Source organism: Epinephelus lanceolatus, chromosome 2 (assembly GCF_041903045.1).
Source record: "Epinephelus lanceolatus isolate andai-2023 chromosome 2, ASM4190304v1, whole genome shotgun sequence".
Lineage (NCBI taxonomy): Eukaryota > Metazoa > Chordata > Actinopteri > Perciformes > Serranidae > Epinephelus > Epinephelus lanceolatus.
Window position 1 is genome coordinate 27,066,339 of NC_135735.1, and position 288,358 is coordinate 27,354,696.

Sequence of the window (288,358 nt, forward strand, 5' to 3'; positions counted from 1 at the left end):
TTGCCAAAATAAATAAAAAGTGTTCTTATTAGTACTTCGTATCAGCAAAAACTGAGCGGTCCTGCTTGTGCAATCAGAAAAATCTGCTCACCTCCAGCAGAAACAGAGTGAGGACAAACAGTAAAACCTTGTTTATTGCAGTTTCAAACTTCCAAACAGATGGCACATCTAACAGGCACAATGAAGGAGAAAAAAAAAGCATATTGATGGAAACCACTACTGACCGAGTGTAAGTGTGGGAGCTGGTTGGTGAAACATGCAGCTGGAAGGAGCTCTTCAGAACACATGTGCATGCATGTTTTATACAGGAGAACATTTTCTTTCTGCATGACATCTGTTGTCAGACTGGAATAAACAAGGTTTTACTCTGTCAACAAAAACGAGGGACCTGTGATGTCAAGTCTAAAAACGCGGTGTCTGGTGTTTCCCTCTACTGCTGTGCAGGAGCAGGCAGGTGTGTGTTGAAAGCACAGAAACAAACATCTCAATCATGTTCAGGTTTCTTGTCATAGTGATATTATAAATGTCACTGTTATCCTCTCTCAGCCAACACCTGTTATCGCTAGAGAAAAAGCTGCAACGTTAAATCCAGTTTGGGTGTTATTAGTAGACAATAACCTTCCTACAATGGCAATATTAGAATCAGGCAAAGAAAATTATCTGTGCAGGAGAAGAAGATGTATAAACTGAGCCGCTCCACAGGGAGCAGTTAGAGAGCAGCGAGAGTATGTAAAGAAAAACTCTTTTAATCGCTCCTCTGGTATTCCTGAAACATAAAAACATCCATTCGAAATTTGGTTCCTTTTTTTTGACAAAAGTAAACAAATAAAACTGTTAAGAGATTTTTTTTTCTGTGTATTGTTTCTTTAGAGACATGATGGTGTAGAAGTGAAGATGCTGTGGCTGCCAGTGCTACGGCTTGACGACAAACAGTAAATCCTGAGGGGTGGCTTCAAGACACTTCCTGGTTTCAGGAACTGCACTTCCGGCCAAAGCAAACCGGCGTCAGGCCCCATCCAACACAGAGAGGCTCCTCCCCGAACCCCCTCCCCGAGACATAATCTGTAGGAAAGACTGTGTAGCAATCAGAGCAGAGCACACAGCGTTCTTCTCCCCACTTTGCCTCTCTTTTCTCTGTTGATCCTGTGAACCAATGAGAGTAAACGAGAGGAAAAGCTCAAGGAATCGAGTCCATTTCCCCCCTTCACATCACTCTACACCCAAACCACAACCTGAAGCCTCCGTCTGCCGCTACAGGCTCCAGCTCAGGGTGGTGAAACAAAGACAGAGAGAGCACTGGAGAGGAGAAACACCAACATCCCATTCTTTCAAGAGCGAAAAAAAGCTCATGTGAAACCTCTGTGGAGAGTTAACAGCAAGAAATAAAAAATATTAATAAGAAAATAATAAAATTACAAAGTAAAAAGAGTTCTACCTCACCAGCATTAAAGAAAGTAAAAGAACAAAATTTGCCTCTGGAACCATCAATGAAAAAACACTGAGGTATGTAGTTTGGATGGAAAGCCTCTTCATCGCTTTTATCCTCATCATGATCATCGCTGTCACCATCCATCCACCAAATACAGTCAGTTTCCTGTTTACTCATTTATGGTCTACAACCCCCTCCCCTGGTGGGTGTGGCTCTTTGTTTTTATGGGAGGGGTGAGGGCGGGGGAGAGGTGTATAGACGTGACTGGCTGCACCTCTGAGGAGGAGGAGGAGGAGGAGGAGGAGGAGGAGTGAGAGGAATCCATTTACCCATCAAGTTTGTCTTACTCCTTGAGTCTGTTTCCATCTCTTCATCCAGGTCTCAGAGTCTGTTGGTGTGTCTATCCAATATCCAGCTCTTCCCAGGGTCGGTAGCGCCCCCTATGATTGTAGATTGAGGGTGAACTTCCACTGTTGGTTGAGGCTCGGGCTGCAGACCTCCACAGTGAGTCCGCCCATCCTGGCACTGCGGCTATCCAGACAAAGGTTACTGCCCACGTGACGAAGCTTCGAGTTGGACTCAATCTGCTCCCATTTCTGGTGAGACACAACAAAGCCACAACATAAAACACAAGAAGTATAGAAATGTGCACTGGTATCTATGGAAGCCCATGTCCTGCAGTGTGATGAAAAAGAAAAGTTACTGTTATGACATAATGAGAAACTTTCTTGAATTAATGAGGTTTTTTTTTTTTTTTCTCAAAAAAAAACCTTACTTATTATCTCAAAATAATGACAGTCTTAAAATAATGCGGAACTTTCTCAAAACCCTCTCAAAAAATGACCTCATATCTCAAAATATTGTGAAACTTTCTCAAAATAATGACTAAGCATCTCAAAATGATACTCAAGATACTCATCTCAAAGTAATGACTTACTGTCTTAAAATAATGAGAAACTTTATAAAAAACCATCTCAAAAAAGTGACCTTGTATCTCAAAATAATGACTCTGTGTCTTAAATAATGACTTAATATCTCAAAATGAGAAACTTTCTCAAAATAATTACTTAGTATCTCAAAGTAATGATTCAGTATTTCAAAATGAGACACCTACTTATAATAATGACTTAGTATCTGAAAATAATGACTTAGTGTCTTATACAGTCATGACTTGATGTTTAAAAATGAGAAACTTTCTCAAAAAATGCCCTCTTAAATCAAGATATTGTCAAACTTTCTCGAAAAATGAGTATCTCAAAATAATGAGAAACTTTCTTAAAATAATGACTTAGTATCTCAAAATGAGAAACTTTCTTAAAAATAATGACTTAGTATCTCAAAATAGTGAGAAACTTTCTTAAAATAATGACTTAGTATCTCAAAATAATGAGAAACTTTCTTAAAATAATGACTTAGTATCTCAAAATGAGAAACTTTCTTAAAATAATGACTTAGTATCTCAAAATAATGAGAAACTTTCTTAAAATAATGACTTAGTGTCTTCAAATAATGAATAAGTATCTTAAAATAATGACTTAGTATCTTGAAATAATGACAGTGTCTTCAAATAATGACTTAGTGTCTTGAAATAATGACTTAGTATCTTGAAATAATAACTTAGTATCTTAAAATAATGACTTAGTATCTTGAAATAATGACTTAGTGTCTTCAAATAATGACTTAGTATCTTGAAATAATAACTTAGTATCTTAAAATAATGACTTAGTATCTTGAAATAATGACTTAGTGTCTTCAAATAATGACTTAGTGTCTTCAAATAATGACTTAGTGTCTTGAAATAATGACTAAGTATCTTAAAATAATGACTTAGTATTTTGAAATAATAACTTAGTGTCTTGAAATAATGAGAAACTTTCTGACTTATTATCGTTTCTTTCCTTCTTTTCCTAAAATTTAAATCAAAGAAACAGGCTTCCATATTTATTTGCTCTGATTGATAAGTGAGGGTGCAGCTCTGGCAAACAGTCCAACCCAAGTGGACATCTTTACCTGTCTGCTGTCGTTCTCTCGACAGCCTTGTAGTTTGATGAGGGAGCCGGCCGTTCTGTCCACCACAGTCAGACACAAGTCCATGTGTTTGACTGACTTATCCTTGGTCAATGCCCACTCCTTTACAAGAACAGATAACATGTAAAAATATTAGCATCAACGCACCTCTGCATTCATACATACTGTTTGGGTAAGGGATGTTCCAAGTCTTTTCTTTATATGGAGCTGTGTCTAATATCATGTCCTGATCTGAGATCTTATTTTATAACATAAAGAGTGAGAGCTGAATATTTGTTCAAAGATAAAAAAAAACTGCATTACAGCTTCTGTTTGCATTTGTCATTCTATTTTTTACTACAAAGAAAATACATAAACTCTTTTCAGCTTTCAAGTTGAACTTTTTCCCTTTACTACGAGACTGAGAGTAACGCTGGCGTTAAATTGGGCTTAAATCAAACAGAGGACGTCTTCATCAGATGTGTTGATCCGGTACGTCTTAGATTAAAAAGAAGACCATTTTTTCCCCCTCTTTACATCAACACATAAAAAGGAATACTGTTGCTCTATTTAAGTTTGTTCCACACTAATTTAACAAACTGCAACAGATAATCGTGGCGGGGTTGAGCGACCTCATTTCAGTATCTGTGTTGTATCACACTCTACAGTATTACTGACACCCACGAGAGGAAATATTAATGTGCATCAAGACGTGCCCCCTCAAAGCACGCTGCCTAAAGAGCCGATATGTCGTTTACATTTACATAATTAAATAAGAGCGTCAGTTAATTTCAAGCTTGATTTGAGAGCGTTAAATTTGGTTTTAAATATGAAAAAATCTACTCAAGTGGCAAGTTTTGCAATTCTGCAAAATGATGTACAGTCAGTGGTTATTAACTCTATGTGACACCAGTTTGCCCAGTAAAACCACTACACCTGTTGTTCTATTTTAGGAAGGAACTATTTAGGAAAGTGCAGACCTAAAGACACTGGTATAAGCTTATGCACACACACGCATGCAATACTCAATGCAACGCAGTACAATTATTTAACTGAAATTTTCTTTTCAGTATCCTAATTTATTCTTACATATGCACATACATATATTTTTAATTTTTTCATACTTATTTCTACTTTCTTATATCCTTCACATTCAATGTGCACCAAGATATTTGCACTATGTCCAAGAATGTCGTTGAATTTTTCCATGTAAACATATTCTATATAGAAGCTGAGGCTTCAGTTTACAAATAATTTTGCAGCAAGATTTGCATATAGACTCTGTGCACTGACTGTAAAAACGTTCACTACATATTCACTTTTTACTTACTACAGGTTAAGGATGATACAAGGATGGCTTTAAGTCTCATCTGACCTTTGTTTGAAAGCATGTTTTCTCTTTTTAGTAACTGCAGACTCGCTAAAAAAAACAAAAACCCTCACATTGTGCAACATTTGACCTTTACCAGCCGAATTCCGCAAGATACCCCCTGTGCTCTCACCACCACGAGTGCCACCGCTTGCCACCAAGGTGTCTTTAGAGCAAAGGATTTAACAAGCTGACCTGTGTGTGTCGTCGCTGTAACGCTACCTGGTTTCCCCCGGCGTTGTGGCATTCATAGACGCCCACCACCCCATCAGCAAAATGACCCAGGGTGTCCAGACAGTTTCCTCCCTGCTGCAGCGCTCCAAATGCTATGTCCTGGTGGTCTGGGACTCTGAACACACCGAACACACTTCTGTTAAATGTATTGACGTTATTATGACCGCATCAAAGATATTAAAGGTCCTGTGTGTAGGATTTAGAGGAATATTTTTACAAAACTGGAATATAATAAGTTTGTTTTCTTAATGTATATAGTGAAAATAGTGAAAATAAGAATTGTTGTGTTTTTGTTACCTTAGAATGAGACATTTCTATCTACATAGGGAGCGGATCTTCGTCTACAGAGATCGCTATGTTGCACTGCCATGTTTCTACAGTAGCCCAGATCGGACACCAAATATCGGCTTTAGGGCCATTCATGTTTTCGCATTGGCCACTGTAGTTACAAGCCCCTCCACGATGGGAAGTTTCAGAAAACACAGATTTTTTAATGTGAAACTATAGTGTTTTTACTAGTTTAAATCCTCAGCTCTGTTTGTTTCGGAGAGGAAGAGACCTCTGTGGATAGTTCAACTCCTGGTAAAAACCTCCTGAACGTCTGGATCAGAAAACAGGTAAGCACACATTAGAAGGTGCAGGACAAGTGACCCATCTGTGATGTGCTGTGCAGTGTAGGAGTAACACTGATTTGTAGCTTTATTCAGTGTTTTTACTGCTTTAAATCACATAGTCTGTTTGTTTTGGAGAGAAAGAGACCTCTGCAGGTAATTCAGGTCACAGTTAAAACATCCCAAACAATGAACAATGAAGAAATTCTAACCGGGAGAAGTTTCAGCTAGTTGTAATCTGCAATCCTCACCACTAGATGCCACTAAATCCCCCGAAATCTTACACACTGGACCTTTAAGGCTTCATTATTCAATAGTAATTAGTAAAAGGTAACATTAAACATGAAAGAAAAGGGTGAGCTAAATAAAAGAACAAAGTTTTTGCACCAGTTTCTTCTGATAATTAGGAAAATATCACCTTATGAGATCTGAAATTATTCAAATTTAGATATCTGTTACATTTAGGGGCTGTACCAAATAGCTTCAAAGCTTTTTTCACATTGTTGACATTTGAATTCTAGATCAACATTCGAATGCTCCGTAGGCTCTACAAATATCATTAGTATGATACTATTTGTAAAATTAGTCTCCAATGGTGGCTGCGTGAGATTCTTTGTGGTCACAGTCAAAAAACTATTTGCTCTCCCATTTGCTGTGCACAAAGGGAAGCACGCATCTGTATTAACAGGGCGGTCCAGCAGCAATCTAATAGCACCATAAATTACATTTATATAACCACAATAACAAAAATTTAATTTGGCTCTAACACCATTACAGTAAATTACTTCAGTCGTTACACAAAAAAAAGGGGTCATTATGCATCTGCGTTCACTTGGCGCTCCATCATCACTTTCATACCAACTGTAGGAAACAACTGTAGAAAGATGTTGAAAATTAATTAATTTGAGATGTTCTGATTTATTTTATTGCCATTTCTGTCGCAGCATAATGATGCTATGAGCCTAAGGGTGTGATCATTATTTCATCTATATTTTATGTCTTTATTGGATTAACCTGCTGCCTACATGCATTTATGTTGATGAAAAAAAGTTGATTTAATAAAAGCAGTATGACTCATTGAATCCGATGAATCACTGTGGTCAAATTGAGGATGTTGTTCAAGGTTTTTGTATTATTTTTAGGGTGATTACGTCATAAAATATGACGACAGACTTCCCTCGAAAACCTCAACAGAAGGTCTAAATGTAAAAAAAAATTCGGTACAGCCTTAGTTACATTTCTACATTATTAATCTCACTCATGTAGGTGTCAAATTGCAAACCCTCTAATATTTAATAATGTGCCTGAGTCATAATTGCCAGTACAGGTTAGTCATTAGTGTCACCACAGTCATTAAGCAAGTCTTATTAAAGTATAAAACATTAGATCCCAGCACACAGGAGCTGAGCTCTCACAAACCCAGTCCTTGTAACACTGAAACTGAAACTCAGCTGGGAGGTTTTCCTATATGTCATTTAAGTCTAATAACATACTGTATCATACCATGTACCCTATCATATCACATAAAACGCTTTAATTTTCTTACCGCAGTTCAGGGTAGACATTCTCCAGGTACCATTTGAATGGCTTACATCCTAATCTCTTCTTCATCTCCAAACGACTCTGGATGCTGAGACAGAGCGACAGAGACAGTGAGAGAATTAAAGGGTGGATCACTTGTGGTTCCTTAAACGTTTCCCAACACTGATTAAATTATAGGCATTCTGGGAGTGCAGATAGTAGAGGCCGAGGGCAGGTTTAAGGCTGCACGGTCTGGGGAAAATAACTGTTTAGGCTGGCACTGGAGGGAGATGCTATGAACTGTTCCCACAAGGTCACATAATGAGCATTTTTATCTTTGCCCAGCTTCTATATAAGGATGTGAGAGCCTTTACTGTTTCTCACTACTGTGAGAAAAATGGAAGTGTGAATAGTCATAAAGCAGGTAACAGAAAACACACACACAACATACAAAGATCCAAGAACAGAACCTTTTACAGTTTAAACAATGATGATGCACGGGCAGGATGGAAACAGAAGTGTGGCCGAGTATAGCAGCTTGTCAAGCTATACAGGGTATTAACCACCAAAGATCGCAAATGCTACCTTAACAAACTGACTTTGATAAATGGTGACTGACTTCCAGATCGCTGTAGATTTGAAATAGATAAAAGGAAAAGTGACAGATAATAGAGAATCTAATCGTGCATGGACAGAATTGTTTGCTTTCATCCCAAACGCTGCAAAATTAAAGTTCCAAATAATTATAAATAGCTCATTGCAAAGCTGCCACTTTGTGGTAAAACATATAAATGAATGCTAATGTAGATTTAATAAGCTGTGTTACCATCATTGTAAGATTTAAATTTGTTTGGTGGCTCCAGACAGATTTTTTTAAAATTAAAAATGGCTCTTTTAGTAGTAAAGGTTGCTGACCTCTGTTCTAGCTGATTACAATTACGTCAAATATAACGACTGACTCAGAGTTTTGTGTCTTGAAATCAGAAATCCTCCTTATCCAAAGACAAGCCCCGCTAGATCAGTGGTTCCCAGCTGGTCCAGCAACAGCGTCCAGATTTCAGATTTCTCCTAGGTCATTAGTTCAAGGTCCATACAGTTTAATATATTCAGAGTCATACTTGTCGTCGAGCTAGTTTGCTGTCTCTGTCAAGTAGCTGTTCATCAGTGACTAACTCTACAGCAGGAAACGGACAGAAATTCACTGTACTTTAAAAATAAAGTGTGTTTTTTTACAAACCTTACACACTTGCAAGTCACTTGTAGTCCATTCAAAATTTTGGACCACGACCCACTGGTTGGGAACCACTGCACTAGACCACTATGAGGTTTGGGTTAAACAAACCAGAAGACTATATCCTATCAAGGAATTGTATCTAAATAGCAGGGTGCTGTTGGCTTGCTAGCTCAGATAGTTCAAAGCTCTGTAATATAGTTGTCATGCAAACATGAATTCTGCTTCTGTAATGTACCATGAGTACTTTTGATCGTATCCTCAGTCCAGTGGCAGTCAACACAGCTTGCAGCCAAACACGCCGCCAGAGATTCGGTTTAACAAGTGTCCGTGTTAACTGGTTCATTTGAGCTGAATGTTTAATGGTTGCTTGTAGAAACTTAGTGTAAATGGTTGTTGTAGATTATAAACACAGATGAGTGTGTATTTCTTGGCCAAAAAGAGACTGGTCTCTGCCACATTCTTCTTGACTGTGCTTGATTGTAGGGATGTATTATATATGAGTGCACCCTCCCAGTGTTTGCATGCTCTAGACTCTGTGTACCATGTTGCATCGAGATTTATTACCAACTGTAGGCCACTACCTCATGCCTTTAAAATTTCGTAGACTTTTTCATTGGTATTCTCTTGTGTACAAAGCTATTCTTGGCCTACTTCCAACATAACTATGTGTGTACATTAAGCGAAAAATTGAAAATGGCTATGCTCTCCGTTTTCAGGACGTGTTTACTGTCTGCACCAAGGGTACGTACAGAGTTTGGCAAGCAAGCATTTATGTATGCAGCTCCTTATATGTGGAATCTTCTGCAGAAGGACTAAAAGTTGCACTCTTTGGTTTCTGTTCTATGTTGTGTGTCTGTAACTTATGTTGCTGTCTGTCTTCGGTTGAATAAAATGAATTAAAAAAAATTGAATTGGTATAAGTCAAACTGAAGGCTTTTACGAGGACAAATACATGTTTTGCCATCACTGTGAACAACCACAACACACTCAGCTGAGTCACCAGTTAACATGATCCCTCTTTACAGCGAAACACCTGTTGCTCTGAAACAGTCGTGATCCTGGTGAGATTCTGTAGAGCTTCAGTCTGCTGTTGGAATATCGATTCTGACAACAGAACACGCAACTCCCAGACATTGTGGTGCTGGTAACAGTCTTAATTAAATGTTTAAAGCTCGCTAATTCGTCTGGATTGCTGAGGCAAAACGCCACTTTCGTTGCCAACATGCGCACGCATACTTTTGATGCATACTATACTAGTAAGGCTTCTGTATGGCCTATCCATCGCTCCTCTTTACCAATGCCTTCTGTGTCCATCATGTTCTCTTGCTTTGGCATCTGCTGTCATAATTTAACACTAATCCCTTCAGCCTGTCAAATAATACAGCAGTCAGTCTTTTGACTTTCTGCCCTCTTTTAAGCCAAATTAACTGCCTCATTTCACTTCAATAAAAGGGTTAACTGACTTATTTTACAGCTGACATGCTGCTAATTGACAATCCAATTAATATGCCCATACACGTGGCTGGCTTTGTAATTTTATGATCCAGCTACATTATTCTGTCTGACTCCTGCAGGGCTCATACTTCATGGTACTTACTTTCCGTAGGGGACGTTTCTCGCTGAGGGGACAGCAGCGTAGTAGAAGTTTTTATACTCATCCATCCACACCTCAGCTGCCCTCCTTGTGTTCCTGAGAGAGAGGTGAGAGAAGGTAAATGAGGCAAGGGTGTCAAACAGGGAGGAAATGGGGAGAGGTGTGACCGAAGACGGGCAAGAGGAGACCAAGAGCAGGTGAGGAACATTAAGGACGGAGGAGGAAATGAAAAACAGAGTGTCAGAAGTAGAAAGTGAGACATCTCTAAATTGGATGTGTGTGTGTGTGTGTGCTCCCCCTCTCACTTTCATACATCTCCACAGACATAAGAGAGCACAGTGCCACTGGCTAAACGGAAATGTGAGTGTGTTTTTATTTTTCCAGTTACTGCTTCACTGGTCAGTGTGTGTTGACATGATGTCCAATGACATTTTGTCAAATCTCCATTTTTTCAATACTGTATCACAGTACCGCCAGACCCTGTGTCAGCTGGAGTCAAAGTAAAACGCAACTTGATCATATATTCTTTATAAAACAGGGGCTCGCAGTCTGACAAGGCTGGATCACTTTGATACTGAAGAAAACTTCATGAAATGTGAAGATTCTCAGGCAACTTCTGGAGTTACTAGGAGCTTCTTTATTTTATATTCCAGATGGGATGTGCTGAATATAAAAATATGTGCATGTTAAGCCTTTAATTAAAAAACTGTTATTTTCTTTTTCATTCTTTTGCTGCGATTTTAGAATTTTGTAATTTATGCACTTCCTTTGTTTGTCTCCTCCACAGAGAAACAGGTTGTAGAAAAGGTTGTTGCATCAATGCTCAGAAAACCACAGAGACACTATTGGTATGTATGTGTTTGTTTGACAATAGCACAAACAATGATCTACGACCTACCGCAAGTTAAGTACTTATGTAGCGCGCAGCCGCGGTGTTACACAAGCAGCAGGAACAATCCTCATAGATTCACTCATTCATGTCGTTTAATTTGTGAGACAGCACTGTGTTCCATTAGATTTCATTCACGTAATGTGGTAATGTGTGGCAGATCTCTGAGTTGATTATTTATAAGATGTTGTTTATTTGTTTGCTGGCTTATTGGCTTGATAGCGTCAATGATATTTCAGAGGTTATGTGTGAATGAAATGATTTTAAGTCATGATTTGGGTTTATTTATGGAAGTATCTGATTAAGATTTGATTACTTTTAATAACTTACAGTATCTGTTTGAAGACAGGGTCACCTCTAAAGCTCGGTCGATTGTCTCAGACTCTCAACATCCCCTCTATGTTGAGTGTCAGATGCTTCCATCAAGGTGGAGGTTTTGCCTCCCTAAATGTAGCACTCAGCGTTACAAATCATCCTTTGTCCTGTCTGCTATCACTTTTCTTAACCAGCGGTGACCACTAATTGTCAATGATTTATTCCTGACAGTGTGTAATACTGCATTCTGTGTGTTCTGTATTGTACTGTCTGTTTTGTTTTATTTATGACAACTGTCTATATCCCAAATTGCCCCCGTTCCTTTATCTGTCTGAGTAAGAAAGTGCGATAGTTTATATAAGCCAGACTGTTAGGAAACACATACATTAAGGCACACTATCACTTGCATGCAGACCAATTGGAACCACACAAGTTTTGAAGTTGCCTGCAGGGTGCCACAGGAGTATCATTTGAAGTGGGTCAAATGAGGCATGTCAATTAGTGCCTCTGGGCATCAGTATTTGATCAAGATTCTCCTCGCTGCCAGAAAGAAGGCTATCACAGAGAACTAGTTCAAGATTGTTGCACCAGATCAGAAATGATGGCTGACCATTACAGATGATATCCTGGTAACGGAGAATCTCACACTAAAATTAAAGGAAGATTTTTTTTGCAAAAGGCTGAGGGAAACAGTTAATATGTAAATTAAGGAAAGGCATAAAGAGTAATGTTGTCTAAAAAGACTGTAGACTTGTTCCTCCCTTTAGGCTTTGTTAAACTTTTTTTGTATTTTCTTTCCTTTTCACCTTCTATAATTACACTCTAAAAAGAAAGCAATAAAGATAAAGTAAAAAAAAGAAATGTATGCAAATTTGCTGCAGCTGCACTATTTTATATGCTGTACCTGAGGTCTGTCTCATGAAGTAGGATTACTGAGTTGGCATAACTGAGTAAAAACCAGAACAGACCTTCAGTCTATATGTTCCACATTTGGAGAGAGAATATTCACTTTTGGTTTCACCCTGCAGTCATTGAGCTAAATGCATTAGAGCTGAAATGGCTTGTTTCAACTGATCAACACTAAATGTTCATCAGCAGCCATTTGGATAATTGTTTCAGTTGTTCTTATGTTGTTGTATTTAAGCAAAATCACCAAACATTTCCTCCTTGCAGCTTCTTCTTTTGTCTTTAGTGATAATAAACTGAACGTCTTAGGGTTTTGGACTGTCAGTCGAACAAAGCAATACGGAGACGTCACCTTGTGACAGGCATTTCCTACAAGGCTTGACAATTTTCTTTTAAGACCAAATGATTAATCAAGATTAATCAACGGTGAATACAACTGTTAGTTGCAGCTCTAAACTTTATTAATAGTGCACTAAACTTTATTAATAGTGCACCATCAGACAGCTGACTATCACAAAACATCTGAAGAAACTGTGACAGCAAAAATTGACAGACTGACTTATGACAGCTATGTTCCCTTCCAGACGGGTACAGAACTTGTACCTGTGAATCTTAAAAGTGGCACCGTGGTGACTCAGGTTTAGAGAAGCTGCCTTCTTTGCTTTTGTCTGGGAAACTGGACAAATATCTGACTACAGTATATTCTATATGTTAATTCTCACAAACAAGCCAGCAAGGCTGGTGCTCAGACAGGATGGAGTGATGCATTAACACAGTGAACTTCTGCTACAGTGAATGTCTCAAACACTGTTTTGCCTGCATGAGTCTTCTGCTATGTCCACATGCATCTACTGGACTAAAAGCTCCCAAAACCATCAACACTGGCAACTGAAGATCAGTGAACTGCAACTTCTCGTGGTGGAGGTGACACCAGACAGTGTTTCAGTATTTTTCACTACAGCTATTTTCAACATGTAGCTATATTTTTCTTCTGCAGAAATCTTTCACCCTGATCCACCTGCACCCCAGCTACATACTGCAGACAGCGCACTCCGGGGGAACTTCATATGGGGTCTTCACATTGATTCTAAGTTGGTACTGTCTCCACATGTCGAGTATATGCAATGTGGACCCTGTTTACACTTGGTTTTAAAATGCCCCTTGGGCAATCTCAAGCGGACAGCGCTAAATCCGACCTCATAGCATTGTGATCTGATCATTCAAACCACTTGCCAAGTTGGTCTGCGACACACTTGACCACCAATCTTTTGTTCTGTAGCGCTAATGCATCCAGATGCTTCCCCCACCAGGACATAACAGGAAATACTTCATCAGTGCAGGATGTGGTTATTGTTTTGCTGACAGTGTGCCAACGCTCGAGGTCATTGCAAGTCACAAATGACTTTGTCCTGCCAAACGGTTGGAACAGATGGTACATGTATAATGGGTGTTAACATTTAGTACTTTTTTTTTTAGCCAGCCAGTGTGAAAAAAATCTGGCACTTGTCTGGCAACAGACTGATGTAATAACTGTGCGCTGGGCCCTTTGACCTTCTAGTAGAAGTGATCGTAGGCAGTAACGAAATCTAAGCAACAGCTGGACACCTCAGAGACATCTGATGGACACAGGTGTGAACGGCAATGTGTCTCGGCTGTCCACTTCTGTTCAAATCACTGAAACGCATTTTAAAACCAAGTGTAAACAGGGTCTTGGATATTTGGGAAATGCTACTCTCAGAGCAATTATAAAGCCGTCCAAACAGACAAAACAGTTGCTGTCTCGTCGCTCCCCAGGGTCACCGCCAGCAGACACAGGGAGGGTGTCTGGGGTTTTATTTAAGACTGAAGGGCAGCACAATGAACTGAAGCAGCCCCAAAGCACAGATGAAGCCGTTCTGCATGGGGAGTATCCATTCATGAGGCTGATACACGAGAACATCACTGCAGCCATCGATAAATAAACTATATTTTTTAAATGTCAGACAGGGTTACGCAACTACTTTTGGAACTGCAGAATAGTGGTTGTCATGGAGTCTAATTTCTCCATCCCTGATATGTAATTTCCTTGAGCTAACTTTGGTATGTATGCTGAGAGGAAGGTGAACATTTGTCTCACCTATCTGATCAACATTTAAATGAGCCAGGAACTTGTCATGTTTTGTGTGTACTTCCCATTTAAAATGTCAATATTAAATATTTACTTGTTTATCAGTTTCACTGTGTATGATCTGATAATGCCTCTTGTGAGGGTTAATTTGATTAATATTTTTGTCAAAGTATAATTAAGTGCCATTTAGCTCCAAATGAGGGGAGACTGATGCCACTTGGGCCAAAGTGGCACTAATAATCCAGAAATCCTCCCTGACTGGCCACAGATAGCAGGTGACAGGGTATGAAAGGTTTTTTCAAGACAGCAAACATGTTGGTCTGTTTTTTACTCACCAGGTGGATGGAGGAGGGCCAGTGTATTGTGTACTGTGATTATTTTTCCTACTAATTTAGTTGCTTCCTGTGTTCGGGGGGAGCGAACATGTGGGCATCTTGTTGAGCTGGAGCCTATCCCTGCTGACATTGGGCAAGAGACGAGGTACACCCTGGAAAAGTCACCCGACTATCACAACAAATAGAGACAGACAACCATTGACGCTCACATTCACACCTACAGTCAATCTAAAGTCACCAATTAACCTGCATGTCTTTGGACTGTGGGAAGAAGCTGTTTTTATTATTATTATTATTATTATTATTATTGTTATTGTTATTTATTGCCGTCTCTTGTATTTTTGTACTTGCATGCCTAGTTATTTAATTTTTTTAAGTTTAATTTTGAAATCTTTAATCTGACTCTTTCTCCTTGACTGCTGTAACACTGGAATTTCTCAATTATGGGATCAATAAAGGTGTATCTTATCTTATCTTATCTTATCTTAGTATCCGGAGAAAACCCACACTGACACAGGGAGAACATGCAAACTCCACACAGAGGAACTCCTCCACCCTATGGTTCAAACCAGGAACTTCTTGATGTAAGGCGACAGTGCTAACCACTGCACAACAGAACAACTGTACCCAAAACTACAGTTAAATCATTCCACAACCAGAAACCATGGGTTAACAGAACTACCCTGCAGCCAACAACTTAAGAAGAGCTGAAAAAGGACTGAATTGCAGTGCACAAGCTGAAGGAGCTGACACAATCACATTTCACCGGAGTTGTAACTGTTACGATTTCATGTGACAAATTAATGAGTCAGTGACTGATGATCTTAAACCTCCTGGTTGGTGATGGCGATCAAGAAACATTTAGTCATTTTCATCTGCAGCTAACATCACAAGTATCACTCAGTATCTCTGAGTGGCCATTTCAGAATTCAACTTAAGATAGGGATGAGCTCATTCTGAAGACACGCCACACTGTTGGTCTATTACGCCCTTCATTTCTTGTTTTTTTTTCTCCATAGTGCTGCACATCACTGGGAGGACCAGAGAAACCACATCCACTTCAAATTCCCTGTTATCTATTTGTTGCAGTTGTTAATCAGGGCCGTGAGGGTTTGTCTGGCTCGTTTCCAGGGTCTGTTACTTGTGGTTGGCGACAGTTTCAAAGCAGAGATCCATATCTTTCCGTGTATCCTGTTTCTCATTCTTGATCTCCGCTGATTATGTTGTCACATTTATCAGAGCTCTAAAGGGAAGCACATGCAAAAACAGATCTTCTATATTTAAGAAGCGCGTTCTTTCTAAATCTGAAGCCAATTTTCCCTATGATTACTTTTTTATTGTTTTTTAATTGCTGGTGCTTGGTTTTAATTATGCCTCACTGGTTTAATTCTCAAAGCTGTAGTAAAATGCAATAATGTATGTTTCAGTGTTTACAACAGCGCTTGATAAAAGAGGCAAGGGTACCAAACAATGTTAGTATTAAGTCTGAAGAGTGTTGTATGGGGGGAGAAGTAGTCAACCCAAACGAAAAAGAAAATAATACCCAACATAAAAACTGGATCTTTTGCAACTGTATCACATGATTTTCCTCAGCAGATGAGGATTGCCCAATAGGCATGTTCAGATTTAGGGACAGTTTCAAATTTTGGGAAATTCATTTAATTGCTTCAATGTGGACAAGAGGAGCTGGGGACCAAACCACCAACCCTGAGATTAGTAGACATTCATTAATAATACGGTTAAATCATGACTTAAGAGTCCTCCTCCACTCAATAATGTGTTTTTCTTCTGTTTATGTCCCCGAAAACGTCTGAGCTTGACTATACGGACTTGTGTCTGTGCATTAGGTACGTCACTAACATGAAAGCTAATTACTGTCTAATACAGGAAACGCGTATTGAAGGGAGAACAGACTTCAACACAATACCAACAAAGAAATCTGAAAACCCCAGCACAGTGTCAGTACAGAGAGCAGAGTTAGCATTAGCATAGTCAAAGTTTTAACAGCAAACATTCCGGTGTGTGCTGTTTGTTGTCGTAAACCTAGAGCTTTCTTCTGCTATCTACGATAAACCCCATCGTAGCAGATATTATTGTCTGTTTCACAACCACTAATGCAGTGTCAGCCACTGCCAGTTAGCCTTTAAGCTAATAAACAACATAAACGAATAAAAGATGCTGACTACATTTATTAATCTGATACATCTGGTAGTCGCTGATTTTGGTGCACAACAGACTCCTCATCTGTGTCTGACTGAAGCTCAAACATGTTTGGCTGAATCTCTCTAATGTTTCCTCTCATGCTAATGCTAGTCATCTTGATGTGCCAACCTTGTGCAAGCAGCAGTAATGGGTGCAGCAGAAGCCAGATCCCGAATTTCTCAAGGAGGGAGAAGGAGCGGATCTGCTTGCAGTGCCTTTTCACTTGTTTTAAATATTATGTGGAATCATGTTGAACAAAATAACAGTATACTTTAAAACATGTCTGAAGGAGGACTTCAATGGCTCATAAAGAGAGGCACAAGATATCCAGTATAGATTAAACAAGTGGCAGCAGTGTGACGTGTGTGTATGGATAATATTGTTCTTCAGTAAATCGATGAATGAGCGTGATGGGAGGAGCTTGGATGGTTAATAAGTGTTTAACCCTCTTGTTTGTGTGTGTGTGTGTGTGTGTGTGTGTGTGTGTGTGTGGCAGCCCAGTCTCACTCCCCACTCTTCAAATACCGACGCGTGGTCAGTGGCCCTCAGCATCAGACACTGACATACCAAGGCACCTGCCATAGTATAAAAAGCAAGAAAGTCTGCATAGGGCGAGGAGAAGGGGAAGCTGATGGGTCAAACAAACTCTGGACTTTCACCCAGGAGTCTGTTATTCATGTCCTGTGTCAATCAAGTTATTTTATTAACATAGTGTGCTGGTATGTGTACTGTAGCACGCAGTGCTGATTACATATGATGTTACATTACGTTAGTAGAAAATGTACCTATTTTAAGTCAAACCACAATTTTTTTTTAAAACTTAACCACTTTTTGCTGCCTAAACCTTATAACGCAGTGTTTTACCAACATTCTAATTTTATTTTAAAAAGACTACATGCATTTAATGAACTGAAACTGTCCACTTTCTGTGAAAACTGATGGTTTTTTGAAGAGACATAATGCATGTAACAGGTGGTGACTAAAGTAGATAAAGGTAGGGTACCTTGCGCGTCATATTTTAACGCTGATGGCAACTGACTGAGCATCGGTATTTGATGAGTTGGGAGTTAGAAGGTGTGTGTGTGAGAGTTACCTTGCAAACACAGTCCCACTCCCACCGGGGAAGGTGTATGGATGTTGCTTTCTGAAGACATGGCCAACTCTGCTACAGGGGATGATCTCCAGGCTACCACCACACTGCCACACTCGAAATGAGATCTCTGAAACACACAAACACAAGCGCACACACACAAACACACACACACAAGGTTACCTTTGTTCCGACAAATTGTTTCCATAAAAATACCACAGCTAATTATTATAAGCAGAGCGTAAGAAGTCTTGTGGCGTCGTTAACTCAGGACGTCTGCACCTCATTAATGTTTTCAGTGCGTTGATGTTTTCATGTTCCCTCTCCAGCACTGTCTGCATTTGAATAAGTCTAAACGAGCACACAAGTAAATCAGTATCTGAATTGTCAATCCATCTCTGAATCATTGCACCGTCTCGAGAAAACATGAATCATTCTGTTTATTCTCGACAATTTCCCAACTGAATTCAGACAAAGGCAACAGGGAGACACAGCTGTTATTATCTCATTGTGCTGTTTGCAAATGATCTCCATTGTGTACACTATGGTTATTTTCACTCAATACTGACTGTAATCATTATCACATTAACACTGTAATTTTCTGAGATCAAATGCAGTCTGGAAGACTCTTTTAGCCAGATATGACCACCAAATTACTGAAGGATTTTCTGCTCCTTTTCATGATCCTGGCACGGAAACCAAAAAATGAGCTCATGAGTTGATCACACCGTGAGAATCATCACTGGTGCGAGACAGTGCAGAGTTTACATACACGTGAGCAAAGCTCTGTTTTTCAGAACAAAAGCATTTAGAATAAACCAAAAATACAAATATTTACCTGTTTAAGACTTAAAGGAATAATTTGACATTTTGGGAAATACAATAATTTGCCTTCTTGAAGTACGATACCACCCACATCTGTACTTCAAATATGAAGCTGCAGCATTTAGTTGGTTTAACTTAGAATAAAGACTGAAAACAGAGGGAAGCAGCTACCCTGACTCTGCCCAAAAGGTAAGACAGTCCACCTACCAGCCCCAAAACACAAATTGTTATTTTTACATTTTACTTTTTGTTCCGATTAAACAAATGAGACATAACACTTTTTCAAGCAATTTCACTATCGTCTGTATAAATTTTATCTCAGTTGGTGTGCACTCCTGTGATCCTGATTGTTCAGTGTAAGCATGGGCGGATTATGAGACAGTGGGCCCCTGGGCACATAAATGCAAAGGGCTCCACCACCTCTCCTACATGGGAGGAAGACACACAGACTTTGTGGTGGTTTTGCATCTCTTTTGGTCACTATGCATCTTTTTGTGTGTTTTTGTCTCCTTGTGGTCATCTTAAGTCTCTTCCTGGTCTGTATGTGTTGATTTGGCATTTAAGATTTTAAAGATGAAGCCAAGGGGGCCCCCTGACACTGTGGGTCCCTGGGCCTGTGCCTGATAGGCCCGTTCAATAATCCATCCATTGGTGAAAGGTGGTCATTCAACTCAGCCCGAGCTGTCTTGCGTCAGTCTTTTCCTTGTTTGTACGTTCCAAAAAAGGCAATCATGCTTTATAGTATCTTAACTTTTTAGTCTTGGCTAATGCAAATACTTCAGTGTAGTTCAATGACATGAACACTGTCAACAACCAAAAGCTTCGCTCTCTCCAGCTAAATAAGAAGCACCACAGTAACCATGAACGAGTCTCTGTGGAGGCACAAGAGTGTGAACAAGTCTCTGTTTTCTTGTGGCGTGAACAAGAGTCTGTGTTTAAGTCTGCGTGTATCCAAAAACAAGGACATATTTCAGTGAGAAATTTTAACTTTTGAAAACTGTAATCTTCTCATTCCCACAGTCTCCTCTCACTCAAATAGCGCAGCTAACCATCGGAGGCTGGAAGCGAGTTGAGGCGACATATCCAGAATGTACGAAATTCTTGGTGCGAAATTGTACGAAAATACAGTAGGAAAAGACTATTATTAAATTGATGCCAAACTGACAAGAATGCTGTTGACATATGACACCTTTCATCTTGAGTTTCTAGAGTTATGTGCTTTTGTGGACATGTGAGGAGTTAATATGTCACATATCTTTAAGTGAGTTTGGTGTCATATTTTACACTTGGAGCAGGATGGGTAATGATCTGAAAAGGAATCCAGTTACAGTCTTGCAAATATTGACCCTGCAAGATGTCCAGCCTGTGCTAAATCTTAAAGAGAGTGACTGAAAACTGAAAGCATTGTTTTTAGATGTGAGGGACTTTAGTCTTTCAAAGGTATTTATCCTTTCAAAGTCTCCTATTGTATGGTAGGCATTAGAGGTGCTGGTAGGCAGACTTTATGACTGTTAGACAAAGACATGCTGGCGGTTTTCCCCATTCCCAGTCTTCGTGCGAGGCTAAGCTAACTGGCTGCAGCTTCATATGTGCTCACAGACATCTCTGGTATCAATCTTCTTATCTGAGTCTCACAAGAAAGCTATTAACTGCATTTCCCAAAATGTCAAACTATTTCTTTAATGCCTCTGGCAAAACTTCTGACACGCCTGTCACCTCTAGAGGCTGATATTTGGGGAATGAGACAGACTGGGTGTAACACATTACAGCAGCGAAGTGTATTGATGGTAAATGTTGACAGCTTATTTTCTCTACCTGCCACTTTACTTTCCACTCTTAATCACACACACCACTATTTGTTTTCTCCTTTCTTTCACTCACCTAGATTTTCTATTCCTCTGACATCCAATTACTGTGTCGTACTTTCATCTCCTAACCACCATCATCTGTCTACTGTGATTCTACTGACTCCATGCTCCACCGTGACTCTACTGAATTAGCATTTGCACTTTTTACAGCACTTACCGAGGTTCTCTCCTCCCCACACATCCATCATCATGTCATACTTTCCCAGCAGCTCAAAGTACTCCTTATCCATGACAAATAAACCTCCTGCTATCATCGGAGTCCTGCAGGAGGGGAGAGAAAGAGGGCAGGAGGATGGGGTGAGGAAATGGGTAAGATTAGTAGTAGGTGGAAACTGGAACACAAAAGTGAGTCAAACATGTATGATGACTTCAGTAGATGTGCGAGTGTGTCTGTCTTACTTTATAGGGGCGATGGGGTTGCCTTGTCTGGATCGTCTCTGATCCAGAGTCATGTAGTCCCATTTAAACACCAAATTCCAGTCAAAACCTGCCAACATAAACACACACACACACACACACACACAGAGGATGAAAGGACAATGCCAGTATGACCATTAGTTGGGATTAAGTAGAGGTCTGGTTATGTAATTAGATTTGGCAGGTTCAGATCAGTTGACTGGATACATCTGCAGCTGCCTGATCTCACATGTCTGTCTGTGTTCATGTGTCAGCACAGAGAGAACAACCCATAAATCTGACCATGTGCATGGCTGTGTCCTAGTTTTACTCTATATAGTAATACTAGAAAGCAGAGGAGGAGGCATATAAGTCAGTTTATCTGTATGAATGTACTACATACTCAAAATGCAGTAGGAAATAGTATCTAAAAAGTACCACAGTAGACCACATATTGGGCCATGGTCTGAGGAAAAAAAATACATACACACTAAAAAAACGAACAAGAAAGCTTTCAAACCATCTGGGGCCCATTTATAAATTGCCTTCAGGACTAGTGTTGTAAAAATGTCTATGTATCAATACACTTTCTGCAACAGAGGTCATTTAAAGGGAAATTTTGGTTTATTTCAACCTGTCTCCTAACGTCCTAAATTTGTTTATATTATTATTATTATTATATTATTATTTGTCTATATGTTCTCTGACATTTATCCTAACGATATGAGGCGGTCTTTGTGGAAAAAAGCTTGTTTAGTGGACTAACTGTGAACTTGAAGGTTGCCCTTTCACTTACGTTTTAACAGGTCTGACGCTACTATGCGCCCCGGCTGTATCTAGGCTAATGGCTAACATGCTAACTATTATTTTTATGTCACTAGTCACTTGAAACAAATTTAGGATGATAGGAGACAGGTTGAAATAAACCGAAATTTCCCTTTAAGCCATTATTGTAGATGAATGTGCAGCAATATCTGTGTTGACTTAAACTGACATACAGTATAGGCCAAAAGTTTGGACACACCTTCTCATTCAATGCGTTTTCTTTATTTTCATGACTATTTACATTGTAGATTCTCACTGAAGGCATCAAAACTATGAATGAACACATGTGGAGTTATGTACTTAACAAAAAAAGGTGAAATAACTGAAAACATGTTTTATATTCTAGTTTCTTCAAAATAGCCACCCTTTGCTCTGATTACTGCTTTGCACACTCTTGGCATTCTCTCCATGAGCTTCAAGAGGTAGTCACCTGAAATGGTTTTCCAACAGTCTTGAAGGAGTTCCCAGAGGTGTTTAGCACTTGTTGGCCCCTTTGCCTTCACTCTGCAGTCCAGCTCACCCCAAACCATCTCGATTGGGTTCAGGTCCGGTGACTGTGGAGGCCAGGTCATCTGCCGCAGCACTCCATCACTCTCCTTCTTGGTCAAATAGCCCTTACACAGCCTGGAGGTGTGTTTGGGGTCATTGTCCTGTTGAAAAATAAATGATCGTCCAACTAAACGCAAACCGGATGGGATGGCATGTCGCTGCAGGATGCTGTGGTAGCCATGCTGGTTCAGTGTGCCTTCAATTTTGAATAAATCCCCAACAGTGTCACCAGCAAAACACCCCCACACCATCACACCTCCTCCTCCATGCTTCACAGTGGGAACCAGGCATGTGGAATCCATCCGTTCACCTTTTCTGCGTCTCACAAAGACACGGCGGTTGGAACCAAAGATCTCAAATTTGGACTCATCAGACCAAAGCACAGATTTCCACTGGTCTAATGTCCATTCCTTGTGTTTCTTGGCCCAAACAAATCTCTTCTGCTTGTTGCCTCTCCTTAGCAGTGGTTTCCTAGCAGCTATTTGACCATGAAGGCCTGATTGGCGCAGTCTCCTCTTAACAGTTGTTCTAGAGATGGGTCTGCTGCTAGAACTCTGTGTGGCATTCATCTGGTCTCTGATCTGAGCTGCTGTTAACTTGCCATTTCTGAGGCTGGTGACTCGGATGAACTTATCCTCAGAAGCAGAGGTGACTCTTGGTCTTCCTTTCCTGGGTCGGTCCTCATGTGTGCTAGTTTCGTTGTAGCGCTTGATGGTTTTTGCGACTCCACTTGGGGACACATTTAAAGTTTTTGCAATTTTCCGGACTGACTGACCTTCATTTCTTAAAGTAATGATGGCCACTCGTTTTTCTTTAGTTAGCTGATTGGTTCTTGCCATAATATGAATTTTAACAGTTGTCCAATAGGGCTGTCGGCTGTGTATTAACCTGACTTCTGCACAACACAACTGATGGTCCCAACCCCATTGATAAAGCAAGAAATTCCACTAATTAACCCTGATAAGGCACACCTGTGAAGTGGAAACCATTTCAGGTGACTACCTCTTGAAGCTCATGGAGAGAATGCCAAGAGTGTGCAAAGCAGTAATCAGAGCAAAGGGTGGCTATTTTGAAGAAACTAGAATATAAAACATGTTTTCAGTTATTTCACCTTTTTTTGTTAAGTACATAACTCCACATGTGTTCATTCATAGTTCTGATGCCTTCAGTGAGAATCTACAATGTAAATAGTCATGAAAATAAAGAAAACGCATTGAATGAGAAGGTGTGTCCAAACTTTTGGCCTGTACTGTATATATAATTACTGTCAATAATATTATTATTATTTCACCATTTATGCAATATAATTTATGTAATAAATCATTGTAATTTATGTATTAAAAATGTTTATATTACAGTGAAAACCACTTATAGTAATGATGGTTACAGTCCAAAATGATTAAAAAAGCTTCGGACAGAATCATTCACATACGAATGCTGTTTAAATAATTTATAGTGATCAAGTAATCCTCTTACAGTTTCCATTTTGAGTTTTGTCATACATGACAAAATATGGAAACAGTGAAAAACGCAGTCTCCTTGAAGCTTATGGCTGAGGGAGACAGAAGATGAATGCACACAGGGACAGCACCTGTGGCTGAAACCATCCTTGTGAAGTGAATCTATAATGCCCCTTTAATGCCAATGTAATAAAACAGCTGTACTGTATTGTGAAAGTCAGTAACGTTAAGTAAATAGTGAAGCTGTCCGATTCATCACCTTATACTCATGTAATACCTACAACATAAACGTCTGACAGGCAGTCGGAAAGGAATGCAGATGAGATTCTTCAGGTGCATTTCTTTCAGTACCATCATTAGCAAATTAACATGATATGCTAACAGTCAATTTTTCTTACCATAGTATACAATTTACATTATATATTTATAATAATTTATATATATATATATATATATATATATATATATATTTATACAACAGTGCACCACTGCAACCCTGTTTGTAGAAAAAAGGAATCAGTATGCAGTGTGGAGGGCACAGTTTATGTCCAGTAAGCCATTAAACTAAACATGCACTGCGTGTGTGTACACTTAACCAAAGTGTTTGTCTTGGGCGTGAGAAAAAGTCACAGCAGCCTTAAGTGAAAACTGCTTAAGAGCACAGGATCTCAAAACACCAGGTATTAACACTGCTGAACTGACACACAGGACATCCTGTGTGTGTGTGTGTGTGTGTGTGTGTGTGTGTGTGTGTGTAGCTCTCTACTTGTGTACCGTACCTCCTTTCAGATCAGCCGACGCTCCGACATACTGGAAGTTGTCCATGTTGATTACATCAATTATCGGAGAAACTACTCTGGTCTTGTCCTGAGAAGGAAGCACGGAGACAAAATATTTCATCAGAGCGTTTTCAACAGACTTTGGATGGTAATAACAGGAAGTGTGGTGCATTGATAAAAAAATGAACTAAAAGTCTAAGTTGACCATATTTTTTGTCATTTTCGAGCAGACGTAAATATTTCCCTCAGCACCAGTGACTCATGTTGTTTAGTTTATGCTCTGCATTTAGTTTATCACTGTGTTTATGAAGTGTAACTGAAAGTAAAGCCGCTCTGTCTCTTCCACACTAAATCACTCCCACAGAGCCACATCACGCAGGAGTTTGGAGACAGAATTGCTCAAGTGGCCACAATGACAACAACAGAACAAGCCTCCAGGTACTGACTGAGTTTATTTATTTTGGGTTGAAACCTTTTGATATGACACACGAGGTTACACCCACACAGACGGCACTTCTTCTGATTTCTGCTTTGTATTGAGTGATTCATTATTTAGAAGTGCAACTAAAGCAAAGAAAAGCAAAGTCAATTACTTTGACAGCAAAATGTTTCAGATTTGGCTCTGGGAGCTTATTAACTGGGGAATGACAAAACACCACGTTTGGGAGGATCAAATGCAGAATCAGACTATTTTCAGACACATCAGATAAATATTTAACAAACAAGCTCCATTTTACACAAAGTGCCCCACTTCTGAGGTTACGTTTAATCAAGAAGTTCCCTCTCAAGTCATTACTAAGAGACTTCACTTTAAATATCAACACGCTGTTAATCTGTAATAGAGTTTATTCTGTTTAAGGATTTTCCTTTTACAGCTCGCAGTAGTTAGAGAAGAGGGAAACATAAACCTGAGAGAGGTCTGTTGTTTTAAATCAAATAAACCTGCATCTCTATCCAACTGCTCTGACACTGGACTGTTATTATCCCAAAGGATAAATCGCATCCCGCTAACTAAAAGAGACATCCAGGGCACCCGACCCTCGGGAGACAATTTGAAAACTCAACAACTAAATTGACCACTTTAGAGCATTCTGAAACACACATCTTAGTCATCAAAACTTTTAAAACCTCCGATCTGAGAGTTCTTTCATTCCTGTTCTGTTTGGTTTGGTTCAATTGAACTCAAGTTCGTTTGCCCCCTAAGTGCGGTTCATTTGGGCAGGTGTGAACACAGCAATCGCACTCGGGTGTGCAACAAAGCAACCGGAGTGAGACCTTCTTGAAGAGGTGGTCTTGGTTCAGTTACAAACGAACTCTAGTGTGGTTCATTTGTGGTAAGAATGTGTTCTGACCACACTGGTTCAACAAGCATGTGCATGTTACAGTCCTGGAGGATTATTAATGTGCACCTCCTCCTGTACTGCCTTAACATGCACATTCAGCACATCCAATGCATCAAAACATTGTTTTCTAGTTGGAGCCGCACCTCATTTTCAAACTGTATGGTTTGACTAAAATGAACAATGACGGCAATATAGTCCACGATGAGCAGCGCTAAAATCAACCCGCGTAGTTGTCCCTCCATTGTGACATTAGAAAGTGTCGCATTTATCTTGCCAAGTGTACTCTTCTTCAACATTTTGTTTACTTCCTGGATTTTTCCCACATGGAAAATTCTGACCAATCAAGAGCAGCTTTCTCACACAAGATATTTATATATAACATGAACCAACTCCAGGCAATTATGCAACTTTGTAACAAAATCAGTCGCTGATTTGGACCAAAGCAAGACAACTTTAGGTCTGAAAGCACCCTGAGTGCCATTTTCGGGGACTAGCATATAATTGAAAGCCACAAGGAAAAAGTGTACATACACTTCGACATTTTCATGACATACTGCAATAATTTATGAGATCGTATGACATACTATACTATGACTTTTTTATGACATTTGTTTTGAGATATTTCATTTCTTTTATATTCTATATTTGGCAGCAGCTCAGTCCATAGGGACTTAGGTTGGGAACTGGAGGGTCGCCAGTACAAGTCCCCGTCCAGACCAAATATGGAGCATGGACTGGTATCTGGGAAGGTGCCAATTAACTTCCTGGGCACTGCAGAGAGGCCCTTGAGCAAGGCACAGAACCCCCACCTGCTTGGGGCACCTGTCCAGGGCAGCCCCCTCGCTCTGACATCTCCCCATTTAATGCATGTATAGGTCCTGTTTGTACATGTGGGTGTATTTCGGGCCTGTGTGTGTATGACAACAGGATGAAAAACTGAATTTCCCCTCAGGAGTTAATTAGTATAATTAAAAGATTGAAAATGAATTTCATTTTTTGTTTTACTGTCCTTTGTATCACGACCATAGGCAAAGGCTTTTCTGTAAAATTTTATCTGAAGATGGACCGGATTTGTTTTCAATGTCTGATGAAGGCAGACTCCACTATTTATTTTCAGAAAAGGTATTCCTATTAGCTAAGTTCATCCAAAATGCATACGAGCAGCGTAGGAGTACACTATATGTGTGAAACACTATTACCACCTAACATTAATATGTATGTAGGTGAGAAATGTCCATGGGTATATATATGTACAGTACAGGTCAAAAGTTTGGACACACCTTCTCATTCAATGCGTTTTCTTTATTTTCATGACTATTTACATTGTAGATTCTCACTGAAGGCATCAAAACTATGAATGAACACATGTGGAGTTATGTACTTAACAAAAAAAGGTGAAATAACTGAAAACATGTTTTATATTCTAGTTTCTTCAAAATAGCCACCCTTTGCTCTGATTACTGCTTTGCACACTCTTGGCATTCTCTCCATGAGCTTCAAGAGGTAGTCACCTGAAATGGTTTCCACTTCACAGGTGTGCCTTATCAGGGTTAATTAGTGGAATTTCTTGCTTTATCAATGGGGTTGGGACCATCAGTTGTGTTGTGCAGAAGTCAGGTTAATAGACAGCCGACAGCCCTATTGGACAACTGTTAAAATTCATATTATGGCAAGAACCAATCAGCTAACTAAAGAAAAACGAGTGGCCATCATTACTTTAAGAAATGAAGGTCAGTCAGTCCGGAAAATTGCAAAAACTTTAAATGTGTCCCCAAGTGGAGTCGCAAAAACCATCAAGCGCTACAACGAAACTGGCACACATGAGGACCGACCCAGGAAAGGAAGACAAAGAGTCACCTCTGCTTCTGAGGATAAGTTCATCCGAGTCACCAGCCTCAGAAATCGCAAGTTAACAGCAGCTCAGATCAGAGACCAGATAAATGCCACACAGAGTTCTAGCAGCAGACCCATCTCTAGAACAACTGTTAAGAGGAGACTGCGCCAATCAGGCCTTCATGGTCAAATAGCTGCTAGGAAACCACTGCTAAGGAGAGGCAACAAGCAGAAGAGATTTGTTTGGGCCAAGAAACACAAGGAATGGACATTAGACCAGTGGAAATCTGTGCTTTGGTCTGATGAGTCCAAATTTGAGATCTTTGGTTCCAACCGCCGTGTCTTTGTGAGACGCAGAAAAGGTGAACGGATGGATTCCACATGCCTGGTTCCCACTGTGAAGCATGGAGGAGGAGGTGTGATGGTGTGGGGGTGTTTTGCTGGTGACACTGTTGGGGATTTATTCAAAATTGAAGGCACACTGAACCAGCATGGCTACCACAGCATCCTGCAGCGACATGCCATCCCATCCGGTTTGCGTTTAGTTGGACGATCATTTATTTTTCAACAGGACAATGACCCCAAACACACCTCCAGGCTGTGTAAGGGCTATTTGACCAAGAAGGAGAGTGATGGAGTGCTGCGGCAGATGACCTGGCCTCCACAGTCACCGGACCTGAACCCAATCGAGATGGTTTGGGGTGAGCTGGACCGCAGAGTGAAGGCAAAGGGGCCAACAAGTGCTAAACACCTCTGGGAACTCCTTCAAGACTGTTGGAAAACCATTTCAGGTGACTACCTCTTGAAGCTCATGGAGAGAATGCCAAGAGTGTGCAAAGCAGTAATCAGAGCAAAGGGTGGCTATTTTGAAGAAACTAGAATATAAAACATGTTTTCAATTATTTCACCTTTTTTTGTTAACTCCACGTGTTCATTCATAGTTTTGATGCCTTCAGTGAGAATCTACAATGTAAATAGTCATGAAAATAAAGAAAACGCATTGAATGAGAAGGTGTGTCCAAACTTTTGGCCTGTACTGTATGTATGTATATGTGTGTAGGTGGGTGGATGCATATATGAAAGCATCATTTCCTGTGCTTTCCTTTTGGTTATGTTGTACGGCTCCTTCATGTCGATTTAAGTGTCTTGTAAGCCCATGAGGGCTGGACACCTTTGGTGTATGACACTTGGAAATAAAAAACAAACAAACAACAAAACAACAAGTATATAAACTTACAAAAAAATAAATAAATTAAAGATTAAAAACACCTACTGATTCACTGTCTTATAAAGCTGTGAAAATGTGCTTTTATACTGAAAGAGTCCAAACATTCCTGTGTTACTGAAGTCACGCGCTCCTCTTTTTTCCACATGAATGTTAACGAGACACTGACTGACGGACCAGCAGCTCCGGGGGTGCTGCTCTGTAGCTGACCTCTGGCCTCTTTGTAAAAGAGGGAAGGAAAAAACTGGCTCCCCTATAAATATTAATGACAGCATCAGTACTGTGAATGTATGTTAAGCACTGTAATACAGCACATCTTTAAAATACTGAGACAGACTCTTCAGAAACCTTCTACTCTGAGACGTTACAGTTTTGTGGTTGGGTTGTTTTTTTCCCCCTTTTTTTTACATGATGACACATTGTCTGAAAACATGGTTACAACGGAACTATAAAGTGCACGCGCCCTGCTGATGGAGAATGAGCATGCCAAAAAATATAACTGAAATCAGTGCAGTTTATTAACAGTAATATATTAATGCTTTACATCCAAATATAAACAGCTGAGGACTGGTGCCATGTATTTTAGCTGTCACTTTTAAAAGACACCTGACAAGCAGTGTTTAGAGAAAAAAGGAGGTCAAAGCCAGAGCGACTTACAGAGTGTGTGTGTGTGTGTGTGTGTGTGTGTGGACGGTTTAGATTTTAATCTTTGAGCCTCAACAATCTTTGAGTATCTCTGTCTTAACATCACAACACAAAAATGTCTCTTATCCTTTGTTTTTCTTGTTGGACTTGTTCAACTTTTACTTTCTTTATATGTATGATAATGTTTCTTACTGATGTACAGGGGGGTGTGTGTGTGTGTGTGTGTGTGTGTGTGTGCTTACCTCAGCCACTCTCTCCAGTAGCGGCTCTAGCCAGTGGTCATTACATTCACAGTGAGAGTCCAAGAAGGTGAGGACGGGTGCCGTGGCGGCATCTGCACCACGAACCCTCGAGCGCATCAGTCCTGAGAGAAACGTCAGTCACAAAAAACCCAATTTAGAATGATTCAACCCTCAAACCATAAACATGGAGTGAATAATTGCATTCATAAAACAGCACTGAGATGTTCCTTTGAATAAAATAAAACTTCTTTTCTTCTTCTAACTACCTTCTCTGCGGTCGTTTCTCAGCACACGCACTTTTTCAATCTTCCCCAGCAGCGCTCCATCCTCCGCTGAAACACACACAAAGCATGCATTTACACACTGATTTTATTTGGCTTGTTTGTTTGTACAATTTGTTTGCGTACATTACTCACGGTTATCACTGTAGTCGTCGACCAGAATGATTTCTTTGACCAAGTGAGAAGGGCTTTTCTTCAGGACACTGAAAGAGGGGAGAGAGAGAATTTATAGAAGATAAAACAAATTTAAAAAAGTCCGTAAATCAAAATAGAGAAGGTTTTCTTTTTTTGAAGTGAATAACACACACCATTGACCTACCTGACCACAGTGCGCAGCAGTGCAGAGCGAGCCTCATTGTGAAAGGTGATGACAACGCTGGAGGCCGGCAGGTCTGACTTCCATTGTTTATGTCTGCAACTACACATACACACAAGAAATAATGAACACGAGGAATAAAAACACAGAAAAATGCACAAAAGCATAAATTCATACATGTGTACAGACAAATGCACACATGCACAAACACTCCTACGCACAAAAGCACACAGCTGAATGTGTGAGCAAAGCTGCAAGCTGGAACTGCTCCCTGAACACAGTCTGGATACAAGAACACAATAAATAGGCTTCAGCACACACTGAGGCGCGCGCACACACACACACACACACACACACTCAGAGAGTAATGCTCTGTTGAAGCTGGGATTGACAGGGAGTTTTGCAGACCACAGGGCAAAAATCCCATGAGATCATGTACATGTGTGTGTGTGTGTCCAACAGAGACAAATCCTGCCCCGACTTCAAAGTGAGGAACATGGGTGATAGGACGCTACATGAGTGAAGGAGCCGGGGGGGGGGGGGGAAGAAATTCTGTTGCAATGCTCTGTACATGCTATATATACATCACATGAACAAATGTGTGTGTGTGTGCATTTGAGTTCCTGTTTCAAGAAATTAACTTTCACGTATAATTTAAAGACTGCCAGCACAGAGTTTGGCCTTAGAGGCTTAAACACGTACCAGATGTACAGTACTGTTTAAAGGGACAGTTCACCCCAAATTCAAAAATACATATATTTCCTCTTCCCTGTAGCGGTATCCATCAATCTAGCTTGTTTTAGTGTGAGTTACAGAGTGACGGAGATATCAGCCGTAGAGATGTCTGCCTTCTCTCAAATATAATAGAACTAGACGGCACCCAGATTGTGGTGCTCAAAGCGCCAAAAAATACATTTGAAAAACTCAGCACTAATGTCTCTTTCCAGAAGTCATGACTTGGTTACTCAAACTAATCCACAGACCTTGTTGTGAGCAGTTTCATGTAGGAACTATTTTCTTTCTACCAAACTACACCAACCAACCATATCCACGCCGAAGGAAGAGTGCATCTACTCATGGACGAGAGGCTCGTGCAGCGTGCTCATGACAGCTCAAGATGTAAACATTAATGGCGTCCTCCTCAGATGAGCTGTAACGTTAGCTAGCTCAGTGGTGCTAGGTGAGCTAGCAGAAGATGCACGCTCCCCTCTGCCTAGTGATATGGTTGGTGGGTGTAGTTCGGTAGAAAGAAAATAGTTCCTTCATCAAACTGCTAACAACAAGGTCTGTGGATTATCTTGAGTAACCGAGTCATGATTCCTGAAAAGAGACATTGCTGTTGAGTTCTTCAAAAATATATTTTTGGCAGTCTGAGCACCACATGCTGAGTGCTGTCTAGCTCCATTATAATTGAGAGAAGGCAGACATCTCTACGGCTGATACCTCCACACTTTACAAGTCACACTAAAACAATCTTAATTCATAAATAGCCTTAGAGATAAGAGGAAAAATACGTATTTCTGATCTGGGGGTGAACTGTCCCTTCAAAGAGACCAGCACATGTTGAATGTACAGTTGAGTTGTCTGTATGCATGATGTGTGCGGTCCTTTTGTCCCTCCACCACATCTGTCAGAGCAGCCCTGGTTTTAAAACACTGCATTTAACATGCAGCTGCACCAATCTTTAGCTGACATCCTTTTGAACACTGCTGGTGCTGCTGTGTGTTAAATAGCTGTAGAAGTTCTTTTGATCTTGCGTTGAAAGCACTGATGAAGCGGCCCTGGCCTGAAAAACAAATACATAAAAAAAAAAACCAACTAGGCTGTTTCTTTTTTTTTTTTCTGGGAAAACCTTCACAATCAGTTCTGCTGCATGCTGTGCAAACAACACATCACTGCCAGATCAATAGGAGACACATCCCCGCTCTTTTAGCAGGCTAATGGCTCTGGCTGTCTCAGTTAGGTCAATATATCTGTGTGGCCAGTCCACTGCCTTTATAAAAATAGTCTTTGAATCACACAGTGTGCATCCAGACAGACACTGCAGGAATAAAGATCAGAAATTGAATACGATGTTGTGCGGGCACAGTCTGGGCCGCGTGCTCTTTTCTTTGTGTCTCAAGTAAATTTGCAGCTCTATTAGTTTCATTCACAAAAATGTAGAGTGAAAACAATATAAATTCTACAATAGTTTGTCTGTATTTTGGTATCACATTTAAACTCCTAATTCATTTTGAGTGAGGCATTAAGATTCCAGTCACATCTGTGTTTTTCCCGTGTGTCTGTATAAGACTTGTGCGACAGGTGACTTGGGAATTTTGTTAATTTACCTGAAGAGAAATTTGGTGAATGCCACAAATTCTCTTCAATGGCTTCTACGTGCCACTTGAGAACAATTCTGTTTGTACAAGTGGCTCTTCTATGAGACCCGTATTGTTTGTTTAACAGATGCAAGCAAGCATGTTCAGTATCGCATCAAAAATAGGCATTAAATGTATTACACCTTGCTAGAAACTAAAAACAGCAATTGCAGTGCGACTAATCCTCCTGCTCAACACTAAAGTGATCAATGTTTATTTGTATCTTTAAAGAAAATTACTTTAAACACCCTAAAAATTATCCTTGAGATGAAAAACTTGCCATGGTGCCTCTTAAGAACAGGTTGAGGCACAGCCAGAAAACAAAGCCTGTCAGAGTGAGGACGTATCCCTCTTACTCAGAACAGGTTCAGTGTGTTTTGGCTCAACAGATGAGTCAACCAGTCAACGCACTCAGAACAGAGTTCACACACAGACCCATACACCAAATTCACTTCACTTTCCATGACTTTTTGACTTGACCTTTTTTTTGTTTGGTGAAATTACACGGCTCGAAATAAACATGTCTGGATTACGCCTCAAAATGAGCTGATATCAGTAGCATTCACAAACATTTAGGAGAGCTCTCCGAGAGCTCCTAACTTGGCATAAAACATTCTAGTAGCAGGGAGTCCAAGCTAAGGAGTGATTAGGAAACTCTGAGCAAGAAAGGGACAGAAACGTTTATCTTAGTGCGGAGGTGTGGTTGACACTGTTGCTAGGTATGAGGCATCCTCTTAAAGGGTGTGACTGATTGCCCTCTCGTGAGCCTGTAAGGTGTGGACACCCGGTGGAAATGAACTGCGTCACAATATGAGGCTGTGAAAAAGCTGTTACCGTCAGTGTGATCACTCTGCTGATGGAAGGCTGCAACAGACTCAAGTCATCAGTGCTGCACTGCTGCCAAATATCTGAGTGTGGTCATCACTTTCATCTTAGCATCACGGCGTTATTGCACTGGGTTGGAGATGTGATCCTTCTCTAATGAGATCGACCACAAACATTATCCCTGCACAATCTAATCTGCAGCATTTCATTATCTCGCTGTCATTCTCCCACCTCTTTGTCTTTACACCATTTTCTCCTCTGCTGAAGAAACTCTGAAGCACTTTAAAAAGTCCTCCACATTACTGCTAACAGTTTTTAAACTTGGGAGCTCTCTTAAAACTACAGTTGGTAACTTTTATGAAAATAACTGTCATATTTGCGGCAACTGTCACAATAGTCTGAAAAATAATCATGTCCCTTCTCCTCTTCCCACTGCCTCTATTGGCGCCCACTAGAGTCAGACCGCATGTCAATCATTGCTCGTGAACTGCAGTCAAACTGTCAAACTAGGCAGTGCTGATGAAATATGAATCAAGATTCTGTCACTGCATTGCCTTTTTCTCACCTCAAATGTTTTCAGAGACATAATTTATTGCACTGTTTAGCTGTAAAATGAGAACGTTTGTGACCTGGCTGCCATGTAGGAAACGGTCAAGTGCAACACTCACCTAGGAGACCTACTTTTTCATTTAACAGCTAAACAGTAAACTAAAATTCATTCATTTTCTGAAACCACTTATCCTGTAAGGGGTCATGGGGTGGCTGGAGCCTAACCCAGCTGACACTGGGAAAGAGGCGGGGTACACCCTGGACAGGTTGCCAGACTATCGCAGGTTTAAAGATTATTTTTTGGGCTTTTGCCTTTAATGTACAGGACAGAGTGAAATGGGGTGAGAGAGAGAGCGGGGGGGGCCATGCAGCAAAGGGTTGCAAGCCGGAGTTGAACCTGCGACCGCTGCAGTGAGGCATCGCTTCTGTACATGGGGCGCCGGCACTATCCACTACACTACTGACGCCCCGGACTATCGCAGGTTTGACACAGAGACAGACATCCATTCACAGGAAGCCGGAGTACCCAGAGAAAAGCCATGCTGGCACGGGGAGAACCTGCAAACTCCGCACAGAGGGGTTACCCCACCCAGGGGTTCGAACCCCCCAAACAGGTCTCAGAGGGTCCGGATTACCAGGACACTGTCCAGTACCCATTTTTCTTCTACTGAATCCCCACAGAGATGTGCTCTTTCTCCTCGTTTATTTTGTTTGTACGCAGATGAATGTCAGACTAATCACGCATCAAGATCTGTCCTTAATTACATACGCAGATGACTCTGTTATTGTAACCCTTCCTCATGGACCAGAATATGATCAAGGCTCAGTACTGGATGAATTTGTTAATTGGTGTGACCAATCTGTCCTCCATATTAATGTGTCTAAAACCATTAAGATGTTTATTGATTTTCAGAGGAGGCCCTGCCTTCCTGCTCCTTGTGTGATCAAGGGGAAGCCGGTGGCAGCAGTGCAGCAGTATACTGTAAGTATCTGGGCACTGTCTTAGAGGACAAGTTGAATTCTGACATGAACACTGACAACATCTGCAAGAAGGCAAACCAATGCCTATTCTTTTTAAGGAAGCCGAGGAGTTTCATTCTTCTATCATTCATTCTTTTATCATTGTCTGTTGGTTTGGTAACGTGAGCCTTAAAAACAAGAACAAGCTAGAAAAAGTGGTCAAGTTGTGCTGTAAGATCACTGGTGTTACTTTTAATAACCTCCAACATCTGTATGAAGACAGGGTCATCTCTAAAGCTCGGTCTATTGTCTCAGACTCTCAACATCCCCTCCATGTTGAGTGTCAGATGCTTCCATCAGGGCGGAGGTTTTGCCTCCCTAAATGTAGCACTCAGCATTGCAAATCATCATTTGTTCTGTCTGCTATCGCTTATTTTAACCAGCAGTAACCACTAATTTTCCATGATTTATCCCTGACAGTGTGTAATACTGGATTCTGTGTGTTCTGTATTGTACTGTCTGTTGTGTTTTATTTATGACTACTGTCTGTATCCCAAATTGCCCCCTGGGGATATTAAAGTTTTTCCTCAACTTACCTTCTCACCCAGGGTTCAAACCAGGAGCCCTCTTGCTGTGAGTCGACGATGCTAACCACTGCACCACCGTGCCACTAAAATATGTTTCTGAAAACATTTGAGGTGATAAATAGGCAATGCAGTAACAGAATCTTGATTCACATTTGATCAGCGCTGCCTAGTTTGACAGTTTGACCGAAGTTTACGAGCAGTGATTGACATTATTGACAGCAGCGGTAGCGACTCCTCGACTCTGATTGGTCATCAGAAACGCTACACGGCAACAGATGAGGCAGAGGAATGGGACTGTTTCACAGCTTATCTGTCTCATGTCATTATTTTTTTGTAAAAGTTACCAACTACAGCTTTAAGGGCTAAGATCCTCTCTGAATAACTTTTATCTTTATGAGGATCTTGTCTTAAAAGTGAGGGAATATTCTTAGAATTCCATAATAAGGAGCGACTCTGTGCACTAGAAACCTTTGTGAATATGGCTCAGGTCATCTGAACTCATGATCTAGTCAAGGACTCATTTTAAAATCATTTGACACACTGTCACTATATTAATCTACAGCGAAAAGGTCTTGAGGGGACAGTTTGCCCCTTAAGTACTTTACTTTTATGTATTTATGCTAAGAAAACAGTCCACAGGGAAAACAAACAAACAACAGGTGAGAGCAGGAGCTGTGGGATGTGACAAGACTCTGCTCAGTGGAAAAACCTGCCAAACTGGGAGAGCTTTAAGGCAAAATTATTTTAACTTTACAAGGACTGAAACGGCATCATGGATTAAAATAGGCAGTTTATTTTCTCTGCATGACCAATATCCTGCATAATAACTAGGGAGGCAACAAGAACACTTGGCAGACATGAGAATCGAGCTCACTAAAAAGTAATATTCTAATAAAGGGACCCGACAGATACAGCGCCATGATTTATTTTTGTCTCCTCATCCCTTTAACAAACAGAACAATCGACAGCCACTACCAGGGGTTTGTGTTATGAATGGAGCAGACAGTCTGCTCTGCTGCTACTTCCTGGTTTCATCTGATAGACCACAATAGAGGGAGTTTCCAAGAGATCTTATCCTGTCTGGTACCAATTAGTCAAACAGACAGACTGCAAAGGACAGCGTGTTCACACACAATTACACATAAACAATGAAGGTTAAGTGGGACGGAAAGACACAGGCAGACTGTGTAATGGCAGAGATACATACTGGTCATGTCTTGTGTCAGGCACGGCTCTGTCCATGCGGAGTTTGTCGCTCTCCACCTGGTTGAACTTGTTCCTGGCGTATGGATCCTGACCTGGTCGCACCACCGTGGCACCGACGTACAGATCCTGGTCAAAATCCTGCCAGCGGACCTTACCTGAACACACACAAATATAACGTAAAACATGGGCCTATATTTGGGACAGGCGTCTATATGGAACCAACTGTTGCTCAGCAAAGACCAGGAAATACAATCAAATTGTTTATTTAAAGCAGTATGAATATTACTTGTCTAAAAATTAGGCTTTGAATAACAAATCAATTATGAATCATTCATCACAGCACATTAGAGAGACAAATCGTTACGACACTCATTTTACAGCACTCAAGGATTATGGCACCCAGCATAAGGACACTACACACTTTTTGGGGGGTTTTTTGGGGAGTTTTGCCTTATCCGCTGCGAGGGTCCTAAGGACAGAGAGATGTCCTATGCTGTAAAGCCCTGTGAGGCAAATTGTGATTTGTGATATTGGGCTTTATAAATAAAATTGATTGATTGATTGATTGATTTATCCTGTAAAACAGTAGTCATGGCTTGGATTAATTTTTATGAACAACCCTTCTGAGTCTCTTGATCGGTGCACCCTTACAGACTAAAGGAGTATGAATACCTCACTGGGGTATTGAGCAACTGACAAATATTCTGACTTTATGACAGCTTCAGTGGAAGGGAGTCACCACTTTTTTTCTCCATCATGCCAGTAAACCTGAATAAATGACACTCTAGTGTTCATGGTTTGAGTGAAATGAACTGAACGACTGAACTGTGAAGTATCTAACCGAGCTAACATTGTGTAGCATCTCCATATTGACAGTTTAAAAAGTTTAAACATTTATATTTGTTTGTGCGATCTAAGCAGCTAACAAACGTTAGCTCAAGTGGGGAGCCAACAACCTGTTTTATACATCCAAAGAACTTCTATAAAGAAGAACTGCTTGGCAACCAGACTGGGCATCTAATTGAGAGAGGCCTTTATTTGTCAAAATGTGGGCTAGTAAAGGGCCTGGGCGTTTAATAGAAGTTTTACGGTATTCAGCACACGGCCAAAAAATGTCCATAGGTTGGAGGGACACACTATTTTGGGGTTGCCTTGTTTGCTTCATTTGCCACATTTGTGGTTTAACTGAGAGGATGGGTGCAAAGTAATGGCGTCAGAAATATTGATTGATTTATTTGACAGTTTCAATACTCATTTTCCACAGTTTCAATACACCAGTAAGAGCTTTCTTACTGTCTTACTGTTAATGTTTACTACACTTATTCTACTGTTCTCTAGTACTGACCGAGAAAAGAAAAGTTTTGTCAGTCTTGCTTTATTTACGTTTCAATTAAAAATGTAACCTGTATGTCCTCAATGTCAATCTTTCCCATTTATTAAAAGTGGTTGTGAATATCAATATTTCTCGTGGTATTGCATCGAACTTGGAAATTCCAGTATCCTGACAACACTGGTGGAAAGGCTCAAAAATGTAAAAAAAAATCCACATATTTCTCAACTCAAAATAAAATCCAGCACTACATGGTATTTTAGGAAAAGCAAACAAGGTGTTGGGTGAACAAAAACTGTACTGTACCAGTGTCGACAGGTTACAGGATTGATTTATACACCGTTTTAGCCTGTACTGTAATTTATGCTATGGATGAAGAGCAAACGGGGGAAAAAGTAAATTCTCATTCCTTCTTTATGTTTCACCTTTTAGATAAATACTAAAGCACCACAGAACAAGTATGCCCAGGTTTTAATGAAAAAAAAAACCCCACCACATTTTCCATGCAACTCTCTGGTGAAATACTTATTAAATAAACACAGCATATCCAAAAATAAAAGCCACCACCAAACATGAAGTTTAAACCTTCACAAAAGGCTGAAAATGTGTCTCAGGAATGAATGGGATTATACATCAGTGGGAATATGAAATGTCGGCAGCAGCCTGCCTGATGCAAGAATCCTTCACGACTGACAGGAAGGAAACCTCGCTGCTTCAAGCTGCTGCTTGACAAGGCGGCAACATGGCACTGAGGAAAGCTGACATGAGATTTATGCTGCTTATATGCAAAACTGTGCACAACAGAATTCAGAAAACAAGGCCAGCTGACTTTGGTGAAGCTAGAAAACACAGAAGAGCATTTATTATGCACTGCACTGAGTTAGGAAAAAAAAATCCTACTGAATTTAGTAATTTACTACAGCCTACAATATAAGTTTAGAAAACATTATCAAACACACAGGCACACACACTCTCGGTACACGTTGTGTCTGTCTGACCAGATTACGGAGATCATTGCGCACTAAACAGAGAAAGTTGTCATGTTTAATTTCACAGTTTATCACTGACTACTGAGACACAGACACACACGAATAATAATGCAGCTAATTAGCCGGGTGCAGCTGCTATGCTAATGACTTGTGTTAAGCATATGGCAGAGTGAGATTACACTATCTCTCAGTATGGATGAGTGTGTGTATGACAGGCAGAGACAGACAGACAGACAGAGAGAAACGGAGCCTGACGGGGAGAAGAGTGTGCATGCGTCTGCCCTGACAGCATGTGAATGTGTCTGGCATGCTAATTAGCTAAAGCTTGCAATGATCTGCCTGCGACTGTATAACAACGCCTCCGAGACACTGCTGTACGTGTCAGAGTCTGTGATGTCCTTGCTGATATCTATGTTTAGTGGCAGCAAGTAATTAATCTAGTGAAATTAATGTTTCAAGTTCTCACGTTGCGAGTGTTTAGCGCAAGACTTCTCAAGAAAATCTTTCACTCTCTCATTCAATCCTGCTTTTCTTTGTTCGCAGAATCACTGAAAGCAGATTACCGCTCACTTTCTTGCTGGGATTACTCATTCAGATGTCATTTTTCCAATACCCCCTTTGACAGATACACTCTTGCAGACCCAGCTGGGGGCATGCTGTATTGGTCTATACTGGTTAAAAGTATGGTCTATTGGTTTTCACTCTCCCTTGGCCTCTCGTCACCGAGCTGTTTCCACCCACAGCTGCTGACTGCATGTTTTTGTTTGTTGCAACACTTTCTGGAAATCCCTTGATGCTGTCGTGTTTCCAACCGATGGTAACTGACAGGCAAGACTCACCCTCGATCTGTACTGAACCATGAGCCCTCCGCCCACCGGCTCAGAGAACACCAACGCTCCAAGTGCGCACACACGTCTTGTTTGATTCACTCCCTGAAAAGCGGTCCAAATAGACCTGAAAGAGCAACTTAACACCAGGCTGAAAAGCGGTGTTTCGCACCCAGCATCACTGACAGATGTGCTAAGATGTGGTGAGAAGTGTGCTTCATTGAAACTGTGGCAACACCGAACAGTGAAGTCACGGTGTTCTAAAGTACGCCTCCAATGCACTGCAGCAAAGTGAGAACTAAAAGCACTGGAGGTCAGCGAAAACCAAATTTTCAGAGGGTGCAGCGACTCTTTAAAGACGATCAATTTTAATTCAACTAAAATACAGAGTTTCTGAAATTGACAAAACAATTTTAACACAAGAAGGGCTGAAATAGGTCGTCAATTAATAAATCAATCAATCGACCGAAAAATAATCTGTAATTTTTTTGTTTAATCATTTAATCTTCTTCTTCTTTTCTGCCCATTTCTGTTTGCTATTGTTGCAAACTTAATATCTATGGATTTGGTAGTAAAAAAACAAGAAATCTGAAGATACCATCAGCTTTAAATAGCCAGTAGGATTTAGTGGCATGTAGCGGTGAGGTTGCAGAACTGAAACTTCTACTGTGTGCCTAGCTTGTAGAACTACAGTTGCTGACGGTAGACACTAGTCAGCTTGTGTTTGATTTGTCTGCAGGAACAACATGGCAGACTCTGCTCTGTATGTAGACAGAAATGGCTCTTAGGTAACGAAAACATAACAATTCTTATTTTCAGGCGATTATACACTAATTAAAACATAGATATTGATATTATATACCATTTCTGCCAACGGATGCCCCTAAATCCTACACACTGGACCTTTAAAGATCCAGTATACTCTGTCAGAAGTGTCAGTCAGACTGTAGAATAGCTTCATATCTTCCTCTTCCTTCGAGCATGGTCATTCAAAAAAACTATAAACATTTTTATTTCAGGTGCAGTTGGACAACACGTCCTACGAATTAGCTCTGCTCGAACATAACCCAATCCTTAGGTAATTGCAACAGCCATTTTTCACTTGACATTTTCAAGACTAAATGATTAATGATTAAATTAAAAGAAAATCAGCAGATTCATTTATTAATAAATCTTGAATTACCACCTCATGGTTGCATAACTCTGCCAACCAGTCAAGTTGCAATTTATATTCGTGTCTGTCCCTACTCATAATATATGCAGTGAAGATTTTAAAGGTATTTAATTAACCGTATTAAGTGTATTTTTCTGGTGAAATTAAGTCATCACTATATTGACATTTATGATTCCAATGAAGAACTTCAAGTGAGAACATGCTGTCTACACTTAGAGACTATTTTTTTATGACTTAACAGACAACTTCAGACAAGCTCAATAACAGTAAAACCAGTGAGCTTGTACCACCAGAGGAACAGTAGAGAGCACAAAGTTGTTGCCATGACAGCGGACAATGCCTCATATATGAACGTTGCTGCAACAAAGCTACAAATTCTAGACCGTGGATGCTTCACACACATCTTCAACCCGGCAGCAAAGTATCAGTCAGCAATTCAGTATCAGACCAAATGTCTCCCCTTCAGTTCCTGAGTTATGACGTTGAATAATGGCCAGACAGTTTTTGTTTAACATTTCAATGTCACAGTGAAGCTGACCTTTTGGATATAAAATGTCATCACTTCATTATTTTATTCTATCAGACATTTGTGTTCAATTTTGTTATAATTAGCATATAAATTCTTGTGTTATGGCCATAAACATGTTTTGTGAGATCACAGTGACCTTTGAGCTTTGACCACCAAGATCTGATCAGATCATACTTGAGTCAAGGTGGGTGTTTGTGCCTAATTGGGAGAAAGGTCCTCCAGGCGTTCCTGAGGTATCGCGTTCACAAAAATAAGGAGGTGCGGAGGCATTTAAAAAAAGCCTTGAACACCAGGTCCATTTGTTGCCTTTTTCCCCAGGACATTTAACGGAGCAGGTTGGTACAGTTGCCATCACAACACCTAAAAGTGGAGCTTCAGTCACCTTGTAACAGGTGGTCCTTTAAGGGTGTAGAAGACCACCCATAAGAGATGAATTCTCCACAATTCATCCACTGATGAAGACCATGAGATGTGGTTGACTGCTCTGGGAAAAGCTAGTAAGTGGTCCTTGAATTTATTTATTTGTTTTGTTAAAGTAGGATTTCTAAGGCCAAGAGGTTTTGGGGACTAGTCCGGATAATTATGTGTACCTAAGATGTCAACAGTATTCATGATTTGGGTGAAAATATATGTGTGAGTTTAACATTCAGTGTCTGATTGTACAGCAGCGAGCATGTTCGGCATATTTTGTCCAAGAGCCTTGAAAAAGAAAGCACTCTGACAAAACCAGTTCCTCAAATATTTATTTTTAAAAAGGTTTATTTGGTGCATTGCCATGTTTTAAATGCTTTACAAGATTTAAGAAATCATTGTTTTAACTAGACGCTCCCTTTTTGAGTGAACTGTTTTAACCTTATTCTGATGACAAATGAAATTAGAGTGACCAATGATGCACTGCTCAACAATGTGAGCACTCGCTTCTTCACTCTCACTGCTACCACATTCTTTCATTATTCTCCATCTTTTTTATCCTTCACTCTCCCAGTCTCCTTTTTCACCACTTTCCCCTCTTCTTCCTCCTCCTCCTCTTGTGTGTGTGTGTGTGTGTGTGTGTGTGTGTGTGTGTGTGCTCGTGTGTTGTGGGTGATGCTGTGATACGCTGCCTTCGCCGTAGTCGTGTAAAGTCACCCTGAAGTTGAAATGCCCCCACTTCAACATTCAAATTGGATTCCATTTCCACCGCTGGATCAGATAAGAGAGTGTGTGTTCAGCTTTCGTAGGTCACGGGCTTGTGAAGGAGGGGCGGCTGCTTTGAGTCGGGCTGCGGATGAGAGCTGAATGAGAAATCACGGCTCAGATGCTCCTTCTGCTGTGACTCCTCTGTTCTGCTTGGCGCTGTCGGACCCTGAAACAATGTCTCTCAAAGCCTGGGTGGAGACGCATAGCTGGGTTTGCGGCGACATTAAAATGGATACTTGAATTATTTTGGATAGCTCCGACATTTGAAATTTGCATCACACCGCTGGCTTTGTTGAATTGTCTTCTCTTTTCTCTGTGGCTGTTTAAACATGATAAAGGTTAAGGCAACTGAGGGTGTTCATGCTCTGCTGGTTATAAAACTATGCCACTGTGCTACCACATTTCAAAGAGGAAATGGTTTTGGTTGCGGGGGCATGATGTTTCTGGATACATGACTGTGGTGTGCAGTGTCAGACATTCACATGTTTTACAGCTGGGATGTGTTTGTCATTTTCCTTTAGTGCAATAACAAGCGGACACAGTGAGACACTGGTCAAGTGTCCTGGCTACGAACATGACCACAGTATATATTTGATATAGGGCTGTACTAAATGGTTCAAAGCTTCATTCAAACTATAAATTAGGGATTTCCCAAGTTTTACAGGCCAAGGACCCCTTAGCTAAAAGAGAGATGGAGCAGGGACCCCCTACTATATACTATACTGAATATTATACTGTGTGGCTGGAGGTTGTCAGGCAGAGGGCTGTATCAGCCTCAGGCAGCAGTCTTTATCTGTATTTGCTTTTCAAGTAGGTGAGGAAGGAAAAGATGAGTTGATGCAAAAGGCAAAATATATTGTATTCATGTGTGCTGGTCACAGCCACACATGGTTATGGTTCCACAAGTCACAGTCTTTAAACTCATTAGTTTGTTATCTACACAGGTTACTTTCATGTATGGTCAACCATACCTGAACAATTCACATCACACAGTTGGTGTGACTTAAGAATGTGTTCATTTGCTTTTAACCTTACATTGTTTAATTTAAGTGTACACATTCTAGCTTTGTAGGGTTACACAGGCAAATTGTTTGATATTAATCATCTGTCTCTTTGTCTTTGAGTTACCGTGGTTGTTTGGGGAGGCCCCTTCCAGGTGGCTGAGGGCTCTTAAATCCTGGAGCCAACTCACTGGACCAAACCATGTGCTGCAATGTCCTGGAGGAGATTTGGGTTTAGTTAGTTTTGCTTTGCCGTCCATTTTGGTTACCCCTGTGTACTACACAACCACTTTATATGCTCCACCGTGTGTCATTTTGACCTTGTTTAGTTATTATATTTAGTATAGTTATGTAACGTTGATCTCTTTTGTCGTCCTAGTTATTCATTCCTTGGTTTGTACTTTTTCCTGCATTTTTCTGGGTAAATTAAAAACCCACAATGTTGTCAACAACTCCTGTGTCCTTGTTGCCTCACTACTTGATCCCTAACACATGTTAATGTGTATTTTCAGACATATTTCATATACCCTAGGTGTCACGGACCCCCTGTTGAAAACACAGGTTATAATTCAACATTCGAAAGCTGCACAGCTGTTTTTGCATGTCTATTCATTCTGTTCAACCCATGTATGTCTGTACAGTTGCAGATAAAGATTAGTCGGTAACACTTTACTTGAAGGTATCTACATAAGAGTGGCATGACACTGTCATAACTATGACATGACACGGTCATGAACTTGTCATAAACATTATGTACATGTCGTAAACGTTTATGACTGCTGTCATTAAGTGTCATTCGGTTTTTGTAATGACAAGTTGACATTGTTTGGGTTGTTTTGATTATGACAACTTGACATTTACCAAGATGACATTACCAGAAGATGTGTTTGTCATAACAACTTGATATTAACAAGAAATGCACTTCTTTTTGTGTTTATGACAAGATGACATAATGATTATTACTGTTATGACAAAGACATCTTCTGGTGATGTCATCCTGGTTAATGTCAAGTTGTCATTACAAAAACTGAATGACACTTAATGAGAGCAGTCATAATGTTTATGACATGTACATAATGTTTATGACAAGTTCATGACAGTGTCATGTCACCCTTATGTAGATACCTTCAAGTAAAGTGTTACCGATTAGTCTACACTAACATAATTAGTATTAAACTGTTTGTGGAATTAGATTTGAGTGGTGGCTGCGTAGAATTGTTTCTGACTTGTGTGATCCAAACATTTTCAATAACTCCACAGTGTTGTGAAGTCCAAAAGTCAAAACTTATTAAATAAAAGAGATAGATGTAATCATTTCCAAAATTCACAACATGTTTTAATCTAATGAAATATTCTACTTGAATCCATTTTTTGTATGTAGCCTTTCAAAAACAACATTTTCACTGTACTTAAAAAGCAGTTTGCTCTCCTGCTTGCTGCACACAAAGGGAGGCACGCACCTGTGTTAATGAGGCGGTGTAGCAGCGATCTAACAGCACCATAAATCACATTTATATAACCCCAACAACTAAAAATTTATCTCAGCTTTAAGTTAATTGCCATTTCTGTCGTAGCATAATGTTGTTATAAGCCTGAGGGTGCAATAATTATTTCATCATTATTTTATGTCTTTATTGGATTAACCTGCTGCCTACATAGAAAAAGACTAACTCATTTAATCCCATGAATCACTTTATCCAAAGAGAGGATTCTGTTTGAAGATTTCAATTTTTTTTTTAGGGCGATGACATCATAAAACATGCCCAGAGACATCCGAAGCTTCATTAGAGAACCTCAACAGAAGCTTTCAGCGTTTTGTTAAGACACAACACATCAGCTCCTTCCTTCAGATACTCAAATAACCGTCTTTATGAGTAGTACTGGCACTAACGTCATCATGTAGTCATGTAATTTAGATGACGGATGATGAGGTGAAGTTTCCTACCTGGCGGCAAAGTCTCTAGGCTGTTAATCTTGTCATCAGACATGTGAGCTTTGCTCCTGCTGGACGAGTCACTGGAGCCCCAATCATCCTGAAACAAACCAAACAAACACACACGCACAGATTAGCACGGATACACATGGTTTAATATGAAAGCAAATAAACAGGAGAGCAGCTGAGAGATATGTTATCCAGCACACAAGCTTTTTTTTTTTTTTTTAAAGATATCAGCTAGAGCATGTTGGCTGTAAAATTTACAGTATTGTGAAGCTAATCAAACTGTAAAACATCACGCTGGAATTTAGTTCAATCAACTAATCTTTGATCACAAGTTTCCCACGACTTGAACTCTTTTGACCCTTCTCTTTCATACTTTGAAGAAAGCAACATGATTGAACTTGCTGTGTCTCTTCAAGATTTGTCCTAGTTGTGTCTTTACGCAATAATGAAAACAATGCTTACTACGACATCAAATTCAGTCTCAACCCCCTTACTTTTATAATTCCACCAACCACAGCTGACAGTCATTACAATCAAATCAGAAACAGACTTTTTAAAACAATAGTACATGAATCTAACATTTGTCAGTGAGACTAAACAGTTGTTGGATATATACTATCTTGAACCACCATAAACTGTTTTACATTGCAGGAGAAATGTCACAGGAAAGACAATGAGTGAGCGTTATAGGCTTCGATGACACGTAAGTGCTCCACCTGCACCTACATTTCTTTCCAAACCCAGAGGAGAAAACATATTTTGGAGCACTTCACCAGTAAAAGATTCATAGTAATGTTATTGTACAAAAGTTATTTATGAACCAGAGTATGTCTCAGACAAGTCCACTGCGGTCAACTCCATTTAGACAACAGAATGTCGAGCAAATGTGATTCTGTTGCCTCATGCGTACACTGTATCATAATGATACAGTCATAATAGCCACCATGATGTCACCCATTGGTTTGTGAACTCCTGTTCTGAAGCCTCAATTTGGCATTTAAGTCGTCACCATCTCGGATATTTGGAACCAGAAGTGACAAGAGGGTGAAGCTGTGGAAGAGCGAGGGGTGGATCTGACTTACAGACTGTGCTGACGCCTCTCAGACAGCCTGTCAATCAAAGCGGCCACACCCTCACGTATGTGTAGCTATAAGCCTTAATAACATTTGATCAGGTGAGTTTTATAAAAATTCACCCCCTGTAAAGGTGCCATTAACGGGAAAATAAGCTATAGAGACCAAAACTATTTCTGTACCAGGCTGTAAACATGTTTATTTCTGCTGTAATGTTGGGCATCTTAACCTGGGTATGCAAGCGGGGGGTCACTAACTTTCCTTTTTTTTTCTCCTTTGCCTCTGTCCTTGTGTATTAATCTGTGTCCCCTCTCTCAATTCAGAGGTTTTTGCGGGTCCGTGAACGCAGCACAGGCAGAAAACTTCATGAGTTCTTCTTCTTCTTTTTTTTTTTTTATCTCCACAGAAGTTTGTGGAGTTTTGAGTCACAGGGTGGATATTTGATCAGCTGATTTGACCACAGATGATCAGACCAGATCAGATCAATTGATGAGAGAAGCCACTGCTGCAAAATACTTTTAGACCAAACACAATGAACAGATAAGTTGCACTCCGCCTGTGTGTGGAGCAATGAATAAGCAAACAGTATATATATCTCAACAGTGCAACTAGTGAACAACTGTTTTGTAGCCAGCCTCAAGTGGTCATTCAGGGAAATGCAGTTTTTGGCACTATCACACTGGCTTCATTTTTCATCCCAGGCGGTTACCGCTTGGTCCCAAGACGTTAAACAATCAAGGCTTCTTCTAGCAAAACACTGAATGAATAAATCAGTTCATACACGTTTCATCCCATTCAGTCATCAGTTCACTCACTCACCCCTGCAGTCATCTACAGCCTGATAATCAGTGGCTATTTAGTTTCAATTCATTCACTGTTTGAATCAGTGACAAAAGTCTGAGATGTCTGCAGTGATTCAAAGGTCTAGAAACATGCAAAGTCATCCATTCTTTCATTCACTCACTCACTCACTCATCTGTTTGCTTTCATTTCCTCCTGCCCATTCATCAGGTCATTCGTTCATTCACTCCACCAATGCACTGAGAAACACAGTACACTCACCATACAAATGGACAGATGACCGAGCCATCCCTCCTTGTGTCCATTTATGTTACCATTAAAACCCATCGGATCAATACACTGGGAGGCACAGTAATTAGCACCATTCATTCCCTGTCCGGTCCATTGCCCTTGACTTCAAAAAAACTATTGTCCAACTCTATTATTTGCTCTGTAGTTCCCTTTCACCTTCAGCCTCTCCAAAATGCTTTATTGATCTGTTTTCTTTACTGCCTAAGGACAGCCAATGACAGGGTGACATCACAGACCACCGCAAACACAACTCAACAGTTCATTTCTTCACCTCAGAAAAGCGATGAAGGCTAGAAAAATGAGTTTCACACCATTTTTATGCTTTTTTAGGCCTTTCCATTTCTAGTATCAAAATAACTGCTGTTGTTTTCTGTGACTCTCGCACATCATTTCACTCGGTGCCAGCTTTTCCATTCATCTGCCGAGGACGCTGCGTCAATCTGCTCTCAAACTATAAACATCTTTCAGTGACTGAAATAAGATTAGATTGTCCGACACCCACAGCTCCTATAAAAAAATAAAAAATAAAGAAAAACCTACATAAAATCAATTTCTATATGTGTCCATGACAGCTGAGTGTGTGCACAGTCAGATGGTGATGCTCAGTGTAGGATGAAAACCAAAGCTGGCAGTATATACTGGCTGCAGAGATACACTCTGACAGGCTCTGAGGGAAAAACAGGACACGTTCTCAAGTGAAATAAAACTCCAAATTGGCGTCGGACTTTTGCTTCGTTGGACTGTTTTGTCTTTCTGACATTTTAAGGTGAACCCTTCAAACCAAAATGTTTCACGGCTCTGCGTTTTGAGCTGGTTATAAAATACTTTAAGGCTGATCTGACGAAAGTGCTTTTTCTCTTCTCTCTGTGTTTTCACTGCTTTAGAGTGTTGCTAAACAGACAACAAGTACACTCACATTTGCATGTGCTGACATCTTTCACAGTGGGGTAATTTTATCAAATTTAGCTTTGTAAACACCACATTCACATGATTGTATGCCCCTCAGATCTGGTGACCAATTACTACTCTCTATTCCACGTACCCAGTTAAAAACTAAAGGTCATCAAGCATTGTCTATTGTTGGTCCTTGACTGTGGAGTAGTCACTTACAGTTAGATCTTCCCCCTGGAATGATACATATAAAACTCGTCTTAAGACCGATCTCTTTTCTTTAGCCTTTAAATGATCATTAATATGACAAACTTGACCATACTGCTGTTTTTCTGTCTTTCATTTTGTTGATTGGGCAATGCTTTTTATGTTATGGTGTTGTCAAAATATTGAACACTTTACTTTCATTGTCCTATTTATGAATGTTTTTGTTTGTATATTTGTCTATCGTCCCTGTATTTCTATTGCTTTATGAAGCACTTTGGAAACATTTGTTGTTTTTAAATGATCTCCATAAATATATCTGACATGACTTGACTGAAGTCATTTTAGACATGTTAATGTGATACATACAAAGCATACAAATGTAACATGTTAACGGTCTATTGAAACTTAGGACTGCTGCTTTTTTATAGTAATAACATTAACAATGTCTCTCTTCTATTTAGAGCTGCAACGATCAGTTGATCAATCAATTGGTTGATCAACAATTAATGAGAAAATTAACTGATTATTATTTTGATAATCAAAACAATAGTTAGTTGCAGCTCTATTTAAAGTTTCACACTTACAGGCCCGGCACAGTGACTTTATATATTTATCTTAATATTTTAATTTTCATATCTTAAATACCAGTGTTAAACATGATAGCATAATGTACATTTCATTTCTACTTTATTTTTGTTTATTGCTTTATATTTACACACTTTTATTTCATACGCTTTTTCGTATTTCCTATTATTCTCTAGTCTTCACATCGGTGCAGCTGTAACGAATCATATTTTCCCCTCAGGGATCAATAAAGTATTTCTGATTCTGATAGTTCTATTAAAGTGTCACTGTGAGTCAGCATGCACAATATGCAGCTAAATGGAATTCAGCCATCATTGATTTTGTTATTTAGACCTGTGTGACGTTTAAAAATGTCTCCCATGAAAACGGCCTATATGAGCAATGCTGCAGCTGGCACACTTAAATGATATTAATGTTATTAGTCATACCTGTGATGAGTCAGGATGTCCTGTGCTTAAAAGAAGTGTGAGCACTGCATCATTTCAATTCAGCACAAAGTCTAAACTACTGATTAAGACATAATATAATCTCATTCTGCCAAAAATTATTGGCATTTAGCTCAACAACCTAACTTTTCCTCCATGGTATCATCTCTGTGTAACTCCAACCTGCTGACAGCCTACCAAAAGATTTTTGTTAGGTACGATAGATTGAGCATCTGTTTTCAATTTACTATCAATTTATAAGAAGGCCATTAAAATGGCAGACAGCTGGCTGAACAAGCCGCCAACAGTCTGTTGAATATCTACTAGTTTAGTGCTGGGAGTGCTGAGAGGCTATCAAAGTAAACTGATGCCGTGCTTCCTGCAGGAAACACTCTGCTTTTGCTGTTTTTTTTTTTCTTGACAGCACTGATTTATAATGTAATTTTAATATGTTCAAAATGTTAATATGTTAAATATGATTTGGGAATTAAAAATCTGTTTCAAGTCCCACGTCTTTCGTATGCTTGCATTCCCTTGACACGCTCATGAAGAGCCAGTGCTGGGAACAGATCAGTATGTAATTTCCCCTGCTGCGCTGGGAAATGCCAAATATTTATTTTATGACTGCAGCTTTAGGTTTCAACTACAGAAGTTCACCATTTAACTTTTTTTTAACAAGCAGACAGGTGAGGAGACCAAGGTGACAGGGAAATGAGAGGGAGAGAAAGATAAGAACATTTAAAAAAAGGAAAGAAGAGAGAACTGGAAAAAGTGATGGGAAAGAAAGTCCAATTCTCCAGCTGCATCTGTGCTGTGTGCTTCCCCTCTAAACCCCCCTGTGATTTATGGGAATTGCAGTCCATCACAGATCGCACCGAGAAAGAAAGCATTAGGAGATGATGAGAACAATGCAGAGCTTTAAGGCCAATAGGCATGATTGATCAACAAATGGTTGCTATAAATATGACTTATGGCTGATTGAAAGATGATTTAAAAGGGTAAGTAGAGAGCAGATGTTGGAGAGCTATTTTTATAACTCACATCACACGAATGGCTCTGAAAACCTCTTAGTGATAATGGCCCCACACTGTTTCTGCCTCTGCTCCAAACACAAACATGATTGATTGAAACTGTGCACACACAGAAAGACATAAACAACACACACCTCGGTGTGCCAGCTACAATCACAGGTATTAGTAACTACAGCTGTAACCGTTCGTGTATTTGAACCGTCACCATCCACGGCACACAGAATACAGGGTAAACTTATGTACGTAATGTGAATTCAAAGTTCATAAGCTCCATCAATGGCCGCAAACTTTTAGCTGAAGCTGTTAGAAACATATGCTAAGGTGAGCAAAACAAGTAGATTGGCATACCAGTCAGTCACACTATGGGGAGTGGCAATGAAATGCCGGTGCTGGAAGACCTGCCTGTGGGTTCCCGGTCAGCTACAACAGCAACGGGGAGACAGTTGTGTGTAAGATGAGGACGGTAGGACGTAGGACTGGGCAATGAATATTATATTGATATCGTGATATGAGACTACATATCGTCTGCATACCGTCATCATTTGCCTTTGACCATTTAGTCCTTAAATTCACATTAGCGATGATTATTTATCACAAATCTCAATATGTAAATATTTTGTGAAAGTATCAATAGTCAACCCTTAAATATCGTCCAAATATCGCTATCAAGGTATCTGGTCAAAAATATCATAATATTTGATATTCTCCATATCCCTAGTGTGTTGGCGTTGCTCCACTGTTGCAGGGGATGTGATAGAAACACATCCAACAAGCTAACGCACATTTGATGGCATCACCCAGATGTGCCGATCACTGGGATGATAAATGTTTGGATACTTTGAATGTATACAGCCAAGGTGTAACTAACTGACACATGTCTCCTAATGCACACGTTCTATTTTTTATTTCTCTACTCATTTGTATTTTCAGTTTCATATAATTCGAGATGCTTATCAGTTTTATATCATGTTGGCTTTCAGGAAAGTGTTTGTACAGTGTAAAACAAAAGTGTTTACCAAATGCTCCCTCAGTCCACAGCAGGAACATTTACTCTCGCTTTGACAGTTTTACTATTATCTGTTCAAAATAAATGAAAACAAACAGATCCTCGTGCATTTCCTGTTGTGCTGAACTCGCACCAAACCATGACTCCTTAACTGCGTGTGGAACAGTGACTTTTTTCTGTACCATTATGCCCCTATTAGAAACTGAAAAAAATTGAAAAAAAAAAAAAAAAACAGAAAAAAAAAACCAACTGTTTTGAGCAACTATTAACACGCAGTTTTCCCTTTTCTCCCCTTCATATGTCCGACAGCATCATATCTACTCTGTATCACCTTGTTTTTAACTGCTAGTTTAAGCTATGGTGTTTACATAGTGTCATATTCAAACCCAAGACTTCATGTTGTTCATGAACAAAGCCAGTTACACCAGGGGTGTCAAACTTATTTTAGTTCATGGGCCACATACAGTCTGATTTGATCTCAGATGGGCCAGACCAATAAAACCATTGCACAATAACCTATAAGTACCATCAGCTTTTGTGTAAAGAATTACAAGTACATTTTGTAGATGTAGATGCTCACCCTTTTACAAAACCGATGAACAGCCTGAGATGTCTTGTGTTACATATCTTTAAACATGGTCACAGTAAGTATTCATTGTTACATCAGAGACTTGTATCCTGGTCAGGGTGGAAAAGCCTCTGAAGCAGAATTTTACATGAAGTATACACTGTTTTACTTGCTCCTGAAACCTGGCACCTCTTAGTCCAGTCATCTAGTGGGTCGGATTGGACCCTTTGGATCCCTGATTTAAAGGAATAGTTTAACATTTTGTGAAAACACACTTATTTATATCCTTGATAGATGAGAGGATTGATACTACTCTGAAAGCAGGTGGAAACAGCTCGCCCTGCTGTTTTTTTTTCTCTTCAGTCCTTCCCTGTCATCATATTTCTCCTTCTTCTTGTCTCTCCCTCCATCTTTCTTTTTGTCATACCGTCTTTCTGTCCTTCACATCTTTTTGTCTCCCTCACTCCGCCTATCTCTCCTCTGCTGCGTCACTTTGGCAGTCCTTTGCTTGGTCTGCCATCTGACAGATGGTCATGACACACAGAGGCAAAAAGACACACTTCATACACACATTGAATTTCAAAAAAACACACTCAGCTCATTCAGGGGAGGACAGTGGAGTCGTCTGTCACTGTGGTGTAAAGCCACTTTCGGTCCAGCTCTCTGGTCAGTGAGAGAAGAGCTGAAGTTACCTAATAAATGCTCCACTGTGAAAAGATAATGTTACACAGGAAGGTGGTTTAAAATATCTGTGTGAGGCATAGCTCCTTTTTGTTTTGTTTGATTAGACTTGTTTAATCTGCCTTTTAAGGATTTTCCTCCTGTGGAGGTTGGTTTGTTTTTCTGGTTTGAGCCACCTAGCAACTCCCGTGGGTGTCTGTGTCCCTGTGGTATGTGTTTATCTTCGTGCTTTGTTGTTGGTTTATGTAGGGCAGCATTGAGCATCTCACTGCAAATGGTGCGATAAAAACGTTACATTCATTAAGAAAAGAGGGATAATTTTGGGTCTTTTTATGTCGTGCCGCAGCACACGGTGACAGGAAGCTAAGAGGACCAGTCAGAAAATGACGCCTGACAGGTCATGAGCAACGCTCTCACAATGTGACAGGTACATGTTGTATGTCAAAGCACCTCCAGTCAACTAACTATGAGCACACAGCGAGGCTGTCAGAATCAATTTCAATATTCAAATTTCAGCTGGATGTCAAAAGAGCCTAAATCTGCCTGTTGCACACGTCAAAAACATCAATTTCTGTCTTCCATTTTACAGCTGAACGCATCTCTGGCTCTCCGTGTCGTGACTTCATATGAACTCAGAGGAGAACTGAGAGTGCTGCTCCTCTTAACCTCTCCTCCGAGCAATGTCTGAAAGATTTTTAAATCCCCTTCAGTGAAAAGGCAAAACACACAGACTCGAATCTTTCAAGAATTTACATAAACAGAAAAGCCACATGCTATCAACCAGCAGATTTCCTGTATATTTAACAAAACAAAATCTAATCTGAGGTTGTTTTGCTCTATATTAAGCCCATTCAACATCAAATTTTATTTCCAGATGCAATTACCAGCCCTAATAAACCTTTTTTATCCTAAACTGAAGGATCTACGCAGAGCACAAAGAGCTCTCACACCTGCTGCTCTGATAATGGGATGGACTTTAAACCCCCAACAGATCAGACCAAGCGTGCGTGCGTGCGTGTGTTAACACGTGTCAGCTCATATTTGTGTATGTAGGGGTTTGTGAGCTCACGTGCAATAGTGTGTCAGTCTGGTCACACGCACGGGCATCTTTCAGAGAGCGAATGTGTGTGTGTGTTTGATCCAGTCTCGGTTGAGCCTCTCATAGTCGGAGTATAATCCACAGTAATCTGATCACATCCACTGATAAACCTGGAGCCAAGGGTTCACCAACACAAACACACATGTATGAATGACATGCCCCTCCCCAACACATACACACTATTCAAGCGCTCTTCATTTGAACCGTGCCTGAAGAGAATCTTTTCACATCTTTACTCTTTGTGTTAATTTGTGATCGAACACAAGTTACTGAGGGACTTTCCCCTGCAAAGATTGAAAACTGAAGCCAAAACTGGTCTTCATTTCAGGGCTCAAATCCAGATGAAACCACCTTTCTGATACGAGCAGTGCCAATGATCTGATTTGCTGTGTGGGCTTAATTCATCACAAAATCCCTCAAAAAGACAACGGCACGGTACAGTGCGTCAGGCATCAGCAGCAGCAGCAGCAGAGAGAGGAGGTCGAGAAACACACTGATGGACGGCAGCACGCAGAGATGATACAATATGCTGCCGGAGGTTGTCATTATTTAAAACCCTGCCTAAATTAAATTTGTCACTCTGTTTAATATTACACCGTTGCATTTTGTATTGGTTGTACGCCCGCAGACTGCAGAAATTATCTTGAAAACAGGCCGGCGCCTTCTGTTGTTCAACTGTGAAAGGTCCCTGCTTACCGAAATTAAATTAGTGAGTAAATGAAACTAATTTATTTCTGAAGAGTCTACAGTCACACCAGGCGTCTATGAGGCTGCACTGTTAGCTTAATGCTAATGCTCACAACGAAAATAAATGTTATTATGGCAATGCAGAACAGGTATAATGATTTACCATGTTCAACAGCTAATAAGCACCGAACACAAAGTAGAGCTGAGGCTGATGGGAACGTAAACAGCTTTGCAGGTATTGAACTAATTAAAATGTTGACCGTATGACTGCGATGAAAACTCAGGGGATCACCAAAGTTATTAGCCCACAGTTCATCCCGAGGGTGACGTAAATATCTATCAAAGTTCTTACAAATCCATCCAATATTTTTTGACACATTTTACCACAAAACAAAAATTTCAGCCTCATGGTGGTGCTAGAGGAAAAGTCAGGAAATCACCACATGATCACCATTAAGAGTCATTCTCTACAGAGATGCGTAGTATTTCAATTAAAGGAGCAGTGTGTAGGATTTAGTGGCATCTAGCGGTGAGGATCGCAGATTGCAACCTGCTGAAACTTCTCCCATGTGCCGAGGGTGAAATCCTGGTTAAGATTCAGTCTTCATTGGTCGTGACGTTTTTACCAGGAGCTGAATTATCCACAGAGGTCTTCCTCTCCAAAACAAACAGACCTGGTGACTTAAACCAGTTAAAACACTGAATAAAGCAGTTTCACGTTAATAGCCGTTTCTCCTGTGCTGTTCAGCTCATCACATAGCGGCTTCTGACCAGGATGGCTGATGCGAAAACATGAATGGTCCTGTCTAGAGCCAGTGTTTGGTTGGTCTGTTCTGGGCTACTGTTAAAACATGGCAGACTCCGTGGACAAGGACCCCCTCTCTATGTGGATTTTAAACAGCCCATTTTAAGATAATGAGAATTCTTGTTTTCAGGTGATTACACACTAAAGAAATCATACTTCTTTTATTATATTCAGTTTCTGTAAATATATGCCCCTAAATCCTACACACTGGACCTTTAAATAACTGGCATTTGCTAATTAGTGCAGCAGCCAAAAACTTCAGAAAACAGAAATACTGTTTACCAAAGAGTCATAAGAGCTACTATTAAAAAAATTAAAGGCCACAGAAACTTCAGTTTTCAAAGAAAGCTTCTCCTAATTTGCCTCATCTCACAGCTCATAAAAGCAAACTCGCTTCAGGGATCTCTGCAGGTCCTGAACTTTAAAGTTCTTTTAGTTTATAGATAAGGCATGTGTAGATGTGAATGAGTATCTCATGGCCAATCACTAGAAACAAAGAGAGCTGTGTTTGCTAGAAGACAACTAACAAGATGGAAAATGGAAATAAGCCTGCCACATGCTTTCCCTTTCCCTCAATGAAGTGGTGGGGAAACAAAACCGGGGACATGCTGAGTATTCTGTACAAAAACGTGACATGTTCATCTGCAGGAGCGTCATTGAGAGCGCAGACGTTCACATTGTAACCGTGTTAGTATCTGTGATTCAGGCCCCCTGTGGTGATTCTGTCCTCTCTGGCTCGCACGGCAAGTTGTTTATTCAGGAGAAGAAAGAATCTAGAACAAGTCACATTTTTTCCTCCTCTTTAATCACAGCAATGTGTCCTCAGGCCACACACACACACACACACACACACACACACACACACACACACACACACAGTATCTTCTGGCAGTGGTTCAACATAAAAGGATGAGAGGAGTGAAAGACGCTTGTTGCTGAAAACAAGTCTTAAAAACCAGCCATAACTGGGATGTCATTACACACAGGAGGAGTGTGAGGTTAGATGAGGAGGGAAGATGGAGACGGAGGATTTTTGGCATTTGCGGTCGTTTTCTCCTGCCTCCCACCCAGCTGAGCTTTCCGGCAATGCAGTGTTGAAGTTCAACCTGCTGAAACAAACTTTTTGTTGTGCCTCCGTAGCAGTAAACTCAGGAATAAAACCGCCAAATTACATAAGACTGAACTTTTCACCTGGGAGCACCCCCTCCTCCCAATTTCTCCTAACTTCATTTCATTTTAATCTGATCTCAGCTCTCCTCCTTTGTCACGTGGAGGCATCTCCACCCCTCCTCTCCCCTCACTGATCCTCCGCCTGCTTGTCCCCTCCACATGCTCCCTCCCACTGATCAGCCCTCATCTAACACTTCTTACTCTCCCTCCTTCCTCTCCCTCAGGCACGAACTAAACATTTTGATTTTCAGTCTGTTGTTTTCTCAATGCTGCATTACCCGAGCTCCTCTTTACTCACCACCTGCAGCAGCCACAAAGAGCTGGCGAGATCACCCAAACCTCAACTTACAACTTTATTTAATCATATGGATGAAATGATGCTTTGGGTTAAAGGCCGTAAATCAGGTGAAACCATCTCGTCTTCAACATGCAGGCTTTTCAGGAACTCTTTGGACTCTGCTCGAACTCTGCATTTTTTAATTTATCCAGCTGCTTTTGCGAAATACTGCTGAAGGGGAAACATTAGTGGGAACATTTTGCACATGGCTGATTATGCTCTCACCGCGGCTGGTTGGCAGACATGCGAGAACATCCCTGTGCGAGAGTTAGAAAGGTAGACAGACTACAGAGACAAGAAAGCAGAGAGGTTTTTCCATGTCTGTTATGTCAAACTGTAGCATTAAAGGCCTGTGTGGTTCTTCATCTGACATTTAAAGCAACCATACACTTAAAACTAATTACCTGAAATTCAAACAAGATTAAAACAACTTTATTTTCTCCTAGGCTGAAGGGAATCAAACTTAATGACTTATTTTCTGTTGCTTGCAACTGATTCCTTCAGACAGAGGAAACAAATTAATTATTAAAACAGTTTTCTCTTGTGTCATTATTATATGGGTATATGTTTATGGTTTCTTTTGAGATTGGTTACAAATTCATAATTCACAAAGAGCTTATTAATAGAAGAAGAAATCAATCTGCTCCTCTGTGTGGAAGGAACTGGTTTATTTTTCTACTACACACATGTAAATGTAAAATACTCCACAAAGAAGAAACAATGCATGGGATTGACAACTTTGATCCAGCAGTAATTAAGCTGTCAAGTATTTTGGTGTGGCTTAATAGGCAGACTTCTTGCTATAGTACAATGAAATTTGTACAATCAAAGCCAGGGTGGATTAGTTTTATTGTGGCATCATAGGGCAAATATCCCATAATAATTGTAATCAAGTGGTCTGAGAGAACACAAGACTTCTGCTCCTCCTCTTGGCTCTGTTTTCAGGCTTTAGAAAATCAAGCAACAAGAGACTTTCTATTGGCTGATCTACAAATGCAGATGCGCGTGCATGTCCCTTCAGATGGTGAAATCTTGATTTAATGGTGGAGAATCCTGCAGAGAAAATTACTATTTCAGCATTGGCAACAACTGCCTGCACTGCAAAGCAAACCAAAAATGAAGACGGAGTTAACAAAAAGAGAGTCTGACAATAAGCAAAATAAAGCATCTGTCAATATCAGCAAAGTGTTTGAGAGATAGACGGAAAATGTTGCTTGTGGCTCATGACTGCAGCTTCAAGTTCGTGTTTATGTAGCCAAAAAAAACAAAACAAAAAAAAAACTAATGTCAGAACAGGAATAAAATGGAAATCTGGCTCAATTTGAAATTCATTTATTGAACAACTAGGCTTCAGTTGGCCTATTAAATCAACTGACAGTCAGCCATCTCTCTGTCGCTGCTGTTAACTACATTTAGGTGAGCTGCAGCACTGAATGACCGTCTCTAAGTAACTGTCTGACCGATAGCACGAGCTAACACAGCAGCAGTGACTTACATCCGACACTGAGCTGTTTAATGGTCCCAACAAACTCACACTGACACTGAAAGAGCTCGACTCTGTTGTCAAACCTGTTAATAACCATTAGATATGTAGGTATGTTAGCGGTGTGATGCCAACAGTAAGCCTCATTGTTGTGTGTGTGTGTGCGCATAGGCGGCCTCTCAACTGTGCCCCAATGTGGAGGTCACACTCCTGCAGCAGTCATCTCATGATAAACAGAGAAAAGGACATGAGGCGCTGAGCAAAGCAATATACTGCACACAGCTCTACAATAAAATAAGATTTTACCCATTTTAAAGTGCTCTATACATTGTGCCAGCCAATAGTGATGTCCAAACGAGTATTCAAATGCTCACGCCTATCCTTACTAGCTAACGTTAGCTAGAGCCTCAGAGTGTTTCCTCCACTTCTCTCCCCGCTGCTACAGACCACCTCGCAAGGAGGAGAGCAGACAGCAGCTCCAGAGATGGACCCCCAGTTAGCGGCTGCAGCAACCTGAATCCAGCCAGCACAACAACAGAATAGCCCTGACTCCCTGCTGGATCAGCAAACTTTCTGTTGCTGCTGTCACACAGGTAAGACCTGGCCCTGCCACTGGGCACCAACCTGCTGTGACACCTTGTGCAAATTTGAGCCACTACAGCCACACTACTCTTCCAAGCTGCTGCCTGCTTTCCCCTTAGGCAACAGTCCACAGCAGCGTGGAGCGAGGCGGAAAGACCGACAGGTGGCTGGCTAATTTTTGTTTTATTTGTGGTCTGATGAACCGAGAGAGAGCGGTTCGAGAGGGGGCTGAGCAAATTCCAGCGTGCATCTCTACAATGAAATAAGATTACATAAATCACTATATTGGAAACACTGGGTTACTAATTTGTCTTCCTCTGGTGGGAGGGGCTTAGGACAGAGACGGGAGAGCTGCAGAATGAAGGTGTGTGGGGTTTTTTCAGATCTGTGCCTACCCCAGCTTTAAAAAACTAAATAAAAAATTCATGCTAACAGTGTGAAGGAGGACAAGAGGAGAGAGTAAATCTACCCGACATTCACCCAGCTCTGGACGACAGATTGAGGGAGTTGGAGTTGTCAGCCACCCCTGGATAAAAAACAGCACTGCTCTCCATCTTCTAACTTTCTGACGTTTAATAAGACCCAACAGTGGGGGAAAGTTATCCAAAACATCACAGAGGCATCAGAAGTCTGTCAGGCAGTAACACACACACCCACACCCACCCACCCACACACCCACACCCACTGATGCACGGCTGTAGGAAATGCCTGCTCTGCTTCAAACACGTGGAGAAGCTCATTAGGCTCAGTGTAACTCTAAAATAATAAAACCTCCATACAAGAGAGAAAGATGGAACAACAAAAAGCGGGGGGGGGGGGGGGGGGGGGGGGCTGTTTGTAAAATCCACAAGACTTCAACCCTGAGGCCCCATCGACTTCAGTTGGTTGAGAATTCAGACTGCACTGAGCAAACTGTGACAAGTCTCACCAGGGTGTGTGTGAGTGTCTGTGTGTGTATGTGTGTGTGTGTGTGCTAGTGAGTGAAAGAGATAAAGAGAGAGAGACTTGGGGGGTGTTATTCGGCTCAATGGAGCAATTGTGTGTGCTGGCCCCCTTCCCAAAACCCCATCTGCATCCTACACACACACACAGAAAAACACATGCAACGAAGGATGCATGCACACACACACACACACACACACACAGCCACACACACACTCTCTAAAGTAAAGTGAGACCACACACACAAAGCAAAATCTAACTAATTATCTTCAGTTCCTGGGTTTTTGTTTAACACCAGCTGAAGTGAGTGACGTGTGAATCAGCCCAAATGAAGATGTCCAGTTAACAAGTTCACTCTCTCTCATCCTGTCATCCGGAAGCAAACTGGTGAACGAGCAAAGTTAAACCACAACATCACAGCTGAAACATTCAGGAGGCGTTAAAATACTGTATGTGAGCAACAGGTAGAGAAGATCCATATGTAAAGACTTTGTGCTGGAGAGTTTGCTCCCACTGCTTTGTCATTAATCAGAGGACTTGCTGGTGTAAAAAAGACAAATGCACTCTTGGTGCTCAGAGATGGTCCACCGCGTCGACCACATTTCTCAGGAGGAACATCGAGTTTTAAGCATTGGAGCTGTCTGCGGCGGTGATTCTGCACAGCTGCAGCTCAACAAGACCAAATGAGACCACTGGGTACTGTTTTCCTGGGTCCAGACCTCTGAATCCATTGACTCCACTGAGTTTGAGTTCAAAGATTCTGGTCTGGCATTGTGACATATCAGTATAAATTGGTATACATAAAAAAACATCTAATGATCGCCGTGAGGGGACTAATGATTGACCAATCAGCGCCATTGGTGAGACTAACACTGTTGGCAAGTTGTTGTCAAGCAGTGCACTGGAACCACTGAGGAGTAATAACAATACTGGTAAGTGAGATAAGATAGACGCTGCTACGGATGTCCTTCTAAGTTGAAATATCTTCTCAATATCGCCTGTTTCATTCTGTATAGTTTGTTTTTCTTTGCTCTGCTCCACTCTAAAACCCCAGCAGAGCAGGTATGTTGGCTTACACATGTGCATGACTACACGTCTGAGTCCACTCCATTTCAGTGCACCAGTGCACCGCTCATCATGTAATGGCAAGAGCTGGAAAAGCTGTTTAATGGAGTGTAATATGTCAGCAAGCAGCAGCAACCACATAACTGTCAACTGACAAAAAAAACAACAATGTTGCCCAATGTGTAAAAAGCCACCGTAGCTTTCCTAGTTGACAAATAACTGCCAGCATATCTGCTGGCTCTGATAGCCGACAAATGGTGTGCAGACTCGGCCTACACAGTGCACCATAGGCGTACACCTGGTTGGTAATGGTGCTGACCCACAGTGGACTTAAAATGATGTTAGATTCAGGCAGATCAGTGGGTCCCAAGTCACTGGTTGGGGGAAATAGAATCTCCCTCCCCCACAGAAATCAGTAAGAGTCAACGCAATGTCAGACTGAAGATGGAAAAAAGTGTAACAAGATCACAATTCTGTCTAATATCAGTCTAAGTTACTGTTCTACACAAGAAAACTTTTTCACTAAAGCTGTAACGATCAGCTGCAAACAGTTTGATGATCAATTCACTGTTTAGGTCACTTTTCATGCTTAACATTTCCTCACTGCTGCTTCCTATAAAAATTTTGTTGCTATATGTGACAGTAAATTAAATATTTTGAGTTAATGAGTCCGACAACCAAGACATTTAAAGTTGTCAATGCTCATGTGACATTCTGGAACAAATCTGAGCAAGGTCTACACAGACTGTCCCTGAGCACAGAAACTCTGTGCAGAGGCAGAGACACACATTTGCAGATGCAGTTTATAGGATTTAGGGGCATCTATTGGCAGAAATCATATATAACAGCCATAGCTATGGTTTAATTAGTGTATGATCAGCTAAAACTAAGAATTGTTATGTTTTCATTAGCCAAGTATGAGCCAGTCATATCTACATGATGGATCTTCTTTCACAGAGTCTGCCATGTTGCACCGCCATGTTTCTACAGTAGCCCAGAGTGGAAGGAGAGTGGTTTTCAGTTGGTTGCAATCAGCAACGTCACCGCCAGATACCACTAAATCCTTTACACTGCTCCTCTGATTAACATCATAAAATTCTGACAATTTAAAAAATAATGTATGACTACATGCTGAAAAGGTACTAAATGTTTATGTGGACCATCTATTGAGGGAGAGGTCATGGATATACATGAGTGGAAGATGAAATGCAACATGCGACGATAAAATTTTTGTGCCCGTCTGAACTACCACAAGGCTCCATTAATCACTGATTAACATAATTGTTGGATGTGCTGTGAGTTTAAGATTAAGTTGAAAATAATTAATTTGATCAGAGCTGTAAGTACAGATTATTTTCATTATCCACTAAGCTGTCAATTCGTTTTTTTTATCAGCTAATTAATTGCCTGATGATGTTTTCAAATTGATTTGTCCAAAACCAAGATATATTTAATTCACAATAATAGAAAACAAAAGGAAGAGACAAATGTGAGAAACATCTGAGATGCTGGGGAGTGTGCAGACATTGTAATGAAGCTTAGCAAGAGTGTGGGCAGAGAAAAATACATATATAAATCGCAAATTGTCGTAAAAACCCCAACTGTGACGCACATTGTGAATGCATGTTCAAAGAACGCTCCAAAAATCAGAATAATACTGGCATATCCACATGTCTTAATCGTCTTGTTCGGGGAAAAAAAAGCCTAACTCATGGTGTTTAAATGACCCGTATCAAATTCCATGTCATATATTCAGAATCATAGTGGAATATTAGTGTGTGTGTGAACAGTCATTGTTTAATAATGATGGCTGACTGCAATCAAAATTCCCGGATCAATGCGTCCCAACTGTACAGCTTCTCATTACACATTGTGCTAAATTCCCCATGTCAAGTACTGCCCATTAATACTTGGCAGCCATTAACTGGTGAAATGACCAATGAGGCCAATCTCCAAACACTTGTGTAAGGTCGGCCTGTTGCCCTGAGCGACCAACCACTCGCTCATCTGTCTGTCTGCCTGTCAGTAACTGTTCAACAGACACAATAAACTGAGCTCAGGTTCATGGTGTCAAGGTGTCGGTTACATCTTTTGTTGTACTGCACTGTAGTAGTGCCTGTGAAGACACACACGCGCACACACACAAACACACACTTCATGTTGAGTGAGAGGGGTCAGAGACAGGACCTTCTGTGTTTCTGGACCGCAGAAGGACATGAAAGAGCATCAAAAGTGGGAGATAAAAAGTGAGAAAGAATGCAGAGAAGACAGCTGGAGAGTACACTTGATTCACAGCTGATGACAGCAGCGGTGAAAAGATCTGTGAGAAACAAGAGAGGTGGAGCATTCAGACCCAATGAGTCATCGCTGCTATCATGTGGTCTTCATTCCTGTTCCTGAATTAAAAGACAATCCTTTATCTGTTGACTGAGGAGCACTCAAGGGAGTCATAACACCCCCATATGGAGGCATGATACAGTCAAAAGCTGACAATCATCAGCGTAAGGGCCAGAGGTGGAGGGCTTGAGTCATGTGACTTGATCAGAATGAGACTTAAGATGCAAATCTGAGGACTTAAGACTTGCCTGACTTACTTTGATACAAGACTTTAACTTGATATTCATGACTTGGGACTTGACTTGAGACAGATGACTCACAAACTTCATCAAAACTTTTGTTAAATATTGGCATTTTTGTAGATCTGTATTGAGAGGTTTTGTATTTAAAACACGTTTGGGTGATTTTTAGTGCAATCTGTGCAAACCTGGCAACCTACTAGGACGCGGCAGACCAGCAGAGGCCAACGCATGCAGCAGCTATCATGCAGGGGGCTAGTCTTACTTAATTACATTTAGATTCAAGGATTCTGTTGTCGATCAGAGTAGTAGGAAGAAAACAGTGGTATGCAAAGTCTGCAGCTCAAAAATGAGTGACACGACCACCATAACAACCAACATCATTTGTCACCACAAACCCACACGTGAAAGAACATGACAGTGTCTTTGTAGCTAACTTATTCGCTTATTGAATCATCTGACTCCATATGACTTGACTTGCTCGACTTACAGCAGGGACTTTACCTGCTTGAATCTCGCCACAGTAACTTAAGACTTGCTTAACACTTGTGTGCGTGTGCGACTTACTCCCATCTCTGGTAAAAAGGAAAAATGTTGAATTTAAATCCCTGAAATTTCAAAGTGTCAGATTTTCACAAGGCAGTAATGATTATATTCAGCATTGTGAAAGCTGCTTATTCCCCGCTGTTAGACAGCAGGAGTTGGAGAATTAATTTGAACAAATGACTCCTGATAATGGGAAAGTTCAGATTCAATTTTCAGAAGAGAGGGAAGGCGCTGCTGGAGACACCGAAAAAAGGAAACGCAAAACAAGACAAGGCAAGAGGGAGAAGCAGAGGAAAGATGGAGCAGGGAGGGAGATGGAGGGAAGTGCTGAATCATCTGAGTGTGTCAGCAGAGGGGAAAAAGTAGGCCAGGGTGGAGGGGCGCAGAGGGTGGGGATGTTAAAATCCCCAATTCAGTTGTACAAACTCTTTCATCAACCACTTGCTTCCTCCCTTTTCTTTCCCCACACCCCCCTCTTCCTCCCTGCTTTCTTTGATGCCCCTCCTCCTCCTCCCTGCTAACAGTAAATGATTGTCCCTTCCTCGACCACAGCAGCGGTCGGTGATTACTACCACTAAAAATGATCCTTCTTGCTTCAAGACAATCTCCGCGTTCAGGATTGCTTTTATCATACTTTTATTACACGGAAATGATTGCGATTTGTGAAAATTGCGGCTCCAAGTGTTCCATAAAGAGAACATAAAGAAGATTTTAAGGAGAGGTTTTGCTCTAAAAAGGCAGGAACAAGACAGCTGTAAATAGCTTTGGCAAGGCTTGGATGAATTTACAGTAAGACCCCTCCGAACGATGCTGAGGTCATGAATTTTACACTGATAGCCTCTGAAATCGCAACACAGCACGTGTTGCCTCATACCATAGGAGGTGTGTATGTGTGTGTTTGGTTGGAACGGGAAGGAGCTTTAAATATTTCTTTCCCATACAAGGAGAAAAGATTTCTGTACGCCTGGCAGGGGAAGCTGTGCTTTAGTGAATGGATATCATGTATGGATGTGAGCTGTAGTGGTGTGTCAGTGTTACTCAGTGTGTGTTTAGGTTGAACCGAAGCCAAGAATTCTACAATCTCATGTGTGTGTGCTGCATACATTTATGTACATATAACCTTTGCTCTAGATTTAAAAAGCTCTCCTTACACACTCTACTTGTTAAACACACCAGGTATTACATGAAACACACGTGCAGGAGCTTGACTCCCACTCCCACTGATATTATGACGCACTCCTGTTTGGACATTAACCAGACTTGTTCTGTCTTTGACCTGGCACCAATAACATCCTTTAAAACATACCAAAGCACTCTCCTGTCAATACACAATGCTATAGATCGTGTACTTGATGCTGTAGCAGGTCAAATCCGGTGAGTGTTACTCAAACGTTAATGTACAACGAGGGCAAAATGATGTAATATTTACTCTCACAAACTAACTGCTTTATGATGTCCTGAAGAGGTCAAGGCATGAAGAATGCAGTATTACAATATGATTAATGATGGGGCTAGCAAGAGACAGACTGGAAAATGAATGGTCAAATCAAACTGTTTTAAAGCTCCTAGTATGAATTGAGCTCAAAAATACAGGATCCTTCAACTCCCATGATGCAACTCAAACCTGTCTTTCATTCAACCACAGTTTGTAACTCCAGCTTTCTGTTACAATTTTGCAATCTCCAACCCCAAGCTGAGATAACTCAGATGACTTCACTGTGATGGCATCAGGGTTATTTTCTCAGCCTTGACAAAGCTTCTTAGAGCCAAAGATGACATTATGAAACTGTGGTTCTAACCACAATAAGGAAAATGATCTTCAGCTTTGATGAACGACCCATTTAAAGTCTCACACATCATATTCTGTATTTGTCAAAACAGGTTTTTTTGTGTTAAGTGTGGCATGTCTATACTTCTGGTGCATCAGTAGGTGTGTTTCTATGCATGTCTTTTTATACGCATTCCAATTATTTTACATAAAAATCCTAAGTGAAAAACATTGAGATTTTGGAAGAATATCGAAATTTTGCAACAAACTTTTTATGCTTCTGGGAGGTGGAAAAGTTTGTGCATCAGTAAAATGTAAATGCAAATAAGTGCAATGGAAACAGACTCAGTGAATAAATGATGACGCACAGTTATGACCTCCCATCACTGCATAACTCACTGCAAGCTCTCTTTGTCATCTCTGGAGCTTTTAATACACTATGTACGCACTAAAGGCTGTTAGCTCTATTATTAGTTGCTAAAATCCTCTCTTTCCATTGTCCAGTGTGCTCTCTGTTATTATACGTCTATTGCTTTCCTCATGGACGTGTAAAGAGAACGCATAAGGGGCCTCATCCATTCTTATACAAGTTGTTCTGTGGTGCATTACCAGGATCGTCCACATGGTGGAGCACATGGAACAAGTGTACAAGAGACTTTGCCAGCCAGGCAGCTAATTTCCGCCGCCCAAACTAGCTACTTCTGATTTAGCTCTCCGTTAACTTGAATGGGGATAAAATGATTTAATCTAGTAGCTCTTCTAGACTTCTGAAATGTTATTTGACCGAATGGATCAAATCCTGCTAGTGAAACGAGTCATTTTGCAGGGGTTGTGACGCTCAACAACTGTATTCACTGATTTACAGGCATCTATTTTACAATTTAAGTCTATGGGAAAAGGTGTTTTTGGGCCCCATGGCATCAAGTGATGGCCCCTTAAGTTGTAGTTACACGGTTTGGCCACCATGTCGAATTAGCTTCAAAGTCTGGCAGTGTTCCTGGTGGCCTTGTATTCCTTTTTATGATGTTTTACTGGTGCTCTTTTAATTATGTCACATCATTGCACCCTCTTCTTCTACAGTGGTATAATGACTGGAAAAATAGTGTAACCTACTGCTTATCTCAATGAACCAACTCCCAGTCGTGGATGCATTAGCGCTAAAATCGTCTTTTTTTAAACGATTTTTAAAAAATCAGTTAAAATTAGCATTTAGATGGCCACTCAACTATAAATACATCTGGTCACCATAGGTTTGCATTTGACATGTGTATGCAGTCATGTATCTCTGTGTGTGTGTTATACCCCTTAGAGCACACGCCAGGAACAGGACACCACCCCAGCTCGTGTTACGTTAAAAGTCACGAACATGTTCAACAGGCTGAAGTTACAGAAGGAGGAGCAGATGTAGGACTTTTAACGAAGGTTAATTACACACGCCGACTCTTGTTCTGTAACTCTGCTGGCACACAAAGGAGATCTTTTCCCTGTAATGGGATAGAGGCCCTTTGAAACAAATTGCTACTCTCATCATGCGGCTCTCCCTGGGGAAAGCATACGTCTCATTTTGAGTTATGACCTATAGTTTCGGTAACCAGACAGTGACATATTACAGGCCTTAATCAAGCCATTTTTATGAGCTGGGCTGACAGTTAAGGGGTGTGTACTGTTTAAGGGTGTGTTGTTCAAAGCTAGATTCAGTAGTCATAAAAATTTGGCAAAGAGTATTTATCAGTTACACTGTGTGTGACAAGCAAACAGCAAGTAGAGGTGCTTAATGTTTCAAATGAAAAGGAAAGGCTGCTGATGCTGCACCGTCTCGACAGGTGCGAACATTACAGCACACAGAACAACCTCATGACAACTCGTGTGCTAAGAAAGGTCTGTCCAGTGACACCTGAAAGTGTACACCTGCTTCAGAACTGGAGAATATCATGCATCCCCTGTTCATTTATCAAGCTCAACCCAGTCTTGCTCACAACTTGTCAAATACAGAGGCTTGGTCAGCGGTTCAAGGCATCAGACACAGACACACAGAAGCACCCTTTAATGGCGGTAGGAGATGAACCAGGCAGCAGCATTTATTTCATGCTCCGGGCAACTATCAAAATATAAAGAGCGATAAAGCACGCAGATATGGTGAGAGGAGAGGAGGATGGATCAGACACGGGAAGATGACAAAATTTAAGTCTTGCAACATGCTGTTGGTGGCAATTGTTACAAGCTTCCTGTTAAATCAGCAGTGATAAATCTGTAAAAAAAAAAAAAAAAAAAATCACGTGTTACACTTCACTTTTATCAACCTCTGTCAGCCCAGCAGAGTTTGTACAAACTGTAATATCATTTTTGTACTTATCACAGTTTATATTGTCTCATGTTGTGTTTTTTCTCGATCATATCATTGAGAAATTTGAACTGAAAACTGTCCAATAATACAAAGAACAAATGACTGCAGCTGTTTGCTGGACACTAAACTGAAATCAGTATGTTAGTACAGGCCGACCGGCTGCTTTAAGACAAGAATGATGCATTGCATTTAAATGGCTTCCATCGCCAGAGTTACACGGATTTCTTTAAGGCTGATTTATTTAAAAATTCAACTCAAGTCCGCTTTCCGCCCTTAATCCCCCATCACCTGCACCTGGTCGCCAATGCTTTTTAAAATGTGCCCTTTGGGCCGAATGTTTGAGGTTTATTCCCCCCCCCCTTGACGTTTGCTCGTTTGTAAGAAGAATCGATCCAGACTGACTGAAGCTGACAGAGGATACTGTGCTATGGCCATACAGGAAGGATCCACAAATCTGCTCCTGCCTTGGAGCTCCAAATTGAGGTATTCAGTAAACAGACTAAGTCGCAGTGAGTATACAGACATTTACTTTCAGCACCATTTTCCTACTGCAGAGTGATAACTAAGTTTGATTTAATTTCTAGTGTGCTGCTGTTTTTAGAAACTTTGAGAACAGTGAGTAATAGAGAGAGAGAGAGCTCGGTAATCTGCCAATAACAGAAACAGCAGACACAGCAGTCCGAGCCAGAATACAAATTCTCTGGTGCCACAATCTATCTCAATCCTGCCATTACGGTTTTGAAAATGTAATTTCATTTAGCTGTGTTCATACATTTTAATCAGTCAGCTGACACGAGCCATGCACACACACAGCCACCTCTGTTTACTGTTTATGGCTGCAGATGCTTGTGCTTCTGTAGTTACACACTGTCAGGTCAATCATTCGCAGGCAGGGTGGGACTCTGACCTGAGAGAGCATCCCACACTGTCGCAGCTGCCATGTTGTTAATGGACGGCGGTAGACGAAAGAGTGACAGCAGAGAGGAGAGGGAGGCTGTGTCAGGAACAAACAAAACTGACAGACAGCAGACTGTTGTAATTAAACAGTCTATGTACTCACAAATATTGAGGGCGTTACAAATTACACAGTCTGACAAAGCGTATACTATCCACAAGATAATTACTCTATCTCCCTCCCAGAGCTTGGCCTCTGCTAGCTGTACCTGCATCTGTAAACTAAATGTTAGCAGCAGACTTGGCCTCATCTCGGACATGACATCAGACTCCAGAGCATAATAACATGCAGCAGAAAAGGCGTGAAACAGACCATTTCAAACCAACTCAAGCTAAGGTGTTAGATGGTTTTAGCTATTCTTAGCCCGTCTTGATGGGGTCTGACACAATCACATCTGCTCCACCCCCACCGCGCTCAAAGCACAGATAAATCAAACCTACCTTTTAAGGCAGAAATGCACACAGGACACAGAAAAGGGCAGGAGGCCTGCTGGCCCAAGAGCTCAGGATATTCTATTACTCCCTTTATGTAGGGGGTTTCGAAAGCTGTTGGTAAGGGCCCAAAGTGGGTCACGGGCCTGCTTCTGGTGGGTCTGTACATGACGACAATTTGATGTTTTCATAATTGGTTCCCAGGGTGATCGGCTGAATTTCTGGCCTACTTAAACAGAACAAACAAATTAAATGGAGAAAGAAAAAAGGCAAAGAACAAGTGGTACGAGAAAGCAAGCATGAACGAGAACAGAGAAAAGTATATTTGTGCAAGACAGAAACACAAAGAAAGCAAATAACCAGGGGAGAAAGGAAATATGGACGGAGAAGAGAAGGTGGGAGAGACAGAGGGAGGTGAGTGCATTACCATATGGCCTGTTGGAGAGAAACTGAAGAGTTTAACATCATCGCACGCTGAAATATGTCCGGAGTCAGGGGACCAAGCATTGCGCACACACACACACAAACACACACACACACACAAGGTATTTGGACATATTTGTTAGGCTCCATCCCCCTAGTTACTGTTGCTGTGCCTGTCAAGCTCACCATTCTCCCACGCACAAACACAGTTGACAATGATAACTGTGGCACATTCACCACTTCAAATGTTTAGAAATTAATACTACATACTGCGTGCTATGCCGAATTAAAGTATTAAATCGATTTATTTTGAAGTGTGCTAGGCCAGGCTTGGCTGTTAAAAATATTACTTAAAAAGACAGTTCACCCCCAGATCAAGATTTTATTTTTTTCCTCTTACCTGTGGTGCTATTTATCAGGCAAGATTGTTTTGTGTGAGTTGTGGAGTGTTGCACACATCCATAGAGATGAACTAAAATATTATGGGTAGTAGGACAAATGTATTTACACATTTGTTACATAAGATTTAGTCTAGTCACAAATGTGAACTGTTCTCCTTTCACAACATTTGATTGGAAAAAAATGTTTTGTTCCTCCTTAACCACCACTGACACGTGGGTGTTGCTCTACGCTATTGTACTGTGGGACACAGTACAATAGGCAGACTGGTTCGATGCATACCAGAGATTTTTTACAAATTAGTGCAACATCCAGGTATGTTTTGCACACGACAGATTTTACTTCTGTTTGCATACTACATAGTGCATACTACATTTTGTCCAAATTTGTAGGCTACGTACTGCTGGTGAAGTAGACAGTCTCCAGCTTGCTTTATCATGCTTCCAGCTGACCTGTTTTAACAAGAACCCTGTAAAAGGTTCTTAAATGTGTACACAATGGCTACATATATGATATTATGCTAAAAGACTACAGCAAAAAGTCAGCATGATGATTAATGGTCCACGGAAGACATGGAAATAAAGTAACAGTATTGAGCTTGCACTGCTGTGGTTGCTGGAGTGTAAACATGACCAAATCCAAGCAGGACGGAGCTGCTATAGAAGCATCCAGCACAAGGTTTCACCCAGTAGAGACAGGACAGGGTTTTTCTTTTAACCTGTAACCCCGCAAAATAATGTAGTAGCCTATGAAAAGCCCCAAACCTTAGAAGCAGTGCTGGTTACAGTTGACTTTAAAGCAGTCAAACAGTTCGATCCATTCCCTAAAATTCCACTCCTGTGGAGCCGAGGGTTTATAGCAAATGGTCAGTTCGTATATTTACAGGGAACCTAAACACCTCAGTGAGTTTTCGTTGTAAATAATGCCACCTCAACAGAGAAGAGAGCCGAAAATCTGTTTCAATATTTGCCACTCAGCTACAAACTGTGTGCTGGCCTGGCAGCGCTGGTAACGCTGACTGGAACTGATGGGTACAGCAGCTTATTTGGAGTAACAAAGAATTTCCTACCATAAATCACTGTATGTGAACTCATACAATTACAACTGGCACAGTCTGTAAAGTCCTGAGGCAGCAGAACGAGTCTGGTGCTTCACATGAACCCTCTGCTGATTGGACTGAGTTTATGTTAAAATAGAGGGTTTATGTTAAAACGGGAGCATCGTGTTGAATGTATAAATGCATGCGTCTATTTTTACAGACCCACCATCTAAGGTTTCTGTCACCAGAGGGATACGCCATACAGTAGCAGTCTGTTTTTAGCACCAGACTAGCGGTGCTGTCTCGGGAGTCCTTTTTTTGTAAATGATGTGATTTTCAGGCTCTTTTTCCTTCAGAAATTCAACCACTTGGACAGACGACTCCTATTCATGCTGCCTTGGAGCTGGCTTTTCACCACTTTTTCGAGCCATCCAGGTCAGACGGAGCAACTGGACTTGAAGGGATGAGTGGAAAAAAAAACATTTCTGTCTTGCCAAATTGTTTATAAGTCGGTATATAAACACAGGACAGCCTGAGACACAAACACAAAAGTCCTAAATCTGCTGACGTGTCCCTCAGAGGAGAGCCCACAGGAAAAGCCAGAGAAATGGGAGAACACGTGGTCAAAGACACACACACACACACACACACACACACACACACACACTAAGGCTGTCTGATTATTCATTTCACCCACATCCATCCATTGTGTCATGACCCTTCATATACTAACATATGAGGCTGTGGAGTCTGCACGTAAACTGGTCACTTTAATTCCCAACCCTTTCGTCTGTCATTTACACATCGGCCAGCGATTCTTCCTCATTTCAAACTGCAAGAAACCGTTAGAGCCGAGTCAGCACCTCTGCTTCCTGACACCCACTGTAACATAAAAAGACACTTTACAAGCTTCTTTCCTAGAATTGACCAATATTACAATCTTCACTGTGGAATTTGGACCTTTTTATGGGTGTTTGTGTGTAGCAGTGTGCCTGACCGTGTGTGGGGTAACGAGAGCGGAGAGGTCACATGTAGTTTCTGTAGCCAGCACTCTACACATTACAGGCAGAGTGTGAATCATACAGTGACAATAACTGTTTCTCCAGGGCGCAAAGGGAACCCAGTATGATGCCGCCACATGCTACAATGAACTGAAGTCTTACCATTCTTACAACATCTTGTTTGTTTAATGTCTGCAGATGAAGATTAATCATATCTGTCACACCAGCTCATGGGACGCGTTTCACTCGACAACTTTTGTCGTCGAGGGTCACCAACAGTTATCACCACCCAGTAATCTAAGTTCATCAGCTGGTTTCTTTGAAAATACTCTAACAGAAGAAGAAGAAAAAAATCAATCAACATTCCACATTGTAGATCCTGTACTGGTCCCAGTACCTAAGTGAATGGACAGCACTGGACTAAGGGTCAACTGGCTCAAAAGCCTAAGCCAGAGTGACTCCTATCTTTTCCATTATTTCAGAAGCAAGAAACATTCGACTCCTTTGGAAAACATCCCGTGGAATATGGACTTAATTTTTCTATTATAGTATAAAGTGTGTTAAACCTTGCATTAACGTACAGCATCTACACTGGTTTGCACAAACGTCCACGCATAGACTTTGATGAGGACATGAGCCAATGATGAAAGTGAGGCAGACGAGACATTTAACTAACATCAAGGTTAAGAAATGGTATGGTCCACTTTAGGGGTGTCTGAAACTGTATTACAAGCTTCTTCCAGGCATGACTGTGAGCATTATGTTGCAATATTTACAATTACAGGTAAGAAGGATATGTGGTTATTTTAAGGTTATTTGTATTTGTGGCACTCACTTGGATGAAGCTTCAGTGTACAACCATGTTTTGTGCATTCACATATAGTTCATGCAGTTACATATAATTCTATGAGCCTTGGTTATGGGCTCTATTGCTTTGCTTTATGATCTACTGAGGTGATGAAATTGTAAATGTCAGATAACTGCTGTCTCCTGTTTTGGTTTTATGTAAATCTGTTGATGCTGTAAATTGTCTACAATGTGATAATTTGATGTCTTGTCTTGTTTTCACGTTCTGTGTAGACCCCAGGAGGAGCAGTCATTACCGTGGTAACAACCAGTGGGGATCCTGAACGAATGTTTCCACCCTGCCAACCTGTTGTGGTCACTTTTTCTGGGGGGTTCTCAGGTGAAACAAAAAGCCCTACAAATTGTGCCTGGTCCTGTTTATCCCCTTTATAAAGAATCATAAACTTGTCCTTGGGAAGATGCTTTAGAGCTGCTGAAGCAACCAAGAACATTTATAGAGGTCTTTCATACCAAATACAATAACTTTGCCAAATTTATAACACCATTCGCACTGGAACCATGTACATTAATGCTGTCTGTACTGTGCATGTTGTTTTATTTATTGCATGTAATTTTACTATGATTTGTTTTAACAAACAGCTGGAGCCGGAGGCAAATTGAGGAAAGATTAAAAAAGGGAGTTGTTAGATCCCTTTCATAATTTAAATCCTGAATACAGGAATTAACTTTTAAGTATCATTTAGATATTAGGTAGGGCTAGGCAATATGGAGAAAATCAAACATGACAATGACACCTTGATATGGATATTGTGATATTTACACAATGAGATTTTTGATAAATAATCATCAGTAATGTGGATATAATGACGAAGTGGGTAAAAACAAATAATACAATAGCTAGAACTGTCTGGCAAGTTCAGAAAATTACATCACTGTGCTGTGATACAGCCTTTACAACAGGGAAATACAACTCTTACAATACTACGATATCTAAAATCTGAGACAATATCTAGTCTTCCATCAGATCAATACATTGCCCAGCCCTAATATTACATGTTATAATTTACCTTTTTGTTGCATTTATTTTCATCAGCCTACTTTTTCCACTTTTCCTGCAATCATTTCCTAAATTTTCCAGAGTTCCTGTAAGGGACCTCTGAGAGCATGTCTGTGAAACTGTCAGCAGCAGTGATACTGACAGCTGCGCCAACTGAGGAAAACTGTGGGTTGCACTTACATAAAACACAACCTGTGTGATGACTGCATTACATTCCGGTAAAAATGCTGAAATTTACCATTGAAGAACAAGAAATAAATGCAGATGGGTCATGTCACCTTAATCACAGTTATCAATAAACAGTCAGAGGATGCAGTGGGTGCTGGGCGCTGTCAAACCACGACTGAACCGTAATAAGACAATAAAAGCATTAATATGACACATATAAAATCTGCAGAATCAATTGAAACATCTGAAAGACAAAGCACATCACTAAAAGCTGGTTTTCAACAGCACTATGAGTGTTTTTGATGCATCTCTCTTCACAGGCTGACATTTTTACTGAGTAAAGCTGAAACAAATAGCAGTTCATTATTGAATGGCCATGATGTGATGCAGGGCGAGAAATTAACACCTCCCACCAGACCAGTGTTAAAAAAAAAAATCTATCTACCCACCACTTTGGCAGATGGCCAGACATTATTTGGACATTTCTTCAATTTTCTAAAAATCGGTTACTTAGGCTGCTGAGTTTTATCACAGAAGGGCCTTGACTCGCTGTGCTGCTGTGAAAGGCGCTCTACATACAACACATCTAATGGACCGACTCTTTGATGTTTAATGGTTGATTAATTCTTTGAGAAAACACCATCACTGGGCAGTTCTTCAGTATTATCTTTAATGCATCATATTGTGATGTAATAATACTTAAATGTACTTAATTGTCTGCTGCTATGGGGTCTCTCAATAAAGCAGCTTCACCTTTAAAAAAATGTTTCTCTGACATTGTTCAGCTATTTGTAGAGGGGCTGCTAACCCAGCTCCTGCTAATGCATGCTCAACTTTGGTTATAACTTAAGATCCAGATGTTCAAGAGGGTTTTACCACGAACCAAGTCATAGGCAGACGTCTCTTCTACTCCATAACAAATGAACCCAGGGATTTAAACCGGTAAACACACTGAATAAAGAAGTTTCACATTAAAAGTCAGTGTTTCTCCAACACTGTTTGGCACAGCAGAGGCTGGAGCTGAGCTGCCGATATTGTTTGCTCGGCTTGTTTCTCTGATAAGATCCAGACGTCTGAAGTCAAAGATACTTTATCTGGTTAAGACATAACCGAGATCTAAAAAGTGTATTGTAAAAATGAGGCTTAAAACTGAATATAAATCAATTTATGACAGCTTCTGGCAGACAATAACTCTGACGTATGCACAAAGGAGACATGACAGCACTGACAGGTGACGGTGACCAAGTGACATGGACTGTGACCTTGATTAAAAGTACAGAATTCTCTGGGCTTGAAGATTGTTGGAAACATTTGGGATAATGTAAGTACACAACTCAACAAAATATATACTGGTCTAGTCATTTTTAGATGTTTTAATGCAGAGAAGTTACAGATTATATCTTTAAAATCTCCCTCAAACCAACATCTGAAATAGATTATTTCTCACACTGAACATTGGGCTTTAGTATTCAACATAATTTTCTCAGTCAGCAGTGCCATTACAGACTTAAGTATAATTTCTTGTAATTATTGTGATTTTGCCAAAAAATTCTGTTCCAGAAAGCAAAAGGTAAAACAAAGACATGCACCTCATCTGAGGTTGAGGCTGACGCACAGTGTCAGCGTCAGGATCCTGTGACCCAAATGTGACAAATCCACACACATCTACTGAAAGTGTTTCAGGACGAGGATGAGGTGGGAGGCCAGGGTGCCTGTTTGCGTGTAGCTCAATCCACCCTGCGTTACATTTGTTCTGTAAGTCTGCGGCAACAAACAGCTGAATGCAGCGCAGATGGGACGTTCAGACGGAGATTTGGTATCCTTAAAAAAACAGGTGGAACTTATATATTCTGTAGAGAGCTGATACATACACGGTGCAGTCTGTTTGCCTTTTGATTAAGTCATGTCAGCTTCAGATCATAGTGCACACTGTCAACATAATGGAATTATAACTTTGATATAACAGCTTGAAAGATATCAATATTTATGCAATTTCAGTGTTTCCCACAGAATTAGAAACTATGCGTGACTGTCTAACTATGTTTTCATTTGTATCAGTCTGTGTCCACTCTTGCGGGGTCCATGAACGCAACACAGGTGGAGCTCATCTTGAGTTCATTTTTTCCTCAGCAGGAGTTTGTGGAGTTTTGAGTCACGGGGTGATAATTGCTCAGTCGATCCGATCAGAACTGATCAGAGCACATCGATAGATGAGAGGAGCAGCTGCTGCAGAGGCGAGTGAATGCAAACTTTTAGACCCAGCGATATGATCAGATTAGTGTCACTTTCACTGTGCCTGGCATTGTGCAGCTCCTTCTGTGCCAAGAGTACGATATTCTCTCTGAGAGTGTAAGGTAATGAATAACCGAATGGTAGGTGTATTCCAACAGCGCTTCTAATGAACAGTCAGCTCTAAAAGTAGAAAATCAAAACATGACAGCAGATGTTTTAAGCATGGCGAGCCACTACAAATAAGTGAATATGTGGGAAACCCTGCATTTTTAACATTGAGGGCATACGGTTTGAAAGTTTGAATGTTCGACATGACAAGGACAACTTTTCATTTCTCGGCTAGTAGCAGAAAACAGCTAAATAACTCTAGTAAACATTGACAACAAGAGAGCAAGAAACTGTAGTTGGTATCAGCGTACTAACAGGCGGAAACTGCCAATAACAAGAAGCAAAGGTAGAGCTCAGCTTTTCTCTTGATTTTAAAAAAGACAAATTTCCCTCACACAATTTTTCTTTTGATAAAATGTAAGTGCATCACTTTGTCCTTCAGATATTCAAATCATGAACCCTGATGAAGACATTTCAGTTTGTCTTTCTGCAAGGGCAGCTACATCAGAGGAGAAATAGGAAAAAGCTTGCATTTACCAAGAGACACATCTTTCTGCATTTTCTAATCAATTATTTTCATCCTTTCCATAATTCCCGTCACACAAAAAACAGAGAGCAGCATTTCCATTAAAGCATTACACAGCCCAGTAACAGTGACTGGAAGTGCACCAACTAAATTACATAAGTATATGGGCAGTTGCTGCCTGTGTCCTTGCCACAAAGAGGGCACAGGCAAAACACTGAGGCCTCCTGCACTCCCTATCGGGCCTATTTGAATAGTTTAGCCTGATAACGGGAACACGGATTACTGCTGACCTGACCGTTTCCTTCCCTGAGAACTTGTGAAGACGTCAACGTTGCGGCGCAGCTACGATAGCTCGCCTCTCAGTGACAAATTGAATAAAAGAGGGCTGCTCTGTTTTCTCTTGATGTCTGAATAAAAACAGATCTTTGAAAAGCTCTCGCCTCAGCACTGGTCCCATGAACAATGGATATCCTGATCCCTTTCAACTTTTCCATGAATGCTCGCTGCCTGCCAGGAAGAAAATCATCCTAAGAAGAAAATAATCCAGTTTAGAGCGCGCTCACAGATGCAACATGCCGTTGTATTTAACCACAAGAAAACTACCAATGACTGAGAGGGGGTGGATACAAAAGATAGATAAATAAACTGGAGTTCCCATGCCACAGATTAGGAGGTTATGAAACTATCTGACAGTTTGATATCAACAGATTAGAGCTGCTCTGTGAAATGTCTATCTTTACTCTGCTGTTAACTAAACTATTTGTCTCCTTTCTTGGCGATGCCTCAGCCTATATCTCCTGGTATCTACACAGCTGTCTGTCTCTGCACCGCAGTCAGTCATTGGGTTTCAGGGCTGGCAGGTCGGGACTAACTCCTTCAGACTGGTGGAAATAAAAGCTGCCAAACCCGACACAACCCACCATTCTCCTGCTTTGGATCCAGCCGCCCTCTTTTGCTACCACTTTTCCCTTGTCTCATCATTTTGTCTTCATCTTTCCATCATCAACCCCTCTTTCTGTGTCCTTCTTGTGAGGCCTAAATTACAGTAAGTGCTTCAATTGAATATTTGCCAGGCCTGGCCAACTTTATTTAAGCCTGCTGTTGATCCACCTGTCAAGCTTTCCATTCTCACATGGCACATATGCACTTTGAATGTTAACACAGTGGCAGATTTACCACTCAAACGGTTTGGTAATTTTGAATCCATTTGTCACTAATTTCAGAGAGAGGTGCTTCCAGCTGAGATAAAAACTACTTGCTAACATAATTAGCTAATTGGTACTTGTACTGCAGCCAGCTAGCCCTACTTTTATAAGTTTGATAAGGAAAGACATAAAGATGAGACCACAGATGTATAACAATAACTAGGGATGCGCACGATTAGTCGTCTAAACGATAAAATGTCCACCCCCTTGCTAGTCTGCGCCAGAAATTTTAGATGGTTATTTAAACCAATTAGTGTTTTATTCATGTACAAGGCCGCTTAACTGTCATGCAGATGCCCACCGCTAGAGGGGGCTACAGAGCTGTCAGACAGCAGTCCCCCTCCCTGTGTTAATGCTCGAGTAGACTGGAGTTTTAAAATAGCACGGTGGGAAATTGGAGAGATGTCCTTTCGCAAAACCAGCGCAGTTTGGCATATAATCACTTGACTGGAGCAACGCGCAACCACATTCAACTCAAGCATTTGGATATTAACCTACATGGAACGACGGCTGCTGCTGCTTGCGACGCTAGCCACACTCAGATGCTGTGATCCCGCCCAATCTGAGAAGATAATGCAGCTCATCATGACAATGACCTCGTAAAATATGCTTCTACGTAACTTTGTTGAAGGTAAAGTCTTCAGGACGTTAATGGAATATGTTGAGCTTGAACACACCATGCCGGGACGCAAAATGATAACCTTCCGTTTTTTTTAAGACTAGTCGACTAGTCTGAATTAAAATTTTCATTTAGTCGACAGGGATATTAGTCACCAGGAACATCCCTAATAATAACTAGATACAGGATGTCAAGATGGTGCCTATTCAGTCCAGTGGAACCGCTTGCCTGGCAGGTGTGCCAAAAAAAAGTTTCTAGCTTTCAGGTTTAATCTGCTGTATCACTGAGTTCCTGCTCAGCTCATTGACTTTACATTGTGATGATGTCACAGATTTTCAAATCACTTTTCTCGGCTCGAGGAAAGTTTAACAAATATAAAACCCCTATGAATCAAAAATTCATAAGAGAAAGAGTCATATCTGACCTTGTTTGCAGGTCAAGGCATCCTGGCAACAGTTTTACAGACATCTCTTGTATAATAGTGATTTATGGGGAAAATGCTTTTTGGGCCGCAGGGGATATTTTTGCTGCAACACTCCAAGTGGCAACTGGGAACAACTGGAAGACTTGGCAGCGTTTCTGGGTGACCTGAGCTAATCAAGTCAACACTGGCTGGATGAGTTGATGATCCAAGTAGAGGACATGGAAATAAAGGAGCTGTACTGCAGGGTGGAGCCAGCTAGTCCTAGTACTGCAAATAAGATAGGGGAAAAATGTGACATCAGACTGCTATTTCACTCTCCAAAGCTTGACACGACTGCTGTGCCTAGTTACAGTTGCCAAGCTATGATTGGATAATCTCTCCTCAGGGGCGGGGTTTAGCGGACAGCTAATTCCCCATATCAACAAGGAAAATCTGAAAGGGCCAGTTGAAACAGTAACAACTTCTTTCCTCCCACGTCACTGCCAACTGTCCCATGAGCAAGGCACACTGCCTCCCACAGCACACACACACACACAGATATACACACACACTCTCTCTCTCCTGGGACTCCCAGCTAGGCAGTTGCGTAACTCCTGTGACTGTGACGCAGTTTCTTGGGTTCAAAAGAGTATTTTTGTTTAATTATAGCCTCGGAAAAATGAATGCATATAAACAACAACAGTGACACATCTTCTTTGGTGTCTCTATTTACACTCTGAATCTGTTGAGCATCTGTCAGAAGTGATCATTACTTACAAGAAACTCTCTCACACACACACACACACACACACACACACACACACAGTCAATACTTCAAACAAAAACCTGTATATCTGAGAGGGATTCAGTACCCAGGGATCCCCAGCTTAATTTAAGCCTTTTATCGATTCAGTGTTTGTTCCATGGAGCTGCATTTAGTTAGTTTGTAATAATGGATGTGCTCGCTGGCTGAAATTACACTGTATTCTGGCATTATAAACATATTGAACTGCTGAGGCCTCAAGTGGTTTTAAAGCCACAACTCTTTCAGCAGAATGACTGCACTGCAGTTGCACAACAGCAGGGACTCTAAACACATGTAATCTACATTATGAGTAAAGCAGTGTGTGTGCATAAATGTGCACATAAAGGCCCGACTGTAAAGATTATAGATACACTGCTGGGTCTGTGTGAGATAACTGGCGATGATGTTGTGTCTTACTCCAGACAGACAGTGTGGGCTCCTGTGTTTAGAAACAGAGGCCAGCATCCATCTCATTCTGCTCGTTACCCACTGAATAACAGACCAAAGACAAAACACACACTAACAATGCCCCATCATCACCTTCACCCTCACTGAGAGTGTGCAGTGCAAGTGATCCATTTTTCTGACATTTTCAGCTTTAAACCAGCAAAACACTGCGAGCCGGTGGAGCCACACTGCCTGCGATGAGAGACAGATGAAATGATAAAGCCGTAGTTTGAGACTTGCATGGACAGGCAGAAGCTGAACGCCTAGAGCTGAAGATAACAGAGGCTGCAACTTTCACTCACGAGCTCTGGACCAGCCAGCGTTAAAAGCTCACTGAATCCCTGCTGAGCCGATTCATCTGTGCGCCTCTCCACAGTTTGCTGGAAGAAAAGCACTGAACCCACTTCTGAATCCTCTGCCACCGACTAGAAACTAATCCAAACCTCTGGCTAATCACAACATGCTGAGAAATACTTGCAATTCTACTGCTGTGATCCACCTTTGGGGGAAGAGCTGAGCTCCATATCAACAGTGGACAGTGTGTGTACGTGAGTCAGTCTGGCATGACTGTGTTTACCACATGTGTATGTGATTTGTTCTTTCGCAGTCATTCTTCCCATTGCCATTATTCTTTGTCCAAGTGAGGACAGCTTGTAGTCATTTCAGGTTATTACTACATCACATTTGTGCTGATCTCCGTTTCTATAAGACAGACGTGACCATGCCACACACCAAAAAAACCACACTCACACCGTTTACTTCTTTGATAAATACAATTACCGTTGGCCTGTAGCTGTACTCAAACAGCTGATAATGTTCTTATAAAAGTCTGTGTTTGTTGGTTTTTCCTGTGGTTTGGTGCCACCCTCCGCTATCTGCCTTCTAGCTCCCATTCTCATGCCGCTGATTAGCAGGCAAGTGGACTCAGTGTGGGTGGGATGTTGGTCTCTCAAGAGCTGGCAGGAAAAGCCCTCTGAGGTCTGTCCAACAAGGAAGACTTTAATGGGGCATCCTGGTGAGCCGGCAGGCTCATGTTTGCAACATTATCCTCCTATACACAACAATGAATGCACTTACAGATACAGTCCAGCTGCTGTTGGTCTCCCAGAGCTTCCTGTCATTCTACACACTAGTGGTTGTGCATGGTCGAAGGAAGAAAGGGGAAGCGTCACTTTCGATCCATAAAGTAGGGTGGTCCAGAGACGGTTCAAACAAAATGCATATTCAGCAGAAAACACAAATGCAAAAGCTACAACATATTTTGTTTTCTGTTAATGCGCTTGTGTTTTTTCAGTTTGCAAAGCGTTTTGGATGTGCAGTTTCTTTGAACTGTCTCATAATACTGTAGAAATATGACAAAAGGCCTTTGATGCAAAAATTAAAGGTATATTATGCAGGATTGTCAGATTCTGTTTGTTAACACACGCTCCCAGCAAAGGTCAAGGTAAAAGCCACCTCAGATTCACTCGTTTGGCATTTTGCCTCACTATATTTGCATTTTTTGGTGCTGTGTCTCTTGGATGCCTGCTGCTTACAGTCTGGCACCTGGTTGCTATGTTTTTATAAAGCCCGACCTCACCTGAGCGCTGTCCCGAGCACAGAAAGAAAGAAGAACATGAGAAAATACAGGCAGAGGGGAGAGCGTCAGCAGAAACACACAACCCCACACACGCTTCTAGTGGGTCATAAGTGATGATTAAGAGGGATTACCTCTGTATGAGTCTGAATAATATCTCTCTAAGCATGATGATATATTTCTACACTCTCCATATTTCTATGATTTTCCATCCATGACTATGAAAATTATGGAACTCATCTAATCCCCCTAAGTTCTGGGAGCACCAAAATGAGGCTGCACGTTGTTGATGGACAGGTAAACCTCACGCAACACGGCTCAAGTCTCAGCTCCGATCCTGTCTCATTTTACACTGTACGTCGTGTAACTGAGGCCAGTAAACCTGAGAGATGCTTGAGAACACGCAGTATCACTGTGGACACTAATAAAAGAAAGACAAACCTTCCCAATGACGCACCAACCCAAAATATATGATCAAAGATATGAGGGACATTTTGTGCAAAGGTCTGCTCGTGACCTCTGGAGACACATTGTGACATTTCAGCCTTTTTTATTGCAAGAAAAAAAGTCTTGCAAAGAATTTGACAGAAATACCAACGTTCATTTTTGCACAGCACACTGCAGTAGCGTACAGGCACTGATACTGTGTTTAAACAGTGTCTTAAATTGGCACACAGACTCTAACCAGAGGGACAGTTTTCCAAATAGGGTACTTTTGAACAGATAATAGTAGAAACGCTCTTTGGCGGGTGCTTTGATCTTAAGAGCCACACTATCATGGGTGTGTACGACGGAGCTGGAGAAACTAGTTGAACTAATTCCTCTGGCAGAGACAGTATTCTTTGGATTATTCAAAAGTGGGCATTTGAATTTAGCTACTGTGAGAGAGTGTGAGTCCTGCTCAGTCAGGCTCAGAGCTGCTGGATTCACCACAGTGGTTGCAGGCAGTGCGATGACACAACAACATGTAGCTTTGTGAGGTGTAACGGTGGATGCAGCCACGATGTGTGGACAGTAAGAGGGGGATGAGGGAGTCCTGGGCTGAAATGTGTGCTGCATATAAATAACCTCTGGTTTTGTCAGACAGGTAAGTTGTTTGGAAATCTTTGTATTTAAAAAAAATTCTTCTTCAGACATCAGCAAGTCACCATTATGTCACGTGTGACTGATGAAGGAATGAACATACACACTTGCGAATCACACTTTGAAGGCAACTATCCAGAGGCAGCATTTATTCATATCTGGCAAACATATTAGGTTGTTGCGTACCTTTCCAATTTACCTATATTTACCTCTGGGGATGGTTTCAGTTGAGAACCGCTTCCAAATTGTTGGATCTATCTGAATCATATGCCTCCAAGCTTATCAGTTATTTCTCTCAGTGAAAGCATGTCGCACGTGTCCATGCTGCAACAACAAGGACTCAAGGCAGAGAGGAAGAATCACTCCAAAACATGGCTGAATTTTACGAAGAAAGATGACAACAGTGCTGCTTGTAACGTCTGTAAAATGATAATTTGAGTGGAAACACCGGCAATATGCTGTACAAATAGGCTCTCATTGTATCCATTTCAGATGATGAATAAAACAGTTGCATTGATGCTGAAAACCTGTGTCGGCCTGCTATTTTCCACACAGAAAACTGATAAGGAATCAATGAGGGAATCAATAGAGAATGGGACCTACAGGCACAATTGGTAATGGCATAGGTATCAATAAAATCTTATCTGTTATTCACCCCTGTAGGTAAAAGATGAAAAGGTAAAGGAACCAAAGGGAACCCCTGAGGAACTTTTTATGACATTAGCACTAGTACTGCAATTATTAGTTTATTAAGTTACTATTAAGACATATTTTAATATGAAGATTTTATAACGTGGTATTTTGGATATATTTGGGCTTTGGACAGTCATTTAGACAAAACTAGCGATTTAAGACATCATGTTTCATCATCACATAATCTGCAGATGAATCGTTGATATAAAAAATAAAAAAGAAATCACCAGCCACAGCTCTAAAGAAGATCAACACAACCAACTACAAATTCTACATTTTGAATTTCCTAGTTACATTTGAGGGACACATTAGTCACCAGCGAGTGTTCAAAAGACAGTGGCTGTAATTTTGTTTCATGGGCCCTCGTTTCAGGAGCTTTGGTCCATCTTTGTAAAGCCTTTGTATGAACCCTGAGTGCTTTTGAAAAATTCACTACAAAGTTTGTTTCCTGACAGCAGTGAGAAATTATTAAATGCCTCGAGTCTTCCAAAGAAAGGGGGGGGGGGGGGGGGGGGGCGTGGTAAACAGCACTTAACCTGTGCAGCTCCACCTTTGTTTAAACAGATTAGATCTCCCTCTGTGTAAAGACACCAGCCAGGTGCAGCCAATCATCCAGGATCCATATTAATGCTGCCTGCAATCCAACTCCAGAGAAAGTTGCTTATCATTGAGTGTCACTTTGACCCCCCTTAACAACCACAAATACACACACGGACAGACACACACACACACAAACACACACACACACACTCAGCTATCAGCCTAATGGAAAAGTAAAAGGGTTGCTCTGGTTGACTGGAGCAGAGCAAACACAGAGAGACGGATAGGACAAGACAAGAGACAGGTGGAATACACACAGGACATTCACACACACACACACACACACAACAAAATCTAGAGGGGTGATAGAGGGAGAGTACTGTGCACACAACCACCCACGCCGGGCAGTTCATACATACACACTGCAGGTTACACTGGCCTATATTAGCACAGGCAGACACACACTTATGGTAAGTACAAGCAGGATGTTGCCCCAACACAAAAAAGTGACTGTGCCCAGCCTCTCTCTCTCCCACACACACACACACACACACACACACACACCCCGAATATAGACGTACATACAATGGGAACATGTCTTCCTCTACACCTGGAACATATTACCTTACATTTCATGCATGACATCCTATTGCATGTACATGTACAGGCCTGGTATATCATGACTGGAATCCATGCCTCCACATACACCAAGTCAATCTTACTAGCTATCTTCAGTTTACAGTGTCCCGCAGTGTTACCGGTAAGGCCCACTAGTTTGAGAAATGTAAATCAACTACATGACACAGACAGGAAATAAGAGAACCAAAGAGCAAACTTGCGGATGTTGTTTGCATGTACAAAATGACAGCGTATTAGGTAAACCTATTTAAAACTACTGCAGTCTAATACAACAGTCCTGCATAGAGTTTGTAATGTTCAGACTGTTTGAGAGAACTGTGTGCTCATTCTAGAGGCTGCTGTTTGTGGCGACGTCGAACTGTGTTGAGTTATATTGAAAGGTGCCACAAGTATGGCTGCAAACAACAGCTTTTTAAATTGATTTTTCTGCCAGGTAATTTTTCAGTTATTGTTTGGTATAACATCAGAAAATACTTTAAAATGGCCATCACAAGTAGAGTCCAAAGTGGTATCTTCCATGGTTTGTTCTGTCCAACCAACAGCCCAAAAGCCAGATATATTTTACATTATTATAACTGAGTAAAAGGAAAGAAGCCCATTCAAACATTTGAAAAGCTGGACAAATGTTTGGCATGTTGTGCTTGGGAAATTACTTCAGTTATTGCCACATGTGTCAGCTTTATTTCTGAATATTTGGTCACACTTTTTGATAAAATGGGGCAGATAAAATATCAGATACATAAAGCTGTATCTCTATAACAGCCTCAACAAGAAGTGTTCATAAGAACATTATAAACTGCCTTAATCTAAACTCGGTGGTCCTAAAAATCTGGTATTTGACTGTATATCAAATAAAAATCAGAGAGCAGGGCCATCAGCTGCCAGCAGCCAGGTTAAATTGAATCTATGCATCTTCAAAGCCGTTTTTAAAATCACATCTTGGCAGCATGGTGTAGTAATCAGTGATTTAACCCCGGCGTTAATCTGCACACTTCCTGATCTCTGCTCATTTCTGGGAGCAGCAGCAGCAGCTTGTGCTGACGTGCTCTATAGGCTAACCCCCCCGCCCCGGCCCTGTGAGCCAGGCCAGCAGCCTAATATTAATAACAATCACCGTGCATGCTTTCGGCTTTACCCTAAGCTCATATTAACCGGTGCCGCCGCGTTAAAGTGGCTGACAGGCTGCCCGGCGTGGACGTGCTCCGTTCCCACTTCCACGGTAAGGCAATCACCGGCGCAGCGGGAGGTCTGTGCACGCCGACCGGCCAGCCCCGCTACCCTGCTGCCCTTGTCTACACTCATCTCCACCAAATCAATGCCTGCCCAGTGATACTAGCAGGCCCTTTATCACAGTCTTCACAGCATCGGTGCAGACGCAAAAAAAGCGAGGAAAAGAGACACAACAGCGCCAAATCACACCGCTCCATCTTCGCTTTGTCCTGGGAGCAAACATCCACACGGACACCGACACGGACTGTGTGGCCACAAAAAGCAGTCGAGGAACTGAAATCCTACCTTTCGGTTCAACGCTGTCCCCGGGTAGAAGTAGTAGGCTATCCCCAGCACCCACAGCACCGCAAAACATAACAATGTCCTCGATTTCCTCCGCATGGCTGCCTGCTCGTCTCGTCCTCCCGCCTGTGTGTTTCGTGGCTCTGCTCCGGTCTGGTCGGGCTGTAGCGGCTCGTCCCGGTCGGCTGTGTCCGTGCAGGGCGCTTCGGCGTGCGGCTTCGGCAGGCTTCGTCAGTCGGTCAGGGGGAGCGGAGGGAGCAGGAAGCAGCCAGCCAACATCAGCGGGGTTAGAGGGCAAAGGCTAGCCGACTCTGATCCAATCAAACGCCGGCTCAGGCAGCCCTGGAGGAGGGCCGGGGCTGGCAGAGATTCGAGCCGTGCCGTGCGGGTCCGTGCTAAAGCCGAGTGGAGGGGGTGGGGACAGTTATGGAGCGATGATTGTTGTACAATTTCAGTTATGTGGCTCCGGGAGCTGAGAGAGAGAGGATGTGATCATCATGCTACATGGTGTCACTGTCTGCTGTGTGCAGCTGCAGCAGCTCTGAGGAGACGCTAGGGGCGCCACACACACTTTAAACCGGGTTAAAACAATCCCTTTATCTGCTCTGGATCTGAACCACGCCAGCACAGATAACCCGGTTAGGGACCAGTATCAATTATCTCCTTTCTCCTTTCTTTCTTTCTTTGCTTTCCTCCCTCTTCATTCCGTCTTTCCTTGTTTCCTTTCTGCTCTTTTATATCCTTTCTACCTGTGTTCCTACTTTCCTCACTTTCTGCCTTCCTTTTGGTGCTTCTGTTCTTTCCTTTCTGCGTTCCTTCATTTCTTCCTTCTTTTGCTCATGTCTTCCTCTGTTCCCTCCATCCATCCTCCTTATTTTGTTCCTTCCTTCCTCTGTTCAGTCCATCCTTGCTCCTTCTTTTGTTGCTTCCTTCCTCTATTCTGTCCTTTCTTCCTTTCCTTCCCTCTTTTCTCCACCCTTTCTACCCGTGGTCGTTCTTTTGCTCCTTCCTTCCTTCCTTCCTTCCTTTTCTTTCCTCCTTTTTCCTTCTTCCCTTCCTTCCTTCCTTCCTTCCTTCCTGTGTTCTTTCTTTCCTTACTTTCTCCCATCCTGTCTTGCTTCTGTTGTTACTTTCTATGTTCCTTCATTTATTCATTTGCTCCTTTCTCCCCCTGATCCATCCATTCTTCCTCCTTCGTTTGTTTCTTCCTTCCTCTCTTCTTCCTTCCTTCCTTCCTTCCTTCCTTCCTTTTTTCCATCCTCTCTACCTGTGTCCCTTCTTTCCTTACTTAATCCCTTCTTTTGGTGCTTCTTTTGTTCCTTTCTGTGTCACTTCCTTATTTTGTAGCTTCTTTCCTTCCTCCCTCCACCTGTTGCTTCCATTTTCCTTTTTCATTCACCCCTTCCTCCCTTTTTTGTTTCTGTTCTTCCTTCCTGTGCTGCTTCCCCCATTGTTGCTTCCCTTCTTCTTTCCATCCTTCTTTTCTTCATTCCTTTGTCTCTTCTTTCCTTCCTCCTCCTGTGTCTTTTGTTCTTCCTTCCTGTGTCCCTTCCTTCCTCTCTTCGTTCTTTTTTCCTTCCTTCCTATGGTCTTTGTTCCTTCCTTTGTTCTCTCCTTCTTATATTTGTCCTCCCCTTCTTCTCTCAGTTTGTGTTCAATCCTCCCTTTCTCCCTTTGTTCCTTCCTTCCTCCCTTTATTGCTTCCCTCAGTCCTTACTTCCTTCCTACTTTTACATCTGTTCTTCCCTCCTTCTTTTGTTCCCCCCTTCCTATGTTTTATCCTTCCTTGCTTCTGTTGTTTCCTCCTTCTGTCCTACCTCCTCCCTCCTTCCTTTCTTCCTTCCTTTGATCCATTGTTAGTTTCTTCATTCCTTCCCTCCCTTTGTTTGTGTGTCTTTTGGTTTTGGACCACAAACATAACAAGCAGTGTGATGACATCACCCTGAGGTTCAGGGTATTGCGATAGCCAGTTTTCATTATTTAAATTATGTATTAAGAAAAAAATCATCAGAATAATCAATAATGACATTGACCTTTTGTTGGAGCTCAAAGTAAAATGTCAAACCAAACTAAAACAAACACAGTTACAACCATAAAGAATTAGTTTTTCAGTCCAGCTCTGTTTTTCTGGGTCAGCTGCAGCTGCACTACGTCACTTCTCAAACCAGTCTGGATCACACATGTTGGGGCTGAGAGTGATGTGTAATTAGATGACACTTTAGTCAGAATATTAATTTTGATTTGTGCATGTTTTTGATTTTGTATGGCAAACCAGAACTTTATATTTCAGCAAAGACCTCAAATAAAACCAGTGAAAGGCCAAATCACTGAATGTCTAAAATGTTAGTTACAGTGTGAATTTCAGAGAACATTTTGAATAGTGCCTTGTTGCTTCTCATTGGTTTTATTTAAATGTCAGAGGGATCACACAAAGTCTTGAATATGGCAACGATTCTCACAGTGATTAGATGTCATACAGCACAGTTTATCAGATGATCTGTGCTAATTATGAGGAAGAGACAACACAGTAACAGTTGACGTTATGCAGCAATAAGGGTCATGGTTTGAAATGGGGTTTCAAACCTCAAGTGCTTTTCTGTAGCTAGGTATGTGTATGTTTGATCGGATTTGATTGATACTCAGCAACATATGCAAACAATCACACCTTCAATGTTGCTTAATAGTAATTGGTGCCAATAATATTTGATATCACCTTTTCCTATCCACTTCAAAGCAGTCAGAAGAGCACAGACAAAACAAAACCTACAGAACAAGTCTCATATCAATATCAATAAGGAAAGCAGCTCTAACTTTGGCAGAGGATTGTAAGTCTATATAAGACACCACTGCTCACACAGGATGTCAGTGGTGGAATGTAACTAAGTACAATTACTCAAATACTGAGCTTAAGTAGCTTACAGTTTTGAAGTACTTGCACTTAACTTGAATATTTTAATTTTATGCTAATTTATACTTCAGTATAGTTCAGATTCAACTACTGAACTTTAGTTAGTAGTTACTCTACAGTTTTATTAGCTACCCACAAACCTCAACCAGCTATCACAGTGATGTTAATGCATCACTAATGATAGTAATATAATAATATAACACTGACAGGGCCCATTCTAACAAATGAGTACTTATAGTTTTGATACTTATATAGTATATTTTGCTAGTGATTCCTTTTACTTAAGGAAAACTTTAAAGGCAAGACTTACTTGTAATCGAGTATTCATACAGCGTGGTATCACTACTTTTACTTAAAGGAACACGTCACCCACAAAATGACCATTTGTATATTAATTAGTGATGGAGTGTTACCTTGAATTTGTGAAGAAACATTTTCTCACATACTTCCATGGAGATAGTGAACAAATTCATTTTTTAATTGATTGGGGATAAGGTTTATCAACAGCAAAACTGTACTCACCAGCCACTTTATTAGGTACACCTTGCTAGTACCAGGTTGGACTCTCTTTTGCCTTAGCCTGCCTTAATTCTGGTGACACAGATTCAACAAGGTGCTGGAAACATTCCTCAGAGATTTTGGTCCATATTGACATGACAGCATCACACAGTTGCTGCAGATTTGTCAGCTGCATGTTAGGATGTGAATCTCCCGTTCCACCACATCCCAAAGGCACAGTGTACAGTACAGTGAACTCATTGTCGTGTTCAAGAAACCAGTTTGAGATGATTTGAGCTTTGTGACATGGTGCGTTATCCTGCTGGAAGTAGCCGTCAGATGATCGGTACACTGTGGTCATAAAGGGATGGACACGGTCAGATAAACACACTGGGGTAGGCTGTGGAGTTGATGCTCAGTTAGCACTAAGGGGCCCAAAGTGTGCCAAGAAAATATCCTCCATTACACCACCACCACCAGCCTGAACCGTTGATAAATGGCAGGATGGATCCATGCTTTCATGTTGTTTACACCAAATTCTGACCCTACCGTCTTAATGTTGCAGCGGAATTTGAGACTCAGCAGACCAGACAACATTTTTCCAATTCTCTAGTAAATTTGGTGAGCTTGTGTGAATTGTAGCCTCAGTTTCCTGTTCTTAGCTGACAGGACTGGACCCCCAGTGTGGTCTTTTGCTGCTGCAGCCCATCTGCTTCAAGGTTTGACATTGATAAATCTTTTCTGTAAATGATTTGAATACTTCTTCCACCTCTGCAAGAAGCCGACTGAAAAGCCAAAATGGTTTTCTGGGCCTTTAAAGCAGCACAAATGGGCCTTCATATCATCCAGTAACTTTCAGATACAAAGAAGAGAAAACATTGAGTGTCACCTCATCCTGTAGTTGATGGATCGTTTTTGAAACTCTTTAAATATTCTGAGACATTTCAGACCAGACTGTCGTGGTCATACCACTTGATATTTCTATGGTCAGCGGCACTCAGATAAACCTCTCTGAGACAGACCTCAACTGGAACACCTTTGGCTAAAGGAAAAGGTCCAGCTCATGCTCAGAGTGCTTCAGTCTGCAGCTGACATTTTTCATTTTAATGGTGACAAAAATGTGATTTTTGACTGGAGAGCAAAATGGCCCGCAGTCCGAGTTAAAAAATACCATCAATACACACTTTGTGCTGTGCCTCCAAAGAGCGTCCCTGTAGTATTGCACACACACACACACACACACACACACACACACATTTATTCATTGCTGCTCTCGCTATGGTGGTCTGAGGAGAGACTCAGTGTGTTTATGTTACCTACAGTAGTGTTAGAGCATGGATGGATGGAAGTCAAACTGAAGTTTGAGGGAGAGAAGTGGAGGAGTAAGTAGCAGAGAAACAGATGTGGTGCAAATTTAGCAGCACAGAGGTGAAAGAGCTTTTTATCTTTTGCCCTTTGACTCGGATGCCCTGAATAACTCTTACGAGGGTCTCAAGTTACCCCGGAAGAGGTCAGTTTGGCTTCCAGAAATAGAGAGGAGGCGCAACAAGTCGACCTCTTGGCTATGAACTCATCTTAACTGTAATGTAGTGCTTATAAAGAGTTACTTTAAATGAGATTAACATGCATTTATCTTATTATCATCGCTTATATTGTATACACAAGAAGGTTAATGCAATTCTTTGATTAATATTCTCCTTTTTTTATTCTTTGGTAATTATGTTTAACTGGTGTACGTTTGTTCCAGCTGTAAAAAATTTGAAGCATACACACATTTTCTTAACTCTTTTAAAGACAGGAAGACTACATCACACTTAGTTTAGCAAACTGCTGTGAACAAGCTGATCACATAATCTGAGAAAGCTATCAGATTATATTTCATTCAGTCTTATAAACCTGTGGTTACGTGCCAGTGAAACACAAGTGCCACTTCTTGACATTCAGGTGTTTCAAGACTGAACAGAGAGGATTGTGTAATACTTGCCTAACTGGAAGAACTGGCTCCAACTAGTCAATTACATTTATTCATAGCTTGCGCTACAGGCACAAGTGCATGGACAGGAGGGTGTTTAGTCGGCATCACTAGATGCACAACAGCCAATTTGTGACATGTTTTCCAATACATACATACATACATATATATATATATATATATATATGTATATATGTGTGTGTGTGTGTGTGTGTGTGTATACATACATGTATATCTTACTATATAATGACGAAAACTCTGTGTGTGTGTGTGTGTGTCTCTGTTCCACGTTTTTCTCCTCACTGACTTGGTCAATCCATGTGAAATTTGGCACAGTGGTAGAGGATCATGGGAGGATGCGAATGAAGCAATATTACATCAATTGGCCAAAAGGGGCTCTATAGCAATGAATGAAATTGCAAACTTTGAAATGGCAAACTTTGAATGAGCATATCTCATGCCCCGTATGTTGTAAAGACATGGAACTTTGCACAGAGATGCCTCCCCTCATGAGGAACAAATTTGCCTCAAGAACCCATAACTTCCGGTTTTATAGATTTTCCGCCATTTTGATTTTTTTGAGAAACACTTCAAATCGATCTCTTCCTAAGAAGTTTGACCGATCTGCATGAAACTCTGTGAACATAATCTAGGGACCAATATCTAAAGTTCCCTCTTGGCAAAAGTTGGAAAACTTACTAAAACTGAGCTTCTATAAGGCAATGAATATTGCGGAGGACGTGGCTCATCACATAAAGGTGTATAACCGATCACCATGCAACTTTGTAGACATATGACCACACATAATCTGAGAGGACCCCTCCATTATTGACCCCATCAAACAAAATGGGGGCGCTAGAGAGCTAATTTCTTATCTAGGCCTAACCACCATATCGATTTTTACTAAACTTGGGGGGGGGGGGGGTTGCCTATATTTGACAGGACAGTGAAGCATGACAGGAAGGATGGGAGAGAGAGAGCAAGGAAGACACGCAGCAAAGAACGAAGGCCAGATTCCAACCCCCACCGCTGCAACAAGGGCTAGCCACACCTTTCCCATGTGAACTACCAGTGTGCCCCACTTTTCAGTCAATACAACATATAAACACTTTAACTATCTCCCTTTCAACGTGCTACCTCAACTACTAATACAGTTTTAGCCCACTTACTATCCCACTATTGGCAGTGGTACTACTGTTCTTTCTATAAAGCGATCGTACTATCAAATTCACAAAAACTCTGTCTGAATACATTGCTCTTCTTAATGGGTTCAGTTGATTATTTAATCTGCTATTTCCTATGACCTGTATCCCAAACACACGCCATGTGAAACTGTATGTGGGCAACTGTGCACTCAATGGGTATGGACTAGTATACAGTATTTTAGCTTGATAGTATTGACTGAATATTGCAGAGTGCTGTGTACCGATGCATTTCCTAAATGGGACCTCCATCAGCCTGGTGAGCATCTGGTGAGGAGTGATTTTAGATAGCAGACAGTTTTATAGCACTGAACCTTTTTCGTGATGAATGCAATGTAACACAGATTTCACACAGGCATTAAATATTTCACAAAATGTTACATGTAACTGAAAGCTGTGTGAGTGCTTTTGCTGTGTATGCTACATACATAGCGGCACTACAGAATGCCACAACATCACTTTACACATTCCTTTTTTAGTCAGTAACAAGTACACTGCTGTTTTTCATGACTTGGTGACTAACCCTGAAACAGAGCCTCCGTTTTCTGTACAGACTGGTAAAGAAAGAGAGTGAGACCTTCAGTATTCAGAGATCAGTCCTACGGAGTTTTTTATGGAACAAACAGACAAGAGGACACGTGAATCAGGACCAAAAAAAGCATCCAACATTTCTGAGAGCTGCTGCAGGAGAGCTGGGAAGGTGCACTCAGCTAAATGCCTCATTTGTGAAGCTTTTACTGAAGTAAAAAGGCTCTTTGAGGAAGCAAGGTTTTATAAACAGTCTTCCAATTTGTTGAACTTTGCTTTGATATTCTTCTGTTAAATTAATATTTTTCTATATTTCAAAGCATTTGCATAAACCTTGAGGTGAAACATTGTCACCTGAGTTTTCAGCTAGTCTTATCAAAACCTTAATTACCACATTATAAAGGATATATTGGTGATGGACTGCACTTGTATAGAGCTTTTCTAGTCTTCTGATCATTCAAAGCACTTTTAAGTCACATTCACCCATTCACACACACGTTCACACACACATTCACACACTGGTGGCTGAGGCTACCATACAGGGTGCCAACTGCTACACAGTATCCATTAACACACACTCAAACACCAATGGAACAGCCATGGGGAGCAATTTGGGGTTCAGTATCTTGCTCAAGGATACTTCGACATGCGGGCTGGAGGAGCCAGGGATCATACCGCCAATCTTCCGAGAAAAATAAAATGACTTAAGCATCAATAAATAAATGTATAAATAAATACAAGAATAAACAAACAAAAAAGAAAATAAATAAAATGATACATGAATGAATAAATGTTGAAACAAATACAAACATAGATTAATGCATAAATAAAAAATGATAATTAAGCAGGACATAGATGAATGAATCTTAATGTATCCATATATTTTGTACAACTACATTTATTTAAGTATTTCTGTGCCTGTATATTGATGAAGCAGAAGGTTCGAACCTCTGCATTTATTTCTTTATTATTTATGTATTAATTTATACATTTATTTCTTTGATGCTCATGTCAGATATTTACAGTACAGTAGTAGTGTCAGTCTGAACATAAAGCGACCAGCTTTCAGGATGACGGTGTTTCTCCCAGGATGTGGCACAACATCATGTTTGCAATAGGTTTTATTTACCATCACTTGAAAATAGGAGAGATCTTTAGACAAATATCCTGTTTTAAGAACAACACTCCACCTAAGGGTTTGTCTTCATTTGTTTTTTAGATGAAGCATATAGAGCAAATCCAAACAGTTACTGCCCTGCTGCAGCAGCTTAAAATACTCACAGAAATGTTTTCTTGAAATCAGCGTGCATAAACGACAGTTGTCATATTAGAAACAATAGGTTCCATAAAACCAATTCTCTCTGTTATTTTACAGTAATACAGCTATGAGTGTATTATTTAATTATTCATTTGTGCCTTGTCTTGTGTAAAAAAAGCACATTAGAAATACTCCAGCCAAAACAATAACACTGTGGAGTTGTCACAGTGGACATGGCAGTCTAAAAGCTGGATACCACCTGAATCCTTGTATAGTTCCTGTGTGATCTTCTACTATCTGTGCTCATTGAATAACGTCAAAAATGCACACAAAATATATTCATTAATTTTCCATAACTGCTTATCCTGTTATGGGTTGCTGGGGGCTGGGGCCTATCTCAGCTGACACTGGGCGAGAGGCGGGGTACAACCTGGACAGGTCATCAGGCTATCACAGGGCTGACACATAGAGACAGAACACCATTCACACTCACATTCACACCTACAGACAATTTAGAGTCAGCGATTACCCTGCGTGTCTTTGGACTGTGAGAGGAAGCTGAGGTAAACCCTGAAAACCAACGCCGACACAGGGTTCAACCAGGAACCCTCTCGCTTTGAGACAACAATGCTAGTATCAAAAAATGACAGTACAATAAAACATGCTTGAGACAGCTTTGTATTTAAAATTACACGTTAAATCATTAGGTTCTGGTAAAAAACAAAACAATCACATAGAAATCGTTCATCTGTATCAAATCATTGTTAATCATATTTAAACTTAAACCATCTTTAAATTGTAATATAAACACAGTATTTTACACATCAGTCGTCATGGCTGCAGTGAGAGGTAACAGTCGACCATGTGCTGTATGTCGAGAGGAACAGAGTGCAAAGTGATCCACTTGTAAACAGCTTTGAAGTTTGCACACAACAAATAAGCAGTTACTGTTTATCAGGTTATACAACTGATGTGTTGTCAATGCCTGAGGGCCCTGTCATAAACACACCTGAGGATGTGCCTCCTTTAAACTATGTTCAGCTTGATCCATTTAAATATTCAAATAGGTGAGGCTGTAAAAAAAAAACTTTTATTTTGGCTGTTTTTCCTCAGTATGTCTTGCAGAATTCAAAGCAACAACCTGATGTCCAATTTATTAACTGCAAAAAACTGGGCAGAAAAAAATACAAATTCACTTTCTGAGTGAAAACTGTTATGCCCAGTCAAATGCAGAAATTACATATAGACACAGTCTCCCACAGCAAGAACATTTATCCTAATTTAGTAAATTGAAATCTAAGCGTGTTGTTGTGACAGTTCAAACAGTGTACTTGTCCTCTCCTTGCCTCTGTGCTTTGTGATAGTGGGTGTAGCTGCTGTACAGCTCATTAAACACCTCTCTGACTCCCATCTGCAGTCCGGCCGTCAGAAACTTAATATCCTGCTCCATGCACAGGTCCAGTATCCGATAGATCCCCTCTGTTAGATGCAGCTTAATGTCTGGCCGCAGAGTAACCTGCAGGGGTAAATAAGAGGGCAGTTATGATGAAAAAGGAGAAGCCGGCAGACAAGACAATATGAGAGAGACCAGAATTTAAAATTGGAGGTCAAACAATGTTCATATGTATTTCATAAATCATATCTTTGTTTCACCATCAGTCGGCTTAGTTTCACTAGGCAGCGACGGTCCTTCCTGGTTCACACACTCACTCACTGCGAGTCTTCAACATTTTCCTCATGCACTTTAATGAGATCTGTCTTAGCTGATTACAGGCAACATGACACTGAACGTTTACACACAGCCTGAGGGCAAACATATCAAGCCACTAATCAAGTGCCACAAAAGTTGAATATTCAAGTATGTCCCTCACGTCCTGCTTGATACCGGTGTCATTTTTAAAACAGGCCGAGGTTCAGACCTGAAAAAGTACACACACACTTCATATCTTCCTGTGTGACAGAAGAGGGCAAACAACACAACACCAAGAGTTGCTCTCTTTCTCCAATGCCACACAAATGTGTACACACACACACACACTACACTAGACACCACCCTTTGTGCTCAGTAAACACTGCAAAACAAGCCAAGAAAGATTCGACAGTGTCTGGTTATTTCCCCTGTTACTTCATCCCCTCGCAGGTGTTACACCCTCATGACCTGATGACTGCTACAGTTAGCTAGACCACATTCTTCAGACCTTTGATATACATCATAAACATGACAGTCGCTCTGTGCTTGTGACTGTACCTGTTAAACGATTAGATAAGACCTCACTCATATGATTACAGGCTTCACACTATGATGAGAAGAGTCTATTACAGGTTTTCTGCTAACAATGTTCCCCTATCAAATGTCATGTAGCACAGTAGTCTGCCAAAGTTACAGTTAGTGGTGTGCTGACTGTCCAAATACCTGGTGTTGTTATCACAACCTGGATACATAAAGAAAACAGGACGCAGTGGCTGCACCAGGTGGCAACCTCTAGGGCTGAAAAATGAAGCCAACATCTAAAGGCCACACGAGGCTGGCTGGAGTTGATGTTCACAGCCTGGTACAAAAATAGTTTTGGTCTCTATAGCTAATTTCTCTGTAAGTGACAACTGTACATGGTGTTAATTCTTAAGTATCTCACCCATTTACATTTTATTGAAGCTTACACATTATTGAGGCTAGGGCCGCTTTGAGTGACAGGCTTTCCGTGAGGCGTCACCACCACCATGAGTCACATCCACCCCTCGCTACTCCACAGCTCCACCCTCTCCTCCAAATATGGTCACTTGTGGCTCCAAAAACAAGATGGTGACGGCCAAAATGCTGAACTCGAGGCTTCAAAACAGGAGTCCACAAACCAATGCTGATGTCACCATGGCTACGTCCATTATTTTATAGTCTACAGTCAGCGCACTGAGAGCCAAAGCTTATGATTAGAGTCCTATCAGCACTTGGAGGCACCAGGAAGCTGATGAATCACTGTCTTTAAGGGCTGCAACTAACCATCATTTTACTTATTGATTAATCTGCTCATTATTTTCTTGATTAATTGTTTTGTCGATAAAATGTCACAAAATGGTGAAAAACCTGTCCTGTGTTTCCCAGAGCTAAAGGTCACCTCTTTAAATGAGATGCTTTATCTGACCAACAGTCCAAAGATCTAAAGCTATTCAGTTTATCTTCATGTACAGTACAGGCCAAAAGTTTGGACACACCTCCTCATTCAATGCGTTTTCTTTATTTTCATGACTATTTACATTGTAGATTCTCACTGAAGGCATCAAAACTATGAATGAACACATGTGGAGTTATGTACTTACCAAAAAAAGGTGAAATAACTGAAAACATGTTTTATATTCTAGTTTCTTCAAAATAGCCACCCTTTGCTCTGATTACTGCTTTGCACACTCTTGGCATTCTCTCCATGAGCTTCAAGAGGTAGTCACCTGAAATGGTTTCCACTTCACAGGTGTGCCTTATCAGGGTTAATTAGTGGAATTTTTTGCTTTATCAATGGGGTTGGGACCATCAGTTGTGTTGTGCAGAAGTCAGGTTAATACACAGCCGACAGCCCTATTGGACAACTGTTAAAATTCATATTATGGCAAGAACCAATCAGCTAACTAAAGAAAAACGAGTGGCCATCATTACTTTAAGAAATGAAGGTCAGTCAGTCCGGAAAATTGCAAAAACTTTAAATGTGTCCCCAAATGGAGTCGCAAAAACCATCAAGCGCTACAACGAAACTGGCACACATGAGGACCAACCCAGGAAAGGAAGACCAAGAGTCACCTCTGCTTCTGAGGATAAGTTCATCCGAGTCACCAGCCTCAGAAATCGCAAGTTAACAGCAGCTCAGATCAGAGACCAGATGAATGCCACACAGAGTTCTAGCAGCAGACCCATCTCTAGAACAACTGTTAAGAGGAGACTGCGCCAATCAGGCCTTCATGGTCAAATAGCTGCTAGGAAACCACTGCTAAGGAGAGGCAACAAGCAGAAGAGATTTGTTTGGGCCAAGAAACACAAGGAATGGACATTAGACCAGTGGAAATCTGTGCTTTGGTCTGATGAGTCCAAATTTGAGATCTTTGGTTCTAACCGCTGTGTCTTTGTGAGACGCAGAAAAGGTGAACGGATGGATTCCACATGCCTGGTTCCCACTGTGAAGCATGGAGGAGGAGGTGTGATGGTGTGGGGGTGTTTTGCTGGTGACACTGTTGGGGATTTATTCAAAATTGAAGGCACACTGAACCAGCATGGCTACCACAGCATCCTGCAGCGACATGCCATCCCATCCGGTTTGCATTTAGTTGGACGATCATTTATTTTTCAACAGGACAATGACCCCAAACACACCTCCAGGCTGTGTAAGGGCTATTTGACCAAGAAGGAGAGTGATGGAGTGCTGCGGCAGATGACCTGGCCTCCACAGTCACCGGACCTGAACCCAATCGAGATGGTTTGGGGTGAGCTGGACCGCAGAGTGAAGGCAAAGGGGCCAACAAGTGCTAAACACCTCTGGGAACTCCTTCAAGACTGTTGGAAAACCATTTCAGGTGACTACCTCTTGAAGCTCATCGAGAGAATGCCAAGAGTGTGCAAAGCAGTAATCAGAGCAAAGGGTGGCTATTTTGAAGAAACTAGAATATAAAACATGTTTTCAGTTATTTCACCTTTTTTTGTTAAGTACATAACTCCACATGTGTTCATTCATAGTTTTGATGCCTTCAGTGAGAATCTACAATGTAAATAGTCATGAAAATAAAGAAAACGCATTGAATGAGAAGGTGTGTCCAAACTTTTGGCCTGTACTGTATGACAAAGATGCACATCAAATTACATCACATTTCTCATTTATCAAAATAGCAGCCAATTTATATTTTGTCAACCATCAAATCCATTAATTGACTAATTATTGCAGCTATTCAATCAGCTTTGTATCGTAACAATGTGGGTAGTGTCTGTAAATGAACTATCGTAAACTTCCTTCCATGTCTTTTGGTTGCTGCGTTGCACCATGTCTCACCTAAAATGTCTTCAGAGACATATTTAGCTTACTGTTTAGCTGTATTTAGAGATTATTTCTTATCAGCCGGATGCCATATTGATTTCTGTGGAAAAACGGCCAAGCTTGTATTGTATCATCCATCAGCAGGAGCATTTATTGGTCCAGTGGGGCGTAGTGCATTCTGGTAATTATAAGTTTTCTACCTCTTGGGCAAAAGCGATAACCACAGCCCTTCTTCTCTGTTTCCTCTGGTCATGTAGCACCACTTTCAGAAGTATTTATGTCTGTCTACTGCATAGACGGTCCAATTTTATGAAAAGACCATCTTTCCAGCAGTGAAGTACTTCTTTATGACACAGGTCTTGGATGTGAATTGTAAATTTGTATTGAAATTACTTTGTTGCATTGCTACTTAGCTTTTTGGTTCTACCCTAAACCTATTTCTTATTCATAAGGACTCTTTGAACAGAAGACTACATGTGAGTTTTCAAAGCCTTCTGTAGTCACTCCTCATCTCTACATGAAGCTACACTGTGAGAAATTCAGGCCCGAGGATTTGAGGAAAAAGAGCACATGAAGTAAAAACACTATTTCTGGTTGGTGGATCGATTCAGATCCCTTTTTCTTTAAACTGTCCATCATGAGTCCGATACTGTTATAGGAGCGCAATGCTCATAAATCAGTGTTCTCTTTTAATGGGGTTTTCAACAGAATAGCAAGTCAAACCTGTTCAATATCAAGACTAATGCCCACATTCACAAACTGCACCAGCACAGAAACTGTTTTTCTCACTGCAGCTCCACTCTGGTCTAATAACACCTGGCTGCTGCACAGAAAGTTCAGCTCAGGCACAGAGAAACAGTTCTGACACAGAGACGGCTAAATTACCTCTGACTTACAAAGAGGTCCATCTCTTTGAAAAGCCCCATTAAAAGCACAATAGAAATCCAATTTTAGGATTATTAGATGGCTCACAGAATTAAAAAGATCTCAAACACCTCTTTCTCACTGTTTCTATCTGCCTGTCTCTCTGTCTACCTGTCTGTCTGTCTGTCTGTCTGTCTGTCTGGATGGGTACTCTCATGTCTCCCTCTCAATGTGTAACTCTGCTGGAAACTGCTGAGTCAGGTTGGCGTCTTGTTAAGTACAGTCTGGTAGCAGAGAGGAGCCGCGTTCACAGACCAGACGTGAGTCACTGCTCTGTGGGAACATCCAGCCCAAAGCTTCATTCCAGCACATGGAGTTACAGTAATCCTGGACCTGTTCACTCACATTTGTGCACACTCACAGTCTGGCCAATGAAAACACTTCCCCATCTCTGCGTCTGAGCGTCAGCATCTCCGTCACTTTGCTCAGCTGAATCTCACCAGCTCAACGAGCACCACGAGACAAACTGGGCTGGATGAAAGGATCAACTGAGATCCTGCTGCCTCATTCATTTCACACATGTTTGTGTATATGTGTGTATGTGTGTCACTAACAGCTGTGGAAAAACAGCGGGGATGACAGATGGGTTTGGATGAGGAACCGTGTTGACTTTGTATGATACTATGACTGCGTGTGTGTGTACCTTCTGCAGCTCTGTGACGTATTGAGCCACCATGAAGGCTGACAGCGTAGTGAAGCTCTCAGCTGTAGCGGCGATGTGAGAGTACATCCTCTCTATCAGTCTGGAGCACTGGAGATACACGTCTCCATCTGGATGTCAGAAAAACAGAGACTGGTGTTAATTTCTTCTACATGTTTACTTAGATATCATCTTCACATACACATGGGAAACTACAGCCTGCGTGTAGTGGTTTGGGGCAGTTTGGATTTGCTGCACTTGTTAATGTGGGAAGCAAGAAAGTTTCAGTTGTGTTTCACACTTGAATAGTTTCAGTACCTGCTAGACTTTCGTTTCCCCTTTTTATTTCATAACAATGTTACTGCAGTACACTTTAATTGCACCACTAAGGCTTGGATCGTTTAAGCACTAAATTAATTAATAACAGGAGTTTGGAGTGCACACAGAAAATTACACATACTTTTACAACTGTCAAAAAAAGCAGGCTGATTGGCTCGTAAAACAATAATATAGAGAATTCTCCAACAGATGACTGCGGTTTGTCTGCTGCTGAGTTAATATTAGTCACTGTCTACAGTTTGTGTTTGGACATGACACCTCCCAGTTCTCTACCACCTCCAGTAACAGGAAAAGAGAAGAACAAGTTCTATTAAAAATTGAATAAAGCTTCAAACTGTTTTTTCAGCAAATTTTTATGAATTTACATGATGCAATTTGTTACTAATCTGCTATTTATTCTTTGTGACATTTCAAGTGCATTGAACCACAAGCCAGACCTGAACTGAAGAGTATTTGTTTGTAATTTACTGGCAACTCTCTGAACATGTTTGGAACATCAGTGTTTGCTCCATCAGGGCTTCAGGACTTTTAGAAACGTTACTATTACTATCTCAACCTACAGCCTTTCACTGTGTGCTGTGAAAACTCTCAACTTCCTGTTTTTCCCAGTGGATTAATCAAACAGTTATCTGCTCAGATAATAAAGATTGTGTGTGTTTCTCACCAAAACCAATGTTTTGCTACACATTCATTTATGGTAATATATAATGAGTCTTCTTGTCAGAGTCTGTGTGTTACCTGTGTCACTGTCTCCTCCTCTCTGCCGACCCTCCTGCATGATGGAAGCCACCAGACGATAGAAGACATTTAAGAATGACGGCGCTGCACTCAACATCACCTGAACACACAAGAAGTACATTGTTATAGCACATATGTGTTAGGTACTCCCTAAAAACTTGGTATTTCACCCTGGGGGCAGTGCCTTACGTCCTGCGTCACAGACTGTTGTGTACCTGGCGTGTGTTCAGCCGCCTTATGAAGATACACTCGGATTTTTGCTGCTTGTACTGCTGGCACAGCTGCAACCATGCTTACACTGTACGTTACATTGTGCGTGCCATGTTTCAGAACGTTTTTAAGGTGATGTGGTATATGAGCTGACATTGTCATCAGGAGATGAAAGGGATGGTGGAGGGCGTGTCACCTAAGCAAGACAGCTGTCAAGTTGCAGACTAGTGTTCAAGACCAAGACACAACAAAACCCGTTGTGTTTTAGTGAGTCACTGATGTGTTTCCAGTGGCTTTTTAGGCTCCAAACATGGGTACTTTTGTGGTGACCCATTGGTTGGGATATTGCCACATAAACTAGTTGTTTTTTAGTGAGACATCACTGCCTTCCCGCTGGGATTGTGCCCCTAAAACCTGGTATTTTAAACCAAAACATGATTTATTCCTAACCATTACAAAGTGGATTCTGTGCCCAAACCTAACCACACATTAACCACAGCACTGTTAAAATGTAAAGTGTCAATATAACCGCTACACAATAACATGTCAATGTAGGAAATCTGTGGTTTGCAGAAACATAAAATGCCAACATTTTTCCTGGCGATTGCATCGAGGATATCCCACAGCCTTCACATTATATAACTACCTAGTCAGAGGCTTTAATATGAATCCCACTCTGTGAGACCGACTTCTCCATCTCCATATTTTCATATACTGTAGCTCTGGAGTGGTTTACACTCTCAGGACTTATTCTAGTGGAGATGTGATTAAAAAAACACCAACCATGTGGGTTAGATTACAGGGAAATATATAGAAAATGGTGCACAAAACCTGCAGAAAATTTCCAATTGATGTAATGGTACAACACTGTAACAGAGAGAATATACAGTATATATGTGATACTGTCATAGAGTGCAGCAAAGTTTTTCCCCTGACTTAAAAAAGGGGAAAATTAAAGATGGATTAAGATGTAAAAAGTTTAACCTTTTTAAATGTGTACAAACCAGACCTGCAATATCTGTCTATCTCATCACTCTCACTGCTTGAGTTGTAACAGAGCAGCCATAAACTCTCAACCCAAAAAATGACTGAGGTAAAAGTTGGATTCCCACAAGAGCTACGTTTGCATTTCTGTCCACACACCTCTCTCTCTCTGTTCTCTATTCGGGGAGGCCTGCAGCCGACTGAGGGAGGGATGAAGAGAGAGAGAATATAAACGAGAGGGAGATGATGTCAGCGGCTCTAATTGGAGCTCGGTAATGGTTTCCATCGACTTCAACCAGCTCCATGCCAACCACCTCTGCATGCCAGCTCCCCTACCTCTGCTCTCCTCATTCCTCTCTGTCCTATCACACCTCCTACTCCAGCCCACTCCCCTCTTTCCTACAACTCCTGAAACTTTCCTCGTGCATTGCATTCAAATCACCTTAGTCTTTTGTTCTCTGCTTCCTGCTTCTTCCCATCATCTCTTTATCAGGTCTTGTTCTTATTCTACTCTCTTCCTCTATAAATGTACTCTCCTTTCCTTTATTACCTCCCTCCCTCCCTCCCTCTCTCCTCTCCTTCCTTGCTGTCTTCTGTCCTTGCAAACATCTGATATCAGTTAGCTGGGTCTTGCCCTGCTTGATTTAAAGCAGCTGCCCCATTTCAGTCGCAGTATGTCACCATTTCGGTATAAAAAAACATTGTCATCATTTCAAACAGCAAGTAACAAAAAAATTATCACATTAACACCATTATAATATGAACGCAGCACTTTAACCCAACAAAAGGCCGTGTGTGGGCTGGAATGTGGATCCACATTTGAAAGTTTTACATTCCTAGTAAAACCTCTCTCTATAGGCAAAAACGCTGTTCTGTCTTTTGACAGTTTGGGTGCAATGCAAGCACTTCCAGTAAAAGTGGAGAATTTGGACGTTATGAGGTTTTCGTGCAGCTGCAGCACGACTCTGGTGAGCTGCAATATCCTTTCTTTGAAAGAGACATTCCTCTGGGGCATCCTGTGGGCTCAGCTGCTGAGTTTTAGGGGCACATAACGCATTTTCTTTAAATCACGGATTCACATTACAATATGTATCACTTCCTTTAAAGACATGATACTTTCTGATAAATATTACACTATAAGCACAGTTTTAACATTTAAACTCAATAGAAAATGACTTTACTTTTATTACATTTTATTATTATTGCATTATCTCTGACTGATTACACGGTTTGTCATTCAGCCAATCCTCGACAATGTAAATGGGTTAGACATATTAGTAGAAACTCCTCTCAGTATGACGCAGCATAGCTTAACAGCACCACAAATTGCAGCCTCCAAACTGACCGTAAAGTTGAATCAACACCTCTCTAAAACAGTTTCAGCAAAAACTGAACATTACATGATGGTGGGATTTATAGCAGGACTGTTGGATTACACTGATGCATATTTTATCTTTTTTTTTCTTGCTCACACTCGCACATCTGTGCTAGGATCATTGGTTGCTATGTGTATGGTTACACTATATGTATAATAAATGTAAAATAATCTAATATGATCTTTACATCTCTATAATGGAGCACCAGTCGACTCGAGCTGCACCAATACATACACAGGTCACACGTCACTCCCCATATGTCATCTACAAACACACCCTCCCAATCTGGTGGTCTATTAAAGCTGCAAAATCTTCCCAACTCTCCCTTTGCATTGTCTATGCCTCTGCTGCCCTGCAGCTGTACTGCTGCTCGCTCCTTCAGCCCCACCTCCACCCCAGCATCCACCTGCAGGATCCAGCTAGGGAGGGAAATATTTAATCATCACTTCCCAATATCTCATGTAAACACATCTGCGGGGAGTGATGAGGCCGGAGGCTGGACGCCAACCTCTATCTATGTTCTGCTGTTGAAATAAACATTTAAGCGTGAGTTGTCTGGCTGAACTACACCTTTAAAACCTTTGATATCATTGCCAAGAGCTCCTTTTTACAGTCATCTCCAAGTTTGCTCCCTTATCCACTGACTCCTTCACCCTCTCCCTCCACTAACGCCCACCCATCTGCCTCTTCATACCTGAGGGTGACACTGGATGATGGCAAACAGCGCCTCATGAATCACCAGGAACGCTGAATGGTAGACGGATGGGGTCAAGTGGTCGAGGGGCACTGATTGGAGCGCTCCAAGGACCAAGTTCACGTGATGAGGGTTGGAGATAAGCCCCTCCCCCTGACGCAGCAGTGATGTCATTGACGTCAGTGTGGGAACCGTGAAGGAAAGAGTCAGGGAGATGTCTTCAGAGGACGATTTTACCAAGAACTGTAACACAGAGAGACAGAAACATATTCAGACACAACTATGAGAGCAAGTAGCTGCAAACACAAACACACACACACTCATACACACAAACTGTCTTTTTTCAATGTGCACATCAATGTCTTTTTTAGCTCTTATGCACCAACCTGGACTAGCACTCCTACTTTTGTCATATCCAGCACAATACAACGACAGTAAAGGCTCCCTATTCACGGCAAACATTTTGACTTGTCAGAGCAGGAAAAGCACAGGTGTAACTAATAACACTAATGGTGGCTCTGTTCTGGCTAAAGACCCTGAAACTGAAGCGGCTAAATCTTTTGTTTGATCATTTACACCTGTGCTTTTCTGGCTGTAACAAGTCAACATGCCTTCTGTGGCAATAGGGCTTATATAAAACAAATTATGACAAAGCAATCTTTAGATATTGCACTACTTTGTCAAATTCCATATTCACCCAAGATGTGCTGAGACTGTGTGCTGCACAGTTACAAATATTTAACTGCTTTTAAACCATCACTTTTTTTACAAGCATTAAACCAGGATGATTTAAGACTTTTAAATATAATTGTTCCAAAACTGATAGCAGAATCAAAAATGCCTCCAATACTGCCTAAAATGCTGGATCAGAAATTGGCGGGCACCGATCCCATACCATCTACTTTTTTAATATACTCGGATAAAATGGCAGTTTTCCCTGATATCAATTATTTTTTGCTGCTCTAAAACAGGAGCCTAGACAGCAAGTTGAGCTGTGCAGCAACTGGAAAACATTGTTTTGGAGCAACAAAGAAGAATTCATTTCCGGTAAATAGTGCATTGTTAGCAATTAGCAAAACGTCAGCAATTTGGCTTTTATTGTACACTGAAAAGTTCCACCAGTAAAAAGAGAACGTGTATAGTAAAGGCTTTAGTTTTGAGGGGTGGCACGAGTGGTGCCAATTTCTTATACATCTTATAAATCATCAAAAGACACATCACAGATGTATTTTTTCATGTTTGACAAAGGGTTTAACCTGAACAATCATCTCACATCCATACAGGGTTAGTGGTATCCAGCTGTTGAATTTTACGACTTTTACACAAGTTCAGGTATTGGAATCGTTATTAGGAAAGAAAAAATGGTGTCTGAACATCTCTATTTTTAAATGGGTCTTCTCTTACATCGTCTGGAGAGAAGAGGGGGGAAGAAACAACAGTGCAGACAGATGACAGACATATGGACACAGTCAGTGTCTCTAATAGAGACAGAACAGCATGGAACATATTAAAATGCTGTGTGTGTGTGTGTGTGTGTGTGTGTGTGTGTGTAATATGGTTAAGCAGATTGCCATGTTGTCTGTCTGCTCCACCCAGCAGGCCCGACGGAAAACTCATTGACCAAAAGGAGCCTCACTGAAAATTACAATGAACAGGCACTCCAGCGGAAATCAGCAGACACGACTGTCATTTGGCTGCTGAGTCATCTAGACGGCTGTCACATGTGCTTCCAGTGCACTGTCACTAAAGTAATTACTGATGTAAGGCCAGAGAACACACTGTTAAACACTCTCAGCGTGAGACCGTCCCCTGCTTGTCCTAACATTTCTGTGAAAGTCATAGTAGGAACTCGTGCTTCATGATTTCCAAACAAGTATTTTTACTCACAAGATTATAAAACTGTAATGACAGCTACTTGAGCTGCACTGAGGAATACCTCTATCCAGCAAATGCACTATTATAGTTAATTACAGCATTTCAAAGTCAACTCAATTCATTTTCTCTGACTGAAACAAACACAGAGCCGGCTTCAGCAATACAAATATCACCGCAGTATATCCTCATTCCAGTGATTTTAACCACACATGTTCCTAAGTGGCAGAGTAATCACGCACCAAGATTTGTCTTTAAGTATGCCATTAACTCTGTGGGTCTTTTGCAGGGTGTGGAGCAAGTTTATAGTCCAGCTCTTGACGAATTTGTTAACTGCTGTAACCACTTTTACCTCAGATAAATGTGAATAAGACCAAAGAAATGTTTACTGACTTCCGGAGGAGGCCCCTTCCCCTTGCCTCTGCTGCGTGTGTAATTAAGAGTGAGTCAGTGCAGCAGTATTTTGGCACTGTCTTAGAAGACAAGCTTGAATTTGATGCAGATGCTGTATGTTTAAAGGAAAATCAACGGCTGTTCTTTTTAATGGAAGTTTTAACGTGAACAAGACACCTTCTTTTACTGAGTCTGTCCTTTCTTCGTTTATGATTTACCAGTTTGGCAGTCTTCGTCTTAAAAATAGGAACATACTGAAACAAACATTCAAGCTGTACTGTAAGATTACTGGTGCTACCCTTAATGACCTTCAGCACCTGGATGAAATGAGGGTCACCTCAAAGGCACGGACTGTTGTTTTGGACCCTCAAAGTCCTTTACATGCTGAGCTCCAGATGCTTTCATCGAGGTGGTGGGTTTCTTTTTAACAAACTATAACCATAGATGTCGAGTCATTGTGTCCTCTTTCTTCTTTTCCATGATTCATTGTGACTTTGTGGGAGGCATGGATCCTGTGCTTTGTATAGTATATTGTATGTAATTGTGTTAGACGACTCTCTGTAAATAAAGTTGCCCCTCGAGGACAATATGTTTTTGACATGACATGTTTGCTCTTCAAGTGGTAATGTCTTTTTTTTAGGGGGAGGTAAAAGGCATTTAGGTGACTCAACATCACACACATATACTGACACAATACTCTTTACGCTAGAGGGCAGCTCCTCCTGCCTGGTCAGGAGAGAAACTGCAATCATAAAACATAATTTCTTTCTCTCCCTCAAAAAGTGTTCACCACTCCTGCAGCCAGATGCATCTGTGTATGTTCATGACAACAACTGTGTGTGTGCGCAAAGACAGAAATGTGCTTATAAACTCTTTTTGTCAGATTTATAAAGCAGCCTGATTCTGTTTTATAAATCTAAATCACTGTGGCGCTGGATGCATGTGTACGCGCCTCTTTTTCACACCCACAGTTCAACATAAACATAAGTGGATGTAGAGCCACCCTTAAACATCCCCCTCCATAATGAAATTTGTGCACCCTGTACCACTCATAGATCTGTCAATGAGAAATACAGCTATATAAATACAGCTACTGACTGTGTTGCATGGGCGAGGTTCTCCAGCAGAGCAGCTTTCTTTCCACATGGCTGTGGCTATTTGTAGTGTCCGTACTAATTAATCACATGTACCTGTTAAGCATAATTGCAGTAAAACTTCAACCATCATCATCATCACTGTTAAATGTCAGACAGATGATCAATGATTCATTCATAGCGCTCATGTTGAAACTGACTTTACAAAGTGCTTCACAACCCAGAATCAGACTAAACAGTCATTAACAGGGGGATGACGGCTCAAATGCAAATAAAAAGAATGATGAAATTCATCGCTCAAAACCAATAAATCCAAAACCAATTTTAAAATGCAACTTTAATTGACATTTCACAGAATGACGGGCAGCCTGCAAAAATAATAACACTATGGGGGAAATTGGCAAACAACCTAAAAACAATGTTTTCCATCTTAACTTATATTCAGTCTCTTTATCATGTCAGCAGCAGCTCTCTCAGCTAAAACTGTGTGAAGGCCTGTTATGAAGTCTGCGTGAGGGGTGCACATTCTCACCACACATTCTCTCTTTATAAATACCACTTTATGTGTGGGAAAAGAGGTATTCACGGTTTTTGAGTGCACACATCATTTATACATCTGGTCACTGAATATTCAAACACTTTCAACATTCAGCATGTGTAGTGTACAGGCTGATGTTACTAGTTTAGTCTAGTTAGACCCAAACAACTCCTGATCCTAACAACAAAACACTACATTCAAATGCATGTATGTGTGCACATCTATCTATGAGTAGCATATGCATATGTGTGCGTACGCCCAGTCAGCCACCAAAGGAAACTCTTTCATGTGATTGCGGCATATGACTGTGTGTGTTTGTGTGTGTGTGTGTGTGTGTGTGTGTTTTCTCACCACCATAGCAGACATAATCTGTGGTGCAACGAGCCACAGAGCTTTAGAGCACGGCTCAGGTAACTGACAACAGGAAAGCAGCTTGATGATGATTACTGCAGATAGCACCTCCTGGGGGACAGCAAAGGGCGAGGGAGGGTGAGAAAACAGTATTTAATGTCACAGTAGACATAATTCATCATGAAAAAGAAAAGAAGAAGAAAATCTCTCTCCCATCAAGTAACAGAGCGCTTCATGTAAAATAACATCTCTAAAAATGTGATATTAGACTAAATGTAAACAATTTCTAGCACATTTAAACATTAAACAACAGAGGTGTACGAGATCTCAGGATTGAGCCTCACCCTGTGGTTTCCAGCCCTCAGCTTGCCAGTGTCCAGTCCCTCTTTGATCATCAGCAGCAGCACGTTGAACCGACCTGTGGTGCTTTTCTCCAGCAGGTGGCGCAGCAGCTCCTGCACAGCTGGCTCCAGCTCACATATATCGGTCGCAGAAAGCCAAGAAGCTGAAAGCAAAGAGAAAATGTGTTTCATGCAGGATAATGATGCGTAACTGAAATACAAAATTCCAGACTTCGATCGACAATGTCAGAGACGTTAATTCAACTGTGTAGATTTCTGGGGGGACGAAATTAAAGAAATTTACACCATAAATTCATGCAGAAAAAGCAAAAATTATTGCAATAAAAAAAATCCAAAGAATACATGAAATTAAGTGTTTGATGTCAACCATTTTCTTGTGGATGACCCCACAAACCCTTGTTTATAATCTGATGTCAATCCTTTTGGTACAATGCCAAAAACTAAGTGCTACATGATGAGACTTTTGGTTGATTTGCTTTTTTTTTGTTGTAAAATATTACATCTCATTTTAAAGAAAAACTCCACAAATAAATGACGCAAATGCTCATTATCTGAAACAGCTGGCAGGAAGTACACTAAATAAATCCACTGTAAACTTGTGTCAATATGTACAATATGCTGAGGTAATTAATGAAAGAAAAACACTGGCTGATTGCACAGGTGCATGACATGTTTGCTCTTCATGAGTGTCCGTGTACCTGTCAGCAGTCTGTGCACACTCTGCAGTATCTGCATGTACAGCTCATCCAGCTTCTCTGCTTCTTTTGTCTCCTCCTTCCTCTCTCCTCTCGTCTTCTCCACTGCTTTGTAGAAAGCGGACAGGAAATGGAGAGAGGAAACCATAAAGTCCAATGGCCGGTGGGCGAGACTAATTTCTTTGAGGATCTGCTGGCAGAAGCCCTGATAGAGGCTCATATGACTCAAGGTGAGCTGGGTGTCGTTCTGCTTGTCCTCATCCTCCACTGACAGTGAGGACAGCTCACAGCGCAGCATGACAGTGACAACTTCTACTACAAAGGCTTGACCAAGGATGCTGGCTGGTTGGATGGCTGACTGACTGGCAGTTTGGGGCTTTAGGACAGATTCGACAGCAGGTCCAAGTGAGGCGGTCGTTCTTCTGAGCATCTGAATCAAAGTTTGATCCATCGGTTTACTCCTCCCCAGGTTAGAGGTCATTGCCTGGGAGAAGGAGGTCAGCGATGCCAGCAGGAGATGAACAGACGAAATCGTCGCTCCTGGATCAGCAGCTGAATTGGGTGCCACAATATGCGTGCTTGCCATTTCCTTACTGGTAAGATAGGAGGCAAACTGGTCTAGGTTGAGTCGAACACTGCTGTTTCTGCTTATAATCAACTGGACCAAGGACTGGATGAATCCCTGCACTGCTTTGATTAAATCCGACCAATCAGAGCTGCTTGTGGCTTGAAAACGTCCATTGCTGCTGTGTAGGAGGAGAGAGGACACAGAGGCCTGCAGCAGAGTACCACCATGAATGAGCTTCAAGATACTTTGGAAGTTTCTACCCTCCAGGAGACAGGTCAGAATGCTGAGCAGCTTCACCAGAAAGAGAGCATCACCTTCAGATTCGGTCTGGTCTGACTGGCTGGAGGTGGAGGTCAGCGTGAAGAGGAGGAGGAGGAAAACAGAGGAGAGATCCTCAGAGTTCATCCCATCTGGGTTTAGCTTTGCTAAGATTTGGAGTAAGCTTACCAGCTCTTTGATCTGTGTGTCCGTCAGCAACACAGACACCTCTCCAGTCTTTGAGGAAGCCAATATGTCCTCAACTAGAGTCTCTTTTTTTACAAGTGTGGACAGAGGCTGACTGGCAACTCTCTCTAAAGCTCCAGTTCCTTTCTCCTGAAACTTGAGCAGTGTAGGACAAACCTTGGGTGCACGAGCTGTCTTGAGAACACCGATAATCCTTTGTGCGAGGGAACAAACTGTGGCAGAGAACAGCGAAAACAACTCAGAAAGAACGGGGCTTTGGAGAAGTTGAGAAGATATGAGAGAGACAGTCAGACAGCCTGGCGGCTGGTCCTTTCCTCCACCGGTCTGTCTGCTGAGGAGTGAACTGACAAGTACATCTACTACGCGGCCCACATCTTCTCCGCTCAGGTATGGAGCAATCAAAGGCAAATTGGATGTGACAAGGTACCAGTGTGCGACGAGGTAGGAGCTGGTGTTCACACTCGCTATCTGCCCGTCCCATACCTGCTCTCCATCAAAACTCACCTCCAACTCTGATTTAGCTAAAATATACTGGGCTGCCCTTTTCAGCAGTGCTGCGGTGCTGGGTTCAGAGAATAAGGTGGTGCCTAACAGAACTTTCTTCATCTGTTGCAAAGTGAGCAGTTTGAGCAGCAAACGGCTCATGGGGCTGCAGGATGACTGTAGACGTGCTGGGACAATCTCACCAGAGAGGACACTTTCCATATGGGTCAGGACTGGAGCACGGTCTTCAGTCTCACTTGCAGCTTCTGCCTGTGCCGAGTCAAGAGATGTGTATTTGCTGCAGTGAATGCTAAAAAGCGTGTCAACTTCCACCCAGGTGTATCTGAGCAGGAGAGCAGCCTCCTGAGTCTTCTGTTCCCACAGCGCTCCCATTTTAATCTCTGAGACCTTCTCTGAGTCTTTGCGGTCCAAGCTCTTTTTGCCTTTCTTTGTGGACTTTTGAAGTGAACTTGTACTTGCTTTTACAGCTTTCTTTTCTACTGACAACAGATGCAGTAACTCCTTGACTACCTTTTGCATCTCCTCCATCAGGCCTTGACTCTGCCTGACTATTGGAAGAGGAGAGGCATTGTCTAAAGTCTTCAGACTAAACAAAACAACATGAAGCAGCTGGCTGAGGGAGAAAAGCTTTCGAGATGCATCCTCTCTCTCTTGGTCCACCTTGATTTCTTTATTCTCCCCTTCATCATCTCCTCCCCCATCGATCTCCATCTTCTCTGCCTCCCTTTCCTCCTGCGCCAGGTCAGGTAGTATATATCTTTTGATGCTCTCCAACACAGATGAGCAGATCTCTAGGCTCTGAGAAGGGGGAGTATCCAGAAGGCAAGTGCTGAGCGAGGCAGAAACGCCCTCAGACAGCAGAGGAGGTCGGAGATCATCCAGTGCTGGCTGACAGATCACAGACAGGAGCTCAGAGAAGAAGCGAGGTAGCTGGCGGAGCTTGGTGTAAGTCTGGAGGAGGCTGCACACCATGAGCTGTTTGGAAACAAACATTTTGTCTCAGTTAAAAATAATCTCTTACACATTTTATCATTTTAAATTATGCATTTGTGCATATTTTATTCTGTTGGGAGTTTGTTTGGACAATACATAATTTAGGATTTAAATCAAGACCTGTCGGGCCCGTTGGACACGCGCTTCCATGCATTCAGAGTTAACCCAGGCTGAGGAAAACAGCTGGTCCAGGTCTGGTTCAAGGATCACATGGTTGAGACTCAACAGCACCTTTAAGCAGCGGTACCATGCTGGGATGCTGAAGGACATGACAGGAAAAGTGTTCACGGTATGACCAGGAAAAAGGTTACAAGAAAAGCACTGACATCTTCTGGATGTAAAAAAAGAGACAATGAAAAATACATCAAAGGGTGTTTTTTTTTACCTTGGCTGGGCCTGGTTGAAGAGCATTTGTCCCAGAGCTCTGTAAAACTGGAGTTGGACCTCTTCATGCCTGATCCTGTCTGCTGCTACATTGTAAATATCAGCCGACAGAGCCTGGCTTAGCAGTGACTCTATAGCCAGCAGAGCCAGGCTCCAGCTCTCTGGGGAACAGAGGGAGGCTGGAGGAGACTCCTGCTCTGGGGACTCAGGGACAGGCTGGTCTGCTTTGGAAGGTGAGAGTGAGTGTCCCTCGAGACATACGTCCAAGACTGGGACCAATCTGGTGAGGAAATAGAAACACAGCATCCTGTGCGCCTCCTCACTTTCTCCTCTCCCTTTCCCATAGCTCTCCAGGAAGAACTTAAACAGCAGAGACACTGTGTTTGACTTCACAGCGTAGTGTAAGGGCGGCTCACAGTAGCCCTGAGCACTCAGTTTGGACAGTATGGCACTGACTGGCTTTAAGGGGCCTTTTGCCCCCCCAGAACCACGTTTCCCAGATTCCTCTTTAGAGGGAAGGAGCTCCTCCTTGTAGGAGGTGAGGTGCTCAGAGGGGAAGAGAGCTAACTGAAGGATGGAGTCTATCTTGATGCGGATGTCTCTAAACAGCTGCTGACGGAGGCACAGGTGTGTGTGAGAGGGTGCAAACTCCCCAGAGGTCAGCAGGTGTCTGAGCAGTACTAATGGCTGGATCAGCTGGTTGGTTACCATGGTGAAGACTCTGTTAGGATTGGCTTGTTGTCGTTGAACTGACAAATAACACGAAAGCCCCTGAAGTAACACCTCAAACAAATTAGCTGCACGGAGGTTTTCCTTTGGCTTTGGAGGGGATTTATTAGCATCTAAATCTGACTGATCAAGAGGACCTTTAGGGATCTCCTCATTTTGTGATTTGTCCAAATCGCTAATAGGCTGATTTTGAAGACACTCAGTCATCACCTCATCTTGACATGTGACAGATTCAGTCATTACAGGCTCTTTGAGCAATGGCCGTTGTAGCTCACGACAGGCCAGAGAGCAAAGCTTAACTAGGAGATCGACCATGAGTTCATACTTGGTGGTGAAGACAGATGAGAGTGCAGGAGAGGAGAGAAGGCCCTGACACACACTCAATATGGTGGACACACACACCGGAGACTTAGAGCCAGCATGAGCACACTCCTGAAGACGGTCAAGCAGCAGCTAGAAGCGAACAGAGAAAAGACGCGTCAGTAAAACCTTCATATATCAATGTAAACACATCCTCTTTGTGTAGTATGTATACACTACAGGTAAAGCCAATATGAGATTATGCATCAGACACTCTAAAAAAGAAGAATAAAAACAGTGTTTTTGCATTACAAACACCACTCTAGACCAGTATTACCAGCACACCTGTGCCATGTTGAGCCTCAGGCTGACAGTCTTGCCCTGCTTGAGAAGCGAGTGGAGCTTCCGGCTGTGAAGCAGATCGTCAAGGTAACACCACAGCCCTTCCAGAACATTCTGAGAAAACTCCACCTTCTGATTATAGCGGCCTGTCAGAGCGTGGGTGCACCAGTCCAACAGCACCTACAGCGGAAAAGAGTCAAGACAGACATGTACGAATAGATGGGAGACATTTATATGCTACTTTTACATTCATTTAAAAGGTCCAGTGTGCAGGATTTAGGGGGATATATTGGCAGAAATGGAATATATTATAATATAACGAGAATGTTTCCTTTAGCATATGATCATCTGAAAATAAGAATCGTCATGTTTTTGTTATCTTAGAAAGAGCTATTTATATCTACAAAGGAAGTGGGTCCACGTCCATGGAGTATGCCACGTTGCACTGCTGTGTTTCTACAGTAGCCCAGAACAGAAAAACCAAACAGTGATTCTAGATAGCGCATTTGCATTTTCGCGTCAGCCACCATAGCAAGTAGCCCCTCTGTGGTGAGCAGCATCGGAAACACTATTTTTTTTTTTTACCGTGAAACTGCTTTATTCGGTGTTTTTAACCAATCTAAATCACTGGGTTTATTTGTTTTGGAGAGGAAAAGACCTCTGTGGATAATTCAGCTCCTGGTAAAAACGTCCTGAACGTCTGGAGTTATCAGAGAAAAAAGGTGAGCACACATTAGCAGGTGCTTGGCTAGTGGCCTGTCTCCGGCAAGCCATACAGCATCACTGACTTGTAATGTGAAACTGCTTTATTCAGTGTTTTTACAAGTTTTAATCACCTGGTCCTTTTGTTTTGGAGAGGAAGCGACTTCTGTGGATAATTCGAAACCTCCTGAGCAATTAACACCCCAAGACTCCTAACTATGAGTTCACACTTGGCACACTGGATAAGTTTCAGCCAGCTCCAACACACTGTTCCTTGAACTAATCAACAAGACTATTGTCTGTAATTTAAAAGTAGTCAATGGTATCCATCTTCATATAAAATGCATTACTGACTTGGTTTATAAAATGAAACTTTTTCACCTCAGAAAAAAACTGGAATAGGTACTTCTCATACTGAAAACAGACAACTACTCAGAGTTCTCCACTTCATCTGTTACCTGTTCCTTGTTGGGCAGAAGGCACTGAGCAGAGATCCAGGCAAAACGTGCCAGCTTTAACTTGTCCTCCCACGGAGTCTGAGGACTCTTCAGTTTCAGGTGGATGCCTGAGTAAATGGCAGCCATCGCTGCAGCCGGAGCTTCTGCTGCACAGGCCTGAGGAGAGGGGATGGAGATGAGGAGTCAAGGTCAGAGGGAAGGAACACAACACATAGGGCAAAGATGCAGGGGTGATTAAGCATAAAGTTAATTTAACAGTAATAAACTACATGAGTATTAGGTACTCCTTATGAAGAGGGTAAGGAAATCTATATTTATATGACCATAGAAACCAAAACAGTAAAGAATCCACATTCACCACACATAAAACCACAAGCAAGTTCAAGAAAAGAGACTATATAATAGAATACAAAATATATATATATTGTCCGCCAGGGGTGGAAATTTGTCTTCGGCTCACCAGACACAAGTGTAAAACATAGTAAAAAGCAGACAGTCAGTAAAACTAACATACAAGGTCATTACAAAACACTTAACACATTAAATCAGCTCCTTGTCTGCCTGTGGTTTAAAACTCATCAGTCACTTTGTTGAGTTAAGGATAAAAATGGCACATAAGATGAAAGACTTCTTAAATACAAGTTTAGTTGTCAGACAGAGTCTATAGCACTTCCTGCAGCTCACGAGCTCAAACTGGCTGAAGAGAGGATGGGAGCTATCTGCTAGGATTCTCCTTTGCTTTCTTCCTAGCCTTACTGTAAAGAGTTGGGTCAGGGGCTTTTGTGGCTTGCCTACTATTTCATTTGTCAATATCACAACCCTAGGAAGTTTATTCTTAATGTACTGTTGAGACGACAGTGCCAGGCAGAGAGATGAAAAGTTAAAAAACTCTAAAGGACACATGCATGACATAATGAAGCCTGAGAAAATAGAAAACTAGTGACAGGTGGTCATCAGACAGTTTATTCCAACCAAAACAACCAACAGCAGATATATATTCTTGATATAGTAACACATCTATCTCGTTGGCAACCCTGAGACCCACAAATACGACCAGATCTCAAAACATTTTCAACAAGAGACTGATAAAAGTCAAACGCAAAGGTTTAAGATTTTTTTCATTTTCAGGTCTGTTCAAGCCTGGCTCAATCAGTTAACGTTAGCTAGCTAACGTCAGCTAGCTACATAGCATGTTCTTGCTAACAGTATTAGCTTATATGAAGCAGCTTCTCGTCCTGACGTATGCTAATCATCACTAAGCTTTGATGCTCCTTGTTTTAGGATAATTACATGCACTCATGTCAGCTTGGTTAATCACACTTACGACTTTTTAACCTGCACGTGTCTCCTGTTATCAGACGTCGTGAACTTTCAACTTTCACCCTGCCGGCCAGGCAGAAGCAATCGAGAGTCGATTTGATGTAACGGTGTAACGGTGGCTCAGCAAAAAACTCTTTTTCTTATCTCTCAGCGCAGATCCTGGTCGAAAATATGACATTTAATGGACGTTTTTCTGATGATTATAACTTCTGTTAACTTAAGAGTAAATGAACACGAAATTCGTCGAGAAACCGGTTCGTCGAAAATATAATTTGGCTAATATCCCATGTCACCATATTGTTATACAATATACAACAGTCTCTATAAACGATTAAAAAAAACAACAGTATCTCTCGTTTCTCTGGGTACAAATTTAATAATAGATTTTACTTTAAACTTTTCACAACTCATTCACACGTAGGGGCCGTTCTCTACTTATCAGAGAAAGGGGTGGCTGGAGTGTGACTTTGTTTTTGTTTTTTAAGTCCACCCCAAAGCTACAGATATTTTTCCATGAGCCACTGAGTAACTGGCAGGAAATGCATCACCCTCTCTCCAACTTTAGTCCATTTTAGATCTTTAAAACATACAATTTGATGTTTGAAAGTTAAATTATAAGTTGAAGATGAAATCCTGAAGCTGAAAAAAGCCTTGGTTTTTCACTCATGCATGCTGGTTAGTGCAAACTGTTTTTATGGCCAAAGTTTGAGAGACATAAAATAAAGTGGTCCTGATGAAATATCACCATTGACCTCTGAGCTTGTTTGTTTTCCTGATAGAAATGTTCATTGCACGTGTCCAAGAAATTTGAAATTTAACAATTATGTTTTTACACATTGTGGCTACGATAAAATGGTGTAATTTTGTCATTTGAAAAAAAGACTTCAGACTTTTTGCCTCTATTAAAAAGGACAGCTGGATAGAGAAGGGATTATAATACCCCTACTGCAATACTTGCAGTGGTCTGCAGATGCAGTTTGACATCTGGTAATGTAAAGACAAAAGACAACACGCTTTTAAAAAGGATTAAAACACAATTTTATTTAAACATTTTAAAATCAGATCATCTCTTGCTGGGGAGTGGTCAGTTATTTACTCGCGAAGGGGGAGGAGGAGAGCAGGCCAAGGTCAACTTTTACTGCATGTTGGTTGCTTCTGTAGTTGTTCTTCACTGTCACACGTACCTGTTACTTGATGGCTGACTTCAGCCTGCTGCCATACACTAGGCCGGCATCACTCGTCGGCCTTTCTGGAGGTGCAACTCGGCCTTAAGGCTACGGCATGATGGGGAGACCTTGGCCTGAACATTCACGTGGTTAACTTCACGTGTAACACAACGGTAAAAGCCTGTTCACTTAAACGTGCACATACCTGCAGATTAGAAGCACAGAGAGAATGAGAGAGAGAGAGAGAGAGAGAGAGAGAGAGAGAGAGAGAGAGAGAGCAGTGTTTGCAGCCTGCAGCTTAAATACCCCAGGGAGTGAAGCACCTGAATCAGTAACCACCCCACAGCCATTGGCTCACAGCAAGTGAAGTCCCTCCCTCCACCCACACATACACACACACACCCAATCCCAAATGGATCCCTTACAGACTCGTTGACTCAATCCATAAGCCCTTACAGACCTAGGACCAATTCCATTTCTTCCCCTTAGCCCTCGTCTTGGCCCTTCCCCTGGTTTTGCGTGTTCCATTGAAGAAATGGAATTGGTCCTAGGTCTGTAAGGGCTTAGGACTTGAGTCAATGAGTCTGTAAGGGATCCATTTGGGACTGGGGGACAGACAACACCACTGCACACACAAACCACACCTAATCAGTGCCACTAGACTAAAGGTCAGATAAGATAAAGGTGCCAATACAGTCTACCCTGTTACAGGATGACATGCAGCAAAGGGCTGCAGATTGGATTCGAACCCCAGCCGCTGCAAAGAACTCACCCTATGTGGGGCACACAATCTACCTTTTGGGCTTGATGTTGCTCCATTTAGGCCCCAATCATACAGATGGCGTTTCCTCGGAAGGGTGGCTGGGCTCAGCCTTAGAGATATCTGGAGGGAACTTGGAGTAGAGCCACTGCTTGTTCGTGTCGAAAGGGGTCAGTTGAGGTGGTTTGGGCATCTGATCAGGATGCCTCCTGGGTGCCTCCTGCTGGAGGTGTTTCAGGCACGTCCCACTGGTCGGAGGCCGCGGGGCAGACCCAGAACACACTAGAGGTATTACAAGTCTCATCTGGCCTGGGAATGCCATGGGGTCCCCCAGGAGGAGCTGGAAAGTGTTGCTGGGGAGAGGGATGTCTGAGGTGCTTTGCTCAACCTGCTGCCCCTGTTACCCAGCCTCGGATAAACAGATGAAAATGAATGGACGGATGGATGGAAAACGCTTTCTGTGTGTTCGGCGATTTTTAAAGAAAACATGGCTTACAAACCCTGTGGGATTGAAAGGCATGTTTTCTTTAAAAATCATCTGTAAAATAAATACAAAATACAACCATTTAAATTTGTATGTCCCTCCCCTAAGCCAAAATAAAAAACATATATCCCTCCTGGGTGCGTAAAAAAAAAATTTGACATGCTTCCTCCTCTTTGCACCATCCCCTCCAGCCCCTCACGAGTAAGGAACAGTCCCTTAAGGCTTGGTATAGACGATCTGGGTTTGCTTGGTTTTGTCTGGGAAAGTTTGCATGTATCATCAGCCATTGAATTCACCGAGGAGGCGGAGGAGGAGGAATGGTACGTGTGTAGTACATAAGAACCAAACCAGGGTCACCTTTCGTGTTTCCACCCTGTTAAACTCTCTCCAGGTAAATAAGTTGCAGTTCTCACGGTGCGTTTGAGGTCAGTCGGTCTCCGGTAGCTTGTGTTTACACTTCACCCGCCTGTCAGGCAGATATTGAGCCGCGACAGATGACAGTGACAGGCTGGGTGTTGTTAACTGCTCGGTGATAAGAGATAAACGGGGTGACGGCGGCTGTCAGGCGCAGATAAAACGGACAATTAACGGTCTAAACTCGACAATGTGGCGGCAAGAAGCTCCACAACTGCTCGGCTGTGGATACGGTGTGAAGACCTAACGGCTGGGGGGCTAAACATGTTTACACGAGTGGATTTACTCAGCAAGAAACACCTCGACACCATCAGTTACTGACTCTGACTGACCACCGAGGAACATACTTGTATCTCTTTTGCCTTTTGTTAAGCTAATATCAACACAACTCGGACAATGCGGCTTTTTATTCGCATGTCAAGGTGCTCGCATGGAGTTCACCTGTCCAAGCTGAAGCTAACGCAGCAGAGGATGTTATGGCTGCAGCACCGGCTCACTCCTTCCGCTGCCCTCCGGAGGAAGAGACAGTCAACCGGGGTCAAGTCATCCCTCCACCCGACCCTCTCCTTCCCTCTGTCCTCACCCTGTGTCTCTGTCCTGCCCTGCAGTCCACTCAGAGGTCTCTCCATACTCTGCTCACACACACCGACAGTACGGACAGTCATACACACACCTGTTGCCTTTGCCAGCTCTTCAGCTGCCTCCACACCCACACCTGCCGGGTCAGTGAAGACCCAGACAGATACGGAGAGAGACCAGACACCCATCACGGTCCCCCCGCGGGAGGATGTTAAGAGGATACTACGACTGGCTCACCCTGAGAGATGGAGATTGGCAGGTGTGTATACTGAGAGTCCCCTTGCCTCAACATATCCATGACCAAAGAAGGTCTATCCATCCACAACACATCTCCAGTGGTCACTGACCCACCAGTTTTTGGACTAGCCTTTAGGTACTTCCCTTACAAGAGAATAAAAAGGTGTATTGTTAAAAAGCTTTCACTTTACTTATTATGATGTTTTTTTATTATAGGAAATAGTGAAGGTTAAAGCACACTGACTCAGAGCTCTCAAAACTTTATTGGGCTGCCATGAAGAGGATATACTCTATAGTACACACACTGTGGTCAGTCCAATGAAGATTTTATCCACTGTGCAGATGCTCTCTTATCTTTTCCTTCCTTCACTGGATGTGATAGCCTGCGCCCCGCCTAAATTTAGAAGGGAATCTGCACGTAGCCATGTTTCCGCAGCATCATTCTCCATTACAACACCAGAGGAATACTTTGATTACAGTTGTTGTCTCCCGTGTATGAGGAAGTGCAAAACCACAGCAGCATGAAATAAAAGTATAAGCAAAAGAGAAATGAAATTGAAAAAGAAATGAAAAAAGAAATTTTTCTAATCAGTAGCAACAGGAAGCCTCACTGTATCCTGCCTTGAGGACAGTAGCATTATTTGAACCCTCTGAGTCCCTCCCATATGATTCTTTGAAGGCTGTGACTTGAATCGTACCCTGAGGTGACCTTGCTTGGAGACAGGTTCCCCAGATAAGAAACTTTCATATCAAGTCAAATCATGTCTGTCATGTATGTCTGCTCTTGGCTGTTTGTGATGTTTATCTGGACAGCACTGTGAAAGTATTCACGCTGTGTTTTACCACATACCATGTTAAGTTGCTGTACTATATTACTAAACTACTACACATTATACTGTGTCTCATATCCCATTCTATATCACCATATACGTATATGTTACATTGAGTCTTGCACCATAGTCTATCATACTAATAGAAACTTTGAGTACTTTGGCGGCATGGTGGTGCAGTGGTTAGCATTGTAGGCTCACAGCAAGAAGCCTCAGGGTACCCAGGGTAGGAGGTTTGAACTCCCATGTCAGCGTGGGTTTTCTCCAGGTACTCTGGCTTCCTCCCATAATAACTGGTGACTCTAAATTGCCCGTAGGTGTGAATGGTTGTCTGTCTCTATGTGTCAGCCCTGTGATAGTCTGGCGACCTGTCCAGGGTGTACCCTGCCTCTTGCCCAATGTCAGCTGGCTATGTTCCATGGATAGGTTTCAGTCCCCCCATGACCCCCAATGGGATAAGTAGCTACAAAAAATGAATGAAAGAACGACCTTTGAGTACATAGACCTTTTGATTCTGCTGCCATTAAACACACCACTGTCCCTTTCTATTCTTATTTTAGTTCATGTACTCATTATTTTTCTCTGTTACTTTCTATTCTTATCTGCACTTATTTATGTCCTTGTGTTGCTGCAACAACTGAATTTCCCTCCTGGATAACCCCTTCAGAATATAGAGTTAAAACATCCTTTCATAAATTGTAGCCATGGGTTTTGCTTTCTACAATAATTTGGTTTAGATTAAGTTTTCTGTCTTTTCCTGTCTCTGCTTCAGCTGCCGTGGGCTTCCTGACTGTCTCCAGTGCAGTAACGATGTCAGCTCCCTTCTTCCTGGGTAAAGTGATTGACACCATTTACACTACTGGAGCAGACACAGAGACGATGACAGCCTCCCTGACATCATTATGTATCATGCTGACGGGAGTGTTCCTGTGTGGCGGGGCAGCCAATGCCGCCAGAGTCTACCTCATGCAGACCTCGGGTGAGACGAAGAGAGGGATCAATACTCTATACACAATATATATAGCCAATACAAACTCACTGATGTCTATATTTATGTGTGTGTGTGTGTGTATATATATATATATATATATATACAGTACAGGCCAAAAGTTTGGACACACTTTCTCATTCAATGCGTTTTCTTTATTTTCATGACTATTTACATTGTAGATTCTCACTGAAGGCATCAAAACTATGAATGAACACATGTGGAATTATGTACTTAACAAAAAAAGGTGAAATAACTGAAAACATGTTTTATATTCTAGTTTCTTCAAAATAGCCACCCTTTGCTCTGATTACTGCTTTGCACACTCTTGGCATTCTCTCCATGAGCTTCAAGAGGTAGTCACCTGAAATGGTTTTCCAACAGTCTTGAAGGAGTTCCCAGAGGTGTTTAGCACTTGTTGGCCCCTTTGCCTTCACTCTGCGGTCCAGCTCACCCCAAACCATCTCGATTGGGTTCAGGTCCGGTGACTGTGGAGGCCAGGTCATCTGCCGCAGCACTCCATCACTCTCCTTCTTGGTCAAATAGCCCTTACACAGCCTGGAGGTGTGTTTGGGGTCATTGTCCTGTTGAAAAATAAATGATCGTCCAACTAAACGCAAACCGGATGGGATGGCATGTCGCTGCAGGATGCTGTGGTAGCCATGCTGGTTCAGTGTGCCTTCAATTTTGAATAAATCCCCAACAGTGTCACCAGCAAAACACCCCCACACCATCACACCTCCTCCTCCATGCTTCACAGTGGGAACCAGGCATGTGGAATCCATCCGTTCACCTTTTCTGCGTCTCACAAAGACACGGCGGTTGGAACCAAAGATCTCAAATTTGGACTCATCAGACCAAAGCACAGATTTCCACTGGTCTAATGTCCATTCCTTGTGTTTCTTGGCCCAAACAAATCTCTTCTGCTTGTTGCCTCTCCTTAGCAGTGGTTTCCTAGCAGCTATTTGACCATGAAGGCCTGATTGGCGCAGTCTCCTCTTAACAGTTGTTCTAGAGATGGGTCTGCTGCTAGAACTCTGTGTGGCATTCATCTGGTTTCTGATCTGAGCTGCTGTTAACTTGCGATTTCTGAGGCTGGTGACTCGGAAGAACTTATCCTCAGAAGCAGAGGTGACTCTTGGTCTTCCTTTCCTGGGTCGGTCCTCATGTGTGCCAGTTTCGTTGTAGCGCTTGATGGTTTTTGCGACTCCACTTGGGGACACATTTAAAGTTTTTGCAATTTTCCGGACTGACTGACCTTCATTTCTTAAAGTAATGATGGCCACTCGTTTTTCTTTAGTTAGCTGATTGGTTCTTGCCATAATATGAATTTTAACAGTTGTCCAATAGGGCTGTCGGCTGTGTATTAACCTGACTTCTGCACAACACAACTGATGGTCCCAACCCCATTGATAAAGCAAGAAATTCCACTAATTAACCCTGATAAGGCACACCTGTGAAGTGGAAACCATTTCAGGTGACTACCTCTTGAAGCTCATGGAGAGAATGCCAAGAGTGTGCAAAGCAGTAATCAGAGCAAAGGGTGGCTATTTTGAAGAAACTAGAATATAAAACATGTTTTCAGTTATTTCACCTTTTTTTGTTAAGTACATAACTCCACATGTGTTCATTCATAGTTTTGATGCCTTCAGTGAGAATCTACAATGTAAATAGTCATGAAAATAAAGAAAACGCATTGAATGAGAAGGTGTGTCCAAACTTTTGGCCTGTACTGTATATATATATATATATATATATATATATACATATATGTGTGTGTGTGTATTTATCCTGGTCTTCATCTTTGTATTCACTATTCAGGAAAGTATAGGAAACAATAACTTTCAGTGTCTTATATTTCATTACCACTTTGATATCTGTGTTAAATATGGAGCCACAGCCAGGAGATGCTTATCTTAGCTTAGCATAAATATTATAATCAGGGGAAACAGCCAGCCTGGCTCTGTCCAAAGTTAAAAAAAATATATACTCCTACGAACACCTCGAAAGCTCACTAATTAACACGATCTATCATGTCTGTTTAATCTGTACACAAGCAGCAACCAGTTATGGCTGTTATTACTTCTTGGCGACCAGCAGCCAGGCACAGGCATTTCCTGGCAACCTTACAGAGATAATATTCCTGTTTGTGTACAGATTAAACCCGCAAGATGTTATCTGTGAGCTTCAGAGATGCACATCAGGCTTATTGTTAAACTTTGGACAAAGTCAGGCTGACTGTTTCCCCCTGTTTCCAGTCTTTGTGCTAAACTAGGCTAAGTGCCTGCCAACTCTAGCCCTTTGCTTTCTGGTTGCTCTCACCTGTAATTCCACGCCCCATTTTCATGTATAGACATGAGAGTGATATTAATCTTCTTATCTAACTTTCAGTGAGAACAGGAATAACCTTATTTCCCAGAAAGTTGAACCACTCCTTTAGTTAATTATTGTCTTTTTTTTTTCAATCAATTGATTGACTTTACAATATGCCAAATATAATGAGAAATACCCATCATAACTTAACAGAGCCTGAAGTTGAAAAAAATGTCATTTTATATGTGCAACTATCCACATTTGTGAAGCTGTAACCAACCACACTTTGTATTTTTATTGAATGATGGCCTGGGATGATTGATGACTTAGCAGAAATGGAGTTGATTCAGTTTGTGATGATTGACTTTTCTCTATTGTCCTCACTGATATCATTTCTCTCTTTAGGCCAACAGATTGTTCGTGATCTCCGTGCCTCTGTCTTCTCCTCCATCCTCAGACAGGAAGTGGCATTTTTTGACAGGAATAGCACCGGAGAGCTTATCAACCGCCTCTCTGCTGACACCGCCGTGGTGGGCCGCTCCATCACTGACAACCTATCAGACGGACTGAGAGCCCTCGCCCAGGCAATTGCTGGTGTCAGTATGATGGTGAGTACGTCTCTCTGAGTGCTCCACTGTGGTTGGCCAGGACAGGTTTGAATGAGGAGTCAATAGGTCTCCTTTGTGATATAGTAATATTGTGGAATAAAAGTGCTAGGTTAGGTTGTATTACTGATGTGTCTGAAATACTTTTAGATGTAAAGGGACAGTCCACATCAAAATCAAAATACATACATTTTCCTCTTACCTGTAGTGCTGTTTATCAATCTAGACTGCTTTGCTGAGAGGCAGAGTCTTGGAGATATATGATTTTAGGTTGAACTGTCCCTTTAACATAATTACTGCAATATAAGGACACACTCACTGTCAGTCTGACTTTAGAAACACCACAGTGAGAGTGAGGTGTTTGCCTGTGCAGTCTTTTGTTGTTCAGTACGAGGAAGTCGTTGTGATTTTCTTGACGTCTTTTGTTTGTGTCTTTTCTGCTGTGTTGTTGGTATGTTAGCTGCACATTACTGTTTAAAGACTGCAGGACTGTTGGGAAACAGGTTTATATATATGCTTCCTGTCAATCCAAGGAAAAGGATAGATTGTGTTGTTTAACTGCCACACCCGCAGGTATAAGCACTGTGTGTGTGGAGGTCACTCATATACAGTATTGACCAACAGGTGGTTGAACTGATAGTTACTTGGTGAGCTATTAATCTAAAGTATGCTTATCTGATATTCAGTCACTAGTCTCAACTTTTTCGTATCTGCAAACTTCTTTCGAACAGTTACAGAAAATCATAAAACATAATGGACGCTCTCAACAAACAAGTTGTTCTTAGAAGGAAGTAAAATGATTTCCTGGTGTAATGACTGTACAAGGAAATAGGTGGAAGTAATTGCTGATCAGTAACTGATTTGGTGTGAACATTTTTCTGTCTTCCTCCTCTACACCCTTCCTCTCTCTCCTTTCTTTTGACACCTTTTATTTCTATTGACGGGTGTTTTTTTTCCTCCTCTTTGTCCTCTTGTAGATCTATGTCTCCCCCAGTCTTGCGGGCTTTGTGTTGCTCATTGTTCCTCCAGTGGCTGGCCTCGCTGTACTCTACGGCAAATACCTTCGCTCCATCTCCAAATCCACACAGGACGCACTTGCACAAGCCACACAGGTACAGCACACAGAAACACGCAGATCAAAGAATAGGCTGAAACTTAGCTGCCAGGTATGGTGGAATATGAAGGAGTTAAATGGTTGGAAAAATGCGTATTAGCTTTTTGATATTTCTTTGTTTTGTAAGCACATGAGTGGTGTCACCAGATGTTCAGCAGCAGGGATCAATAAGACATTATTTGAGGATGTGGTAATTAAAAACAGGAAGTAGTGACAAAATGTAATTGCAAATTTGCAGTAGTGTTTGTGTACCCCTTAGTTTCTAATATAAATGCTGCACTGCCTGCATTAGCTTAATTAAATTCACAGATAGAGTAAATTTACAATGTTGATAATCAAGATAAAGTTGTAATAAAATGGATTGCATGTGTGTGTGTGTGTGTGTGTGTGTGTGTGTGTAGTTGGCAGAGGAGCGCATCAGCAACATACGGACGGTCAGAGCTTTTGGTAAAGAGCTGTCAGAGGTCAACAAATACACACAGAAGACAGACCAGGTCCTCAGCCTGGCCAGGAAGGAGGCTGTACTACGAGCCGGCTTCTTTGGAGTGGTAAGTCTGTGTATGCGTGCGTGTGTGGGTGCGTGCGTGCGTGCGTGCGTGCGTGCGTGCGTGTCCTACCAGTGAAGCAAACCAAACCACAGTTAGGAAATAAAACATTGCAAAGAGGCTTCCGCTTTTTTGCCCCTGTATTTCAAGTTTGTTGAATCACCACAGCACCTGCAATGTCAGAACATGATGTATGTTTCACCATAAAAAAGTATACCCTTACATGGTCAGAGAGTAAAAGGTTAAGATTGTGTTGAAACAACTCACAACTTGGCTTATGGCTCTTGAACAGGTTTTTCTCTTTATGTCTCCTCTTTATTTCTTTAACACTTGGGCGATATTTGCATTTTGCATATCGATGAAATTAAGCTTTAATTGTTCACCCTGATTTACGTTAGTGATGGTACACAGAATATATGAAACCCATTAGAATATAATAAGTCATCAGCACCACATGCTACAACCTTCAGAATGACCATAAAAATTAATTAACACCTATCTAAAACTCTATAAACAAACACATAATTTTATGGCTTTTGAATTAGATCTTGCTCTGTCTCTAAACTCTAAAGCTCTTTGAGAATCTCTCAACTGATCATTATTGAATGTATTGTCCTCTCTGTCTGTCTTCACTGTTGCATCATCAGGTATCTTGTTAGGGGCGGGAATCTCAAGACATCCCACATTTTGATTCTGATTCAGAGGGCTAAGATGTGAAGATAAAATGATTATCAATGCAGAAGAGTAGTAACAAATGGAAGCCTAGCTTAGCCTAGCTTAGAATGTAAACACAACGCACCTGTTAACATCCATTATGTTTCACCATCCATTTCGGTTAGCTGTCAGAAACATACAGTCCAGTCTTCAGAAACTGTCACAGACATGGATGTATTGAGAGAACTGGAAACAGCATTAAAGGCGAGGTCCCTTTAATCCCTATGAAAGTTGCTCAGTGGCGCATTAAGCCAAAAACGTTCGACGCCCCTGGTATAAAATTACCTGAACTTCCGCATCATTGGGCCCATAGAGCAGACACACTAAAGACTTTCACCGGCTGAGCTGCTAACCTCTGGTTAGAAGGGGGTTAAAATAATTCAATCATGTGGCTCTTCTAGACTTCAGAGATGTTGTCGGACCAAATGGTTGAAATCCTGACAGTGAAACGAGTCATTTCGTGGGGGTTGTGAGGCTCACGAAATTGTATCCACTGATTTACAGAGGTCTCTTTCATGATGTAAGTCTATGGGAAAAAGTCATTTTGGGCCCAGTGGCATCACATGACGGACTGGAAGATATAATTCCTCGGTTCAGTCACTATGTCAAATTGGCTTCAGAGCCTGGTGCTGTTCCTGGGGGCTTGGTCACAGGTGATCATAATTTAAGGGTCAGTTGGGTTTTAAATGTAAGATTATTGACCTCTCTGCATTGAGAATAATATTTCAAGAGAGAATAACTATACAAATATGTTTCTCCCCCCACCTGTAATATCAGTATGTGAATGTACGTCATTCTCCTTGCGTCTCCTCCCTCTAGACTGTTTCCCTAAATTGAATATTATCAGGTAAAATAATATTCTCCATGCTCAGTAAACTGCAGTTCAGAAACCAAAAGAGAGGGTCCAGTTAGCTGAAACATTAGCCTGTCAGATGGGCTGTATAATCAGTGATGCCAGATGTAGGAGTAATCAAATAACCCAGTGTGTGTGTGTGTGTGTGTGTGTGTGTGTGTGTGTGTGTGTGCCAGACTGGTCTCAGTGGTAACATCATGATCCTGTCAGTGCTGTACAAAGGAGGCCTCCTAATGGCCAGCCAGCACATGACCGTGGGAGAGCTCTCATCGTTCCTCATGTACACTTTCTGGGTGGGCATCAGTGTTGCAGGTAAGACACCAACATGTGCACATGTACTCTATTATTATGTGAATCTCCTGTACTGTATTGTTTACGTCAGTATGGTGTGTGTGTGTGTGTGTGTGTGTGTGTGTGTGTGTGTGTGTGTGTGTGTGTGTGGTGACTTCTGTTTGATGTGTAGGTCTGAGTTCATTCTACTCTGAGCTGATGAAGGGTCTTGGAGCAGGAGGCAGACTGTGGGAGCTGCTGGACAGGAAGCCAGAGTTTCCTCTAAATGGTCAGTACACACACACACACACACACACACACACACACACACAAAGGAGAGTATTACTCCACTGCATCAATGAGTTTTTTATATGTCCTGAAAACTAACTAAAACTAAGTGTTTCAGAATTGTTAAAAAGATTGTCTTTATAGTCTCAGCCTTCTCTCTGTGTAACTAGATGTATATTCACTGTTGGACATTTTATCTCTAACTATATACAGTATAACAGGTTTCAAAGACTCACTGCTTGCTCTGTCATTGCAAAACAGGTTAACAGGGGTAAAACAGAGGTATTTTTGCCCAAGTAGTTAATAAACACTGTGTACAATTTACATTTTAAGATGTAGTCAATTAATCTAGCACTGTTTTTGCTTTACTCCCTTGATCATTTATTTTATTTTTCCTCATATACTGTGTTAAACCACTCGAGCAAGTTAAACGTGTGCTCTGCAGGAATTGTTGGATAGTGAAAGTAAAAGCCAACCCCAGCTGTGCTCACTTGGCATTTCGTCTCACTATATTTGCATTTGTTTTGCTGCTGTGTCTGTGATTTTCATAGCGCCCTCTTTGATGCGTGCTGCTTACAGTCTGGAATCTGGTCCCCTACGTCACCTGCGCACTGTGCCCAGGAATGCCCCAAACAAAACAAAGTAGGATAAGAAGCAAAGACAATAGGAAAAACAGACAGAAGACAGTGTCTCACACACTTCTAGCGGGTCATGACCTGCAGTTACCGCTTATAGCCATAGGTGTTGCCAAAGAGACTGAAATGGAGATTGTAACTTTAATAATGGTTTTATCTTGGTGTCCCTCCTCCTCTGCTCCTCCACAGAAGGTCTCATGCTTCCTCCAGAACAGCTGAAGGGTCGATTGGAGTTCTCTGATGTGTCCTTTGCCTATCCGGCCCGTCATGAGGCTCCCATTTTCCAGAACCTCAATCTATTGGTTCCAGCTGGCACCATCATGGCCGTGGTGGGACCCAGCGGCTCTGGAAAATCAACCCTGGTCTCACTACTGCTCAGGCTGTACAACTGTGACGCTGGTAAGAGAACGATTGTTCTGTTCTGACAGTTTCAAAAATCTGTGATGACAAACGTAGCAACACAAGCCTCCATCAGATGGCTGTTTAACCTCTGAGAATGACCTTGTTTCTCCAGGTATCATCACTATAGATGGTCATGACATCAAAGATCTGAATCCCTATTGGCTCAGGAGTCACATTGGGACTGTCAGCCAGGTAATAAATTATTCTCTAACTCGTTTGTTTTCCTGTAAAACCCACAACACACACATCATCTGTACGTAGCCAAAAAACATTGAGAGCCTTGAGAAGATTGACGATTGATTGAAGATTGTTTTTCTCACATTTGTCATCTCCTCTTCCCACCTCTCTCCCAGGAGCCTGTGCTGTTTTCTTGCTCCATCAGAGAAAACATTGCGTACGGTGCAGTGGACCCAGACGCTGTGACCACAGAGGACATCTACAGGGCAGCCAGATTAGCCAACGCCTTTAATTTCGTCCAGTCTTTTCCTAAGGGCTTTGACACTGTAGTGGGGGAGAAAGGAGTGCTGTTGTCAGGTGAGAAGCAGAGCTAGAGACACAACAGGGTCATCATCACAACATCCACTGCACTGTTAATCTCTGCAAACACATATCTGCACGTATGCACAGCTGATGGGTTCTGATATTGCTGCTCTGTTGATGCATGGAAGCAGTCAGCAGGGTCGATGATACTGAGATAGATATTTGTTCCATAGATAAGATAAGAAAACTTTATTGTTCATTACATTGCATGAAATGGAAATTTGCTTTTGCCACTCTGGCAACACTGTAAAACAGACAGGGGTTAGTTGAGGTAGTTCGGGGATCTGATCAGGATGCCTCCTGGGCACCTCCCGTTAGAGGTGTTCAGGGCACGTCCCACTGGTAGGAGGAGCTGGAAAACGTTGCTTGGGAGAGGGACGTCTGGGGTGCTTTGCTTGGCCTGCTGCCCCCACGACCCAGCCTTGGATAAGCGGATGAAGATGGATGGATGGATTAAAAAAAACAAACTTTTTGATTTACATTTCAGAAAGACAGCACTGCTTAAAGTTTCCAAGTCTTTCTAACTCTGACTCTTTCACAAGTATTTGTATTTAATGTGTATTCATATCTTGTCACACAGTAGAATTATGGCCAATTATTATTTTTTATTTACTTTATGAAATGCTTTATTACTCTATTAAAGGGATACTTTGGCTCTTGGGCTGTTGCTCAAACTACAGATTGTACCTCTGCATTTTCATATGCCCGCCACTGCAGACACATAGAATGTAGAAGTGAATTGAGAAAGCCCCCCTCAATTTAAAACAAGGTTCTGCAACTGCACTGCCTATTTCTCATCTAAAACATCTTCAGAGACATATTTTAGTGCACTGTTTGGTTGTAATGCGAGAATTTGTGAACAGGAATTGGATCCTGTTTCCTGTATTGTTGTAACAGAGGCTTAAAATACTGAGATCAAATGGTAAAACTAAGCAGTGCTGATGAATTATGAAACATGATTCTGTTACTGCGTTGCCTGTTTCTTGCCTCAAATGTTTTCAGATTTTCAGAAACACATTTTAGCTTACTGTTTAACTGTACCTCAAGATTGTTTGTTACCAGTCTGTCACCATATTGTTTCCTGTGTCAAAATGGACAAGCTTGCTTTACATCATCCACCAGCGAGAGCGTTTATTGGTTTGGTGTGGCATAGTGCATTCTGGTAGTTGTAGGTTTTCTACCTCTTGAGCAACAGCGAACGCCACAGTCCTTTACCTCTGTTTACTGTGGTCATGTAGCACCAATTTCAAGAGTTCTGCACCTTTCTACTGCATAGACAGCCCAGTTTTATGAAAAGACCATTTTCCAGCAGTGAAATACTTCTTAAACTATCATGGCTCCATGTATACAGTACACATAAGGCATATTTAGATGCAGCCTTTATGTGTATACATGGTTAACTTGTGTGTTTGTTTCTCAGGTGGTCAGAAGCAGAGGATAGCCATAGCCAGAGCTCTGCTCAAGGTGAGTACAGCAACATGCTTGTTTGTTTTACTGTTCATCCACAGCAGAAGAAAGCACAACTCCGATCATATCTGCTATCTGCAGATAACATTTGTTCACATTGAATCAGAATCAACACTCAAGTCTCTGCTTTCCTTTTTTTCTGTGAATTATTATAAAACTATTTGTGTTTTCCCTCCACAGAATCCTAAAATCCTGCTATTAGACGAGGCGACCAGGTGAGAAAGACTAAAGAAATGTTTCAATCACAAAACCACTTTACTTTTACTATCTTTTTCTGTCTGCTTTTATTTACTCTGCTCAGCACTGTAGATATGTATGAATACTATAATAATAATGACTTCAGAAACTGTTTTTATTTTGCTGGTTTAAGATTGTTTTGTTGAATGAAACCCTAAACAACCATCTTTCCTCAGTGCATTGGATGCTGAGAATGAGTTCCTGGTCCAGGAGGCCTTGGAGCGTCTGATGGAAGGTAGATCTGTCCGTCTTTTTTGTCTCTCTCTCAAATTGTATTCATGCCAGAATAAAGCTTCAGTACTGCTTCTCCTAGTGCACTGATGCCACCTCTGTTTCTCTTGACTCATGATTTCCTGCTGCTCTCACCCAAACAACAGGAAGGACAGTCGTGATCATTGCTCACCGTCTCTCTACCATCCAGAATGCTCACGCTGTTGCTGTACTGGACCAGCGGCGTATAGCAGAGTGTGGCCAGCACACAGAGCTGCTAGGCAACAGGCAGGGACTGTTCAGAAAACTGATGGAGAAACAGGCGTTTCTACAAGATGAACAGCAACGAGCACTTCGCTGAGAGGACAGGGAGTACAGACGAGTGGATGAGGAAGAGGTGAGGTCAATGCCTAGGAATAAAGTGGCTTTGCTTCAGAAGGGGTGGGGCAGCGGGGAAGATAGGTATTGCCTGGAATGAACAAAGATGGATAAAACTAAAGGAAAGCAGATCTTTCCACAGGGCAACAGATGAACACTAGAAGAAGAGGAGAATGGAAAACCCACCGAGAAACATTGAAGGGTTTTTCTTAAATGCTGCGACTGTCTATTCACTGCTGAACTGACTGTTTAGCTCCACATGAGGAGCTGTTTGAAAAGGAAACAAACAGGGTAATCTGCCGTGAAGACCCACGAACTGAAACAAGGATCAGGTTCTTAGAGATGCTTTATTTTGAAAATATCTAACTAATATCTGCACTGAAAGACAAGGTCTGAAAGAGGATGAAAAGGAGACACGATGAAGACAGACACTCCTCACACAGCAACATGTCATTTTTTAAAATCACTGTTACTACCATAGTTTTCGAGGAAAGCCTAAATCCTGTTTAAAAATAGTTCAGGCGTACCTGAGACGTGCAGAATGTAAATGTGACCGTATGCATCTGGTGCAAATGACTTTCACTCTCACTTTCACTGTTGTCTGTTATCACTTCATGATTTTCATAAGCAAACCAAAAACAGTCCAGTACCGTGTATACACAACTGCTAAATGTGTATTTGTGACATATTGTTTCTATTTAAAACTTGAAGCCCTCATGCAGAGTATTTACAGACATTATTTAAAGGAAGCAGCTATTTGTGTTGTAGTAAAGCAGGACTGGACACTATGAGGACATGAATTAAAGTCCAGGTAAAGTAAAATCAGAGAGTTCTTTCTTAACACATGAAACATGTTAGAAAGGACTTGTTGAAAATGTGAAAAGACTGAGAACTGTGCAGTGCTCTGTTGTTAAGTTAGACAGTTAAAAAACTGTTTCTCATCATTCTGTGTCCAGGATTTTTTTTAACATAACCCCTCCCCTCACCATATAAAAACTAACGTGTAGCATCAGTGTTGTTTTGTTCCTCCCTGTGAGTGAGTGGTGAGTTTGCTACATTCAGCAATCTCTCTTGGCTCCTTCAGTCTAATAAACACACGAATAACTATCTTTGTTAAATGCTACTATCATATAAAAACAAGCAAACTCACCAACATACCTCTCAGTCTTTCAACCGGAGTCAGCTACCCAGCCTGCTGGCGGTTAATGCTCACTGCTGTGGTGGTGTTCTTTGTGCTAATGTTAGCTGCTGAACGAGCTGAATGAGAGCAGCTTCACAGCAGATGCACCCACGGCGTCACAGCTTTTCACATTTTTTAAACCTTATTTCATATTCTTGCCATTTTTTTCATCAGTAGAAAACACACTTTTCTGTGATGAGACAAACTCAGAACACATATTTAGTTTTTCTTTACCCAGACTTTAATTTCTGCACATTTGCCATGAAAAATATTAGTGATTGTCCTGTGAGTCACAGCTGAGGTGCTACACATCTTAAAAAAAAAAAAAAACATTATTTCTTTCACCAAGGACTTGGTCTCAGTTAATCGTATTTACATTGGGATGGGTTTACCAGTATGTTTAGATTCAGTGAGATTTCCTTGCTTTAGATTTAAGTGACTGCCCTGGAACTGCTAAACCTTTCCATGGTTACATGTCAAACACAGTAACTGTGCACTTGGGAGGGTTGAGTGAGGCGAGCTGAACAGCCTCTTCTCTGTAAGATGTTCTGCTGCTCTCTGGGAGGCACGAAAAGGGAGACATGTCATTAAAGTCAGAGGTGGTCTGTGTGTCATGATCACATCTCTCTTAGCAAGTATCTCATTGTCTAAAATCCCTAATCCCTTCATCTTTTATCTTGTCTTGTAATCTCAGTCACTTTTCTTGGTCTAATCTATAAATGGTGGAAAAACAGAAAATCAGAAACTAACATTACGTCATACACATTTCTGACTGAACACTGTTGACCACTGTGTCTCTCTGTCTCTTCCATAATTGAACAGGATGTGCACTTGGCCGACATTAAATTCTGTGTAAACCGCTCTAAAAGCCACAGCGCTCATGTTAAAGGGCTCGGCTAAGAAGGAATGATTCTCCTCAGTAAATATTTTCATGGTAAATGTCCACTTCACTGCTCAGGGGGAGTCTGTTGGACTGGAGTGTTACGTGAGACATGCAAATGGTCTCAGTTTGAATACCCTACAGCTCTAAAGGGACTGCAGATTGGACTGTTTCTAGAATTGCTCGTGAGAAACAACTAGATGTCTGATGAGAAGCTTTAATTGATTTACAGCAAATGATCACATATTATATAAATGTGTTTTTCTGATGTTCATGTCCCGTAAAATGTCTGACCTTGACTATACTGACCTGTATCTGTCACTAGAGAGGTGTTTTCACATTCCTCTACTGAAGCAGGCAGTGTCGATGCATTTCCATAAAATCCAACCCACATCATCATTATTGGCTGATATTGGCTTCAAAATGAAATATTGGAATGGGCCAGAATGCCAATTTCTGTCAATACGACAAACCAGTTTTTTTCTTTCTTAAACCACCACAAAGGAAAAGAACAGGCTGTGAATGATTATTATCCTTAGAGCTTTTCAAATTTTAAAGGAAAGTTTAAAGACAATGAAATAATAGTACTAAACAGTGCAAACACAAATACATGGTCTTAAGCCAGAAGCCAGGGTATTACACAAGTAGGCCTACATAAATGAAAGTACATACAATAATAATAAAGATAAAGTGGGGTTCAATCATACAGATAGAGAGGTATGTTCAGTCAGAGGATTCGGGGAAGAAAGTTGTGTAATTTTTAGTGGCAAAAAGTAGCTGGAAATGCGGCAGCAGGTCATGAAAAACTACTTTTTTGTTTGTTGGTTTCGAACAATTGTTTGCAGCCTGGTATCCACCACCCCCTCTATTTCCTGACGACAAAGTCAGCTCATATACATGGAATCATCATCATGTCACATAGAAACGTTGATGTGATTCGTATGAAATTTACAAATGTAATGTATCTGTGGTTTTTGCAGAAACCGATTATGCCAAAATTTTCTTCTGGCGGCTGAGCTTCTAAGATCTGAGATTCAAATGACGCAAGGCAACCTAGATTAACTATGTCAGTAATACAAAATGCTTGAACAGTAACCTGGAACCCTCAGCAGACTTATCAGTACAGAGAGCGAGAGTTAACTTTATATGTGGTCAGACCATGTTTTACGAAATATTAATCACAGCAAAGTATTTTTACATAATTTAAAAACTTGTCTGGAGGGAAACTTTAAGTCAGTCTCTATTCGTAAGTATATTTCCTATATTTTCACTGTCTATTTCTAAAACAAAAGTCAGACAGTATGTTGCAGGAGTTTTTCTTTGACATGAATTAGATTTGAATATTGCACCAGTTTTATATATAAAACATTATCAACACAATATTTTCCTACAATATTTTTTTTTCTCTTACCATTTGAATCAGATGAAGAGACTGCAAACCTGTGTGCATTTCTCTGAATGTTCATGCTAGGTTTTTTGTTTTTTTGTTTTTTTTGTATGTTTTTTATGAGTTAGAAACTTGAATTATTGTGAACGTAACTTTCTTTCATGGTTTGACGGCAGTGATGCGCAGAGACTCTAAAAACTGGACATTTAAACAAATCAGTCTTGATAATATTTAAACAAGGAATATATTAAAACAGCATTGATCACTGATGACTGACCACATGAAAGCCTTGTAATGTTGTCTGTGTCTGGTTTTATAAATGTAGAGGTTTTATATATTTATTACAGTGTATAGACTGTACGGCAACAACATGTGAGCTCTGTTCTCTGTCTCAGTTACTTAACTTTAATTAAGATAACTTAGTTAAGAAAGTTTCCATGTGCTTTGTTTTCTTTTGTGATGATTTTAATGTTGTGTCTTAAAGGTAGCAACAGATTTTAATTTCCTCACACCCCATTAGTTATCATCTCAAATTGAAACCTTTATTTTAATGTCACACCATGAACATTGTCTCTGAACATCACATGTCCAGACTTGTGTCAGGTGGAAGTACATTTTTAAAATCACCAAACTCCACCTATTCACATTAAATTGAAAGAATTCATGTTTTGTTAAAAATCACCTCAACACTCACTCCGTAAAAAGTGAAAGTTTCCCAGTTAATGACAGATCCATGTCTAATAACAAATCACAGAAGACCACCAAGAGGTTCTTCTCTTTTTTTAAACTTTGTATAAGTTATAAAAATCATGATCTAAATGATGTATGATAGATTTTTTAATTATTTTTGTGTTTGGTAAATTATTCCATGTAAAGGTAAATAAAGTGAGGTATTGATAGTTTTTATTTGTGGGAAGATTGCTTTTGTTATGTTGATATTTTTTTGCATTGGCATAGATTTTAGGGGGGGGGGCGTGGGGGACGTGTCTCCCTCAATAAAAACATTAAAGTAGCAGAGGACTGAAGATATTTACACCATAAATTGGTACAAAAAAAAATCACTAGAATGCAGGAAATTAAGTGCTAAGGCTCAAAATTTTCCAGCAGAGAACCCCCAAATCTCTCCATTTGATATGTTTCTTCCCATTGTTGAATTTAAACCTACGCCCTTCTTTAAGTTGCTGTGTACGTTTTGGTATGTTTAGGCTCATACTGTGAACACTTTTATTAAATTGGAACATATTTAAATAGCTTCAAAATGTGAATTTTTGTTTTGTTTGTTTTTAATAAGTGAAGATGACATTTTATTACATTGCTTTAAGGGGTTAGGTAGACCCATATTATATTGTATGTCTTAAATACAGTGGTCATATTAGCACCCTTTAATCACCATTCCTCTACTGAGCCACTAAAATTGATGAGAAGAGGAGGCAAACTTACGCCTCATCCTTTGCTTTATCAGTATAGATTATATTTAATAGCTTGTAACGCATCACATTTTCTCATTCAACTTAACATGCTGACATTTCTCATAGTATACTTGTATGATTGTGTCTGGTGTGTTTCCATGCAGTGTGTCAGGCTGTCACTAGGTGGTGCTTTTGCCTCTTACTTTTACCTACAGGGGGCTCAAGAGTAGTGTTCGCTGCTCACTCGGTGGGATCAATGTTCATTCAATCCATCATACTAAAATAAAACTTCTTGGTAATGATATGAGCAATGTGTATTCAGCTGCTGAAAGGTTGTGTTGACAGCGCGGTAAGCTTCTCGTACAAATAGACTCTGCACATTGTCTTATCTGCCCGCACACAGACCGGTCCTGGCAACACAGTAAATTATGGCAATCAGTTGATTTATTCTCCTTCTGAGTGCTTGTTGCTCTTGTGGGGCAGATTAAGAGTCTGTCAAGATACATTGAGTGCGTCAATCAGCCTTTTTAGAATCAGGCTCAGCCGTTGTGTGATAGAGAGGGATTTCTAAACAGCACAGGCACAAGAGGCAAAGACATGCTGTAAAAGACCAATGAAAATAAAACTGAAATATCTTGGAAATTATGCTCTTCTTATGCTCAGAATGAGTGGGTGTTCATTCATGACCTTTGGTGACAGTATGATAAAGATCATCTAAGTTTAAAGACTTTAAACCTCAGCTTTATTCTCACCATGGGCCAACCCTCCAGCAGAGGCAGCCCTTGTGTTCCTGCCCTGCAGAGGACGTCTCAGCTGGCTCATGCAGCTCACCAGGTGCTGCTCAGCCCTGCATGGGTTTCCAATTCCAGCTCCATGTGCTGCAGCTCCGCTTGCTTTTCTCTGTATCTACTCCAGAGCTATTTGAGGAACTACAGGAACTGAGAGGCTCTGACCCTTTACGGCCTTACGCAACTAAATGATATGATAATCTGTTTGCCTTATTTGTTCATAAGAGAGGAAAGTAAATATCAGAATAATTCACACATTTAGAAAAAAGATACTCTTTTTAAGCTCCTGCAGCATTCAGTGAAGCTCAACCATGCCACACCTCTGTGGTTGGTAGGAGCATGCAGAGATTTACTAGTGGAGAGAGTCTTTGGTCTCAGGAAGCAGATTTAAAATTATTTTAAAGGAATACTTCACAGACAAAATGACCATTTGTAAATCCAGTAGTCATGCTATGTTACCTTGAATTCACTAACCTTAGCACTGGAGTCTGGCTTTAAAGAGAGCATTGATAAGTTTCACTTTCAGTTCAGATTTAAACTGTAATGTTTTAGCAAAAATGAATGTGTTTGGGAAGTATTGGGGACTCGAATGGATAAATGAGACTTGAATTATACTGCACAAGTTGTTTAAGAGTTCGTAAATATGATTTTATATAGGCCAAACATATTGTCAAACATGGCCCCCAATCCGTAAAGCCATGCGTGATAAAGTTGTCTTCACAAATTCAAGGAAATACGGCATGACTAATGATTTACAAATGGTCATTTGGTGGGTGAAATATTGCTGTAAGTGAAACCAATTGTTAGTATGAGACATCCCACCACTATAAAACAAGGTGCACTTCACAGGCACAGTTGCATCTTTTTTTTATATCACTTAAAAAAGAGAGAAATTTGCTCAAAACTCTCACTGATCAGGCGTGTTGCTCCCAGTTGTGCCTCTGTGGTGAAATACTGCCCACTTCTTCAGGAATTAAATGCCTTGTAGCACAAATTACATTAAAATGTCTCGTTAGCCTGAGGAGACGTCTGGATTATCTTTGGGCAGGTTTCAAGAGAGGATCAGGAGTCTTGTTTACCCTTGCCAGGAGCATTAGAAAGCAGCGTTAGAAAGCAGTGCATACTCAGCAAGGAGCTGATTTGTGCAGCACGTCACTAACACATGAGGCTAAACAGGAACAGGAACGTGTCAGACAATTTGGACTGCTTATTAAAGGAATACTTCACCCACAAAATAACCATTTGTATGTTAGTTAGTAAAGCTGTGTTACTTTGAATTAGTGAAGAAAATTTTGTTTTTCTCACATGCCTCCACAAAACTGCACATTTTCACTTATTAGGGTATATATACCCTGATGAAGACTCTTGCTGGCTTATCCGTGAATCAATAAAGGATCTTTAACTACAGTCAAAGCGCCTTGGATGCAATTTAGGACTGCCTGCCTGTACCATAGACTTTTACGCTCAGTGAGGTGGCCAGTCGTTGTTTTATCTTTATGTAATTATTCGCCCTATTCTTGAAGAGCACCTGTTTTGATTTTTTACAATTAACTACATAGGGGCTTAACCCAGTGCAACACTTCCTATTTTTTTCCTCAATATTAATTGATTGATTGATTAGGGACCATGTTTAAAAGCAAAGCTATATTGAAACATACAGTTTCAAGCACTCACACAACTTGTGCAGTATAATCCAAGTCTCATTATGCAGTCGTATGCTCAATGCTTCCTGAACACATTCATTTTCACTATAAAAATTCAGTGCTGGAGTCTGGTTTCACTTTTAGTTAAATGTTAAATTGTAATTTTTAAGATAAAATGCATGTTTTTGGGAATTAATGAGCATATTACTGGATAAAGACGACAGCTGAGACTTGGATTATACCGCACAAGTTGTGTGAGAGTTTTTAAATGACTGCTTTTCTGTAGTTTTGCCATTGTTAAACGTGGTGCCCAATCAATCCATGGATTACTATGACCCCTGTTTTCCATGGAGGCAGGCCAGAAAATCAAAATTTTCATTTCAAATTTAGGCTAACACAGCATGACTAACTGATATACAAATGGTCATTCTGTGGGTGAAGTATTCCTTTAAGAATATATCCACATTTTTACAAGCCGGTCTTAAAATGAAAACTGTTTGAATTTGGATAAGAATATTGTTTTAAGACAACACTGGAAAAAGAAACTATCCTTAAAATACCTTTACCTGTCCTTTAACAATATCCTCAGTATCCTTTCTTCACTGTAACACCTGAGATAGAAAACTTATCTCCAACAAGCCTCCTGCCTGTTCTCTACATGCACCACGGTAGCCTCGGTCAGTGAGCACACTGCCACACTTAAAAAGGTAGGACATTTGTGTACAGCATGTGTATTGGTTCCAGCGATTGAATGCCGAGGCTTGTGCTATTCTTACACTTTCTCTGTCACTCTGACCCTCTGTGCTCTCATGAGAGAGACACAGAGTGTTGACTGGAATAAAAATCGAACTGAGTAGGTAGCAAAGGTAGATGACTGAGCATGCTCTGAAAAAAACATCCATTTGTCTCCACCTGTCCACTTCTCTGCCTTTTATTTTACTAAAATAACCACTGTGCAATTTACAAATATATAAAAAAGATACTTTACTTCTAAAAAAAATAAAATAAATAACTTTAAAAAAAAATCTCCCCTTCAGTCCAAAGTCTCTCCTTCAGCTGGCTGGGTGTCATTTCTTCTGACAAACTGAACTCATTTTTCCTGCCACCTGCTGCACATGCCCTTTCACCTCCCTCTCTCTCCTCCCCTTACCCTAGTAGACTTTACAGGAGCCTCCCTGGACTCTCCTCCTCCTCGGCCCCTCTGACCTCCCCTTCCCTCCTCCCTCCCCTCTGCCGCTTGCTCCCTGACAACTGCCAGCCCCTTTACATTTTAGGCGTTACGCAGGCCCTCGTATCCAAAACGGCTCACAACAAGTACATAAAAGTAGCTCTACCTTGCTCTCTGCAGCCCCTCCACTCCCGGACCCCCTCCCACAACACACACGCACACCTTCAGGCACAGAAACAACATTCTCTGAAAACTTGCAGGGCCAATTAAGGCAACTTACTGCCCAACTAATAATGCCTGATTAAAAGCATAGACAGCATAAAGATTCAACGTTCTTTGCTTATCTTTAACCTTTCTTTTCCTCTTGTCCCTCTGCACAAATTTTTGTTTACACTCTATGTCGTATCCGACCACATGCAGTCCATACTGAAGCTTGCTGTTGCTGCTATAATGAGAATCAGGTCATGAAAGGTTGCATGTTAACATGTCTCTGCTCCCACATGAGTCCAGATTAAGATTATGATATGAGAGCTCAATGATTAGCTGTGTGTTTGTACCTACAATTTACCCATTATTTCTTTAAGTGCCTCCCTCCTTGCAGAAATGCAAAAATCTACATTTTCCAACATCTCTTGGTATGTATATGAAGTTTCACAGATGCTAATTCACTTTGATTTTATCTCACTTAATATTTGGTGTCAATTCATGGCAACATGGCAAGAAATCCCCACTTGTTTTAATGTGTCAGAGTCTCTAATTCTCATGGCAGAATGGGTCTCTCTCCTCTCTGCTCCCCTAAATGACCAAATTAACTCTCATCTCTGTCTTTTTCTTTTTTCATTCCTTGCTTCCTTTAAGTTTATTATAAGCTCCTTCGCACCTCCTCTACACTCCTTCTGGTGTCTCATGCCACAACACACACACACACACACAAACATATATGTGCATGCATGTACACACACTCCATTTCTCACTCCTACATGCACACATGCACACGTGCACTACCTCCCCTCCTCCGTTAGAGTTATAATTAATCCAACTGCTCCAGTGACAGAGCAGAGTAGGCCCTGCAGATAGGGTTTCAGCTGTTGGCTGTTTCAGGGGTTCTCTCCTTATTTATTCAATAAGACTGAGGCAGACATGTGTGAATGTCAGGCCATGTGGTCTGCAGAATGACACATTATGAATTTAACTAATTGTTAAAGATTTCTAATGGGGGTGCACTTGTAGCATAATTAAGAAAAGTGACTCCAGTTTGCAATCTCTTGATGTGAGGAACAGATTTTCTGCGCACACTCAGCAATAATCGTAGTGATTTTTTCATAACGTAAATTCCTACAAGGCTGAAGCATGAGAAGCATGAGACAAATACATGTACATGTATATAGATGGAAAAGGGCCCTAAGTTTTCTAGTCATGGCTCCACATTGGGCTCATGCAGGATTGATCAGGCTGCAGCATTTACTATAATCAATAATAAACAGGCTACTGAAAATGTTATTAAATGTCATGACTGGTATGATGAAGTAGTGCATAACTGTTCACACCAACTGTTCCTCCTCAGCTTTTATCAGATTATTTTGTGTTATCTTATATTGATCACCAGGGTGTGTATTGGAGTCTTAATTGGCACTTTGAGGCTGCAGAACAGTTTCTGGTTGACCTGTCAGTCAGTCGTTAGGGCCCTGGCTCCCACTGTGGGCTAAATCTGTTCAGATGAGGGCAGCATTTTCCCGTTTTAAGGCTGGATGAGGCCTACTAGCAGCAAATCTATAACCCTGGTTGGTAGCAACTGGCGTCTCCCCTAGAAAACCCCCACTGAACTGCACGCTCCTTATACGGCCCTCGAGGTGGGACCGCGAGGCTCGATGGGAGGTCAAAGCGACAGTTCCATATATGGCGCGCGCTCTCTCCACGTCGGGGGCGCGCAGCGTCACTCCGGACCCTCTCCTCAAACCCAATGGATGGGACCCCCACCTTCCCCTGCGCGGGGCGCGCCTCCTTGCACCCCCCACCCACTCCGCACACTCGGCCTGTCAGCATCCTAATATGGCAGAGGGCCGGGATGGGGGCCAGTTGTAAGGTTTGTGAATGGTGGAGGTTGGGTATATAAGGTGGACAGGCAGCAGTGAGGATTGTAGCTGGTTCAGCAACAGCACTGGTTGGGTCTTTCTCTCCGAGCCGCAGACACTCACCTAAGGTAAGACCCTGCTAGGACTCCTGAAGCCTCACACCCAGGTTGGGACACCAGACTAGGCCTTACCCAGAGCAACACTGGAGCATCTACTGGAGCAGAAGTTAGACAGGACTCCCAGGGACAGGACGCCTAGGAGCAGACACTGCTGGAGGCAACATGGGCATCTCCACTGGAGGATAGGCTAGGCTGTAGGAGAGGCCTGAAGCTGAAGGAGAGGAGAAAGATTTGTAAATAGTTGTTAACAAGAAGCTGAGAGAAATCAGTGCTGGACAGGAGAAGCTCTTATCCGAGATTTAATGTTTGGAGATTATGGATAGATAAATTGACAAAGTGTTTGAGTTCAGCATCTGCATAGGTGTAACACTTTTTTCCCGAAAAGGTGCCGATGCAGCAAACCTTCAGATCAGTTAAATAGAATATTTTTACCTGAGACAGGTGATAAGGACACAGAGAGAATGGGAGAGATTTACCTGAATTTTAGCACAAGTTGGGTTTTTTATTTTGCGTCAGGCAAATTTAGAATAATATCGATATACAGAACAGATCATCAGCCGAGATTCAGCTAATTCAGATACAAATCTGAAGGAAAAAATAGCGTAGATCCAGATTATTCACTTTAATGTGATTTTATAGATTCATATGGGCGCAAACGCCATGCGTAATAGCCCGTTGTCAGTGCGCCATGGATGCGTTTAGCTCAAAGCATGGGCCTGACCATATCAATGCTCCAGTAAATGTTACAGTTATTTTTCTAGTATATTATTTTTTACTTTTTACAATTAAGACACCTGGTGTGAGCTTGCAGGAAAGAAAACCAAAGTTTAAGCTTAATTGAGATTCATTTTCTCCACAAAATTTGTATCGCCATGTGGATTTGATTTAGTGGGCTGAGCTCCTTTTCTCCTCCTCTCTTACAGAAGCCAACATGTGTGACGACGACGAGACTACCGCCCTTGTGTGCGACAACGGCTCCGGCCTTGTGAAGGCTGGCTTCGCCGGAGACGATGCCCCCAGGGCCGTGTTCCCCTCCATTGTTGGCCGCCCCCGTCACCAGGTAAACAGCGGAGGAAATCTCCATACAATAATAGGACAGACTACTGATGGCAGGTCATGAAAATAATAATAATAATGATAATAGTAATAATAATAATAATAATAATAATAATAATAATAGTACAATTATTGTAATAAAAACATCTCAGACAAATCATCCAATATAGAGAAATACAATTCGGCTTAGGCTATACTAATTTTATTAAAATAATAAATTCAGGCAGTTGAACACTCTTTGGCAGGAGACTCCTACTGGAGTGAAAAAACATATTGAGCTGATTTTTTAATATTCTAGTGTTGTAATTTGGTGGTTTTGTGCAGTTAGAAACTGTTAGTTGATAACAGCGTGGCACTGAGTACCATGAGCCGTGTAAATTTGACTCCTCTTACCACCAGCAATGTGGCCTTTGACTCTTTCAGACTAAATTCGTCACAGATGAAGTGACAGACACACAATTGATCTCTGTCTGTCTCTGTGACCCACGCTGTTATTTGGCACATCCACGAAATGACCAACGTTCCTTTTGCATCACACAGTAAAGACTTTAATCTGGCCAGAAGAAGGTCATACCTCTGTTTGGAGTATTTGACGTAACCTTTCCATTACCTTGCCCTCTCCTCCCCCTTCAGGGTGTCATGGTCGGTATGGGTCAGAAGGACTCCTACGTCGGCGACGAGGCCCAGAGCAAGAGAGGTATCCTGACTCTGAAGTACCCCATCGAGCACGGCATCATCACCAACTGGGACGACATGGAGAAGATCTGGCATCACACCTTCTACAATGAGCTGAGAGTTGCCCCCGAGGAGCACCCCACCCTGCTCACTGAGGCTCCCCTGAACCCCAAGGCCAACAGAGAGAAGATGACCCAGATCATGTTTGAGACCTTCAACGTCCCCGCCATGTATGTGGCCATCCAGGCTGTGCTGTCCCTGTACGCTTCCGGCCGTACCACTGGTAAGACTGACAGCAACAAACAGCTGCAACTCATCACACAGCAACAGCTCCCTAAACATACACAATACAAAGAGACAAAAAGCTTCTACTGTAGTATTTAATGTAATTGGCAAATATAACTGGTAGAATTATGCAACAATAATAAGCAACACATAATATTAACTGAGCTATTAAACGCCAATTCACCTTTGCGCCCATTTTACGCACGACTTTTACGCACAGTCTGCCAGCATTTCTGGGACTGTTTATGCTCTTTCATGGCACCTATGACATACACATTCTGTGTGTATTTGTAAATCCACCTTCATTCACCCACTTTAGCCACAAATTTACGCACAAAACTGAAATATCTGAGTACTTTTTGTCGCCTGGACTTTATTAAACTCTCGCCTTGCCTCACTTTAGGTATTGTGCTGGATGCTGGTGATGGTGTGACCCACAACGTCCCAGTCTATGAGGGTTACGCCCTGCCCCACGCTATCATGCGTCTGGACCTGGCTGGTCGTGATCTGACCGACTACCTGATGAAGATCCTGACTGAGCGTGGCTACTCTTTCGTGACCACTGGTGAGGAACTCAGCCTACTCCAACAATAAAGCACCTGAGAGGAAGAAGCACCTAGACCAGCTTTAGGACAGACATAAAGACAACATTGATTCTAAAATATTATGCTAAGTTTATATTTTTATTTTAGAGGCAGATTTGGAATAGTTTGGTAAACATAAGAAAACAGCAACCTGACCTACAAAAACAAAGAATACTATTTTAAATTATTAATATGTATATACATGCACAGTGAAATTTGGATGTAGCTGTGTGTTCAAGAAAAACAAACATTAATCTTTCAGCTTCAGATATTTCTGTAACTTTCGTAGCTCAGCTCATTTATTAGTCTGCCATTACGCACACGGTGTCTGTGATCTCCGCTGTTTGACACTGAGCAAAATCTCATCAACTTGTCTCCCTACAGCTGAGCGTGAGATCGTGCGCGACATCAAGGAGAAGCTGTGCTATGTGGCTCTGGACTTCGAGAACGAGATGGCCACCGCTGCCTCCTCCTCCTCCCTGGAGAAGAGCTACGAGCTTCCTGACGGTCAGGTCATCACCATCGGTAACGAGAGGTTCCGTTGCCCCGAGACCCTCTTCCAGCCTTCCTTCATTGGTACGTCAGATTATCCTTCACTTTCTCTCATTGCGAGCAGCACAGGATATATTGTGCAAAACTAGATACCACCCCTCCTCTTAACACTTGTACCTCTCACCTGACCAGGTATGGAGTCTGCTGGTATTCATGAGACTGCCTACAACAGCATCATGAAGTGCGACATTGACATCCGTAAGGATCTGTACGCCAACAATGTGCTCTCCGGTGGTACCACCATGTACCCTGGTATTGCTGACCGTATGCAGAAGGAAATCACTGCTCTGGCCCCCAGCACCATGAAGATCAAGGTACATATACTGACAACAAAAAACTTTAGAATTTATCTGCAGATTAAAACATAAATACGCATAAATTGATAATAACGCACAGGAATTGAACAAATGATATGAAGCAGTGGCACTTTACTGATGCTTTGTCTCTCCCTCCCTCTCCTCCAGATCATTGCTCCTCCCGAGAGGAAGTACTCCGTCTGGATCGGTGGCTCTATCTTGGCTTCCCTGTCCACCTTCCAGCAGATGTGGATCTCCAAGCAGGAGTACGACGAGGCCGGCCCCAGCATTGTCCACAGGAAGTGCTTCTAAATCCTCCATCTTCATCTCCAGCTTCTCCATCGTTTACACCACCAGCCACCTGGAGAACAAGGGAGAAGGAGGAACAATCTCTGCGGCACAGCAACACTCTGCTGTCAATGGACTGTCTGTCTGCGCTATTGACATTCATATGCATGTTTTATCCCTTTAAAATGTGCATATTTTGTTGCTGTTTGTTGTCTGTGTTGCACGGAGAAAGGCTGTGAAAATCCATCACTGAACCATGCATCCATCCAAAAAAACTTTAATAAAAAAAGATAAGAACAACATGTTGCCCAACACATGTGAATGTAAGTGTATATACATATTGATAATTTATTAAAGTCCATTATTTGGTATTTTTGACCCTGGCCTTGTTTTTCTATCAGAGGGCGGGTACCGGGAGAGGAAGAAAAACAAAAGCTTTGGTGAAATCAAAGTAGTAATATTGTAATATGGACAAAAGTACCACTCAAAAATTATTTTGCCTTCAAAACCATGAAAATCCTCTTCAAATTCAATGGGAAACCCAGCAGCAACTGGGGGAATATTGGGAAAATCAACCAAAATCATCATAACAAGCCCGGGAGAGTCTTAATTGACTCAGCAATTACGCATAGGCTACCTACTGTGTGACACACACTACCCCATAAACCAATCAGCTGATAGGGGGGGGGGGGGTTCATAGAGGTCGGGGTGTTGGCATGGCAACCCGGATCATAGCTGGATGGGTGAAAGGGAGGGAGACAGGGTGTCTCTGTCCCATCAGCCAATGCTGGCTGAGGGGCTGCTGGGTGACAGAGGTGAAAGGCGACGTCTGAAAGCACCGACAGTCGTAGTTTGACTTGCCAGGAATGTGCCTGGGCAGCAGCAGCAGCTCCGCTTTAGACCGAGCGGATCAGTAGCATGGGACACCCGACACCCGGCTCTGAATCCTGTTGAGCTGCATGTCCTGGACGACCATACGCGCAGCCCCGGGCCCCCAGACCATCTTTAGACAAAACCAGACCCCGTGTGCAGTGAGGCATCTCCGTGGCCCTGCCTTATATGCATAGAAGCTCCACAGGTTATCTGGGTGTGGGGTTTGGGTGTGCGCTAAAAGCACAATGGAGTGCGCTTGGCGCGTCTCTGGCGCGCACCCACATCATTTACAGCACCCCATTGACCCAGCCTAATAAAGACACCATTCGTGCCTTTTCTCTATAACACTCACATCTTAATTTCTTAACCTCTTGACTCCAGGTACAGGTAGCCCTACTATAACAGACAAACTTAAGTGCACACATGAATATTCAGCCGGGTGTGGCACTCTGTGAAGGCCATTAGTGGTCAAGTAAAGCCCTGTAACCTAATTTAACAAACTCAATTTAGCTCCTTTATGTGTTGAATCTGCGCCCAGTGATTAAATAGGCCTACAACACAATATATTGTATTTTCATCCTCTTTTACCATCTGATGGAAATCATTATCAGCCTGGTCCTACATAACCGCTCTGACCGCATTCCTGACATCCCGGCCCGGGCCACCTGTTGCGGGTGTGTTTGGCTTTTTAAAAACGTCCTCAAGCGGGCGGAGCTAAGAGACGCAGCCTGTGATTACAGCAGCAGCACCGTGCAGCGACAACGCCATCTGTTCTGCTCTGCTTCCGTGAAATCCGACCCCAGTGTAAGTATATTTACTGTACACAAATTTAGACTCTTACAGCCCTGAATTTCTGCTGTCCAGCCCGGCACTGCTGTAGATGGGAGTGGATGGATTGTCAGTGAGATTTAACGCTTGGATGTAACCTGCGAGGGCTGACAGGCGATTATCGGTGCTTCATAAAATCATATGATCATCACACATCTTCAAATAACACGGACACACTTGTTGCAAGGAGATAATATGCATCTACAGGCAACTGAATAACCAATACTATTACTACTCTGTTACGATGTAATACTTTATATAATACAGTGCATGATGACGCTTTAATATACGCTTATTTAAAGCCTCTGGATTCATAAAAACCTTATATTTCAGCAATAATAAAATAAGGTTGTAATAATTTGTAGCACAACAGGTTATAAAACCCGGAGTGTGTTCATACAGTGATTACAGCTGACCTTTAATTTGGAATACTCGTTTAGGCTGCTGGAGCCAATCAGAGGACGAGATGCCACTGACGTCATCACGTTCAAGCAACGTCCGTTTGCTGTTAGCGGACGTAACGACTAAAAACAGTCGATTAAATTAAAAATTCAGCCACATTTTAAAGTAAAATGGCGATTTAATTTACGAAATTGATATACAAGTTTATAAAGTCATCTAAATTAGACTTTTATCTCCACCAACGGCTCAGTGAGGCGAACTAACACCGGGAGAGGTCGAAGGAGGCGGGTACGGTAGCCGAGGGGAAGCCACCAGCTGCTCTGCCATTGGTGTTTACCGTCTACACATTATGGTTTAAATGTCTGGCGGTGATATCAAACCTCAGAGACCTGCGTATGTTAAAATATCGTAGCTAATATTTTCGAAGGCTCTGTGTAAGCTTAAAACACAGTGTAGACCTGTTATGCGTGTGCAACAACGATAGCTTTTCATAGGAGTTTGTGTTTTTCAGCTTTGTTGGATTTCAGTTCAAGATGGTGACCAAGAGGATCCGCTCCGAGTACATGAAGAAGTTCAAAGACCCCAAATGGGAGACGTACACTAAGTGCTATGAGGAGATGCTGAAGTACAGGCTGACCCGCAGGCTGCTGGAGCACACACACAACCCCTGGTTCTGGAATGGCACCGACAGTGATTCAGACTCTGGAGGACGGAGCCCCACTCCTCCCAGTAAGAACCAGGTACGGGCTGAGACCAGCAGAGACAGGGCGGAGGGTGAGGTGGAGGAGTGTGAGGGGGCGAGGATGGAGAGACAGCAGGAGCAGCAGCAGCAGAGCAGAGCCACGGGGTCTGTACCCAGGCTGCCCCTTCAAGAGGAGGAGGAGGAGGAGAATGTGTCTGCAGTCCATGGTAAACCTGAGCTGGGAATATGATTTTAAAATGTTGGATAAATGCGTGTTACTTTACTGAACCATATGATGACATTCACTTCTCTTAGGCTCACAACTTAATGGTGCTCAAGACGCAGGAGTGCCAGAGGTGGAGAGAGAAGAGCAGAATCACAGGGAACAGGACAAAGGTAATTTAAAGTACTGTCCATGGTTAATGTGCCTTGCAAGCGTCCAATTGAACTTAGCGTGGGAACTGGTGGGTCACTGGTTCAAGTCATCATATAGAGTAAGGGGTGCAGACTGGTACCCCAAGAGGTGCCAGTTCACGCCCAGGACACTGCCAAGGTGCCCTGGAGTAAGGCACTTAACACCCAACTGCTCAGGGCGCCCGTCCAAGGCAGCCCCCTCACCCTGACATCTCTACATTTAATGCTTGTATAGGTCTTGTTTGTGTATTCGGGTCCTGTGTATATATATGACAACAGAGAGGGAAAATTTTAATTTCCTCATGAGGATTAATAAAGTATATCTTTTAATAAAATTATATACAAAAGGTGTACAAAAGTAACATATGTAGTTCAAACATAGACAGATGCATTACACCTAAGTAAAGCAATTATAAGTGTGTTTGCAAGTACATAAATACAATATTTTAAAATGTTCAAATTTAATAAGAGAATGTAGATTCATTTTTTTGGTGCTCGCTCCATTTGTATGTAGTGTTGTATTTGAAGCTTATTTTCCAAGTTCAGTGTGAGGTACAGCTAAAGTTAAGATGTCCTGAAGGTGTGTGAGAAATGTACCACCCATGATAAAATGCAGCACACTGTGATACACTGTGTCAAGAAGGAGAAGCAATCATATACAATATCACCATAATCAAGCACAGATATAATTGTAAACTGCACAGTGGTCCTTTGATTAGCAGATTGTTTTAATTTTAAAAGCCAGTTTTAACCTTCAGTTTGCTTGACAGGTGTTCCATATGAGTCATAAAAGTGAGTCTGGTATCCAGCCAGAGTCCCAAATATTTATAACATTCAACAATGTACAACAGTTTCAACTGAAGAACACGGAAGTGGTTGGATATGGGCAGTAGGCCGGCTAATCTGAGGTGATCATTAGTCATGAGATAGAGTTAGAATCATGGTCAACATGAAAGACAAAAGGGAAAAACTGGATGTAATGGGCAGTAAAGAGATGACAGAGAGACTGGCTTCCCCCATGTGGAGAGAAAAAGTAAACACATAGTACAGCAAAGAGTGTACAGCAAAATGGCTACAGCTAATTTAAGTAAGTACATAGTTTATGCTGCACACTTTTTAAAAGGTTCCTGGCTTCATAGTGATTAGGACTGCTAAAGGTATCACATTTCATCAAGCAGTGATTTGTCAGCCTTAAAAATACCTGTCAAATACAGATTGACATCTAAAAATAAAAGTCAACACTAGCAGCCTGGGACACCATGCTGATGTGACTGGGTGTTAAACATCAGTCATATTTAGTACTTACTGAAAACCACCAAGTATGAGAAGCTGTCATTCACTGTAAGGTGGCATCAAATGGTGGTCAGATTCCAGTCATGGTAACTTTAATTAGATCTTTACTGAATACTGATGCCAAGACTATTAGTCAGCTGAAGTCCTTGTGTGACTGCTTGTGTTTTAACTGTGTGAGAAAAATGTCAAGTGAAAAATCATGATGGCATCTGTACTGAAACTCATGTATGTCGTCTGTACTAGTGTCATAGAAATTGAAGCAATACTTAGCCCAAGCAGAGGACATTTCAGGTCAAGACTCATACTCAAAGGCAAAAATTGCACAGCTGATACAAATAAGCAAAACTACATTTATGAGATGCATCACAAACATATAAAGTGCCTTAAAGTTTTACCAAATGGCTCCCTTATTATGTAGAGATGTCACAAAATGTTGTGAAATTGCCATTCTTTGCGCACTGTGAATTAAGTGCCTTAATCTCTGCATTGCTTATATTCTTGCTGATGATCGTTCTCCAAGGAACTTACTGTATTTACATTTATATTTAGTATTATGAGGCATTTTGGCGCTGCTTTTACCTATTTGTCATTTCTGTTTGTAGAGAGAGACACTGGAGTACCCCGATCACGGCAGAGTAAACCCCCCAAAGCCTCAAAGCAAACATGGCGCTCCCAGCGGGTCAGGCCTGCACCAACACGGCAGCCCAGAGACGACAGTAAGGAGAGCAGACATCCTTTTGCTCTGTACGGTTCAGGAGAGAAGGATGCAGACATGGCAAGCAGGAAGACACACAACGTCGGCCCTGTAGCTTCAACCACTGAGGTAATCTTTCTGATCAACATGTAACAAGCTGTGGTGTGACTGAGCACAAGTGTCAACAGGAACTGGCAGTTTATAATGATGTTTGTTTTCTCGTAGATTCATGAGTCGGCTCTTCGGGCCAAGACCAGGCGGGAGGTGGAGCGTCAGATCCAGGCTCAGAGAACCGAGCGCCGGAGGGCCAAGTCTGCTGATGTGGACAAGTCCAGAAAGTTGGTTCAACCAGAATTCAACCCCTGGCTCACTGAGTACATGCGCTGCTTCTCTGCTCGCTCTCGATAGGACACACACGCACATACACACACTCGGCAGAAATATTTACATCAGGGTAATTCCAGACAAAAAGACAGAAATAAAGCCATTACTGCCTCCCACCCCTGAAGTTTAAATACCCAGATACTAGAGCACGGGGTGGATTGATTCATACAAAGGCTCCAAAATGTGTATCACTCTCTCCTTCAGGATGTAAACTGACAAAACTTTGAAATTCACTGTGTGGCTTATTCCCCCAGATGTGTACTATCATGTGTTTTATATAAATCAGTTTTAATACAGTATACAATAAGAAGCATTTTACAGGGTTTAAGAGACTCTTGAACGAAGTGATTTGAAAGTAATTGTATAATTAACAGATTAATCTACCATATACAGATATTTTGGTTAGAATGAAGAGTCTAAAATATAGCCATACTTTGATGCACTCCCTTTAAACATGGTATATAAAATGTCTCCATGTTTTTTATACAGGGATTTTAAACCAGTGGACTCACGCAGGAGTATTGAAGGCACATGGCAGCATGTGTGAGTCGATTCAGCCACGTTCCTAAAAACACTTCTGAGATCAAACACGAAGAATGTACATACCTCTGTTGTATACACATATATACAAAACCAAACACACAGTTGTTTGTATTCCAAAAAGTTGTGCTAAGTGCAGCAAGATGGCCTAATCAGCTGAGAGTTTTCCTCATATGTTTGCAGCTTTCGATGTGGATAAGCATTTTCTTATTTGTGCTGAGTACAAAGTATCGATTGACTTACAGAAATATGTCTAGGAGTTTTACAGCTTTTGGTTTTCAGATCACTCAGTGCTCTGGACTAGTTCTTGTAGATTTACTGGTGTGTGTAACTGTTTATGGATTGATCCGAGCTGACTGGCTTTAGATTAATAGTGAATCACACACTCTCACAGTCAGACTCAAACTCTGTGTACAATCATAGCTGTGTCACGTGGCACATTTTTGCATGAGCTTTTTATGTGTGTGTGACTGCAGGGCTTGGATGAATGGTCAGACACCGACTGGCAGGTTTATTTTATTTCGACATCAAAGTACTTGCCTTTATGCCTCTCTGCACACAGCAGGCCTCCACTCCTTGTTATCTTCCTACCTGGCACCTACCTCTGCCAGCTCAGGTCAGCAGTTTGTCAGACCCAGCTTCATGGTGGTATTTAAAGGGAAATTTTATAACTTATTTTCAACCAGTTCTGTGTCATTGCGGAGTGTGCATTGTGTGCAAATGAATGTTCGGCTTCCCTTGGAAGCACCGTTTATTTACACAAACTGCATACACTGCGGTTTCCCTTTAAGTTTCCCTTTGAGCACATTATTGCAGCCTGCTTGGAAGATCAACAATTTGCAACCCACTCAAGGACACCTCGTGATGATCCCCTAACAACAACTCAAAGGGGGGACACCCTGTGGAGGCCTTGTGCACTAACTGTTGACTCTCTACTCTATGTTCTGTGTCGTCTTCTGTTGCTCTGCACCTTCCTCTGCCATCTCCTATATCAGTAGTGTGTCGGACTCAGCTTCACTGTGGTTATTTAAGCACATTATTGCTGTGTTACTGCAGCCTGCCTGGCAGATCAACAGTCAGACCAAATATTTAGAGGTGCGTCACCCCTCCCATGAGCCACTGTGCCCACTCTCCACCTGCAGCTAATGCTCAACCACACCCACGCTAAACAGTGTTTTTAACTTGAAATTGTTTCATAGTGACATTTGTGTTTGTTCTTTAGTTAATGTGTGTGTAAAGTAATCAGTCGACCAGGTGCTATCGCAGTGTGAGAATGATGTGTGTGACTTTAAAGCCATTGGATGACTGTGAACAGTATGTGGACACTGCAGTGTTTCTGTTACATACTCACTGGTCGTGGGACTCTTTCCAACAGAGAAATTGAATAGCAAAAAAGACATAAAGCTAATTTAGGTTATTTTCAAAGCATAACAATCAAATGTTGAGGCCAACTTCCATTATCATTGCTGTTACTAAATATGCTTTAGAACCAAAAGGGGAACCACAACAACAATGGACATTAAGCTGATGCCTAAATTACCTTTCGTGAGAAATACCTGAGTACATATTGCTGACTTACTGCTTACCGGTTAAGGCAGCATGCACTCTAAAGCAGGACCAAATGAAACAGCACTTTGACAGTTAGTCACCTTTCTGAAATAATACGTGTACAGAACATCTTGCTACCTATTTAGATTTTCATGTGTTTTGTTCATCTTTTGAATCTCTCCATATTTGTTTGTATGTGTGTATATTTTTAACATCAAACAAGGTTTTTTGTACTTACACAAGAAGTCAAAAATGGACTTTGAATCTGGTCTTTTTTATCATCAAGAAATAAGAAATCAGATCCTAGTTGTCACGATAAAATCAGCTCTGTGCCATAAAGACTTGAGAAACGTTTTTCTCCTCTGCACAACTAAAGTTATTGATGTGAATATTGTACAGAAAAAGGAGAGCTGTGCTTTTGACGTTTAAGTTTCTCTAGATCTTATGTTGTTGCAACTCTGAGTTCAGTATTACGTTTCTTGCTATTGATTTAGTTCTTTAGTGTTTTTAAGTTAAACTGTAATATAGTTCAAATGATGTGAGACTTTGTGCAATATTTAAATATTTGCATTTGAGCCAGTTTGTTTTTTAGATGTGGTAAACTTTGAGTCTCAGAAAGCAGGAGTGGAACAAGATAGTTATAATTCCTTTATAGTTAAAACTTTATAGTTAAGATTCTCTTAATACTGTACTTAGTCAGATTTTCTAGGTGTAATAGGTCATGTATAGAAGAAAGCCATCAAGCCTAAATATCCCTTTACACCAGGACAGTGTCATCCCACGTGATCATCCCACTCAAAAACTGAATTGTGCATAATGAAGAGTGAAGAGGTTATAATCAGTGGGCACCAGAAGTACTGAAGTTCCAGCTGCTGACAAACTCAAGTGTAGAGTCTGGTTTTAGTGAAAAAGCTTCTGCTGTTCCTTCTGATATCAAATACAATTTAGGTTATCTCATTTCATAATGACATAAGGGATGTAACAATAACTAAATACTGTAAAACTTAGTGATACATTTTCATGTTTACATTTTAGGCTTTTAATATACAGTGCACATATTTTATATGGTTTAGCGGAAGACTGTTTAGGTTAAATGGTGTTTGTGCAAAGCTTTTAATAAATCACTTTTCCACTTATCTGTTCACTGTTCTCTGTTCATCTCTGCCAAATCATACTTATTATTTAGAAGGCTACAAAAACCTTTTAAAGAAAGACATGAATAATGCAACAGACCCACAAAAAGTGCTTTTCAAAGACAACATTATATTCGTAGTTTTTATTTTAAAAACATATGCTTTTATCATACACAATAAATTAAAAATCCATGATATTCATAATGATAAGAGAAAAATGGACGTCCATAAATAAACAAAGGACATGATGATGACATAGACACAAGAAGGCAACCTGATGTGGAGCAGAAGAAGCCGCTATCAGATGAATTCTTACATAAAATATCTCTACAGTTTGAAGTGTGCTTGATTCAAAAGTTTAATGCATAACTGTCAAGGGGCAAAAAGTAAAAAACATTTAGAAAAAAAAACCATGTAATGCTTGAACATACCTCTAAATCTAAATGTTCGAAAAATATTCCCAAGTTGAAGTGTTTTTGTGGAGAGCTCCATGTGGCTCAACTGAACATGAAGTATCTTTGGAGACAAATAAAAAACTTGACTTGAAATGCATTCAGTTAGTATCACCCCACAGCCGGCAGCCATCAGTGAGGTATTCATGTAAACAGGCATAGTTAATAAATGAGAGGGACCAGACGTATTCAGTCATAATGGGAATCCTTTGGATAAAGAAGTGCGTCACACTGATGAGACATGTAACTGAACAGTGAATGCTGAATGTGTCGTTGTAAATTAAAAGACGACATAACTTTCACACTCTTAACAATTTGAATTAACCAACATAAAGTCAAATGTATGCTCAGGATATTTCCGTTTTTAAGATCTATCAACGGTGATAAAACAGCATTTTTCCACATATATGTTCATAATGTCAGTTTGTCCCATTTACAAATAAACATAACTGCTGCAAACAGTACTGCCCATCTATACTGCTCACATGTCGCCAGTGTATTGTAGCTTAACATGATAATAATACAGTGGAGCATAAAACAGATACTGGATATGATATCTACTTTAATATACATATAATATCTCTTCATAATGAAATACTCTGCTATTCTGTCTGAGAAAACATGCGTCAGTCTCTATATACAGAAACACTGTACAGTGTATAAGATGCTGTAAGGAGATAGGGGGAGATTCACAGAGGCAGAGAGCTGCGGAAAGAGACAGGCAGGTGGACAGGTAAGCAGATGTGTGAACAGGTATCAGAGAATGGCGGGTTGCGAGCAATGGGTAGGGAAAGTCGGCTGATGAAGTGTTATTTGGCAGCTGCATTGCCTGGAGTAAGAAGGGATACAGGGAGTGCAAAATGTTGGGGGTGGTCAGTAGACTGTTAGTGGTGTGTTTTACACAGGTGAGCACAGCAGGAAGTTAACAGGCAATCAGACCAGGTGGATGGAGAAACAGAAGTACAATAGAGGTGGAGGGTATCAAATATGTATGTGGTTAAAGGAATAGCCCAACAATTGGTTTTGTAGCCAAGAGTTAAGCCTGATTTATGGTAGATAGCTTGATAATTTTGGTAAGTGTCGCTTGACAGAAATTAAACAATAACGTGTTGTTTGAAAGGTTTAAAGTCATCTCCATGATAACGAGAGACCCCCTGCATTTTTTTTCACGCCTTCAGTCTATTTCTGTCATGTTGAGTGAAGCCTAATTTGTACATTTGTCTGGGTTTAGCTTGGCATAAAAACTGGAAGAAGAGGGAACAGGCTAATCAGGCTAGCCCCAATATTCAAAAATCTACCTACCAATGCTTTTGAAGCTGACTAATTAACAAGTTATACCTTGTTGATGAACTGGGATGCAAAAGGAAAGACACTTCCCAAATGTAAACTTTTCCCTTAAGTAGTCCAGATGGAAGGTAGATGGAAGCAGTGATAAGCAAGAAAACTAAAACGCATTAAGTTGAGAGGTGAGAAAGAGAGAGCAAGAGAGGTTACATACATGTCAGTCATTCACACCCTGATTGGAGGGCTGGGGAGGGTTTGGTCCAATAGTGGAGCAGAATGTTGGAAGGTGGGCGGTCTATGGGTTCCTTGGAGATGCTCAGAGTTCTGAGAGGGGGTGTGGCTGGGAGGTCTTTTCAGCTCTCTGCAGGTGCAGCCATGACAACGAAGGTTCTGAGGATTCCGTGCGAAAGGTCAAAGGTCAGAGAGGAGTCATCAACATAGCAACCTGAACCCTGGGTCCCCTGTGGCTGTTCTTCTTCTGGTCTTCACAAACACATCTGAAACACACTAATTACATGCACACACACAGAGTCAGACATACCATATTATAACACAGCTATAAGCAGTCGTGTTGGGGTATTTTGTAAAGGTGTATCAACAATATGGACTTAAAGACCCAATGAGCAACTCTTCTCATTATTGGGGGAGGAACTGCAGAGGTATGACCTACTTCCTGTTTGCAAGCAAAAGGCTGGCCGAACCAATATAATGTAAATGAAGTGAATGTCATTAAAGGATAAGTCTGGTGATGTTCCATAATTTTTATTGTCACACACTAACACCCCGCGGCTGAAAACAGTCCCCAAAAATAGACTATTTACTCTGGTTTGAGTAAGGTTTCTTAAAAACTAAAGCTCCCAGTTGTTTAGGAAATTATTTAAATTTAGGTGGTGTGTGAAAACGTGAACAGTCCTATCTAGAGCCAGTGTTTAATTGGTCTGTCCTCCCTCAGACTTGGCACAGTGGTGCAGTGGTTAGGGTGGTGCAGCAGTTAGGGCTTCCCCACCACAGGTTCGAACCTGTAAACTAGTAACTAGTAAATGATTTCCAGAATGAAAATCTTCCAGAAGAACTGTAATGAAAACATCCCAAAGATGCTTCCTTTTGTGTGTTTTTGACACATTGGCATTTAAATATTTAAAAAACAAAAATCCACTCTAAATCTGTATTCAGACTGAGGTCTGTAAATCACAAGATGAGTGACAGCCAGGAGAGTAAAGATGAGGAGTGGCTGAGTGCAGCAGATGCACAGTGCTGAGAACAATGATCAGAATGTCAAGTCGCTCCAACCAGTTTGTAAGCTCTGACACTCAAAATGAAAAATCTTATTCTGCAGCATAAAACAGCAAAACATCATCTTATAATGTACGCACATTGCAAACACACCAGCCCTTTCACCTTGTCTGTGTGTGCTACTACGCGCATCCACTAGCAGCCACACTCCTGGGTGCCCTGTGGCTGAGCACGGCGAGGAGAACGAAGCTGCCGTAACGCAGCGTCACCATACTGGATACCTGAACCCATCCTCTCTGGATCCAGCTCTCCTGAAATGAGAGACAAGATGAGTGAAGAGACCTGAGAGAGTGGGCTTCATGTTAGGATCTTCATCAACTCTGAAAAGACATTTGTCATAAATAATAGTTTTCTAATATTAAGTGAAGCTGTTTCTGACTTTAACTCTGAAAATTCTCTGTGAGAACTGGTACAGTGTGGTGTTTGGAGTCATAGCTAAGCCTGCCTTGTTGATCCCGTCAGGATCAGAGGGGATTTAGGGTCGGGGGTGTTAAGGTTATAGGTGAGGGTGGCAGTTCCTACCTGACTCTATCTTGTTGAGGATTTTCCGAGCGCACTGGACAAAGGCCTCTTCAACGTTCTCTCCTGTCAGAGCGCTGGTCTCCAGGAACATCAGTTCTGACACACACACACACACACACACACACACACGCACAGAAAAGAAAAGAAAAGAAAAGAAAAGAAAATTAAGACATGCCAAAAAAAGTGTCTTTTTTTGTAACAACAATAGGTCCATATACTAAGAGAAATAAGTTCCCCAGCTTTTAAAGGGACAGATCACCCTAAAATTAAGGTGACTGTTGAATCTACCATTCTCCTGAGCAAAGCGTGAAGCCTCCAGGAACGTGACCTCTCTGTCAGCGTCCAGGTCCTTCTTGTTTCCACATAGGATGATGACAATGTTTTGACTCGCCAGCATCCTGGCATCACTGAGCCATGTGGTCAGAGCGTTGTATGTCTCTCGACTGCAGTGCACAGACAGGTTGCATTTTAGAGAGGAGAGGGGACTTGACACTGAGGCGATCTGAAATCATGTTCTGTGATTGGCTGATTTACCTGGTGATATCATAGACCAGCAGAGCTCCTGCTGCTCCTCTGTAGTAACTCCTGGTCACAGACCTGACACACAGATAAAGTCCTAGTCAATATGAGCAGGTGGTCAGATATTATGTGGTGAGTTGGTTGCAAGGTGGCTCTCAGATAACAAGTTTCCCTTTAAGTAGAAATGACAGGGGCTATCCTTTGTGTCGCATATTAAATTGAGAAATTCATCTGACTTCATAGTAAAGATTGGGCTGACATCCATTTCTTCAAAATCCTCGGTATATTACTTGGGTTGTGACCTGGATATTCATTCTTATCGGGGGAAGACATGAAGCCCTGAACACAAATACCAAAACTTTTTTGTCACTCCCTTTTTCAGAGCAGATATTTTGCTCATCATGTCAGGAAAAAGCACACGAGGAACAAGTGTCATTAACGATTGCTCTCCTGCAGTCATTACTGTAATGCAATGCAGTAAATTAATGTAATTACTTACACCTGTGTTTGACAAGTGAAACGTGTCACTCAAACTGTTTCTGTTCACCAGCAGTCAAGTGTGGTAAATTAGACTATAATTGTATGGATGTGGTAGAATAGAAATGATGTCTGTGCACAGGGCCCTAAATGTGTTGAGAGCTATGTTGATATTTTTCCCTACCTGAACCTTTCTTGTCCTGCAGTGTCCCAAATCTGCAGTTTGACCATTTTGTTGACCACATTGATGATCTTAGAGCCAAACTCCACTCCAATCGTGTGGTTGGATTCATCCTTAACTGCAAAACAAAATAATACATGGTTTATTATTGAATAACTGCAATACATGGTGATGGCCTACAGTGTATCTTCTCAATAAAGAAAACACACTATACAACTATCATCACCTGGACTCAACACATCTCTAGAGACACATTATTTTCTTTGACCTAAAGCTGATCCAATTTTTCACATTATTATTTTTTACTGTCTGTCAACAGTAAATGACTGACTTACATCGCTTCTCTATGAACTGGTGCAGCAGACAGGATTTTCCTGTTCCAGCATTCCCAATCACCAGGAATTTAAACAGGAAATCTGATGAGAAAAAACAGAAATAATGAGATAATGGTGTATACATACAACATAGCACAAGATCCGTCTTTTTTGTTATAGCAATCATGATTGTCTTACCTAGAGTTAATATAAGCTTATGACAATTATATTGGTATCAACATGTATACCATCTGATATGTATTAAGAAATTGCAGTACAGAAATGTCAAATGTGTTTGTGATAATGTAGTGTCATCATTATACAGTTTGTCTATAAGAGAAGACTTGACAGTTATTTTCATTTGTAAAATGTTCTGCTAAGTACATATCTTCATCAAAATTCTTTAATTGCCACATTTAATTTTTTGAGTTTTTGTTGAATTACAAGTAAATAGCAATGGTTATTACATTTTATTACTCCCAATTACTGATATCTATATTGCCCTGAAAAATCCATATCCATATCATATGAAAGGACTAGTGAACAGGCCTACCAGGCACAAACCCAGGGGCCCCTAGTATAACAGGGGCCCCCAAGCTCTCACTTGCAAAACGTTACTTGAATTAACATGTACTGACCACGATGAGATTCAAAATGACCACAGAGAGATGCAAAGGAACTCCAAAGACAAACAAAACAACTACAAAAAGGCTCAAAACAACCACAAAGGGACCATCAAAAAAGAGACACAAAATGACTACAAAGAGGCACAAAGCCACAAAAAGATGCATTACAAGTACAAAGAGATGTAAAACAACAACACAGCAAGAAGCTGAATAACTATAAAGTATGTGTATCTAGCTCCTGTGAAGGAGAGGTGGGGGGCTTTTTGCATATCTGTGCCCAAGGGGGGCACTGTCTGATAATCCACCCCTGTCATGCCATCCTAAAAAACACTTTAACAGAATATGACAGTGATACACAGCACTTGGCACTCTCATATGTGGATGGTGGTGGGACTGTGTACAGACAGCAGTGTCCCAGCTTCACCTCCAAATCCCTATGTAAAATGGTGAAGCTAGGACATCAGTCCCTTATAAATCATAGCTATCACCTAAACAGGTACCCCCTACTTCCCTTATATTGTGTCTATCACACCGCTCAGAGAGATCTTCACACCAGCTCCATCATCCTCAGCCCTGTCCCTCTGGTGTCAGCTTCCTGTCCGAGGCGCTAACCTCTGTGGGGATTTGTAACCTTACAAACTCGACACATTTCGTCCACACAGCCACTCTAAAATCTGCTGTATACCCTCTGTAGTGTTACTTACGCTGACATAGCATTTTAAAGGCCAGCAGCCTTCGGTTAGCCTGTCAGCTATCTGTTTACGATGAGAAAAAAGCTCTCTCGGCACACCTGCCTCATCCCATCTCTGTGGCTACGTGAAGATGTTAATGGTGGCCACTTGTCAAAACAAACCCCTTACCGTATGACTCCGACATCGCCAGTGTGGCGTTTTGACAGCACAGGGAAGGAAAGGAGAATTGGAAGTTGACAGATGGATAGCTAGCTAAGTAAAGGAAAATAGTCCTCTTGATGGTTTCCGCGGATTCCAGCTGATTTTCCCCTCCGACTTCCCGTACGTTTTTTTTTTTTTTTTTTTCAAAATAAAAGCCATCCCAACGGACCGAGCGCGAGCGTTGCCAACGAAAGACTCATTTACGTGTAAGTTGTGATAAGCTTAGCCTAAAATAATATTTAAATTACCCACGAATATAAGCCTTGTGTATAAAACTGAAATACCATACACAACTCATAAGAAGTAGCGAGAGAACTGCCAACCTAACGTTACACTCCAGCCCAGAAGGTGGCGGTTATGTACCTTAACGTTCGCCAACCGCCACAAAACCTAACAAGTATTTAAACGAAGGAGGTTTAATAACCAGAATATATCGCATTTATAAATATCCATTCATTTTCTTTTCGTTTTTTTGCTATTTTTGTTGATTAAAGTCATGCTGTCAGTAGGTGGTGCCATGCACCTTTAACGTTTGCTTGTGTTCCGCCAGCAAAACTAAAGACGACGAAGAAGAAAACGAAGAAGTGGCTAGTGAGCTAGCCCAGCGGCAGTAGCTTTATTTAGGGAAATATGGCTGCTGTGCTCCCCATCAGACCGCCCTGCGACAGCAACCCCGCTACTCCAGGAGCACAATCCTTAAAGGTGATCTTTATATTTCACAGACACGAACAACACCAGTAATAATTAACTTTGTTCACTGAGCTTTGCACGGTTGCTTGCTGAGCTAACGGCTAGTTAGCTAGCCAACGGCTACCTGCATCCATGAATGACAACTGATGGCGATGTTAGCATCACCCCATTGTTTTCCAATGGGTGCTAAATGTTTGAGATGGCTTGTATTGTTACGGTCGTTTCTGCAAGTATTTATTAATTATTTGTGTTATTTTATTTTTGACTGACAGTGACGTCATTTTTTCCACAGAAGATTATAGTGTTAATGCTTAATAAACTGCTCTATATGGATAGCCAGATATCACCTCATTTTGCTGTAAAAGGACTAACAACGTTCAGACAGGACTTTAATTTTCAGAAGTGACAACATAACTGTAGTCTAGATAATGTTTTTTTTTTTTTTGCATTATTAATAAGCATTCTTTCCCCTGTTTGCCCAAACAATAAATCATTTTGGGATATAGTGATTTCTCTGCCCATGGAAATGGTGAACTAGAAATTAGACAAATAATACAGAGTGCCTCCTGGAGAAAGTAGAGATTAACAAAACTATATGCTATAGTTACACTTTTATTCTTTGCTCTCACATCATATAAAAGTCCAGTTTGTAAATGCAGGCATGCTCTGTGGAGTTTGCCAACATCACATTATAGTAATGTTAAATATAAGTCAAAAATTGTGTTTCTATATTCCAATGTAGGAGGATGTTACAGAGGAGGAGTCCAATGATGGCAGCCAACCTCCCAAGAGAAGGAGAATGGGTTCAGGGGACAGCTCTCGAAGCTGCGACACCTCAAGTCAAGACCTTGGGTAAGTTGGCTTGATACTTTGTAAGGAGCAATGAAGTGGCATTGCCAGTCTTAATAACCTAAGAGCTCACAAGATTTTGTTGTTATCATATAATATGTTTTGTGATGAGTTATGTCTTTGTATGGACATGTCGGTGATAAACTTAAGATACATAACTGTAGCCTGTATAGTCTCACATGTTCTCCTTTTACATACATTATTCTAAAATGCGATTTCCTCATTGCATTATGTGTGCTTATGTGTGCGTATGTACTACTTGCTATTCCAGCTGAGAACCTGATTGTCTTGCTCAGCTTCCTAACATCTCTTCAGTGCTCATTAAGTTTTTTTATCCTCACTCTGCTGTTCCACCCACCCCCTTCCAGCCTGACATATTTCCCAGCAGAGAACCTGACAGAGTACAAGTGGCCTGCAGATGACACAGGAGAGTATTACATGCTGCAGGAGCAGGTCAGCGAGTATCTGGGAGTCACATCCTTCAAGAGGAAGTACCCAGGTAAGACTGAAGTAAAAATCGAAACAGTTATACCTGTTTAAGTGTTCAAAAATAAAGTGTTACTATTCTCCTTTTAAAAAATTCTATTGATTCTATAGCACAATACTATTGGTTTGGTAGTGCTCACGTACAAGTATTATTACTGGAATACAGTCACAGTATAAGTATAGGCACTGAGAAAGGATAGACTGGCCTCCCTAGCAGCAGCTATGCATAGTTGTTTGTCTGTTGTCACACTGCTGTAATGACCTTTCTTTGCTCACATTCTGACCTGATGAAGAATGAAGCTGTTCCTTGACCAATGATGTTGTTTTCTTGCTTTGTAGACATGGAGAGGAGAGACTTGTCCCATAAAGAGAAGCTATACCTGCGTGAACAAAATGTCATCACTGAGACACAGTGTACTCTGGGTAGGTACCACACTAAACACCCTCAGACCGGGTAGAATTGTTGATAAATAAACTCCTAACATTCTCTTGACACAGTGGATTTACAGTAGAGCGCAAATAATCTGGAACATGATTTATAAGATTTATTCTGTGAATAATATTTGATTGTGTAAGTCATTGGTGTGCTCAATGTGGTCCAAATGTGCACAGAATATGTCTTTTGTTTGTTTCCAGGTCTGACAGCTCTGCGGAGTGATGAGGTGATAGATCTGATGATAAAGGAGTATCCCACCAAACACTCGGAATATTCAGTCATACTGCAGGAGAGAGAGCGGCAGAGGATAGCTAAGGAATACTCTGTAAGTACACAAACTAAAAGAAATATGCTGGGGTTGATCATTACTGTGGCATTTTATTTTACTGTAATACATTTAATGAAAATCCTCCTACACACGTGTGCATATCTCTTACAGTCTTTGTTGTCTTATAGCAAATGCAGCAGCAGAACCCTCAGAAGGTGGAGGCCAGCAAGGTTCCTGAGTACATTAAAAAGGCGGCTAAAAAAGCTGCAGAGTTCAACATGAACTTCAACAGAGAGCGTATGGAAGAAAGGAGAGCTTACTTTGACCTCCAGACACATGTGAGTCCAACCTGGGAAAACTTAATTAAGCTCAATGAGATTGTACAGAGACGATGAAAAGAGCTTTGTGTAACTTCAGAATTTTTGACATGCATTGTGCTTTGTGTGTTTCCTCAGATTATCCAGGTGCCTCAGGGGAGGTTCAAGGTGCTGGCTCCAGAGCTGACGAGGACGGGGCCCTACCCTGTGGCTCTCATACCAGGACAGTTCCAAGACTACTACAAACGGTACTTCACACACTGAGATAAATGATTTTGCTTACAGTTTGCCTCTTTTGTATTCAAGGCAGCAAACCCCAAAAGTATGTACTTTTTCTTAAGTGAAATTGTGTTTTCTGGATAGGCTCTTAACCTGTATTATATATTTACTATGTTTACATGCACATTGCTATTAAACTATTATTAATATGACAATATTCTGAATTTCATATGAGTCATGTAAACAGCATATTCCATTTGCAAATTAGGCTTTATTCAGGATGTAGCATTTTTCATTTAAGAGAATACGTGTCTTAACAAGGGTTTTTACAGCGGTTTGCGACACACGGCCTGTTCATGGTTAGCTCTGTGTGTTATCATGGATGGGTTGTGCACAAACCAACTAGCCAACTGTTTGTGGGGCTGGGTTAGAGACGCATGCCCAAAAGAAAAGCCCACGTTTCTAGTCGAAAAGAGAAACCCACCTACCTTTTAAACATCATGAAAGACTTGGATATCAGCAGGTTTTTTGAATGCGCAAATATCACGATGCCGATCTTTTCAAGAAGGTCGTTGAAAGAATGAAAGAGGGAGGCTGTTTTAGCACTGTCCAGCAAGTGTGCCACTGATGGAAAACTGATAAAATCCAATTTTGACATAAAGAAGCAAAATAGCACAAACAGCCCCAGTTGTTCCACTTTTCCATATTTTGATGCGATAAATGACATGTTAGGGCACATTAATCAGAGTATACATGGCTTCATGTAAACAGGGACATTAGTGGAATATTTGTTTTCATTAGCCATGTAAACAGCTTCGTAGGAATATTGTCTTTGTTGGAATAGGGGCAAAAATCAGACTACTATGTGCATGTAAATGTGGCAGTGCTGTGCTGAATGTTTTGCCCTAAAGCATCATTGTGATGTGCTTGACAGGTACTCCCCCAATGAGCTGCGGTACTTGCCATTGAACACAGCTCTATTTGAGCCTCCACTGGATCCAGAGCTCCCTGCGTTGGACTCAGAACCAGACTCAGACGACGCAGAGGATGGCAAGGAGGACAAAAAGAACAAGAACTCATCTGTAAGACATCAGACCACAGACCATGAACAACTACTATAATGGCCCATCTGTGTCAGATCATACATCCATTCTGGATTAGTTGTACAAATGCTTAATGGTAGAAATCTGAATCATGATGGATTCTAGGTCCCATGTCAGAGTCATTTACCTTTACTAAGCTTGACAAAGATATCTACATGGAAATACGTTCTTGGGCATCACTCTTAGACGCCCCCTAACTCTTCACTCTTCCTCCGTGCTCTTCTTTTCCTCTGAACAGGACAGTTCTTCAGGCAACGCATCAGATGTGGAGAGCCAGGAAGGAGGCGGACACAAGTCCAAGGCCAAAGACAGGACATCCACGCCAGGCAAAGACGGCAACCAGCGCCATTCTGCCTCCCACAAAGCCACCCCAGGGTACAAGGTAGAGGACAAAAGCACCTGAACTCTTCTCCAACAACAGCAGCAGCACTTTTCTACCCCCTCCTCCTCTTTCTACTACTACCACTCCCTTACTCCATCCATCCCGCCACCCCACCCTAGCTTTCTTCACTTTGTTCTCCGGCTTCTACAGTTTGTCAACTTTTCAGCTGGGACAACCTGGCCCACACACACACCCATACACAAACACAAACACACACACTGGGGGTCCTGTCTTCAGTTTTTTGTTTTAATGATTGCCACGTTGCTTGTTTTTCTCTCTCTTCGTACCAGACTATGAGCAATAAGAACATTTTAAAGGAACAGTTCACTTGTTTCTTTTTCACTGCACTTTCACTTTTTGGGTTTTTCAGCGAAGACAAATTTGAACTTTAAAAGTTTTTCCTTTTGAATGTCTTCAATATACCTCTTGTCTGTCCTCACTTGTCAAAAAAAAAGATACTTCCTAGACAAGTAAGTGGATGTTTTGGCTGCTAGTTTTCCTTTTTCATTTTTGAAAAGAAAAGTCTTTTTGTTACTCTGATATAGAACATATAAACCACATGCAATTTGTGGTTGCTTTTAAAAAGTAGTTGATGTTAACACTATAGAATTTTAACATTTATATCTGAAGTGTAGAATGCACTTAACCCTAATGTTTTAAGTGTGTATTGATATTATAATATGCTTTGTTTATACACCATGTGATGTACTGTTAATCTGTTAATACATATAGGACAGCTGTTTGACATGGGGTTTACCTGTCCCTATAATGTCATCTTGGAGAGATGAGGACATTCTGACCTTGTTCACACTGTTGCTGAGCTGAGCTAGAGGTATTCTGTACTCTGTCTGTCTGGGTTTGGACTCCGCTGGACAAGCCCCACATCACCTTAACACCCAGTCATGGCACATCTTTGATAGTCATGTTAAATAAATGCCGTGAGTGTAATCTAAATGTTTAAAGGACTGTAGACGGGGTAAATTCAATTACCTAAGTGCACCACTTGTTCCCTACAGCCCACTGTGCTAGCCAAATTGATTTTCACTTTTCCAACCTTGCAGAAAAACATTCCAGCACCTAGATATGCTGGTATATTACCGCTTGTAACAGTATGATGGACCAGGGCAAGTCCAGTTGAGTTCAGCTCAGCGCTGTGGTGTGGGCACGGTCCTTTTCTAGTGTCTTTTTAAAAACCGTTTCAGTGTGTTTAAGTTTGACTTGTTGACTTATTCATCAGATCATTTTGCATTTGGTTTCAAGCCCACAGACATAGCAGAATTCATTAGCATTAGTCAGTAACATAATGTCCCAGTACTGTATCAGTTTGTGACGGGTACAAAAAGACCTGGAGATGTAACAGCTTTCAGGCATTTCTGTATTTTAAGAAATACAGTATACACAGAAGTCAAGCACGATCCATTATTCTGTAGCTCTGGTAAATTTGCCAAAGTGAAATGCTCGAGAAGATGAAATGTACCAGCCTCCTTTCCAGTGGTAGATTTTTAGTATCTATTTTTCCCCTTTTAAAAAAAATCCCTGTAAATGAAAGGTTAATTGATTTCTAATGACTTGAAAAACTCTCAGTCAGTGATGCCGGCTGATTAACGTTACCTCGCTCTGGTCTGGCTACCATTTACAGTAGTGTTTAACAATGACCTCATGACTGATAGTGTGGTATTTGACAAGCAGCTCCTGAATAAAGACTAATTATGCACAACAACGTTGGAATTAGAGTAATTGCCTCCACAGCAATATTTTGTTGAGAATGTGATACATGTTGCATTTTACATACATGTTATATCTGTACTGCACTGTAAACATGTTAAAGTTCAGGTTAATGATTCCAGGAAATGGATCACTCTGAAACTCAACAGCCTCTCTGCAGCTTATACATATATGAGGCATTGTGGAGATAAAAATATTGCGTTCACTGTGTGACACAGTTGCACACAATAATATTACATAAATCACATTAACATCAGCTGCTGCAGATTATATTTGACTATCAGCTATTTTTAAGTCTCCCTTGATATTGCTCTTAGTCTGTCTGAGGATGTGTGGTGCTGGTCTGATTCTCAGAAGGAGCTCAGAAAGTTTTATTTTGTATGTCAGGCATATGAAGGAATGAGAATGAGGGAATTTTTTTGAGTTATCATTATGAGGTGCAAGGCTGAGTAGAGTTCAGTTTCATTAGACTTTAGACTGAGGCAGATGGGAAGTTGTGAGGCACAGCTAACAGGTTAGCATTACCTTATTCAGTACATTATATAAAAGTACAAACATGATGTTTAAACTATATGATCCACTGATCTAAAGTCTGTGTGGTCAGCCAGTATGAAGTTCCCATTAACTGTGTCTCAGTATGTATGCCTCTGTGTCTGAATTATAGTACTGTTTAGAGCTTTATGACTCCATACAAAAGTTACCAGATTATAATATAAAAGTAAACATGCCTGAAAGTGAATTCTCTGAGTTTTTTTTCTTTTATGTGCATAAAATACAGCATTTCTTGTGTTGACCAAACTCAACTAATTTAGAATAAAACAGGATTCAACCTCATGAACTGCCCATGTTCTATTTTTCTATATTTTGCTTGTAGTGTAAGCATCTCATGTGGCCACGAAAACACTTGTGTAGTTGTAAAGAGTCAGGTCACAATAACTATAATGGTTTCAGTGATGCCGCGAGGCCAAAGGTGTCAGCTGTTGAATTTCAAAGGAGAAATATTGATAGGGTATATATTTAGCATATGCATATTAAGCATGTATGAAATTTAAACAGGGTGCTGCGTCCAGCTCTACCTTTTCCTTATTTCCCTCTCCTGCTGCTGTCTGTCCATTAGTTTAGTTCTCTGCTTTGTTTCTAGTCTTTGATTTTCATCATTACCAAACCATGTCCTTTACTGACCCATAGTGTTGTACCTATGGCTGTTTAGCATTACCTGCTCACTTCTTGCCAGGGGACACTTTAATGAAGGATGTCACTTTCTTCAAAATCAATTTGCATCAGCACATACACATTTTTTTGGTTTAAAAAAAATCTTCACTCTCAAAATGACCACCTGCATATCAGCTACTCACCATGTGTTATGTTGATTTTGTGAAGAAAACTTTGCCTTTTTGGATTCTCTGTTCACTGTGGAGGCATACGAGTAAAACAAAGGTTTATTCATAAATTCAAAGTAATAAGCAGTGAGTAATGAATATACAAATAGGTGTTTTGCAGGTGAAGTATTCCTTGCGCAGCTGTTAACTCCTTTAAAGTCGAGTTACATTGTTTATTTTAGTTAAAGTAAGGCTGTTGCAGTCCAAATATAAAATCTTGTTCAGTCTCCCATGTTTTTTGTGGCTTCCTAAAGAGGTGTTAAACTTTTTAAATGTTTCCCTGTTTACCTGTGTGACATCTGGATTTAAACGTCCCCAAGCCTCCTTATCTTTCTGCTCTGGTTCTTTCCTCGCTGACCCCTTTTAAACCTAAAGGTACGTTGCATAGAAAGCAACTGCAACATCCTTAAAGTCAGCTTCTTGACCACTTGACTACCTTAATCTGCCATAGATGACAGATGCAGCACACATGCAAGAGGATATGATAGACAACATATGCCTCTTTTGTGTTTGCATCCTGATATATATTTGGTGTCCTGCCCAGTAACCTGGGGATGCTCCTGCAACAAAAACTTAACAAAAGAAATACAAAGAACTGGGTTTGTAACATTTAAATCTATCAAACTTAGTTGGACGGCAGCTAAGATGCCACGTGATGCAAATTGTGCTGAAAGTATATAAACCACTCAACTTGTAGTTCATGTATTGTGCCCCCAAAGGTAGAAAAAACCTTTGTTATTCAAGATAAAGTGCTCTTTTTGTTTTTTCTCCAGGCATCAAAAAGTTGTTGAACTACTTTATTGTCCATAACCACAGGATGCGCATGGTTTTTATAGCATTATTCTGCCCTTGCAGCCTAAGGTCATTCCCAATGCTATATGTGGCATTTGCCAGAAGGGTAAAGAGGCCAACAAGAGGGGCAAGCCAGAGGCTCTCATTCACTGCTCCCAATGTGATAACAGCGGTAAGTTCACACTGTTAATTTGAAAGGAACGTTCCTTGTTTACATATATATCTATACATACACTCACACACACATACAACATCAGCCCATTTTTTATGCTCTCCATCATTATCGTAAGCTGTAATTTTAAAACATTTTTCCCTTTGTTTAACATCAGTGGTACATAAAATTAGGAGACTGAATTGATAATCATTTACTAAGGAATCATTTCTGCCATCAGTGAAAGGAAATGTTCACTTGTTTAATACCAGTCAACTTCATTTCATTGTGTAGAATTAAGTTTAATGCTTTCAGGCAAGTGTTAATGCTGCCTTGTTTATATGCTGTAAACATTTACATTAGACAGCAAAGCTTGTGTAGGTTAAAAGTATTGTCTATAATTCACTTCAGATGATTACAAAGACTTTAGTGGTTGTTGGAAAATTAAGAGTTTATTTATATTCATGAGGCGGTTATAACATTAAGAAAAAGGCTTTGCATGGCTTTGTTTTTAGATAGTCCTGATAAAAGTTGATGGGTAGCTATAAATGTATTTCCCCAGCAATACTTTGAAGCTTATGTTGGATAGATGTGAGTAAATGCTAGATGTCTTCTGTTCTGTTTTAAAGGTGAAGTCTTACATGTGTTGAAGTCCTCTGAAGTATCAGGACGGTGTATTCTTGGCCTGTTCACATTATGTCTGTATTTTTCTTTTTGTGTTTGTCTGACTTGCTTCCTTTTCTGTGTCTATGTCCATGCGTTGTGTATTTATGTCTGTATGTGTGTGTGGCTCTGTGTGCATGTGCCTCCATGTCCGTATGCTTTAGGCCACCCGTCCTGTTTGGACATGAGCAAGGAGCTGGTGAGTGTGATCCAGACATACCGCTGGCAGTGTATGGAGTGCAAGACGTGCACCGTGTGTCAGCAGCCCCACCATGAGGACGAGATGATGTTCTGCGACAAATGTGACCGAGGATACCACACGTTCTGCGTGGGCATGGACTCCATACCTACTGGTCAGTGAATGGGCACACACACAAACACAAGCATACAGTATGTGATATGCAATGTTTGGAGGGTTACTTTTAAAATGTATTCTATTACAGATTACTGAATACATGCAGTACAATGTAATGTGTAACGTATTCCATTAGATTACTCAAACTAAGTAGCCTATTCTAAATACTTGGGATTACTTTTGGAATTCTTCAAAATCATATTTCTGGGCTCATTTTGCCTGGGTCTTTAATTGATGACCGCTTGTCTTTAGTGATGACATTTTAAAGCAGAGTGCTGATCCACAACTAAAAAGTCTCATTATTTTCCTGCAAGTGTTTTTCCATCACATAGCAGGGCAGGTAGTTTACCTGTTGGAGGTGAGCTGTTTGCAGAGGTGCAGTGAGAGCCTGTTGTCTACAGCTCTTCATCTAACATCTCACTGTGGCTGTTTCTGCTTGTGTCGTTCCTCCCTGACTTGTTTTTATTGTGGAAAAGTGGCTGACAAAGTTCGACTAATTCAGTGATAAAACACATTTAATTTCTTAAAGCTTCTTCACAGTAAAATTTCACTGTTATTTTGTCATGTAAAAGCTTTAATTGTGAAGCAACAACTCAAGGAAATGTTTGTTTATCATCAGCAGTAAGTTAACAGACTCTTGTACGGCTGAAAGCGAACATTAAATGATAAAATAAGGCAGATATGTAAAGTAAAAACAAGACACAGAAGAGAAACTAAACTCCAAACCACAGAGATCCAGTGAGACGCAACAGAAGTACTGAAGGCTGAACACAGAGACTTTTAAAAACACCTTTCTCTCAGGTTTTTTGCACACACAGATGCGAGTTGAGTCTCGCAACACACATTCTTGTTTAAGGGAGAGAAGAGGGGTCATCAGGGGTTGGCAAGATGTCACTGCTACCTGCTACCCGCTTAAGAGGCGGTAGGACGTGCTTTTGGGCCTGCTCCGGGGAAGGTCCATCTCTGGTGTGGCTCATTGTGGCCCTGTATGTCTTAACTGGTAAAGGAAAGACAAAACAGTGTGGCCAAAAGTGGTTATGGAGAAAGGGTAGATAACTCCTAATTTCAACTTCACGAATCAGCTGTTCTTCTTCCTTTGCAGAGCTTTTAAAGCGAGCGACAAATAAATAGAAACAAGGCGTTCGACAAAATTTAAGCTCAAAGTTGCAGTGCTGCGTTGCTTGTGGACAGTTGGAACATTACAATGGGGAAACAATGCAATCAAATTGATGCTCGCTTGCATCGCATTAAGTTAGACACGGTGTTAGTGTTGATAACAAAACAAAGTAATCCCTTCAAGTAATCTCTTTTTAAAGACAGTATTTCTCTTTTTAAAGAGAGTATTCAGAGTACCACCATTTTAAACTGTAACTCTAACTGAACACAGTTTCTCATATTTTGTATTTTAAATACATAATGCCGTTACTTGTTCTCTGTTACTCCCCAGTTCTGATGATATGTGATAACAGATAGCAGACGACAGAAACACAACTGTTTACTTGACTTGAACTACAGTCTTGATTTGCATTTCACGCAGTGACTGGACAACAAACCTGACGAGAGAGAAAAGCAGATTTGTACACACAATTTCTATCACAGTCATTCATCTAGTTTGTCTGCTTTTTAAAAAAATGCACTTTTGTTTGTGTCTTTCATACTAATAAATTCATTCTGTCTCTACAGGTCTTTGGGTATGTGAGGTTTGTGATAAGGATTTCACCACACCCAAGAAGAAGGGAGGAGCCACAACACCGAAGAAGTCCAAGTCAGCTAAAAAATGATCAACAGCATCACTAACCATCATACTTCGACCAAATTCTACTCAAATGCACATTATGTCAATGGTCAATCACTTGAGGAAGCTCTGCATTTTTTAAAACATCAGATCACTGTGATCCAAAATTAAAAAAGTGAAGCCCTCTCACCAAATACCAACAATCCACACACAAGATCTTAACTTGCTGTCGGTCTGTATCGAGTGACAGGTCTGTAAACACAGGCTAACACTAGACAACAGACATACTTGTCTTTTCTGGAAAAGCTGTGATGACATCAGTAATGCAGGTCTTAAATTTGAATCAAAAAACTTATTTCCATCTCCAAATATATTCTAAATAATGTATGTGATTATACCTCAGATGTACATGCTCATAATAAATAAATAAATAATCCAGACTAGGCATTACCTTTAGCATAGCAACTCTGTTCTGTAATGGTAGAGAGTGACTTAACCTCAGACATCATACAATAATAATGTTAACAGCCAAACTACAGATCAAATCCATCTAAATGTGCTGCACTAAATCCTGTGATCCGTTAACCACTAATAGTATCAGTGAGTTCCTACTTCTTTATACAGATAAATCTTGTCTTACAATTCTGCAGTGGGAAAAATGTTTCAGTTGAACAAATGGTGCTTTTGATCTGGTGCTACTGAAACAATCAAGAGGTCACTGATGTAATTCAGTTACTTTTCCAAACATGTTTTGTATGGTTTTATATTTTTTTCTTTTTCTTTTTTTTTCTTTCTTTTTTCTTAATTAAAATGTATTTAATAAGGCAGGCCAGTAAAGAGCAATCTTATTTAAACAAAGTTTTGTCTTAAATAATGACATGGTGCTTGTGATTCTGTGTAATGACATGTAATAGACACTGGCTGTGGTAGACCTCACGGCTGCAGCTCCTATTTGTGAGATGTGTGAGTCTTGATTATGGAGACAAAGTGTGTCTCTTTATTTTACATGCATTGATTTTGTTTTCAACCCTCCACTATTACTGTACGAAAACATAACCACTCATTGTAATGACATTGAAATTAAACATCCGTCAGCTGATAGTCAGCTGATACTTTTGCAGGTGGGTTGAAAGATTTTTTTTTTATTTTGTTGAATTTATTTTGTCTGTTTTGTAATGTCCCTCAATGAGCAGCTTGTTTACGAAACACTTGTTGCTAATAATGTCATTGTCACTGAATTATGAAGTGTTTTTTCAATAAAAGCTACTTAAAAAAGTCATATTTGTGCCTTACCTATGGTGTTGTACCACTGTTTAATTGAATCCCACTTGATACCAAAATATATGATCGCAAAACAATCTGTAGTGCGCTGAAAGGTAAATGTCTACTTTAAAAATTTACATTTAAAAGTTATTTTTATTCTTACATTTTATTTATTGGACAAAGCTTTCAAACTGTCTCATATAGACAGCCCATCACTGCAACAAGATGACCAGCTGCTGTGTTCAAGCCTGTATAGCCTTTGGATGTGTGAGTAAACAATATGCAGGAAACTGTATAATTAGAATTACTAATTTTTTTGCCACCCAATGGTGATTTTAAAGGTCCAGGGTGTAAGATTTAAGGGCATCTATTGACAAAATTGGTATATATGTAACCATGTTTTCATTTATAATCACCTGAAAATAAGAATTACGTTTTTGTTACTGTACAATGAGCTGTTATATCTACACACTGAGCGAGGCCCCTCACCTGGAGTCCACTATGTTGATCTACAGCAGCCCAGCACAAAAAAGCAAACGAAAAGGGGCTCAAGATGGCTCCATTTGTGTTTTTGCGCTTTAGAGTCGGCTACCGCAGTTGTTCTTTTTCACGCTTGACACATGGGAGAAGCTCCAGATTTGCAACCTTCCCGCTAGATGCCATTAAATCCTACAAACTGGACCTTTAAAGTTATGAAGTTTTGATGCATTCAGTTATTGTGCAGATAACTGAATTCATATTAAAGACAAATTGTCATCACATACTATGGATCGTTTGGTTAAATATCTTCCAGTCCAGCAAACTGCACATCTGGGTTATGCTATTATGTGGCATCTTCTTTTGATATATCTTATATTGTCATTTTTAAATGGAAACAAAAAAGAATTGCATATCTCTAAATGGTGAAATGTGAAGGAAAAACGTTTCTCATCTGGGTAAAAATCTTCAGAAAACTGGTCTCTGTCCCTAAAATGGCTCCTGCACTACAGCAAACAGCCTGTGGGGGCGCTCTCGCCCAGATTCCATCTGAACACGCGGGTATGTTGACAGTAAAAGAAGAGGCTGCCATATTGCAGTGAGACAGCGACTTTACAGGATAGAATTTGATTCTTGACCACTGTTTCCTTCCTACAATAAACATGCTGTCCTCTCATACGTTTGGAGACCCGGGCAAAATGAAAGAGTATCATTATACTGGCCCAGTAGAGCACCGGTTCTCACCGTACGCTTTCAACGGAGGGTGAGTGATTTTTCAACCGCTGGCCGGTTAGCTTGCTAGCTAACGTTTACATCCCGGTGGACTGTGCTAACTAGCTAAACAGCTTAGCATGTACCAGCTGAAACTAAACAAAGGTGAAGTTGATGTAAAGTATGTGAACATTGCAGTGCTTCTTTATACAGTATCATAACTTAATTTTAATGCTCAAATTAAGATAAAAGGAAATATAATTCGTGAGGGAAATATTAGCTAATAGCATAGTTTCAGTTTCGAAACAGTAGCATAGCTTCCGTTAGCATGTCTGTGGGACAACAATACATTTTCCTCTTCGATGGGATGGTTTTTAAGATGAATGACCTGGAATATGTTTGTGTTTTGTTGTTTTCTTTGTCAGAACCGTACTAGCTGTCGCTGGAGAAGACTTCGCCATCGTAGCCTCAGACACCAGGCTGAGTGAAGGCTACTCAATCCACAGCCGCGACTCGCCAAAATGCTACAAGCTGTAAGTTTGCACAGTCAGTGTAGCACAGATCTGCAATATAGAGACACAGTGTCAACTTTTAAATCTACAAATGGTCCCTTTAAAAACTACTTTAGTTGTTGTGTACAAAGTCATCAAACTTTATTATCAGATAAACCACTGACGTCACTGCAGCTCAGCTCTGGTACTCTCATAAGATGGGGAGTGCAGATGGTACCTGCTTGGTACTCAGTGACCAGCTACAGTGCCCCTCAGCAAAGCACCAGTTGGTATCTGTGGCTTAGACCACTAATCATTGCCACATGAACGTAGGCCACCTGAGCAATATGCTGCTGTGACTGTCACTGATTTTTGTGTTTCTTCTTCCCCTCACAGGACAGACACAACCGTCATTGGCTGCAGTGGTTTCCATGGAGACTGCTTGACTCTGACTAAAATCATTGATGCCAGACTAAAGGTGGGCTGGGGCAACTGGGTTTTTGGTTTCACTCACTCTTTGGTCTCATCCCTAAGATGATCTAATTGTGCTGTCAACTGTAATGCCTCTGCTTGCACTCCAGTAGCATCTGTTAATCATAATGGTGTTCAAGTCAGAGTTGACATGACACTAATATTGTAATGTATCTTGTTGTCTTCAAGGATGGTGGTTGTATTTTTTCCAAACTGGATGAATAAGAAAATCATCTTTTGAGTTTTACTGAATGTGTCATGGGTTATTTAATTTATACTAACATCTTAACTGATGTTCCTGCCCCTCTCTTAGATGTACAAACATTCAAACAATAAAACAATGACCTGTGGCGCCATCGCAGCCATGTTGTCCACCATCCTGTATGGCAGGAGGTTCTTTCCCTACTATGTCTACAACATCATCGGAGGTCTGGATGAAGAGGGTAGGTACTTAAATGCTGCAGATGTTAAGATATATGCACTTACAGTGCATCGTGTAAGTAAAAAAAGCTCTATATTTCGGCTTTAGTCATCTTTTTTGTATGCAAAGATTGTTGGGTTGTTGCCTATATTGTCTCTTGTATCATTACTTTTTTGTGTAGGCTGGAAATTGTTTAAAGCGTTGACTGTGTAATAACTGTTTTCATTTGCAATATTTCATGTCTGTCATGTAGGCAAGGGAGCAGTGTACAGTTTTGACCCAGTGGGCTCCTACCAGAGAGACACCTACAAGGCCGGAGGGTCAGCAAGTGCCATGCTACAGCCACTGCTGGACAATCAGGTAAATAACACTGACTACATGCTGACCTGTTGTAGCCATAATCCCACTATGTCTATTCTCATCAGGTATGTAAGCAATGAAAACAAGTTTCCTTATAGTGAACAAGGATCATTGATGTGTCTCTCTTTCCAACACGTCCTTCCACAGATTGGTTTCAAGAACATGGAGGGTGTGCAGCACGTTCCCCTGACTCAGGACAAGGCAGTTCAGCTGGTCAAAGATGTCTTCATCTCAGCTGCTGAGAGAGATGTCTACACCGGAGATGCCCTTCGGATCTGCATCATCAACAAGGAGGGCATCAGTGAGCAGACTTTACCATTGAGGAAAGACTGAGGAGGGAAATGTTCTGCTTTCTCTGCTTTTCTCTTTGATCTGTTCTTTCCACATTCACCTGTTGGTTTTGGCCCCTTTACAGTAAGTTTCTTAAAACAGGAGTGTTGATCCAGAAGTTGTTTCTAGGGGCCTTACAGGTCAGGTTCAATCTTGGGAGCAGATTTTCCATTTGATGTCGACACTTTTCTCCTGCTTACCATGGTTATCTCCTGCAGTTTGTGCTACTACTACATCCTTATATTTGTGGTCTAGTAACCTGATTCTAGATCAGCATTCCTGTTGTTGAGAAGCAAGGAACTCTCTTCATTCAGCCTGTCTACACTCTTCCCCTGTTTGGATTTTTCATTATGTCTCGGAAGGATACATAATCTGCTATTATTTTTACATTCTTAATAAATGTAAAGAATTGAAATAGTGGGTTGTCTTGTTCTTCATGTGCATGTCCTTCACACATAGACACTGCATTCTGGGTAGCATATGCAGCTCCCAGTGTTGTCCTGAAACATGTTTTGCATATTAAAGCGTAACTATTCCCATCTTAAAGACAATAATCTTTGTTCAGGACAGCGTTTCCTGACTTTACATAACATGAGCACCCCACCATCACTGTGCTGAAAACTGACACTGATTTGATATACAATAATGTAGGTTAAACATACTGTATCCATATAGTAGGCATTTGTATATTACAATGTGACTGATAGACTCCACATTGAGTTGAACTCTGCCATGTTTAGCTTTTCTAGGTTCTTGATACAATTACTGGTTCACACATCACTGATCTGATTTCGAGCGACACCATTTACAAGTTTTGTCCAAGTGTATAAACATTTCACATTTTTGTAAACTGCAAGTGTCTCAGGTGATTATGACTATTTTAGCAGCCACCAGCTTCATTAAGAGAAGAGTTTGTGCCAAATAGGAAAATAATAGAGTTTCTTATATTAATTTATGCAAAAACAAAGAGTTGTTCAAATGGGAAATGGAAGTACTACATTTTCAACTGCTTATCCAAAGCCGGGTCGCAGGGGCAGCAAATTGAGCAAAGTTTCTAGATGTCCCTCTCCCCAGCAACACTTTCCAGCTCCTTCTGGGGGACCCTGGGGCGTTCCTAGGCCAGACGAGATATGTAATCCCTCCAGTGTGTTCTCAGTCTACCCTGGGCCCTCCTACCAGTGGGACTTGTCCAGAACACACCTAATGGAAGGCGCCCAGGAGGCATCCTGATCAGATGCCTGAACCATGTCAACCTCACCTCCACTTCATTTGTCCATCTTTTAATTTCTTTTTATCAATAAGTTGATCTCTTTTATGTGAAACAAATCTTTAAACCTTCTACTCAGTCTAATACTTTATACTTGTGCTTAACTGTTGGCAAAATGTTGATTAACTTTACTCACTCTAATATATTCCAACAAAAACCTACCTCTGCACGGACCACAGATACCATTGCATTCTGAAATTTGGTTAAAAATCATTTTGAAAAAAACATTAAATGTAAGTGTATGTTACCTGTAGACACCCTGTACATTCGCCCAAAAAAACAAACCTCCACTTCATGAAGTACAGGTTGTTTCACACATCTTTAATTTGGATATTATGGATGGGAAAAGCTCAAATAATGTCTTCTTTCTTTTGTAGTGTTGTAACTATATATTTTTAACCAGATCAGAGGTAATAGAGGTTTATAACAACATTCTGACATTCATCATTCTTTTTTCTCAGTATTATGTTTGTTAGTATTTGGTTTGACAGTTTTTTCTCAATTTTGAAAACACTTTTACACACTGTTTTAGTCCTGGGGAAGAAGGAGCCTTATCAATTTGTTCTCTCGTCCACCTGTGTGCACACAGAAGGCCCCTCAACTGGTATTGGGGACCCCTGCTCTGCATCCATCCATCCATTCATTCATGTATATCCCCAGAGGTTCAGCTATCTTTAATTACTACTGCATACCACAGCAGGTTATCTCACTAAGAAACATATCGTTGTGGGTGAAATAAACGACTGTAAATGCATCATTTTGCTCTTGACTAACACACAGGTTACTTCTGTAGACTATAGGCCTCTCTCACTGCAGACATTTTGACTTGTCATAGCAGGAAAAAAAACAGTTTAAGTTAATGACATTGATGATGGTTGCATTCCACAAAGATGTCCCAGTTCTAGGGTTGTCATATTGTGTAAGTGGACTCACTGGGATACTTGGTGAAGATAAGCTGTCATCAGCTAAATGAGTTGTTTGTGCATTTCCTTTCAAACCATGTCAAACATAAGAAATAAAAAAGGCCCAATTCAATACCACACTTGGTTCCTAATCAGGTTTTTAATATATAATGTATTCATACTAGAACAGTAACAAATTCAAAGCAGAGAGAGTGCATACAAAATACAGAAAATTCTGTGTGCTGTTAATTAGTACTATTTTCCCATAATGCCCTGTATAAAGGATGATTAATAAATTTGAAGTAAGAACATCATGGAAACAAAACAGGTTTATCTTAGGAAAAAACAAAGTTGAAGCCTCAAAGTTGCAATTTGATTGACATCCAACATCACACGTCATTTTCTGATATTAAAGGATTAAGTAGGTTGGTATTAGTGTAATTACTGCTTAAACGGTATACTGTGTTGATTAGTATATAGTACAGATTTGGGACACGGCTAGTGTCTAAAGCAGGGCCTGTAATTTTCCTGTTGTGTCAAAATGTCTGCCAAGAAAAGGCCCTTTGTGTTTAAATTTAAATGGTTATTGACTGTTAATAACGTGTTGGTTTTGTGCATTGTGTTGTAGACAGTTTTGTTGCTTCTCTCCATCTTGCCGGCAGTAACCTCACAGTGCCTCTGCTCAGGAGTGACAAGGAAACATTAACATTTATCCAACCAATTTTGTGATGTGTCTAATATTGGTTAATATTCTGACATTTTTTTTAAAGCTTTATATTTTTCTAAAAAAAAAAAAAACCAAAAAAAAACCCACAAAATATAAGCTTTCAAGTAGGAACCTATGTAGTACTGAACAAGCACTGGGCTCCAGCCCAGAGTGAAAACTCAGACTGTCCTATCAATGCTCAGCAGGAAGAAAAACAACACTTAATTATGACATTTTATTTCTTTTTATTAACCCAAGTTAATCAGCAACTCTAACAAGTGTTTACTCAATAACAATTTGAAAAAAATCAAAAGACTCTCTCACACATAAACACAGACACAAGCAGTGTCCTCAGGCGTAGTACTGAAGGTTGGCCTTCTTCTTGGCTTGGACCTCCAGGATTCCCTCCATGTAGTCTTCATGGTTCAGCTCTGTGGCCCCACGGCGCAGCGCGATCATGCCGGCCTCCACACACACAGCTTTGCACTGGGCTCCATTGAAGTCGTCGGTGCAGCGAGCCAGCTCCTCGTAGTTGACGTCGGGGCTGACGTTCATCTTGCGGGAGTGGATCTGCATGATGCGAGCTCTGGCCTCTTCGTTTGGCATGGGGAACTCAATCTTTCTGTCCAAACGACCTGATCGCAGCAGGGCAGGGTCCAGGATGTCCACTCTGTTGGTGGCAGCAATCACCTTGAAGATAAAAATGTAAGGCGTTATGCAGTAGTCATCACTGTGACATCATACTGTCAAGTAATGACTTTTTGGTTGTTTAAGGTTTGTTTCTACATTCATTACATGTTGTGTGTTGTGTTATGTTGTCCTGTGTGCTTGTATTTTGTTGTCTGAATTAATACTACAGAGCAATTGATTTCTTCCAGAATAATACTGTGAATAAAATATGGTTTCCACAAGACTCAAGACTTTGAATTTATAATGTATCACCTTTAAAAGTTGACATAAGCCTACAGTATGTACAGAGTATATTTATATACTGCTGTAAACATGCAGTGTATAAGTATATAAAGGGTATAAACTTTTTTGGCGGCAGCGTCTTACCTTGACCTGCATGTTGGGCTGAAATCCATCCAGCTGGTTGAGCAGCTCCAACATGGTCCTCTGCACCTCTCTGTCTCCTGCCTTCTCGCTGTCAAACCTCTTGGTGCCAATGGCGTCCAACTCATCGATGAAGATGATGGATGGGGCTTTCTCTTTGGCCAGGGCGAAGGCGTCTCTCACCAGCTTGGCTCCATCTCCGATGAACATCTGGACCAGCTGTGGACCGGCCAGCTTCAGGAAGGTGGCCTTGGTCTGAGCAGCGCAGGCCCTGGCCAGAAGGGTCTTCCCTGTGCCAGGTGGTCCGTACATCAGGACCCCTTTGGGTGGCTGGATGCCAAGGTTTTCAAACTTCTCCTTGTGGTTCATGGGCAGGACAATAGCCTCCACCAGCTCCTGGATCTGTTTGTCCAGCCCTCCTATGTCGCTGTACTGCTCTGTGGGGCGCTCGTCCACCTCCATGGCCTTGACTCTGGAGTCGTACTCGGTGGGTAAGGTCTCCAGGATCAGGTAGGAGTCCTTATTGACACCAACCAGGTCTCCGGGCTTCAGCTTCTCGGCGTCCACCAGCCCGATGACGGGGAGGAAGTAGGTCTGTCGAGTGGAGGTCTTAATGACGGCGCACTTTCCTTTCCTCTGAGAGTCCAGGTCCACATTAGCCCCGTCCTCCTCCTGGTCGTTGGGGTCCACATCCAACAGCTCGATCACATTAGACACTAGATACGGCAACGTTTTGTTCACCTTTATCTTCTCCGTGTTTTCTTTGATTTTATCTTTCATAGCCTGCAGTTCGTGGGTCACCCTCAGCACCTCGCTCTTCATTATCTTTATCTCGCTGTCGAGGAGACGAGTCCGCTGGACTATCTCCTCTGTGGACATTTTTAACACTTCTTCACCGATTCCATCCTCCACCTCGTCCCAAACTGATTTGTCACTCAGCGACGCCATCTTGCTCTGTTTGCGGCGGACGGATGAAGCGGTTAGTTGAACTGTGACACGGCGGAAATAAAGCTTCTACTTCCGGAAGTAGCCGACGACACTCATGAGCGCCGAAACACCAAGGAAAAACCAAACCTGAAGCTGAATTAATTTTGTTGCTGCGACGGTTTGAACTACAAGAGTGTGCACGTAAGTTCACGGGCAATTTACTGTAGTGTACTAGTAAATGTCAACGTTTGTTACAACTCTTTTGAGCGCACAAAGCCGTTACTTTCACAATGCGTTTGACTTATGTTAGCATGTGTTGCTAATCTTAGCTCAGCGGCTAACTTCAGCTAGCCAGTGTGTTGATGTTTCATTTTGGAGGCTGTCAAGAGATATCCTGCTAAAGACTATAAACAGATATTTGTCACTATAGTATTTGCATTTCAGACTATTCAAAGAACACCATGTATTGGGGTCCAAAATAAATAAACTAGTTAAATTAAGGTTAAAGTTAAAGCTAAATGTGGTTAGCAAGCAGGTAGTGTGCTCGCGCCACCGCTGCAGCTGCACAAAATCTGCTTCATGCCATTTGCATGTTCTTAATTCAGATTTGATGATGCACGGTGCTAAAAAAAATATCGGTATGAAGTGTTTGACTGAGTAAACATTGGGTCTGTCCATCTTTCCAGACACGACATAGCTGTCAGAGAGAAGAAACAAGAAGTGGGTGTTTCTGCAGAGTCCACTGTGGTTGTTGGTGTTTTTCGGCTGTAATACAGACTCCAGACACACAGCTTTGAGGCACCTGCTGTGTAAAGTCCCTTCCTGCTCGTGGGTGGCAGTGAGCTAACGTGAGGAGCTGAAAGATGGACCAGAACAACAGTATACCACCCTTCCAGGGGCTGGCCTCCCCTCAGGTAACACTGGTTTTATGTATTCATGGGTAAGAGATTTTTAAGTGAGCTTAGCTTTATAACCAGTGTGATGTCCCAGCTCACCCTCAACACAGTGTGATTTACGCTCTTAGCTTACTCTGGCTGCCCAGCACATCCACATCTTGCGGGGGCTTCAAGGAACCAGCTTTACACATGAGCTCCCACCCTGCACCTTCAGCATCATGGCTTATTTTATATTTAGCGACAATATTTACTGCCACTAAAGAAGAGGAAGTGTGACGCTCATGAAGCCCAGTGAAATGAGCTGAGGGAGTAACTTTGTCACTGGGGACCCAGCAGCTGTGTCACATAATGTCACATACAAGAATAAGATTAAAATCTTTGAGGTGAGCCACAATTTGGCACTGCAAGCAATAAACAAGGCTCCACATCTTTCAAGTTTACAAGTTGCAATAAGCTCACAGCTTTCAACTATCTAGTATTGCCATTTCATTTCATGAAATACTGGAAAATAGGAAACCAACTTAAACTTGTGGCTACAATGATTTGAAACAGGTCCACTCTTAATTCAAGGCCCAGGCTACTACTGTTTTCACAGGTAGCTATTCAGCCACTGTTTTGAACCCATATACCACTGGTATTTACAGTAGACGTTCATTTTATTTATATAAAGAAGTGAGGCAAAGTAAAAAAAACTTTGTGACAGTAATAATTTGTTTTCTGGTATTATCATTTGCTCCGAGTGTGGCCTTTCTGCTCAGTCCCAACTTCATGTTTTTTTGATGTGTCCTTTTATAGGGTGCCATGACTCCAGGCATGCCAATCTTCAGTCCCATGATGCCATATGGCTCAGGTCTGACACCCCAGCCTGTCCAGAACACGAACAGTTTGTCTATACTGGAGGAACAGCAAAGGCAACAACAGCAGCAACAGGCACAGCAGGCAAACGCAGGTATAACACTCACTACTGTCATATTCCTCTCCATCCTTTCCCAGCCTTGCAGGGTGAGATTATAATCTCATATCCCTGGAGTTGTAGAAAATAAAGTGATCGTCCATGTCTGTACCATAGAGGAAGTATATGATCGGCTCATAATATATAAATCCCCTTGGGGATTAATAAAGTATATCAAATTAAATTAAATAAAGGAAAAATATGTTCTTTGTTCTCTAGGCCTCCCTGGAACGTCGGGACAGACCCCTCAGCTCTACCATTCCCAGACTGTTGGAGTCACGACCACCACAGCGTTGCCAGGGAACACCCCGCTCTACAACACCCCGCTGACCCCCATGACCCCTATCACACCGGCCACGCCAGCTTCAGAGAGCTCTGGAATAGTACCACAGCTACAGTATGTTTCATATCCAATGGAAAGAATACTCAAAGTACTGGTTTATGCCACTTGTGTCAGTCACACTTGGAAACTGTTCAGCTAATACTCACACTTTCCCCTTTATGCTATGTTACCTTAGTCAGTGGTAACTGATCAAGTTTAGTTTGAACATCCCTAGAGGGAAACGCATGTAGGTACTAGGGTTGGGTCGGTATGAGAAAAAAAAAAACGGTCTGGTTTTTGTAAAAAAACCGCATCAAGTCGGTAATACCGGATTTTCGCCACTTGGGGGCGCAATTGGCTCATTTAAAATAAAAAACGACCTTAGGACAACAGACTTACAGTAACAAGTTGGGTTTTTTTTGTTCCTTACAAATAAATTTTGCAGCTTACTCAATCAGTGCAAACAAGGGTTGCGTCCTTCGTCTGGCTCAAAGCCAAAGTGTTGCCATAGTGGTGCATTCCTTGATTTCGTCGATCAGCTCCCCGTCACTATTAAACAAGCTCCAGGCTTAAGTAGGGGCGCATGCGCACTCGCACCTCCTAGCTCAGTCCCCACCCCACCCCCCTCTCTCTCCTGCTTGCTGTGCGCTTGGTAAAGAGGCAGACACAGGTGCTCACAGACTCGGGCTTACTGTAAGCGGAGCGGACTACGTGTAAAAATGTCCGTGAAAAATCCCCGCGATGTGAAAAATACATGCCGAACAGTCTTTTGTGTGACACTGGTATGCGGAGCGAAGTCCGCGCAGTCGTGCTTTGAGCGCACAGGGCTTGCGGACGTCCACTTTTACCGGGCGGACCTCCGCGGCGTCCGCTCCGCGTACGTTCTGCCCGAGTATGCGGTCAGGTCGGTCTCAAAAAATAAAACCCGGTCCAAGACGGAGTACCGGACCGAATTGGTATTACCGAGAACCGACCCAACCCTAGTAGGTACTGAAATTGTGTTCAAGGTCAGTTATAATGTATCTAGACTTTAAACATAACTATAGCAAACATTTCACAGACTACCTCAGGGTGTCCCGTGTCATTTCCCCTTAGTTACTAATGTTTTTTATAACCAAAATTAGCTACTTCTGCCATTATTTCTTCACACTTCAGCTTGTTTTCCCTTATGCCTCCTACTCAGTTCTTTTCTCTGTACTTATTTTCTATAAATATAATTTTATTTTATACTTATTTTTCCTACTTTCAGAAACATCGTATCTACTGTAAATCTGGGCTGTAAATTGGACTTGAAGACCATCGCTCTGAGAGCCAGGAATGCAGAGTACAACCCAAAGGTGAGACTGTAACACATAACTACAATCAGCTCTGTGTTGCTCAACAGCTCAACACAGTGACATTTGGGGGGGCTTAAGGGAACATTCTGGTTTATTTCGGCCTGCAGTATTTCACATATATGTTGCTCTGTGGGTCCTGCAGACTTTGCGTTCACCACCTTTATTGTAGAGATGCAGGGCATTGGGGATTAATACTAAAGAACAAAAATCAGGGCAACTAGTGTTTATAGACCTTTTTCATGGCATTTTTAACATGTCATAGCAGCAAAAGAATGGGTGATACTAATTTCCTCAACAATGGCTCTGTTCCATTCAGCCTCCCTGTACACAGTGACAGTAAGCCAGCATGCACAACACCAGCACCCTGGAACTATCTCACCTAAATTAAATGCAGTCATATGTGATGTTGTTAATTGCACCTGTGCTTTTCCTGTAATGAGATGTCAAAATCTCTGCTGTGAAAAAGGTCCACTGTGCATGCTGGCTCTGGCTCTGACCTGTCCTAGGAGGTGGCAAGTCCAAAGTTGGCATGACCCTTTAGAGTCACAATAGTGATATTTATGGGAAGTCTACCAGGTTACAAGGAATGACATTGATGGTCCCCTGATCTTCCCTCTAGCACCGTCATCACGCCAGAATATCCTCTGATATACAAGAAATTCCAAAACTGAATAGTGAAGATGTTGCCATAAGCTATACTTGATATATTTATACCAGAAACGCCCACACAACTCCGTTTATGAGCAAGCACTGCTGGCTGTAATAATATTTCCCCTCTCTCTCCATTCCTTGTAGCGTTTTGCTGCGGTCATCATGAGAATACGAGAACCCAGGACCACTGCTCTCATCTTCAGCTCAGGGAAGATGGTCTGCACCGGAGCCAAGAGGTCAGAATATGCACTATTTCCTTTTATGTGCAGAAGTTTTTAATAAAAAACACAGATATTAAGAGTAGTGCTTGGTCTAGTAGGGGTTCTGGTAGGCCTTTCACAATAACTACTTTTGGTGGATGACACGTCGTCCCAGAATTAATTGGGATGAATGATATTTTTGTCATCTTAAGACGATAAAGCCACTGATAGAATAATATAATAGCATATTAATGCAAGAACAACTTTCAAAGAGCTATTAATGTTTAATTTTTAAGAATATTAAGACATCAGAAGTGGTATGTGTGACAAAAATTAAAATATCCTAAATAAATAAAACAAATAAATGTGTGTGAGAAGGACCTGAGCCTTGTATCTCCTCTCCTCATCTTGTTAATGTGTCAATTATTGTTCTTTTTTTCCAATCTGCCCTGCACCGTCTCACCTGTTTAGTGAGGAGCAGTCGAGGTTAGCTGCAAGAAAATATGCTCGTGTGGTGCAGAAGCTCGGTTTCCCTGCTAAGTTCCTGGACTTCAAGATTCAGAACATGGTGGGAAGCTGCGATGTGAAGTTCCCCATTCGGCTAGAAGGATTAGTCCTCACACATCAGCAATTCAGCAGGTAATTTCTGTTTGTTTTATGTCTTGTGCAGCTAAAAGCCATGTTCACCCATTTCAGCTTTTTTTAAAGCACAAGGGTGTGGTGAGTGTGTTGTAGCCACAGGGTTGTGCCAAAGAACGGAAGGCTAGATGGGGTTTCTTTTTCACAAAATGCTCCCATACAAACCGGTTATCCTCTGAAAGGATATATATGGAATTGCTTGGAATTTAAGTAACATGTAGAATATGGGTTTCAGATGGTGTGCAAAGAGAAGAGTTTTTCAGAAATTAAAGAGCTAATATCTGTTTTCATTAAAATAAGGTGACTTGTCTCTTTCAGCTATGAACCAGAGCTGTTTCCAGGACTGATTTACAGAATGATCAAACCCAGAATCGTTCTGCTCATCTTTGTTTCGGGGAAAGTTGTACTCACAGGTAAGACACAAAAAAACTAATCGTTTTTAGTTTTTATTGACAGATATAGTAGCCTTATATCTGCATTTCCTCTTTAGTTGATGAAATGTTCTTACTTTGTGCACAAAATAAGTTTATTCTTACCACCATGTGTATGTTACTGAGTTAAGTCATTTAAAATTAACAAGCGTGTGCTATTTGCAATCAGCATTCTACCTCTGCCCCATTTTCCTATATAAGTAAGTCTGTTTGCCTAGTGGAGAAAGAGGTAAAGTCGTTGTCAGAGAGAAGCTTGAAGTTAAAAGGTTTATGTTTACAAAATACGAACGTGGTGTGCAAAGGTCTTATCACCGTTGTCAAGCTGTTTTCAAGCGTTGTCAAGAAAAGCAACGGAAACTGGTGAGTCATATCAACAATGTCGACTGCTATAGACAAGATAGAAGCTGTTATCGAGGCTGTTCTAAATAAAAATATTTCCTCAATGTTGCCCAACATCATAGTTCGTTGTCTTGGCTCCACTCCACTCTTACAACTCTGGCAAAACAAACATTTTGTCATGGCTACGCATCAGTGTTTACTTCAGACAACATTAGAGTCAGACAGATACATTCTCTACGGTCTGCAGTGACTGGTTAGGGAAAATTGAATCCCCCACAGTAATTGGTTAGAGTGGGCGTAGGATAGAAACCGGTTTAACTAGTTGACAATTGTGAGATCAGGTTTTGTGCACACATCAAAAGAAGAGGTTGAATGTACAAAGATAACATACAACATACAGACAAAAAGGCATCGAGATGGAACATGATTGCCTCTGTCATTGTTGTAATGGGATTGCCATAGTAGGTCATTGTAATTAATAATATGTTTATTTTCTTCTTCTTTTTTTAAGGCGCCAAGGTGAGAGCAGAGATCTATGAAGCATTTGAAAACATCTATCCCATTCTGAAAGGTTTCCGCAAGACAACGTAGAACCTGCCACTCTTTCTTTTACCTTTTATCTCCCAGTCTTTTTATCTTTTACCTCGACTCTTAAGACTCAGATTTTTTTTTTTTCACTCAAAGAAAGCGTCATCTATATGTTGACTTCTACAAGTGGACTGCTGTAAGGGCTGTTGTACAGGGATGTGATTCTTCTTCTTCCTCTTCTTTTTTTAATGTTCCTCCAGTGTTTTAGAAAAGCAGGATTTAACTGTTTTGATTTTTTGCTGTGGTTCTGAGCACAGTTGATGGCATACACACACAGACCTCCATTTATTTCAAACCCCGTCTGAGTTTTTTGCTCGGTTATTTTTCGGCTTTTTCTGTTGTCCACATCACATCCCTGACTGTACATAAGACTGTAAAAAAATGTAAAAAGTGCTGATTAGAAGAGAAGCAGTCTGACTGTGACTGCTTTTTGTTTTTATTTTAAGCCATTTTAAATGCGTTTTGTACGTTGCATTTTTATAAATTGTCCGCTCAGTCCCCAAATTGTATCAAGACATGTTCGGGTCTGTCAGAACCACATTCCTATGAACAGTATTTGCTAAGATTTTAGTTAGAGCGACTGTTTATCCCAAAAGAAATCGGCCTGCTGTGTCAGAGTTTCATCTTTGTACGTTTGGCATTCAATCTGTCACATCTCGGCTCAGTGTAGTCATAATTTCGTAAATGCTGGAGGTGAGTTTTCATCTAGATTTTGAGATGAAAAGCATAGTTCAGTCTGTTAAGCAGCAACTTAATGTAGATGCTCTTAAATTTTAAATTGAACCAAGTCCTGCTGCGAAAGTTGTCGTTGAGTTAATGGTTAGTACTTTGAGACTTATGTCAGTTGGTTTGGGACACATTTGTTCCAAGACATTAACAAAAAAGAAGCTGTTTGTCTTAAGCGGCCTCTTGTTTTGCTTCTCTTAAATTGACATCTTGCATCTTAAAATCACGAGCACTAAAAAATTATGGCATATAACCAATGCATTGTGATCCCATGTTTATGTATTGTTTTAAATTTTTTGGCCATTCAAAGTTATATTTAAAAGTTTTCTACAAAAGAATTCTTTTTGGTTGTAGGAAAATATGAAAAAATATCCATAATATGTGCTCAGCCACACACTTGGCCAAAAATTGGTTTAAATTTTGGGCACTTGTTGGTGAGCTAGTTCTGGTGACCCTCTGTAAGTCTGCCACCTGACACCTGTTTGAGTGGCAGAAGAGATAAGGTATTGATACTAAACTACATACTGCCCTCTGTGATTCTGAACAGAGGGCAGAGCCGGTGACCAGGAAGTTCTGTCACATCTTGATGCAATCCTGCTTCTTCTGAAATTGTTAATGTGCTGCACTGTGCATTAATAAATGTGTACATACTGACCCTCTTGTTAAAGCTGCTTCTTTCACCATGTTTGACCCTAAGAAGTGTGTGTGCTCTGTTTATGTTTGCTGAAATAACAGAAGGGTTAAACATCTCTTTAAAAAGCCAAGAAATACTGTCATCTTGGTCACACTGCATATTCTAACAGGTATGATCAGAGTTTTACTTTCAAATAGCCTTCCATTCAATTTTAATACACTGTGTAGTTTTGCTGCTAAAGCCTCACTGGTTTAGTCTGACCAGTATCTCTTGACAGCTGATGTTAACCTTAGAGAGATCTGACTTAATAACTCTGTACTTGTGATGGAGAAATGGAAAATACATACTTTTCCTCTTACCTGTAGTGCTGTCTATCAACCTAGATTGTTTTGGTGTGAGTTGCTAAGTGTCCGCCTTCTCTCAAATATAATGGAACTAGATGGCACTCAGCTTGTGATGCTCAAAGCACCAAAAAAGTTCTGTTGAACAGCAATGTCTCTTTCCAGAAATCATAACTCAGTTACTCAACATAATCCACAGACCTTGTTGTGAGCAGTTTCATGTAGGGACTATTTTCTTTCTACCAAACTACACCTGCTTACTGTATCATTGCGCAGAAGGAAGTGTGCATCTACTGCTAGCTTACCTAGCACTACTGAGCTAGCTAACGTCACAGCTCAACTGAGTTAATTAATGCTTACATCTCATGCTGTCACGAGCATGAGCCTCGTCCATGAGTCAATGCACACTTCCTTCTGCGCAGTGATTCAGTTTGAGGGTGTAGTTTGGTATAAAGAAAATAGTCCCTACATGAAACCACTCACAACATGAACTGCGGATTGTCTTTAAGATAATCATACTTACTCAAGATTCTTGAGTAACTGGGTTATGATTTATGGAAAGAGACATTACTGTTAAGTTTTTTAAATGTTTTTTATTTTTACCACAAGCCGAGTGCCATCTAGTTCCATCATGTTGGAGAGAAGGCAGACATCTCTACGACTGATATTTCCAACACTCTGCGACTCACACCAAAACAAACTAGACTTCAGAATCAGAATCAGAAATACTTTATTGATCCCCGAGGGGAAATTATTTGTGTTACAAGTGCTCCTTGCAAGAGTGGAAAGATAAGTTTAAATATAAGAAATTTAACAAGGGTATTTACAAATATTTATAACCTAAATAGATAATACACAGAATATATACAGTCAAGGTGAAATGGGGTTATTGCACAAATAGGGGGGTAAGCTGTCTCTTAACCTTTTTTCCTCACCAGACACTGTGGATTGTAGTTTTCCAGGAGTCACTCATCACTCTCCATTTTCACTAGCCATAATTTTGTTGCTGGGAAGTAATGTTTTGTTTAATGAAAGCTGACTCTGGTGTGCTACAATTTACCTAAAGAACTGGATTTACAACCCCTTGAAATGTAAATGACAGATTTCGTGTAACACTTGTCAGATATTCAGCTCTGGTAAGGTTGAAAACATGTAGTTGACTCAGACAAAGACATAAAGAGTAGGTTTTTATTGCATAAGAGGTGCAAAGGTGTGGAAGATTAAATGACAAGATAAAACTTAACTAAAAAGCACAAGTTTACATTGACAACTACAGTAAATAATAAAACAGAAAAAAATCTATGCAGCAGAGAACAAGTTCATTTTGTCTAATCAGTTTGATTAGTGTCCTCTCTATAAATATATATATGCAACCCACCAAGGTGGCTAGTAAGGGATTGTTACACGCCACTGCCAAATTCTCCCCGCATTTAACAGATGCTGTTGTCAAGCCCTGCTTGTGCTTTGCTTTTCTTGTTTTATAATTTCTCATTATCTTGTAATTGTCCCTTGTTTTGTTCCGTTTAATGGTTACATAGTCTCTTTTCACACTACTTTTTGCTAAATAAGTGACTTTCTTCATGTAGCACAGATCTGACTTTTGTGATGTTTGTAACTCTGAAATTAACTCATACCAGCCATTTAAGATAACATTGCAATAATCTCAATGGGAGATATAAATGGCAGGTAGTATTTTGCTAGTATTTTAAATATTATCTGTCTTTGAACCACTGAAAAAAGCAGAAAATCAGATGAATGTTTGTTCAGATAACTTTGTTAAAAATCTTTATTGTGTGATGATAAGGCACAGGGTCATACTGTATTTTTTTTACTGACTATTTACAGTATGTAGTTCTAAACATGGGCACAACCCACTGAGCACACACAGATAAGGGACAAATTAAAGGAAAAACCTTTAAAAGAGCAGAGAAACTCATCCAATGTAAAGCTTTTGTGCACCAGGGCTCATGAAGTGGATTACTCAGTATAAAGACAACATGAACAAAATGCTATGGCTTTCAGTCACCAGCTCTCAACCCAGCTGAACACCTACGGGGAATTTTGGATTAAATAAATGATAATGGTAAACAAAACATCACACATCACCATATATTAGTGACCATATACTTATCCACAGAAGATTACCGTAACATCTTCATTACACACTACAAAATTACAAGACTTTCAACGATTTTTACTAATTCCATGACGTTTCGAGGCCTGGAAAATGTGACTGTGAAATTCCATTACTTTTCCAGGTTTTCTATGACCATGGGAACCCTGGAGGGAATATCTGAGGAGGGATGGTGTTCATCTCTCAAACACAGTTCCACAGACTTTTCTGGAGGCTTGTGGTGGCCTGACTCCACATGAAGACACTTCATGTTGGTTTTTCCTTTAATTTGTTACTTTTCTGTAAGTTAAAAATAACAGAGATTAATTGCTCTTGACAGCCAGAATCTAAAAGTATAATAGAAAAGGTTTGGAGGTGGCAAGAAACCAGAATTCCTGTTTGATTGTCTGAAATAACAGAACAATTAATCTTGACCCTTAAAAAACATCTTCATTGTCCTTGATGGTTTTGATGGGAGGAGTATGACCCCTCTGTCAACTGGACTTCACACAGGTTTTTAATTTTATCTGTGTTTAATCAGTTACAAGAGCAGCAGCACGTGTTCAGTCCACCAAGTGGGCAGTGACATCAGACAGAGTAAAACACCAGTCTGAGCTTTCACAGGCGTCAGTGTGTCAGATGTTATGTAGGTTTCATCTGTGCGTGTTGATCTGAGCTGAAGTCCTGTTTCCAAATGAACTCGAGGCGGTACTCGTCGTCATGGTTACAGCTGGCAGAGCACGTGTAGACCGCCAGTGTCCCCCAGTCGATACTGGCTCCTGTCGAGTCCACACACAGGCTGTTTAACAGCTGCGGCATCACCTAAGGACACACACACACACATGCAATTATTGAACATAGGGCTGGGCAATATGGAGAAAATCAAATATCACAATATTCTCGACCAAATATTGATATAGATACTGCATTGATATTGCAGGGTTGACTATTGGTGTTTATACAAAATATATCACAATGAGGTTTTTGATAAATAATCATTAGTAACGTGGATGTAATGACTAAGGGGGTAAAGGCAAGTAATAGAACAGCTAATACAGTCTGTTCAACACTTAGGAAATTACAATATCCAAAAAGTATGACCACAGTATCATAATATCAAAATCGGTATATTGGCCAGCCCTCATTATATGTATATGATATACACACTGCTCAACACTGTGGAGAGACACTGATACAAACTGTCACACACACACACACTGAGATGTTTTTGTGTGGAAAGAACCCTCTGGTCACAGCTTGAAATACAAAATGTACAATATTCCCCTGAGGCAGAGTAACTGCATTTACATGTGAACTTTGACTAAATAAGGACATGTCGGACATTTATGATCATTTCCACAACTTAAAGAACAGGTCTTGGTCAAATTAGTCACTTAAAATAATAAAATACACTTAAAGGTGCTGTACGTAACTGTGGAGAAAGATAGTTGGTTGTTGAGTCTCATTGCCAGGTCATCAAATACTGATACTTTGGGTTGGTAGCTGTACCGAACCACCAACCCAAAGTGACAAGTGTCAGAAGTGTAGCGGAGAGAGAGGCCTTAACAGTAATCAGCTAAATCTTAAAATCTATTCAAAACCATTGGCATTCAATAGTGTGTTGAGCAGGAAGGTGATAGCTGGGGGAAAAAGGATGGAAGGAGATTAGAAAGGACTACCTGAAACTCAAAAATCCTCTTGGCGCCACAGGTGCATGGTGGGATATCCTCATCTGAAGGGATGTGCTGAGAGGAGACCCACAAGGGGGAGCCGCCTCGACTGTAACGCACCACCTGAACAAAACAAAACACCGTGAGATGGACTCAGAGAAGACCATGAAGGTCTTTTTAACACAGTGGAGGACATGGAGTTTTGTCAACCTGGTGAGGCTCTGGTGCGATCCTCTTTTTAAACCGCTGGAACACTTTGTTGTCTTCGGTCTCGTGCATAGCCATCTCCTCCAGGTCCGTCTCTGCCAGAGCTGAGCAGAGAAACACAGCGTCAGGAATGAAAGGAAACATTATGTCCGTGAATTAGTTCATGTGACCAGTATTGTTACAGGTATCACAAAACTGAAAGCTTACTGTCTGCTAGGGAGGGACAATCTGCACTCCTCTCCTCCTCCTCTTCTTCTTCAGCCTCCTTTGTGTCTTCCTCCTTCTTCTCTTCCTCCTCCTCAGGTTCAGTGACCAGCTCAGACTCAGGGAAGAGGAAGGTCGAGGTTGTGACAGTTGGTGCTTCTGTACAGACAGAAAAAGACACAGCAGAGACATTAAGCCTTTGCTCAGAATCACATACTTTTTACTGCAGCTGCCCTGACAAAGTACATACTGTTGGATGGAGCATGCACACAACTGGGACACACTACTTGCCGTGAACTTTGACCCTCTTGCTCATATATCTGTCACAGTCTGTAGCACGAAACTTGGAAGTAGAAACAATTAGCTGTTTTGTCACCACTGAACTTTACTATCCTCCATTAAACTTTAAGATGTATGGTATTTATTCCGCCAAGGTCAAATGCTCTCAATGATTCAATGGGTTCTGTCAAACAAATCGAGCTGAAAACAAAACCTGAAGCATGTGACTGTTCACTGTGTTTCCTTTTTTTAATCCAGTGCATAACACACACCTTGGCTGCCACACTCCCTCTTGTGTGTGTGTTTCCAGTGGAGGGTCTGGTGGTGTTTTCCACAGTAGGTTACACTGTGACAGCGGGAGCAGGCTTTGTTGCCGGGGCAACCACACACCCAGCATAGTTTAACTCCAGATACGGACAACACACTCTGGTCCGGTTCAGGACCACTGGGGGGTTCATCCTCTGAGAATGAAAAAAAACAAAACAAAACAAAAAATACATCAAATCAAAGTCAAGTCACTGCTGAAATACTGCAAATAACTGATGAATACAAATATATAATACTACTGCATTATCAATGTTTATATTACAGCTCTTTGAACATATATGTAAGCATCTGGCAAAGAACACCAACCTGGTGGAGGGTCGTAGGGGTAGAACTCATTCCTCCTCTGTAGCTGGCTTCTGAAAACTGAAAAGAAGAAGAGATGGAGACACCATCAGTCAGAAAACTTGACGAAATTATATGTACTCACCAGATGACAAGTGTTCAAAAATGTGGAGAGAAGAGGACATGGAGAAGAGAAGATAGAGTCAGTCCTGCTATCATGTGACAACAAACATGACAAGAGCATTGAAGCAACAATAACATTTACAGTTACCTTTCATACAGCGACTGTCGTTGGCTGCGTAACACTCGTGAGTTCTGCAGCAGAACAGAAAGAGCGTCCTGTGGAAACTTCTGTCCTGACCAGAAATGGGTGCGTACACCTGCAAGGAAGACAGAGAAGGTTTATCTAGTAGTAAAATGAATAGGGCTGAGATGAGTTTATTACTTGGCTCATATAAAAGTTCCATCTGACTGGAATAGTCTTCCTCTTTTCTTGAGATCTGTTACCTCTTTCCACTGCTTCAGGACTTCTTTACATTCACATCTCAAAACAACTCGCTCCTGTTTTTAAATTGTCATATTGAAAACTGTTATGTAACTATTCAAGGTCATGGTATCCAATTATAATTTTCTTGTACAACAGTTGAGGGCAGGGCCTGTGGTGTATTGTGTCTTGAGGATGCCCTTGACAATGGGATGCTGCATCTCAAGGGGCTTTCCTTTCAAGAAGTTCAATTCAATTCAGTGGGTTCAGAATTCTAGTTTCATTTTGTTGACACTTAAGAGTTTAAGGTTTTTATAGAAGGCATTTTGGATATCTTTTTATCACTCCACTGATCAGGAAATACTGTCAAGAGCCATAAAAAAAAATCCATTTTCACCATGTTTTTAGGAATAAATTGCCATATAAAACAGGCGATGAATGATATAAGAACAAACCCCTCTGTAACTCTAAGAATATACTGTAGATAGGAATAAAACATTAAAGTTTGGTGGATATACAGTACAGGCCAGAAGTTTGGACACACCTTCTCATTCAATGCGTTTTCTTTATTTTCATGACTATTTACATTGTAGATTCTCACTGAAGGCATCAAAACTATGAATGAACACATGTGGAGTTATGTACTTAACAAAAAAAGGTGAAATAACTGAAAACATGTTTTATATTCTAGTTTCTTCAAAATAGCCACCCTTTGCTCTGATTACTGCTTTGCACACTCTTGGCATTCTCTCCATGAGCTTCAAGAGGTAGTCACCTGAAATGGTTTTCCAACAGTCTTGAAGGAGTTCCCAGAGGTGTTTAGCACTTGTTGGCCCCTTTGCCTTCACTCTGCGGTCCAGCTCACCCCAAACCATCTCGATTGGGTTCAGGTCCGGTGACTGTGGAGGCCAGGTGATCTGCCGCAGCACTCCATCACTCTCCTTCTTGGTCAAATAGCCCTTACACAGCCTGGAGGTGTGTTTGGGGTCATTGTCCTGTTGAAAAATAAATGATCGTCCAACTAAACGCAAACCGGATGGGATGGCATGTCGCTGCAGGATGCTGTGGTAGCCATGCTGGTTCAGTGTGCCTTCAATTTTGAATAAATCCCCAACAGTGTCACCAGCAAAACACCCCCACACCATCACACCTCCTCCATGCTTCACAGTGGGAACCAGGCATGTGGAATCCATCCGTTCACCTTTTCTGCGTCTCACAAAGACACGGCGGTTGGAACCAAAGATCTCAAATTTGGACTCATCAGACCAAAGCACAGATTTCCACTGGTCTAATGTCCATTCCTTGTGTTTCTTGGCCCAAACAAATCTCTTCTGCTTGTTGCCTCTCCTTAGCAGTGGTTTCCTAGCAGCTATTTGACCATGAAGGCCTGATTCACGCAGTCTCCTCTTAACAGTTGCTCTAGAGATGGGTCTGCTGCTAGAACTCTGTGTGGCATTCCTCTGGTCTCTGATCTGAGCTGCTGTTAACTTGCGATTTCTGAGGCTGGTGACTCGGATGAACTTATCCTCAGAAGCAGAGGTGACTCTTGGTCTTCCTTTCCTGGGTCGGTCCTCATGTGTGCCAGTTTCGTTGTAGCGCTTGATGGTTTTTGCGACTCCACTTGGGGACACATTTAAAGTTTTTGCAATTTTCCGGACTGACTGACCTTCATTTCTTAAAGTAATGATGGCCACTGGTTTTTCTTTAGTTAGCTGATTGGTTCTTGCCATAATATGAATTTTAACAGTTGTCCAATAGGGCTGTCGGCTGTGTATTAACCTGACTTCTGCACAACACAACTGATGGTCCCAACCCCATTGATAAAACAAGAAATTCCACTAATTAACCCTGATAAGGCACACCTGTGAAGTGGAAACCATTTCAGGTGACTACCTCTTGAAGCTCATCGAGAGAATGCCAAGAGTGTGCAAAGCAGTAATCAGAGCAAAGGGTGGCTATTTTGAAGAAACTAGAATATAAAACATGTTTTCAGTTATTTCACCTTTTTTTGTTAAGTACATAACTCCACATGTGTTCATTCATAGTTTTGATGCCTTCAGTGAGAATCTACAATGTAAATAGTCATGAAAATAAAGAAAACGCATTGAATGAGAAGGTGTGTCCAAACTTTTGGCCTGTACTGTAAGTGCTTCTGAAGTGGAGCTTTATGGCTCAAAGTATCAAAAAAAAAAATCATTCTGAGAAAATGGCATTTAAAAAGTAGGTATTGTAAAATCCCATACATTTTTGGACAATGGTGAATAGGGACTATATTTATTTTTAACTAATAGATACCACCATCAAACTTCTCTAGTTTTCCAGAGCAGAAATCTGAATTACAATCAACGCCTATAAGAGTATTTTGGACGTTTTCTCTTTACTAGTCCTAAAGACGACATGTTATGGAAGCAAAATAGCCTCAAATCTCAAAGTTGACCAGTTCATGAATCAGCTGAGTTTCTACCTGCAGTGTCTCCCCTTAAAACCTGAGCTCCCCATGATCACAGTGAGTTATTATTTATAGTGGAGGATCCCCTTGGCGTGTCCAGGGTCCCTCCCTCTCCTCCCCGGGACTCTTCTTACCTGCAGCAGGAAGGCCATAGGCAGACGGCATATCTCACACTCCAGCCCGAGCAGTGAGGGCAGGCCTCTCTGGCTGAGCCACGCCGGTTTCCCCCCGACCTTACTGGGGAACTGTGGGGACAGCAGCCGCCACGACTCCGCCTCCTCCAGGAAACCCAGAACCACCTCCGCCGAGGACACGCTGCTGTCCCCGGACATGTTAGGGAGGAGGGTGTCGGTGTGTCAAGTAGACTAAAAATTCAACAACTGTCCAGAAGAAGGTAGAAGTATTAAATTTCCAACCTCTAACAACACAACATAACACGTGGGTGCAGTTCAGAAAAGCGTCCGTGAGGAAACGCGGACTAGCCGGTGTTTGGTTCCGCATTAACTAAAGCTCACACTGTACAGAAATAACATACTGTAAGGACTCATCTAGATTTATATAATGTATGTGGAAATATGTTAGGCTGCTCAACAGCTTACATAGCACTCTGAAAGTTTATTATGTTTTATTTTAAACAACATTTAATAAGGTTTTATTTTCAAGTGTCAAGTTGTTTTCCAGTCTGTCCACTGGGTGGCACAAATGTCCTAAAAGTCTCACAAGACGACCAGTCAAATCAAACCTTGGTTTTCACTGAATAGTTCCATTTTATTATAGTTTATGCTGCTCTTCAGAGGGATTTTTGGGGGTATTTTCTTTCTACTCCTTTACATAACCGCTGGCTGTATTTTGTTGTTATATTGCTGATGAAAATTTTCCATTCAAAATATTTTGATAGTTTATGAAATATGATGCATTGTTATTAATCTACCCAACAGCATGATATAAAGTAGATAAAATTAGTTCCACCTCGACTTGCTGCAATATTATGGGGCTTGTAAGTTAATGAAACGAATATCAAATAAGTCATATTATATCTGAGTTGGTGGGTCAAGTATGTCAACACTGTAGGTAGAAATAACAGACTGTAATGGAAGGATAAAACAAAAAGAGGTAAGAAATGCAATGACAAACAAAATTGCAAATGCCTTGTGCAAAAGATTAAAGGTAAAACTTGACAAACTTTATGGGAAAATTATGAATAATGAGGATAACACTAGGCTGGTAATCTTGTTCAGGTTACTATATATATATATATATATATATATATATATATATATATATATATATATATATTTACTTTATATTTTTGTTAATAATTCCTGTTTATTTTAACTATATATTTGTAAATACTCTTGTTAAATTTCTTATATTTTCACGTATCTTTCCTCTCTTGCAAGGAGCACCTGTAACACAAATAATTTCCCCTCGGGGATCAATAAAGTATTTCTGATTCTGATTCTGATTCTGATGGTAAACCTGAACAGAAAATAAGAGTAGGGATTTTTATTTATTTATTTTATTTAATTTTTTAAGAATTTTGCTAATTGAGATGAAACAAAGGTTTAATTTAATTTAATCTAATTTAATTTATTCTTATTTCTTAATTTCAATTTTGCTGATTTAGATGAAACATTATTATTATTATTATTGTTATCATCAATATTATTAGTATGGGCTCGATCTCTCTCTCTCTCTCTCTCTCTCTCTCTCTCTTAATTTCTCTTAAATTAATTTAATCTGAGTAAGTCTAATTTTTATTTATTTTAATTGTTTGATTTCAATTTTGCTCATTTAGATGAAACATTATTATTATTATTATTATTATTATTATTATTATTATGGGCTCAATCTCTCTCTCTCTCTCTCTCTCTCTCTCACACACACACACACACACACACACACACACACTGTGATGTCATATGAAGGGGAGTTTGGGACGGGTCTGCTCTGGTGTGTCCATTGGACGGCTGGACGCACACAGACTGTAACAAACGGGGCCGTTAATTCAATCTCAGCTCCTTTAACCGGACTTTAATTCAGATTTAAATCCACCATGACTCTGAACATGGACACAGAGTCAGTTTGGGGTCTGTGTGCGGTGAACAGCAGCTAAAACTTTCTCTAACTGAACCATGGAGACGAGGAGGAAGCGGACAGCAGCGACAACACAAAAGTCAGTTGACAAACGGCTCAGTGTCCCGGCAGATAACAACGGAAGAATGGACGATGTGAAAACTGGCCCGAACCGGGACTGACGCTCCTGTCCGGGTCTCCTCAGCCTACATGTCACCCTCCTCTCCCTGCCAGATGCCTCCGCGGGGCGACGGGGGCTACAAGCCGGCACCGGTGTCCCCTGCTCCGCCTGTCCCACCGAGGAGGGTCAGGGGCTCCGGCAGGACGCGGCGGTCCGGTGCAGGGGCAGGGGCAGGGGCAGCGGGAGCCGGAGCAGCGGAGAGGCGGGTGAAGTGTGTGCTGGTGGGGGACGGAGCTGTGGGGAAAACCAGCCTGGTGGTCAGCTACACCACCAACGGGTACCCCACCGAGTACGTGCCCACGGCGTTTGACAACTTCTCAGGTAAAGATGGAGTATCAGTTACAACTCAATGCACAGGGGAGACCGGGGTCGGTTGGCACACTTTACACTCTCTTACACAGGATTTCTCTGGCATTATTTATGTTAAAGTAGTCTAACCAGCAGCAAATGAAAGGTTAAGGTCTCAGAAATAAATAGATATGTTTTTGGGTACACAAATGTTTTCTGAAATTTGGAGATTTGTGGTTAAAGACTCCATCATGGGGTTTGTTCACACATGTTTTGGGGTTAGTTGGCAAGACCAGAAAATATGATCACTGGAATGTCAAATTACCTTTGCCATTTCCCATTCAAAAATTATAATAGCAAACAAACAAACAATACAATAACTGTTTTTAACCTTTTAGAATACAGCTATAGTTACAACAGTTAATTTTACAATCGGTTGACACATGTGCCAACCAACCCTTAAATCAGTGTGCCAGCCAACCCTGCTCACTTTTTTTTAGGGTTACTTTTTTTGGCTTTTTGGCCTTTGATGACCGGACAGATAGAGGATAGAGAGCGGACAGCATGCAGCAAGGGGCTCTGGGCTGGAGTTGAGCCTGTGGCTGCTGTGGCAAGGACATTGCCTTTGTATATGGGGCACCTACTCTACCCACTGAGCTGGTGGGTGCTCCCATTAGACCCAACTTTGAGAAGCAGTTACATTAGCCAGCAACCATCCCTTTGTCTATTAAAGAGAAGCTACATATTTACAATATGGCTAACACATAGACTGTAAAAATAATGGACATATCTACTGTGATGTCAGCCATTGGTTTATGGACTCCTGTATTAAAGCCTTGATTCTGGCACTATGACCATCACCATCTTTGTTTTTTAGAGCCATAAGTGACCATGTTTGGGCAAGAGGCTGGCACTCTGAATCAAGTGTAACTTTAAGCCTTGGTAAAATGTAAATTGTTGAGTTGTCCTGAAGGGGGGAAATAACAATAGAGACCAAAATTTGTTTTTGTGCCAGGCTGTAAAAACATGTTTATGCCTGCTGTAAAGATGGGCATTTTAACATGGGGTCTGTGGAGATTGACTCACTTTTGGAGCCAGCCTCAAGTAGCCATGTAAAGAACTGCAGTTTTTGGCACTTCCATGTTGGCTTCATTTCTCAGCCCCAGATGTTGCCACTTGGTTTTAACATAGTAGATCTACATTTATGTTTGTGTGACCAGGAAGTAGCTATATGCCAACCAATCCCAGTCTCCCCTATGTGTTTATAAACACATTTATTACCATATGGATGGAAATATGATCCTAAAGCAAAGCTTCATTATAAAATGTAGCCTGTGGGTGGCCATGTGGTATTTTACAGCTGCTGAAGAAATTTTATTTATTTATATACCAGCTATCGATAAGTTTGATTGATTAGTCTTTCAGTCAGTAAAATGTCCAATTTAATTTACATTTTATTTCATGTGAGCTTTATAGTTCATCATGCAACCACTTTGAAGTTGTGACCAGGACTGGTTTGGATTTTTGACTCTTTTAATAACTTAAACAAATGCTCAGTAATCATATACAATAGATGAATATTCTGAGGATTGGTCTGACTCTTCATTGATTAATCATTCCTTTACTGTATTAACTTAAAAGTAGTTAAATAGTTACCAGCTGTATTGTTGGCCACATGTGTTTTCCCAGTGAATAGCTACACTGTGTCTCATGGTGTGTGTGTGTGTGTGTGTGTGCATGTGTGTGTATGTGTGTGTGTGTGTGTGTGTAGCGGTGGTATCAGTGGACGGGCAGCCAGTCAAACTACAACTCTGTGACACAGCAGGACAGGTCAGTGATCTCATCTCAAACACACTCACACCCACACATACACATCATTCACTCACAAGGGGGAGAGAGCAGCAGCATTTCCTGTTGTTGTTTTATTTGTGTTTGAAACAATGCGTCTGACCAGAGGACGTGATGAAGAGAGAGCAGTTCTTTCTTTCTTTCCTTCTTGTCTGAGTGTTGCACTAAAACACACATTCTTGTTTGTGTTTTTGTTGTTATTGCATTTTTGCCTTTATTTGATAATTGACAGTGTAGAGCTGCACAGGAAACATGGGGAGACATGTCACAAAGTTCCCTGGCTGGATTAAACCGCAGCTGAATCACATAGTACCCACCCCCCCACCACCGCCACCATCATTAGTCTACCCCACAAAAGTTTTTTTAAAATTGGAAACTAAAATAGTCTTTTCCAAAACTTAACAACATCAAGTGTTTGGTCATAAAAATATCACTACAGTTGGAGTTGTCATTTAATACATTGAAGTTTTGCAGCTCTACATGGTTCCCACGGTCATGGAAAACCTGGAAAAGTTATGGAATTTCACAATCACATTTTCCAGGTGTGCAAAAATCTTAGAATTTTTTTGACTACAATGAAATTGTTACAATTTTCTGCAGCTGTCGACTTAATGTAGCTCTAAATTAATATGCATCAGTGTGTTTAGTTTAACATCACCTACAGTATGTCTTCATTTTCTCCCACATCCCATCTTCATATATGCCAGCTTGCTAAAATTATGTTTGAATAGAGTTTGGATCTGAAGACAAAAACATTATGAGTGCTTAAAAAGTCATGAAAAAGTTTGTAAATTCTGTCCATGAAAATGTGTGGGAACCCTGGCTCTGTCCACATCTACTTCAAAATAACAGAAGAGTTTGACCACCATGGCGTGCTTGAAGATAATTGGCAGATAGATTAAGACTAGTCCTTCGTTCATTTTGGGGCCAGAGCACGTATTACTTGGCAGAACACCACAGCAGCTCTCTCAACAAACTGATGAGTATCGTTTTAGAATTTAAAGAGCAGCGGCACTTAAACAGAAAACAAAAAATTGGATGAAACAAGAGGCACTGTAAGTAAACAAATGGAAGGACACATTTAGATACATCTTTAAAATGGAGATATTATAGCACAGGATTTATGTTTAACTGTTTTATGTGAGATAGAAGAGAATATAGAGAGCAGATATTATATAAAAATGAAAAGGAAGGGGGAAAGATGGACAAAGACAGAAGGATAAAAAGAAAAAACTGTATGCTTGTAAGATATTTGCTGATTTTTCCCCCTAGCATTATAGTCAAATTATTATAACTACTATTACTATTTCTTTTTTCCTTTAGATGTTGGGATTGCAGAGTGGAGTGGGAGGGATAGAGAGTAGCTATTATGATAATCTGATATGTCTGTTTTCTGAGAAGTAGCTACCATAAGGGATAATAATTTGACAAATGAAGAGTTTAACAAAACGACTGGTCCTAAACTAAACATGTTTTACAGTGGACATCTCAGTTAGTGTTTGTCTAGATGGGCTCAGTCTGTCCAGGAAACTGTCTGGTTGGTTTTTTCAAGGAAAAGGCCTCTGGCACACAGGAAGTGATGCATTTTATATCTCAGCGGCAGTAAATCTTATCTTTAATTAAGGAATAAATAATTATAAAAATCTTCTTAGAATGAGCTTCAACTGGTTAGAGCTAATGTTTTCCTTAAAACAAGTTATAGAATCTGTCTCAACAAGTGAAATAATCAAAAAAGATAAAGAATCAGCACACATTATATAAACACTTAAAAGCATTTTTGCTGTATCAGCGTGTTTTCAGATATGATGGCAGAGTAAATGGGAGGATCACAGGCACAGGAAGGAAGGAGAGTCAGAGATGAAGGGGGAGAAACTAGACATATCCTCATAGTTTGTCATCTGTCATTAAAAACAGACGCCGCTCAGCGGTACCAGTAACTGTGACAGGATAGACAGGATTGGCAGGATGTTGTGCCAGTAATACTTCTGTCTTTTGTCAAAATGCTCGGAAAACCATCATGGTGCTGCCCTGTGAACTCTCCTCATCCTCAACATTATCTCTCTCTTGATCTCTCCCGACCCCTCTAGGATGAGTTTGACAAGCTGCGGCCTCTGTGTTACACCAGTGCAGATGTGTTCCTGCTGTGCTTCAGCGTCGTCAGTCCTGCTTCCTTCCAGAACGTTCCTGAAAAGTGGGTTCCAGAGATCCGCAGACATGCACCCTTCGCGCCTCTGGTCCTAGTTGGGACACAGTGTGACCTCCGAGAAGATGTCAAGGTGAAATGACTTCGGAGTACAAGTTCTTGCCTTAATCCAGACAAAATAATCCCCTAATTCTGACAAAAGTGAAACAAAACCACAAGTATTAAAAAGAGGCTACACATCTTCATGATCTAAATGACAGATTTACAAATGTATCACTTTAAAGGAGCAGTCTCACTGACTTCAGCTAATACAAGAACAACAAAAGTAGGCCTGTGTTAACATCATGCTTCCTCCTCTCTTTAGGTTCTCATTGACCTGGCTAAGTACCGGGAGCGACCTGTGGACCCAGCAGATGCCCGGGACTGTGCGATGGAGATCGGCGCTGTGGCCTACATGGAGTGCTCTTCCCTGACCCAAAAAAATTTAAAGGAAGTGTTTGACACGGCCATATTGGCCAGCCTGCAGAATTACAGCTCCCATAAGCACTCGAGAGGGAAACAGAAACGACGCAAAAAGCAAAGGCAGACACCGGACAAGATGAAGAGTCTGTCTAAGTCATGGTGGAAAAGGTACTGCTGCGTGGCCTAGAGCAGACCTGCGATGGGTTTGTGTCTTAGACTCCGATGTTAACTTTACCCTGGTCTGGATTCAGCTGGGTTTGGGTTCTTTCTGGACTTGCTCCAAGTTTGGGTTTCTCTCTAATGGAGCGTGATGTTGAGCAGGACCTCGACTGGACTGTGGCTGGGAACCAAAGTAAGACTGTCACAGGTCTGAAATGTTTTTGTTTTTTATTCAAAGAGGGGTTTTAAGTCTTATCATGGATGAGATTTACTACTGAGCTCTATCACAACCTGCTGGGAAAATACAGCAGTACTGCCGTGTCCTTTTTCTGACCTGGTTTGAATCTTAGCCTGCCTCCAATACGAGCCCTCTGCAGGAGAAGGTGCGTCTGCCTCTGCTGGTGTTTAACTGGTATGGACTGGGACTATGTCATGGTGGATGCGACAATGTTGCTTATGATTAGAGCGGCCCAGATTTGAACAAGAAACAGTCTCCTCTGTGTCAAACACATAAAATGGAATAATTTTAGTCTAGTGTTCTGGTGTCCCAACCTAGTATGGATATATGTGAGCATGTTGTGTTACCTGGAGAGGAGCTTGACTTACTGGAACTGCAACTAAACATCATTTGTCTAACCTGTTTCCAACATTAATGATCAGAAGGAACTGCTGACTAAAATAGTGCTTCTCTGAAATTAAACTTTGTCCTTATTAACTTATGACAAGATGAAGACATACTGGATTTTCTGACCTAGACATGATCACCTGACATTATCATAGTCAGAACTTTGTCAACTCATCAAGCCCATGGTTCATTTTAGAGCTTCTTTTTATAACTGGGATCACTGTTGCTCTAATGAATGATTTTATTAAACAGTCAATAATTTTATCCTGGTCACATCTTACAAAATCTAATCTGAAACAATGATCATAGTTTACTTACGTGGTCCTCTATTTTAGTTTCGATCTGAGCTATTTATGTAAATAAGTCTGGCTTGGCTCTTAGTGTGGTTTTTCTTCACATCGCGCTACTGTCAGGCCCAGAAGGAAGCCAGACAGCGAATACGTTTTTTGTGGCTGAGAGGCACGTCTCATACTCTGTCTTATTTGCAACAGAACTAAGAATGCCAATGTCTTTGTCCACAATGAGGGTAAAAAGTGATCATTCATCATCGTCATCTATCCGACATTAGCACTATAGGACTCTGCAGTCTGGCTTGCACTTGACCTTATCAGGCAGTAGAATATTTTGCAATTTTCATGTTTGTCCTCTCTTTATTATCACATTGTCCCACAAGCCACAACTTTGCTTAGTGCTGTAGCCAAGTGACTTCTGTAGAGAAGGCCTTTTTCACATGCAAAGAAGGAATCCAGTCTAAAACAAAACTACCAGGATCTGAAATGTTCATCCTGTCAACCAGTAACTAGCGTCCGCAGGGCAAAAGTTGAAAGGCAGACTAATACTAAACTGGTTTCAGATATTTGTACTGCTTGGTGTGTATTTGATTTATCTTTCTGCACACTTAAACCGCCTTACTGTAAGTTTGAGCACTTAACAGAATTAGATCAACCAATTCTCTTTGCATGTGTTTGAATTAACAAAATGAGCTCGGCTGTTTGTTTCTGCTGGTTTGCCGCGATAAAATAACTCGGAACAAACTGGGGAATAAACAAAGATGGGTTTTATTTCTTAGTTTTTCAATACAATTGTGTATCCAAGACTGTGAAGTTTGAATTATGTGAAGTCTTTTCTTAATAGTTATGAGTTTGATTCGTCATGTTTGACGCTCTGCATTTGTTCCCTTTACCCAAAATATGCTTTATTACAGAAGTAACCAGTGGTAATTTATACCATTCTGCATTCATAATGCTTTAATACAACAGAGACGTTTAGTGTCTGTGTGCTCTGATAGTTCTGTAGCCTGTTTTATCTTCAATAGATTAAGTTTCATGTGTTTTAAAGCAGAAATAAAAAGAAAATGTATGGACGTCAAACATTCAGCTGCCACACCTTCCTTTGTACATTGTAGCTACTAAAACCAGAACAAAATCCAGTAATTTACAACCATTTCTCTACAGTGCCTTCATCTGAATGGCTCTTTGTATTAGAGTCACTGCAGCAGGGAGGAAAAAGGGTGCAACTAGGTTGCAGTCTGTAATAGATTCAAAGCAGATCTGCCATCATTTAGTGTGCAGCTTGATTCATATTGATCAGACATAAAGACAAAAATAATTTTCACTCATGCTCTTCAGTCTAACTATGACCTAAGCACCTGTCTGGAATACATCCCGGGACAAGTTAAACCTTTGTCTGACTAGTAACTCAGAGGTTAAAGGACATGGTTAAAGGTTCAGGGTTAACACCTTCACAACTGTTTCCATCTCACAACAATGTTTCATGTGACAACTAATATTCTGCTGCTTTTGTGCTAAGTAATTCCCACCAGTTATAATAACCCATGTTTCTAATTATATTCCTGACAAAGTCAAACAAACAAAAACAACCCTGCTCTGGAGGGGTTTTAGTACTTCCTGGGCTAAGAGTTGGGGATGTCTGATCGCTGTTAGCTCAGCGCTAAGAAAGCTGTAAACTCTGGGCTAAAAGGTGTCTGAACCCTGTATTAAGTTTAAGGTGAAAGCCTTGTAGAAAGTCACTTTTCTGCTGGTGTGAATGGAGTGAGCTGTGGTGTGCCTCGAAATTCAATCAACATTAATTCCTGTTAAATGTAAATGTGCTGTGAAGAAAATGCTGTAGTTAAAAGGTAAACAAAATGTTAACCGTCTAGTTGATGCAAACTGAGACAAGACAGCCACAACATGCACAATCATAGAGGAGGATTTGTGCGACTCAGTGGAATATATTCACCCAGTTAGTTAACAGCTCCTCTAAACTTTTCTGTTTTGTGCGTCTAAGTTTCCCAAAACACTACAGCTTGATCTTTGCACTAAAATTTGGTCCCTTACAGACTTTCCTGCAAAAATATCCTTGTGTGTAACCCAAACTGATCTGCTGTGTTTTCTACTATCTGGCTTCAAGTTGTAAACTAATACACGCACACAGTGTTCCTAAAGAGAGAGCTGAATCTAAAATGTATCTCAAGTTGAAATGTCGATGTTAGGCCTGTGTATAAAACTGAGACTCCAGATTTTAAGACTGGAGCTGTTTGGCAGTTCTCTGCTGAAGATGTTACGACTCCGACTGAATGGGTTCACTGTGTCGACGTTTTACTCATGATAGCAAATGCATTGTTTCTTGCTTGGGGGGAAAAGGCATAATAAGTTGCTTGTCTTGCTGTTTGTGTGCAGTCTTAGCTGATGGTGGATTTAAGTAGGGTAAAGGTCACACAGACCCTTATGATAGCTGGCGTTTCCTCTGTCAGGTCTCATCAGTTCTACCTGCATACATGTATAACTTAAAGAGAGCACAGTAAGTTTGTCGTCACAGTGTTTGTTTGCGTGCAGCACGTGATTTGGCCTGCTTTATACTGAAAGTCACTGTGTTAGATTATTTCTGTTTAAATGTATTAAAACAGTATAAATGGTGACAACAATATCTTGCATGTTTCTGGCAACAATTTGAGGATGACTCGGTCTTTGTTTTTGCTAACCTCTCTTCATCCAGCCTGTAACTCCTGCTGGATTAAGCTAATGCTATGTTCCTTTAAAGGATACTTCACCCACAAAATGACCATTTGTATATCAGTTAGTCATGCTGTGTTACCTTTAATTTTCTGGCATGCCTTCCCAGAGAGCAAACATATTGATTCATTGGGGGCCATGTTTAGCAAGAGCAAAACTATATCAAAACATCTGTTTACAAACTCTCATACAACTCATGCATTATAATCCAAGACTCATTTATCCAGTCAGATACTCAGGAGTTCCCAAACACATTCATTTTTGCTAAAAAAAAACCCAAACCCAAACATAGTTTTTGAGTCTGGCTTTGAAGAGAGCAGATATGTTTCTCTTTCAGTTCAGTTTTACATTTTAAGGTTTTAGCGAAAATGTTGTTTGGGAAGTACTGAGCATCCAGCTGGATAAATGAGACGAGTTGTGTGAGAGTTTGTAAAAACATGTAGTTTTCCTGTTGTGAAAGGTGGTCCCATGTCAATCAATAAATGAATATGTATAAGTAAACAGAACTCCCTCTGTACAGCCAGTCCGAAGGATCAGGTGCTGGTACACAGGAACGTCTCAGATAAAATAATCAACATAAACCACCGCACACTGAACTGAATTACTGTTATTTTATTGAGAGCAAACAACGTATTTCACCCATGGCTTCTTCAGGTTCGCTCAACAGAAGATTCTGTTGAGCCATGGGTGGAATGCGTTGTTCGCTCTCAATAAAATCACAGTAAATCATTATGTATGTCAAGAACGTTTCCCTAATGCAACGGTTCGTATAATATTCTATGAAAAAGCTCACATAACTATTTATATGATAACGTGAAGTTACAGAGGTTAGGTTTAGGCAAGTAAAGTTACTGTGGTTAGGTTAAGAGAAAAGAAACAGGGTGAGGACAGACCTTAAAATGTCTCAAAGTTCACACTGGTCTCCTGGGGAAAGTCCTGTGTTTTGTGAGCCGACCTGTCTCCTTACAGGAGCACTTTCTTGTTTACTTCCATCAGCACATTGGTCACATGATCACAGCTTTCCAAAATATGCAGGTTACACTCAAATTACTGGCTCTTGATTACTTGGGATACGTATGACTATTGTTGCATTACTTTACGTCAGAAACCGTATGAACACTGCATGAGAACAGCTTGATATACAAATGGTCATTTTGAGGGTGAAGTATTTCTTTAAAGCGAGTCCATGCTGTCCTCTCTGTCACAAGTGAACATAGTTTAACAGTAAAACAAGTAGAGAAGAGCCATAACTTTCTAACTGAACTTCTAATTTAGCAAGTAAGGCTGTAGCAGTGAAACTCCTGAGTATATTGAATTAAAAAACTGTGCATGTCTCCACTTACAAATTCAACTTTTCATGTGTAATAATCTTATTTATTTTTATACATGTTACATTGTCTCACTTTAACGTCTTAACTGCTTTGCAGGAGCCAGAGTAGGCTGGTTGATCCACAGCAGTGTGAGTCCTGTATGACAGATGGACGGCTTTGTAATGTTGAACAGATGGGTCTCTGAAAGTGAACTATTGTGTTTAAAGATGGTCAGAGAAGAGACATGAACTTGACTGTTCACTAGGCAGACTGAGGATTGTGCTGGAAAGTCTGTGTTTTGTTGAAGGTTAGACAGAAATGTTAATGTCCTGTGTTTGGGACAGGTGCAAAGTCTGGATGTGGACCGGACAATATGACTGCAATGGCTGACCTCAGTTATTGTGATTAATGTGGTGTTGGAATTTATGATACAAAATGAAACGGTTTCTGCGTGTGAAAGACTCTCGGATTACTGTAAACAAATCAGTGTTTGTAGATTTAATTCCCACACATTCCTAATTATTGATTGCACAAGAATATCCCATAAAGCCCAGGGAGTTTAAACAAAAGCAGACCGTCTGGGGAAGCAGACAGAGCGGCTCATTCTTGAGATTTCATTGTTTTATTGAGGTTGATACCCCCTGAAGCACACCTGAGCTCACTCACATGGGGCACCAGCTGAGAGCTTCTCAGAGGAAACCGCCCCACTCAGCCTGTGTGAAACATCATTTTTTCTGCATGTAAAAACATTGTAACAGCTGCCACGTCCCGCTCACACTGAACTCTCTGTTTAACTGAGGACGTCAGTCGGAGAAAGAAGTGTTTGTACGGAAGTTTTATACCCTGAGAAATAAAGAATATTGTGTATAATACATGCTGTGTGTTGTTGATTTTGAGGCTCGGTGCTCAGTGGTCGGACTGGGAATGTGTGTGTGTTTAAATATAACTCCTTCTGAGCACCAGCTCTAAAGGAGAACATGTTTTTTTTTGTTTTTAGATACACCTGTAAATAAAGTTTGTCTGTATCATATGTGCATATTTCTGTCTGCTCACCAACACGATTTCATGAATTTTACCCAACACAGACAGTCAGGATGCTCAGTAGCAGAGAAACACACATAAAACAGACCTCAGATAGTTTTTAAGGACAACACATGCTCTTTGTTGATTTTTGGGCACCATGTTCTTTCATGTTGTGGCTGAGCTGATGTTTTGAAATTGTACTGCGCGCTTTGTGATAACCAAGTGCAACAACCACGCTGTGCTCAGCTGATGCACATCAGAAGAGAGGGGATAAGATGTATGCGATGTTTGGGGGCATGGAAAGACACACGTACTCGCACACAAAACACACACACACACAGACGCCCACAGAAAGTCATCCAACTTCAGACTGGATCATTGTAAACAGACTCTGCTTCCAGGCCTTCATGGTTATGCAAGAGCTTTATTTTGAAGGCTGTCATGTGACATTTGGTTAGTGGCATGTCTCTGTTCTTGGAGGCAGTGTGTGTGTGTGTGTGTGTGTGTGTGTGTGTGTGTGTGTGTGGTGGGGGCATGCCCTGACTTAACTCTGTCTGGGAAACAAACTGCTTTGCTTTACCTGACAACACAGAGTTAGTGCCTAACGACAAGGCCGACTTTGTTCTGGATCAGCTGCTCCGTGACTCAAGTAGTGCCAGGTCCCATTTACTGATACTATTTAGCTGTAATTCTCCTCTGTGAGTGGGCTGGACACTGACTGATACAAATCAGAGCTCATTTCCCAAAATGCAATAATCACAAATTATAAACCTGCTGTGGAAAGAACATCAGAAAGACTGGAAATAGTGTTCAACATTTGTTTTATTGTCTTGGTGTCCTGTCAGCGCATTCAGCTTTGATTTGATGTTTTTTATTTGCAATATAAACCTCACATGATCTGTAACAAATGATTATCTAAAAACAGAAAATAATTGTTGGCAGAATGTAATAAAAAGTGGATCGTAAATCTAATCAGATCTATCAGGTCCTGTGACCATCAAAGTGTTTTTTCCACAGCTGAAACACCAGGCGCTCCTTAGAAAGTGCCGAAATACTGAAGTCAAGGCTTCAAAACGGGAGTCCACAAACCACTTTGTGACGCTATGGTTGCTATGTCCATTATTTTATACAGTCTGTGGCCATGCTACAGAAAATCTGTGGGAGTAAAAATGTCAGCGCAGGTAGAGGACGATCCCACCAGTCTGTGTGGTCATGAGAGGAAACATATATTAATGTATATACAGTGTATAAACATATATCTCCCCCACTGTTGTTGTTGTTCAGCACCTGTACCTGTACATGTAAAATATGAAACTTGGTCTTTGTAGTATTTGTCCCTCCTCAACTGTGATTGAATGGCTGGGTAGAAAGGGACAGTAAGTAACTGCGCTCTGGAAAATAGACAAAGAAACATAAAAACACCAAATGTGCAACGCTGAACACAGAATAGACGCTCAGCGCCCAGTCACACTGCTGAAGTTTGTAATGGTAGCGTAAATATGCAGTGCTCCAATTGTAAAGACTAATGATTAAAAAACAAACAAACACTGGGCTCTGGTGGACACAGCCTCTGGATGAACAATGTAAAAACACCTCACAAACTGAGCAAACATTGAAACAACAAACTGCGCCGCTGCTGAAAACCTTAAAGGTCTAGTGTGTAGGATTAAGTAGCGTCTAGAGGTGAAGTTGCAGAACTGAAACTTCTGCCATGTACCAAGCAGGTAGGAGAACTATGGTGATCAATGTGTAAATGGGAATGGCCCTATCTAGAGCCAGTCTTTGATTTGTCTGTTCTGGGCTACTGTAGAAACAACATGGTGGAATCCCTGGAAAAGGACTACTACTACTTAAGTAGATATAAATGGCTCATTCTTAGGTAACGAATGCAACAATTCTAACTTTCAGGTGATTATAAACTAATGCTAACATAGTTACAAATATGTGATACCAAATCCTGGACACACTGGACCTTTAAACAACACATATTGAAGCGACATGAAAGTAAAAATGTCTGCTGTTTTTTGGAGCCGCTGCCTATGTCATCATGAAAACAGATCATAAATGTTTGCTATATTAGTTTAAAATGATTTCCAAAACTCTTCTAATGTGTTTTTATCCCGTCATTATATCATGCTGCACAAATATTGCTGAGAAAGATATATGTGGCCACATCCTTTATTCTAATGTCAATCAGTTGCTTTTAGTCATTTCCAGACTTAACATTATGAAATACTAATGACATTATACAGGATTTTATTGTGTTGCAGTTTTATTAAACACATTTACTTGATCAGTTTTATTGTTATATTTCCCCAAGGAAGGAAAGAAAGAGATACAGAGGGACGTTGCCTCTGAGAAAAGCCTGTTACACAGGGTATATTTATGTTTAGCTTCTTATTGCGAAATGTTACAGTCACATGTTCATGCATATACAAAAAGCTGCCAGTACTCAAGGCGATGGTCGGAGGCTCAGTGCCAGCCCATTTTATAATTTTATAGCCTCTCTGTCTCAGATTGTGTGTGTGTGTGTGTGTGTGTGTGTGTGTGTGTGTGTGTTACATAACATAAAGAGGGGCCAGAGTGACATCAGTACTGACTCTTAACGAGCAGAGCTGAAATACAATCTCCACTTTCCTAACAAGCTATAAACCCAATCAATGTGTGTGTAGACAGCTGCTCTCTCACTCTGTGTGTGTGTGTGTGTGTGTGTTTTCAAAATAGAGTCAGCGGTTGAGAGAAAGTGAAGAAAAAAGTGTTAGAAGAAGTGACAGACGGGGAGGAGGAGAGAGAGGCACATTACCATAAATTATCTCATAGAAAGTGACCGTGTGACATAAAGAGAGCAGATGATCAAACAGACTGTGGAGTTTTAGATGCAGAAGTTTTGAACTGCACTAACGTTCAACCTTTAATTTTTTGAAGTAAAGTGGTACTTACCCTTCGTCAGTGTATTACCTACAGTAGATGGCAACTGGCATGCCCTCAGTTTGGAGAAGCAGACAAGAGTACCGCCACTGAAGTTAAGCAATGCACTGCTGTGGACGAGGGCAGCACCAAAACATATCCACAGTTTAAGTGTATGCTATCTTTAGAATATTTTCCCTGCTTTACCTTGCTGTCAGTCAGACCTTTCAGACAGGGAGCTGAAGCTGTTATATTCATCTAAACAAACAAACCAGTTCAGGCAGTGGTAGACCAGCAATGTCCGTGTTCTTCAAGAAGAAATGACTGTTTTTTCAGTGGAGTCTGGTGTCTTTAAAAAGAACACTGAGTTCCCCGTCTGAAAGGGCTGTCTGACGGAGAGATAAAGCGGTGAAAGTATTCTAAATATATTGTACACTTGAACTGGTCTTGATTGTTGTAAGTGGCTAAAATATGTTTTGCTGTTGCCCCTGTTCACAGCAGTACATCTTAGCTTCCTGCCTGTCTCTCCAAATGAGGACGTGCCTACTGACATCTACACAGCTGGCTGGATACATGCAACTCCACTTCAAATAATCCAAACTATCCATTTAACTTAGTGCCGTCAAAGAGTGGCCTCATCACACACAGTGCTGTCTTTTTGAACACTTTTTTACCCACAATATCTGCACCTCTGACAAGTTCAAATGGCAACACACGTAATTCCATCATAATGGCAACCCTGTCTCCCAGAAATTTCATGTCTTAGTATTAAGTTCCTTTCCCAACTTTGCTCAGCACCGCCCCTTTGCTATGGTTCATCAAGCTGTCAGTGGGAGCATGGAGCCCACCGTCACTAACTGCACTCCCTGAAGAAATATTATCTTATTTTTGGAAAATGAAAATTGATTTCAGAGAGAGGCAGAGAGAAGGGTCAAAATATGTATCTGAAGGATATAACCAGGATGTAAAGTAAAAGTGTACCACCACATCACCTGACGATCCACAAAAGACAATAAAATTAATGACTGTGGGAGCAACGTTGCTCCTGTAGAGCAGGGTAGGTCTCTGTTCACACACAGCAAAATGTGTATATGCAGTAGACCTTCAGTAGCTAGTGTAGCATAGAAGTGCTAACTTGGTAACATATAACGTTAAACGTAGATCTCCTTTAAACCCCTCTGGGTAACAGGTATGACTATAAAATGTCCCCCAGGCATGTTTAACTCTTTAATGTTCAAACTAGGAAAAAAGCAATGGAAAAATGTTTTTATATAATTTCCTTGGGGCTATAATAACAAAAATCACCAAACAGTTCAGATGGTCCCTCATGGCAATGGTAAAACAGAAAAAAAAAAAAAAAAAAAATCAAAATTACTAATCATGTACTGTTCTAATGCTTGTTATACTTTAGTATACCGATGTATATATTTTACCAGTACTAGTATTATTTCCACGTATTCATTTTAGATATTGACCATTACGGTAAAAATTGCTTAAAAATGGTGAACAAATCATATTGACATAATTTTTTTCATCAAATACATAATGGAATAACACAATATTTATGGTATTAACAACAGTGAATATTCATCCTTTTTTTATTTTGTAAAAATTGTGAATTTATTATCTTAGCATCAGCACCTTTACCATAAAAGGCCAATTCAACCATTTGTTTGAGGATGGCTTAAATCAGTAAAAAAATCATACTTATAAAATAATTTCACCATATATATAATAGGTAACATCAAATGTAACATTTAACAATGATCCCAAGTTTTTAGCAAATAGTCAATTTTGATTTCAGCATGTTTTTAAAAAATTACTTGACCTTTATTAGCCTTTTATTTTGCATATAAAGTTACATAAATCTGTTTAGTATAACCTATGAAAGTATAACATGTTGAATAAATATGCTTACCTTTGAAAATCTCACCACACAGAGCCCTCATGTCTGGACTTTTTTGTGACTAACCTCCTGTAAGAGGCGAACTGAAAAGGTGTACTGTTTCAAGACACAGCGACATCTAGTGTAATTTTTTGGCACAACATACCTAAACTGAATGGTAGAGATGGCTCTATTACGTTGAGTTAAATTCAACACAATTTTTATTCAGATTAAGTGACTCAAAATGTGTTCAACCAAAAGGTTCAGCAGGACATTAAAGGGTTTTAACCACTGCTAGCTCAAAATCCACAAAACCAGCCTAAAAATTAGGAGAATATAAACAGATGGCATGAGAGTCTATGGAGCACAGCCGTGTAGTCGCTGGAACAAGTGAACACTGACCTGACCACCCCTGTGACAGTTGCTTTGCTCTGCCACTCCACCATCTTGAACTAGTCTTAATCCTGAATAGAGAGGTCAGTCCTGAAACTGTGGCTGTGTGAACAAATTTCTCCCCCACACACTTAGGAAGTACGAGTTCACATACAGACAGGAAACTAAACAGATTCAGACAGACTGACACACAATCCTGTAATCTTTACTGAACATGCTTTATCTCTGTCTCGGCTCTCGCTCTCACACAAACTCACTTTTTCTTTCTTTTCCTTATTGATAAGTCTGTTTCTTTTCCTGTATGTTCCTTTCAAACACACTCTCTCATTTCCTCTCATGGTCTCTCTCTGTCCTTCATCTTCTGTCACCACCTATCACACCGCCTCCCTCTCCATCTCTACAGGCTGTCTGTTTGAATAACCTGGTGACGATGTGTGTTTGCACGTGTGTTCAAAGTTCACAGAGCGTGTCATGTGGCCGTTTCACAGTCGAGAAACAGTGTGACACATGCGGTTTACACCCCCACAGCTCCCTCCCACTCTCCTCTCCACATACATCTCTCCTGTGTGCCGCTAACAGCAGCTGACCACCACGTTTACATAAGCACATTACTGCAGATAACAGCACATACATCACAGTCAAGGTCAACATGCACTGCATTTTCACATCTCGATCACATCCCTGCATGAATAAACACAATATTTCAAATGTCTCTGTGTGCTAAGCAGAGTACGGTACGGTATTTAGAACATTTCTCAGATAATGTGAAAACCTCCCGTCAGCTATATTTGGATCTCTTAGAATAACTAAAATAATGTTGCATGGAAAATATGTCAGAAACAGTTTTGCTGACCAAATCAGTTTAAGGCCTCTAATTTCAATCTCTGTTTTTTCCCAGCGAATTTCAGTGATCACAACTCATCAGAAAATAATATCTCTGAACTAGCTGAAAAAATGAAATTGGAAATGTCATTAAAACAATATATACAGTATATTATGTTTCATTTATTTTATTATAATATTAAGTTTGCTGTCAGACCTTAAAAAAAAGGGGGGTTTCATTTAAAATGTCCTAGATCTCTGCTCAGGTTAAAGGTGGGCGGAGCTATGATGGGAATCACGAGAGGTCACTCAGCTTCATGTACCAATAATAATAACAAAGGTGGAATTTGTCCCGCCAAAAAGGTGCAGCAAAGCTAACAGGAGAGTGAGGGAGATGTCAGTCAGTCTGTACACACTGACCATGACTATGTCCTGAGAGGAGGGGCAATTGGCCAAAATAACTGAAATCACGGGTGTGGGTGTACCATAGGTGAGCAGGGCCTTTAAATATGAGTTTATCAAATTTACAATAAAAACAGCATATGAAAGAACATTGCACAAAAATATAAACACAACACTTTTGTTTTTGCTCTCATATTTCATGAGTTGCAATTAATCTTTTTCTATGAACACAAAAAAATTAGTTCTCCCACATTTTGTTCACAAATTTGGTTAAATCCATTATAGTGAGCACTTGCACCTTTGCGAAGATAATCCATCCACCAGACAGCTGTGGCATGCATTAAGATGCTGATTAAACAGCATCATTACTACACAGGTGTGCCACAGGATGGTCAAAGTAAAAGGCCACTGTTGAATGTGCAGTTTGATCACACAACACAATTTCACAGATGTCATGAGTTTTGAGGGAGCCTGCCCCAGCTGGCACACGACCAAACTTCAACGTTGAAATGTGGTTGAACTTATGTCAGTTGTTATTTCAATATTGAAACAACATTCAATTCTGATGGTTGTAAAATGGTGAACAAAATCCTCATAAATCAACACTGAAATTTCAGAAAGATCTGAAAAACAACTTTGAAACAATGTTTAAAGTTTATGAAACAACATTGTGAAATCAGCGTTGATTCATCTTTCAAAATCAAAACATAATTCCAAATTGATTGAACCATGGTGTGTGACGGTGACTCCACAAGGAATAAACATTAGAGTGCCAGCTGAGGGCATTAGCATACTGACTGCAGGAATCTCCACCAGAGCTGTTGCCAGTGAACTGATTGTTCCTTTCACTACCATAAACTGTCTCTGGTGTTGTTTCTGTGAATTTGGCAGTACATCCAACTGGCATCACAACCACAGACCGTGTGTAACCACATCAGCCGAGGACCTCCACATCCCGAGTCTCCACCTGCATGATGGTCTGAGACCATCAGCCACCAGGACAGCTGATGAAACAATTGGTTTGCACAGATGAAGAATTACTGCAAAAACTGTCAGAAACCGTCTCAGGGAAGCTCATCTGCATGCTCGTCGTTCTCACCAGGCTCTTGACCTCACGGTAGTCCATTGTCATGACCTACTTGAGTGGGCAACTGCTCACCTTCGATTAGTGGGGTCAAGCAGTTATGACGGGCCCTACTATCATGCATGTGTTGTCTCGATACAAATAAAGACTTGATACTGGACAACATCAACATAAATATTACCCAGCAATCATCACTGCATATCTGACAAAAAAGAGAGTGAGAAATGAATAATTTAATTGAATAGTTTTTATAGTTCATCTATAGATTTTACAGGTTATGTAGAAAAAGCATATAATTTTGTTTCAGATAGCTATTAAACAAAAGAAGGAACCATGAGGCAGATGGATTTGCTTTTTGAGGCCATGTATAGCAAATGGCACAATTTTTTAATTCAGTAACATTCATAATTACGCCTCTGCATTCGATGGCATCTGGCACTTTGGAGAAGCATTCTCTTCACAGATGAATCTGAATTTAAACTGTACTGGGCAGATGGTAGACGACACGTATGGTGTTGTGTGGGTGAGCAGTTTGCTAATGCCAGAGTTGCGAACAGAGGGCCCCATGGTGGTGGGATTATGGTATGGGCTGGCATTAGCCATGGACAACAAACACAGAGATATTTTATTGATGGCACTTTGAATGCACAGAGATATCGTGACAAAATCCTGAGACCCACTCATGCCATTGATCTGCTGCCATGACCTCAGCATGATAATGCACGCCCCCATGTTGCAAGGATCTGTACACAACTCCTGGAAGCTGAAAACATCCCAGTTCTTGCACACTGACCTGCACACTCACCAGACATGTCGCCCACTGAGCATGTTTAAGATGCTCTGGAACAGCATGTACAGCAGCATGTTCCAGTTCCTGCCAGTATCCAGCAACTTTAAACAGCCACTGAAGAGGAGTGGGCCGACACAACACCAGCCACACTCAACACCCTGATCAACTCTGTGAGAGGAAGATGTTTCGCACTGCATGAGACAAATGGCGTTCACACCAGATACTTGCGAATTCTTTGGGGAGTCTGTGACCCAAAAAAAAGCTCTGTAGTGCAAGACATGTGAAATCCTAATAAATGTCTCATTTGAAGATAAAACTGGTTACACATGGTCTGTGGTTGTGAGGCCGGTTGGATGTACTGCCAAATTCACTTTGGAGACTGCTGATGGGAGTGAAATGAACATTCAGTTCATGGGCAACAGCTCTGGTGGACATTCCTGCAGTCAGTATGCCAATGGCACACTCCCTCAAACCTTGTGACATCTGTAGCATCGTGTTGTGTGATCAAAACGCACAGTTTAGAATGTCCTTTAATTGTCACCATCCCAGGGCACACCTGTGTAGTAATGATGCTGTTCAATCAACATCTAAAGAGGGTTACGTTTAAGGTTGTTTCATAAATGTGTCTTTGTGAATCTGTGCTCATTCAGAGGTAGTGTAATGACGGACTGAATGACTCTATAACTGTTCATTTATTTTTTATAGTGTAGATTTCTGTGTTTCCCTGGCACAAAAGAAGAATAAGCAACGGTATCGGCTATTGGCGATATTGTTATTTTAAACAATGGTATCAGTATCGGCCCAGAATTTCAAAACTGGTGCATCCCTACATATCCTCCTGAGACCCTGCGTCCTCACATGGGGACATCACATTTTGGATTTACTGCACCTTATACTTTATTTTACTTAACTTAGACCTGTTGTCCTCGTTCATGGACACTTTTTTGTGCCATGTAGCCTTAGTAAGAGTACAATACACTGATCCATGTAAAAAAAAGATGGCAGCCATCTCTGCCAAGTCAGTCTGCAGCCGATTCCGACCCACAAGTGGACAAGGTCCAAAACCTGATCACATTTTATGGTTGAAACTTGTTTATTTATTATTAATAATGTTTGTAGTTTGATTTGGCAACAAATTTGACCAACTTTAGCAACAGTAACAAGCTAAGACACTCTTTATTAGGAAGTGTTGTTTGAAGATGTTAGGACTTTATTATCATCTCGCTTGAGCACATTGGGGCTTTATCATTTTTGACAATGTTTAGTTTTTTATACTTATCAGGTTCTGTTGATCCCAAATATATAGGAGAAATTAAAAAGCGTACCAAACAGAAGTTTGGGTCTCTGGAGGTTAAATTAGAAAGTTAATATGTACATTTTATTAATATTTTACAATGTCATATATTATTTTATTGTCTAGTTTTAGAAGTTAATTTGTAATTCTCTTTTTATTGAATTAAATGATTATTGTAGCTCACATAAAACATGTTACTGAAAGCAAATTAACACATATTTCAATCCTATTTTTCTTGTTAGCTGTTGTTTATTTTGGTAATAAACATGCAGCACTAGCATGGCCTTAGCACCACTGACGTCTTGATATCCCACACCTGTCAAGTCGATGGATTATCTTGGAAAACTGCTCACTACAATGGAAACTTCAGCTAAATCTGAGAGAAATAAGTCTTTGGTGTGCAGAGAAAAAGTCTTGGATCTTTCATTTCAGCTCATGAAAAATGGGACCACAAGTGCCTTAGTACACTTGTGCCTTTTCTACTGTGACGTCTATAGTAAAAAGTCAGTTTTAATGAATAAGGTGAGTAATGTGAGACGGTGTATATGAATTTTAATCCACACAGAGTAACTTAATATATGAGGGCTGGTCGTAGTCAGCTGCCATGACTGTGAATAAGGAGCAGCTGGGTGGGCAGATGAATGCTTCAGGTGATGAGCTGAGGTGGGAAACACAGTCGTTGGCAGGTCTGGAAAAAGGAGGAAAGGTTAGTTCGTATCACGCAGAGATAAATCAGACACACGAGAAGCACAAGACGAAAGAGGAGGACAGAGCAGCTGTTGCTATGGTATTTATCAAATTACATCGAACAGCACATTTCTCAACATATTCATCACTTTAAAATCTTAAATCTATCGTTTCAAGTTTCTGTTTGTTGGAAGTTCTATCACATGTATGTTGGCTTAAATTTTTGTTTAGATGGGTTGTACATGTCATGATGATGAGTACGAAACTCAGATTCATCGTGTAAACCTCACCCCAGACACACACAGACACACACACTCACACACACAAGCACACTTGTGGGAAACAGGGATTAGTAACTGATACTGAGAGGTGGGAGAAAGCAGCCTCCCCCTGTGGCCTCTTAAACCAGATGTAACCAGCTGGCACAAACACACACACACACACACACACACACACACACACACACACACACACAGTTCTCAGTGACCAGGCTTGTGGCCAGAACTTTTGTCCTTTACTCTACAGTGTGAGCAGACACATAATGTAGAGACAGAGCGAGAGGGAGGCCCAGTCTCAGCTGTGCACAGTTCAAAGACGCTGCTTCAATGCATCTCTGTGGCCAATGAATCTCCCTGGTCGAGGACAACAGCTCCTTGAAGGTCTTTAACGGTCAGACTCTGTGATGGTTCAATGAAACATCTGAATCTTTATCTTCGTATTTAAATAACAGACATACACACATAAGCCGCATGTCAGAAACAAAAGCCTCAGATGCAGGGACAGCGAAGTGATGACACATATGTTTGTGTGTTTTAAGAAAGAAAGACGAGTGAGTGTTTGGAGTGTTACTTGTTTGTTTAAGCCAAAACAGGCGGGGGTGGGGGGGGGGGGGGGGGGGGGGGGTGGGGGGGGGGTGATGTTGAAGTAGTAAGTTCAGGGAGTCAGGTTCATCAGATAAGACGCAGTGAGTCATGGGAGGCTGGTCCTGAGGGCAGAGGGAAGATGACTCTCCTCAGTGCTATGTTTCTTTAGAAAATGCGCTGAGTCTTGATTATTGTAAAAACACCTGCGATTTGTTGACCGTTGTATCTTGATTTTTAACTAGCTTTTTATCTGTGTTTACTCAGACTTGGGCAGTCTTTATATAAAGAATCCAGTTCAGTCCACCAATATCCAGTGACCTGTTTTTAACTTTGTTGTCAGTAGTTTGAAACATCATCTGCAAGAGAAACAAAGCCCTGATCTGTTGGATGAAACAACCTTGTGGCTAAAAGTTGCCCATTTGAAACTCTGGACTATTTGTAATAGAGGTGAATGAATAAACACTCTGTTTCTTAAAGATAAATGGTTGACGTGTCCTCTAACAAGGTACTGATGACTAATGTGCTGGATGTTCTTGCTCTGAAGGGTCTTTGAGCAGAATGGTTTTAGCCATGCTAGTGGCATGGCTCTGTGGATGGTCGGCTATGGATGTTGGTCGATCAATAGCCAGATGGATTGCCATGAAATTTTTATCAAATATTCATGGTCCCCAGAGGATGTATCCTAATAATTTCAGTGATCTTCTGGTGTTTTCTCTTGCACATTGACATTTTTGGTTTTAATTTAAAAAGTCAGAGGTTGAATTGTGATGGCTTCCTTTGATTTTTTACATGGAGCAGCCATCAGGTGACAAGTTCACTTCATCCGATACTTTGGTTTTTTGGACTTAATACCTGAAATGATATTCCCATCAGTCTCAGCTGTAGTTTGCAATTGATGTCAATTAGCATTTGTGCAAAACTAAGGCTAAACTAAGATGATGAACATTATACTTTCTAAACATCAGCATGTTTGCATGTTAGCATTAGCATTTAGCTCAAAGCACCTCACAAGCACCAGACTATCACAGGGCTGACACATAGAGACAGACAACCATTTACACTCGCATTCACACCTACGGGCAATTTAGAGTCACCAATTAACCTGCATGTCTTTGGCCTGTGGGAGGAAGCCGGAGTACCTGGAGAAAACCCACACTGACACGGGGAGAACATGCAAACTCCACACAGAAGGGCACCCTGGGTTCGTACCAGGAACCGTCTTGTTGTGAGGTGATGATGGTAACCACACCACTGTGCCACCTAAAGACTAAAGTATCTTTAAAAAGTCGATTTGTGATCATAATAATGATAATAATAATCTTTATTTATATTGCACCTTTCAAAACCAGAGTTACACGTTGCTATACACAATAAAAGAAATAAAATAAAATAAAATTAAATTAAATTAAAAAAGTAAACATCATGCATAGAAAAATAGAAAATTCAGTAAAGCCAATGATTTCAAGAAATGATGAAACAAAATGTAAAAAAAAGAAACAACACTTAAAAAAAAGAAAAATATTACACAACCACCTGTCTGTACAGGTGGGGTTTTAAAAAGCATTTGCAAAGCACTGACACAGGTGATTGAGGGGTGAGGGGGTGGTGGTTGTTCACAGCGTTGGAGCTAAAATAGTAAAAGCATGATCCCTGTTTGTTATGGAACATATCATTTTCAGAATTATTGATATAATAATATATATAATAAAATAATAATATAAATGATTTCGACAAACAGCCCCTTTCCTAAAGTTCTACAGCAGTGATACTACCTTGATAGCCTTGAATTCACGATGAAAATAAGTTGAAAATAAGATGATTCTCAATAGATTTTTTGTTGTTGTTTTTGTACTTTGAATGTGAGGATCTCCTGGACACCCAGACAGAGGTCCGGGCTAATAATGTTTGTTAATTAATTAGCCCCTGGCCTCCTGTTATTATGCAAACATGGCCCCCAGGCAAAGCAAGTTTAGTATCCCTGCTCTGGAACTCTGTAACAGATGACTGATCTTACATGTCAATACCACAACTTCTATTGTCACTCATTAATTGTTAGGCATTGCGATGCTATAAAATAATCTTAAAAAATGTGTAAGGTAACTTTTCCTGGTTCAATGATTATAAACGGTGGGTTCAGTCATGAGACATTAGACGTCTGTTCATGTGATCCAGAGTGTGCTGCACACAGATCACAGAGCTTTTGTTGCTCTCATTTTGACTCTGGTTTTCAACCCAGTCACAAGATGATTCAGCCGAGGGGAGAAGCAAGATTTATTTCATCACAAGATGTGCAAAATTATCTATTTCTATTTTTTAAAGCCTCTCTTAGTGCTCTTAGTCTTGTATCCATGTTTCAGTGCACGAAGCTTTTGTTTAACATCTGACCCTTGCAGGAAGAGCAGCCTTTCTCCTCCTTAGTGCATGTGACAGCTCAACAACAGATCTCTCTCTGACAGAAAGCAGACATGTAGGTAGCAGGGAGCATTATCTCTGAACACACTATAATGAACCTCCCAGTCAAGAAGTGCTCTCAGTAATGACCCTAAATGTCCTCAGTGTATTTAGCTCATGTTATACCTACAGCTTTAACCAGCACATAAGCATAATACTGTGCATCTACATCAGGGACATTTAGTGCAGCAGCGTTATGTCATATTATTAAACCGTGTTGTCCTCCAGTGACCACTGTGGGTTTAACTTTAATGTTATTAAGAGAAAGTTTATTTTCAGAGAGGAAACTCTGAGGGGCTGCAGCCTAAAATGTTTCTTCACCAGGACCCCGTGACCTGCTCCATGACTAACTAAATAAAGGAGATAAAGGAACATGAAGGAGAAATGAAAGCCATGACAGGATCATGTGTCAAATGATAAGATACCCAGAGGGACAAGAAAATACCATGAAGAGTTAGAAAGAAATGAAGCATGAAAATATATTTCCTCTTTTTCCCTATAAGAAGAGCACTTCTTACTGCAAGGAGCCAAATCTTGCCTTTTAACAGCCACATTAAAACAATTACGTTAAGAACATATCTAGGATAAAAGGGCCAATGTCTCAGGAGGATCTGGAAAAAACTTGTCCATACTTTTATCTTCAGTAGACTTGACTACTGTAACAGTGTCTTTACAGGTCTCCCTCGATCAGACAGCTGCAGCTGATTCAGAATGCTGCTGCTCGGGTCCTCACTGAGACCAAGAAAGCGGATCACATCAGTCCAGTTCAGAGGTCTTTACACTAGCTTCCTGTCTGTCAGGGAATCTGTTTGCTGCTGCCTTTAATTAAATCAAATATTTATTCATTTGTAACACTGCACTGTGATTTCATTATTCATATCCTTTTAACTGCACTGCAACTTTATTCTTGTATCTTTGCACCTCTTATCTGCACTTTTGCTATTTTTAATAGTGATTTTTTTTTAATTGTAAATAATTTAGTAATTAATTTCACCTTTTATATAATTTTTTCCTCTTTCTCTTTTACTGTAAATCTGTATCCTTTATGATGTGTTATTGCTTTGTAAAGCACGTTGTATTGCCCTGGCGTATGAAACATGCTATACAAATAAAGCTGCCTTGCCTTTAAGTGGTCCAAAATATATTTTTTTAATGTATGAAACACTCATTCTTTGAAAACCTTAAAGGCAGAATGAAGACCTGTTTAAACTAGACTGCAATATTGACCTTTTTTTGCAGAAATTTCTGACTGATTGTCAATTATTTGCTGTTTATAGGCTTAGTATTTTCCCAACCATCAAATTCTTGCCAAAAATATTTATTTTTTTATTCGTGTATATGATAAAAAGAGACAAAAGAAAAAAGTACAATAACATAAGAAAATGCACAGGTGGGATGTTAAAAACCTCGGAAATTTGACTAAATATTGCTGTTATCTCAGTCCTTACATATGATTGTGCACATTGGATTACACACCTTAGACGCCGCTTCCTGATTTTTGAAAGCTTTCTGGATATAAATGAATTTTTTTTTGTAGTTTTCTGCATTCAGAGTTGTCACTCTTCTTATCCACTGGAACCAGCATCTAGTCTCTGTGAACTTCTGAAACTTCTGATAGTGTTTCATACTCAGAAGATAGATTTTAGGTTAAGTATCACTTTAAGACTTGAAGTGATGTGCTGAGACATCAAGTGCATAAATTTTAAGCCAGAGGTTACTGATTCTTTACAACCTGTCAACACTCCACTATTTAAAGGTTCAGTGTGTTCAGGATTAAGGAGGATATATTGACAGAAATTAAATTTAATATAAAGCGTATAATCACTTGAAAATAAGAATCATTGTGTGTTTGCTACCTTACTTTCATATCTATGTACAGTAGGAAGCGAGTCCTTGTCCACGGAAATTGCCATGTTGCACTGCCATGTTTCTACAGTAGCCCAGAACAGACAAACAAAACACTGGCTATAGCTAGATGCCATTCACATTTTTGCATCGGGCATCATAGGTGTTTTGGAGAGGAGGAGACCTCTGTGGATAAATTGGCTCCTAGTAAAAACCTCTTGGGCAATGAACGCTGAATGAATCCTAACCAGGAGTTCATGCTTAGCACATGAGAGATGTTTCAGCTGGTTACCACTAGATGCCACACTGCTTCTTTAAGACTGTTAATAAAGTAATTACAGTCTCAAAAGGCACTAACATTTCATTGATAATTTATTTCATTTACTACTACTACTGTAAAACAAAGCCCTATCTCTCTCTGTGCATCCTCACAGTATACAGTAGGTGTACACAGAGAGACAGACTGCAGTCTGCTGGCAAATGTTTGAATGGGGGAAAAAGCACCAAATCCGTTTTGTGGGAAAAGGGCAAATATGCTGAATAAACACAGAAATGATGTCGGGGGAGTCAGACAGGAGGTGAATATGTTCCCTGAGAAAGAGTGAAAGAATGAGAGATGAAGAAATGTTAGATGATGTAAGAGCCGCAGTATGTCCGCTGATCAGACAGCTGCGTGTTTCCACTTCTCTCTTATCTCTGACTGCACCCTCTGTGTGTGTGTGTGTGTGTGTTTGCCTACTGTACATACTGATGTGCTGATATGTCTGAATGTGTTTCTGCACACTTGTGTGTGTGTGTGTGTGTGTGTACAGGTGGGTTTGTGAATTATGAGCTGTGTGTGTGTGTTTCAGTCTAGGTATGTGCTGCACAAAGTCTGAAATGGATGTTATATGTACTGTATGTATTTGTGTCACCACCGTGGTGGTTAATAAAGCTTTTATACATACTTATCACAAGGTACCATTTTTCTGTTGACAGCCTCTCACAGTAAGATCTGAAAATTAGAGTCTGGAATCAAATTAGAGAAGTTAATTTGTGTATTTGGTGACATTTGGTGACATTTGTTGATGGATGAAATACCCTAGAGGAAAATTTCGCTGCTCAGTACGGCTGCCCCCGACTAAGAATTTTCCTAGTCAACCATTAGTCGTCATTTAGGCCCGTTAGTCAACTATTTGCCTGCATGTTTATGATATTAATTTAATCATCAAATCATGTATTTTGGGCGGGGCAACACAATGGTTTGAGTTGAAGGTGTGAGAAAGAATAGTATCAGTAACATTGTTAACACTGTGCTACATTACAGAGAAATACAAAACCGTACTAATGAACCTTCATTAATATAGGCCTATATTTTATCTACAAGTGCACGTCACACACTGAGCGAACTGCCTGTTAATGACGCTGTCGGCTAATGGGCATGTAGCTACTTCCATGTTTCAGATGACACGTCATGTTTGTAATCGACCAATGAAGATGAGTTTACATGTCACCTTGGGTTCGTCCTTCACCTTCTCAAAATGATCGCACACTTTGGATTTCAAGTGACCAATGAAATCTTGCCGACTAATGACCTTTCTGGTCGACTATCAGGGGGCCGCCCTACTGCTCACAATAGTCCTTTCTTTGTCTCATTGGCTATAAATCAACGTCTTCCTCCTTGTTCTGATCTGTTCCTCCTGATCCAAGGACACAGAGTTAAGACTTGAATTTGATCACTGAGACAAATTTCTGAAATTGTGCAGGCTCCATTATAAGCAAAACAAGTTTTCATCTGGATCTTACTGTTATCTGAACGGTGGATCATTTCAGACATAGATTACTGCAGTGACAGAGGAAAAAGAGCTTTTAAAGATCTTATATTAGGATCGGACTGAGACAATAGGAAGGCTGTTTCTCAGAGGCTGAATTTAAAAATATGAAGAAGTGATCAAAATCTTACATTGATGTTATATTGAGCTCATTTATGTCCAGGAGAAATAGGCTGAACAAAGAGGAGATCTGATTTTGAATGTTCCTGCCTGGGAACATGTCCTGGGATGAACAAAGGAAGAGAGAGAACAAGATAGGACAAAGTGATCAGAAATGAGGGACACAGAGAGGAAAGTTAGGGAAATATCACAAGACAGACAGGAAGGGTCACGTAGTAAAAGAGGGAGGAAAGAAGAGAGGAAGTGGAGTAAAGAGGTGACAGGAAGTGACTGTGGGTGGAGAAGAAGCACAGGGGGAGGGGCACAAGAGGGGTGAAAGGGAAAAGAGGGGGAAAAAAGGATGTGGAGAGTTTTCCTGTTTTTCCATCCAACATGCTTAGCTTAATGCTGATGAATCACACACACACACACACACACACACACAGAGGATGTGTCTGGAACTGACAAGCTGGTACATCCTGCCAACAACAGAACAGCTGACTGTGACATCTTTCTATACTAACGCCGTGTGTGTGTGTCCATGCTGATGCTACACTGTCTTGCGATGTGTGCGTGTGTGTGTGTCTGTGTATTTGTGAAGAGACATTTGAATTTTAGACCTTTGATGATGTTATAAGGTGAAAGGTGAAGATTTATATAATATAGTTGTGATAGCTAACGCTGTATTCATGTACTGTCTGAATAATCAGAAAAATGAGCTCTCTTATGGGAAAATTTACGTTAACACCACCTCACGTCAGAAAAAGAACTTGGAAAGTCATCAAAACTTTTGTTAAAATGGAGGACAAAAGTAATGTTCAGTTGATGGTAATAAACTTTTAATCAATTCACATGTTGCATATTAATTTTTGCTCACATGTGATTTGTAATATGGTGTTAGGTTGTATCTGTTAGTTGCTGTCCTCTAGAGTGATTTTAGGTTAGTTAGAAAATGTATTTATTATAACCCGATGACAAAGTTAAAGCAATATCTTAGTGGTTTTAAAGAATGTAGAAGTGCAGCAACAAGTCTGGGACAAAATCACAATGTCATATAAAACTTCACCATACTTAGATAGCAACATGAATCTTTACTGGGGCATTAAATACTCTGAGCATTTAAATGTAACTCATCCTTGTAGTGTCCATGTTTTTTCCACATGCTGACTTAAAAGCTCATGAACACACCAAAGTTGACAAAACGTCCCCCCAACTTGGGGAATGGGATCATTTGAGGAGCACATGAATGCAGCATTAATAAGGCTAACATGTTAGCCATGTTTGTTCATTCACACATTCAGCTGACATGGAGGAAAATTAGAATCCATTAGGGGTCATGTTTGTATCCAGATGGTGAAAGTAGCTCTGTTTTTGGTCTCGACCAACTCTTGAGGGAGACTTACACTCTTTAGCTCCTAAATGATTCTCTGTGTTCATCAGCTGGTCTCTAAATGTGTCTGTTTGTTAGGAAAAAGAAATGACTGGTTTCTCTGTAAACTTACATGTAGATCAAAACATAAGGTCGGGTGCTCATGGAAAATGGGGAACAACAGGAAACACAGGAAGAATCCATGCACTGCAAAGATGTACAAGTGAGAAAGAAAATATTAACGTATTTGTCACTGTTCGTGCATGGGAATTCGAGATGTGTGACCCATCAAAAGCCCTGATTGGCAGCCGGTGTGAGGGATGATAACATTTAAAAGGAGAAAGCTTTGAGTGGGACAATGGATCACTTTATTTTACGGAGCAAATAACAACAAAGGACCAACAAAGACGACCTACCACTGAAAGAGAAAATAAAAAACCCTTCAGCTGACAGTATCGTGAAAGCTACCTGTCTTATTATTTTTTTTAATGATGTGATAAGACTGATAAATCACATTATAGAAGCTGTTGTGCACAGATATAAATACAGGTATGCCTTGAGATTTTGGCTTGCCCCTTGGTGTGGCTTGGGCACAAAAAGTTTTAAAAACTTAAATCATTAAACGAGCCAGCACATTTCAACCACTGTAGGTCTTTTTAGGGCTTTGGACATGTTGGATCTTTTAATGATTTAGCCTCCATAATAAAGGCTTTTAAATACTTCCTTCCCATTTATATCTGTTTTTGGATTGCCTGGATTACCTTCCTGTGTTTGTTTGTTGTTTGGTGCTGAGTAGGCGTAGTACAGTGTGCTTTTAGAGCTTTCACCCTGATATTAACTGCCTGCTGCGGCCGAAAACAACGCTGTTAAGAGCGGTGAAGGTGAAACAAAACTGTGAAGTTGTGGGCAGGAAAACCAAAACAAGGACTCTAAAGACACCAAAACGCTTTATAACAGGAACTCTAGAAGTGGATGATAGTTGTCTGTAGGTTCATCGCTGTGAGCAAACATTTTGGAATTACACATAACCATTCATCTTACTGTTTGTGTAAAATATTGATTAAGGTTAAGGTAAGGGTTAAGGTTAGGGGATGCATTATATCAGTCAGTGAGGGGCATCACAAACACAATAGTACAGCTGTGTGTGCTTGTGTGTCATGTGGATTTGGGGGTTGAAAAAACAACTGAAGATCATTTGGAAAAGAGAAATATGTAAATTAATATTTTCTCTTCTGCAACATCTTAAGTAAAATGCTACAACTAAATAAACCTCATCTAAGTCCATGCTCTTGAACTTATAATAATCCATCATAACTGCTACTGAAACTGCAAATGATAACAACATTAGTAACAGGAAAGGAGATTCAACATGTGTAACGCTAGAAAAAAAAAACCCATATAGTGACTATTTTTGGTCACAGTGAGTGTTTAAACTGCACTACAGTGACCACTGGAATGTGTGTGTGTGTGTGTGTGTGTGTGTGTGTGTGTGCAACAAGGTCAATGCAGTTTTAGGAGCACGAGCAGGAGATCGAAAAAGCTCTTGATGAATACTTACAGTGTCTAAGTACAACCTGCTATTGTGGTCTAGCTTTCTATATAAGACCTGACACACACACACACACACACACACACACACACACACACACTGTTATACATGTACAATTGCAGGGCCAGGTCTAGCTGGACTCCTGTGGCTCTCTTCCACAGCCATCAGTCAAGTTTAGGAGTCTGCAGACAGAAGCAGCTCCCTCAACACACACAGCTGGACAAGGCTGCCATTGAGCTCCATAGTGGAAGCCTTTTAGACCCAGTTTTTATAGTGACTGCAGGGAAAAATCAGCCCATAACAGCTACCTACAGTGGCCTTTTGAGAAACAGCCAAACAGGTTTTCCAAGGAATTCATTATAGAAATCAAAATATTACAGGTAATAGCCGCGGCTCATGTGTTCATTGGCTGGTGAAGAGGGAGTCATGGGTCTTTTTTCTGGGTTAGCAGTCCAGCCAGAGCAGTTTAATCATATTCATTATACATCCAAGGGCACAAACCCAAATGTGTTTTGGCCTGTGTTTATATATAACATGAGGATAAACACCCAGACATATAAACTGTGCACTCAGTGTGTCCACACACACCACTGAAGCTGCTAGTCTTCAGACAAGAACAAAAAAAACATCCTTCCTGTTAAAGACAGGGACAAAATGTGTGTATTCTGGTGTGTGATGACAATTTTAGATCCCAAGGACAGGGTGTGTTTCCTCTCTCGCTTTCTATTGTTTCTGCAGCAACACTGATCCTTGGGGAGCGGAGCAACCACCAGGACCGTGGAGCAGCAGCCAATGGCAGGGCAGGACAGAGAGGCCCCGAGGCTGATGGGAACTAAAGTCTGTCCTCTTTTTGCTTTTCCTGTTTCTATGGAGATTTAAAGTATAACATTCCCACTGCGTCTTCATGAGAGGACTGTGATCATGGAGGGTTTTCATGTGATCATTACTGCTCAGTATGTCCTTGTTGACTCAAGGTGTATGTGTCAGTCGGTAAAATCACCAACTGTGCTCTGTGGTTGGGATGAAACCCTCAGGACTTTTTGCCCTTCATGGCACATGGTTATCTCTCCCTGCTTCTATCAGCATAACTGGCCCAAAAGTCTTTGCTGCCACCTGCAGGACTGTCTGTGCACAAGCTGTCCCACAAAGAACATGGAGTTTATCCATGCAGCTCTGCAGGCAGCACACTGCTGACTTCACAATCAAAACAGAGGCCTTTGAGTGTGCAGCAGAAAGAATGAATTAATCAGCTTTATTCATATCGCACCTTTAAAGCTCTGAGTGCAGCACAAAGTGATTTAGAATTCAGCAGCAAAAACACCAAACAGATAGGCCCATTTACGTTTTTGTGTCGGCCCCTGTAGTTCTCCTGCACACTCGGCACACAAAGAGGTTTCAGTTCTGCGGCCTCACCACTAGATACCACTAAACCCTCCACACTGGACCTTTAAATGACTCAGATTTTTCATATCCCCTCCTCTCATTTCCCTGTACCTTAATCCCCACTTTCAGAGATAGAACGTGGTGTGTTGTATGTATGAAAATTGTCTTTTCAAATTTCTGGAAACTCCCAATTTCTTATTAATACTTTATACAGTTATAACCAAGTTAAATTTAACACTTTTAAAGACCTTTTTATAACCACCATATATGAAATTTAAGCCCAAACCTACAATGGAAATACACATTATATGGATGTGTGTGTGAAATAAGTGTAAGTACTCTTTCCACTGATGTCAGTTCAAAATGAACAGTAAGGAAAAATGACAACATGTATGTGAGTTTATGTTTAATGTGTTTAATGTATAAAGAAAACAAAATCTCATCGCTTTCATAAATGCTATTTATTACTGCAATTCTTTGGTCTGTCCAATAATTGTAAACAGTCATTGGGTCTGTCAGGTTCGAGAAATTTTTGCTGTAATGTGACCCAAAATATTTAAGACCCATCGAATCTGAATTTAAGATAATGTAAGACTTCCTAAGGCCTTATCTTAAGAAAACTTAATTTAAGACATGTTAAGACTTTTTAAGGACCTGTAGACACCACAATTTTGCCCGAAAAATGACACAAAACAGAAACTCCTAAAACAAATAAAACAAAGAGCTTATCCTCAGGGGAACACAAATGTACTATCTACTGAAAACAGGCTTTCCATCAGTCTGGCTGGTAGAAGAGGTAGCGTGGTTCAGTGGTAGTGAGGTCTTGTGCTGGACCAAAGTACTTAATAAGTAAAAAGTAATTAATATTCGGCCTCTGAGAAGTGATGGCAGCATTCTTAATGATCAGTAACATGATTAGACAACTTTGTCATAGTATGTGGAAAACAACTGAAAATACATTCATTGCGTTGTGTTGTGTAGGCCAGTGATTCCCAACTGGTGGGTCACGGTCCAAAAGTGGGTCCATTCTGAATGGACTGCAAGTAACTCGCAAACATTTCAAGTTTGTAAAAATAAAACACACTTTATTTTAAGTACAGTTAATTTCTGGCACAGAACTTTTATTTTGAAGTGCCCTTTCCTGCTGTAGAGTGAGTGACTAATGGAAAGCTACTTAACAGGAACAGCAAACTAGTTCGACGCCATGGCCAAACGCAAGTATGACACTGACTGTATTAAACTGCGTGGATCTCGAACTAATGACAAAGGGTAAAACTAGAGCTCCTGGCTGGACCAGTTGGGAACCACTGGTGTAAGCAACCATCCATTTCATTAATCTTAAAGGGAAACTGGTATTTTTCAATCTGGACCCTGTCTGCCCAGTGATGGATGGAGACAACAGTTTTTGAAATTAGTCCAGTATTGAGTGAAAGGGCTGCAGTCAAGGCTGTGAAACATGCTGCAATGAAACCCCTGGGGGCAATTGTACACCATCAATTTATGTTCATTAAAAGTTTTTGTTTTTGCCACTGACAGGCTCAGATTGTTATTATAGGTGTCAGAAAACATTATGAAAAGGACCCCATAGATAACATTTTTTCTTACCTTTCGCTGATCTGTTTGTTATTGTGAATAAGTCTCGCTCAAGATATCTCGTAGGAGAGCTGGAAAGAGGAATGCTGGGAGTACAGAAAATGTATTTTAGTGTTATCTGAAAGATCTTTGATGTCATGGCTGAATATTTAGCTGATTTCAACGATGTGAAGACTTGGTTACACACACAGAGTCTAGATCAGTATGAGGCAAAAAACATTTTTAATTTCTCTGTAAGATCTTTTCTGTAATATTATCAGACACTCATTACGACAATCTGAGCGCATCAGTGTCAAAAACAAGCATGTTTTATGGACAGAAATTTATGGTAGGGATTTTATAACAGCCTGATTTTTGCTGCTGTAGCAGCACGCTTCCCTTTCAACAATGGACTGTAATATTGTCTGAGTGGCAGTGGAAAATTACGCCTGATAAAAATTTTGAGGTTGATTCAGTTTCTACAAACAGACATCAAATCTACATATAAGCAGAGAGCAATAAAAGACCTCTCTGAATCCTCAGATTTAAGAGCTGATGCAGCATCGGTTGTTTTCAAAGAAACACACAGGAACACAGTTGTCATTATTTAAAAAAATGTATTTGTATGTACTTACATACTGGTGTCAAAATAGTATGCACCAAAAATGTCACATTGACTCACAATTACAAAGAAAAAGCACTTTCTTTTTCTTCAATTACAAGTATCGAAAAAACTATGTACAGAAAAAAGGGCATGGTGACAAGATAGTACACTAGAAACAAACATACAGTCGCACGATGTGGTTTAAATGAGGCTTCTGAAAGTAAAGACAAAAAGGAAAAAAATATTTTCTGACCAGCTACACTGTGTTGGCGCTCCGAACTTCAAATTGTATTTCCACTCAAAAAGTAACTGCGTGCATCCTCTCCACAGTCCAGCGTCGGGGCGTTTTCAGAGTGTCCTCAAAAATTATATATATTTTTAAAAAAACTCATTGAAAATGAAAAATATTTAACATTTGAGTGGAAATACTTTTTACTTAAAACATGTCCTAGAGATGATCTTAAAAAAGTGTTGCAGTGGTAACGTGGGACAGACGGGGTAGAGCAAACAGGGTGGAGGAAAGCAGAGTCCTGGAGATGAGCTGTGTGCGGGTATCCAGTCCAGGGTTTCAATCGCCACCTCTGTGGATGGACACGCGGATACATAAAAGGCGGCAGGTCTTTTATGTATCCGTGTGTTTCCCTGCTGTCAGATCTTACAGATGAAAAGTACACTAGCTTCTTTTCTCCATCTGGAAATTTACATATTTTGATCAAGACAAGACACAAAGCAGGAATGGAAAAAAAGGCAAGATGATGGTGATGTATTGTTGGTGATTGGGCTGTTATGTGACCAGCAAGACTGGGAAAACTTATCCTCACTTGTGAATGGGTGCTAATGGGGAAAAATCTATGAATAGCAAACAAGAGCAACTGGACTAGTTCTCCAAATCCTTCAGTCCCTCCAACTGTGAACCTTGAACAAGCTCAGGGTGGGATATCAGAGATAAAGCAACTCATTCAGAGCCTCACTGGACGAGCACGCTCACTCTTGTTGCGTCTGGAATCTTCAATTTTGGGCTACAAAACACAAAAACATCCTCTCATTCAACTGCGCTGTCTGCTGTTACCTTTAAGCAATGCACATCTATCTGCATCCATTTCAGGTCCCTTCTCTGGGTTCAGTTAATTCGAGGATGTGAAATGGTGCCTGTGAAAGCAATTCATGGGTTTTATGGCACTTTGAGATACAATGAATGCCTTGTAATTTGGGCACAACACACAGAGCGCATTGTGCAGTCTCACATTGGAAAAGTAATGTGCACATTTCATGTTGCAAAACTGCGATGAAAATTCATGTTTCACACTGAGAAATGTGAACAGCAATCAGACACAGGTCACTACATGAGCTACCCTCAAACCACTGAAACAGAAGTGTGAAGCCGCCACGTGGGAAACAGATTTTAACGATGACAGTGCGGTGCACGTCTGCAGAGATGGTGAGACATCTCTAAAATGTTTAGAAATACACATTCATCTCTGTAGACTGGTTCATTCTGCATCTTCCTTCAAGTTACAAATACTTGGAAAATGATGTACTGTTCAACATGCCTGTGAGTCTGCCTCTTCTGAATGTAAGAAGTAAAAGTGTGTCCAGCTTCTTTCCAGAGAGACCAAATTTAAAAAAAAAAAAAAAAAGACAATGGAGGAGTTTTGAAGTGAGGATCGGCCTAAAACAGAGGACAAGAAACTATACTGATGATCTCAGTTCAGCTGATCTTTGAGCAAACGTATAGTCGTTGCAATTTCTGTTTTAGGGTGAGCTGACGTTTGTGAGGTAAGGATTAAATTTTGAACAGAGTGTGTCTCTGGTGTATCTGGGGTGGCCTGGGACCAGCTGCTCCCTCTGGGGACAGTTTCTCTTTGCCTTTAGTCACTTTTAGCCTTTTTGCTGTCGTTTCCGTTCTTCTCCGGCTCGGCTCCTGCTGCCTCCTCCTCCTGGTGCTTCCTCTTCTTCGTGTCATCTGGCTCGGCAGTAGACGGGTGTGGCCTGAGGGTGATGATGATGCAGGTCATGTTGTCACATCCTGTCCCATCTCCAGATGTGTCAGGGGCCAAACAATGGTCCAACAGCTGTCAGAAGGACATACAGGGTTTGAATTGAAGATGCGTGAACATATTTATTTAGAAACATCAGGTACCATGTTCAATGTCTGGGGGGTCAACTTAAACCCTGTTTCCACCGGGCGGTACGGTATGGTTCATTTCGGTACGCTTTTTTCTGTTTCCACTGCGAAAAGTTGTGGATGGTGTATATATATACAGTCAGGTCCATAATTATTTGGACAATGATACAGTTGTCGTCATTTTGGCTCTGTACCCCACCACAATGGGTTTTAAATGAAACAATGAATACGTGCTTGAAGTGCAGACTCTCAGCTTTCATTTAAGGCTTTTTTCAAAAATGTAGTATGAACCGTGTAGGAATTACAACCATTTCTTCACACAGTCCCCCGACTTTAAGGGCTCATAAGTATTTGGACAAACTAACATAATCATCAATTAAACAGTCAGTTTTAATACTTGGTTGCAAATCCTTTACAGTCAATGACTGCCTGAAGTGTTGGACACATAGGCATCATCAGATGCTGGGTTTCTTCCCTGGTGATGCTCTGCCAGCCCTTTACTGCAGCTGTCTGCACTTCCTGCTTGTGTTTTGGGTGTTTTGCCCTCAGTTTTGGATTCAGCAAGAGAAACGCATGCTCAATTGGATTCAGGTCAGATGATATGACTTGGCCATTGCAGAACATTCCACTTCTTTGCCTTAAAAATGTCTTTGGTTGCTTTTGCAGTATGCTTCAGGTCAATGTCCAACTGCACTGTGAAGCATCATCCAATGAGTTTTGAAACATTTAGTTGAATCTGAGCAGATAATGTAGCCCCAAACACTTCAGCTTTCATCCTGCTGCTCTTGTCAGCAAGACAAGACTTCACTAGAATAAATACAGAGGGTTTATCACAAGATGCAAACCATTGGTTAGCCTTAAAAATGGAAGGCCAGATTAGAGTTTGTCAAAAACCATCTAAAAAGCCTGTACAGTTGTGGAACAGCATACTATGGACAGATAAAACAAAGATCAACTACCAGAATGATGGGAAGACAAGAGAAGGAAGAAGGGAAGGAACTGCTCATGATCCAAAGCACACCACCTCATCAGTGAAGCATGGTGGAGGTACTGTTATGTCATGGCCATGTATGGCTGCCAGTGGAACTGGTTCTCTTGTATTTATTGATGATGTGACTGCTGACAAGAGCAGCAGGATGAAAGCTGAAGTGTTTGGGGCTACATTATCTGCTCAGATTCAACTAAATGTTTCAAAACTCATTGGACGATGCTTCACAGTGCAGATGGACATTGACCTGAAGCATACTGCAAAAGCAACCAAAGACATTTTTAAGGCAAAGAAGTGGAATGTTCTGCAATGGCCAAGTCATATCATCTGACCTGAATCCAATTGAGCATGCGTTTCTCTTGCTGAAGCCAAAACTGAGGGCAAAACACCCAAAACACAAGCAGGAAGTGCAGACGGCTACAGTAAAGGGCTGGCAGAGCATCACCAGGGAAGAAACCCAGCATCTGATGATGCCTATGTGTCCAACACTTGAGGCAGTCATTGACTGTAAAGGATTTGCAACCAAGTACTAAAACTGACTGTTTAATTGATGATTATGTTAGTTTGTCCAAATACTTATGAGCCCTTAAAGTTGGGGGACTGTGTGAAGAAATGGTTGTCATTCCTACACGGTTCATACTACATTTTTAAAAAAAGCCTTAAATGAAAGCTGAGAGTCTGCACTTTAAGCACGTATTCATTGTTTCATTTAAAACCCATTGTGGTGGTGTACAGAGCCAAAATGATGACAACTGTATCACTGTCCAAATAATTATGGACCTGACTGTATATGGTGGATAGAAGTGTGTAACAGGAGCTTTTTCTCACCTCTTCCACTATGGATGAGAGGCGTCTGACTTTGCCATTCTGGTCCGGTTTGATCCTCTCGTTGATGAAGTCCACCACCTCCTGACTGCTCAACACATTCCTGCACACACACATATACAAACAGGGCTCACAAATTGATTCTTAAGGACGGCAGAGTATACCTAAATATAGTAATATAAAATCAACAAGTAAATTATAAAGTAAATGTGGAGTCAAAGGAAAAACAACCTCATGACATTACCATGGCAATTATGCAGACAAACCATCAATGACCACTCAAACTCACCATATGCCGTCGCAGGCAATGACCATGAATTCATGATCCTCGTTAAGCGTCAGAACTTTGACGTCTGGCATCGCAGAAATCATCTGTTCCTCTGGAGGCAGAGACTTGTTCCTCTTATAGAAGTGGTCACCTGAGAGTCAGAGACCAAGTTAGCAGACTGTTGAGAGAAACTCATTCTTAAACTCGTACTTCCTGCAGAAGTGGTCTTCTCAGAGGATGGGATTGTACACACATTTTAAATAGCTGAGTTGAACCCAAAACAGAAAAACAATGATCAGTGACGAAGCGCTGCTATTAAATGCCAATCTGATGCAATAAATTTAAGTGCTTACAAGACTAATCTCAAAGTCACACACACAGAAGTCAGCCATACCAATAGCTCTGGAGAGGTTCAGTCCACCGTTGACCCGTCCATCCATGGTCACTTTGCCTCCAGCGTTTTTGATGCGAGCTAGTTCCACCTCGTCCTCTGGCTTGTGGTCGTACGACATGTCGACTGCTTTGCCTACAGCGACAAAGTAACAGAGCGTTTACATTTAATACAACAGAAAAACATCGGCCAATACCATCAGTGAATGTCATGTTGTCTTTGCTGATAGGCTGATGGCAGTCAGCCTGACATGACATAATACTATAACCAGTCTGTTTAGTAACTCTTCATAAGCTTGTTAACTGTAACAGCAGCACTAACACACAACATTATATTCTCTTGGTATGTGGGTGGGGGGTTGTAGACACATATAGAAGAGTTAAATTGGTAGACATCTTGATTCTAGGCACATTTTTAAATCATACAAACACTTCTATCAAGGTAAATAAGCACCAAATGGTTTGGACCCACCTCGCTCAGACACCACGCAGCGGGAGTCTCCAGCATTGGCCACGATCAGCTGTTTCCCTCGGATCAGAGCCACGACAGCTGTGGTGCCGCTGTCTGAGCCAGGCTGCAAACACATGAACACGGGAGATGTGACAGTGTTAAAACCCCCATGACGTTTTACACTATCAAAAGACAAAGTCATCTTTCAGTAAAATACAAATCATGTGAATCATTTGTAAGTTTCCACTAAATAATGTTACCCCATGACTGAAACAGTCTACTGTAAAGCTTCTAGATATTTTTCTGCAGAGAAAAGAATTTCAGGCAGCCACCTTCATTTACACAAAGTCATCACAAATCACTAAACTTGGCTTCTACAGCGATGAGGCAATCCAACACACTGCAAGCTGTTCGCTGGCTTCATAACTGGAAATTACAGCGAAGCTCTTTAAATGGTGAAAAACTAACGACTGCTGAGTTGGACAGCTCTCAAAAGTGACAAGCAAAAATCTTGGTTAATTTTTTGGGGGATCTCTGTTAAGACACAACTGACACATGTGGAATAAGTACAGAATTTACAAACACAATCACAAACAGCGGTGATACTGAGCTATTTCTTAAAAAAAAAAAAAATAGAAAAGGAAAAATAGACCAGACAGACTGAAACTATCTGCGCTGCACTGATAGTATCGGCTTGCTGAAAAGTCGACGGAGCTCTGTGACTGGCTTCCCAGCTTCGGTACACTTAGTGCTTTCGTCTCCTTTCTGCACACAGCAGCTCCATGGAGCTTTGTTGTCTCTGCCACTAAGTGCTCTGAAGCCAGGAAGCCAGCAATGGAATTCTGCAAGTGGCTTCCTGGCTTGAAGGTAGTTCATGGTGCCTGTTTGCACGTCCTGTTCTCACCCATGTAGCCTCTTAGGTACCAACATTTGGCACTGATTAATTTAATGTGAATGGGTGCTCTGTAGTATCAACACAATTTGGTTGGTACCCTCAAAAGTAAGAGTTTGGTACCCGACCCCACCTTTACCCCCAACATTAGGCAGGATAAGTCATCTGTACTGCATGTAGAAATCTGTATCACAGTTGCACTGTTATTTGTCAGTTGCATTAGACATACACACCTCCTCCTTGCCGTCCATTCCAGGTAGGCACATTTCCTCCTCCTCTTCATCTTCTGAGTCTTCCTCTCCCTCCTCTGTATCCTCCTCTTCATCCATCTCACTGCTGTCACCCTCTTCCTCCTCACTGCCATCCTAATTTTAACAACAACAAAACAAGACAATGGTTACAATGCCACAATTACACTGCTTTTCAAAGTCATTTGAGTAAATGAGCTTTCACGGTTTATTCTAGTATCCTGCTCTCACCTCTTCATCACTGCCCTCCTCCTCCTCCTCTCCCTCCTCAGACTCCTCGCTGTCATCAAAAAACCTTGACTTGGAATCTCCTGCAGCCTTGGAGGACAGAGAGGAGCAGGAGGGACCTGCGTCTCCCTCGGCTTTACCAGCCTTTTCCTCTCCATTGGAGCTTCCTGACCCTCCACAGTCAGCTGCTGTGGGGGAGACACAAGGGCAACATGAGGCGTTGGACATGAAAACTAGAGAGTGAAAACAACTGAACAGGAGAGTAAAGGAGTTTGATAAGTGCTCAGATTATGATTTTCATGTACTCATGAAGCCTTTCTAATCACTTTAAGATTATCTTTAAAGCAAAAGTAATCTTCAGTAATTTTCAGTATCTGAGCAGGCAGAGTTTTTTCCATTTTCACATGAAAGGATACTCATTACAATATCTAAATTAGTTTTAAACTAGAACATTAACCTAAGAATCTTTTTCACATTGTGTCATCTTTTTGAAGACAGGAACATTACGTGCTAAAGACCCCTGAATCCCAGCTCCGTACCTGAACCACTGCCTTCACCGCCTCCTGTTCTCCGACAGGCTCGCAGCTTAGACCCACAGGCCACTCCTTCTGCTTCCTTTGCCTTTCCGTTGCTCTCTTCCTCCACATCTCCATTTACTCCGTCCTTCTGTCCTTTCCCACCTTCCCCTTTGTCTGCCGAGGCCTCAGGCTGCGAGCTGGCAGCCTTCTTGGCAGCCGCACTGAGAACAAAACACAAAGTGGAAATAAAGAGGAGCGAAGTTCAAGAGTCTTAAACTTTTAACTGCTGTTGTTTTACACAACAATCAAAGACAACTGCACTAGCTACTTAAAAGAATATGCACTAGCTACTTAAAAGAATACTTCATCCTCAAAATGATTTCAATTAGTCACCTTGTGTCACCTTGAATTCCTGGAGAAAATTGTTTTTTTTTTTTTTGCATGCCTCCACAGTGAACAGAGAATCCAGAAAAGGTGAACATTCTTCATGAATTGAAGTAATCAGAGTTGGCGTTTAACAACAGCAACACTTAATCAAAATCAGGGCTGTACCTGATTCAGGATTGTGTCAGTCGAATCTGATTTGGCTGTTCAATATGAATATTTGGCTATTCATTCCTTTTTCCCCATATAGACTAACAGTATTCAGCGGGACTTTAAATGTGACAGTGACTCTCATGTCATATAGCAAACAAGCTTACTGTGCTAACAACGACTCGTAAGTGTGCAACAAATAAATTGCTCTGAGATATAAATTCACCAATTCTAAGCAGAAGGAAGAAGATAACATTATCTTGGAGCTTGATGTGGCAAAGCCTCTCTTCCTCCTGGCAGCTAACCTCTGTGACCACAACTACCTGCACTGAAGAGCAGCTTTAAAACAAGGACTGAAGGGTTTGATTTAAATCTCCAACTTTCAGTGGGCAGCCCTGACTGACGTGTTCTGGCGAAAATACATGTGTTTGGAAAGTACTGAGCACAAGACTAGATAAATGAGACTTGGATTATACTGCACAAGTTGTGCGAGAGTTTTTAAAGAGATGTTTTGATATAGTTTTGCTTTCATTTCATTTACATTCACTTTTTTGGATTCTCAGTGGAGGCATGTGAGTAGAAGAAAGTTTTTCTTATGAATTTAAGGTAACACAGGGTATGTAATTGATACACAAATGATCATTTTGTTGGTAAAGTACTCCTTTACGCCAAGAAAGAGGTTTCTGGTGGACTGAGTATAGATGATTCTGTCCGTGAAAGAAGTTTTCAGTTCTTATTAGTGTCTTAACATCCCAATTCAGTGAATTCAAACATACAAACTTGTCCAAAGCTTTAAATATCAAAAATATGAACAACAAAGTTGCCACGTAATTCTATCATTACTTCCTTAAGTGATCTGATTCCTGTTCAACAGGTGTGGTGAGACATAATGGATTTATTAATGTACGGACTGACTTGCATGAGGTCACCACTGCATCATTTATCATAAAGTAACATTTCCAGGAAGTTCAAGTCCCCATCTCACTGTAAGGCTCAAAATATTTCTTCATTGCCATATTAGCGCTAGAATAAAAGTGTCTGACTACCTGAGAGCAGCTGCGTGCTTGACAGCATTGAGGTTCTGGCCATAGCGCACCAGCAGCTCCTCTATGGTCATTGTGGCTTCCTCGTGGAGCAAAGCTGCCTCCTCTGTGTCCACTGAAAGGAGGGCGGAAACATGGAAACATTTGGATGCTGTCATTATAATTAGGTTTTGATGTCAGTGTTTTTAATCTACCACCAGTGAACATCCATGCACTTCAGGGTGTCTTGTTTTTCCTGTGTTCTTGTGGTTTGTGTCTCATTTTCATGCCCTTGATTGTGTTTGTGGCATTTTCCTTAATAATTACGGTCATACTTATATTGTTCTTGGTTTACTGCATTTTGCTGGATGTCAATATTGTAGATTCTCCATTACTATTTTGAGCTTTGTTACATGTTCCTTACAGCGCAAAAACACACCAAACAAAACCACATAAATGTCATTGTTAGGGGCATACTCACAATCGTCCTCCTCTGCCACCTTTTCAACAGGAGGCTCCTCAGTGGGCCGTCCAGCGATCTGGATCAGCTCCTTGATGACTTCCTCTGAGGTCATTCTGCTGTCGATGGCCAAGAAGGCATCCTCCAGAGCCTGGAAACATCACACAAAAAGGTGTGTCGGTTGAAGCCAAGAGTCACAGTGTAATACTGGGTTCAAGATTGACGACATTAATGTTGTAGGTCTGCTCATAGTGTTTTAAATGTGTCAGTATTGTGGAACAGAGGACAAACCGTGACCACAATATATATATTACCTCTCATCCCATTTAATTTGTAACTATGCCGCAGTCAAACAGCAGGCCTCTGGTTGTAAAGACGTCAAAAGACAGGTCGTGCTTTGGTTTCTGTGGCTTCTCACCTTTTGCAGTTTGCCGTCTTTGTAGGTCTTCTGCTCCTTGATGATGTCAGGAAGGTACTTTGAACAGTACAGAGCCACCTCCTCACCTAAATGGGAACAGCGGGTTATATAAATTCTCAGGATAGGTGTGTGAATACATACTCAAAGAGGTGTGTAAAACAAACAGTAAAAAGGGGAAAGAGAGAAACTGTTGCTTTTAATAAAAGATTTATGGGTAATGTCTGCATGCATTTTCAACATTAGATTAGGTTAAGATTTGACTATGTCACAAAACACTGCTGTTTAAGAGTTTGATGCCTTAATGTACCCTGCAAAATAATATAAATAGAAGACAGTAGTTATACAGTATGTGAAAGTGTGTTACCTCCATGTCCATCATACACAGAAAACATGGCTGTCTCCTCATCAAACTCTGGGATACAGTTGTGAGCATCCTGTGGGACAACACACACACAAAAATACACATTACAATACCGACATGACAGCTTACAAATTGGTATAAATCACAACAACCAGAATTACGCTCTTGATAATAAAAAAGCAATCTGTACATATAGGACACGTGAGTCAGAAGGAAAACAATGACTACAGAAAAGATGTAGACATCTACACAGTTTTTTCACCATCAGATAGTTTAAATATATATTAATCAGCTCTCTTAATCAGTCAACAAAGTTTCTGTTCATGTGCATACAGGATTGAACATGTCTGCACATGTCATTTAACTGAATTACTCACATGCATGTGTTCACTAGGGGTGAGAGAAAAAACTGATACAGTACTCTTACAATATTTTGCATGGCGATACTGTATCGATACACGAATGGTAAGTATTGATCTTTTATTACATACATTATACATTTTTGCAAATACACATTTTAATGCAACGTTGGTACTAGAATAATAACATCAATTGCTTTTTCGCATTATCTCACAGAGGACTGGCAACTGCGACTAGAGCAGCACACAAAAGTCACACCGGAGCAAACACTGCAGCACAAGAATGTAACAGACAACGCTTCCACCATGGGTGTTGTCATTCAGTGAGCGGGATACCTGCAAGTGAAGTGTTTCATTTGCACTTAATCTGGCCTCGCAGAGGGCGTTATATCTGCCAGCAGTTCAGTTTGTCAGGTGTATACAGCATTTCTGACAAGTTTTATGACGGTGTTGGTCAGTCTGTCTGCTTTACATTACATTTTGTGGCAATAAAAATTATTTAAAGTGTGTCTCATGAGGTAAACCTGATGTTGACAAAGTTTTCCTGTGGGGAGATAATTTGCAGTTGGAAAAAAAGGTGAGAGATTGCAATATATTTTATCACAACATCGCAATAATATCGTATCATAGGTCCTCTGGCAATTCCCAGCTGTAGTATTTACTAATCAGTTTTCCTTGTTATTTAGTTGGCAGCTGGTGTATTACTGCTACTTAGCTGTTTTTCTCATCAAAAGTCACTTAAAAAGGGAAACTTCAGTCACTTTCAAAATTCATAAATGTTGTTCCTCTAGTCTAAGACAGTCTAAAAATATTAGTAAACATGAATAACTCTGCCCCATCCCAAAACTAGAGTGCTGAAACTTAACTTTGTGATGTCATAGGATATAAAGTCTGGAGCTGCTCCACAGACAGTGAACTGTGAAAGATGTTCTATGTGACACTGAGAGCACCCAGGGGAATGCTCCGAGTGTATGGGTACAGTTTCTATTTCAGGACTGAAAATACTGCAATAGATTAAAGGTCATTTAGGTATAAAAAAAAGAGAACAAATGTTCTGTATGTCCACAAAATCAGTCCCCCAATCATAATTTATGGAGCAGCTCCAGACCTTACACCCCATGACATCACAAGTTTGAGACTTCTGTGATTTCTGGCTTTGAGAGAGATTAGCTCATGTTCACAGGTATTAATTGAACTTTCATAGGGCATGGAAATAGTATTCCTAATTTAGGTGGTGTTCCCCTTTAACCAAATGAGACAGAGACACAGGATCTCCAAATGCTGTCAGCTACACTTTGGTACTTTCAGACATGAGTCAAACAGCAGACTACAATTACATACTGTTGAATGTTGTGGGAGAGTGATTACAATGTAGATCAGCATACCAACAACACCGTGAGGATGATTTATGGACTGCATCCATCAGTGCAGTTGGTATTCAGGGAGAAGCTAGTAGGAGAGCAGTGTTTACCGGCCCTATACAAACAAACCTACACAGAGAAATGCCTCACGTCCCTTCAACCCGCCATTAACAAAAAGAGACAGATTTCAATTCTTTGTGTTTAAGTAGCGGCAACATGGTTGTCTCTGATCCGGTCATTCATTTTCCGCCTCACCTCCATGGAGACGCGCCAGCCCTGCATGGCAGAGAAACCGTAGCTCATGTTGCTGTTGCCGCCATCGAAAGAGGTCTTGGTCGTGTTAGGTTGCGACAGATAAGCCCCCATGGTTGTTGGTTTCTATGGCTTTACACCTGGAAGGAAACAACGCAGTTTAGCTTCACATAAAAAGACACACACGTATAACACAACGCATTTGTCACACTTGAACTGCGTTTACCAGCCTAGCTAGTTACGGTTGCTAGCTAGCTAACATTAGCGCCACCACAACAAAAAGTAGACGCATTAGCTAGCTACCATCACCATGCTAACTGGAGCGAACCCGGCTAAACTTCCAGCCCTAACCTCTGCCCCCGCCATGCAAGCGGCTGCGCGGCGCCGACGGTTAGCTTACCTATTGTGACAGAGCAGGATGAGCTGATGAACGGGTCCCAACGAGAGAGCTTCACATAGAAAAGATTGCACGTGTGGAAGCAAAAGCCGCTATCAACACAGACAGACCAAAAGAAGCAGGAGCTGAGGAGGAAGTAAGCGCGCGCGCATGTCCCTTTCGTTCCAACAAGGGGGCGTATCTGAAACGTACGTCACACGTCACGATGTCAAGTTCCCCCCCCCCCCCCCCCCTTTTTTTTTTTTTTTTTTTTATGAACGAATCATCAATTAAACACCAAACATACAGGCGTTGGACAAAATACGAATAGTCAAAATAAAACAAACAAAATAAAAAAATGAATAGGCTACTTTTTTTTTTTTTAATCAACCAAGATCAACGTTGCACTGATCGGTGCAGGTACTCTTGTGGCCAGTTGAGAGTCCCCCAACAAAGTATGTGATGAAAAGCAGGCTTTTTACTAGTAATTCAAATTTCCACATAAGGAATACCAGTGGTCAAAGAATAACTAACAATAAATGTTAAATTGTGCCATTTGCTATTTAAGCCCCTGAAAAGCAAAACCCATCTCTGTCAGGGGTTTCTTTTTTTTTGTTCTTTTTGTTATAATGGTCAGTAGCAATCTATAACAAAATTATATGCCCATTATACATTAACTATAAATACTATAAATACATTACTAAAACTATTTTATTAAATTAAAATATTTTTATTTTCTTGGTATTTTTGTCATGTACAGATATGCACTGATGATTGCTGGGTAATATGAATATACTGATGTTTTCAAATATTCAAAACAGAAAATAAGATTACTGTATGTCAAGTCTCTATTTGATCATATGACAATACAATATATAGTCGCTAGTTTAGGCACAAAATCTATCAATACAGACAAGCTGAGCAAATCTTCAAGCCAAGCAAGTAGTTTTTCAGCTGAGTGACACAATTGAAACAGGTGGCATGTTTCTACATTATGATGAACATGGGCACTGCAATTTATATTCTGGGTGAGTTCCACATACAGTATGCTCGTATGGCTTAAGACTCATGAGCACAGCTAAAAGCAGTCCTTAACAAATGCACTATTTATTCTTGTTAGTGATGGTGGTTATAAACTATAATACCCAGCTGCCTAGCCATTTTTAAATAATTAAAAAAAATGTTTGTGACCTCTTTTTATCCTCAGTAGCAAATGGCTTTGTTGTTTCAAATTTCAATTCAGTTTTATTTATAGAACTTGATATAACAAATCACAATTTGCCTCAGTGGGTTTTATAACATATGACATACCACTGTCTGTGGACCCTCACAGTGGATAAGGAAAATCTTCCCCCAAGATAAAACCTTTAACGGAAAAAGATGGTAGAAACTTCAGGTGGGGCAGTTGCAGAAGGAGAGATGCACAGCAACAATCAAAACTATAACATTAATAATAGAAATATGAATAATAGCATATGACAGTAGATATACATATGATAGCATATGTAGTGTATGTGATCTTCATATGTGTATAATAATATTAGAGTGTTGAGTGCCACAAAATGACAAAAAGGATTAAAAGACAGTAAGAGATCCAACGTTGCTACATAGTATCCCTAATCTTTGTTCTATATGAAAACCCCAAATTTAATTTAATTATCAAAATGTATAGGATGGAGAAATATATATTTTTCCACATTGGTTTCCACCCTTTCAAGTCTTTTATCCCTCTAAAAGCCTCTGGTTAAAAAAAAAAAGTGACCATGAACTTGATCAAATTAATAATAATAAATTATATCCACAAATCTGACTGTAAAATTCAAATGCCTTTGAAAAAACAACAAAAAAACAAATCTAATTGAGAGGTGCGGTGCTTTTGTGTTGTTGTGTTTGTGTGTCAATTATTTTATACTATTTGTATTATTTATTTTATCAACATTATATTTTATCTATTTATTGTAACAATAATATTATTATTAGCAGATTTAGCTTCCGGGTCCACGCGCTGTACCGCTCCACACCAGTAGGTGGCGGTAAGGCGCTGTGTCGTTGTTTGCCAAACGCCAAAAAAAAACAGATGACAAGGAGAAGAAGGAAAACAATAAACGTCAGCAGTTCAACATGGCGCGGGAAACCCGGGAAGAGATGGAGATGGATACCCGCGGAGAGGTGGGCGAAGAGGCGGACGGTCTCCCTCTGACGACTTTAAAACTGTACGAGACACAGTTTTTCGGTTTCACCCCACAGACATGTATGTTACGGGTCTACAGTGCCTTCCGGGACTCCCTGTACGACATTTTACCCGTGGTGGAGAAGGTGTGTGTGAGGCAGCTGAGCAAAGGCAAGTCTGACGGGGCCGAGGAGGTGATCCAGACCCGGGCCCGGGAGTGCAGCCGGAAGCTGCAGCAGTTTCTGGAGAAGCAGTTCAAGAAGCTGTCGGAGCGGATGGAAACACTGCTGATCGACCGCTGCTTCTCCATCCCGCCTAATGTCCTCCTGCCCGAGGACCAGTCACACAGGAACTACCCCCAACACTTACAGGTGGGTGGAGGAGTATTCAAGTGTAGCTCACTATCATGACCTAAAGTAATACAGACTTAATGACATATGAGTCTGACAAGCCATTTTCATCTATATAGCATATAAATAATCTGCTGTATGAACTCTAAATATCTGGACAATGTAGAAATCTTTATTTAGGCCCTTACGTCAGATTGAAACAACCTGAGGTAAAGAGTTGAGTTACTTCTCCAGGTTTTAAACATTTCAGAGGGAAAAATTACAACAGTTCACACTCAAGCACTTCCAAATGAATCTGTGTGGTGTGATACAGGGGCGTAAATATAGACAGTGCAGGCAGTGGGGTTGCACGGGGGCCCACAGGGTGGAGGGACCACTCTTACTTTTTGATGGTGGCTTTATGTCTTAACAAATGATTCTTTCTTATCTGTGAAATTAAAGTAAATAAAAGGTTTGTTTCCACAGAGGGAAATGCTTTTCAGCTTGCAAACATGGACAGGAGGTCCGTGTCGACGTGACGTGTAGTTACATTTCTGGGGAGGTGCATGTCAGGCTACAGCGTAGATTTGACACACAAGTATAAATCTTCCTCAAGTAGAGAACGGGCCCATGTGAGTGATTCAACGTACCACCTCAGGTATACGCCTGTGTTCAAAGAAGAACACACGTTAAAATACAAATGTTATCTGCTATACGTGCCCTCAAGAACTTATTGAGGGCACGTATAGCAGATAACAAAAAAAAAGAAACTGACACATGAGTTTGCCTTCTTGACAGTCAGTTTCTTTTTTTTCTATTGTGAAATAGTCAGTAGAAATCTATTACTAAATTATTTGTTCATTTTACATAAACTACACAAACTACAAATAAACTATTTTAAAAAACTCCTCAGGAATGGCTTGACAGACATGACAAAGAGCTCAAGGTGTCAACCTGGCGTAAAAATTCCAGAGATCCCAATCTGATGTGCTGGTACCCCACCTCACAACCAACAGGACTCATAGAATCTGCTGCCAACACCCTGGTGCTAGACACCCTACAAGAGGTCCTGTGCCTCAACAGGTCAGAGCAAAGTCTGATTCAAGGAGACCCCATCATGGAGCAGGGGTACCTCTGTGGCACTGACATGTCTCACAAATGCTTGAGGCCAGGTTGATGCCTTGGGCCATTCCTGAGCTGTTTTTGTAGTGTGGCAACGGTGTTTGAGTGGGTGGAGCGTGTCAGGTGGCATCACATGAATGCCATGACTCAAGGTTCCCCAGCAGAACATTGCATTTTAGCGAAATGACCAATGATACTCACTTTACCAGCCAGTGATTTTAATGTTTTGGCTGATTGGTTTACAACATAATTTAGAAACAGTGACACCATTAGTTGCTCCTGTTTATTGAGGGTTAGTGTGTTTACTTACAGTGCAGTCATTATCAAACATGGTTTATTTCTACTTGTTGAAAACAGGGAACTAATATATCTGTCTGTGGTTTGACTGTGGTCCTGTTCCATCCAGGAGGCCCTGAGGCTGGAGTCGTCCCACGCTGACCTCCAGAGAGCCTACGAAGCAGAGGTCTGTGCCAGACAGGCCCTGCTAGCTGAGCTGGAGGAGCAGAGGGAGGTGCAGAGGCAGCTGGAAGGCATCCTGACGTGGATCAGAGAGCTGCAGGCTGCCTGGGTGAAGGAAGGTAACGGCAGCTTCCATGACAGTTTCCGGCTTGTGATGGAGTCTGTGAAGAAGCTGGAGGAGGCCGTCGGGGAGGTCTGCAACAGGGCGCCTCATTGAACTGAACTCAGATTTATAGATTTTGTAGACCGATATTACTGCCAGACTTTTATCTGTTATCTTATTGTTCTTTGTCTATTCTGTTTTAATCTATCTGATGGAGATGATTTAGAATTACTGAATTATCCCAGTTTTTATCTGGTTTATAAATAATAAATCACAAATGAATTAATCCTCTAAATTATGTAAATATTGTGAAACAGCATTTCTCAAGCGGAGGCTTTAGCCAAGTAAAAAAATGTGGGTTTTTTTTTTTTTCATGTTGGACAGTACTTTTTCTCCGCTGTTTGTCACAAAGGCAGCGTTCATTTCCTGTGAAAATGATGCCAGAACATGTGCTTTGATGACTTTATGACCATCTATCATACTTCAGTCTGAATAAAGCTGAGTCATCTTTTTATGAAGACACAACAGCAACATCAGCAAACATTATTTTACCTTTCCACAGTGTAAATAATAAAGCAGATGGTGGTTTCTATCATCTTCCTTCTCATACACTTTATGTCTCAAAAATTCCATTCTCTTAACACGTTATATTTTCTTAACTATATCTCTAACTTGAAGGTGGTTTTATTTGTTTTATTCTCGTTTATTTCTCAGGTGTTTTCAGAGCTACAGTTTCGAGCAGCAGAGGGCGCTCTTTGTTTGTTAACATCACTCAGCCAGCTACACTTAAACTGTTGGCCTGTATTATGTCCAAACACACACTCTGTTGCCAGTTTATTAGGCACACATAGCTAAAACTAGCAGTGATCCTTAATGTCCATGATTTACACCCAACAGTGTGTGATACTGGATACTGTTGTTAAGCATTGTACTGTGTGTTTTGTTGTTCTCAAGACCACTGTCTGTATTTCAAATTGCCCCTCAGGAACATTAAAGATAACTTTACCTTAGATAAGTGAACCTAACAAACTGGCAACTGAGTGTAAGTAACATCTTAATTTTCAGGGCCTTGAAGAGTTATGGTGTTGCAACAGAAAGAAAAAAAAACCCAACGTGGGAGACACTGGTGCAACATACAAAGTACATTTATTGTTGTGGAGGAATTAGTATCCAAAACTGTCTGTTGTTAAGCCTTTCTTTGAAGGTTTGACTTTAAAATATGTCTAAAACTTAAAAATTAATGAGACTTTTTATACAAATGAACTATATAACTGCACACACTAGGCTGTAGATTGTGCAAAATCAATCAGGGGTTTGATGTGGAATTGGTAGTAACACTATAACGCATAGAGATGGACAAAAAACAACAATATTTTGAATACTTTTAGGTACTTAAGGTATATGCGTCAGCTAATAAAAATTATTGTTAGAAATTGGTTTTTGAGGAGTACAGTGTGTGCCAGTTCTCACTCCTCTCACTATTAATAGGTGACACCTCTAGTCACCTCTGGAGTGACAAGATCAGAAGTTATCAACACCAGAACTCACAGACTGATCAAACTTAAAGACACATTTTACAGGTGTAAATAATATTAATGATGGCTGAATTCCATTTAGCTGCTTCACTTGCAGGTTGTACTTTTATGTATGCTGACCAGATTCACTGGGACACGTGACTAGAACAGAGACATGATAACACAAGAGCTCCTAATTATTGTTTTTATTGATTACTCTTGTTATCCTTTGTCACAGTGGAGGGCAACATCAGCATATCATCATTTAATGTAACAGTGGGACTCATGTCTTCTCTCTGATGAACACAGTGTAGTGTTTCTGGGTTTTCCACAGCTACATGGATTAGACCATCGGGGGCGCTAGTGTTCATCTATTTGTCTTGGGTAGTATGATGCATCTCACCAGTTCACCACGGCAGTTTCAAACTGTGTCTTTAATATCTACTTGTTACCTTATTTTTAATATATTTCTGAGGGCAAACCACAACAGAGTTGCAGTGTGGTGTAGGGCAACATCTCCAGACTGAATAATGACTTGAGAAACAATTATTTGTTGAAAGTTTGACTGGTGACTTATTAGTTCATTTATATATCTGTCATCTGGGGTTAGACCACTCAAAATATTTTATTTTACTGCTACAGCCTCTGAACTCCAGACTCACATGGGCAAGTGCCTAATCTTTTCTGTATTAAAATACTGATATCAAATACAAATACTAAGAAAAAAACTATTGTCTACTAACAAACTAATAAACTATTGTCCCTGTGGTTATAGAATAATCAATTGAGTAAAAATGATGCATAACTGGAGGCTGTCTCAGGGTCCAAGGTTAGTTTTTTTTTTTTTTTTTTTTCAATTTCTAGACCAGGCATGTGGGTCAGAAATCTGCTTGCCTGAACTCAAATTTCACTTGCCCCTGTACATATTGTCAGCTGCTATCAAATAACAAAGAAGACTAAAGTTAAATGTCATGAAAAAACTCCCGGTTTAAGCCACCTTGCTCTCAAACTTGCGGCTGTGCAATACATAGTTGGAGTTTTGTCCACGTTCTCTAACAGCACCCATCTTAACTCTGTGTCCAGGAAAATTTAAATGCTTACTTGCACTTCAGCTCAAAAACTTTGTCTTTACCCTCCGCCATTTTCTCATGAGTTCCCAATCTATACTGTGCACGTACTGCACAACTCTCAACAGAGATGAGAGGGAATCGAGATGCCTCACTCCTTATCTACTTCCTATCATCAGCTCTGTAAATAACAATGTGTTTAATTCTTTTTCACCACTTGCCTGATCAGACAAGCAAGCTACTAAATTTACTAGCCCAACGTGGCATCTTGCTTGCCCCGGGTAGTCCCTATAGCTGAGCCCTGCTTGTAAGTGTAATATTTAGAGTCTAGTTAGTTGGAGACAACTGTCACTGTTGTTGCTGATGTCAGATTTACAGCCCCAACAACAACAACTTAAACTGAAAGTACATAAACAACAACAACAAGAAGTGCAGTGTAAACAGTAAACATTTGCTTTAGCATTCCTTGTGTGTGTGTGCGTGCGTGTGTGTGTGTGTCATCTGCCTGTTGTGACTCACGGGAGAAATGCTCAGTCCAGATGGGGAGGTGTGAGAACATTGTTTCTGTTTGTGTGTGCAAATATTTCTCATGATAATGATCTTATATGATGTAACTGTGTTTTGCTTGGAGCATTTTTTTGGTATCACTCTAAAAATGACAATAGATCCATCACTTGTCAAACTATTTGCTCTAAAATCGTGCTCAATCAATGTCTTATTCAGTTTTAAACCGTGTGTTTTCTCTCCGCTGTTTGAAATGAGCTAAAAGGACCAAACCGCTGTACTCACAGTTGTAAGGACAGTGAGGCACAGCTCTCATGTTTCTTATTTTTCCTCTGGCTTGGCAATATTATTCAAAAACCCAGTCCAGAAGTGCTGGTCAGTGGTTTCTGTGATAGAGTTGTTTTTACATGGACAGCTTCCAAACAGTCTGTGCTGAATATATCGTGCCTTATGTCAGAATAAGTATGAGGATGAGTTTTTGTTGTGTGACAGAAAACTGTACACTTTCCAAACCAGTCTGCTCTTACAGCTGGACTGCCACAGACCGAGACTGCAAATAATAGAATGAAAATAATAAACACAAACATGATATGACTTGATGGTGGGATGGTTTTCACATCTCAGAACTGTATGATCATTACCACAAAGATGATGATGTCATGAATATAGATAGTCTATCTCTGAAAAGAGATGGTGAACACTGAACCTTTATTGATTACTGACTACTTTACATCTCATTTCCAGTCAGATCAGGGGAGCTCTTATGGTGGGATGGTTATTTTGTCCTCTGACTTGTCCTATTTATGTGAATGACTTTTAACTATACCATGACTGTAACATGGAGCTCACTTCTTTTTGCAGGAGAAGGACAAAGTGTGACTCTTGTTGCAAATAAACATTCAGAGCTTCATTTAGAGTGTGTCGTTTGACATGTTGACTACAAAACAGAGAAATGAATGATGGCTGGTGGGACTGAGTGTAGGACTAAGATAGTTTGTTTTTTACTGACATAAAGTGAGTGCAGTTCATGATTTTGCCCCGCCACAATTTGATGGAGATGGCAAGAATACCATACTGTGAATATTTCACAAATCATGTATTCAGGTGAGCTCAGAATCCATATCAGATCAACTTTATTGTTCCACACAGGAAAATTCATTTGGTCCAGACATAAATAGGCCATAAAATTCACTGTAAAAAAACAGCAGACACTGAAACCATGACAAGATCATACTAAAACACATTTGTTCATATTAAGGCAGAGTAAATGAGCAGTGAAGTCAAATAAAAACAGTCAATCTAAAACAATCAAATTGAGCTACAAGTGCAAGAGTGCAAACAATCAGCTTAAAAAGCATGGTAAATGAGCTGCATGCCGTACAGGCGGAGGGCCTAAAGAGTGGAAGAGTCTCTATCTACAAGTTTAGATTTTTTTTCTTCAAGTTGCTGCTGCCACTGAATTTGGAGTAAATGGGATGCAAACTGTCCTGTAAGATTTCTAGTTTTTGGAGGATGAATCGAATGAACAGGCTGGGAGCTGATTCTTGATCAATGCCTATGGGTGCATTCTGAATGGCATACTTTTTCTTTGTACTTTTAGTATGTACTGCAGCTGCCCTTAAATAGTACGTACTGCTGCATGCAGTATGCACACTATCATACTACTGTCTCATAACATTATGCCCTGAACTTTGACCTTCTTTCTCATTTGTTCGTTACCTTGGAGATAAAACAAAATGCCAGAGACGAAGGTCAACCTGGAGAGATCTGTTGCTGTTTTCACATTGCAATGTGTGTAGTTTTAACTCTAATGTTGTAACCGCATATATTGTAGATTCTAACATATTATATTATTATATCAGTGAAATTACATTTGCAGTTCTCTGTCATTGTTATTTGGTAATCTTTATGATATTTTGTTCATGAAAACACTTCATATTCCTATTATTACTATTCAACTGACCATCGCTAACTTGAATTTGCTGTCAGTCATCATTGCGGCTTCTGAGAGCTGTCAATCAGCTGTCAACGAGCTGTTATCTGTCTGGGGCTCAGTTTGTGTGTCGAATCTTATGCTGCGCAGAGGATTGTGGGTCAGAATAGCCAGAAAAGCGTGCTGGCTTGCATACTGCAAATTGGACCAGATGTGGTAGAACTTCCTGGTATTTTTGGCACACTGAATTTGACATACTATTTATTGAGACATAATCTTTTTCTGGCATACTACATAGTATGGTAGTATGGTTACTGGAACGCACAGTTTAATTTTTCCTGCTGTCCTCATTTGTCGTTGCAGCCTGGCTTGGTCCTGTTTGCACATGTTACTAAGCACACAGTGAAGGCCACAAGACAGACGGCTAAAGTACGAAACTATGAAACATTTACAGAATCCTACAGTTTATCTTAAAGTACTTAAGTTTGAGAAAAAAGGACAGCCTGTGCTTCAATTTCCTGACTTTCTGACTGAAGCTGCACAGTCCCAACAGTTAAGCTTACTGTCCATTTCAAGTCCAAAGTATTTGTATGTTGTAACAATCTCCATAGTTTCACTGTTGGTTTTTTGTAGCAGGCAGTGTGGTTTTGTTCCTTCTAAAATCAGTTACCATTTCCTTTTTCCCCTTCAAGTTTTACTCATGTCTTATTAAGAGGCGCCCAGCTCCCCCTGGCTAACCTCCTTCTAGGAGTCACCCCATAAAGATGACTCTCCTGCCTGCATTTTGGATATGTGGTGCCTTGATTTTAAAACCTCTTAAGATCTCATAATTTTATGCTCAGAACCTCCCCCTACATTTGTATAGCAACAAGAGGTTTGTGTGTGTGTGTGTGTGTGTGTGTGTGTGTGTGTGTGTGTGTAAAAGATGTCGTCAAACATTATAAGGGCACAGCTGTACGCAGCTGTCTGCTGGCTGCACACACTGTGAACACTTGTCTGGATCCTGCTCGCAGAGAGAAAATAAAGTAATCTGAAGGCAAAAGAAGAGTCCGATCACGAGAGAGAGCCAAACAAGTGTCAGAGAGTGTGATGAAAAAGTAAAAGTGTTTGTGTTTGAGGGGCGGGGCGACGAGATCGAGACAGAAGGTCGAGGAGGGAAGTGTTGACATTATACAGCAGAGCCCTAAACTTTCACACTGATGCCCTAAACGGCTTCGGCACTGAGACTTGATGTGGTCGCTGTTTACATGTGAAAATCACATGCATCAACTCATGTATTTTAAGTGTTTTTAAAATAAAATCACTGATTTAGTTCATTTATTTTTCTGTGTCTGTTGTCGAACATCTCAGTGAGCATAGAGTGATTATAATGATCTGATTTCTGGCTCATGGTGATCCTGACAAATAAATATAAATAAGATAGGTTTAAAACAACACTGAGTGACACTGAGTTTGCTCCGCTGTCACAAAGCAATCGTAGTATAAACTAGTCAACTTTAAACAAACTAGGTCATTTGTTTGAAACATTAAGTTTTTTTTCCATTAAAACAAAACAAACAAAAACCTGTATACATTCTGCATTCTCCACCAGATCAACTTGGGTGTATCTTTGAGGCCTAATAAATGTGCTGAATGCTTTTCCTTCCTCAAAAAACATTAGCAAAGCTGATTTATTAAAAATATTTGAATTCCTATGTTGTTTTCATCCATGGAAACTTGCCATGGGTGTTTAACAAGGTCTGAGGCCTGTACTATGAAGCCAGTTCAACATACCCAGGATGTCTTTATGTTATCTGGTTTCACTAACTCTCACTCTCACTCTTCACTAACTGGCCATCTGGATAACTGATATCACAGAGCTGGTTATTAACTAGTTCAGTCAACTCTGGGTTTTCCTGTAAATCCATGAGCATATTTATGTGAAATAGGTGAAGTTGTTAATCACAAGCAACATCATCAGACCCATGAATGAAGTGATCTGTTTCATATCATATGAGATTAAATGGCGGTATAGTAATCACCGAACATTCTGTTTTAGGAACAGCAAAAGTCATACTGATCGGAGAGTAATGTAAACCACAGCCTGTAATCTTACAACAGGACAGGGAGATGAAGAAACTACAAGTAATAATAATAATAATAATAATAATGATAATATATATATATATATATATATATATATATATATATATATATATATATATATATATATATATATATGTATGTATGTAATGTTTCTGCTACTAAAGTTAAGAATGGAAAGAAGCCTATGACTGATGAGGTCTACCTGACTGAAATGCTATATTTATAATAACTGGGAGCCAAAACAGTGTGGATTATTTTTCTAATAAAACATAATCTTTTGTTTTTAGTCCCAGTCATGGTCACACAGGTGTCTCATGTTATTCTGAGCTACAGTGACTGAATCACACTATCAGCTAGGACTCTGGGGATAAAATTAACTTTGCATACAACATTCTCTCCATTTGTTAGAAGCTTTGTTTTAAAACCAGTGGAAACAGAAACCCTGAAACAATAAAATGATTCTGACCTATAAAAATATACGGGCTGTGTTTTTTTTTTTTTTACCTGTCACTCCAGACTTTTGTCCATGTCGGGACACTTTTTCTTCAGTGATCTGATTGGTCGCTTCACCAGACCATTGTGGTGAAGAAGGAGCTAAGCCGAACAGCGAAGCTTTCGATTTACTGGTCCATCTACGTCCTAAGCCTCACCTATGGTTATGAGCTTTGGGTAGTGACCAAAAGAATGAGATTGCGAACACAAGCGGCCAAAATGAAATGAGTTTCCTCTGTGGGGTGGCTGGGCTCAGCCTTAGAGATAGGGTAAGGAGCTCAGACATCCGGAGGGAGCTCGGAGTAGAGCCGCTGCTCCTGCACGTCAAAAGGGGTCAATTGAAGTGGTTCGGGCATCTGATCAGGATGCCTCTGAGGTGCCTCCCGTTAGAGGTGTTCCAGGCACGTCCCACTGGTAGGAGGCCCCGGGGTTCACCCAGAACACACTGAAGGGATTACATATCTCGTCTGGCCTGGGAACACCTTGGGGTTCCCCAGGAGGAGCTGGAAAGAGTTGCTAAGGAGAGGGACATCTGGGGTGCCCCCACGACCCGGCCCCAGATAAGTGGATGAAAATGGATGGATGGACTGCTTCCACACCCTGTTACCCATTGAGCAGGTACACTAGAGACTTCTGTGGCTGAGTTGGCTACTCCTGGTTTAGCGCTCTGCTAATTTAAACTGGGATGAAATAATTTAATTGTGCAGCTCTTCTAGGCTTTCCAAATGTTATCGGACTGGATGGATCAAAATCCCAATATAGAGCAAGTCATTTCATGGGGGTTGAGACACTCAGAGGATCCACTGATTTGCAGACGTCTCTTTTGCCGTGCAAGTCAATGGAAAAGAAGTCTTTTGGGGCCACAGGGCGTCACTTGACAATGTAGTTCCGCTGTTTGGCCACTATGAGAACTGTCTCCAAAGCCCAGCGCACTTTCTGAGGGCCTTGAACTAGCCTCTTTTTAAATGCCTTTGAGGCCACATCACTTCTCATCTGTGTGAGTTTCCCGCCACCACTAGTCTATTTGTGGAATAGCTTGAAATTCACATTGCAAACAAAATGTGATCCCACTTGAAGAGGCATCGCTCCATAGTGCTACGAGTGGACAAAACTCCACAAAGTACCAGTTTTTAGTGTTAAAAAAAATTTCATTTAATATGGACTGAAATCCAAAATGTTTGTTAGATGTAACCAGCAGTGTCAACAGAGCTGCTGTGTGTTTGTGCATGTTTCAAAGTGGTTCCTATTTGTGTTTTAACATGTGAGAATGAGAAGATCTGAGAGTGTGTATGTGTTTGTATGAGCTCATGTGTACCTGCTGGAATCTGTGACTGTACCGATCAGCATGGTGTGCGTGTGAATCTACATGTGTGAGTGAAGACAGCATATGGACAGTGCCCTCCCTTCCTGTTGGGAGGGGAACAGTGTGGCTCTCTGTGAACCACAGCTTGACCTCTGACCTCCTAGGATCACACACACACAAAGAGAGCGACACACACGTAAACCCCAGATACCTACACACACTCAGACATACATCCACCCTCAGCCAGCCAGCTGTCCTCACTGACTGACTGTCCCGCACAGACTGGGAGAGGAGCGAGGAGGTGAGAGTGACAGTCAGGCGGGCAGACAGGATTGTTTTCTCAGGCTGTGAGAGTGAGTCTGGAATTCACTCTGACTTTTTTAAACCCACGTGTCACCCAGCAGGGAAACCAATACACAGCAGCAGACCCTCTTTTCCCATTTCAAACATTTCCTCCAACTGTAGATCACTGCGACGTCATGAATGAGGAGGAAAGAAAACCTCTAACAGCTGTGAGCGATCACATGTACCGGCTGCCATTTAGTCAAGCAAACAATAACTAACAGACGCCGAGCTTCTTTCTTTTCTACCACTGGAATCTCTCTCACGCTTTTACTTAATAATGTGTGGCGTCAACCCTCATTAGGTTTGTTTCCCAGCAAATGCAAAGAACTGTTTTCCAATTGGCCACCCTCATGTGAATCTGCTCCTGAAGGTGTAAATATGTCATGTCATCATGTAGTGTCCTTCTGGCCGTTTTGTGTCTGTTGCTGTTTTGCCCCTGTTCTGTAGTTCCTTTGCATCTCTTTGTGGTCATTATTCAATTCAATTTTATTTATAAAGCCCAATATCACACATCACAATTTGCCTCAGAGGGCTTTACAGCATACAACATCCCTCTGTCCTTTGGACCCTCACAGTGGTTAAGGAAAAACTCCTCAAAAAAACCTTTAAAGGGGAAAAAAAGGGCAGAAACCTCAGGTAGAGTAACTGAGGAGGGACCCTCTGCCAGGACGGACAGACAGGCCCCTTTTTGTCATTATTCTGTGTCTCTTTGCAGTTGCACGCCAACAAAAGATTCACTGAGATTCGAAAATACATCAAATAAATTTATTAATGAAAAGGAATCAACTTATTATAACATACAGGTATTTTCAAACATTTGTAAATCACAAATGGTAAAGCAAGATCTTTGAAAATATGAAAATGTTGCCAATATTCCTCCAGCACAGACACTTGTTTCAACTTCAGTCTAATGCCACAGCCACACTTTTTTCCTCACTGTGTTTTCTACACTTCATCACTCCTGTCTCTGTTATCATTCATCTTACTGGGCATGTGCAGGAGGCTACATCAGCCAGCAGCTTTGTGCAATGTCAGCCAGGCGGCTCTCTGCTGTTTGTTGTTGTTTACAGAACAAACATAAAAAAAGATTGTGCCAGCGAGTCAGGATCCTCAAATCAGGCCAAACGCCTGATGACCGTCAAACCTCAGCATGTTTGTAAAACCCCTTTGTCATCGCCACAGTTTATCACCAGGCCACCGTTTAAAGAGAAAGAAACATCTGTTTTTGGTGGCTGAAAACACGTCCATTTTTTACATTTCAGATTTAGCCACGTTAGTGTAGAAATTACCTCTTGTGGATTGGCTGCATGCTTTCTACAGTAGCCTCAAAGTGCAGTACTCACATTGCATGGCGGACAATGACTCTGCTGTCAGACACTGTGGCCTTTAAATGATGCCTTGCTCAACAGCACCTGCGTGGTAGATCTGAAACATTGTGGTAACAATCAATCTAACCATTGCTGCTCCACACATCCACAGCATATGTTCCTCTCACTCTTTATTTTACTGCACCACTACACTGCAGCTAATTACATTAGGTTATACTGAGCATGCTGTTTGTCACTTTAATGTTATTGAACTTTATATTATTTGTATTAAATCTTAAATCCCTACAGCATTGTTGCACAAAGTGCAGCCAGCGGGCCAATGGCAGCCTTCAAAAACATTTTTTATGGCTCCCGCACGACATGAAATGCTTGGTGTCCTTGCAAAGTTGAAATATAATGTTAACATGAACAGGTCTATTCAGCTATATAAGTTTATGCACACAGTGTTCATTCAGCAGCTTTATACAGAGAAACTGAAAATGATAAATCAACTAAGCTTAAAAATAATAAGCCAACATTGATTCACACAGAACTCAATCTCCACTCTGCTATGTGAAAATCCTGTGCCCAACCCACTCACCCACCACATCTTACTTCCTCTGTGGACTGTGTTGCTCGTTATACTACATCATATGACTTTCTGGCAGTAACCCACTGCAGCCAAGAAGGGTTCACCTTTGTTGCGGTGTATTTCCTGGAGCTTTGTGTTGTTGTGTTGTTGGTCGTGGTAGCCGTGGTGTTCCAGACCGGAGGTTTGAGGATGTGTTTTTTGCAGTGGAAAGAGTTTTAGTATGACTATCTGCAGCAACAGTGTTCTTGTCATCTTTCCATCTGACAAAATCAAGTCATGGGAATATTTACAGCCGCTAAGGTAAGCGTTTCCATCTTCCAAACTAGCTTGCTACTTTATGATGTGCCTGCACAGCGCAATGAGTACAAAAAATGGGTCCACTGATGTGACTGTTATATTTCAAGTCAGTAGTGATGTGATAACAAAAGTAACCTTGTAACGAGTTGTTTGGTTTTGGGGTAACTGTAATATTGTTACTGAAATATTATCAGTAATTAGTTACACTACTTGTCACTGGAAAAGGTAATGTTATTACTGTACTGCCCAACACTAATCATAATTGCTTCCAGCACCGCAATGTCAATGTGATGAGTACTAGCCAATCACAGCATGGAATGGGATCCATATTAACACATTGTAGGGATGGGTGTAAATAGCTGCAGTATTCTCGCCCAGGTGCAAATAGACACTCCAATATTTTTGATACATTTTTTTTTCTTTTAAATTTTCAACAGTGTACATTTAATGCACTGCTAGGAGACTGTATCAACCTGCACCCTCCTATCAAGTGTTCGTCAGGTTAAGGTTGACAACTTGTAAAAAAGCTACTGGTTGCATGGCAACTAGTGGCACCTCATAAGTGTCGCGGGATTTACTTTCTTCCATCAATGCTAGTGCTCTAAGCTCAAGTTAGATTTAGAAGATTTTGGTGGACACCTTGTAGCTGCACCTTCTCACAGCTGTGTGGCCCTCAATCACATGTTGGTTCCCTGAATTGGCACTCAGACATCAAAACTTCTCCAAAGGATGTTTTTAATTTCAACATAAAAAAAATGCAGGCAAACCTTTATAAACCTCAAAAAAATAGAATAAATATGTTATTAGCTATCATCAATATCGCAGGTTTAAAAAAATTGTCAGTCCAACAAATCACTTTACAAACAATACCAGCTGAAGAAAATGTGCAGATATAAATTTGTCCTTTAACACCTGAATGCATCCAACCAACTGGTCCCCAGATGTCCTGACAGCAGCACATTACCTTCATCCTAGTTCAACTGTTTGATCCTCTGAATGCCTTTTCAGGAAATAAGAGCTAAAAGAAGAAAGAGAAAGGCGGGATGGAAAGAACAGATAAGGAGAAGGAAAAAAAAGATGAGGTGAGAGGAGAAGGAAAAAGAGGTGAAGAGGAGCAGAGCAACAGCTGGCAGGTGTCAGGAGTCACAAAGGACCATCTGTCCATCGAGTGCCATCTCCACACTAACACACACACACACACACACACACACACACGCTACATTAAACTTTCATCCACACAACAGCGTGCCTGGACAGAACTGCTCACCCTCATTTCCACTCATCTGTCTTTTTTCTTGTTTTTCATCTAAGTTCAAAAATTCAAGTTTATTTTCAGAGTTTATTTGTCCCCACTGAATGATTGGCCGACTGAGTTAGTGTTAGTTGGCTGTTTATGCTAAAATATCTTGTATAATCTTTGGCTTTAACTCCACAGGTCTCCACCCACTTAGACATTTCTTGACTTTAGAGACAGAGTGATGGCTGGGGACGAGTCCAGAGAAGTCACGATGGTGACAAAACAGAGGCAGTGTGACAAAGATGGTCCCGCGTTGAGTGTGGGTTTGGGTTTCTGTGTGTGTGTGTGGTATGTTGCTCCTGCTCTGAACTCTGCTAACTTCCTCAGCTACTTACCAAGACAGGCATGCATACAGGCACACACACAGTGCTGACCGCTGACCTTTCACCTCAAACAGTCTCTCTCCTGGGAGCTTTTAAAGAGTGTGAGGAGGGCTGGGATGACACATTAAAACCTCTACACATGCAGCAACTACTGTCTCACAAGTGAGCTCACTGTGGAGTGTGAGAGCCGGGGAGGTGACCTGGACATCGATGTCTTTTCATCACCATTGTAACTCACAGTAGTGTAGTTTTCTACACTACACCACATGGGCAGAAGTATATAGACACCTGAACAGACTGTCTCATTCAAAAATTATGGACATCAATTTGCTGCTTCTTTTTTGGCAGCAAAGATTTGCTCTCATTCGGACACTTGAGCATTGCTGAGGTCCAACAATGATGTTGGTTGATAAAGCCTGGCTCACAGTCGGTGTTTCTGTTCAAAGGTGTTTGATGGTGTTGAGGCAGGCCTTTGTGCAGACGTTCAAGTTCAGGTGCAAGTTCTTCTGCACCAAACTAAAAGGACAAGGCACACCGAACTGACATCAAAGAACTAGTGGGGACGGTGGGCGACTGTTGCATCGCCTCATGTCGCCAGTGTCTTGGCCAAAAAGTTACACCTGAACACACCGCACAGACTAAAGCCAATGGTCAACTAGCACGTACGTTCTGTACCTGTGTGAGAGGAAATAACTCCATAGCAGCAGGCGGCGGTAGAAGGTATTTGTTAAATTCAAGATGCTAGTTAGCCAGTTAGCACATAGCAACACAACCTGATATTGAAAGAACAAATTATATTAACTGTGCGCTAGCAAACAATAACAGAAACAATTAAAAATGTTTCTGCTAAAGAGCTCAATGGCTATGACTTGGCAGCAAAGGTCTTTCTTAAAACTGTTGCCACAAAATTAGCAAAGTGTAATTTTATAGACCTAAAGGAACATGTATGTTGACACAGTTGTCTACATACTCTTGGCAATATTATTAGCCTGCTACAATAACACATTCATTGGGTTTCTACTTTACTCTTGTACACGACTTCTGCTTTGTAGGTTTTGATGTTTATGTTGTGCATTATGTCTCATCCACCTGGAATCACCCAGGTAGTGTAATGTACCTTTTTCTATAAAAAGTAAATTCACCTCAAATAAGATTTTCCGCTGCATTACACTCTCTTTCTCTTCTTCCTTAAACAGCTCTCTATTTCATCCTCCATCTCCCTCCACCCTGCACTCCCCCTCTCTCTCCTTCCTTCCACATCCAACAGACAGAGGGCGGATGCTGGCAAACACTTCCTCTCTCCACGAAGTTACTTCCTGTCTCTGGGAATCCATTTCCTGTTCACAGCTACTACAACAGCACTAAGAGCATTCCTCAGGAGTCTATCGTATACACACACACACACGCACACACACACACACACACACACACACACACACACACACATACATGCATTTAATGAATGTGCTGCAGACGTGTGCATGTGCGAGGTGTGATTTGTTTTCCTTTGACTCGGGGGCATTAGTGTTTGCTGCTTGTTAACAGTCCTCTCCTATAACATAAATACACTCTTATAGGGCGCTCATTCATGCTGAACATTCTACTTTTGCTGTAGGGTAACATGACAAAGAGCTGGCTGGGACTTTAAAAGGCAGGATTGGGCACTCACACATAATTCAATTTAACTTGTGCCACAGCCTGATGCTGCTCAGGTGAGTGGGGGCAGAGATGCAGTGTTTGGTTATAGCCTGGTGTGAGGAAAAGAGAATTAGAAAACACAGTGAAATAGAATAACTGAAGAGAAGGAGTGAGGATGGAGGAAGACTGAAAAATAAAAAGGTCCTTGGCAGGAAACAGGCATGGTTTCCTGTAGTGTTAACACACACACACACTCACACACACACACACACACACAGAGTCTTGTTTCTAATCAGTGGCAGTATTATCTGCCCTTACAGGGGGGAAGTGTTTATATTTGTCTAGTAGGTTTGACCGCCACACAGTGCTGGAAGTGACACACACACACACACACACACACACACACACACACGCACCTTGTACACTTCGTTGTTGTCAGTATAAACTGTATCAAGACACTCAAAATTAGGGGTGTCCTGATCTAGTTTTTTCCCCCTGACCCGAGTCATTTAATACTGAGTGTCTGCCGATACTGAGTATAAAATTTGCAGCTCACGGCATCATTTGTGTGTTTCCAAACTGCTTTCTCAATTGTGCTGTTGTGGCAATGTAATCGCTGCCTGGATTATATTCACAGACAAAGTTTCTTTCAGGTAATGAAACAAAGGTTACAATATTGTAACCCTAGTTCTATTAGCAAAAGCAGAGCCCTCTACTGAAGTCCCAGTGGAGAGATGTTGGTGTTGGACTCCTGCAAAAATGCTGATATGCAGGACATTATGAGATGTTGTCATCATCTACAAACTAAGCTGTTGTCTCAGTGAGGTTGGCTGGAGGCGGCAGCAGAGTGTGGCAGTTGGAGCCGGGGTCTCGATGTCACCGATCTTGAGCTCCAGCTCACTCTCATGACAGTGAAGCATCATGTCAAAGTGTCTGAAGTGATCCTACTGCTGCTGATGTCTAAACTTGAGCACCAGGCAGGGCTCTCAGGCTGGTGGCTGCTGATCACCGCTGTCTGTGTGGGCTGCGCTGAGGCACTGATGAGTTTCTTCTAGGAGGAAGGTTCTCAGCTGGCAAATCGCTGTTCGCAAATCTTAGTCGGCGAATGTGTACTATTGATTGGAGGAGTATTACCCAATTAAAGGGCAGAGCCTATGTGAGAAAGAACACTGCATTCATGTACCACATGAAACCACGCTTTGGTTGGAGATTGTTGGGCAGGGGGGTATCGGGCACACAAAGTGTAGGCCATTGATACCAGAAAGTTCTTGCGTAGACTCCTTTCTTAAGTTTAGGCATCAAATGCACTTTGTTTAAGGTCAGGGAAATGTCGTGACTTTGTTTAATGCTAATAAAAAAGAAACGAAAAAAGACAATGCTATATTCACTACGAGTGGATACTGTATTGTGAGGTTGCCTATTTTGGCAGATATCAACTACAATATGTTGTCGGTTAACTTTTTACTGATACGTTTAGTATCGTCATTTTTTCAACTTGCCAGTTGTGTTACATTAGCAATATTTCCTCATAATGTTAACTGAAAACATAATAAGTTGTATATAAAAGTATGTGCACTGGAGGTTTCAAATTTCCATGTCACATAGGGCTGTGCAATATGAAGATGTATCGTTATCGAGATATGAGACCATATATCATCTTAGATTTTGTATATTGTTGTATCATGATATGGCATAAATGGTGTTTTTTCCCTTGTTTTAAAGGCTGCATTACAGTTAAGTGATGCAAATGTATCAATTTACCAGATTTTTCCATTTGTTTTAACACTTGCTTTAATCCATGTAGTTGTTATATCCACATTATTGATAATTGTTGATCAAAAATCTCATTGTGTTTATATTTTCAGACAAAAAAACGACAAAAAATAATAACAATAGTCATCCCCATAACTTTGTCGCATCAGAGAAGGTAGTTGATAAGAAATATTGTTATTTTTGAAATAATCTCCCAGTCCTAGCATTGATGAAGTGCTTTTGAGGAGATTTAAAAATATGAAGATATGTATCATGTATCCAGATACAGCCTAAAAATATCATATGATATTCATGTCGCCCAGCCCTAATGTCACACTTGAATACCGGACTGTAATTTGTTTCCAAACTAGTTTTAATGCAACATCATCTGCGTACATACATGTGTTAAATTCAGATTCAAGGTGAGCTCAGAGAAACATCAGCAGATGATTTAAAAAAAACCCCAAAAAAACAAAAACAGTCTCTAGTATCAATCTCGTGAAATCATTCTCCACGGTGAAACTTATAAAACCGAAGTGCATTAAGAAAAACACATTAAACAAAACACATCACATTTAAAAACTGCCCATTAAAACAAACACCTAATCCCAGTACTGATGACCCTCCCTGTGTAGTTAGTTCCACTTATTCCCTCACTACTGCACCTCTGTTGTTATGATATAACCAATGCACTTTCAGTTGCATTGATGCAAGACACATTTTGATTGGATGTTTTTGTAGGTGACCATAAATCCAAACAACTCTGACCACCAGCCTTTGACTGAGACACATTGTGTGAACACTGGGACCAAGCCAGAGTTTCTATGTTGCGCGTAGAAAGAAAATCATGCATTTAAGTAGGAAAATGAACCTGTTTCTATCAAGTGGAACAAAGTCTGCAAGCTTATAGGTGTACAGGACATTGATTAAATGTCAAAACATGTTGTCAGAGACAGTCTGATATATACTCCACATAAGTTAATAGTGAAGTGTATTAGTGTGCTGTCAACATGCCCTGATTACATGCAGGATATAGAGCAGAAGAGTTATAATATCAGAGTGTTTGTATGCGAGGAAACGCTCCCTACAGGAGGGTCTGTTTGTTTTGTCTTTTTTTTTTTAAGTTGTACGGCTGCTGGTGTGTTTGTTCATTGTTGGTCCAGCCTCCTCTCTCCCATCTGCTGCTACTCATTAGCATGGAAACAGGACCGGGAGCGTTTTCACACATACACACACTGGCCATTAATCAACAAGTCAGACCAAGGTCCATTCCCACACATACACACCACACAGATGAAAACAAAGAGCATACACACACAGACACAGCGCCTAATCACAGAAACATCCCAGAGCACACTTTAGTAGGTCTCGACCACACCTCTCGTCCCAGCGGATCAGACCTGGCAACCAAAATGTTTGTCTATCAAAGCTGGCAACCTAGTGATGTCTCAATTGCTTTTTTTTGCTTTAAGTGATGACTGTTCCCTCGTGGCACCGTCACTGAACACAGGGACATTTGTTCCCATCAGCTGTTGAGTTTTTTTTGTCTTCATGGGATGAATTGGCAAGTATTATTGTGTGAATTTGTCGTCTGATTTGTCTGGACATCATGAATGGCCACATTGAAGAGAAGAGTGTATTCCCATGAACTGACTACCTTTTGTAAATGAGCGTGGTGTGTAAAGCAAACCAGCAAACTGCGTTGCAGACAATGAAGACACCAAACGACCAAACTTTAATAATTGGAAGTGTCAACTTTGAATTTAATGTAACAGAAGACAATTTAGTGTGTTATAGAAAGTCGGAACATCAAGAATAGAAATATATGAGGAAGTTATAAAAGCAGGGAGCCAAGGAAATGACTGAGAAAAACTACCAACAAAAAGCTAAGACATAAAATCATAATCCTGAAATGTAAAGTGACATGTTTATGAGGTAATGTAATTTAAAAAGCCTCTTGTCTCAGATCTACCTGTAAGAGATTATTAAATAAATGATATATTCCCCTATATCAAGAGCCATATATCTTACTTAAAAGGCTATATTATTATCATATACTGTACATATATCATAAAGAGATTAATAGCATATATGAAATACCCATTGTAAAATTTGAACATGTACATATATTAAAAATATCTATATGATGAGTTTGTATGTATTATTACATGTTGCCACCACATATGTTCACAACATATATTTAGTTAATATATTCGTGTTTATGAAATCAACATCCAAAAATTCCGTATGCTTATATATATTTTTGTTATTAATGTTGACATACATGTCTGTCTTTTCATATTTACATATATAATGTCAATTTATATTGATGGTTTTTGGGATGGATATGTATATATTATATATATTAATATAAAAAATATTAATAAAAAATTCTATATATATAATATGGTATTACTTGCTGCTACCATATATGTTAATGATTTATACTTAATTTATACATGCATATTTATAAAACAACATATATATGAAAATATGTACGCTTGTATATGTTTTTCTTATCAATTTTTAAAAGATATTGTAGTGACACCCACATTTCCCAGCATGCTGAACTGTTTGTCTGCTCAGAACATGATGGTTTTCGCTAGTTATTGTCACTTGTGTGTTAATTTATAGTTTGCACCACTAGTGAGTTAACTGTCCCTTTTCATAACCACAGCTGTATGTTCCTACTGAGTCCTGAGGCTGTTGATCATTTGCTGCATGTCAATAAAGGCTGATAGTGTTCAGAGCTACAACATGTTCTCTGTGAAGCTGGAATTGTCACAATATTTTGTATTTAACATACAAATAACGAGCAGGTGGATGACTCAGCAGATTAGAACAGTGGGCTCAAGGCCTGGTTGTGACAAGTCACCAGTAAGATCACATGCAGTGTGTGCACACTATGCTTTTTATAAATTAAATTCATATATATGTATAAGTTGCATATTACACATACATATATACATATATGTTATACTATTTATAACATATATGTATATATGTATATGTATATTACACATACATATATACATATATGTTATAAATAGTATAAATAAATACTTTTTTGTCAATCCTAGCCATTGTGCATGAGCTCAGGATGAGAGACCTAGTTTTGACTGAAGCAGTAAAAGACAAAGCACTCTTACAAAAAATGATGCTTGATTTTAGATAAAGTTCCTTTACATGTTGTGTAAACAGTGATTCAAGTCTGTTAACACCTCTCTCGTGTTTCAGTCTGACTTGTAACTTTTACGTCATGCAGCCTTTTATACTGTATAATAATTAATTAAACAAACATCGGTGCTTCCTGCAGAAAATATTAGCGAACACTACTTCCACTTCACCTCTACCTCTAGACTGTGTCTGTGTGATGGCTGAGGTGTTGAAGTGACATCCTAACTAAACCACATTCTGGGCAAATTACACAGAGAAATAACTTCTTTTTTTTTTACCTGCAGTTAGATTTATGTTTTGGAATGCAGGATGTGGAAGCCTGCAGAAGCTGAAGAAAAGGTTCTTATACTGTCTGAGTTAATATTTTACCTTGAGTCTCATATCTGTACATCACACTGTTCCTCTGGTCATATTCACAAAATATAAATACACTATATATGTCCAGCTGCAGTGTGAAAAAGTCCATCAAACTTGAAGCCTCTTAACCTTTAAAGCTTTGGAGGACCCAAATAAATAAGTAAATCTAAAAGTGCTGGGAAGTGTCTATGAAATCAGGCATAACACATTTATGGGTTTTCATTTGATGGTTTGGCCGTGCACAAAAACATGCTGCCTTAAGGGTTTGAATGTTTTACTCATTGTAAGCATCATATATGTAGCTCCAATCAACTGTTGGAGCACAGACAGAGTACTTACAGATTAATGATAAATACAAATTAATTAAGTTGAAAACCAAGAACAAACACCTTAGGCTACATTCAGACTGCAGGCCAATCAGATTTGTTTTTTAAAATCAGATCTTGAAGACAGACTGTCCACACTGTCGTTTGCAAATAATTAAATCGCAATTGCGTGTCCATACATTGCCAACCTGCATAGGTTGCTGTGGTTATGATGTAGGTGTAACTAACTGTGTAGCAACGCTGGTGATGCAGCTTTCCAATGCGGATGCAGGGGAAATGTAGGTCTATCATTTTGCCCTCTAAACAATTTTTGGCATCTGTCCCAGGCCCCTAGGAAGCGATCCATAAAAATACAGATGATGCCTCTAGTGTCCAAAGTAAGGAAGAGCATTTCTTTACGGATGGCTAGAAATCTGATAGAAACTACCTGTAGCCATGGGGGAGAGGCTAATGTTGTCGGTTTTTCGCCATCCAGTAGTTTGGAATATTAACGGGACAAAAACAGGACCAATATTGCATGGCAACAAATAAATGAAAATGATGACCTGTCAGGTACGTGGCATGTTTTGTATAATATTTCATTAAAAAGACGCATGAATAGCTGAACGAGTCATAATAACAATCTGACTGTATATAATGTACAACTATATTTTAGCAGAATAACATAACTCAGATTCACAATGTGTTAAAACTATACCAACAAGGTCTTTTTACTCATACAAACTCACCTGACAATCAACACTGGCAACTGAACTGAAGAAAATAGCCTGTTAGCTGGTTAGCAGCCTGGTAGCTAAGCTAGCACACTGTCATACAGTCTTTCGGAAATCCACCGCAAAAAATTCTATTTATTTGAAAGTACTTGAGGAAAATTCCAGACTGAAATATTACGGAGGGGAGGAGTTTAGCAGGCACATCAGATATCATGGAGATTCCCATAGGAATGAATGGACTTCTGGTTGTCTTGTCTCTGTACACATTGTATGTAAGTGGAAATGAGGTGTTAGTCTCTCAGCTGGCGGAACTTAGCTGCTTGGCTTGCTAAAGTTGGTAGTCGCGTGCTCTGTGGACCTTACGATACAGAAGATCTAGAAAATTTTACTCCCAAGAAGTCAAGTTTTTTTGGCTTCATGCACCACTGAGCTACTTTCATAGGAATGAATGGGGCCATGCCTTCTAGACTGTATCTAGTGCTCTCTATACATCTATGTGGACTTCACTAACGGTCCATTTGTCCATGTTTTCTTCCAGTTTTTTTTTGTTACAAGTTGTTGTTTGTGTTTTGTGTTGTTTGCTGTTTACGCAGCTTACAGGTTTTAAAAATGGTGGTTGCCATTGCTGCAATAGCTGTGTTCAACCAGTCGACGTACACGTATGTCACTCATGGTTCCTCTTGTGCTGGAAGAGGTGCGCTTTGAAATAGGACCAAAGAAATCCCTCAAAACAGCGTTCGAAGAATCTGAATTATTTTTAGTTCTTCCAGTGCAGACACAACAAAAAGGGGGCTTCGTAGAACTATAACAAAAAGTTCCTCCGGTCTAAAAATGCCTCAGCTAAGTGTCACTAAGCTTTAATCAACTGTTAGAAAATACAGAGACAGAATGCGTACACATGAATTACAAATCTGTTGAAAACCAAGATAAAGCGTTTTAGTGAGGTGTCGGACCCCCATGAGTCAGCTTCATTTTAGATACCATGGGTTTCCACAGCTCGACTCCTCCTCTAAGAGATATTCTTTCATTTGGTGTGTTGATAACACATCGCTTCAAAATTTCCCACAGGCTTTCAGCTGGTTTGGTTTGGCATGGGAACATCCTCATCATTCATTGTTAGGTCTCCGCACTCATTCATTCAGACTTTGCCTTTAATTTGTCCGCCGTCTGTATGTGATCATATAGCGCGGTTATCATGTTTTTCTCACGTCAAGAAGGGGCATTTAATTGGGAAGTGAAGCGAACATTTTGAGGAGAACATTGGGAACCTTGTGGTTGTCGGGCAGAAGCCTGATCCCAGACGTGTCAGGAAATATCCCACACCGCCTCAACAGAGAGATGCGACCACAATAGAGAAGAGCAAAGGTCCGACCATCCTGTTGTGCTCTGACCTGTTGAACAAAGCAGGTAAAGCTGTCGTGTCTTCTTACCTGCTGCAAAGAGCTGAATGGAAACCCAACTCATCAGAGGGAGAGATACAGAGACATCTGCTGTCTCTCTATCTCTCCCCTCCTGTGTGTCCTCTGTGGCAACATCTGCTTCCTCCGCTGCTCTTTCCCATCATGCAGTGGGCGTGTCCTTTGTGTTGCCCCCCCAGCTTCATTGTTCTAGCCAATCATTGTCCTCGCCAAGCTGTTCCCACGATGCACCAGTAATGACCAGAAGGCGCTGCTGATGGGAGCTGGTGTCTCTGATGGAATGACTCTGTCTTTACAACCACGTTAACCCCCAGGGAGAGATGACAATAAACAAAATAAAAACAAAAACAATCCCCAAACATTCACTCCAAGTGTTGTGGAATGCGTCCTGTTTTAAGAGCTTCACCTTCTAATTATAACCCTCCCACAAACTGTGATTTGAATAAAGAATACATGTACTTTAATATCAGAGAAGGAAAAAGAAATCTAATAGAGTCATGTGCAGATATTAACAGAGTCAGAGGCGAGAGACAATCATGGAAAGAGAAAGAAAGAGGGGGAGAAGGAGTACGTGAAAGGGAGAGATGGAGCTCTGGGAAAGGATCAGAGCCTGGTCCCTGGGGAGCTGCGACAGATGAAGTAGCTGAATAAGCTGTCTGTCATTGTGTGACTCGGGCTGCTGTGGTCACTTCGTTTGTTCAAACTCAACAATGGAGGATGGCTGAGAGAGAAATCTCTGTTTTCCCACAAGATTTAGCCCAAAAACCACTAGTCAGTGATGCTCCGTGTGTGTGAGGATTTGTCCTGGTGGCAAATTGAAATGCTAATAAAAGACTAAAGTGGAGAAGAGTCAGTGAAGTGACTGAGTCACTGTTATGATGCTGTTTCTTTTGTTGTGGCCGAAACTGCTTATCAGCAAAAAAGGCGAAGGCTTGATGAGAGAAAAAAGGCTTGAGATGAACTTTATGTTTCAACAAATCAATTTGTTTCATGTTCATGTCATGTGGCATTTTAATTAGAATCTTAAATTCTAGTACATAAGCAGATACAATACATCAGTCAGTCAGAAAGAGCGGAGCAAATCGAGATGTCAGAATCAAGTTTCCCACAATATGACGAGTGTCTTTAAAAAGATAAAATTTTCTGCAGCCAGAAAATGTGAGTCTTGAACATATTTGTTGTCAGTGTGTCACCTTCACCTCTCCATCAGTTCTCAAGTGTGCAGTAACTGCATCTTTGTTGGTCATTAATGAGCTTTTTTTTTTATACCACGTTTGATCAAATACCACTCCATGAAGCCTGTGATATTTTCATAATGAGGTTTGCTTGAAGAAGGAGTTTCATAGACTAGTGGTTCCCAACTGATGGTCGCGGGTCCACTCCGAATTGACCGCAAGTGACTCACAAATGAGTCAAATTTGTAAAAAAAAATAATAATTTAAGTACAGTAAATATCCAGCACAAAGATTTTATTTTGAAGTGCTGTTTCCTGCTGTAGAGTTAGTGAATAACAGACAGCTACTTAACAGGGAGAGCAAACTAGGTTCAGACATGGCGAAACGCAAGTTTGACGCTGAATATTTTTAACTGTGTGAGCGTTGAACTAATGACTAAGGACAAATCTGAACCTCATGGCTGGACCACTGACTGTTATAGACCATTATGTGCTACATGGTTATTCTTTGCCTATGATAGAAATACACAAAAGTCCCATTTTCTGGCCTCTGCACTGAGGATGGATCACTGCATTTGACAACAAACAACTTAATAAGACATCAGGTGTGTTTAACAGAGCTAACTGGTTGTGTTCACTCTTGATGCAAATCTACTTTCAGTTTAAACTGCTGCAGATAGTTGTTTAATCTATCTTTTATGAGCTGACCTTTCTCTCACATCCTCAGTAAGATCCCTGACACCCCAAGCTGACGGTTGACTTGAAGTGTCATTTTTGGTTGAGACTCAGTGTGAGGCTATGCAACAGTCAGGCTTCGTTGCCAGTAGTTCTTTTATGCTGGTTTGGTGTGTCTGGGCCTTAAGCAAGAGGATGGAGGGATGGGAAGATGAGGCAAGATAACAAGGTTCAATCTTTGTCTCATTCTCATTCTACAGTCTGTTATTTCTGAATTGCAGCCCTCTGTTGTGAAAATGAATTGTTGTGGACACAGTTCTGTTCATAGGCACTTGGCAAAAACAATAAAAAATCAATTTAAAACAATAAAATAATTGAAATAAAAATTTTCTGTCAAACTATTGATTTCTGTAGTAAATAGCTGTGTAGTAAGTGGGATAATGTGCAGCGATTGGGTCATTATTTCTGAAATAAACCCTGTCAGGATGATTAAAGACCCCTCCGCTTCACGCTGAGGTCCTGCTTCATCCCTATTTTGCAATAATGACCCGCTACATGCACAGTATCTACTACATATTAAACTGTTTTAAAACAGATGAACTGTCAGTCACACCCTTTATTCAGCCACCAATCATAACTCATGAGGTTAATTTCACATTTGCACATTAAAGCAAACATTTAATCCCAGGCTTCCTGAGGACCCTCCTCATGCTGGGGCCCCGAGTAGTAAGTTGCACTAATCCTCTCACTGCTACACCCTTGTATATAAATGTCTGTCTGTGTATGATGCTGAACTGAACCTCAACACACATGTATATTTATGCATTCATTAGCAGACAGGAAATGAGTGGAGGAGAGAAATGGGCATAAACATTAAACAAAGGGCCTCAGCTCGAATTGAACGGAAGACGTTGGGGTCTATGGTCGGCACCTTAACCCCCTATAGGATATGAGGGTGCCCCAGTTTCTCGAGTTCCAGCCGCTTTCAGCAAAATACCGTTTTGTGTGTGTGTGTGTGTGTGTGTGTGTGTATGACAGGTGACCAGTGTGTGGACAAAAGAAGGGTCAGTGGCCAAGTGTGAGCTCTTTTCTTCCCTCCCTTGTCGCCCTCTTCCCAGCAATCTCTCTCTCTCTCTCTCTCTCTCTCTCTCTCTCTCTCTCTCTCTCACACACACACTCACACACACACAAACCAACGGACATTGACATGCGTGCTTACATACTGACACACACATATACATTCAAACATATCTGTGAGAGGAGAGGAGCGTATGAATGGACAGATTAATCAGATTATAGCAGAGACACACTTAAACAGCCTGTTCTCTGGATTAGCTACGGTCCTGCCTACTCGCTGTCAGAATAAAAAGTGTGTGTGTGCGAGGAGAGAAAGAGGGGGAAGAGAGTAAAAGAGACAATATATTTTCCAACGCACATATGCACTGTGTTTTTTTCAAATGTGTGTCCACATTTTGTGTTGCTTTTGTTGTTGGTGGCATAAATCAACACCCATCTTTGTGTCACTAAATAATGCAGGTTCTAAAGTCTGCAGCACGTAGATTTCCTCAAGAGCCATCGAGAAGATGGAAACAGTTGAGCACCATATGAAAGAGCCAAAACAAGTCCATGTGAATGTGACTGATTTAATAAACACTTCTGTACATATTTTACCATGAAGAAGTTTCGATTTCCCCCTCAGAAGTTCAAAGAGTGCTGTTCTTTATGCGCAGCAGGGCGGCATATGGCAGCCAGTGACCAGGGCTTTGTCTGACTATTGACACCAGAGAGATGCAGAGAGGGAGGATGTGAGTGTGTGCGACTGTTCGGGGCCGGAGGACAGCCTAACAACAACAAAGGACCAGCTTTAAGCCTGTCTCCTGTGATTTTCCAACTCAGCGAAAAGCTATTGTGGCAGTGAAAAAAAGTTAAGTTAAAAAGCTTAGCATGGTATGTGCTAACAACTGCCTGCCGCTTGTGTAATACAAGCAAATACTTTTTGAGCAGTCACAGTCGCAGTCTTTGGAAGGGCAACCGTCCCCGTGTCTACAACCACTGGGCAGGTCGCTGCTCCAATATGTCGCTCTGTAACTTGACTTACATATAGTTTGACTCTGTGTCATCAGGGGCGTAGAAACAAGGGGAAAACTGGAAGTGATTATGCAGGGCCCCAATGGGAGGGGTGCCTTTGAAAAGCCTGGAATGAAAAGTTTGGTTTTGTGTGCAGTTTTTTATTTCTAAATACTTAGACTTACCTTACTTAGACTTTGTATGAAAAAAATAGTGGAAGCACCTTCTGATCGCTAAAAGGCGCAAAATGGTTTAGTCTGGCCCTGCACTAGGATAACCAAAGATGGCTTTGTTTAAAAAAAAAATTAAAATGTGTGAGAGAGACATGAGCCCTTTTTACACAGAGATCATGCTATAGGGCCACTACAAAGTCCCTTTCCTTATGCTGCCTTTGCATTTTTAAGGCCCAGACACACCAAACCGACTTCAGAGAACTAGTGGCTACGAAGGCCCCCCTGCTACACCCCCTGATGTCACCATGTCTCACGCAAAAAGTTGCACATGAGCACACTACAAAGACTACAGCTGATGGCCAACCAACACGTACCTTCTTCAACTCTGTGAGAGGAAATAACTCTCCAAAGGGAAACCAGATCACCATCTTGACATGAGTTAGCTGGTTAGCACATCAACAACACAATCCAGTGCTGAAAGAACAGAGAAAATTTACCCTGTGCCAGTGAACAATAACACAAACCATCATGAAATATTTCTGCTAAAGAGCTTAATGGCTAAATAAAAACAATCTTACCTCACATAACAATTTGTTTTAGTCTCACTCCCTCTAGAGCTCTTTCTTTACTTTCCTCACTTCAGTTTCTCTTCTTGTGCGCTGAGCTGAACTGCCCATCAGAGTGATTTCATTCACAGATGGGCTCCGCCATTGTCGACGCTGATTCAGCAAGAAAGCAGACAGTGGCTGACGAGGGGCAAGGATGTGGGACACACTGCACCGATGAAGGCGACAGATCCTCACTGACGGCCCAACACTGACTAACGGCTGACCGTCAGCTTGGTATTGTTTGTTTGCATTCATTGTTTTCCCAATTTGCTGCCACTGTTCTTCTTCTTTGAGTTAGCAGCTAACTGCTAGCAGCTACTTTTTAAATCTCTCGCAGTGGGTCACACACATAACATGTCACCAAAACATCACACCCATGCCACCCATGATCCCGTCCTGCTGGCTGTCCCTTTTATACAGACAGTGTTTTGCCGCTGTTACCACTTCCTATGCTGGCTTAAAGGCGAGACAATTCTGTCCACCCTTTCTGTGATTGTACTTTTTATACAGAATGGCGAGGTGGTGAGCCAATGAGGCGACATAACGGCATGAAATTCCAAACTTGGAGAGGTAGTTTAAAAGGGGCTATGGCTCAAGACAGGAAGGGCGGGGGGCCCTCAGAGGGGCCCAGAATTTGGTGCTATGTCGATGTGTGTCATTACATGAAGAAATAAATGAACCTAACTTGACTTTTTTCCTTTTTTCCTCATAATGCGACTCTAACTGTAGTCAGCAAGGCCATGACCTGCATTTATGTGTGTCTCTGTGTGTGTGTGCTAATGTGTTCCATGTCGACACTTAATACAGTTTGTTCTCTGTAATTGCAACAAATTTCTGTTCATCTGTCATCCAATTTCACTGTCTTGTGTGCGTGTTTATATGAGACTGCGAACCAGATGAGTTTCTTTGATGACTGCTTCTACACTCCCAGTGGTCGCTAAATGACATACACACACACACATACATACACACACACACACACACACACACACACACACACACATACACATACAGAGTAGTCAGGCAGGGGCAACTGGGACTAAATCCAGACTGGTGGTTTCTCTCTCCAGCTATAAATACCCCTCTGCTTAAAACAAGATCACATACACACACACACACACATACACAGCGCTGATGCTAATGTACAGAGGCTCATAAAAAATACATTCATTCACAAGCACATCAAGACACAGACTAATATAAATACACATATGTAGCCATGTACATAGAGACACTCACACACACACTCCATCTCTCTCTCTCTCTCTCTCTCTCTCTCTCTCTCTCACACACATACACACACATACACACACAACACTACTCTTTCACACACACATACGCTCAAATACTCACACACAAAGAGATGGCTCTGACCTCAGATGAGGCTGGCTAAGAGGTCTATGATTATGGGGTGTGTCTTTGTCTCATTTAGTGGTTCCACAAGGAGACAGTCTTCTGCTGCGTCAGACGAATACACACACACACACACACACACACACACACACACACACACACAAATACCAACACACTATCACTTAGCGACAACAAATCCCTCAGCTTGAATTTGTTGGATTGCCCTGTAAGGAAACTGCAAATGTAAAAATGGCTACATATGAGACTATTTTGCTTTGCCATCTTTTGTGATGATGCAACACTCCCTAAATATAGCTAAAACATTAGTTGTGCACACTAAATATATGCGCCTCGTACTATAACGTAAAGCCACCGTCATAATCATTCTGTTTGTTCCTCTGATGCATGAAAACCAACAATATATGAATATAAAATTACTCAAAACCAGATATGCTATATTTCATTCCTCTTTTATTTTGGAAAAATATTGCGCTGTTTTCCAGTAATAAAAATGACAGGCTCTGTACATACGACTTTTCTCTTAAATACAACACAGTCACAGGGGTCTCAAGTGCCTAACACATACATGCATACATGCATACTTACATACATACATTATCTGCCAAATAAAAACAATCCAACTTAAATTATAACAGGTTTAACAGAACAAAAATCACAACGAGATGGAACACAAATAATTACATAATTAAATTAAAAGAATACATCTTTCTTTAGATAACAAATAAAATAAAAAAGAAATGATCCTAACCAATGGCAGGCAGGGTGATGGTGTCCTTCAATTGGCTAATAGTGGAAGACTGGGAGTGAAGGGAGCGGGAGTGGGCAGTGCATACATTTGACACCACACACAGGTATCATCACCTCTTCTGTACACACTCATACAAACACACACACACATACACGCACACCTCCATAGTGCAATGAGGTCTTGGCAGTTAAGACTAGTCCTTTATAGCTCGGCGTACTTGGAAACACAACAGCATCATTAAAGAATTTTGTACTATTTTTAGGGTAATTCTGTCAATAACTTGTGGTCGAAGGAGCTGCCAGGAGAAAAAACATAACTGGGTAATTACACTTCCCTTCTATTGTGTCTGATTTGTTTGACTGTTTCTAACCTTGTTCGTTCTCTTATGCTGATTGCTGTGTTTCCGAAGTTGCCCTGCCCAAAACATTGCCCTTTGTATCACAACTTTCAGGGGTCAGGGGGCCAGTATGGCCCAACAGGATCCATGTTGGATCAATCTGCAGTCACTACTGGAGTCTTCAGTTCTCTATTTTCTGCTGAGAACCAGCTCAGCTAACACTGTCTCTGTCAGTGCTGCAGAGTTAAAGACTTACAGCTGCTGCGCAAGTCCCACTGTTTTTAATTTTGTAATGTTTTGACAGGAGGAGCTCCAATTAAGATTTGAATCAATTCTTGACAATAAATAAAAACAGAAGCAGCTGCAGTACTAATAAAATACAGGGACTACTGCTCTTACTTTATCCTTTACTCTGCACCACTGCACAGAACATAAGCTGTCCAATATCCATGACAGCTTGTACACTGCATTGTAAAACCACAGCACATAACAGTACTACAGCAGTACTTCAGAAGTTCTCAGTACTCCAAAGGTACTACAATGTTCATTCAACCAGTACTCCACGGTACTACAATATCATCGGTCAACATCCAAGTCAATACTCCATAGTTCATCCTGGTACATGCAGTAGATCTTCCACTGCTGCAGGAGTGCTCGTTCAGCACTGTTTCTGCACAAAGTTTGTACTAGTGCTGGTCTTCTGGTACTTCATCCATAGTACTGAGTCAGCATTAGACCTAACATCCATCGCAGGTCACATATGTCCAGTATTCACCCGTAGTACTACTGTAGTACTTAGTTCTGCCAAGTCCGTACTGACTCCGTGCTAGCTCAGTAGCACCTTGGCTCAAAGTCCTCCGGTAAATCCCAGGGAACAGCAGCAAACAGCAGGAGTAAAACCTCCCGGAGACAAGCTGAGCTCTACTGCTCAGGGCTGGTGTGTGTGGACCGCCATCAACCACAGGAAACTGGTCTGATCTGGTCTGGACTGGTATCATACCTGGAATACAGAAAGAAGAAAAGTCAGCGTTTGCCGTTTCTTGACACATGTGCTGGAGGAAGTTAACTATTATTCTGTACATTTGCAGATGGGTTCTTCAATTTTTGCGTACTCACCTCTGTGGCGATGATACATTCATCTTTTTGGTCCGACATGACGTAGACGGACTGGTATTTGGTGTCGTTGGTACACTGGTACCTGCTGTCACTGGGACTGTGGTATTCAACATCACTGGTTGACTGGTATTTGATGTCACTGGTTGACTGGTATTTGACATCGCTCGATGACTGGTATTTGACATCACTGGTCGACTGGTATTTGAGATCACTTGCTGCGTGATAGTTCAACTCGCTGGACGACTGATATTTTGCCTCGCTGCAGCTTGGTGACTCCTCTACTTGTTTCATTTCTGATGCGTCACTGTAGGACAAAGAACAGATTTAGCTATACCATCCTTCACACAACACATGCCATCATCGTATTTAGGCTTGTGCATAATTATCCACTCAGTTTAAGGCATGCACGATACCAAATTTCCAAGCAGTCTTTCTATGTAAGTATATATTGTATATGTACCTGTTTTGTCTCTTCCTGTATCTTTCCTCTGAGTCAGACTCCTCCGGCATTTCACATTTAACTTCTGGCTCTTCACGCTCCTCTTCTTTACAAAGCGACAACTCCTCAGGCCGCAGCTCATGGACCAGGTTGTACTCCACACTGGGGTAGCGAGTCTTAAAGCCGTTCTTCTCTGATCCGTTGAGCCCGCTGATTCCACTCAGACCACCCAGTGACCCAGCGAGGTCCGAATGGTAATCCGCCTTCTTGTTGGTGTTTTTAATTGACGTTGTCATCATAGCGCCCAGTTCCTTGTCACTGCGGAGACAATTGTTGGTGGTTGTCAGGTTGTTCATGGTCTCGCGGCTGTCGCTGTGGATACTGTCACCATGGTGACTGTGCCTCTCTTGCAGTTTGACCCGAATGTAGACCACCAGCACTGAGCAGCCGATCAGGATCACAAGAACTAGGAAGACACCGGCACACACGGCTGTCCAGGGGAATCCACTGTCGTCATCCTCCTCCTCTTCAAAAGTTTCACTGTCTGGGGAAGAATATCGTCGATCTGGCCCGTCCACCACTGGCTGACCCCTGGGAACCTCTGGTAAAAGGAACTGGCAGTTGTGACCACCGTAGCCTGGTACACAGGCACACACATAGCGACTGCCACGCTCATGGCAGGTGGCTCCATTGTGGCAGGGGTTGTGATGGCAGCGGGAGACGGGGGAGCTGCAGTTTTCGCCAGTATATCCTGTGAAAGAAGCACAGTTTAAGAGTTTACAACAAAGCTAATATGAAACTAGATAAAAGAAACATCGCAAAACATAATCCCACAGAGCACATCTGTTGAGTTCTGTCATACCTGGAGGGCAGGTACAGGTGTAGCCGTTCACTCCCTCCTGACACGTCCCACCATTCTGACAAGGGAAGGACAGACAGTGTCCAGAGATACTGCTGCTGTCCTCACAGTTAGGACCTGAGAATCCCTCAGGACACTGACAGAGGTAGGAGTTCACCAGATCCACACATTCTGCACCTGAAGAGGGATTGAAACAAAGGCCGAGGATTAGTCTCCAGATGTTTTAATTATACTTTAATTGTGGGTAAGCTTACAAACACGACAGCGTACCGTTTAAACAGGGGTTGGAGGAGCAGTGGTCAATTTTCTTCTCGCAGTTGAATCCTGCGTATCCCATCGGGCACTGACAGAAGTAACCACCTTCAGGGTTGTCAACGCAGCGCCCATCATTGAAGCAAGGCCCATCTGCGCAGGTATTGGCACTCAACTCACAGTTGTTGCCATAGAAACCAGGTGGGCAGGTGCACACATAGCCCTTATCATTGTCCTATATTGGAAATAATACAAACAGTGGTTACACACAGGCTTGTTTCCATGAATATAGTTGTTTTATTGACACATAAGTTGTCCTGGTTGATACTCACAGCGCAGCTGCCTCCGTTCCGACAAGGGTTTCCAGAACATTCGTTGACCTGGATCTCACAGCTGGCACCTGTGTATCCAGGCAGACAGGAGCAAGTGTAGCTGCCCTGGCCAGTATTGGTACAGGTGGCTCCATTGAGACAGGGCTTATGGTGTGTACAGTAGTTCAGATCTGGAAACATCAACAAGAAGCAACATTTAGAAACAGTGCAGTTTTAATATGAAACAACAAAGACAGGTAATTTGGTGTGAAGAAAGTAGTAAATCTCTCTGTTAACTCACCCTGGTTGCAGAAGAGCCCACCCCATCCCTCCTGGCAGTTACATTGCCAGGGCTGTTGGCAGGTGCCATGGAGGCAGCCTGGGTAACGGATACAGTCATCACAGTAACGCCCACTGAAGCCAACGCGACACCTGGGAACACAACATTCATGAGCACAGTTAATAGTGATCTATTTATTTCTGATGTCACTAAGCAACTCCCAAATATGAAAAATGTATTGTCTTTGTGTGCGTGACTTACTTGCACTCTCCAGGTTTATCACAGAAGCCATGTTCTTCATCACAGCCAGGAAGACAGATTGCTGCAGAGAGGAAACGGATTGTGACAGGTGAATCATGGGAAATCCCGAGTGCTTGCCCTCCATCAGTCTCCCATACCCTGAAGACCTTTCCAAGCCTGTCTGGTTGGTGCCTCAACCTTCTTATCTGTTTATCTTTCAGCCTCTCTGGTGACCTGACTGTCTTTCCAATGTGTTTACCTGCTCACATGTCTGTCTGTCTGCAGTCTCTTTCATTCTCCCTGTCATATAGGACTAATAAACCAGAGAGCACTTGGTAGTTTAGGACCAAACCAAAGAATCAAATCTTCAGGGTCATCAGGTCACTCCTGACCACCGTCTGAAATGTCTTGGTCTCTTTGATGCTACAGAAGTAGCTG

At 41.0% G+C, this 288,358-nt stretch overlaps 15 protein-coding genes across 17 annotated transcripts in view; 8 read left to right on the top strand and 7 right to left on the bottom strand.

Moving 5' to 3' along the window:
* Positions 1-1,655: 1,655 nt before the first annotated feature.
* galnt2 (UDP-N-acetyl-alpha-D-galactosamine:polypeptide N-acetylgalactosaminyltransferase 2) lies at positions 1,656-87,946 on the bottom strand. The gene is given in 18 exon segments (XM_033621510.2): positions 1,656-2,025; positions 3,440-3,559; positions 5,028-5,154; positions 7,197-7,280; positions 10,003-10,095; positions 17,847-17,973; positions 20,694-20,797; positions 20,936-21,023; positions 24,546-24,633; positions 29,834-29,955; positions 30,100-30,165; positions 30,250-30,317; positions 30,434-30,532; positions 36,919-37,072; positions 45,892-45,979; positions 87,523-87,706; positions 87,708-87,753; positions 87,756-87,946. Coding segments are annotated over 18 exon segments (1,857 nt in total). The 5' UTR covers positions 87,799-87,946; the 3' UTR covers positions 1,656-1,869.
* An 8,599-nt stretch (positions 87,947-96,545) lies between these two features.
* Positions 96,546-118,933, bottom strand: urb2 (URB2 ribosome biogenesis homolog). The gene is made up of 12 exons (XM_033630142.2): positions 118,871-118,933; positions 117,547-117,702; positions 116,390-116,566; positions 115,017-116,197; positions 114,752-114,890; positions 112,105-114,613; positions 111,389-111,549; positions 111,045-111,155; positions 106,797-107,039; positions 103,533-103,632; positions 102,459-102,586; positions 96,546-97,401 (listed from the first exon to the last, which is right to left on the bottom strand). Exons 2-12 carry the CDS (start codon positions 117,670-117,672, stop codon positions 97,204-97,206), a joined length of 5,073 nt encoding a protein of 1,690 aa, XP_033486033.1. The 5' UTR covers positions 117,673-117,702; positions 118,871-118,933; the 3' UTR covers positions 96,546-97,203.
* A 2,597-nt stretch (positions 118,934-121,530) lies between these two features.
* On the top strand, positions 121,531-139,592 carry abcb10 (ATP-binding cassette, sub-family B (MDR/TAP), member 10). Its single transcript, XM_033627858.2, has 14 exons — positions 121,531-122,528; positions 124,109-124,315; positions 127,043-127,245; positions 128,220-128,354; positions 128,758-128,904; positions 130,645-130,780; positions 130,932-131,027; positions 131,851-132,060; positions 132,176-132,255; positions 132,417-132,597; positions 134,024-134,067; positions 134,251-134,285; positions 134,484-134,542; positions 134,685-139,592. The coding sequence occupies exons 1-14, from the start codon at positions 122,087-122,089 to the stop codon at positions 134,876-134,878; spliced, it is 2,169 nt and encodes a 722-aa protein (XP_033483749.1). The 5' UTR covers positions 121,531-122,086; the 3' UTR covers positions 134,879-139,592.
* Positions 139,593-145,412: 5,820 nt separating this feature from the next.
* acta1b (actin alpha 1, skeletal muscle b) lies at positions 145,413-149,648 on the top strand. The gene is made up of 7 exons (XM_033619646.2): positions 145,413-145,550; positions 146,465-146,601; positions 147,231-147,555; positions 147,961-148,122; positions 148,526-148,717; positions 148,826-149,007; positions 149,158-149,648. The coding sequence occupies exons 2-7, from the start codon at positions 146,473-146,475 to the stop codon at positions 149,299-149,301; spliced, it is 1,134 nt and encodes a 377-aa protein (XP_033475537.1). The 5' UTR covers positions 145,413-145,550; positions 146,465-146,472; the 3' UTR covers positions 149,302-149,648.
* A 1,180-nt stretch (positions 149,649-150,828) lies between these two features.
* ccsapb (centriole, cilia and spindle-associated protein b) lies at positions 150,829-158,068 on the top strand. The gene is made up of 5 exons (XM_033619657.2): positions 150,829-150,954; positions 151,892-152,289; positions 152,378-152,458; positions 154,372-154,592; positions 154,689-158,068. The coding sequence occupies exons 2-5, from the start codon at positions 151,914-151,916 to the stop codon at positions 154,869-154,871; spliced, it is 861 nt and encodes a 286-aa protein (XP_033475548.1). The 5' UTR covers positions 150,829-150,954; positions 151,892-151,913; the 3' UTR covers positions 154,872-158,068.
* A 1,422-nt stretch (positions 158,069-159,490) lies between these two features.
* rab4a (RAB4a, member RAS oncogene family) lies at positions 159,491-164,754 on the bottom strand. 2 transcript variants are annotated; one of them, XM_033619674.2, is made up of 8 exons: positions 164,597-164,754; positions 163,132-163,212; positions 162,800-162,914; positions 162,154-162,216; positions 161,908-162,062; positions 161,620-161,715; positions 161,203-161,348; positions 159,491-160,311 (listed from the first exon to the last, which is right to left on the bottom strand). In XM_033619674.2, the coding sequence occupies exons 1-7, from the start codon at positions 164,610-164,612 to the stop codon at positions 161,233-161,235; spliced, it is 642 nt and encodes a 213-aa protein (XP_033475565.2). In that variant the 5' UTR covers positions 164,613-164,754; the 3' UTR covers positions 159,491-160,311; positions 161,203-161,232. The 2 variants fall into 2 exon arrangements, 1 of the variants encoding a protein (XP_033475565.2); XR_004501337.2 differs by having other exon boundaries at positions 160,174-160,311; positions 161,178-161,348; positions 164,597-164,747.
* Positions 164,755-165,145: 391 nt separating this feature from the next.
* On the top strand, positions 165,146-176,366 carry phf10 (PHD finger protein 10). Its single transcript, XM_033619636.2, has 12 exons — positions 165,146-165,331; positions 166,062-166,171; positions 166,537-166,667; positions 166,994-167,077; positions 167,291-167,415; positions 167,547-167,696; positions 167,814-167,923; positions 168,829-168,976; positions 169,236-169,379; positions 173,339-173,447; positions 174,254-174,442; positions 176,128-176,366. Exons 1-12 carry the CDS (start codon positions 165,260-165,262, stop codon positions 176,223-176,225), a joined length of 1,470 nt encoding a protein of 489 aa, XP_033475527.1. The 5' UTR covers positions 165,146-165,259; the 3' UTR covers positions 176,226-176,366.
* Positions 176,367-178,484: 2,118 nt separating this feature from the next.
* Positions 178,485-181,118, top strand: psmb1 (proteasome 20S subunit beta 1). The gene is made up of 6 exons (XM_033615593.2): positions 178,485-178,682; positions 179,056-179,163; positions 179,518-179,599; positions 179,906-180,035; positions 180,267-180,373; positions 180,521-181,118. The coding sequence occupies exons 1-6, from the start codon at positions 178,582-178,584 to the stop codon at positions 180,704-180,706; spliced, it is 714 nt and encodes a 237-aa protein (XP_033471484.1). The 5' UTR covers positions 178,485-178,581; the 3' UTR covers positions 180,707-181,118.
* A 2,685-nt stretch (positions 181,119-183,803) lies between these two features.
* Positions 183,804-185,616, bottom strand: psmc3 (proteasome 26S subunit, ATPase 3). The gene is made up of 2 exons (XM_033620413.2): positions 184,635-185,616; positions 183,804-184,268 (listed from the first exon to the last, which is right to left on the bottom strand). Exons 1-2 carry the CDS (start codon positions 185,577-185,579, stop codon positions 183,930-183,932), a joined length of 1,284 nt encoding a protein of 427 aa, XP_033476304.1. The 5' UTR covers positions 185,580-185,616; the 3' UTR covers positions 183,804-183,929.
* A 16-nt stretch (positions 185,617-185,632) lies between these two features.
* tbp (TATA box binding protein) lies at positions 185,633-193,293 on the top strand. The gene is made up of 9 exons (XM_033620434.2): positions 185,633-185,759; positions 186,245-186,472; positions 187,250-187,403; positions 187,626-187,803; positions 188,978-189,065; positions 189,861-189,952; positions 190,388-190,555; positions 190,874-190,968; positions 191,837-193,293. The coding sequence occupies exons 2-9, from the start codon at positions 186,422-186,424 to the stop codon at positions 191,914-191,916; spliced, it is 906 nt and encodes a 301-aa protein (XP_033476325.1). The 5' UTR covers positions 185,633-185,759; positions 186,245-186,421; the 3' UTR covers positions 191,917-193,293.
* A 1,498-nt stretch (positions 193,294-194,791) lies between these two features.
* On the bottom strand, positions 194,792-202,099 carry pdcd2 (programmed cell death 2). Its single transcript, XM_033620424.2, has 8 exons — positions 201,764-202,099; positions 198,968-199,076; positions 198,721-198,777; positions 198,360-198,548; positions 197,812-197,967; positions 197,608-197,708; positions 197,407-197,520; positions 194,792-196,549 (listed from the first exon to the last, which is right to left on the bottom strand). The coding sequence occupies exons 1-8, from the start codon at positions 201,959-201,961 to the stop codon at positions 196,370-196,372; spliced, it is 1,104 nt and encodes a 367-aa protein (XP_033476315.1). The 5' UTR covers positions 201,962-202,099; the 3' UTR covers positions 194,792-196,369.
* Positions 202,100-203,580: 1,481 nt separating this feature from the next.
* Positions 203,581-210,781, top strand: rhoua (ras homolog family member Ua). Its single transcript, XM_033621837.2, has 4 exons — positions 203,581-204,207; positions 205,946-206,004; positions 208,110-208,298; positions 208,530-210,781. Exons 1-4 carry the CDS (start codon positions 203,916-203,918, stop codon positions 208,812-208,814), a joined length of 825 nt encoding a protein of 274 aa, XP_033477728.1. The 5' UTR covers positions 203,581-203,915; the 3' UTR covers positions 208,815-210,781.
* A 27,780-nt stretch (positions 210,782-238,561) lies between these two features.
* ppm1g (protein phosphatase, Mg2+/Mn2+ dependent, 1G) lies at positions 238,562-250,806 on the bottom strand. 2 transcript variants are annotated; one of them, XM_033631297.2, is made up of 14 exons: positions 250,669-250,806; positions 250,272-250,408; positions 248,300-248,369; positions 247,936-248,021; positions 247,539-247,668; positions 247,082-247,193; positions 245,523-245,722; positions 244,987-245,168; positions 244,741-244,872; positions 243,637-243,739; positions 243,169-243,300; positions 242,796-242,925; positions 242,510-242,609; positions 238,562-240,640 (listed from the first exon to the last, which is right to left on the bottom strand). In XM_033631297.2, the coding sequence occupies exons 2-14, from the start codon at positions 250,380-250,382 to the stop codon at positions 240,437-240,439; spliced, it is 1,692 nt and encodes a 563-aa protein (XP_033487188.1). In that variant the 5' UTR covers positions 250,383-250,408; positions 250,669-250,806; the 3' UTR covers positions 238,562-240,436. The 2 variants fall into 2 exon arrangements, with proteins under 2 accessions (XP_033487188.1, XP_033487180.1); XM_033631289.2 differs by having other exon boundaries at positions 244,987-245,171.
* A 1,930-nt stretch (positions 250,807-252,736) lies between these two features.
* Positions 252,737-255,438, top strand: mis12 (MIS12 kinetochore complex component). The gene is made up of 2 exons (XM_033629068.2): positions 252,737-253,185; positions 254,672-255,438. Exons 1-2 carry the CDS (start codon positions 252,766-252,768, stop codon positions 254,939-254,941), a joined length of 690 nt encoding a protein of 229 aa, XP_033484959.1. The 5' UTR covers positions 252,737-252,765; the 3' UTR covers positions 254,942-255,438.
* Positions 255,439-283,771: 28,333 nt separating this feature from the next.
* dldh (dihydrolipoamide dehydrogenase) overlaps positions 283,772-288,358 on the bottom strand; it is an 8,518-nt gene continuing 3,931 nt past the window's right edge. The window contains exons 5-12 of the mRNA XM_033623608.2: positions 287,942-288,002; positions 287,702-287,832; positions 287,422-287,591; positions 287,108-287,324; positions 286,841-287,014; positions 286,000-286,729; positions 285,540-285,843; positions 283,772-285,423 (exon numbers count right to left, since the gene is read on the bottom strand). Coding sequence (XP_033479499.1) covers positions 285,418-285,423; positions 285,540-285,843; positions 286,000-286,729; positions 286,841-287,014; positions 287,108-287,324; positions 287,422-287,591; positions 287,702-287,832; positions 287,942-288,002 — 1,793 coding nt within the window. The 3' untranslated portion in view covers positions 283,772-285,417. The remainder of the gene's footprint in view (positions 285,424-285,539; positions 285,844-285,999; positions 286,730-286,840; positions 287,015-287,107; positions 287,325-287,421; positions 287,592-287,701; positions 287,833-287,941; positions 288,003-288,358) is intronic.

What these genes read in the sequence shown, in the direction of transcription:
- urb2 (XM_033630142.2), bottom strand. Translation starts at nt 117,672, where the DNA reads ATGGCTGCCATTTACTCAGGCATCCACCTGAAACTGAAGAGTCCTCAG. An exon ending in AGATTATGTCTGCTATGGTG is followed by an intron (nt 107,040 to 111,044) that starts GTGAGAAAACAC and finishes TCTGTGTTACAG; the next exon opens with TTCTTGGTAAAATCGTCCTC. An exon ending in ACGTCACAGAGCTGCAGAAG is followed by an intron (nt 97,402 to 102,458) that starts GTACACACACAC and finishes TTACCCCTGCAG; the next exon opens with GTTACTCTGCGGCCAGACAT.
- abcb10 (XM_033627858.2), top strand. Translation starts at nt 122,087, where the DNA reads ATGCGGCTTTTTATTCGCATGTCAAGGTGCTCGCATGGAGTTCACCTG. An exon ending in GCCAGAGTTTCCTCTAAATG is followed by an intron (nt 131,028 to 131,850) that starts GTCAGTACACAC and finishes GCTCCTCCACAG; the next exon opens with AAGGTCTCATGCTTCCTCCA. An exon ending in TAGCCAGAGCTCTGCTCAAG is followed by an intron (nt 134,068 to 134,250) that starts GTGAGTACAGCA and finishes TTCCCTCCACAG; the next exon opens with AATCCTAAAATCCTGCTATT.
- acta1b (XM_033619646.2), top strand. Translation starts at nt 146,473, where the DNA reads ATGTGTGACGACGACGAGACTACCGCCCTTGTGTGCGACAACGGCTCC. An exon ending in CGCTTCCGGCCGTACCACTG is followed by an intron (nt 147,556 to 147,960) that starts GTAAGACTGACA and finishes GCCTCACTTTAG; the next exon opens with GTATTGTGCTGGATGCTGGT. An exon ending in CCAGCACCATGAAGATCAAG is followed by an intron (nt 149,008 to 149,157) that starts GTACATATACTG and finishes CCTCTCCTCCAG; the next exon opens with ATCATTGCTCCTCCCGAGAG.
- ccsapb (XM_033619657.2), top strand. Translation starts at nt 151,914, where the DNA reads ATGGTGACCAAGAGGATCCGCTCCGAGTACATGAAGAAGTTCAAAGAC. An exon ending in GAATGTGTCTGCAGTCCATG is followed by an intron (nt 152,290 to 152,377) that starts GTAAACCTGAGC and finishes CACTTCTCTTAG; the next exon opens with GCTCACAACTTAATGGTGCT. An exon ending in TCACAGGGAACAGGACAAAG is followed by an intron (nt 152,459 to 154,371) that starts GTAATTTAAAGT and finishes TTCTGTTTGTAG; the next exon opens with AGAGAGACACTGGAGTACCC.
- rab4a (XM_033619674.2), bottom strand. An exon ending in CCAGTTCATAGAGAAGCGAT is followed by an intron (nt 162,915 to 163,131) that starts GTAAGTCAGTCA and finishes TTTGTTTTGCAG; the next exon opens with TTAAGGATGAATCCAACCAC. An exon ending in CCTCAACAAGATAGAGTCAG is followed by an intron (nt 161,349 to 161,619) that starts GTAGGAACTGCC and finishes CTCTCATTTCAG; the next exon opens with GAGAGCTGGATCCAGAGAGG.
- phf10 (XM_033619636.2), top strand. Translation starts at nt 165,260, where the DNA reads ATGGCTGCTGTGCTCCCCATCAGACCGCCCTGCGACAGCAACCCCGCT. An exon ending in TGAGACACAGTGTACTCTGG is followed by an intron (nt 167,078 to 167,290) that starts GTAGGTACCACA and finishes GTTTGTTTCCAG; the next exon opens with GTCTGACAGCTCTGCGGAGT. An exon ending in ACTTTGACCTCCAGACACAT is followed by an intron (nt 167,697 to 167,813) that starts GTGAGTCCAACC and finishes GTGTTTCCTCAG; the next exon opens with ATTATCCAGGTGCCTCAGGG.
- psmb1 (XM_033615593.2), top strand. Translation starts at nt 178,582, where the DNA reads ATGCTGTCCTCTCATACGTTTGGAGACCCGGGCAAAATGAAAGAGTAT. An exon ending in CCGTACGCTTTCAACGGAGG is followed by an intron (nt 178,683 to 179,055) that starts GTGAGTGATTTT and finishes TTTCTTTGTCAG; the next exon opens with AACCGTACTAGCTGTCGCTG. An exon ending in TCGCCAAAATGCTACAAGCT is followed by an intron (nt 179,164 to 179,517) that starts GTAAGTTTGCAC and finishes TTCCCCTCACAG; the next exon opens with GACAGACACAACCGTCATTG.
- psmc3 (XM_033620413.2), bottom strand. Translation starts at nt 185,579, where the DNA reads ATGGCGTCGCTGAGTGACAAATCAGTTTGGGACGAGGTGGAGGATGGA. An exon ending in AGCCCAACATGCAGGTCAAG is followed by an intron (nt 184,269 to 184,634) that starts GTAAGACGCTGC and finishes TTTATCTTCAAG; the next exon opens with GTGATTGCTGCCACCAACAG.
- tbp (XM_033620434.2), top strand. Translation starts at nt 186,422, where the DNA reads ATGGACCAGAACAACAGTATACCACCCTTCCAGGGGCTGGCCTCCCCT. An exon ending in GGCACAGCAGGCAAACGCAG is followed by an intron (nt 187,404 to 187,625) that starts GTATAACACTCA and finishes TTTGTTCTCTAG; the next exon opens with GCCTCCCTGGAACGTCGGGA. An exon ending in GGAATAGTACCACAGCTACA is followed by an intron (nt 187,804 to 188,977) that starts GTATGTTTCATA and finishes TCCTACTTTCAG; the next exon opens with AAACATCGTATCTACTGTAA.
- pdcd2 (XM_033620424.2), bottom strand. Translation starts at nt 201,961, where the DNA reads ATGTCCGGGGACAGCAGCGTGTCCTCGGCGGAGGTGGTTCTGGGTTTC. An exon ending in CGACAGTCGCTGTATGAAAG is followed by an intron (nt 198,778 to 198,967) that starts GTAACTGTAAAT and finishes TCTTCTTTTCAG; the next exon opens with TTTTCAGAAGCCAGCTACAG. An exon ending in TCGCACCAGAGCCTCACCAG is followed by an intron (nt 197,521 to 197,607) that starts GTTGACAAAACT and finishes TGTTTTGTTCAG; the next exon opens with GTGGTGCGTTACAGTCGAGG.
- rhoua (XM_033621837.2), top strand. Translation starts at nt 203,916, where the DNA reads ATGTCACCCTCCTCTCCCTGCCAGATGCCTCCGCGGGGCGACGGGGGC. An exon ending in GGCGTTTGACAACTTCTCAG is followed by an intron (nt 204,208 to 205,945) that starts GTAAAGATGGAG and finishes GTGTGTGTGTAG; the next exon opens with CGGTGGTATCAGTGGACGGG. An exon ending in TCTGTGACACAGCAGGACAG is followed by an intron (nt 206,005 to 208,109) that starts GTCAGTGATCTC and finishes CGACCCCTCTAG; the next exon opens with GATGAGTTTGACAAGCTGCG.
- ppm1g (XM_033631289.2), bottom strand. Translation starts at nt 250,382, where the DNA reads ATGGGGGCTTATCTGTCGCAACCTAACACGACCAAGACCTCTTTCGAT. An exon ending in GCTGGCGCGTCTCCATGGAG is followed by an intron (nt 248,370 to 250,271) that starts GTGAGGCGGAAA and finishes GTTGTCCCACAG; the next exon opens with GATGCTCACAACTGTATCCC. An exon ending in GGTGGCAGAGGAGGACGATT is followed by an intron (nt 247,194 to 247,538) that starts GTGAGTATGCCC and finishes CCCTCCTTTCAG; the next exon opens with TGGACACAGAGGAGGCAGCT.
- mis12 (XM_033629068.2), top strand. Translation starts at nt 252,766, where the DNA reads ATGGCGCGGGAAACCCGGGAAGAGATGGAGATGGATACCCGCGGAGAG. An exon ending in ACTACCCCCAACACTTACAG is followed by an intron (nt 253,186 to 254,671) that starts GTGGGTGGAGGA and finishes TGTTCCATCCAG; the next exon opens with GAGGCCCTGAGGCTGGAGTC.